Source organism: Mobula birostris, chromosome 22 (genome assembly GCF_030028105.1).
Source record: "Mobula birostris isolate sMobBir1 chromosome 22, sMobBir1.hap1, whole genome shotgun sequence".
NCBI classification, from domain to species: domain Eukaryota; kingdom Metazoa; phylum Chordata; class Chondrichthyes; order Myliobatiformes; family Myliobatidae; genus Mobula; species Mobula birostris.
Genome location: NC_092391.1, coordinates 17,648,505 through 17,867,141, shown reverse-complemented (window position 1 = coordinate 17,867,141; position 218,637 = coordinate 17,648,505). Strand labels below are relative to the sequence as shown.

General features: G+C 40.1%; 2 protein-coding genes and 1 long non-coding RNA gene across 5 annotated transcripts; 1 reads left to right on the top strand and 2 right to left on the bottom strand.

Moving 5' to 3' along the window:
* Nucleotides 1-2,620: 2,620 nt before the first annotated feature.
* Nucleotides 2,621-81,817, bottom strand: LOC140186206 (neuronal calcium sensor 1). 2 transcript variants are annotated; one of them, XM_072240178.1, is made up of 9 exons: nucleotides 81,728-81,817; nucleotides 77,465-78,131; nucleotides 62,148-62,172; nucleotides 19,935-20,073; nucleotides 17,813-17,891; nucleotides 16,468-16,556; nucleotides 14,766-14,843; nucleotides 12,855-12,978; nucleotides 2,621-12,056 (listed from the first exon to the last, which is right to left on the bottom strand). In XM_072240178.1, the coding sequence occupies exons 2-8, from the start codon at nucleotides 77,526-77,528 to the stop codon at nucleotides 12,880-12,882; spliced, it is 573 nt and encodes a 190-aa protein (XP_072096279.1). In that variant the 5' UTR covers nucleotides 77,529-78,131; nucleotides 81,728-81,817; the 3' UTR covers nucleotides 2,621-12,056; nucleotides 12,855-12,879. The 2 variants fall into 2 exon arrangements, with proteins under 2 accessions (XP_072096279.1, XP_072096280.1); XM_072240179.1 differs by lacking the exon at nucleotides 81,728-81,817 and adding an exon at nucleotides 63,658-63,797 and having other exon boundaries at nucleotides 77,465-77,486.
* Nucleotides 70,240-119,661, top strand: LOC140186207 (uncharacterized). Its single transcript, XR_011882811.1, has 4 exons — nucleotides 70,240-70,331; nucleotides 77,991-78,154; nucleotides 88,698-88,889; nucleotides 119,498-119,661. It is a non-coding gene; the product is annotated as an uncharacterized lncRNA (long non-coding RNA).
* Nucleotides 106,500-215,878, bottom strand: gpr107 (G protein-coupled receptor 107). 2 transcript variants are annotated; one of them, XM_072240176.1, is made up of 18 exons: nucleotides 215,777-215,878; nucleotides 207,496-207,618; nucleotides 205,422-205,472; nucleotides 196,426-196,514; nucleotides 196,157-196,317; nucleotides 189,857-189,894; nucleotides 188,410-188,463; nucleotides 188,208-188,318; nucleotides 185,394-185,527; nucleotides 181,432-181,507; nucleotides 180,701-180,774; nucleotides 175,594-175,711; nucleotides 172,084-172,214; nucleotides 169,651-169,694; nucleotides 145,232-145,281; nucleotides 142,183-142,266; nucleotides 138,394-138,515; nucleotides 106,500-107,291 (listed from the first exon to the last, which is right to left on the bottom strand). In XM_072240176.1, the coding sequence occupies exons 1-18, from the start codon at nucleotides 215,876-215,878 to the stop codon at nucleotides 107,195-107,197; spliced, it is 1,659 nt and encodes a 552-aa protein (XP_072096277.1). In that variant the 3' UTR covers nucleotides 106,500-107,194. The 2 variants fall into 2 exon arrangements, with proteins under 2 accessions (XP_072096277.1, XP_072096278.1); XM_072240177.1 differs by having other exon boundaries at nucleotides 180,701-180,747; nucleotides 215,777-215,873.
* Between the last annotated feature and the right edge of the window lie 2,759 nt (nucleotides 215,879-218,637).

Sequence of the window (218,637 nt, the reverse complement as noted above, 5' to 3'; positions counted from 1 at the left end):
GCAGTTCCTGTCTCAAGCATTCACATATGAAGGTGGCATCTGCCCAGAACTGGAAGGTTGGAAAGAAAAGATTCAGTTTTTTTTTTAAAAAGAATCAGATACTTAACATCACGCCTTCAAGATTTTATTGATCTTATTTGCTCAAATATTGCTGTATAATCAGTGCTTCACATATCACATGCAATACATTGCTCACATAAGTTAAGAGCTGTAACATGTAAGACATAATTGGGACATGCAATCAAACAAGACAAGTGGAAGTGAGAAACATTAATGGAGGTGGATTCCAGGTTGCTTTTTGTCTCCGGCACCCCGGAGCCTCCATGTGCATTGGCTCAGGAAATGATCAGGAAGTAGCAGAGAGGGCAGAGGCTGCACAGATATTTCTCAACAACAATACAAATGGTTGTTCTTCAAAGGAACATTAACACAATTTTTAACATCAGTTAGGTTGCAACTTTTCTTGAAAATATCTGTTCATAATAAGGTTACTCAAGCACCAGCAGTCCTCAGTGACTCTGCCTGAACAATAGAGTCAGCAGACAGTTCAGACACAGGTCATCCTAGACAAGTAGGAGATAAATACTGATGCCAACTGAAGCATCCTATCTGCATGTCAATTGATCACAGAGCAGGAATCATATCAGGAAGCTTGTCTTAATTGATTAATGCTGCATTTGAAAATATATTTACCCAAATGGATGTTGAGGAAGCTAGATGCAAACATTTATTGAAATAATAAACACAGTGGAAACACTCAGCAGGTCAGGGAGCAGAAACAGATCTAAAGCTCCATATCAATGGCCCCTTTATCAGAAGTAGAAGTGAGAGTTAGAAAGAAAGATGGCAAGGGAGGAATGGATTGGACAAAGAGTGAGACCAGGGTTGTTGAGTCAGTTTGCTGCTTATATAGTGGTCTAGTTGACAGATCAGTGAGGGGAGTTAGAAAGAGGGAAAACAAACAAAGGGACATGTGAAAGCGATGAAATACAGGTGAGAGCCGTTACTGACTTTTGAAATCTGAAGAATGCTCAGCAGATCAAGCAGAACCTGCAGAGAGAGAATCCAGTTAGGCCCTACAGTTAGAGTTAATATTGCATTGGCAATATTTAGTTTACACCAAGTTATCTGAAATAGATAAATTTGATATTGAAATCTGAAGACTGCCGGTCAATGAGGTGCCATTCCTCAAGCTTGCGTTGGGCCTTATCAAAACAGCGTAGGTAGCCCCAGACATTCTCCCACTCGTGAGCCCCAACCCAACCATGAGGAACAACTAATCCTGCCTTTGGGCAATAGGGAATCTTTGGGTCTCAATATCAATTTGAAGTTTCAGATGACTTATTTTTCCTGCTTGTATCAGATCTTCTTTGTTTTGCTATGGTTATTCATCTGTAATATTATCTCAGTCTGCTCTCTGCACATTCACTGCCTGTTCTGCCGTTTTATAGCTTTTACATGCCCATTTACTTTCTAACAGCTCTCGTCAATCTGACAACCAAACTGCTCCATAAACAATAAAATCATTTTGGCAACCATGACCACACCATATCGGGAATATCCACTTTGTCGTATCTATCACCCGCGCCCCCCCCCATCTCCACCATCTTTGAGCTTACACTTACTTAGTTCTAACAAAAAAATTATGACTTGAAATGTTACCCACTTCTCTTTCCATAGATGCTGACTGACTTGCCAAGTTCCCGTGACTTTTTTGGTTATATTTCAGATTTCCAGTACCTGCAACTTTGATTTTCATAAACACTTAATGCACTAGTTACAAGCCATTTCTATAAGTTACTGATCCATTTCTATACGTTTTTGATCTATTTACTCTTATACATACTCTTACTCAGTAAATCATCAATAGTAATACAAGTATGAAAGTAGGATCAACAACCAAGATCAAGGAACAATCCAAGCCAATAACATAATACATATTTTACCCAGCTCTTCAGAAATCCTGATAATGAGTTACCATTTTAAAGTCATCAGGATTAAAAAAAAACACACAAATATATTTAGACTCCAACATAACTGACAACACACAAAAGCTTGAACAGGAAAAGGGTGACAACAAAGCTGACAATTTGGCAAATATCCAGGAACAAATGTAGAATAGAGCACAGCAACAATGTATGTGTGATAAACCACTAGTCACAGAACTATCAGTGCCTAGAGTCAGGACCTTACAGTTAATTTTCTACACAAGGCTGCATTGGGAGTTCAAGGTTTCAATCAAGTCATGCCTGGTTCTCAACCTTTAAAACTTTCAAAGATCTTTGTCAGATCACACTAAATATATAAACTAGTGAAACAAAAATGTAAACTTTTAGCCATTTTGTTGCTGATATGGTTAACAGTGTACATGAAGAAAGATGATAAAATACAAGAGTTTATAAGAGACACCAAGAAAGAAGGAAAAATGCCACATTGTAATCCCTAACACATTTATCCCGAAGTGTAATCCAATAGGATCTACTGCTTCTCCAGCGTATATGACAGATAAACTCTTCTCAGGCTTCCTGCCGGGTACAGGTTTTGATTATAACCAATGTTTCGTTGACCAACTCTGCCACTCTTGTCAGGAATGATGCCTGGGCATGTCTAGTCTGGTAGTATTTATACCCCTGTAGTCCATCCCTCCTGATGGTTAGAAACCCACATCAAGGAGCACAGGTGGTGTATCCATTTGGGTTACCTGAAGAAATCAGTGGTAGCAGGACATTGCATTTATAATGTGCATAGGATTGATTTCAAAGGCACAGAAATACTGTGCTGTGCCAATAGCTTTTGGGACCACCTGGTAAAGGAAGCCATTGAAATAAAACTGGAGGAAAAGAATTCTAACAAAGACAAAGATCTCACTCTATGTAAGAACTGGAATTCCATTGTAAAGAAGATGGAAGAACGGAAACCTGATTGGATGAGGACTAACCAATGATGAGGGATGGACGATAGGGATATAAATACCACCAGACTAGACATGCCCAGGCATCATCCCTGCCGAAGATGGCAGAGTCAGTCATCAAAATATCAGTTATAATCGATACTTGTACCCGGCTGGAAGCCCAAAAAGAGCTTATTCATTGTAATCCAATACTTAACTGCTGCTCAGAAATCAGTACTCAAACAATAAAAGGCAACCAGACACACAAAAAAATCACCAAGTAACTAATTTAATGGTCGAGAACCTAAACAAAACTCTGAAAATTAATTCCTCAATCTCTTTCTCCAATCTTTAAGTCTCTGACCATTTAGGACCTTAGTGATCTAATCAGAACCACTGATTCTGCAAATTGTCAGTCTTGTACTACCAGCTCAATGAATGAGCAATAGCCAATAATAAAAAAGTGGTGCTTGTCTAAATCATTTGGTTCCAAGTCTTAATTAAATACAAGAAAGGGGAAGTAAATTAAAGCTAAAATACTTAATTTTGGATATTTTAAGAGATGGGGTCTGAAGGATTAAATATATTTACTGACTTTTTACAGCCTTTCTTGAAATACACACCAATATAATACAACTGGATATTATGATTGAATAGTTTTTTATTTAAATGCATATACTAGATACAGACTCAATCTGGTACTGTGTGATTTCTGCAAATGCATTGTATATTTTTAGAATTGTGTAAAACACGAAGATACATCTCAGGTTTTGCAAAGCCGAAACCAGTTTAAATGTTGGTTCTTCTACGGAAATAACAGATCTCTGGAATATGTAGGTAGCAGATGTTTTCAGCGGACACAACTTCAAGCGAGAGAAACTGTAGTTTCCCAAAGAGATGAGATCGCCACTTAAAACATTTAATTCCATATATTAACCAGAGCAGTTTCATAATCCACTTTTGATTGTTGAAAGGAATCCTCCAAATTTATTCCCATAAATGTCTGCACTTTATCTGCCATTTTGTTTATGCCAGAGTACACAGATTTCAATGATATGGGGATAGTACCTACTGTAAACATGAGATTCTGCAGATGTTAGAAATCCTGAGTAACATACACAAAATGCTGGGGAATTCAGCAGGTCAGGCAGCATCTATGGAAAGGAATAAAGAGTCAACGGGTTGGGCTGAGACCTTCATCAGGACTAGCTCAAGGGTCTTGGTGCAAAAAGTGAATTTTAAAGTCATTCACATGATGCATTATGCACAGTAAGCAGAAAATGTGCATGAGAAAGGAAGACTGTGCAGTGAAACTTAAATTAAAAATACAGGGTTACCTTTGTTAAGGCATCTGTCACTAAAGATGCCATTCATGCTCCAGATAAGATCTTTGACTTTTAGTTGGTTGTGGGGTTATGGGAAACAGGGAACCATTCCCATTAGCATCTTGCTACAATGTCCAAGCATTATTTAATGAAGACAATCTCCCAGTATGGTTTCATCTCAACTTTCAGAGATACATCATCTGCTTTAGGTCCATGGTTAGGAACAGCACCTCTCTTTGAGGATCATCATTTGGCACTTATTTGACTCCACGGTTACAGATCAGGGATTCATGCCTCTTGGGTACTAATTCCTTGCCTACCATATGATAAGAAAATTATTGGCCTGAGAACACCTGCAGAAATTAGCATTTCAGTATGTATTTCCATGTACTACGGGATTTCTAATCCATTTACCCTAATGTTGAAAATTAGTCTTCAATTTTCAAGTGTACATATTGGCAATGCATTTCAGATCTAAGTATTTGCTATTCAGTTCCTTTTGGATTAACTATATTTTTTGCATAAAATGGAATATATCCATAAACAAGTATATTTGTGGCAACTGGTAATACACTATAGCCTAGTTATTTTTCTACCTCATTCATCCTGATTGGATCAAGAATTCGCTGGTTTCTTGTTGGGGGAAACTGGATCATTCAGAGGTGGATTGATGCATGTTTCTTTCTAGTCAATGCTCTGAAAAGCCAAGGTTCTTTTTGACCGATGAATTTTAAAAAACACTACGAATAAATGAATGAACTGAGGATCAAACTTATGAAATTATTTAGGTCCTTTTATTCTTCAGGAATCAGCAGGCCAAACCCAAGCTAACCACCGTGAACATAATGTTAATTAAACAATGAGTAGCCTACAAAGTGAAGTCCTTAAAGGAGTGAATTTATTATTCACAGTGCAATCATACTTATTATGATATTAAGCAATTATCTCCCATGTATTAAAATGTTTTATTCAATATTACATATGCTCACAGAGGACTAGTTTTAGCAATTAGTATGGAATTTTATTTATCTAGAGATAGTGCAAAATAGGCCCTTCCGGTGCCACGAGCCAAGCTGCCCAGCAACCCACCTACTTAATACTAGCTTAATCACAGGACAATTTACAGTGACCAGTACTAACCGGTACACCTCTGAATGAAAACACAGAATCCAGTTTAAACGCTGAGATTCAAGGTACAAAGCAAAATAAAAATCTAATTGTTTGAGAGGTATAGAGCTTTCATTTCTTAAAAGGTTACAACCTTTTCTTTATCCTTGTAATTTATTACAATTAATTGATTCACAGAAATAAAACTTACTTCAGGAAGATAATTCAGTGTGGCATTTTGCTATTAAATTAGCACAAGAATGCCAATAGCTCGTTTTTCTTCTTTACTTGAAAGTGAAGATTGTGGAACTTAATCAAAGTCAGACAGCAAGGAGGCCATTCAGCCCACATGTACTAATCCCATCTCCATCAATTGGACTGTGGAGTTCAGCCTCGAGAGTATATTTACAAAGATAGGACCAAGGAGACACTGGAAATGGCACAACTGATTATTAACAACTGACGAGATCTAGATCCTTTAACAAGATGATTGCAAACATTATTCTCCCAATTTCAATTACACTTACAGTTAACAGGTAGAAGGCTTCATTATTAGGAAAATCTTTAATGCTTTTGGAACAATTCTACATAAATAATCACCAATAGATTCCCTATATTTGAAGACCATTATGATAGGAGAGGGATATTCAAGATTTAATAAAATCATGATGTCACTGCTGGTTATTAAAGCTCATATCAAGATGACTAAAATAGAGAAATCTATTTTACATCTTTTGGGAAAAGATGTACAACTCGGTCAATGAAAAAATTCCACAAAATCCACCAGTGAAACATTTCGGCACTATATCCAAGAACATACTATTTCAACTAACTGAGAAAATCTCCCCAAGAATAGATATTTTGCTATGCTGGGAAAAGTCAGTGTATTGCATTCATTTCCGGTCACCTCCATTATTGTGAAGATGAGGAGGCTTTGGAGAGGGAGCAGAAGAGGTTTACCAGGATGCTGCTCAGATTAAAGGGCATGTGCTAAAGAGGTTGGACAAACAGGGTTTATTTCTCTGTAGTGGCAGTGGCTTGTGGACCTGACAAAAGTTTATAAAATGAAAGGCATAGATAGATAGCCAGTATTTTAATCCTAAAGTCAAAATGTCTGAAACTAGAACCATGCATTTAAGGTGAGAGGGGTCAAGTTCAAAGGAGATGTATGGGGAAAGTTTTTTTCAACATACATAATGGTAGGTCCTTAGAATGCATTATCATGGGGTGGTGGTGGAGGCTAATGCAACAAATGCACCTAAAAGGCTCTTAGTTAGGCACATAAATATGAAGAGACTGGAAGGGCCCAGTCCATTTGCAGGCAGAAGGTATTAGTTGCATCAGCTTAATTACATTAGCACAAAATTGTGGGCCAAAGGGTTTGTTGTACTGTTCTATGTTCTAAAATTTTAAATTTTCTTCCCACCCCCCAGGAATTATATTGAAGTACATATAACACTGAAATCAAGTTACACTTGAAAAAATTGAGCATTTAACTGATCAGAGAGCACAGCAATTATACTTTTGGCTGTCAAGAGCTGCTCTTTAACTGCAAAATAATATTCAAATTTGTGCAATACAACAATCTGTTTATTTATACAGCAAGCCTCTGACATTTCCACTCTGGATTATTAATCTGAACCCAATGGGACTGCACTATATGCGTCAAATTGTGATTGGGTATGCCCAAACTATGTTCTCAGGATCATGGCAACCAAGGACTCTATATTTTTAATTAAAATCAAAACTGCTAATGCTGGATAAGTAAAATTAAAACAAAAAAAAGTTGTAAATACACAGGTCAGGCAACATCTGTGGAAAGAGATGCAGGGTAAACATCACAGTTCAGAGGCCTGGTCAGGCAAATAACCTCTTCCTTAATGTCAATAAGATAAAGGAGAAGGTTATCAATTTCAGGAGAACTCACACATCCTGCACACCTTCTCATAGTCCCAGAACACATTCTACACTATCAAGAAAACTCACCAAGGCCTCTACTTTCTGAGGAGGTTAAACAGAGCTGGACAATGGACACCAATACTCACAACCTTCAACAGTATGCAATAGAGAACATCTTAACATGCTGCATCACTGTATGTACAGAAACTACACTGCAGTGGACAGGAAGGTTATCTAATGGGTCCTCAAAACTGCCCAACGCATCAGCATCATCAGCCAACTCGCCATCAAGGACATATATAAAGAAAGGTGCCAGAGAAAGGCCAGCAATATCATGAAGGATCCCACCCACCCATGGACTTTTTGTCCCAATCCAGGCAGGGACAAGGCTATGTAGCATCGACACCAGGATCACCAGACCCAAAGGCAGTAAGGTTGATCAACACTTCCACCCATTAACTCATCCCACCACCAATGCTATCAGTCACCTTATGTACACCTCCTTTAACCAGGGTCAATGTACATATGCTATCTTATGTATTATTTATTGTTTTTATTGCATTCTTTATCTTAGTGGGTTTATTAATGGTACATTGAATCTGGAGTAACAATCATTTTATTCTCCTTTATACTTGTGTACAGGAAATTATATTGAACAATCTTGAATTGCAAATATCCTTCAGTGGAACTGTGAAAAAAGAGAAAATTGTTTTAATTTGTAGGAAGGTTGGTTATAAGGGAAAAGGAAATATATGATTAGGCCAGGATGACATAGTGATAAGTGGTTCATAAACACATCTCATTGATAATATAATGAGGGTAGTTAGCAAAAGACATGTTTGGTTTTTCTCCCTCTCACTGCCTTTATTAATCTATTAATCACATAGCTTCATTAACAGTTTGCCACCAGATCAACCTTGGCCTCACTATTTCAGAGAGAATTCCTCTGTCATGTTTTGTAGACCATTTTATTTTGAGATACAGTACAGTAACAGGCACGTCTGGCCCAATCAGCCTGCACTGCCCAATTACATCCACGCGGTCAATTAACCTACTAGAACGAGTGTGGAAACTGGAGCACCTGCAGGAAATCCCTTATAGGCAATGGTGGGAATTGAGCCTGAGTCGCTGGTGTTGTAATAGTGTTACGCTAATCACTATGCTACCCTGCTGTCCCAAATGGTCCTTTAAGACCATATGGCCCAGTGAATCTATGCAGACTCTCAGAGTAATCCTATTCCAGTAACTATTGCCATGAAATTTTCTCTCACATGCTCACTGACTCACCCCCTCACCACCACTTTCTAATCCTGCTACCACTTGCAGTAGCCAATTCATGTATCAACCAGCACATCTGTAGGATGCGAAGGAAACTGGGGTAACTTGGACAAAACCCACAGAATGTGCAAACTCCAAACATCGGAGAACAAATGTAAACCAGTATCATAGTAGCCATGAGACAACAGTTACTTGTACATATCCTTACCCATCTATTTCCTATCCTTTCTTCTACCCCCACATCTTTATAAACATAAAGGTAATTTGTTTTCCCTGTTTCAGAAGTTCTGATGAAGGGTCTTTGACCTGAAAGGCTCTCCGTTTATCATTCCGCTGCTACCTGACCTATGGTTTAGCATTGCGTTAATGACTGTTCAGACGATATAAAAAGTCTATTTCTCTTGACACTGGAGATTTCTCTCTCACTGACTACTATGTAAAGGTGCTGCTGAAAAGTAGAGGTCCAAGAGATGCAGCTTGGATTCAAAAGGGAATAAAAAGCCAGAAGGTTTGACTGGATAAGAAGAGCCAAAGTATAGAAATAGGCTTAAGGATTTTGCATGACGACAAAGTTCTATAATTTGGGCCCTAATGGGAGCCCCACTCCACAATCATGTGTGAACTGGGGTCATTTTGCATTCCCAGGCTATTATTCTGAACAGCAGAATATTTGAGATCATAGTCACACCAATTGTGGAGTGGAGTATGGAAAAAGTATGGTTCAGTTTCTGACTTTATGCCTGAACTGATCAATACTAACAACATCCTAATAGCAGCAGCACAGGAGGTCCATTTGCAGTAAAAAAAATATGAACTTCAACTACTAGAAGCATTCCAACTAAATTGATAACAACACATTTAAAACACAATGGAAAAAACACCTGCCTCTGAACGTGCCTGTCCCATTGAGAATGGAAGTCCTTTTATGTAACTTTTTTGATCAAACCTTCCCTTCTGGGGTTTCTAACTTTGAGTAAACATAATCATGTTTCACATGACCTCCTATTGCAAACTATAGTAAATCAAAATGCCTTTTCCCCACTGCATAAAAAAAAGCAAACATGTCTGTCTAAATTCCTTTATTTGTGTCTTTTTTTTGTGTGGGCAAGGATCTTTGAAGCACTGTGCTTTAACATTTTTGAAGCACCCAAAACAGTCCTGAAGGACTGCCAACCTCACCTTGGCTTTCCCTAATGACACAGCTGAAGCCTTTTAGAAGTGAATTTGCTGAGTAGCTTGTCATGGAGATATAGCTGGTCACGGTGGATACATTCAGACATAAATCAGGGAGTTTTCAAAACTTATGCAATGAATAGACCTTCTACAGTACCCAACAGTCTTCTCTATTTTTAGGTTTTGCTGGTGTTTACAAAATGTATCAAGTGGCTAGCACGGATAGTGAGTGGTCTTGCTTTGTTGAAGTCAACCTGATAATGCTCCAATTTTTCCTGCTCTTTAAAGAGTACTGTCATTTAACCAAGATATGAGAGTCAACCAAAAAGAACTTCATCTAAACAAACCAGAATCAAGCCCAAAAGACTGCTAGGTCAGATACATACCTATAATCTTTATTTTGCCTGAATATGACTTGTGTTGTTTTGTTCTTGACTTGCAACCAAATATGCTCTAAACATGCATTGATTGTTAAAATATGCTGTTACAAATAACAGTAAATCGATCAGGAAAAAATAAGGTGTCAATAAGAAAATCAACAAGCTAAAAGATGATTAAAAATAAACATTGAGGCAAAAAAGGACACAAAAAATACATTTGTGATTTCATACAGAAAGGGGGGAGAGAAAGACAGAAAAAGGGCAATCTGTCAATCATAAGGCTATACAACTTCTGAAGTGTTTCCACTGGAGGCTTTAAAAGCAATTGTGCAAGACAAATATATAGATAATTATTTTACAACTAGACGTAACCAGACTGTCGGAATTTGCAATGTGTTAAGTGAGCAATGTGCACTACAGCATACAATCAAGCTGTACAATATTAAGCAAAACAATTTAAATATATCAAAGATACACTCTCCATTGTAACTTACAAAATACATCACCATGCAGTAGTTATCAATTCTACCTCTTAATTTAAAAACAAATATTAAATATAATAAAAAATGTTAAAAGGATTTTTAAAAATCCAAAACAAATAAAGGTTGCATTAAATGGATCAAGTCAGAGCTCTGAAGGGATTTCATTAACTAGACTGACAGTGTTCTGTGCATATTAAATTCAACCCAATCACGCCCAAATGCAATACAAACAAAAAAATAGCATTTCATTATTTTTCTTGGTCTTTTCTTAGAATCTATACATTATTATGTAAAGGAACAAAATTTCCTTACTGTCCAAACCATTGTTACTAATGAAATATCTATCACTTCGCAAACTGGGAAGAGAATTTCCTTTTCCTTAAGTACAAGAAAGAACACATAATGTGCAATATGCAAAACTACTAGATGGTCAAGGTGGTAAAGTAGCTATGGTGGTGAAAAACAATTCTGTGCCTTTTATGAATAGTACCATGTGCATGTCATTTAATATACTAACTGGCATGAATTCTAGAACATGGTGAAATAAAATTTCAACATGCAATTTAAATCAGGCAACATTATACTCTATTCAAAGCAATTATTAGGTTGTGTGACATTAATATTAACTGTGGGTATCTGATTGCAGGCTATTCATCAGCTGACCAGAAGAAAAATTATACCACTGAGATCTAAATCTATGAAACAGGTAAAGCAGCAGGGAAACTTGTATTGCAAGGGCTTACGATCAAACAACAGCTTCAACTTCAATCTTTGTCAGGAAAGGCAGATTTTTTTGTCACGTTTTGGCCCTGGTGTACATTCTGGTCTGCCCTTTCTTATTTTATACAATCTTTGACAGAACACAAATTAATAAACCAACAAAATTTTTAAAAAACATCTGAAATAAATGCTTGGAGTTTGGACCAGTTACAGTACAACAACTTGATAGTCATAGAACCTACAAGTCTGACTTCACGCCTGACAGATGTCAGCATGGCTTTGAAAAATTGTCCACTTTGTTTTAAAAGAAAAATGATACAACCAGAGTACAATTTCACAACTAAAGGAACAGTATACATGATAAAACAGTTCCACTTAAAGCACAAAACACTCACAAAACCCTCACTTTGCTGCTAATATTTTCAGACAATACAAGACCAATTTCTTTTGTTGTTCATTATAAACACTATTTGAAGTGGTCAGGACAGCCCAACAAAAAAATTCACAGCTAGAGCATTTTAATTGTCAAATATTGTAAAAAAAAAGGCAAAGATTCATGCTCCTTTTGATCAAGTCTTTCCAAAAAAAAACTGAGGCATTTGACTACCGCAGAGTTCAAGTTTAAAAAAAACATTTTGGGTTCTTAAGCTGAGATTGGCAAATGGATACAAGCAAAAGAGCTCAGCTTGCACACACTCGTGCACTCCTGTTCACATCTGGGTGAAGGTGAGCGACTGCTGGACCATCGAGCTTCTGCACAGAACCGTTCAAATGGCATCAAAATGGTTCAATCCTTGGTCACCTGGAAAGAATGCAATAAATAGTCAAGACGATACAACTGCCAGTTCAATGCACAAAAATTGGGGCTAGCTGATAGCTGTTTCCCCCAAAGTGTCTAATGTCTAATTGTTTACTTATTTTTCAATAAATTTCTTGTTTGGAATCAGAGAACTGATCTGAATTAGGAAGTTTTGCATGCAAACTCAGTGGATTGTTATCGATGACTATCCAAATAGCACTGGAAATGATGAAAGCATGACTCTTCTGATCCAACCCAAGTACAATTACAAATATTCATAGTCAAATGTAGGAACTATGCTTTGTAGAGTTTACCAGAAGCGATTATCCACCAACACAGCAGACAACCAGTAAGCAAAATCTTTAATGGCTAACAATTTTGATGTACTTGTGATAAATAAATCTAAATATCAATGAAAAAAATATAATCAGAAGCATTCAAAGTATAAAAGTGGAGTGTGTACTAAAGATTTGTGATTCACTGACCAAAATTATTTACACTCAGCTCAGTAATATAATGGAGGGAATGCAACAATTTTAATTATACCTTTTTAATTGACTTCAACACAACATTCAAACCAAGGAGCTCCAACTAGAATTATTTGGGACTGCTTAAATAGCATCTTTCCTTCTATTAGAATACCATTTATGCATTGAAGGCTCTTAAGACAGTATCAAGTAGTTCCTTAAAAATGTTTATAACATATTTAACTATTCTAGATTATTTTGTGGGTAGGTAACACTAGTACCTGAAATTTGAAGAACTGCTTTAAAAACAAAAACAGTTGTGATCATAACTCACCATGGCACAAGGGAGGGTGCAGGGACTATACTAGACCATCATATAGAGAAAGCGCTTGGACAATAGACGGATCAGCTTTTGATCCCTCTTGAAACTCCTGTAGTGTTAACTTCCCATCGGCATTCTGTAACATAGGTAATCAAAGGTAGTGTTCGCAATAATGGAAATACTATAGTACTGTGCGAAATTCTTAGGCACATATAAAAAAACGCTTTCAAAAATATCAAAAAATTACTATAAAGAGCAGTAAATAGTTAAAAAAACTAAACAAAATCAATTTTGGTGTGATCCTTTGCCTTTAAAATTGCATCTATTCACTAAGGTACACTGTCCTTAAGATTTATAAGAAAATTGCTTGGTAGGTTATTCAAAGCATCTTGGAGAACCTGACACAGTTTTTCTGCAGACTTCGGCTGTCTCACTTACTTCTGTCTCTCCAGATAATCTCAGACAGCCTCAATGATATTGAGATCACTGGGAGACTATGCCATCTGTTGCAGAACTCCTTGTTCTTCTTTTTCCTGTAGACAGTTCTTTATGACCACAGTCGTGTATTTGGGGTCATTGTCCTGCTACAGAATGAAGTTGGGACCAATCAGATACCTCCCTGATGGTGTTGCATGATGGATAAGAATCTGCTTGAACTTCTCAGCATTGAGGATTCCATTAATCCTGACCAGATCACCAACTCTATTTGCAGAAATGCAGCCCCAAACCCACAGGGAAGCTCTGCCGTACTTCACTGTCGGCTGCAGACACTCATGCTGCTTGAGCCAAAAATTTTAAATTCTGACTAGCCAGTGCAGAGCACACTTGCTGCCATTGTTCAGCATATCAAGCTTTGTGTTTTGGTGCGTAGGTGAGCTTCTTGCCTTTGTTTCACTTTGGAGAAAGGGCTTTTTGGCAGTAACTCTTCCATGAATATCTCTTTTGATACTTCTCCAGACTGTAGATGGTGCACTTTGATTCCAGTGATTTCTCTGAGATCAGAGCTGAAAGCAGTGCTGGAATTCTTCCAATTTAGAAGGGATATCAGTTTGATGTACCTCTCGTTTGCTGCACTCAGTTTCTGTGGCCGATCACTGTGTTTCTGGTCCTCAACCTTGCCTGTTCCTTTGTGCTTCTTCAGAAGAGCTTGGACAGCACATCTTGAAACTCCTCTCTGCTGCAAAATTTCTGCTTGGGAGAGAGCTTGCTGATGCATGATGATCACCTTGTGTCTTGTTGATATGCTCACTCAAGCTGTGGTATAAGAATTGATGATTTGAAGGTTAAACTGTCACATCTGCCACACTCTCACCTTTTAGTTTGGTTGTCCTTTGCCCAGTTTGATTCCTTCTACACCTGTTTCTGTTTCAATTAATCAGTTTAATTCATTCAACTCGTTATGTCATTGATCATTCACATCTGTTTATTATCTTTGTTTGACCATGCACTGGCCTATATACCTACAAGGTAATCAAGTTTTTATTTGAAAAGCAGTCTATTTTTTACTATGTTACTTTCTTTAACAAAATACAAAAATTCTCTAACTTTTTTTTGAAAATGACACTAATGCAGAAGGCAATGAAAAAATAAACATTTAAAACAAAATTTATATTTTCTAAGACACTTGCACAGTACACTATGTCCTGGTTTTGACAGTGAGCTGGTAAGGACAAAGCCACTCTATTTATCAGTTATCCAAAGAATAATTTTCAACTTTACTATTAGGGTAGTAACTTGTAGTGAATCTCACATCATGGAACCAACGCAATTGTCATTTCAACCAGATGACTGACTGGGTTTGTTCTACAACATAGACAAGTCACTACAATGGATAAAGACTGAAGCTGAGAATTACCAACTATCCCCCAACACTAGACTTAAATTCAGTTACCATGTAATACAAAATATGGCCAAACTCATTACCTTGTCCATCATAGCAAAAATCCTATCCACTCGTTTCTCTGGTGTGTTCTCCTCTTCAGGCAGTTCCACGGTATTACCCTAAGAACCCAAATATAAGACATTAAACACTTAAAAAAAAAACAAGAAATGTAATCAATGAACGGTTAAAGTTGACACACCAGCACTTGTAATGCTTAAGTGAGCTTGGTCATTTTTTTCAATATTAAATGAAATCAATATATGTAGTTCTGAAATATTTGATATAAACAAAAACAATCAAAGTTTGTATTTGAAGATAGGATTAAAAAATAACAAATTTCAGGATGAAATTATACTGTACAAAAGAGAAATAAATCCCAGAATAAAGGAAATGAAGAATATGAGATGGAAAGAAAATTTAACTCAGTAGACATTCATTAATTGAAAAGTAACATTCCCTCGAGTACAAGTGTTACAGTACAGAAACAGACACTTCTGCTCATCAAGTCCATGCTGAACGATTATTCTGCCTAGTCCCATTGAACTGCACTTGCAAAATAACCTTACGTACCTCTCCCGTTCTTGTACTTACCCAAACCTCTCTTAAATGTTGCAATCAAACCCCCAAATACCACTTCCACTGGCAGTTAATTCCACATTCACACCACCCTGAGTGAAGAAGTTCCTCCTCTGGCTCCCCTTAAAAATCTCACCTCTCAGCCTTAACCAAACCTTAGTGGAAAAAGCCTGCTTTCTCCACCTGGGTGTCTGAACACATTCCCTTAAACAGAGCACACTTTAAGGGATAATTGACTACATTTTTGACATTCCAATAAAATTTAACATAAAGAGCTATACATTTGTAGTAATTGGCTGATCAAGATACACAAATTATATAATTACTTTTTAAGAGCTTATTACATTCACAATGGTAATTCACTGATTATTTTACGTATGAGTGTATTTTACTTCAGTAACAATAACTACCAATTTCAGTGCGAGTGTTTAAGTCCATATTCTCTCTCAGTAATAACCCAAATTGCACTGCATGAAGGGCAATCCTTTGCTCCAACTTGTGAATATGAAGAACACCAAAGCAAAAGTACATACTATGGCCTATCCTGTTGTGTTTTGCTATCGGTGTATAGAGTTGTCTGCTGGACATGTCCAAGTATTACCAACACATCACACAATCAGAGCGGCTTATCAGATTCCATCTGCCACATGACTTCATTTTTCTCAGAGAAACTCCCTTTGTTCCACCCACACTTCACTGTAACCCAGACTAATTTATTTCCTTCTTTCCTCCTTAGGTCTGGTGAAGGGTTCCTCATCTGAAACCTCAACTATTTCCCCCTCCAGTTGCTGCCTGACTGGCTTCTATTTTTATATATAGCATTAGCTCAGTTTTACTTATCCTGCTCTTATAGTTTAGCACAATGGGCAGATCCCACCACCACCATTAACAACACAACTACACAACAAAACCCAGAGTTTGCCAGTTTCACTCAGTGTTTTACATTTAATCAGGTAAATCCAAGCAAAATGTCCAAAATGCCTGTGCAATTTAAACCATTCTAAATGTTTTTAAAAAAGGTTAAGCTTTTCAGTGTTAGACTTTGTACTAATGCCAGCTTTTCCAAACAGATTTCATTCAAGTAAAAAATAATAAGAGAATGAGGTTTGATAATAAAACTGGAAAGCAAAAAAGTGCACTTCATTTTAATCTTCAGCATTTACTTACCACCATCTGATAAATAGCATCCACAATATTCAGCATCTCTGTCCTGGTGATGTAGCCATCATTATCTAGGTCATACAGTTTAAAAGCCCCTGAAACAGCATTTCAAGCATTACTGCATGTTCAAAATTAACACCCTCAGGCAGACTATAGGAAAAATGTAGACTACTGTAATCATACTAATGTTCACACTTCAACCACAGATTGACTAAAATTGACAACTGCTCTCCTATAATATTCCCAGAGGGGACAATCATGGAAGGATTCTTGTAGACAACGGAACAATGAATAAAGAAGAGGATTTTAGTATCACATAATAGGATATGATGTACATTCAATTAAACAATATAAAAAACAGTAACTGCTGGTATTTTGTCTTACAAATTTATGTTAGGCAAAGGGAGCATTTTAAGCTGCAGGGTGAAGTACTGAAGTACTGTAAATCCACTACAACCAATGTAATTATCTGGGTATAATTGTACAGTAGCATATACAAAATGCTGGAGGAACTCAACAGGTCAGGTAGCATCCATGGAAATGAACAAACATTCAACATTTCATGCCAAGACCCCTCTTCAGGACATTTTAAAGTGTTTGAGCAACTGGACAAATAATCCACAGACTTAGTCCAATAAACCAGATGACATACTTTCAAATCACAAAATGGAATTTGGAGAATCTAATTACAAACACATTTTCAAATAAAAGATGGTATCATAAAAATACGGAAGCAAGATTGTCAAAAACCAATCTGATGAGCAATTACTATTTAGAAAAAGAAGAATGGCAACCTCATTATGACTGGCCTCAGGGATCCAATACCATATCGTCCAACACATTCTTAATTGTCCTACTTAAAATGACTGAGCAAACCATTACTGTATTAAATTGGTTTCAGTTTAGGAATAGGTAAAAATGTCAACTATGGCTATATGCTGGGAATCATTCAACAAAAAAAATTAGTTCTGATTAATAGATGAAAAATGTTGCAGAATATTCCAAACTAAATTTTGAAAACAACTACACTGTGGGCAATAAGAACTGATGACAAAAGATATAACAAAAGACAAGAGATTCTGCAGTTGCTGGAAATCCAGAGTAACACACACAAAATGTTATAAGAACTCAGCAGGTCAGACAGCTTCTATGGAATTTTTTAAAATAGTCCACTTTTTGGGCTGAGACCCTTCATCAGGACAGAAAAGAAGATGCAGAAAAATTATGGGTATATTGCAGGTCACAGAAATAAATCACCTTTTAAATTTAGTTGCTAGAATCAAAGTACAGAGTTACATATTTACATCTGCATATGCAGATGCATAAGACTTGAGTTAAATTAGTTACTTACATCGCAATTTTTCATCCAGAGTCCCACGTGAAGTTACTGACAATGCTTGGATAAACTCAGAGAATTCAATCTTTCCATCCTGAAAATCCATTCAGAGGCATCTTCATCAACTCATGTAAAGTAGACTGGTATTCAATTTTGTCTCATTGTTTTAGCATTTCAATCAATAGGTTCAAATCCTATCCCTGCACCCGAGTACATAATCTCGGCAGACTATACTATGCTTTCCTAAGTGAAACCTACACTGCTAAAGATACAGTCTTTTGGGGGAATGTTCGGCTATGGTCACATCATCTATTTTAGGTGAAATAAGATCCCAAGCAGAATTGAACCAAGAGGAAAAGAATTCTAGGCCAACAGTGCTCCATCAACTGATAGAGCCAGAACACATCAACTTGCCTTTATCTCTTTTTGAACTGAAATTGTCTGCAGCAGTTCAAAATCAAAGTAAAACATTTCAATGTGTAAATAATGGGTTGTAACATGGAAGACGCACAAAACGGCAAAATGTACTTTCTTTGAAATATATTTGCAAAAGAATGAGGTGTATTCCCATTTTCCAAGCTATGGAAAAACAACACAGAGTGGTACAGTGGAATTAAAACAGAAAATGCTGCAGATTCTCAGTTGGTCAGGCAGCATCCATGGAGAATGAAACATCCAACATTCCAAATCAGTCACCTTTCACCAAATTTTGAGAGGTGGAACAACAAATGTACTGAGTTGCAGAACAGAGAAGGGGTGGGCGGGGAACGTCTACAATAAAGATAGTATGGGTGACTCAAATGTTGTTGATGTCATGGAAAAATAGCCGATAAAGGTTTGTCAATCACAGCTGATCTTTCTGAATGTGCACACACAGAATTGGATGAAATAGAAGCAAACACTGGAAATACTAAGCAAATCGGGTACATTGTAAAGTGAAAAGGCTGAGTTAATGTTAAAGGTAGAAAACCTTATATCTGATGTACACATCAGATTATCTGAAGTTGTTGAATCACTATTACACCAAAGGCTGTAATGTGCTTAAATGAAGATGAAGAGCTTTATCAGAACTGTGTTTTATCAGAAATAAGCCAAAGACAGAGAGGTCAGAGTAAAAATAAGATAGAAAAAAAAAAATGACAGGTGACCAAAAATTCAAGATCATTCTCAAAAATTGAACAGATATTTTTGCTAAAGACCATCCAATCTTCACTCTGAGTATTAAATGCAATATACTAATATGGAAGTGGTGCATGAGAATTATTGTTTCACCTGGGAGGACTATTTGGGCTCTGGTTGATAGGAAGAGATGAGGATGAGGCACGTGTTACATGTCTTGTAATTGAAGGAAAATGGTTGGTTGAGAAGGATGAGTAAACCAGTGGGTCAAAGACTGAAAAGGAGAGGAAGACATGTTTTATAATAGAATTTTATAAAAGATTGTGGTCAAATGGAAGCTGGTGGGGTGAAAGGACAAGGAAAATACTATACTTGTTTTGGCTGGGAGGACAAGGCTAAGATCTGAAATGCAGGAAACAGAGCAGACTTGGTTGAGACCCCTGAAGTATAAGGTCAGTCAAACCTTCAAACTGTGTTATCATTGAATAATGTCACGAGTTATCTGGTCTTGGATACTTTCCCAACATCAGAACAAAAAACAACAATGCTAGAAAAATGGAGGACGATAGGGAGAATGAAGCAGGATGGAAGAAGATAGCTTTGGAAGTTTACAATCTTGAAATTAGGACTGATCATCAATCTATCTTAAAAGCAAGTATGAAAGTCGAGAGGAGGGGAAAAAATATAAAGGTTTTCAACTGGGTGCTTCCAGCAGTTTCGATTTTTATTATTTATCCTTGGCTAGCTGTCTTATTGCAGTGATATCATCACAATGTAACTATTAATTCACAAGCAATACATTGCTATAACAGTAGGACCTAATATTGATTGGATATTCCTCCAAATCACCCAACATAAAGTAACTATCTTTGCAATCTGTTAAATTTATACACAATTCTGAAATTATTTTTAAAAACCTACAACTCTTATCTATAGCCAGTCATTTGATAATTTTGATAAATAACTTTTATCCAAATTAATTTACTTCAACAAAGAAAATGTGAAACAAGCAACTCACTTTATTCTCATCGAATACATCGAAGACAAATTTAGCAAACTTTGTAGGGTCTCCACAAGGAAAGAACTGTTTGTAGATTTTCTGGAAGCCTGCTGCATCAAGCTGTCCACTGGGGCAATCTTTAATGAATCCTTTGTACCTATCAGATAAAATATTAACATATGTTATTTCAAGAGTAAACACATAAATGCAAATAAAACTTTTATTCCATACTAAATCAAATTTCATGTGCAAACATTTACATAATGTATTCTCTATAATATCCCTTTTATCCCTTATCATGATGCTGAATCAAATAAACTGCCCTCTCTCTCACATTACAAACAAGATATACCACCCAATTTCTAAAATTTGTTATACAAACCACTTTACACTATTGAGTGCTATAGCTGAATCACTTACCATCACAACCATCAACTGAAACTTGGTTACTATTAATTATATTTGGGATATTACAAGACCAGAAAGTCCCTCAAGCCAATGGGATCTAATTCAGAATAACAAACCTATCACTTTCCCATTGCAAGTACAGTTGCAAGAAAGTTTGTGAACCCTTTGCAATTACCTGGTTTTCTGCATACATTACTCATAAAATGTGGTCTGTTCTTCATCTAAGTCAGAATAATAGACAAACACAATCTGCCTAAACTAATAACACACAAACAATTGTACTTCTTCACATCAACACGGAGTACACTATTTAAACAATCACAGTCTAGGTTCAAAAAGTATGTGAACCTTAAGGGTAATGCCTTCTACAAAAGCTATTGGGAGTCAGGTGTTCCAATCAATGAGATGAGACTGGAGATGTGGGTTGTAGAGGTGAATTGCTCTATAAAAATGACACACTAAGTTAGGTTACTAACAGAGCCAACTCTTCTTAAGAAAGATCTGTTTGTGTGCATCATACCTCGATCAAAACAACTTTCAGGGGACCTTAGGAGAATAATTATAGAGATGCATGAGCTGGAAAGAAAAGTATTACTAAAAACCTGAGAGTTCATCAGTGGACAGTAAGAGAAATTGTCTACAAATGGAGAAAATTCAGTACTGTTGCTACTCTCCCTAGGAGTGGGCATTCTGCAAAGATCACACCAAGAGCACAACATGCACTGCTGAGGGAGGTGAAAAAGAACCCAAGGGCAAACAACCTGCAGAAATGTCTAGAACTTGCTAAAGTCACTGTTTTTCTCTATAAGAAAAACACCGAACAACAATGGTGCTCATGGAAGAACACCGAACAACAATGGTGCTCATGGAAGGACACCACAGATTAAACCACTGTCCTGCAAAAAAAAGCTGCATGTCTCAAGTTTGCAGAAGACCATCTGGATGTTCCACAGCTCTTCTGGACAATGGTCTATGGACAGATGAGACAAAAGTTGAACTTTTTGGCAGAAATGCACATTGCAATGTTTGGAGGAAAAAGGGCACCGCACATCAACACCATAAACTCAACCCATCCGTGAAGCATTGTGGAAGAAGCATCATGGTTTGAGGCTGCTTTGCTGCCTCAGGGCCTGGACAGCTTATAATCGTTGAGGGAATAATGAATTCAAAATTTCATCAAGACATTGTACAGGAGAACGTCAGGGTAGCAGTCTGTCACCTGAAGCTTAATAGAAGCTGGATGGTGGAACAAGACAATGATCCAAAAACACAAGAGTAAATCAACAATAAAATTGTTTTAAAAAAAAGAAAATTTGTGTTTTGGAATGACCAAGTCAGAGTCCAGGTCATAACCCAACTGAGATGCTGTGGCATGACCTGAAGAGGACTGTTCATGCGAGATATCCTCGAAATATTGCTGAACTGAAAAGGTTTTGTATGGAGAAATAGTCTAAAATTTCTCCTTGCCATTGTGCAAGTCTGATCAGCAGCTACAGGAAAAGTTTAGTGGAGATTATTGCTGCCAAAGGAGGTTCTACCAGTTATTAAATACAAGGGTTCACATACTTTTTTCCAGCCTGGAACGTGATTAATTAACAATGTATTCAATAAATATACACATGACTGTGTGGCTAGGCATAGCTTAAATATGATCTATAAATTTGCTGATACAACCATTGTTGGTAGAATCTCAGATGGAGACAAAGAGGGCGTACAAGAGCGAGATATACAACTAGTGGAGTGGTATCACAGCAACAACCTTGCAGTCAATGTCAGTAAGACGAAAAAGCTGATTGTAGACTACAGGAAGGGTAAGACAAAGGAACACATAGCAATCCTCATAGAGGGATCAGAAGTGGAGTGAGTGAGCAGTTTCAAGTTCCTGGTTGTCAAGCTCTTTGAGACCTAACCCCGTCCCAACATATCAATGCAGTTATAAAGAAGGCATGAGAGTGACTATATTTCATTAGGATTTTGAAGAGATTTGGTATGTCAACAAATACACTCAAAAACTTCTACAGATGTACCATGGAGAGCATTTTGACAGGCTGCATCACTGTCTGGTATGGTGGGGGGGTAGGGAGAAGGTCTACTGTAAAGGACCAAAAAGAAGCTGCAGAAGGTCATGAATTTAGTCGGCCCCATCTTGGGCACTAGCCTACAAAGTACCCAGGACATTTTCAAGGAGCGGTGTCTCAGAAAGGCAATGTCCATTATTAAGGACCCCGAGCACCAAGGGCATGTCCTTTTCTTATTGTTATCGTCAGGTAGGAGCTACTGAAGCCTGAAGGTACATACTCAGTGATACAGGAACTGCTTCTTCCCTTCTGCCACCCGATTCCTACATGGATATTGAACCCATGAGAACTATCTCACTTTTTTAATATACATCATTTGTTTTTGCACGATTTTTAATCTATTCAATATACGTATACTGTGATTGATTGATATATTTATTTTTTTCTTCTATATTATGTATTGCATTAGAAACATAGAAAATAGGTGCAGGAGTAGGCTATTCGGCCCTTCGAGCCTGCATGGCCATTCAGTATAATCATGGCTGATCATCCAACTCAGAACCCTGTACCTGCTTTCTCTCCATACCCCCGATCCCTTTAGTCACAAGGGCCATATCTAACTCCCTCTTAAATATAGCCAATGAACTGGCCTCAACTGTTTCCTGTGGCAGAGAATTCCACAGATTCACCACTCTCTGTGTGAAGAAGTTTTTCCTCATCTCGATCCTGAAAGGCTTCCCCTTTATCCTGAAACTGTGACCCCTCATTCTGGACTTCCCCAACATCGGGAACAATCTTTCTGCATCTAGCCTGTTCAATCCCTTTAGAATTTTATACGTTTCAATAAGATCCCCCCTCAATCTTCTAAATTCCAGCGAGTATTAGCCTAGAAGATCTAGCCTTTCTTCATATGAAAGTCCTGCCATCCCAGGAATCAATCTGGTGAACCTTCTTTGTATTCCCTCTATGGCAAGAATGTCCTTCCTCAGATTAGGGGACCAAAACTGCACACAATACTCCAGGTGTACACCAAGGCCTTGTACAATTGCAGTAGAACCTCCCTGCTCCTGTACTTGAATCCTTTTGCTATGAATGTCAACATACCATTCGCCTTTTTCACCAGCTGCTGTACCTGCATGCCCACTTTCAATGATTGGTGTACAATGACACCCAGGTCTCATTGCACCTCCCCTTTTCCTAATTGGCCACCATTCAGATAATAATCTGTTTTCCTGTTCTTGCCACCAAAGTGGATAACCTCACATTTATCCACATTAAATTGCATCTGTCATGAATTTGCCCACTCACCTAACCTATCCAAGTCGCCCTGCATCCTCTTAGCATCCTCCTCATAGCTAACACTGCCGCCCAGCTTCATGTCATCTGCAAACTTGGAGATGCTGCATTTAATTCCCTCATCTAAATCATTAATATATATATTGTAAACAACTGGGGTCCCAGCACTGAGCCTTGCGTACCCCATTAGTCACTGCCTGCCATTCTGAAAAGGTCCTGTTTATTCCCACCCTTTGCTTCCTGTCTGCCAACCAATTCTCTATCCACATCAATACCATAGCCCCAATACCGTGTGCTTTAAGTTTACACACTAATCTCCTGTGTGGGACCTTGACAAAAGCCTTTTGAAAATCCAAATATACCACATCCACTGGTTCTCCCCTATCCACTTTACTAGTTATATCCTCAAAAAATTCTATAAGATTCGTCAGACATAATTTTCCTTTCACAAATCCATGCTGACTTTGTCTGATGATTTCACCGCTTTCCAAATGTGCTGTTATCACATCTTTGATAACTGATTCTAGCATTTTCCCCACCACCGATATCAGGCTAACCGGCCTATAATTCCCCGGTTTCTCTCTCCCTCCTTTTTTAAAAAGCGGGGTTACATTAGCCACCCTCCAATCCTCAGGAACAAATCCAGAATCTAAAGAGTTTTGAAAAATTATCACTAATCCATCCACTATTTCTTGGGCTACTTCCTTAAGCACTCTGGGATGCAGACCATCTGGCCCTGGGGATTGAACTGCTGCCGCTAAGTGAACAAATTTCGCAACACATACCGGTGATAATAATCCTGATTCTGATTCTAAAGACATGAAAAATAAAATTGTGTGTTATTTGTTTAGGCAGATCGTGTTTGTATATTATTGTGACTTAGATGAATATCAGACCACATTTTATGAATAAGTAGTGCAGAAAAGCAGGTAATTGCAAAGGGTTCACAAACTTCTTGCAACTGTACCTTGTTTTCTTAAAGAAATACCTGTTAAAAGCTTCAACATGTATAAGTGTAAACAAGTGCAAGGTGATACGGTAAATAGTCAGGTGTTACTATTTTTGATACTTCAGCACAAAAGATATGTTAAAGACAAAGATTAGCTTTATTTGTCGAAACACAGTGAAACGTGCCATTTGCATCAATGGCCAACACAATCTGAGATGAGTTGGGAGTAACCCGTTAATTGTCACCATGCCTCTGGCATCAACATCGCATGCTCAGTACTTACTAACCGTAATTTGTATGACTTTGGAATGTAGGAGGAAACCGGAGCACCCAGAGGAAATCCATGGGGCCATAGGGAGAACATATAAACAACTTACAGAAGACAGCAGGAACTGAATGAACCCCAGTTGTTGGCACTGTATAGCATTATGCTAACCACTACACCACTGTGCCACCATCGTAACCCTTAGCAGATTTCACTGGCTCTAAATCATCTTCTCTGGATTTTACTCCCTGTGTTGCACCCGTCACAATTTAGACCTATGCAGTATGTCAAAACATTCCAGTTCTTCTCAATGCACCCTCAGGTTCACAATTAGGGTAATAGATTGGGAGATTCCGGGAGGCAGAGGCAGCATGAGCAAACCTTGTGGTGAGAAGGCTTCAGGATGTGTGCGACCCAATGTTTGACCCCATTTCACCGATTATAGCATCAAAGCGAGTGCAGAGAGTGAGCACCAGCTGCCTGCCTTTTGTTCACTCTGCTACGCTACCAGAGAGGGGACAGCCTGCCACTGCGGAGAGTGTTGCCCAGGTTTTTTAGTGTTTTGGATGTGAAATTGGACTACAAGATATTTTTTCAGGCTTACAGTTTTTATATTCAGTGTTTTTCCACCAGATCTTCTAATTTTTTATTGTGTGGGGAGGGGGATTTGGGGGTCAATGTGCTTGATCCATTTTGTACTTTTTTTGTGCAGGAGGGGGATGGGGGATGGGGGATGGGGGGGGGGATGTCAATGTGCCTGATTCATTTTGCTCAGTTTTTGTGTGGGAAGAGGGTTTTGGGGGTCGAAATGCCTGATCTGTTTTTGCTCGGTTTGCGTGTAGGAGGATAGAGTTGGGGGTTGATGATCATGTTACTTTTCTTTCTTGGTTTCATTGCTACCCAGTGAATTGAAGAATTTCAGAGTTGTATACTTTGATAATAAAATGAACCTTTGATATATGTAGCACACTCAAAGTTGTCATAATCTAAACTTTCAAATCTCTTACCAACTTTTCTTTCAGTTAGTCCTGATGAAGGGTCTCGGCCTGAAACGTCGACTGTACCTCTTCCTAGAGATGCTGCCTGGCCTGTTGCGTTCACCAGCAACTTTGATGTGTGTTGCTTGAATTTCCAGCGTCTGCAGAATTCCTGTTGTTTGCGTTTTTATAATCTACACTTTATTCTTTGCTGCACTTGATGCTGCAATCAAGTGATTTTTCTTTTCTCCATTACAACAGAGTAAATGAGAGCTTTTTAATTTCAATACCCCTCCTGACCTTTCTTCCTTCGCTTTCCTTTGATCCAGTCTCTTCAACAGCATCCATCCCTTCATCTTCCCTTCTGAATTTCCTATTTTTGATCTTGAATAATTAGTCCTCAGTAAAGGCCACTGCTTCCCCCTCAATGTCCTTATCCTAATAAATTCCAGGATCTACATGATATTTAACTCTTCATCCATCGCCACTTCCATGCCCATTTCTTTAGCTGGGAGTCTTCATGTGTATCAGTTGACATTTTCTCTAATCTCCAGAATTTCAGTTCCACATGGACCCATTCCTCTAGCCTCTTACCCCCCATAAACCTTTTCACTGCTAACTGCCAATAAAGCAACTGATGACCTTTATTTTCCCCCACTCCCTTCACCACTCTTGCCAGATTAAAGCAATAAGTCCTTTGGGACAGACCTGACCTGAACATTTCTTCCAACCTTGACTTCATCCTTTCACCCTTGAGCCAATTCCACTTACAAATGTGACCATTGATGCCCTCTGCCATCTTGACAGTTTCTAATTCTAGGGGCTCAAGCTACACCTTTCAATGAAGGGATACATTAAACAGCAAACACAGTCTTTGTTTCAGTCTTTAATGTCCCCTTCCTCAACTCTTTTCCAGCAAATGCAACTGGTACTATTTCATGACCATACAGAACTTGCAAATTCCCAAACTTCTGCTAACAGTTTCCACCTTGCTTAGACCTTCACAATTCATCACTGGCTATTTAAAGTAAATTTATTATCAAACTACATACATATCAGCATACAAAACCTCAAGGTTCATTTTCTTGTGAGTATACGCAATAAATCAAATAACCATAAGAGAATCAATGAAAGACCACACCAACAGGGCAGACAACCAGTGTGAAAAATACAATAAAATGTGCAAATACAAAAAGATAATAATAATAATAATAATAATAATAATCAATAAACATAGATAACATAAGATGAAGAGTCCTTGAAAGTGAGCCCATAGATTATGGGACCAGTTTAGTACAGGTGTCCCCGCTTTTCGAACGTTCACTTTACGAAACCTCACTGTTACGAAAGACCTACATTAGTACCGTTTTCCGTAACAGAAGGTGTTTTCACTGTTATGAAAAAAAGCAGCGCGCGAAAAAAATCAGTGCGCAATAAAAGGCAGCGCGCACCCCAAGCAGCCGCTCTCCCCCGGATTCGGAACTGCATTCTCGCTGGCATTGCTTAAATACGTGCCTGTGAGCAGCCGTTTGCAAGATGAGTTCTATGGTATCGGAAAAGCCTAAAAGAGCTCGTAAAGGTGTTACACTTAGCGTAAAACTAGACATAATTATGCGTTTCGATCGTGGTGAACGAAGTAAGGACAACGTGAGTTTGGCTTGTGGAAGCTGACAAAGATGACGTTGAAGAGGTTTTGGCATCCCATGACCAAGAACTGATAGATGAAGAGCTGATGCAATTGGAAGAGGAAAGGATAACAATTGAAACCGAATGCAGTAGCGAAAGTGAAGCAACTATGTGAGATTTTCGCTGCAATGATAAAGTACGACTTTAATTTTGAAAGGGTACGTAGGTTTAGGGGATATTTGCAAGATGGTTTGAGTCCTTACAAAGAACTGTATGATAGAAAAATGCGTGAGGCTCAGCAGTAAAGCAAGCCTTCCACATCAGCCACAGCAGACAACGAACCTCGACCTTCGACATCGAGGCGGGCAGTCATAGGAGAAGATAAGCTCTTGCTCTAATGGAAACAGACGACGAGATGACACCCCAGTGTCCCACCATCCCAACACCCAGGCCGCGGACAGATACTGTATCCACTCGCGGAGAATGCAGCAGTAGCCGGGAGGCACCTAGCACATCTTTAAGAAAAAAGCCGAAATAAACATGCTAATTAATTAGGTGCCACCCGACACGTAATTGTCAGCCCAGATCATAGACGACGCAGTCTGAAATTGGCACTGATCTGGGCCGACAATTACGTGCCAGGCGGCACCTAATTAATTAGCATATTTATTTCGGCTTTTTTCTTAAAGATGTGCTGGGTGCCTCCCGGCTACTGCTGGACCCCTGCGTACCTTGCGGCAATGTATCGGTCAGCGGCTTGGAGGGTGGGGGCCACTGTACCAGCCAACCTGTGACGACTCAGTCTAACCCACCATCATCAGTGTGCTCTGCGCTGTCTTCCCAATTCCAGTAAGTGATACTACACTGTACATACATTATTTCTACTTTATATAGGCTGTGTATTTTTACGTGTTATTTGGTATGATTTGGCAGCTTCATAGCTTAAAGGTTACTGGAGAGCGCTTGCGTTGTGTTCTTGCCAACAGCGCTTGCGTGAGATTTTCGTTATGGAGAACAGTTCAGGAATGATTGTGGAAAAGTATTTCTACTTTATATAGGCTGTGTATTTATCATATCATTCCTGCTTTTACTATATGTTACTGTTATTTTAGGTTTTATGTGTTATTTGGCATGATTTGGTAGGTTATTTTTGGGTCTGCGAATGCTCACAAAATTTTCCCATATAAATAAATGGTAATTGCTTCTTCGCTTTACGACATTTCGGCTTACGAAGCGTTTCATAAGAACACTCTACCTTCAGATGGCGAGGGAAACCTGTAATGGGGCAAGTGACATTGAGTGAAGTTATCCCCTCTGATTCAAGAGCCTGATGGTTGAGGGTTAATAACCGTTCCTGAACCTGGTGGCACAAGTCTTAAGACTCCTGTATCATCTTCAACTTGGTAGCAGTGAGAAAAGAGCATGACCTGGATGGTGGAGGTCTCTAATGACGGATGTTGCTTTCCTACGACAAAGTTACAACATTCCATGTAGATGTGCTTAATGGTGGGGGTGGGTCTGGGCCGTATCCACTACCTTATGTAGGATTTTCTGCACAAGGGCACTGGTGTTTCGAGACCGGGCTGAGACGTAGCCTGTCAATGTACTCTCCACCACACATCTATCAAAGTTTGTCGAAGTTTTAGATGTCATGCCAAATCTTTGCAAACTTCTTCGTAATTGTACTTAGGTGCTAGGCCCAGGACAAGTCTTCTAAAATTATAACATTAAGGAATTTTAAGTTTCTGACCTTCTCCACCTCTGATGAGGACTGGCACATGGATTTTCAGTTTCCTCCCCCTGAAGTGAATAGTCAGCTCTTTGGTCTTGCTGACATTGACAAAAATGTTCCCTTCCCTTTCTGATCTTTCCATGTCTATCTCAGCAGACAAACTCCCCATAAATATCCATTACAAGTCTACAGCCTCCCACAGCTATCTTGATTTTAATTCCATCCATTATCCCTCCTGTAAGGATTTCATTCCATTCTCCCATTTTCTCCATTTCTGCAACACTTAATCCAATGATAAAACTTGCCTCTGAAATGTCTTCCTTCATCTCTTAACCACATTTCATTTATTTCCCACAGCTCTGCTCTCAGCTCCTCTCCCAGAAAACATCGCAGGGATACAGATCTTCCAGTTCTCACTTCCGCCCAAACTATTCTAACCCCACTAACTGCTCCTGATCCAATGCCCCTTCCTACACAAAAGCAGCAAATAGTGCAACCATCCCATTTCTACTTCCCTTTCTACCATCCAGATGAAGCAGCAATTTATCTGTATTTCAGCAAATCTGATGTTCTGCATTCAGGGTCCACAACATGACACTTCTATATTGGAGAAACCACACACACACATTATGTGATGGCTTGTGGACAACTGTATTCAGTCCACAGGGATCACCCTGGGCTTCCAATTACCTACCAGTTTAACCCTCTATTCCACTCTGAGCTGTCACTGACCTCCCACATTATTGTAACAAGATCCAGTGCGCTCGAGGAATAGTTCCTCACCTTCAATCTGCACACACTGTAGCCTTCTAGGTTCAATATGGAATTGTTAAAACTTCTAGAAATTCACTTCAGTTGGCCATTTGTGCTCCCTCTCTATTTTACAGCTTGACTTTTCTTTGCAACACATCATACTGTCTCTCTCTACTTGCCCTATTAACAACTTATCCCACAGCAATTGAATCCAAAGATATTCCCTTTGACCTACTCATTCTTTCCCAGTTCTGATGAAGGATCTTCAACCTTAATTGTTTCTCAGATGCTGGCTGATCTGCTGGAGTATTCCAGTATGTGTTTTTGTTTCAGATATTCATTATCCAAAGCCTTCCTTTTTGTTGATCTTCATCACTTTAATAAATGTGTACTGACATAACACTAGGATTAGTGGGTCTCAAAAATGGCACTAGAACTAAAACTACATCCTGATAAATGCATATTCAACCCATACAAAGAGGTACAAACAATCAATTCTCTATTTTTAAATACTTAGATTTGTTATTGAACTTTGCAAAACCAAAAGGTCATAAAAAACCCAGAAGATTCCATTTTCCAGGTACAGTCCATGCTGAGTTGGCTGGCCTCAGTTGTGATGCAATAGGAAAATACCATTACAATGGGAAAGGAATAGCTGTACCGACTGCTTCAGAAGTGTGAATCCCAGTAAGCGTGTGTATGTACAACTAGTTTGAAAACTAAAACTAAAACCACAAGCTGCTGGAACTCAGGCAGCATCTGTGCAGGCAAAGGGATAGTTGATTTTTCAGGTAGAGACGCTGCATCTGAGTGTTGAAAGGAGATAGCTTGTATAAAAAGTTGAGGAAGAGGGGTGAGGCAGGAGCTGGCAACTGCTCAGTGGCTCCAGGTGAGGAAAGATTGATGGGACAGATAAAAGCAGGTGGGGGAAGAGGGGTGCAAGTGCAGTGCATTATTGAATTTACTGAGAAGGGAAGGTGATGAATGGATTGAGATCGGGGGGGGGAGGAGGGAGGAGAGATACCAAGCGAAAAGGAAAAAGTGGAGGTGGGAGAGGAGATAGGGCTCGAAATCTGAGTGATAGGCAGATGGAACCAAATGAGGTAGAAGAAACTGGGAAACAGGGGCTTTCTGATTGAGATCCCAGCCTCTGCAATCCCTTGTGCCTCTAATGGGGAAAAAAATGAGAATTGGATTCCATCAATTGTAAAGCTCCTGTGATGAATAATACTTATATTCAGTAGATCTACTGAAATCCTCATCAATGGTTCTGTTCCTGCATACTTGATTACTCCAACTTTTCTTCATAGTCTTTTCTTTGTATATCTTCTGTTGGATTCTGTTGTCACCCCTGAACTTTCTGACCCAATTAAACATTTTCTCCATTCTAAAATTCTCGCCCTTGTTTCCTTAAGTACAGTTGCAAGAAAAGTCTGTGAACCCTTTGCAATTACCTGTTTTTTTGCATAAAATGTGGTCTGATCTTTATCTAAGTTACAATAATAGACAAACACAATCTGCCTAAACTAATAACACATAAACAATCATACTTTTCATGTCTTTATTGAACACATTGTCTAATCAATCATGTTCCAGGCTGGAAAAAGTATATCAGCCCTTATATTTAATAAGGTAGAAGCTCCTTTAGCAGCAACAGTCTCCACCAAACATTTCCTATAGCTGCAGATCAGACTTGCACAAAGGTGAGGAGGAATTTTAGACCATTCCTTCATACAAAACCGTTTCAGTTCATCAATAATCTGGGATACATTGCATGAACAGCCCTCTTCAGGTCATGCCACAGCATCTCAATTGGGTTAAGGTCTGAACTCTGAATTGGCATCTCCAAAACACTAATTTTCTTCTTTTTAAATCATTTTGTTGATTTACTCTTATGCTTCAAATTATTGTCTTCTTGTATCAACCAACTTCTATTAAGCTTAAGCTGAGACTGCTATCCTGACTTCTCCTGTAAAATGTCTTGACACAATCTTGAATTCATTGTTCCCTCAATGATTGCAAGCCATCCAGGCCGAGACCACAGAGCAGCTCCAAACAACAATGCTCCTTTCACTTTGCTTCACAGTTGGAATGAGGTTTTGGTGTTGGTAGGCAGTGCCATTTTATCCAAACATAGCTGTGTGCATTTCTGCCAAAAAAGTTAAACTTTTGTCTCATCTGTCCACAGAACATTGTTGCAAAAGCATTATTGAACATCCAAGTGGTCTTTTGCATACCTGAGATGTGCAGTAATGTTTTTTTTGAGAGAGCAGTGGTTTCCTCTGTGGTGTCCTTTCATGAACACCATTCTTGTTCACTGTTCTTTTTTTTTGCATAGTGGATACATGAACAGAGACTTTAGCAAGTTCTAAACACTTCTGCCAGCTTTTTGCTGTTACCCTTGGGTTCTTTTTCACCTCCTTCAGCTTTAGCTGCTGTGCTTTTGGTGTGATCTTTGCAGGATGCCCACTCCTAGGGAGAGGAGCAACAGTACTGAATTTCCTCTATTTGTAGACAATTTCTCTTACTGTGGACTGATGAACACTCAGGTTTTTAAGTAATGCTTTTGTAGCATTTTCCAGCTACATGCGTCTCTACAATTCTTCTTCTAAGGTCCTCTGGAAGTTGTTTTGATTGAGGCATGGTGCGCATAAACAGATCTTCCTTGAGAAGAGCAAGCTCTGTCAATAACCTGACTTTGTGTGTATTTTTACAGGGCAGGGCACCCCTACAACCCACACCCTCAATCTCATCTCATTGATTGGAACACCTGACTCCAAATAGCTTTTGTAGAAGGCATAAACCCAGAGGTTCACATACTTTTTTTCAACCTAGACTGTGTTTATGTACTTCGTATTGACGAGGAGTAGCATGATTCTTCGTTTGTTTGTTAACAGTTTAGACAGATTGTATTTTTCTATTATTGTGACTTAAATGAATATTTAAGTGGCCAAGTGGTTAAGGTGTTCGTCTAGTGATCTGAAGGTCACTAGTTCAAGGCTTGGCTGAGGCAGCGTGTTGTGTCCTTGAGCAAGGCACTTAACCACACATTGCTCTGCGACTACACCGGTGCCAAGCTGTATGGGTCCTAATGCCCTCCCCTTGGACAACATCGGTGGTGTGGAGAGGGGAGACTTGCAGCATGGGCAGCTGCCGGTCTTCCATACAACTTGCCCAGGCCTGCGCCCTGGAAACTTTCCAAGGCGCAAATCCATGGTCTCATGAGACTAACAGATGCCTAAAAAAAAAATGAGTATCAGACCACATTTTATGAGTAATTAATCAAAGTTCAAAATTTCAAAGTAAAGTTTATTATCAGAGTACATACATGTCACCACATACAATCCTGAGATGTTTTCCCCCCTGCAGGCATACTTAGCAAATCTATAGAGCAGTAACTGTAAACAGGATCGATGAACAATAGTGCAAATGCAAATATAAATAATTAGCAATAATTATCAAATCTGAAATAACAAGATAAAGAATCCTTAAGGTGAGACTATAGGTTGTGAAGAAGAAAGCCCTTAACTCCAAGTGGAGTCATCAGGATGCCGTCATGACTTCCCAAGTTCAAATCTAACCAGCTGCCCTGTGCTGGGTTACAAGCTGGTCCTATCTTGTTCTCTTTGGAAACTCACCTGGCAGAAGATAATGACAAACCACTACTGTAACTTGCCTCGTACGCGGTTCACCACTACGTCAGAGAGGCATGGAGGGAAATTGTTCACTAACCGGAGAAACTCCGGATGCGACGTACCTTTCCTTTTTCCTTATTTTTACGAGGCCGAGTTGCTAGCTCAGCACTCAACCCAGCACAGATGGAAAGCGTGTAAGGGAGCCGGCTGGATTTGAACTCAGGAGCCTTCGCTCCAAAGTCCGGCACTGATGCCACTAAGCCAACAGCTGGCTCTATTGGTTGTGGGAGCACCACAAATAGAATGAGTATAGTTATCTCCTTTTGTTCAAGAGCCTGATGGTTGAGGAGTAGCTGTTCTTGAACCTGGTGGTGCAAGTCCTGAGGCACTTGTACCTTCTATATGATGGCAGCAGAGAAAAAAAATAGCATGGACTGGGTAATGAGGATCTCTGATAATGGATGCTGCTTTACTACAGCAATGTTTCATGTAGATGTGCTCAATGACTGAGATGGCTTTACCTGTGCTGCACTGGGCCAAATCCACTACGTTTTGTAGTATTTTCCGCTGAAAGTCAATGGTGTCCCCATACCAGACCATAATGCAGCCAGTCAGCTTTAATACAGAAAACCAGGTAACTGCAGAGAGTTCACAGACCTCTAACTGTATAATTGATGATGTTGCTCTAAAATCTGTAATTTTCAAACCTAATTCTGGTCACAGCGCATACAGGATTTAATCATTTGAGCAGAACAGCCTCAATTTCAGAATTTCCTTTCTTTACCCCCTTTTCCTATTTCCTGCTTTAAAACTAATTTTTGATCATCTATCTCATTACTTCCATGTGGCTCAGTTGTTGGTGACACATCTGTGAAATGAATTATCATGCTTCACAACACTACAAGTGGTGACGACTTTAGATATTTAAAAAGAAGGCTCAAGAACAGTGTCTACCTGCTGTTGCAAGACTATTGAATAGTTCCCTAGCATACGATGGCCTCTTGATCTCACAATCTACCTCATTTTGACCTTGCACCCTACTGTCTGCCTGCACAGCAATTTGCCTGTTGTGAAACACTTTATTCTACACTGTTAACTGTTCTATCTCAATGCCAGACAAGACTTACACAAGACCTCAGTACATTTGACAAAAATAAAACAATATCAATACTTCATTAAGGCAGCAATTAAACCAAAGATTATAATAGCACCACAAATCAACAGCATTTACTAAACTACTAATTCAAAAAACTATTATGAAGCCATTTTCTGGTAAAGATCATAAGACATAAGAGCAGAATTAAGCCATTTGGCCCATTGAATCTGCTCCACCATTTAATCATGGCCGATCCTTTTTTCCGCACCTCAACCCCATTCCCCAGTGTTCTCCTCATAACCTTTGATGTTGTGCCTAATCAAAAACCTGTCAACCTCTGTCTTAAATATACTCAACAACCTGGCCTCCACATCTGCTTATGATAACAAATTCCACAAATTCATCACCATCTGCCAAAAGAAATTTCTCCGCATCTGTTTTGAATGGGGGCCCCTCTATCCTGAGGCTGTGCCTTCTTTTCCTGGACTTTCACACCATGGAAACATCCTTTCCACAGCTATTCTGTCTAGGCCTTTCAGCATTCAAAAGGTTTCAATGAGATCCCCCCCCCCCCCACCATCCTTTAAATTCCAGCAAGTACAGACCCATGGTTCCTTGTATAACCCTTTCATTCCTGGAATCGTCTTCGTGAACCGCCTCTGGACCCTCTCCAACTCCAGCACATCTTTTCTAAGATGAGGAGCCTAAAACCATTCACAATACTCAAGGTGCAGCTTCACCAGTGCTTTCAGCATCACATCCCTGCTCTTGTATTCAAGACCTCTTGAAATGAAGGCTAATATTGCATTTGCCTTCCTCACCACCAACTCAAACTGCAAATTATCCTTTAGGGTGCTCTGCACAAGGACTACCAAGTCCCTTTGCATCTCAGATTTTAGGATTTTCTCCCCATTTAGAAAATAGTCTGCACATTTATTTCCACTACCAAAGTGTATGACCATGCACTTTCCAACACTGTATTCCATTTGCAACTTTCTTGCCCATTCTCCGAATCTGTCCGTCCTTCTGCAGCCTACTTGTTCCCTCAACACCTCCTGCCCCCCTGCCAATCTTCATATCATCTGCAAATTTGGCAACAAAGCCATCTATTCCATCATCTAAATCACTGATATACAGCAGATAAAGAAGCAGTCCCAACACGTACCCCTGTGGAACACCACTAGTCACTGGCAGCCAACCAGACAAGGATCCTTTTATTCCCACTCACTGTCTCCTACCAATCAGCCAATACTCTTACCATGTTAGCAACTTTCCTGTAACACCACAGGCTCTTAAGGGTTTCTGCTCTTCTTTGAAGCCATTCTTTTACAATTTTTTTACATTGGAGCCAAATGTAAATAACAGTAGCATCAAGTATCTATATTCTTCTTACAATGGCCTTACCATTTCACTGCATCCCAGTCTCATCAGTCTGTTTAGCAGCAAACAAAAAATAACCTGTTTTGGACTATTTCATCTTATTGCTTTCTCCAGAAAACACCGTCTATAACTACACATTACTGTACGGAACGTATGAATGTATGCAATCATGAAAAAGGATGTAGTGCTTTCCCGGCGTATACGATCACTTCCTGTCCCATGATCCTCTCATATCCCTTTTGCCAATCAACTGTCCAGCTCTTGGCTCCATCCCTCCCCCTCCTGTCTTCTCCTATCATTTCAGATCTCCTCCTCCCCCTCCCACTTTCAAATCTCTTACTAGCTCTTCTTTCAGTTAGTCCTGACGAAGGGTCTCAGCCCGAAACGTCGACTGTACCTCTTCCTAGAGATGCTGCCTGGCCTGCTGCGTTCACCAGCAACTTTGATGTGTGTTCCAATGAAGTCACGTTGCCTTTTCATGATCTCACACATTATTTCTTTGTGTTTGCTCTGTTCATGATATCCTCGCTAGATATTCGTTTCGTCCATGATATTCTTAGCATCCTCCTCAAAAACTACATCTCTGAGGCTACAATCGTTTCCTCATGTTATTAGATATTGTCCAACATTCTGAGCCATATAACATAACTGGATAAACATAACATTTCAGTACTCTGAGGCAGGTTGTCATGCCTAGTTTAGTATTGATCAGTATACTCTTCATTCTCGTAAAGGTGTCTTTTGCCATCCCTATTCTTCTTTCAGCTGTGGAAGCTGAAGTGCGAATACAGTCTGAAATGTCATCTGGCACACTCCATTCATGCCTACCATTTACACTAGTACGATTTAACAGCACTTGGTCTGTAACATTTAATCTTTGTGGTACAAGTGCTTGTCCGAATCATTCTTTAATGTGATGTAGGTACTTGCTCTATATATTTGAAACAGATAGAGTTTTAATCACTAAGAGAATCAATGGTTGTGGGAGAGGACAGTCACTTGGAATTTAGAAAGCTGTATCAGCCTCAGTCTTACTGAATGGCTAAGCAGGCATGAATGTGCAATCATCTATTCCTGCTCTCATTTCTTTTTTTTAAGGTCATGGTTTTAAACCTCAGTATTATTGCCTAGCCCCACAAATACCAAGGACTCTTTAATCTGGTAAGATATCACCTCTACATTGTGTCTACTCGCTTATCTCCCCCTAAGTTTGATTACACGACTGCAGTCGGCTATGTCTTCAGCCTGTAAAGCCCTGAGCTTTATAACCTGCTGTCTAAATCTCACAAACTCTTTTAAAACTCCTTTGGCCAAACTTCCCAATGTTTGTCCTGTGTAGCCTAGTGCCAAATTTTGTTTGAAAAAATGCCTGTGAAGCATCATGGGATGTTCTGTATATTAAAAATGCTATTACACATATTGTACAAGTTAATGTTCGTTGATCCAATGGCATTAATGGAAATTATGACAGGAAACAAATTAAGTCACAAAAATTACCAGCGATTTAAAAAAACCTTTAAAACTTTTATTGCATTCAAAAATCTATGGCAATTAAATTCATTGAGAGCCATTAAATTGACGTATTTCTGTCTGAGCGTTGATGGGAGCTTTTATCCAAGGATAAAAAGACCCAGTTATAGTGAGGCAGTAACTGAAGGTGTTCAAACATTAGTTTTATTTGTCATATGTACATTAAAACACAATGCATCATTTGGGTCAAAAATGTGCTGGGGGCAGCCCGTAAGTGTTGCTATACTTCCAGCGGTAACATAGCACACCCACAACTCACTAACCCCAACTCACGTCTTTGGAATGTGGGAAGAAACTGGAGCACCCGGAGGAAACCCACGTTGTCACAGGCAGAATGCACAAACTCCTTACAGACAGTTAGCACTGTAAACTCTGACGATAACCGTGATGCTGCCATACTACCCTGACATTGAACCCAACACTGACTGATGATCAGAGAACAAGACTGTATGATTCACAATCAAATGTGACAAGAGAGATGCAGCTGTGGTCATATTTATGGACCTGAAACAGAATTTTCAGGAACAATCTACAAATGAAACAGACAGATTGGCAATGTACACCGTTTGTACATACCATGGCACAATACTGACATATGTACGGGAACATAGAAATGTGTGGTTTCAAAGTATAGAGATTTGAAGGTAGTGGTACATATTGAATAATCAGCAAAGCATATGGGATCTTAGATTTGATAAATAGGGCTATTGTAGAAAAATAGGAAGATTTTGCAGAAGGTTTATAAAACTTTAGTTAGATCAAACCTGGAATATTGTATCCTGTTCTACATGTCAGCAAGTGTGTTCTGAGCAGATTTGCCTGCATGGTTCTGGGAATGCTGCAAAATGGGGTTGGAGAAGCCCAGGTTGCCCTCCTTGGAATGAAGGTTGGAGGATTTGACTGCGTTCATGATTATGCCAATCAGCCAAGTTCCATTATAGATTTAAAAAGTAAGAATAACCAGAAAGACAGAAACAAGAATGTGAAGGACACTTCTTTCAAAGGCATCTAAAATAGAGCCAAACTGAAATAAGCAACAATTGGTGGAATTACACAAATAGCTATATTTTCATTTTCATGGTACAGTACTTTAAAGTTATAGCATAAATACATGGAGAAGCATTCAGTGAGAACCATTTGACTGCCTGCCTGTTAAAACCCCAAGGGCAAGATGTTCCACCATTTTTTTTTATAATAAATCTCAAAAGATGATGTCATGGCCCAAGTATAAAAGTTCCTGTTAAATTAGAGATGGGGACATCAAACAGTAGTAAATCAAGGCAACTGGACTTGCTATGTTGTCCAGATGTGGACATATCTGGATTCAAATGAAAAACGGTAACTATAAAGCACTCTCAAGTTATGGAGAAAATGGCAATGATGTAACACTAATTACATTGTTGGCTTAACATTGTCTCTGGTTCCCGATTCTACAGAAATAGACTCAAGTTTGATTCAGATACTATGCCAATTCTCACTTCTATCAAACCTGGGACTGTCTGGATTTGGATTAATGGAACATTTACTCATAAGGTCATCATTTTATTTGCATTTATAACCAAATCCGATTAAAGCAAAACAAAGAAAACACAAGGAAATATCAAAGAGAATAAGGATAACCCTGAAACTATAAATCTGTGGGTCTCACATCAGAGGCAGGGAAGTTACTGGAGAGGATACTTGGGGATAGGATTTTTAAGCATTTGGAAAACCATGGCTTAATTAGAAACAATCAGCATGGCTTTGTTCGGGGCAAGTCATTACTAATTAACTTGACTAAGTCTAAGGTGCTGACAAAGATATGATGAAGGTAGAACTGTGGATTTTAGTAAGTCATTTGACAAGGTTCCTCGTGTAGCCTTATCCAGAAGGTTAAAATGCACAAGATTCACAGTAAATTGATTTGCCCATAGAAGGCAGAGAGTAGTGGTTGATGGAACTAATTCTAACTGGAGGTCTGTGACTACTGATGTTCTGCAGGGATCAGTATTGGGACCTCTGATATTCATGATGTTCTACAGAACTGGAAAATTGCAAATGTCACTCCATTCTTTAAGAAGGGACAGAGGCAAAAAAAAAAAAGGAAATTATAAGCCAGTTAACCTGACTTCAGTAGTTGGAAAGATGGTGGAGTCCATTATTAAGGATAAGGTTTCAAGGTTCTCAGACACACGTAATAAGATAGGCCAAAGTCAGCATGGTTTCCATAAGGGGAAATCTTGCCTGACAAATCTATTGGAATTCTTTGAGGAAACAATAGGTAGAATAGACAAAAGAGAAGCAGTGGATGTTGTTTATTTGGATTTTCAGAAGGCCTTTGACAAGGTGCCTCACATAAGGCTGCTTTACAAGAACCCATGGTACTACAAGAAAGAAACTGGCATGGATAGAAGAATGACTGACTGGTGGGAGGCTAAAGGTGGGAATAAAGGGAGCCTTTTCTGGTTGGCTGCCAGTGACTAGTGGTGTTCCACAGGGGTCTGTGTTGGGACTGCTTTTCACGTTTTTTTGTCATGAACTTGACGAGAGAATTGATAGCTTTGTGGCCAAATTTGTAGATGATACAAAGGTAGGTGGGAGGGGCAGGTAGTATTGAGGAAACAGAACAGATAAAGATGACAAATGCAATATTAGCCTTCATTTTGAGAAGACTAGAATATAAGAACAAGGATGTGATGCTGAGGCTTTATAAAGCACTGGTCAGACTTCACTTGGGGTATTGTGAGCAGTTTTGAGCCCCTTATCTAAGAGAAGATATGCCAGCATTGGACAGGGTCCAGAGAGGAATCATGAAAATAATTCCAGGAATGACAGGGTTAAGGTGCGAGGAACTATTGATGGCTCTGGTCCTGTACTTGCTGGAGTTTAGAAGAATTTGGGGAGGGCAATCTCATTTTAAAACCTATCCAATATTGAAAGGCCTAGATGGAGGGGATGTGGAGATGCAAAGATTGATAGGTTCTTGATTAATCAGGATATCAAAAGTTATGGGAAGAAGGCAGAAGAATGTGGTTGAGGGGGATAATAAATGAGCCATGTTGGAATGGCAGAGCAAACTCAATGGGCCAAAAGGCCTAATTTTGTTCCCATGTCTTATTGCATACATATAAGTAACAGATGAACACAGATGAGTTAATAAGTTTGCAGATAAGATTTGTGGTGCTGTGGCTAGCATATAAGACTGCCAAAGGATACAGCAGAATATAGATCAGTTGCAGATATGGGTGAAAACAAATGGCAGATGGAGCTTAACATAGCCAAATGTGAAGTGGCGTACTTTGGGAAATCAATTTTGAAAGGCACCGTTAATGGCAAGACCTTTACCAGATGTACAGAAAGACTGAGGTCCAAGTAAATAGCTCCCAGAAAGAGACTATACAGGTTGATAGGGTGGTAAAGAAGGTATACGTCATGTTTGCCTTTATTAGTTTAGGAACTGAGTTCAAGAGTCAGGATGCTGCAGCTGCATCTGGAGTCATCCCATTGTAGGAAGAATGTTGAGGCTTTAAACAGGGTGCAGAAAAGGCTTACCAGACTGTTGCTGTATTGGAGGGCATGTGTTATAAGAGAAATGGGGCAAATTTATATATTTTCTCTTTGGAGCAGCAGAGGTTCAGGAGAGATCTGATAGAGGCTTACATGATTATGAACGGCGCAGATAGAGTTGACAGCCAGTATCTTTTTCACAAGGTTGAATGCATTTAAGATTGGGTGGGGGGGAATTCAAAGGAGATGCGCATGGCAAGTTTTGTAAAAACAAACAGTGGTGGATGGCTAGAATGTGCTGCCTTTGGTGGTGGTGGTGAAGACAACTACAATAGAAACATTCAAGAGGTTCTTAGACAGGTATATCAATGTGCAGGAAATGGAACAATATCGATATTGTGTAGGCATAAGAGATTAGTTTAGCGGACATCTGATTACCAATTTAAATTAGTGTGTCACAACATTATGGGCTGAAAGGCCTGCTCCTGTGCTGTACTGTTCTGTGTTCCATTTTTCACAATCTCCCATTGATTTTACCACCCACGTGACAAAAGGAGCAATTTACCGTGCCAATTAAATTTTCAACCTGTGCACCTTTGGGATGTTGGGAGGAAACCAGAGCACACAGAGAAAGTGGAAGCATTGACACAGATGGCACCGGATATTAGGTTTGAATTTAGATCACAGGGCTTTTACAAGCAGTTCTTCTAATTGCACGACTGTGCCAACCACAAATTAGAGACACAGGGTCATACAGCATGGGAACAAGCCCTGCAGCCCACTAAGTCCAGGCTGACTGTCTAGCACGCATTTCTACACAAATTTCATTTAATGCTCTCCACACTCTCATCAACTCATTCTGGATTTTAACTACCTCCACGCTCGTAATTTAGAAGGGCCAATTTTTTGAGATGGGGAGGAAATCAGACCACCCAGAAGAAAACAATGAAGTCACAGGGGAATGCACAGACAGCAGGAGAGATCAAGAGGAAATCCAGTTGCTAAGCCAGAATGACTCCCCTCAGGGAAAATTCTAGTTTCAGAATAAAGAACACTCATTTAAGATACAGATGAGGAAAAAATGTTCTGATGTTTGTGAATCTTTGCAATTATCTGCTCTAGACAGTTGCAGAGTTTAAAATCACTGAATGTACGAGGGTGGATGATAGGAATGAACATTTGGGCAACAGTTACATTCAAACAAATTACATTAACATTCTCAAACACAAGGAAATTTGCAGATGCTGGAATTTCAAGCAACACACATAAAAATTGCTGGTGAACGCAGCAGGCCAGGCAGCATCTCTAGGAAGAAGTACAGTCGATGTTTCGGGCCAAGACCCTTCGTCAGGACCTCTTCCTATAGGTGCTGCCTGGTCTGCTGCATTCACCAGCAATTTTTGTGTGCTACATTAACATTCTGGTTTTTTAAAAAAATTATCTGGTGTATTTTAAACAAGAAATATTATATAAAACATTGTGCATTGATCTTCAAAAACTATTAACATTTCCAATGATCACCTTAACACATTATCCCCAAACTTATTATTACTTGAAAATCTATTAATAACTAGGCAGTCAAAGAAAATACGTAAAATCTATCCTTTGCAAGTACATGACAGAACTTCATAATTTCACTGAATTAATATTTTGCCAAGCAGATTAAAACTTCCATTGTTCAAATGTTAATTCGGTTACTTACTAGACCAGGTAGCATCTAATGTTTAATAAGAAATACCTAAAAGTGAACTAACCTGGTTAAGTTTCAACAAGGACTTATACAGCGTAATTAGTTAAAACAAGCAAATATAAGCCTCGAGTATCAACACCATCATAGGTGCCTTGGGCCAAACAATCAGATTCTGCCCTGGGAATTCTTGTAAAGGTTACTTAAATATCCAGGATAATTCATTTCCACACCTTTTCAAGACAATAAAGCAGAAACTAGAGTTGCAGAGGGATGGGAACCAGGGCAACAAAAACAGGTACTGGAGTAATAGTGGAGAAAGATGTTGTTAAGCCTACATACAAGGACAGCAATCAAAAGGTTGAGCATGTTAAAACTAATGATCTGAACTGTGTTATGATAGGAAAGGTGGATGAGCACGTGTAATTATTTTCATTACAGCCATTACTGAGACTTGGCTGCAGGATGGACAGGACTGGCAACTCAGTGTTCCAGGGTTCTGTTGTTTAAAGCTTGGTAAAAAATGGAAGGGATTAAAGGGATTAGCATTACTAATCAGGGAAAATATCAAAGCAGTGCTCAGTCAGGACAGACTGGAGAATTCGTCTAGTGAGGATTTATGGGTGGAACAGAAATAAGAAAGGTATGACCAAGTTGACGGAATATTATAGACCAGCGGTCCCCAACCACCGGGCCGCGGACCGGTACCGGGACGCAGAGCATGCGCTACCGGGCCGCGAGGAAGCGATATGATTTGGTCAGCTGCACCTTTCCTCATTCCCTGTCACGGCCACTGATGAGCCATTACGCATGCGAGGTCGTGACCCGCCTGTCATCCGTGTCAGGGTGAGAGGGCGATCAACGCCTCAAGCTTGCAAATGACAACAGGCTGAAAAGTATGTTTGACATAACATCTCTGTCGGGATTTTGGATCAAAGTCAAGGCTAAGTATCCTGAGATAGCCATGAAAGCGCTGAAAACGTTGCTTCCATTTCCAACATTTTTCTGCGAAGCGGAGTTTTCTGCAATGAATGCAACGAAAACTAAACTGCGGAATGGACTGGACATCAGGAACCCCCTTCGAGTATCGCTGTCTCCCATCACCCCTCAATAGGACGGTGTTGTTGCAGGGAAACAAGCCCAGGGCTCCCATTGATTCAGCGATATTGGTGTGTTGCAATGATTTTATATATTCATACGGGGAAAATATGTGCTGTGCGTTTAATATCCAAATATTACTAAAAATGTTATGATGCTATTGACTTATAACTGACCTATATAACCATATAACAATTACAGCACCGAAACAGGCCATCTCTCCCCTTCTAGTCCGTGCCGAACGCTACTCTCACCTAGTCCCACCGACCTGCACTCAGCCCATAACCTTCCATTCTTTTCCTGTCCATATACCTATCCAATTTTTCTTTAAATGATCATATCGAACTTGCTTCTGCCACTTCTACTGCAAGTTCGTTCAACACTTCAACTCCCCTGATAATTGACTTATCATTATATCCATGCGAGGAAAATATGCGCTCTGTGTTTAAAATTAAATTTGTTAGATAAACCTTTTTAGAAACAAAATTGAGTGTATTACCCACTTATCATCTATATTCTGGTAGTGATTAACACCCACTCCCACGAACAGAATCGCCAAAAAGTATTTGCTTGGGGGGGGGGGGGATCGGCAGGTCACGACGCGCATGCGCATTGGTGCCCGCTCAAGGCTTCATGGTCATTGTAGTCTTTTGGGTAAACAACTCATTTGACTGCTACTCTTGTTCGTTGGCAACCCTACCCCCCCGCCACCCCCCCGTCAGCCGGTCCACAAGAATATTGTCAATATTAAACCGGTTTGCAGTGCAAAAAAGGTTGGGGACCCCTGTTATAGACCACCCAGCAGTCCACAGGATTTAAAGGAGCAAACTTGTAGAGAGATTGTGAACTGTTGCAAGAAATGCAATGTCTGGGACTCCCATACTGTTAAAAGACCAGAAGGGATAGTTTGTCAAGTGTGTTCAGGAAAGTTTCCTTAATCAGTACACAGAAGTCCCAACCAGCAAGAGTGCAATATTATCATTTCCTATTTGGAAATGAGACAGGGCAGGCGACCAAAGTTTGTGCAGGAAAACACTTTACATCTAGTGATAATAATACCATTAGTATCAAGGTAATTATGGAAAAGGATAGGTCGGGTCTTCGGGTCCACTTCTAAATTGGAGAAAGGTTTTGGTTTTGATAGCATCACAAAAAATCTGCAAATGTGAATTGGAACAGATTGCTTTCTGGCAAAAGGTAAGTGGGAGGTCTTCAAAACTGAAATTTTGAAAGTACAGAGTTTGTACGTTCCTGTCAGAATAAAAGGCAAGGATAACAGGCTTATGGAACCTTAGTTTTCAAGAGACAGGGGCCCTGATTAAGAAAAAAGCAAGTGCATAGTAGGTATAGGCAAGCAAGAGTAAATTCTGTGCTTGAGTACAAGAAATGCAAGAGAACACTTAAGAAATCAGAAAGGCTAAAATTGCTGTAGCAGACAAGGTGAAGGAGAATCCTAAGGACCTCTACGGATATATTAAGAGCAAAAGGAGAGCAAGGGGCAAAACTGGTCCTCTGGAAGATCATAGTGGTAATCTATGTGTAACCCTAAGGTTCGGCCAGCACACGTTTATCCAAGGTAAAACAGCATCTAGTCCAGCCAAACTGAGAAATCTCCTTTGTGCGGTTACAAATCTGAACTGCAACAGTACACCGCATGCAATTAAACAAGTGAACTTTATAAATCTAAATTTGACTATAGGGTTAGTAAAGAAAAGAAAAAGAAAAAGGGCCCTTTTTAGTGAAAGTCTGAAGTACACATTGGAGCTCACGGAATCGTCCATTCAGCCCCCCCCCGCCCCCCCCCCCATCGACCTCCTCCAAGCGTCGCTGGCCATTGGACCCTCGGTCCAAGTCCACTCCGTCCGGCGGTCTACCAACTCTTAACATTCGTGTCTTCTCTCTTCATGTCTCACCGACAAAAGACCCACTGCTCCCAGACCCACAAGAACAACATGCCTCTCATTGGCTAACATATATTCCAAAGCCACTGTTATCTCTAGTCATGACCCAAACATTGCTGCTACAGAAAAACTATTACCTTAGCAGTGAAACATTACAGAGAGGCCATTACATTAGCAGTGAAACCTTACAGCGCGTTATACTCTCCCCCCACCAAATTTAGTCATGTCCTCATGACGTTGAGATAATTCGCCAGCCTTTCCTGCAAAACACAAAGTCCAATCCAGGTGCAAAAGGCAGTGACATAGCTCTCCAAAATGGTAGGGGTCACACTCTGTTCCCCCGGTGCTACATAGGCCATCCAATCAGGTGGTCTCCAAATTCTCTGAGACCTCCGTACCTCCTCACCTAACTCTTCAGATTCAGTCACTACTGGGGAGACTTCTGGTCTACCTGGCGAGGCCTCCCCCGATCTCTCACTTGTGCCCACCTGCAACTTGGACCCATCTGTCCCGTGGCCAAGCCCCACTTCATCCTTTGCAGGGTCCGCTGCAACCCAGGCTGCCCCCCACTTCACCTGACTCAGTGGGAGAAGGGCTGGAAGTCTCTTCCTCAATCAATGGGGAGTGAGCAAAAGGCAGCATGTACCACATATCCAGGTCCTCATCCTCCGAATCAGTATCCCTCTCAAGGGTGGGGGCCAGCCTAACTTCTCCTTCTGTGGGCCCTGCAGCCACCCCGCGTTTCCGCAGAGTCCTCTTACTAGGTGTAGGCTCCAAAGTTGGGTTCTGGGTCTACCCGCACTTCTTGTCCCGGAGCAGCAGGTGGTTCCATTGGAGAATCTTGCCAGGCCCATTCCCATCCTCTGCTTTCACCCGAAAAACTGGCAAGTTTGACATTTGACTCTCCACCACATAGGGCTTAGCCACCCAGCAGTCCGCCAACTTATATTTCCCAGGTAGTCACAAATTCCTTGAGGACCCAGTCTCCCAGCAGGAATTGGGAGAACCTCACCTTTTGATCATACCTCCTCTTATTTCCTTGATTCTGCTTGGCAGCCACAACCCCAGCTAATTCATAAGCCCTTTACAGCTCTCTTCTTACGTCAGACATATACTTCAGATAAGTCTTCAGTAGTAAGTCACCCTCGTCAGTCCCAAAACAAAGGTCAATGGACAACCCCGCCTCGCGCCCAAACATCAGATATGGCAAGTGCCCAGAAGCTTCATTTCAAGTACAGTTGTAACTGTGAACCAGATGTCCAATACTTTAACTCCACCCGCTCTTCTTGCTGATCTCCAGGCTTCCAAGCATGTCTAGCAAAGTCTGATTAAATCTCTCGGGCTGGGGATCACCCTGTGGGTGATAGCGCGTATTCCTTGACTTTTCGACCCCAAGCATGCCCAGTAATTCACGGATGAGCCTGCTCTCAAAATCCTGTCCCTGATCACTGTGTATCCACCTGGGAAAGCCATAATAAATTAAAATACTTCTCCCAAATACTTTGGCCACCGTGGACACCCTCTGGTCCTTGGTAGGAAAAGCCTGCGCATATCTAGTGTAGCGGTCTGTGATGGCTAAGACATTTACCGAGTTGCGGGCATCGGGTTCTATTGACAGGAAATCCACACACCAGGTCCAGGGCCCAGCACTCTGCAAGTGGGACAAGGGAATTGTCCGCATAGGCAGTGTCTTCTGCCATATGCATCGAATGCACGACTTGCAGTATTCTTTGACCTCTGACTTCATCCAGGGCCAGTAAAACCAGTCTCTGAGCAATCCATAGATCTTTTCCACCACCAAATGTCCAGAATCATCATGAAGTGACTTCAACGCAATCCTCTGATACATCTCCAGCAGAACCAGCCAGCAACACCGAGGTCGGTCCGGGGCTGACATGACCCGGTACAAGATCTGGTTCCGCAACTCCAACAGAAGCCATTCTCTCAGTAATGGAGGCACCGATGCGTGTTTCATCTTCTCCAATGAACCATGTCTCCCTTTTTGACCGCTGACCAAATGGTACTGATGCCCAGGTCATCTTGCTGAGCAGCTGCCATTTGCCCAGAACTCAATTCCGGCAGCTGATCTGCCTTCAGAGCAGTCAGGTTACAGTAAACTTGGGGGATGGCGTCATCAGAAGCTCCCAATTGATCCACCATTCGATCTTGCTCCTCCTTTCCCTCTGCCCTCACGGTGGTGACAAACTGATACATGGCCTTCACCCCCAGGGCAGGAATGCTCTCCCACTCCTTGTCCCTATCCAGTCCCTCATGCACCTGTCAGTACAAAGCATCAGCATCAATGTTCCTGTTTCCCAGCTGGTACTTCAGGCTGAAATCATAGGCAGACAACGCTGCGAACCACCAATGGCCTGTAGCATCCAGTTTCGCCAAGGTCAGTATATAAGAGGGTTGTTGTCCGTTCTCACCTCAAACTTGGGCCCGTAGACACTCAGCTTACCCACCACTGTCCATTTCAATGCCAGAAATTCCAACTCGTGCGTGGGATAGTTTTTCCTCGGAGGGCGACAGACTATGGCTGACAAACCCAACGGGTCTCAACCCAGTTCCCTGATCCTCATACAAGACGCACCCCCCTCCAAGCCCTCTCGACTGGCATCCGTGTGCAGTACATACGGCAATCAGGAGTCCGCAAAAGCCAGCACCGATGCTTAGGTCAGCAGCTCCTTCAACAACTGAAAGGCCTCTTCATATTTTGCATCCCACCTTGGTCCAAAGGGCTCCGGCGGGGTAAAATGCTCTCCACCCTCCTGTCCTTCCCGCCCCTTCTTCCCCAAGGGAGGGTAATCACACAGAAGCTGGTTCAATGAGTGACTCACTTTTGCGTAGCCCTTCATGAACCTCCCATAGTAACCACAGAATCCGAGGAACGAGCGCAGAGCACTCACAGTCTGGGGTCTTAGCCAAGTGGTCACTGCCTCTATCTCAAATGGATCTGTAGCTACTCCATCCCGTCAGACTATGTGCCCAACATAGTTAACAGACGTTTTGCAGAACTGGTGCTTGTCCATGGAAAGTTTTACCCCTTCAGCTTTCAGGCAACCCAGCACCTTCAGTAGCCTTGCTATATGTTCCTCCAAGGTGGATCCAAACACTATGAGGTCATCCAGATACACCAATACCTCAAGCAAGTTCATATCCCCCAACCGTCTTCTCCATGACCCGCTGGAAGGTCACAGGGGCTTCTGATATGCCCTGGGGCATCCTTTCAATCTGGAAAAATCCCGGGGACATATAAATGCTCTCTTCTCTTTGTCGGCCTCACTCATGGGGATCTGGTAATAAACACTCCTCAAATCCAACACACTAAACCACTTTGCACCACCCAGGCAGGCCAGCGTGTCTTCAATCCCCCGGACAGCATACTGGTCAGGGATGGTGCGGCTGTTCAGAGTCCTATAGTCCACGCAAATCCATACCTTCCCATTCTTCTTTTGGGCCACCACTATTGGGGATGCATAGGGGCTTCGGGACTTGCTGATGATCCCAGCTTCCTTCAACTTACACAAATGCTGCCGAACATCTTCCATATCTGCAGAGGGCAGTCTCTGACCTCTCTCTTGACGGAGTGTCCTCGGTCACCCGGATACCGTGACGAGTGCTCTTGGAACAACTCACATCGAACTCATCAGTGGAAAAGACACCTTCCAGCTTCAACATTTTCTCTACCAACCTCCTCTTCCTACCTGCAGGAACCGGGGAGTCCCTGAAGTCGAATGAATCAGCGGTCAACTTTCCCCCTTTTTCCAATAGTTTCTCCCCAGCTTGTCTCAGAGGGACACTAGACATTACTGTCACTGGGAACAGATGCGCAAGACAGCCCAACTGAGGGCTTCTGCAGTTCAGGCCTCACCAGTACCCCAGCAGGAAATCCCAACTCCTCCTCATGGTCTTCCGGAGTGCCAACAAGAGGGCCTCACCCTCAGGCACTCCAGGAAATTTAGGGGTTCCCATCACTCTCCCTACTACCCCGGGCCGTACCACCATTGGCTTTGCTTGGGTGAACCACACAGTCCCTCATCTCAAGTCGGTATCTGGCCCAATGCAGCCTCGCACTTCCTCAAAAGCAGTTCGAAACCCCGGGTGCACAGACAATGTTCCCATAAAGCTCTTAGCAGCCTTCTCCTTGCAGGTACCCATGAGCCTCCTCACAAGGGGGGCGTTGGTCCCCAGCAGAATTCAAAAACAGCCCTTCTCAATAGGGTCCAGACAAACCAGCATTAATGTATCAAGGACCTCAAACACTCCCACATTGGCCTCAGAGAACTCCGACTTCACTGACAAATAACCATCCTGTGGATAATCACTAGCACTAAGCCCCCAGATCTCCAGTGTCCTGAATGGTGTCAATGATAGATGCTTCAGTTACCAGCTGTAAAACGAACGGTACAACAACATGACCTGCGACCCGATGTCGAGTATGGCTTTAGAATAAATACCCTCTACCTGTAGCAACACACTGGAGCATGGTCCCACTAAGTCTTAGGAATAGGGTCTTTCGCTTTCGGAAGCTCATTGGTATACTGCTGGGAACGTGTTCCCCCAGAGACACCAGGACGTTCCCTCACTGGGTCTCCTCTATGTTTTCCCAATGACTCTCTCTGCACAGGTACCCGGGGGCTCACTCTGACGTGACAACAGCTGCTAACAGCCCTCCGCATTGTTCGCCCCCTTATGGGATCCACCCCCCCCCATCAGCTCCATCACATGGGGGCAGAGTCACACCCGCTGACAACAGCCGAGACATCTCAGTTCGCAACTCTGCCACAATCTCTTCTACTGCTCCCTGGGGCAGGCTATTCGTGGTCACTTGACCACAAGGAGCTACCACTGAGAACTGTACCCTGCTGATGGAGTCCTCCCGTGCCTCCAATTCGTCGTCCTCCTCTCATATCTCTCTGATCAGCTCAGTGGTGGGGGGGGGCGCACCTTACAAGACTGTCGGAGATCCCAAGCAATCAGGTCCTGGGACTGGGCCCTCTTGGCTGTCTGGTCCATTCTTAACTGATCCACCTCAGCCGCCTGAATGACCTCTGTGCGCCGCAAACAATTTAGCTGCCTCTCTAGCCGAAAAATGTAAGCAGAAAGCTTCTCCCCCTTCTCCTGAAGCATGTTCTGAAACCCCATGAGCTCCAGTGGGCTCCCTGTCGTACCAAGGGCGCTCTCCAATGCGCCCAGGTAATCAGCAATGCTAGGTAAGGGTTGGCGTGTCTTCACAGCTCTCACCACAGCAGCGACCCACCCACTCAAACTTTCAACCAATCGCTGTTGCTTTACATCACGAAGGCACTGCCATTCATCTAACAACTGACAGGCCTGCTCTGCCCAATTCTTATACTCCTCTTCCCCTTTAGGGGTGGCTCTTATTCCAGAGAATAGGCGGAGCCTATCATAGCAGGGAATGTGAACCTGGGCATTTTTTCACTTATTCGCAAGAGGAGGTTAGGAAAGATACTACCTCAGAATTCTCACTTTTCACTGGAGGACAGGGGCTAATTAGACATTTCAAATCCGACCACTCCTTCCCCTCACTTCCCCTGTCTTTGAAGTCTCCGCCCCCAGCTACGGGAAGCTCGACTTGTGACTCAAACCGCTCTGGTACACTCTCCTCCTCCCTGACAGTACGGACAGGCCATGGCCCTGCCTCACCTGGGGCACTGATAGAAGTGGGTGATTCCACCGCCGTTACGTCAGCACTAGTCTGAACTAAAACAAGTTCTGAGTCCACCATTTTATCAAACCTCCACGCTACAACCTCAACTTTGCCAACAGTTTTAACCATATTCAAAAATTGAATAAACACTTCATTCGGGGTACAAATATCCACCCCACTCAACACGCACGCATTAGTTACCGGTATTCCCATGAGGCACGCCAGCACTCCACGATGCCAGCATCCATACCAGACTTAAAACACACAACCCACTGATTCAATGCACAGGGCAATCACACAGCATCCAACGGAATCAATCCTATACAAATTACAGAGGTGGTGGTGTTTACTGTCCTGAGGCAAATTAGGGCAATGCTCCCTCGGAACCTGTGGGAAGCTAGTGCAGAAATTGCAGGGTCTGTAGCAGAGATATTTAAAATATCCTTAGCTATGGGTGAGGTGCCAGAGGACGGGAGGATAACTAATGTTTCTCTGTTTTTAAAGAAAGGCTCCAAGTTCAAAGTACATTATACAACCCTAAGGTTTGTCTTTCTACAGACAACCATGAAACAAAGAAACAGCATGGAACCCGTTCAAATCACTCAATTTGCAAACGACGAAAAAAAGTGAAAAACAATAAAACATCAAACTACAGAATAAGCCAGGAAATTATAGGTCGATGAGCCTGACATCAGTAGTGGTAAAGTTATTGGAAGGTATTCTAAGGGACCAGATATACAAGTACTTGGATAAACAGGGACTGATTAGGTATTGTCAACGTGGCTTTGTCTGTGGCAAGTCGTGACTAACCAATCTGTATACAGTTTTGAGGAAGTTACAAGTAAAGTTGATGACAAGGCAGCTGATGGACTTTAGCAAGGCCTTTGACAAGGTCCTGAATGGGAGGTTAGTCAAGAAGGTTCAGTCATTCGGCATTCACTATGAGGTAGGAAATTGGATTAGATACTGTCTTTGCGGTAGAAGCCAGAGAGATGTTGTAGATGATTGCCTCTATGACTGGAGGCCTGTGACTAATGGTGTACTGCAGGGATTGGTGCTGGGTCTATTGTTGTTTATCTATATTAACAATCTGGATGACAATGTGGTAAACTGGATCAGCAAATTTGCTGATGACACCAAGATTTGGTGTGTAGTGAACAGCGAGGAAGACCAAAGCTTGCAGTGGGATCTGGACTAAGAGTAAAATGGGCTGAAAAATGGCAGATAGAATTTAATGCAGACAAATGTGAGGTGTGGTACTTTGGGAGGACCAACCAGGGTAGGTCTTACACAGTGAGCAGTGGGGCACTGAGGAATGCAGTACAGCAGAGAGATCTGGGAATACAGATCCATAATTCCTTACAAGTGGCATCACAGGTAGATAGGGTCATAAAGAAAGCTTTTGGCATTTTAGCCTTCATAAACCAATGTATTGAGTACAGGAATTGGGATGTTATGTTGAAATTGTATGTCGTTGAGGCCTAATTTGGAGTACGTGTGCAGTTTTGGTCACCTACCTACAGGTAAGATGCAAGTAAGATTGAAAGAGTGCAGAGAAAATTTACAAGGATGTTGCTGGGACTTGAGGACCTAGGTTATAGGGAAAGGTTGATTAGGTTAGGACTTTAGGGATCAAGGGGAGATCTGATCGTGGTATACAAAATTATGAGTGGTATAGAAAGGGAAAATGCAAGCAGGCTTTTTCTTCTGAGGTTGGGTGAGCCTACAACTAGAGGTCATGGGTTAAGGGCAAAAGGTGACACATTTAAGGGCAAAATGAGGAGTAACATCTTCACTCAGAGGGTGGTTGGAGTGTAGAACAAGCTGCCAGTGCAAGTGGTAGATGCGGGGTCAATTTCAACATTCAAGAAAAATTTGAATAGGTACACGGATGAGAGAGGTATGGAGGGCTATGGTCCTGGTGCAGGCTGATGAGACTAGGCAGATTAATGATTCTCCCCAGACTAGATGGGCCAAAGGGCCTGTTTCTGTTCTGTGTTCTGACTATCAACAGCCTCAGATTCAGCTCCTAATAATTGTTACCTACCCCGTAACTGGGTTGCCAAACCAGCAGAAATGGATCACTCAGTTGGAGTCTGGATTACTAGAACTAAGGAAGTTTTATTAAAGAAACAAGCAACACAGTAATCGAAAGGATAATAAATGCAACAGTTCAGCAATGATAAACACACATGTGCACAGAATTAAGATAACAGGATCAATCAAGCTCTATCGTTGTCTAGGGGTAAATGACCAATTTCAAAGTGACACAAAGTCCAGTTCAATTTAGTTCAGTTCGCAGTAATCATTGCCATGGCGATGGACAACGTGGGGGGAGGGAGAGAGAGAACGAGAACGACTGATCATTCAAAACGGCTTCCACTCACAGACCTGCGATATTGCTCACAAGCAGCTTTCGGGCGAGTCCTTTGTGATGTCACCTGGGGTCACCGACTGTGACCCCTCCTCCAGATGCGGTCGATCCTCTGCAGTGAACCCGGCACCCAAGCGAGGGTGGACACACACCGGGTTCCCGCTGATCGTACCTTTCCACCCTGTGCGTTTATGGCCCGGTACTTCCCACCGACTCGTGAGAGGCGCACCGCTTCCAGGGTCTCGTTACCTCGGGGTGTCGTGTGTGTCGCCTTAGCGAACCTGTCCCTTTTTATCCCCCTGCTGGGGTATCGCCTGTCCATCACTTCAGACAGTTCAGGGTTCAAAGGGGGAGCCGCTCTAGACAGCTCTCTCTCCCGTCCCTTCATTACACATCTCCAAATCGCCTGTTCATCACTTCAAACAGTTCAGGGTTCAAAGGGGGAGCCGATCTTGACAATACCCAGACTGATGGCTCCTTCATTAACACCTCCAAATGCTGCTTCATTGTGTGCCTTATCTCTCCCTCCCCTGAGGACAGGTGGCAGACCAACTGCTGATGCCACTGGTGCTAGCCCAGGCCAGCAAACATCTTAATTTATGTGTATTCTCGTCACATAATTTACACAGAAATGACAATCTACACAAAAGTTATTAATCACCATGACAACATGAGTTAACGTGGAACTCATGCTGGTGTGTCCTGTTTTCTGTGATATCACTCCGGAGAAACATTGTACCATTTCTTAATGCATGTATGCATTTCTAAATGACAATAAAAGAGGATTGAGCGTTCTCATAATCTTATCCAGTTAGAACAGTGCAACAATAACTGAGTAAATTATTCAATGCCATGGGTGTCAACTGTCAATGAACCAGACATAACAAGGAAAATTCTCAACAATAGAGGAAAATTCACTTACAGGAACTACAAACCCATTAAAGTGGCAATTGCATCAAGATAATATGATGTGCTTCTAATTAAATAAAAACTTCTGTGCAAAGGAGGAATCTATCTTGTTCAAGTGGCTGTTAAAATCTGAAGTACTTCATATTATTATTTGTCACCATTGTTTAGAAGCTTTGAAATAAAACTACAGAATTTTTCCTGAAGATTTTTTGAACATGGCATCCTTCAATTGCTGTTGTCAGCTTCTGGCTATTTGGTTGTTACTGTTGTTCCAGCTTAACCCCGGCCCCTCCCCCCATTAAGCATTTTTTTTAAGATTATGAAGACACGTAGTCCTCTTTTATTGTCATTTATTAATGCATGCATTAAGAAATGACACAATATTTCCTCCGGTGTGATATCAGAAAACACAGGACAGACCAAGACTGAAAAAACTGACAAAACCACATAATTATAACATATAGTTACAACAGTGCAACAATACCATAACTTGATGAAGAAGTCCATGAGCACAGTAAAAGTTCAAAGTCTCTCAAATGTCCCACATCTCACGCAGACGGGAGAAGGAAGAAAAACTCTCCCTGCCATGCCGACCACAGTCTGACTCTGAGTCATCCGAAAACTTCGAGCTCTGATCAGCTCTCCAACACCGAGTACTGAGCGCCATCTCTGTCCGAACAATTCGACCTCAACCTCGATCGCCAACAGCAGGCAAAGCCGGGGATTTTGAGGCCTACCCTCCGAAAGATTCCCAACCACGCAGTAACGATGGCAGCGAACAAGCGTTCAGAAATTTCTCCAGATGTTCCTCTGTGCTTTCACGCCCATTCTCCATCAAATCAGAATTGTCCACAGCCCCTGTTTAACAGATACGGTATCATTTTTCACCGGGCGCACGCACGCTGCTCTCTCCTCCCACTTAAAGCATTGTTAAAATAAAAACTACAAATTTAAATTTGTAGGCTGCCAAATTTAGAAACACCAGGAAACAAAATGAAAATTAAAACTAATGGTAGGTAGAATAGTCTTAGAAATTAGTGAACAAATTCTAGAACAATTTTGTTAGTCTTCATAGGAATGTAACCATTATATTTACACACCATTTAAATAAAAGTATCGACTTGAGTTCCTAAAATTCACACCAACGATATATGCACCCTTCTCAAGCTTACAGAGAAGGAATTGAATTACCAATGGCCCAGATTGTGCAATTGTTACACTGCAGAACTGAATGTAATTTGTAGCTTAAACAGAAATCAAAGAAGTTTCTCTGAGTGATACATTTCTCCTGTTAATGTCCTTGCAAGTCTTTTTGAAAAATTACTGAATTGTCAAGAAAAATATTTTAGGCACTTTCAGCTGTAAAAGTTCTTAGATGAGCTTTTTGAATAAAGTGTAATTACAAGTTCTTTGTAGTATATCAAGCCAAAATTATTGAACTCCTTGCTGTCCAGAGAGAAATAAGTATATAGAGTGCAATGTCCAAATAACTTACAATTCCATTCTAATTCATTTTACGTTTGTTTCAACTCAATCTGAAAGCTCCAAAATTTAGTTTCCCTGTAATTAAAAACATAGACCTTATGTTTCTAGTTTTGCTGCCTGTATGAACGCAACTAGATTTGCTGCTAAACCTGCTTAATAATATTACTTCTGTCCAATGCAAAGATTCCTTATGATGGCTCCAGAATTAAACTAATCCCTCAAAAGTGCAATTCCATGCTACAGGGATCCTTTGACCCTTATGGCCAGTAATGTCGGAGGTCACCTTATCATTGCAACATTTCAGGAAATTAGCTGTGACATTTTACTGGAACTTGTTTTTAAAAAAGAAAACTAAAGCAATGAGTAACAGGAAATATACATCAATGGATAGGAACTGGAGACTATATCCATATTCTACCAATGTTCACTTCGATTTCATCCCTCCCCATTCCCCCATGCTTCATCCCAAAGATAAGTGGGCTGTAATTTTCTTTAATCTGTGTAGATAATTGAAAGAACCTGGAAAAGTTGATGGGAATATATGGCAGACACCCCACTTCTCCCGGATGTTCCGGGAGTCTCCCGCATATTGATAGTGGCTCCCTGATGCCCGGAAATTATATACAATATCCCGCAAATCAATTTTTTTTGAGAGTGAAAGCAAAAGCCAGCATCCTGATTGATCTCTCTTCGTGCTAAGCAGCCCTATCAGTTTTCTCTGTGGGCGGGCTTTACAGTCGACCTCAAAAATAATGACAGTGTTGCTTGCAGCACTGTTTGCAACAGTGACTTTTCTATTGCCCATGGTGAGTTAAAATGTAAAAGACATGTTGAGGTGAGTTTAACAGGTGTCATTCGTTCATTAGCGTAGCTAACATTATTTAAACTAGCTGGCTAGCTGCTAAGGAGCTACTCTATTGATGTCCTATGTGATGATGCCAAACTCCCTGTAGACTTGCTTAAAGTTGTAATAGAATAAACATGATAATAAGTACATATTTTAATGTCACCTTTTCTGCATATACTCAACTTGGTTTACAGATCAGACAAAATCACTAAACAAAGTATTACATACACCCTTGGAGGTCGACCGGGTGGGGAGATATGGGGTTGCGGAGGGGGGGGGGGGAATGGTGCTACCTCCCTGAAATGAGTTTTTGCAGGGTGGGATGTCTGATATGAAGAATAAAATGGGTTAAATTATGATCAGTGTAAATAATGCCTGCTGGTTGGTGTGGAGTTGGTTGTCCAAAGGGCCCATTTCCCATGCTCTACCACTTTAGATGAATTCCTGATTATAATCAGGAGGGAGAGTTTGCTCAATCATGAGCTCATCCTTAAACATCTTTTATTTCCCCATTGGACTGTGTATTGTGAAACGAAAACTAATAAATATAGTATCATAAAGTAAAGGGAACATGAAAAGCTGTTGATAACAGAATTAAAGTCTTTGTAAAAAAAACTCTTTGTAGCCAACTCAATCAAAGGTGCATTGATATTTAAAACTTCTTGCAAAATACTACATGGTAGTCCTGTTTTAGCTTCAATATTAGTTTATTGTTTCATGTATTTAAAATACAAGTAAATATATGCAGAAATCACAGCTACAGATTTTTTTCTGTGGTAAACGTCAAAGCAGTGTTGGGACCAGAAGCATTGACTATTAATTTGCCTCAAATTAATACTGCTTGATCTGTTCTGTTGCTTCAGCAGCCTGTTTTGGCAACAAATTCCAGCATCTGCATCATCTGTGTCTAGATTCAGGCATTTGCATGGAGGGAGGAAGATGAGTGAAGAAATTTGGTCCAGAACCTCAGAAACCTTGACATTTTCTTTCCATATCACACCATCTTTTGCAGTTCTCCATCACCTTACCCTATCATTCGGTTATCATGGCTTGTCCAGCAGGAATATTTAAAAACACTTAACTCAGCTTAGCTTTATTTTATTTATTCAGATAGTGTTGTAGAAAAAAGTACATTCTGGGACAAGAATTCCCATCACTCACTAATCACTGCTGAAAATATAGTCTGATTATTGTAATAACAGAACACAGTGGCCACATGTTTTCACTGTGTATGAAAGTTTATTTATATTCAAAAATGTGATGTAGATAAAATCCCAGTGACTCTATTCAGGAGAACAATTTTTTTTAAAAAAAAGAGAATTATAAACTTGCTTAAAGCATCAGTTCAGGTGAAGAGAATGGATATTTGCCATTAGTGTGAATGTCCACTCAAATTCACAATATTGCACAGTATTGGTTTAATGTAGTGCAATTTAAAGTAATGATCTCAGCAGCTGGACCCAGACTAAATAATTTCAGTGACATGATGTTGTGTTTATCCTTCAGCCATGGGAGATACAATAAAGACAAGAAAATCAACAACTAAAGCAAGTCTTTAGAAGGGTGGTTGGAAAAAGCTATACTATAAACCTGGTTTTATTTTTGTTATTCCTTTATGCGTGGTTATGAAGTAAACTTAGAAAAAAATCATGCTGCAATTATGGCTATTTACCCATAAAGAGCACCTACCATGAGGATATCATTAAAGCATGACTCATTTACATGGGGAATTTGCTGCCTCTTTTAGTTGCAGTTATGAAGACAAAAGGTCATTGATCTAAAACATTTTCTCCACAAATGCTATGCGACCTACTCAGCTTTTGCAGTATTTCTTGTCATATTTGATTTCCAGCCTTTGGAGTAATTTGTTTTCTATTCACACCACTTTGTCTCCGATTGTTATGGCTCTTACTGATTTTTGATTGCTGCTTCCTTTCTTCTTTACTCCATTCAACATGTCAATCCCAACAATAAAAATAATTATTATTCAACTTCACATTTATCTATGAATTTCTCACCAGCACCTTTCAAAAAGGAATGTGTTCTGTGATATTGTAATGATTAAGTTTAAAACAACCCTTAAAGATGCACGTAGTGATAAACACAAAGATTCTGCAGATGCTGGAAATCCAGAGCAACACACAAAATGCTGGAGAATCTCAGGTCAGGTAGCATCTATGGAAATGAATAAACATTTAATGCTTTGGGCTTAAATCATTCATCAGAAAGGAAGTGGGAAGAAGCCAGAACTAGAAGGTGGGAGGATGGCAGGAGGGGGAAAAAAAAGAGTACAAGCTAGAAGGTGATAGGTGGTGCAGCCAGGTGGGTGTGAGAAAGAAAGTAGGCAGTGATAGGTGGAAAAGGTAAAGGGCTGAGAAGGAATCTGATAGGAGAACAGAGTGGATCATGGGGGAAAGGGAAGGAGGAGAGGCACCCAGGCAGGTGACAGGCAACTGAGGAGAAAAGTGAGGTGAGATTGGAACTAGAGTGGGGAATGGAGGAAGAAGGGGTAAAAATAACCTGAAGTTAGAGAAATTGATGTTCATGCCATCAGGTTGGAGGCTCCCAGACAGAATATGAGCTGTTGCTCTTCCACCCTGAGAGTTGCCTTGTCATAGTAATAGTGGGGACCATGGACCAACATGTCAGAATGGCAAAAGGAACTAAAATGGTTGGCCACCGGGAAATCCTGCTCTTTGCGGATGGAGTAAAGTGGCCAAAGTGCTCCCCCAATCTACATCAGGTCTCACCAATGAAAAGGAGGCCACATTGGGACCACTGGACACAGAAGACGACCCCAACAGACTTGCAATTGAAGTGTGCCTCACCTGGAAGGACTGACTGGGGCTCGGGAGGTCAGCAATGCTGGTGAAGCAATGATGCAATTTTCAATCGCAAAAGAACTCCATCCAGTGAAACAACACAATTCAAGACTATCACATTTATTCAGAAATGTTCCTAAGACAAAGGGATGATGTTTTTAGGGCATTATGAGCACCAAGCAGTAAACAGTGGCTAATATTCTTTCAGAAAATCATTAAAATGAATTTTCCCCAAAACTATGCTGAATTAATAGCACAAGAGACATGTTCAAATGAGAATATTTCCAACTCTGCATGGCCAAAATCATTTGCTTGATTAAACAAATTAATCAACTGTATAGACATCTTATGAAACGCTGGGTAATGCTGCAAGATGCAATGCAATGTTTTAAGAACAAAATGCTATTCTGATTGGAAGTCCCAAACAACCCACATCTAGTCCATAAGTACGGCTCCAAAATATCACACACACATGATGCTAGACTAACTCTGCAGGCCAGGCAGCATCTATGGAAAAGGGTAAACAGCCGCTATTTCAGGCCGAGACCCTTCATGAGGACTGAGCATTTATGGAAAAGAGTAAACAGTTGACATTTCGGGATGAGACCCTTCATCAGGACTCCACTGGATCCCAAGTATTACACTGTGCTCCAAATTCAATGAAGTTTACTAAAAAAGTGCTTACCAAGGATTAACATTTCTGACAAGATAGGCATGAACTCAATGGAGACAGTTCTCTTGAGTTTTCCCTGACTGAAGGCATTGGATATTAGCCAAACAATGACAGGATCCTCTCCAAGCTCTAAAGTCAGTATGAGCAGTTTTGCTACTTCACTGAACAATAATAATAAGATAGATAAATTATATGAAATTAAATGTCAATTGGAAGTAGACTTAATTAAGCTTAATTGATCTTGCATTAATCTTGTAAACTGTCAACCCAAGTATGATCGTTCATATTCACTCTTGAATTTATGCGCTTTTATGCATCACAATCACAAGGTTCTTTCTTCAACAATGACTGGACAATAACATGATGAAATATTTATAGCAGACTGTAGCTTGACTAAGATAATTTACAAATCCAACTGAATACCATAAGGGAAAATACAGCAATGGCAAAAGCACTATTGGTGGCTTGGCAAACAGACTCAAAGATACAGCTTTTCTAAGGGGAAACCAAAACCTATTTTTAAAAAAATTATAAAAGTCACCTTGAGTTTGAGAATGATCATAAAGTCAGAAATATCACATAAAATTTATGACTTGAGGATAATGCTTGTATGTAATCTCAAAATTAATCTTGTCCCCACTCACTTGATTTACAGGTAGTTTTTTTTCAACTGTCATACACACCACTCTCTCAATTAAGGTTAGATTTATTTGTGTCCTCTTTTTTTCTCTCTATCCAATTTCCCCTCTAGGTCTGCAGATTGGTTAAACGTGCAAGCTGCTTACATACCTTAGCATTAATTGAAGAATAACATTTCCATCAGATTGCAGCTGGATGAACATAATTTATAAATCCAACTAAATACCATCTCCAGTCATTTGTAAAATGAAAACAACAATGCTAAAAGTACTATTGGTGGTTTGGCCATCAAAGACAACTTGTCATAGCTTTACTAAGGAGGAGGAACAACAAAAATTATCAAAACAGTCACCTTGAGTTCTTGAATGATCACAAAGCCAGGAATATCATGATGTCAAATGTGTAAAAATATAAGTTAAAAGACTGTTTAAAAAAAACATTAACGACCTTGCACTTATTGATAACCTATTTGTTGCTCATCAAGGATGAAAATGCAGGATTTGTGAGCATACTCTTTGTTTGGTACTTCACCAGCTTCTAAAAATTATACACAATTTGAAAAAAATATATATCAACTCCAAATGAAGAACAGAGTTCTTTACTAACTTTTCCATCATTGAACAAATGCATCAATTTGATACAGGCTGGACAACAAAGAGGCATAGAGTGGATCTATACACATTGGGAATTAGATCAGAACTATATTATATCACTTGCATAACAAGCTAAAGGAAAATGGCTTCTAACCACGTCAAAAGATTCTAACTTTGATCCTGTTTGACCAAATAATTCCAGCAAGCGACAGATTTTTTCTGATCCCTGATGCAATAAAGTCATTCTAAGTTTTCCTACCATATTTTTGAGATCATTTTACTAAGCATAATTAAATTCCAAAATCTATGATTTTTCACAACTTATATTAAGTTTCATTTACCATTGGATTTCTTATTATTTAAGAATACTGTACTCACCACTGCTGGACTTCTTTCTCAGTAACTGCAAAAGAAAGACAAGTTACCAGATTTATCAAATAATAATGAATTTATGTATGCACATACACAACATGCATCTCCAGGCACAATATCATAGCAAAGGGAATATTTCATGTTCTTAAAATATATTTTCTTATTTAGTTTGAGTTACAAATTGAAACCTCTTAGGTTAACAAATTTCTCAATTCCTTCCTCGCCAAATCCTTATCCTGATCCAGGTTTTTCAAGCGAAGGAACCAGACTTCCAAAGCTGACTGTGAAAAGAATATGCCAACAACAGTCTGTCCCTAGCAGCAACAAATCATTAGGTTTTGTGAATCAAACAGTGCTGCAATGCCCCTTAAAAAGCAGCAGCTATATCTTCTGTAGTCTATTAAATTTTCTAAACTCAAGCCAATTAAAACAAAAGGCAAAATCAATCAGGAAATATATACTTTACATGAGAAACAAGTGCAATTGAATTACACTAGGCCTATCATTTAACCTTTACTCTTTGCTCCTCTAATCTTCCTCCAGCAGAAATCAGTTTTGCAGTGTCCAAGTATTAGTAATATATTCTGTGGGAAAAATGACACAGAATAATAATGACTGAAGTTTTATTTTAAATACATGTGCTTCATATCTGTGAGCTTCATGGCAATTTGCCTTGCTAATATGATGAACTGAGACCAAGGATTGGGCCAACTGAGGGGACTTGGATCCAAGGACTCAATTTGGTTCGGAATATTGTTGCTCAATTCTATCATTTGCATGATTTGTGTTTTTTTCCCTCTTTCTCTGTGCATTGGGTGTTGGTCTTTATACTTTTTAATTGGGTTTTTTCAGGTTTCTTGTTTTGTGGCCGCCTGTAAGCAGACAAATCTCAAGGTTATACAATTTATACATTCTTTGATAATAAATGTAACTTTGAATTTTAAAAAGTATACTTTTAAACTTATCCTACATGTAATCATTTAAAATATTTACTACAGCACCCTTCTTCAGCCTTTTGTGCTCTGTTCTCCTGTGCATGCTGCATTGGATGGTGAATATATTTTCCTTTATGTCAGAAGAATGAAGGTACCACAAAATAACAGCTAAATCCAGTTTTGTCCTTATTGTGTCAAATCACATAGTACTAGCTAGTGGTCAAGCAAGGCACTGAAGCTATTCCTAACACTCCAGTGCAGCTTGTGCCACATTCTTGGCTCAGTATTTATCAAAGCCGTGGTTTTAACTTCATCATGCAACTTCAGAAGATGATATAGCTTGACAGCAAGTGCAAAAGTTAATAGGAATTGCTATAATTTGAAAGAGCTGTTAATATAATGGGAAAATAGTCATAAATGTTTTTGTGCTGAAACATGCAGAGAAACGTTTTCCCCCCAGGAAGAATCAGTTAAGTGCTAGAAGTGGTATGAAGGACAAATGCAGGAAGCAATTTAATTGAGAAATAAAAACTATTTTGTCTTAATACTCCACTCAGATATTTTCAATTCAATTTACTGACCTGAAATGTTAACTCTACTTCTCATTCCACAGATGCTGCCTGACTTATTGTTTCACCATCTTCTCTTCCTCAGTTTAAAAAAAAGGCAATCCTTTAGGCTTTCTTGACCACCTTACTGCAATATCCTGCTGGTTTCAGACCTATGATCATTTACACAAAGATCCCTTTTTAATAAAGTGTCCCACCATTCAAGTTCCCTTGTGAGATTTCTCCCTACAAACGCATTAAATTCCACAGAAATGATTTGGAAGTTTTTTTGCCATTTTGCTTAACCAATTACATTTTGGAAACCTACTGTTTGTTTCCTCACATTCAATGACAGACCCAATTTTTGTATCATTCTCACGCTTTTAAAACATGATCTCTACATTCAAGCCAAAATCATTAATACAGATAAAATTAGGCAAGATGTCCTGTTCTGAGCCTGCAGAACCACTCTGGAAACTGTATTCCAGTTACAATAACAATTTCCCTTTGCTTTATTACACATCCAAGTTGCCTTTTTCCCTTGAACCATCATTACAGAGTGATGAAAGATCATGTTGTTTACTAATGAAAGAATTTTATCACATTTGACACTAATAAAGTTAAATTAATAAAATCACTACAGGACTGCAGTTAAATTTTGACAGTGTTCATGTTCTTGTTCATAATCTTTTGACTTCTTTATTAGAATAAACCTGGTCTTAAAACTATACATTCCCCCCACCACTCCATTTCACAGAAGACATCTTATCGCAAAGCTTTCATTTTAAACAACTGCTACTAACGATGCCTACTTGAAAGATTTTGCCACTTTACATAGATTGCATGAGATTAGAAATGTTTGACCTGTCAAACTAATGAAGCATTAAGATCAAAAAAATAGAATGAGAAATATAAAACTGATTTTAATTGCTTAAGTAGATAGTTTTAAAACAATTTTTTGCTCCTCAGAAGTGTATGACCAGTAGAAAAATAGCTCATCTTTGCAGAATGAACTTTCTCACTCGGATCATTAAGTATCAAGAATGCCACATTTTGAACTTGAAGCATAATTTTGATAGTGACGCAAGGAAAGGAATTACAAGGCTAGGGCTTGCAACAGAACACTTGCTAATGTTCCCCTTCCTTAAATGGACAATAGGAATCTAAATACATACCAATTTGTTTAGAAGACCTCACAACCCGATTCTGAGAGCCAACAAGTTTCAACAATCTCAGGCAAATTTTATGGGGCAGCATGCAAGGAGCCAGAAGTAAAAGTCAAAGGATGTGAAGATTCACATTCTTCCCAACATTGGGACAAGTTGCTTTTGAACACTGGAAACCACAGCTCCGATTCTGGAATGCATCAACCTTTGCACACACTGAGTAAAATAATAACACCCATATGGGTCTGACAAATTATTTTAGATACTGAGACGTTAATGCCAAATACTTTAGTTACTTCTTAACCTTTTCAATTAGGCCAAATGGTACAATCAGTTTGTGGATGATCACCATGTGAATACAACAAAACCCTTCAAAATCACCAGTTTTCAAACCCAAAAAACTACAAAACCTATTCTGAAAAAGTCCCACAAAGAACGTGTCAGGCTCAAAGCATTGCAAAATTTTCTGTCTTTAAAACAAAGCTACTTTAAAAGTACTGCCAAGAGAAAAAGGCCTTTCTGCCCATCCACTTTATCACAACAAGGCAAAGTTCCAACTTTTCAAAATATTTGATCTTAACATTAAAGGTACAAGCAAGTCAGAATTTCATGCCCATCCATAATTGTTCAGGACATTAGAGGCAACCACCATGTGTGGGACGGGCACAAGATTGATTTTACCTTATTTTTCTCTATACAGGTGTCCCCCGCTTTCCAAACATTCTCTTTACGACATTTCGCTTTTAGGAAAGACCTACATTAGTACCTGTTTTTGTTAACCGAAAGAGGATTTTTGCTTTTGTGAAAAAAAGACGCTTGCTTTAAATTTGTGTTTACCCCGAGAAAGACTACCATGACGTCTTGCGCGGGCAGCTGTGTGCGCATGCGTGATGTGCAAATGTGTGTACGTGTGCGTGCGTGACGTTCGTGTACGTGCGAATGCGTGACGTGCACACGCATGTACGTGCCCATTTTTTTCGACAAATCGATTTTGGTTCAAACTTCCCAATTCTGTTAAGTGAAACTATACTGTACATACATTATTTCTACTTTATATAGGCTGTGTATTTATCATATTATTCCTGCTTTTACTATATGTTAGTGTTATTTTAGGTTTTATGTGCTATTTGGTAGGTTATTTTTTGGGTCTGGGAATGCTCAAATTTTTCCCATATAAATTAATGGTAATTGCTTCTCCGCTTTATGCCATTTCAGCTTATGAACGGTTTCACAGGAACGCTCTACATTCGGATAGTGGGGGAAACCTGTATCAATAGAGAAACAGTTAAAATTCTAAGCTTCCAAAAAGCATGAAAACTCTTAGGAGATTGCAAGCTGATACCAATAGAAAACTGAAAGTGAGCAGTACCTCAACCTGTCTTGTCAAGCATCTCCTCCTGCCCTACTCATCAGCCATCTCAGAAATAGAGTGGAGGTAAATCATCCACAATCCTGTCACACCCCCTAAAAACTCAAACCTTCATTAGAAAATTGGCAACTATGTTGTGATAAAAACACATAAATGTGGTGCAGTTTCGCCCATTAATAGATGTCAAAACTACAGTAACAACTCTCAGTAACAGGTTGTGTTCAGAACCAAATCTGAGAGATGATCATAGCCCAATGAGATAAATGGCTCTTCAAATCATTTACATCGATTACAAACTCATTTACTTGTACCTTTAAAAGAAACCCCTTTTCTTAGTCACTGTTCTTTAATTTACTACCAACAAACCACAGCCTTGAAGTGAAGATATTTCTGAAAAGTATTAATTGCATACAAGATCAATTTACTAAGACTGAAAATCTAGGCTATAGAGAACACAATTTTATTCAGGGAAGATCAGAACAAGCCTCTCTAATTAGTGTTGTTATATTAAGTATTTGTGATAACAGCATCTGTACTTGCAATAAACAACATTTAACACAGAATGGATATTATCACTGACGGTCCTCATTAGACACAGAGTTTCCTTTATCAAAATGAAACTTACTTCTCCAATTGTTCAAGTTTTTTTCCCCCCATATTACAAGTGCTAGAACATTAAAGAGATTTCTGATTCAAGTACATTTTAATTAAGTTCATTTAACACATGACTAAAATTATGGTTCAAATTTGATTTCTTAATCCATTCTTATATAGTAATTTACAATTAAATGTCAAGGGCAGTGAAAATCACATCACTTTTGGTATTCAGCTCCTTGGTCCTTATTTGGACTAAGATGGTATTGGAGTCAAGCTCTCCAGTGAAACCCAAACAGAGGTTGCCGGTGAACTTGACTGCAATGTCAACATCATCAATCGCTGGTGATAAAGAACACAGTGATTGAGTGCCATTAATTGGATTGGATCTGTACTGCATATTGTGAAAAAGAAACATTTGGCCAAGCTTCCATGCGGCCAGAATTGATGGCAATGTTATAATTAATAGGATAGCTTGGATAGATGCATAGCTACAGTAGATCTGGTGTGTTAATTGTTCAGCACTGCAAGCAGAATGTTGCATTAAATGTTGACAGCCATTCCCTGATACTGTGTGTTGAATTGATTTGCCTGGACTACAAAGTTACCAATTTGTGTAATCTATTTGGCACCTCTGAGCATAGCTCCATATGGTTCAGCCGTGTCCTCAGTATTGACATGCTGGGTCCCTCAATAGTTGAAGGTTGTTCTTCAGCCTTGGCCTGTTAACCTCCAACGCTAAATTTGATACAATTGCAGAACTTATTTGATTCATTGACTGTGAAAACACTGTGAACTGCATATTGTTTTTGCTGTTTAGCACGTCTTGTGTTGCAATTTCACTCAACTGGCAACTTATTTTTTTCCTGCAAGTCAGTTGCTGCTCTCAGCATGCTCTTATGCATTCTGCATTTAATCTAATTCGAAATCGCTGGCTGGAAAGTAATGATGGATTGAGGGAAATGCCTGCCATATAGTTAGATTATGTTGGTGTACATTTCTACTGTTAATGATGAGCATGTGGATACCCATTTCTGAACTGCCATTGTGTTCTTTACCTCTCTTAATTGCAGTGCCACACATCAAACGTGTCTTCCGCATGAAGCTACTACTTTGCCTGCACAAAGAATGTGCGGTGGCCATGTTTACTAAAGACATTTTGGACAGATGCATCCACCAGACTGTATTCCTGTCAGGATTCTAAGAATTTTGCATTACCATTAGCTCTGTGAATAACATCAGTTACCATGATAATTTGGAAGTTATTCTAAATCAGAATTTCAACAGCACTGGGGCAAACATGTATACCAGAGGGTGAAACGGAGGAATGAATTGGACTTCAGTCAGTGTCAGACAGGAAACATAAGTGTGTAGATTAGCAAGTTTAGACTTGAACAACACGTACTTACTTTAGAAATTACCTAGGGTTACCCATGTTAAAGTCTGTCCCGTGCCTTGTGGCGTGAAGCGACTGAGAGTACTAGACTCCCCGCCCCCCCACCCCGGATATATAGGACGCCAGTCTATCACGAGGATAACGCCCAGCATTTGCTGGGTGGACTGCAGCAGTGTGTGGTTAAGTGCTTTGCTCAAAGACACAACACGCTGCCTTGGCCAAGGCTCAAACCCACAACCTTCAGATAGTGAGCCCAACGCCCTGAATCACTTGGCCACGCGCCACACAGGGTTACCCATAGCCCTCTATTTTTCTAAGCTCCATGTATCTATCCAGAAGTCTCTTAAAAGACCCTATCATATCTGCCTCCACCACTGTCACTGGCAGCCTATTCCACGCACTCACCACTCTCTGCGTAAAAAACTTACCCCTGATAGCTCCTCTGTACCTACTTCCAAGCATCTTAAAACTGCCTTTTCGTGTTAGCCATTTCAGCCCTGGAAAAAAAGCCTCTGACTATCCACACGATCAATGCCTCTCATCATCTTATACAAATACACACAAAACTATGGTTTGTCCAATACTGACTATTAGACAGACATTTGAGGAGCACAGAGGTGGGCCTGCACATCACTGCTAAAAATAGACAGCATTCTCGCATTTATATTTTTCCTATAGGAGTAGAACTCATAACCAAGCCCAACTGTGATATGAAAGACATTGAAATATTCATTTTCAGTATTTTTAGAGCTTTATGTGTAACTGTTAGTTCACAGCAGGGGAAAAAAGGCCTTTATTGAATACAAATGACAACCCCAATAAGGCTATAAAGGGCAGCTAGTGCAGGATTTACTATTAGATCTCCATTGCACTGTTTCCACAAAAGTTTTCTCTATATTATAATACTTATGCCAAAATCAGGCTAGCAAATTGCTGTGAACGAAATCATTCCATTTAATTATACAGCATCCAAATTTATTTTTCCTACTGTTACATTTCTCTGCCCTTATTTATACTGGCAAACTATTAAATACTGGAAGCTAATAAAAAAAATTCTAGAAGTTCAATGTTTTAAAGGTACTAATGCAAAACAAAAAGCATAAATTCGATTAGATTTTGTTTTAAAAAATCAGTTTGTAATTTGCACTCATTCCTCTAGGCTTTCAGCACAATTAGATCAAAATTTAAAAAAATCAAAAGCAAATTACACTAATCATGCTTGTTTCAAAACTACCTTGTCAAATACTTAGATTGCCCAAGGAAATTGCCATGGTTCGCACTGAGATTCTGCATCTCACTGAACTTCAATGATTTTTTTTTGTATATTTGTTACTGAATACAATTTTATGCACTTCACTTCAGAAATTAATGTTACAAACCAATATAACTAAAGATGTTACTCGTGTTTAATTTAAATATTATTAAAACAATGAGAGCTACAGACACAAATTAGATAATTTTATGATAAAACCAGTTTTCAAAACACATGTATCAAAGCACCAACACATCAAATAAATTTTAAAGCAATTTTATGACATCTGTTCCACAACATAATTACATGGTTTATGGCAGATTTTACAAACAGCTAGAGATTTCAAACAAACAACAAATGTTAGTGATCAGATCAGCCATCATTTATAGGGGCGGGGGGATGTGAAAGGAGGGAAGGAGAGTGAGAGCCGTTTCTCTCACCATAGTTGCTGCCAGACTTGCTAATAATTTAGTTTTTATTAATTTGTGATGCATTAACTGGCTTACACAGACGGTTAGGAGATAAAGAAAGAGATCTCAGAACCAGAGGGTTCTAGCTTCATAAGGATCATAGAAATAGTACCCACAGAAATAACAAAACAAATTTCACATCACATGCTAGTGATAATAAACCTGATTCTGATCTGATTCTGACATTTCAAATACTTTCAGTTCCCATTATCTACTGCTTTGCTTTAAATGGAACTGCATACTCGTGAGGCGAGCTCAAGTCCAACCTTGATATTTTTTTGAACAAATTTCTCTACATACACTTTCATACTCAGGGACCAATCATTGTTTGCATAAATACAAGTTTCACAACATTTGTGCCAAGTTGCTCCCTGCTGTGCACTATTCAAAGGGGGCTTTGCTTAGACAAATATACCGTATGAGTTCACAAATGATCACTGCTTCTAAGTTTTACGAAATGGTATGTAACCTTTTATCATTTCCTTTTACATACTTAAACATGATATATTTATTACTGTTATTGGGGTATGTGTTTTTGCTTTTATAACATTATCTGTCATATTTATTTAGTAAGCATTAGTAAAAGAAAAAGCCTGCTTTTATATTTGTCACCAGTGGGAAGTTTGTGCTTTATCACTCAAATATTGAGGATTTGGTACATGTATTTCACTACTTGATGCCCTTTATGGAGTATTTTTGAAAGAACTGTCATAACATAGTTATGAATTTCAGGCTCCCACATGAAGCATTAAGGTGAAGTGCATTTTTAAAAATAAAAATCAGTAATTGCAGAATGCTGCTTGTACAAGGAGGGAATCACTTAAGAGGCAATGGGATTTTAGTCAAGTGAATTGCCTTGTTCTAGATGCAGTTCAATTTCCGTGATTTCTTGGAATTGTTAACACATAGATATGTGGAGCGTGCTCCATTACACTCCTGACTCTTACCTTGGAGAATCTAATCACTACCAAATACCTTTCCTGTGAAGTGCGAGAGACCCTGAGTAGTTGGTCCAGTAAAGCTTCTCATCAATGGTAACTGTCAGGCTTTCCCAATTTTCTATCTTGTGTGATGGCTAGTATTCTACCCAGTAATTCAGTGGGGGACTTGCAGAGCCTGCTTGTTCTTACTTCCATTTGTTTATACAATGTCTAAAAGAGGGTGCAAGGCCCATCACGTCTGCACTAGACCAAACACATAATTCCATTTCCCAGATCATTCTCAATTCCCATACAATTTCCCTTGATCTTCCTACCACCCAGCCACAGTAGGGATAATTCATAGTCAATTAATCTACCAACCAGCAGGAATTTGAAAAGTATTGGAGGTCAGGAACATGCCAAAGTTACTACAACTGTGAGGTAGCTTCCTTATATCTCCCATTCCCCTTTGCTTCTACCCCCACCTCATGCAATTTCTGTAACTCATAACTGTTCCATCATTCTCCAAACCACATAACACAAACATGAGCAGGTGAATATTATCATTAAGAATCCACAGGGGAAGTCTCTGGTCTCTGAAAAGACACACAGTACCCCAGCAAAAGGACTCAAATGGAAGAGTTTCAACATTACACAGTTTTCTTCAAACCAAAGAAACTCATGCATCTAAAGGCAATACAGAAACACCTCAAAAATAAAGGGGCATGGCTATTACCAGAGAGCTTAATGACTGATTATTTTCAACCTCTAATCTGCATAAACCTTTCTGACAAAATTGTTTGGTGATTTTGAAGCTTAAATCATCTGATATAGAAAATACATTGTTATATTCCATAACAAATTAGGTTTTACTGAATGCCCCCACCCTAGAAGTAGCTCATTAAATATGAATGCATTATTAAAATATTAACTGATGCAAAAAGACAAATCTACAGAAGCCGAAATTGTCAGGATGCCTCACGGACTCAAATTTTCAAACAATTAAATGTAATTTGATAACCTGTGCCCTAGCAGTTAGCACTACTATTAACATCCTGCATCATGATTTTATCTCATTATAACGTAAAGCAATTTCACATCTTCAATTCTATTCAGAATGCTGAAAAACTTTTGATGGAAATGAGATTGGTATAATTTCCTGTAAATCCAAAACAGGATACAACTCCTCCTTAGCTCCATTCCCATGGGAGGTTTGTTGGAGGTGTAATACAATGCAGCAGCAAGATTGAGAGAAGTACAGAGACTACCATGTTTGACCCATGCATACTATCAGTTTTGTGCTGAGTTCTTGATATTTAAATATTCTTTTCCTGTTTCAACCAGAGATCATGCTGGCACATTAAGGGCAGTGGTGAATTTCATCACTTACATCTGTCTTTGCCCAGAAGTATTTCCTGAAATACTTTTCCAGGGTTTTATTGTGAATTGAGAGTTATAATGAAGTGCGAAGATAACGTGAAAAGAAAATGGTCCTTGATCAGAAACTGGACTTTGAAATTAGGCCCATAGTTTTTTTTACCATTAAGTCTCCCCATCAACATCTGGAGCTGAAACACTAATGATGTTAATAATGAACAGTCAAAGGACTGCCAATGATGGAATCTGAAGCAAAAATAAAAAGTTGTGGGTCAAGAGCATCTGTGAAGGCAAAGGGATAGATGATATTTCAGTCAAAAAACAAATTCCCAATTCTGATCTTCCTTTCACTGGAGTTACTTTTCTCCAACATGAGTTAATGGATATTTAACCATATTTCCGGCTTAAGCATTTTGACTGGAGCTTGGCTTTGTGTGTCAAGACAAAAAGCTACTATTTTGAATACCAAGCCTATGTCTGTTATTGCAATTATGGTGTAGAAACAGTTGATCCAATTCACTTTGTGACAACCAAAGCATGCCGATGCTGCCCAAAGTCAAGGAAATGGCCAAGTTGGTCATCAGCTGGCACTCATGTAGCACTAATGTTACCTAGCAGTTTTCAATCCAAACTCAACATTAATTAGCTGTTGCTCCAAGCTTACAAGGACAGATTCATTGTTAGGGAAGATGAAGATAGAACTATTCATGTGAAAAGTACCAATCCTGAAATTGTGATTGCAAATAGGGCATCTGAGGAAAAGAAACAGCTAATGATAGTTGGGACACAAATATCTCCCTGACTGGACTCCCAAATATTCGGCTCCAAATACTTCATGCATTGCAACATTCACCTTTCTTCTGGTATTCAGCACACTCATGTTTTGATCTACATTATATTTTGGATCTAGAGCCAAATGGTCCTGAGAGAATCTAAACTGCACACTAATAGAATATGAAAGCAGTAGTGCTAGACTTTTCCAGGATTTCAGTATTATCAGAGTAGGTAATGGAGTAGCAAGTGGCTAGGAAGGCTTTATCCATTTTGTTCTGTTTGGAATGCAATAGGACAGCACGTCCAAATGATGAGTGCTGAAACTTGGTTAAGACACTGGCTAACTCTAAACATGGTCCTCACCAGCAAAGACAATATGTTTCCAAGTCTATTGATTCTATTTTGTCCTTGCATTTAACCATCTCAATGACTGAAGTAATCAAAGTGTTATATACGGTGTTGGGAACCTCAGGATGGGGATAGGTAAAATTCCATATGCTGTTTCTGCTCAGTCTATATCTCACCCATTCTGTAACATGGTGATTTACTAGACTTCACTATTGCTATGAGTAATTTACAGAATCAGCACAGAAACACAATTCATCAAATCCAGCAGTAGTCCTATGCAAAACAATTCTACAATCCTCCTGCAACACACATCAAAGTTGCTGGTGAATGCAGCAGGCCAGGCAGCATCTCTAGGAAGAGGTACAGTCGACATTTCAGGCCAAGAATTCTTCCCCATCTGTAATTTTGTGTGTTGCTTGAATTTCCAGCAACTGCAGAATTCCTGTTGTCTACAATCCTCCTCCCCACCCTACAGCAACTCTTTGACTTACCAACCCTGAAATGTTTTTGTGTAATGAGGAAACCCAAAGAATCACAGAGGACATGTAAACACGACACAACAGTGGAGGTTGCAGGTTGCTGAAGCTGTGAAACAGCAGTTCTGCTGGCTACATCTCTGGAACTGCCCTGTGGAAGATTAAGGAACCCTATTGCATCTCTTCATCCTATCACCTGCTAGGCTCCCAGCCATTCTCAACTCTAACAGTCGAGAGCAGAGCTGCAAGTTAATCATTGGGTTTTACAACCTGTAGCTCACATGCAAATAGCACTGTGTAATAGTAATACAAACAAACCGCTTCAGGAACTCATCAGGCCAGGCTGCATCTTACTCTGACTTCTCATCTCTTTTTCCAGTCCTGATGAAGGATCTCGTCCAGAAACGTTGACTGCTTACTCTTTTCCATAGATGCTGCCTGGCCTGAATTCCTCCAGCATTTGCTGTATATTACTTTGATTTCCAGCATCTGCTGATTTTGTTGTCATGTTCACTTAGTTTATTACATTCCTGTATTTCAATAATCACGGTGAACAAGACTGAAAATTTACTGTCATTAACAAAGTTCAAATAAATTTATTATCAAAACTCTTAAATGTCACCATATAGAACACAGAGATTCATTTCCTTGCAGGCATTCACAGGAAATACAAGAAATACAACAGAATCAAAGAATGACTGCCACATCCAATGTGCAAAAGACAACAAACTGTGCAAATACATAAAGAAAAAATAATAATAAATAAGCAATAAATAGAAGATGTGAGATGAAGGGTCCTTGAAAGTGAGTTCATAGGTTGTGGGAACAATTCAGTGATGTGGTGACTGAGGCTGAGTGAAGTTACGCCCTCTGGTTCAAAAACCTGATGGTTGATGGGTAATAGCTGTTCCTGAACTAGGTGGTGTGGGTCCTGAGGTTCCCAGAACCTTCTTCCTGATGGCAGAGTGAGAAGAGAGCATGGCCTGGGTGGTAAAGGTCCTTTATGCTGGATGCTACTTTCCTGTGACAGAACTCCATGTGGATGTGCTCAATGGTGGAGAGAGCTTTAAGTGTGATGGACTGGGCTGTATTCACTACTTTTTGTATGCTCTTCCATTCAAGATAGTTGGTGTTTCCAAACATTCTGTCATGGAACCACCGCAAATCTACAGAAGTTTGTCAAAGTTTTAGGTGCACAATTCATAATTATCATGGAGTTAAGGAATAATGTTAAATTGTGGCAACATAATATTGCTGCAATTTAAACTCACAGTCCTCATGTACTAAATTTGTTTCACTTATCATAGTAACTGTGTCAAACTGAATATTACTAAATGTCTTTACAATTTATATAAAAGTTTTTCTTTACAAAGAAGACAGAGGTGAATAATCTCTGGCAAAGCTGTTACAAACAGGCATGTCTGCAACATGTACATTGGGAAGGCCAAAGTAAAGCATCAAGTAAGCCTCACCTAGCAGCTTTGTCCAGTGGTGCCAATATTGAGCAATTGTTGCTACAATTCAGAAACAATAGACAAGTATATCATTCTAACTTAGCAATGGTACTTGCAGAATGGCATCAGGTACTGCTTAGTTGGCTGAAAGAGGGTTACCCAATTCCAATATTCTTCAAACAAACAGACCAAAACTGGTAAAACTTATATCACTGAATCAAGACAAAATAATCAGCAAGCTTCATTACTTTTATATGATGTTTAACTTAAAATTTATTGTTGTTTAACTTCTCATGCTGTTATTTAAAGTATGAAGTCTTGGTGTACTAGTCCAAAACTACTACCCATTTACAACATTTATCACAAATTTAAAATGTGCAATTTTAACTATTACTGTATTGTTTCGCTTCCTGTGCAATTTCCAGAAATGGGCTCATCTTTCAGCATCAAGCTCTTTCTGCCTGTTCAAGTTTGCGTTCCAAATCACTGCTCTCAAATATTCCAGCTAAGATGTTAATGAAATGAAAAGCTCAATATTATCACAAAATTACAGTGCAGATACCGCTTTCAAACTGAACTTGTTGCACTTCCCACACTATTTAAGGACTAAAGTGTCCAATAAGTTTTTGGATAGTCAGACTCAAGAGATAAGGAGATGGCATGTGAAGGAGGAGTTGTAGTCAAGAATCACTGATTACTGCAGCAGAATTGAGGAGCCAAATAGGCTATTTCTGCTTGTCTCAGCTGTATTTCAAGTGTTAACCTTTTTTTCATAATTATATTCCTCATCCTACCTGTGCTTTGTTTGCCTTAAATCTGAAACTTCTGGTTCCCAATCCTTCAGCTGTAGCAAACAAACTACACAATTTTACACAATTCTTAGAAATTTGTCCTGGGCCTTCCTTCTTTTAGCAACAATCACAGCCTTCCTAGTCTATTTGTGTAATTATGTAACTTTCACACTGAGAATCAATCAAGTGGACGCTTCTGAACTCTTTCCAAAGCCTTAACATCTTTTCCTAAAAGCACTGCCCAAAACTAAACACACTATTCATCACAGAATTATATAGCAGAGACCCTTTGGTCCAACTAGTTTGTGCTGACCAAGTTTGCTAACCTGAGCTTGTCCCATTTGCCTTTATTTGGCCCATATCCTTCTAAATCTTTCCATTCCACATACCTGTCTGAATGCCTTTTCAATGTTGTACTTGTACCCACTTCTACCACTTCCTCTGGCAGGTTGTTTCACATATCCACCACCCTATTGTGCAAAAGAGTTGCATTTTACTTCTCCTTTAAAACCTTATTATCATCTTAAAACTCTGCCCTCTAGTTTTAGACTCTACCCTAAAACTGTGACCATTCACTATCTATGCCCTTCATGATTTTTATAACGCTCTAAGGTCACCCCCCCCCCCAGAAAAAAGCCTGTCTATCCAATCTCTCTCTGTAACTCAAGTACTTCAGCAGACACAAGTGCAACCTCACCATCTTGTATAGTAACATGATAACCTAACTCCTGTACTTAATGTCCCAACACCTACCTGCTGCTTTCAGGGAACTATGTACTTGTAGTACTAGGTCTCTGTTCTAAAACACCCACTTATTGCACAAGTCCTACCCTGGAATCCACTCACAAAGTGGTTTTGCACAATGTAAAATCATGATATAGACTTCACTAAAAAGGCAACCCTCCATGCATCCATAAAATGGGAAATTGCCTGTGCTGTATAAAATTCTTTTAAAAAAATTAAGGGTCTAGGGAGGGGAGGAAGGTGGTGGTATTAACAGCCAATCGTCTTGAAAATTCTGTCCTGTTGCAGGGCCTCAACTAGAAATGTCAATCACTACTTTGCCTGCGCAGATGCCAGTCAACTCACTATGTTCCAACAGTTTACATTTGGTTCCACATTCCAGCATCTGCAGTGTCTCATCACCACTACATTGGATTAATAAGAGTTTAACTGTATTCGGAAGAGGTGTTCCTGAGAAAGATTTAAAGTGAAATTTTATAAATTGAAAGGATTTGGCAAACGCAATATGGAAATTCCAGTACAGTATTTGTATGTTGTGTGCGTGGGGGGGGAAGAGGAGAAATACTTTTTCAATTCAGCAAGAGAAAAGCCTTACAAATGAATAAGTAACCCAAAGAGTCAATGTCATTATAGCAAAAAATCATAAGTACGTGAATCAGGAATTATTGCAATTTTAATAAGAATGTTCACATTTGCCTTTAATACTTACAGTATGTCTTCCTAGTCAGCTCCTCCACGACTTCAGGTTTCAGTTTACTGTTGCACTTCCCCATAGCAGCAATTTAACACATAAGAAGGTGCACGTTTTGGTAAGGGTATATATTGAAGATCAAAGAAATCTGATTCAAAACAGGCCAAAGATAATGATGGTAAGCGGAAGTTACTTGTTGAATGAAAGATTCTCAGGATGCCTCCTGTGCACTTTCTGCGTAATTTGCTCAGCTGCGGTTTCCCTGGCGATGGTTTAATAATGACCTGTTTGTCCCTCCACCACAGGTTTGATAAGTAGTTCAAACACTGAATTTGTCAAAATTCACTCCAGGTTTTTCTTTAATTCTTAAAATCCACTTTCCTTTGATATGAAGTGCAGATAACCTGCTGTCCCGAGCTGCAATGATGGTTTGCTCAATTCAGCCCCTTGGGAAGATTAGTAGCATTTTTCAGCTTCTCTTCGTCTTTTGTATCTTCTGAATTGAATCAATTTAATTAGTTGTTTTATTCCTGTCTATTTTTAGACGTGATGATGCACTTTAAATCGTTCAAGCGTGATCACAGCATTACAGAACTGCATACGGTCAACTCTCACAACGCATTGATGACTTGGGTTATACTGCATAGAGTATTTAACCAACACCGCAGACTACAGGCTTGAAATCCTGAAAGAAACAAAACAGTGCAGGTACTGTATGCAAAGATGCAATTACCCAAATCACTTGATTAAGACAAATCAATCTTTATTGCAATTGCAGTGAAAAGGATCAAATAACAGCACGTTTTGTGTACCCAGAGAGACAAGTGGAAGATGCTCTGCTGGAGAAGACACAGCAGATGACTCAGCTACTTATGACAGTGATTGTCTTGGTCATATAAATGATCCTGGGAATGACAGGGTTAATGAATGAGGAGAATTTGATGCCATTTGGTATGTATTTGCTGGAGTATAGAAGATTGAGGGGCCAAGAAAGAATGGGTGTGGGGAGGATTTTTCCTATAGTGGGGGAGTCTAGGGACAGAGGGCACAGACTCAGAATAGACAGAAGTTGCTTCAGAACAGATGACAGATTTCTTTAGCCACAGGGTGGTGAATCTGTGGAGGCCAAGTCATTGGGTATATTTAAAGTGGGGGCTGAAAGGTTCTTGATTAGTAAGGCATCAAAGATTACAGGAAGAAAACAGGAGAATAGGGTTGAGAGGGATAATAAATTAGCCATGATGGAATGGTAGAGCAGATTTTAACGGGCCTAATTCTGCTCCTATGTCTTATAAAGCCCACTCACTTGACCTTCTAGCTGCACAAAATTCCTGCTCCAAATTCAAAATCCTGGATGAGAAAATGATTGTTTTTAGATGCAAACCCCTTGCTGAGCAACTATCAACACTTCACCATCAAAACCCGTAAAATATATCAAACCCTTAATTGAAACCAACACAATTAGCATGAAATCTAAACCCCTAAGCTCCCTTACCCAATAGCATCACTGGAGTACTTCCATCAGAAGGACCCAGTGTGTCAACATACTGGCTTACCACCTTCTCAAAACAATTAGGCATAAGCAATAAATGCAGTTGTTCAGAGACACTGAAATTTTTATTTTTATGTACTGCCAAAGAAATCTGTTTACCACATTATTTGATTGTCAGCACCGCAACATGCTTCACACATCATTTCCCCTTTCCAGCAATAGTATTCCATAAAGGAAAGCTCAGATAAGAATCAATTCAAGTGGCTACCGAGAAAATAATGGTCAATGTCTATTTGGTCACATCCAGTTGTGGCTTCTCAGGATTGTTGGGTAACTAGGTCTGCAATGACTAGGTAGATGAATGCATGTGGAAATATTTAGACCAGATCCATATTAAAAGAGAAAATCAAACTTAATGCTTGGCATTTGTTGCACTAATTACCCTTGGGGCACAATTTACTGAAATATTAATGAGTTGGGGAAGAAATGGAAATATTTGTACTGCATTTTAAAGCAGGAAAGGATTTAGACCAGTCACATGGCAGGGATCTTTACAGAGGATGGATGAGTGAAAATGTAGAGTTTGACTACAAAGTATATAACACTAGTACATAAAAGGAAATACAAGGGAATAATGAGTCAGTCTTGTGGGCACAAAGATTGAAATAGTTGCAAAGGTACATTGGAAGAATTTGGAAATGAGACAAACATTTGAAACTTACAAAAGAAAAGCAAAAAGATGGCAGCAGCAACAAATGAGTAAAATTTAGTATGAAATAATGCAGGATGTGGAATTTTAGACAAGTTTCAAATTTTCACAGGTATTGGGAAACGGTAAAAGGCATTACTAGCAAATCAGTCCCATGCACCAAAAGTATAACCAAGCATTAATGTAAAAGCAGGTGAAGAGTTAAGACAATACATAATACTGCAATGAAAGAAATCATGTTGGCTTGTATGAATTAATACGGCTTGAAATGTAGTTTGGGGTTAAACAAAAAACTAAGATAATAAAGAAAGATAAATAATTTATAGGTAAAGATGCAATTCTTATTTATATCATTTACCATTAAAGCCACTAAACCCCATTTACTCCAGCTAGTTGAACAAGCAAACAGTTAAAAGATTTATTGAAATAATGTCCAACATATCATATACAACATCAATACCATCAGCTTATACTCGTGCCCCTCTGACTACTCTTCAGGCAAATCATATTATTCATAACAACTCTGCCATCACTGACCATTCATCCCCAACACTCAGGAAAAACACAATAGATAATTCAAATAAATCTTAGTTTATTTCAGAAATAAAATTTAAAAGAGGTGCAATTTAAAAAATGCACCACGGTGCTCCTCTTTGGCACGGGCATAAATCATTTGAACTGTTGTTGATGGTGGTCTTACTGCAATACTTGAACAGTATTCAATATTTTTAAATAGAGTAACTAGTAGATTGCTAATATTCACTAAAGTCAATTTGTAATGCAGCACTATAACATTGCGTATTACATACTAGAACCATATCCAACAGTTTCATAAAACAATATACGTGCCACCTTAAAAACACTATTTTGGTACGGACAATACTGTCCCTGGTCCCTTGATTTTAATAAAACTCAATTGTCACATATTCCCTGAAACATTTTGTTTTATACAACAGGAAAGTAAATCTATCAAGAGCTGTGTTTTCTGGTTGTAAAAGATTACCTGTTTTGATTCCTAGCAATTGGCATTACAAGTAGGATTCTGAATCTTCTCTGATACACATCTAACACAAGTCTTTATGTGATGCAGGCAGCTGTGTGGCACACACAGTGCAGACAAAGAGAAAACCTTGTAACTACAGCTCCTCCCTATTCCACTCGCAGGCTTGAGATCATACCCTACAAAACAGCCCAAAGCCACAGGACATCTGAAGACTCCAGATTGCTAAACACACATACAGATAAACCAGAGAAATACTGAAATAAAGGAAGAAATTACACAAAAACTGTAATAGCAACTGCTTGGTTTATGTAAAAAGTAAAACAAATTCTAGCATGCTTCTAAAACTGCACTTCATATATATTCTATAAATCATTATTCAACACTCACCAGTCTCAACATTCAGACCCGCATCCACCCACAGACGGAACGAAATTACATACACACACACATGGATACTACAGTCCACACCCACCAACTAATATGACTGAAGGTGGCTGGGGGTCTTACAAGGTAAAACTGTCTGCAGATTGCAACTGGACAAAGAACATCTGAGCCAAAAAAAATACTTATTTTATTTTACCAAACTTAAATACACGCAGCGTGACTTGATCATCCAATACACGCCCTTGGACTTGGTTTTTATCAAATTAACTAACAAAGCTCGTTACAATTGCATCAAGTGTGACAATTTAAGACCAATCACCCTGCAACTTATCTGCTTTTTAAAAGTGAAGTTGAATTTTTCCAACCACTAAGCTATGGAGGAAAAAATGCAGGGCTCGCACTGGCTCCAGAAAAAGTTTCTCCCATTTAAAAACAATATAAACTACATGTTTTATATTTAAGCGGGGGACTTTGAAAAGCTTTCTTGTGCAAACTCCGCACTGCAAATCATCGCCCGCCTGCTTCCATGGCAACCGCACAGCCCCGGTGCCTCCCTGGGCTCACAAGCGGCCTCCACCGTCCGCGGGGCGGGCCTGGAGGGGCAATTAAAGCAACCTTCCTTCACTTTTCCTCCCCGCCATTAAAGCCCAAATCCGACGACCGCGCCTTGCGCCCATTTTCCGCCCCTCTCACCTCGCCGCTCGCGCTCCGCTTGTTTGAATGGAGCGCAGCCGCTGGTCCCACAGTAACCGCAGCGGCTGCGTGCGCAGGCGCCGCTTCCCCGGGGGCGGGGCTTATGGCAACGTCACAGCATTCGAAATAGTTGACGTCATTGCTCCCCGCCCCGAAGGGAGATACGTCGCTGTTGTGAGACACCAAAATGCTGCAGATGCTGTAAATCTGAAATAAAAACAGAAAATGCTGGAATTTTTCAGGAGGGCGGTAGCACCACTGCACAGAGAAATAAAATTAATGGTTCGGGTCAATGGCACCTCGTAAATATTCATTGTTAAATAGCACTCTGTTACCAGACCTCACTATTTGTATTACACCAAGCTGTCGTCGTGGCTATCCCTCGAGATTCGAGGATGATGGTCTTTGTTCTGTTGATCTACTTATGGGCTCTCAAGTGGCTTATGAGTCCAATCTTGGCTTTGAAAGTTCTTCCGCATTCAGGACAGGTAGTTCCAGATGGCAGATCGGGCTTTGGTTGTTGCTGCCTCTCTTTCCATGTTCTTCTCTTTTCTTCTAATTCTGCACATCTGTACATTTGTGATGTACACCAAGCAGACGGAATATACAATCAAGCTGTTGAATGGTAGCTTGCAATGCGATAGAACTTGCCATTTCTAGAACAGGGGAGCCACTGTATCATCAACCATAAGCAAGTGATTACCAAAATCAACATTAACTCTCATTGTTTTTTTCAGATTTGGTCCTTGACCACTGTTTAACTTTTTAAATTCCTTATTAATCTTTGTTAACAATAGTAGTAACACATCCTTTCAGTCTTTGTGGGATGATGACATTACTTTAGAGCTCAAGCTCTGAGACAAGTGCAGTTATACACGTTGCAAATTTTGCCAATTGCATGTGACATAATAAGAAGATGAATTATCTTTGATTTGTTTCCATCTTTGTGACTGAATTGATCTTATGCACTAAATTTGGACACCGTCTCAATTTGTTACAGCTTCGAATTTGTCTCTGCATTCACACAGACTTACCACTGGAGGAACTTTGACAATAGTGGGGTTGATAGTAGGCACTGCATGTGTGGTCTTTACAATATGAAGAGATAATCATAAAATCATATGCCAAACGGATCCCGACCCGGATCTGGGCTGTACCCTCCAAATATGCGGACCTGCCTCTTGGATTTTTTGTACTATCTTACTTTACCTTTTCTATTTTCTATTTATGATTTATAATTTAAATTTTTACCATTTATTATCGATTTGTTCTCCAGGGAGCATGAAGCGCAGACTCAAATATCACTGTGATGATTGTACGCTCTAGTATCAATTGCTTGGTGACAATAAAGTAAAGTAATCTCATGTGTAAAGATGTGGTATGTTAAAATGCGAGAGAGGTGGCTTTTAACATTCTTAAACCATTTGCCACTAAAATATTCCCAGAGCTCTCAAATGTGTGGTATTATTTCAAAAAAATATCCCAATTGAACAAATAATAAGAGTATATTCACATACACAAGAGATTCTACAGATGTTGGAAATCCAGAGTAACGCCAAAAAACCTGGAGAAACTCAGCAGGTCAGTCAGCATCTATGGAGAGGAATAATCAGCTGACATTTTGGACCATAACTCTTTATCAGAATCCTTCATCGGGATGTGTGCGTTACTCTAGCACATTCATATGCCAAGGACTGTGTACAATTCCAATCACAATAAATACTGGAAGCAGGTTAGCAAATATCCAAAAGGCTCATCTCTACATTATGTCTTTTCACTAAATCCCCATGAAGTTCCCTGGACCACCTTTCTCCACTGTTGAATACATCATTGATCTCAACTAAATGAAGATAAAACTGAAATACATTTGGTTGGTTCCAAAAGAAATAAACCTCTTGACAAACTTGGGAACTTGGCTCCCCTTGTAAAATCAGATGTAACAAGCCTGAGTATTATCCTTGATCCATATCAGAATTTTAAATCCCATTGAGAAAGTGACCAGAGAAGCATTTCTACACTTAAGAAATCTTGCAAAGATTTGTCTATTTCTGTCACTGAAAACTGATTTATGCCTTTACACCAAACAGGGTCGATTACTACAATAAACTTTTTATTGACCTTCCAAAAAATCTATTGACAAACTTCTACTCATTCACAATGTTGCTGCCTGACTTTTAACCAAAAGCAGGAGCTTATCACTTTGGTCCTCACTACTCTGCATTGGCTTCCTCTATTTTTTAGAATTGATGTTAAAGTTCCCTTACTTGTTTTAAAAGCTCTTAAACATCTGGAACCAGAGTACATGACATAACTGTTTTTATTTTATAATCCTGCTCAAGTTCTCAAGTCTTCTTCGGCTGGTTTCTTAAACTTAAACAATCTCCCTCAAAAGATAATTGGCAGGTCAGTTTTTTTGAACTCAGCTCTAAACTGTGGAATTCAATACCTAAAACTAAGGGATGCAGATTCAGTTGACACTTTTAAACACCAACTCAGAACTTGAGTTTCGTGCTAGGGAGTTTTCCCCAATAAAATCAGGCCAAGGATATAAACCCTTAGCCTGATTGTATTAAATTGAGCCTTTTGCAAAACTCAGCCTTTCACCTGGAGTTGCAGAGTAACTGATTGTCAGAGTCCAACATGAAATCACATTTAATCAGCAGGATTCCAGATGGTTATCATGGCACTACAGATACATAGCTGAAACTATACTTACAGTCTTATTCAAGGATACAAGGTGATTTGTGCAGGCAGTGCAAATAAGTGCACTGGTGAGCTTTGTGGCTCAAAGAATATGGTTGAAATATGCTCTCAGAGCAATTGGATTCTGCCATTTCTCAATCTACTTAATGTCACAGACCTGAACCATCCACAGCCCTTCTTCTTTTCATAATAGACCAGTTCCAATGGAAACTCTTCTAATACAATTAAATCTGCCTTGCTTCCAATGATTCTACCAGGCAAACTTCTTTTAATTTAATTTATTTGGTAGCCTTCTTTGATATTTTAGTCACATTGAAGCACAGAGTGCTGGGGGGATACAGCAGATGACCGCAACAAATAGCGAGGTACTCTTCAGCAACACCTAGAGCAAGGCGAAAGAGTGATCCTGATTCAGTTTGAGGAGCAGAGAGCTAAATGGAAGGCACAGCAGACAGCGAACAACAATTCCACCATGCCTTACACATGCAGCAACTGTGGCAGAGCCTGCCTTTCCAGGATCGGCCTCGAAAGCCACAGTCAACGCTGCTTGACAAACTAGTGAAGGGGAGGAGGGGCATTCTTCTTACCCCATCCCTTATTTATTTATTTCCCCCCCTTTTTTTTCTCTCTCTCTTTTTTCTCCCTCTGTCCCTCTCACTATAAATCCTTGCCTGCTCTCCATCTTCCTCTGGGCTCCCCCCACTGTTCTTTCGCCCTGGGCCTCCAATCCCATGATCCTCTCATATCCCTTTTGCCTATCACCTGTCCAGCTCTTGGCTCCATCCCTCCCCCTCCTGTCTTCTCCTATCATTTTGGATCTCCCCCTCCCCCTCCCACTTTCAAATCTCTTACTATCTCTTCTTTCAGTTAGTCCTGACAAAGGGTCTAGGCCCAAGACGTTGACTGTACCTCTTCCTATTGATGCTGCCTTGCCTGCTGCGTTCCACCAGCATTTTGTGTGTGTTGCTTGAATTTCCAGCATCTGCAGATTTCCTCATGTTTGCGTTTTTTAAATCCAATGAAGTTACGTTGCCTTTTCATGATCTCATATATTATTTATTTTTTTGTACTTGCTCTGTTCATGACATTCTCATTAGATATTCATTTCTTCCATGATATTCTTTGCATCCTCCTCAAAAACCACATCTCTGCTGCTTCAGTTTGTTTCCTCATGTTACTAGATATTGTCCATATAATATAACTGGATAAATGTAACATTTCAGTACTCTGAGCACCATACATTGTCTTTTTGCAATTGATAAATATACCCATGTTTGCACTTTCTTCAACAACTATATCAATTAAGTTTTGTAGCTCTTCCTCCGTACTTGCAATTAACACACTGTCATCTGCATATCTGAAATTATTGATGTTTTCGCTGCCAACTTTGATTCCCAAGATGTCTCTTATTTTTTGTAATATTGTTTCACTGTACACATTAAACAAATCAAGGGAGAAAACACACCCCTGTCTAACACCTCTCTTGATTTTCGTAAACTGAATTCACTTCTCCATCTATTCTTACAGTGGCAGTTTGTTTCCAGTACCGATTAGGCAGAGGTCTCTTGAATCTAGATCTAGAGTTCCCTGTAATATTTCATAGATGAATTCATCGTGGCTGATCCGTTTTCTCCTGCCTTCCCCCTGTATCCCTTCATATCCTGACCAATCAAGAATCTATCAACCTCTGACTTAACTAAAAGACTTGGCCTCCACAGCTGCCTGTGGCAAGGAATTCCACAGATTCACCACTCTCTATTTGCGCTCGAGCTAAAAGACCTCACTTTGTTGGTGGCTGCACATATTCTATAATAACTGGTTCTCAGGCAGAACAGTGGTTGGAGAGGGTTTTGTTTCAGGAAAACAAAAGAATATAAATCAAATTAATCCCAAAATTCCAAGCCTACAAATTACTGGCAGTGGTTAATACATGACAACAGTTATTATCAAAGACCTGGTGTGACATATAGGCAACTTTCTGCTCAATATCAAGCCTTCAATCTGCTAAAGTGATGGAAAGTAGCCTTGATGATGGTGCTGCCAGACAACATATGATTATAGTCACTAATCACATACATCCATATGGCTGTACCCCTCTGAGTCGAGGGTCATTTGACTTTAAAATTACTCTTTTATATGCATTAATAATCTACTTCCTCATTTCCACTATTCTCCTAACTTCTTGTTGTTCTGGAAACCCGGCCGCTTACTGTATTTAGCCATGTAGTTACAAAGAGTGTCCTGGTCTCTTCTGTAATTTGCAAATCTGGACAGTGAGTGTTAAGTGCAGAGAGTGAGAAATAATTAGAACTACCCAAGTTTGAGGAACTCAACAAGTCAGGCAGTATCTATGGAGGGGAATCCAGGTTCAGGAACAGTTATTACCCTTCATCCTGAACCACGGTGGTTAACCTCATTTATCATCATCTATGAACTCACTTTCAAGAACTTGACAGCTCATGTTCCCAATATTAGTTATTATTATTATTATTTATTTTTCTTTTTGTATTTACACTGTTTGCCAGCTTTTGCAGCTTAATTGTCTGTCTGCCTTTGTGGTAGTTCTTCATTGATTCTACTGTGTTTCTTTATTCTACTGTGAATGCCTGCAAGAAAATGAATCTCAGGGTTGTATATGGTGACATGTGCATACTTTGATAATAAATTTACTTTGAACTTTGAATAAATAGATGAAGATTTGAACCAAGACTCTTATCAGGGCATCCTGTCCAGAAATATTGTCTGTTTATTCCCCTCCATAGATGCTGTCTGAATTGTTGAATTTAAGTCAAGTCAAGTTTATTGTTATTTAACTATTTACACCAATACCACCAAACGAGACAATATTTCTCCGGACCAGTGGTACGCATAACACACAATAACTTAGGAAAGTAATAATTAATTCTACAAATAAATTATGCATAGATAAATAAAGTAGAGTGCATAAATTAAATATTGTACAGTACAAATTATCCGGTAACACCTCGAATGCGATGCAGCAGGGAGTTCAGAAGCTGCTTTTCATCCCGAGTCTCCTTCTTATGGTGGAAAGTCAAAGAGGATGCTGGATGGATGGGTGGGATCCTTGATGATACTAAGGGCTTTGCATGTGCAATGTTCCTGATAAATGTCCCCAGTGGATGGTAGCGAGACCCCTACGATCCTCTCAGCCGTTCTCACAGTCCTTTGTGGGGACTTCCGGTCTGATGCTTTGCTGCTCCCATACCAGATGGAGATGCAGCCTTGTTATGATGCTCTCAATGGTGCTCCTGTAAAATTCAGTTAAGATGGTGGTTGGGTGAGGGAGGAGTGGGGAAGCCTCGCTTGCTTCAATCTCTTCAGGGAGTGGAGGCACTACTGTGCCTTCTTGTGCAAGGAGGTGATATTGAGGGTCCTGGTGAGGCCATCCATGATGTGAACTCCCAGGAACTTGGTACACTTCACTCTCTCTATGGAGCAGCCACGTATCCTTCAGCATTTTGTACGCAATTGCTCTAGATTTTCAGTATCTGCAGAATCACTTGTGCTTATAAACTTGAGTGCTGCCTGCCTGGCTAATTGTCAACTGGAGAACAAGCAAAAACTTCTGAAACACTGGTCTGAGACTGCAAGTCAAACTAGCAGTAAATCATGCGGTGATGATCAAATCTAGAAAGTCATAATTGCATTATCTTTTCCTATACTGCTTAACTTGACAAAGAACAAGAATTAGAGATTACTTCAGGGGTTTTGAAACCTATTTTACAGAGTCCTGCAAGTAAAACGTGAAATCTTGGTCTCACAGTTTAGTTCATTATCCAGGCTGGCAATGCTCAGAAAGTAACACACACACAAAATGCTGGAGGAACTCAGCAAATCAGGCAGCATCTATGGAGGGGAATAAACAGTTAGTTTCTTACTGGGAAAGAGACAGTAATAATGCCTAGGTTACATGGAATTTGACATTTCAAGCCTTTTTATTGTAGAACAAGAACTGATGAGAAAGAATTTCATAATTCTGAGGGGGAGAATAAGAAGAGATCAGGGAAGGACATGATAAAGTGACACTAGATGCCAATGACGAAAGTGACAAAGTCTGCTGTAAAATTACAAATTAGTTACTTCTTGTAAATTGGGCTTTTTCTCAGTTAATCATCTCCCTCAACCCATGTTCTGCTAATGCTATTATGTTTATTAGAAAAATATGAAAATGGTCCTGCTTTTACTTTTGGAAATTATTTTGAAAATCTGTAAATTAACTTATAACACATATACTATTAATTTCAAGCAACACACAACCTTCACCACTTACTTCAAATCGGTGTCATCTCCTGCTGCCGGCAGTTCTGTGAGTCTTCCTTCACCCCTTGCTGTGCTTGATCTGATCCTGACGACCACAACCATCCACCTTATCTATGTAAAGCTGCCCAACACCACAACAACCACTCATCTCCCGGAGCGAACACATCTGCCACTGTTGGTGAGTACTGACACCCTAGTATGTTAACTTTCTATGATTTATTACGTTGAATTTTACCTTAAATTGATGAAATATAATATGAATATTGCCTTGCGGTACTGTGAATAAATTACAGATGAAACGTATTTAGGAAGCCCTCTGGAATGCATCCCTATTTTCTCCATTTAAATAATTATTCACATTATGCGATTTCACATTATGCATCGACTGCAAGGAACATATCCCCCACATATAACGAGGATAGGGTGTACCTGAAGACTAAATGCATGGTAGCATAACGGTTAGCACATCACTTTACAGTGAAAACGATCAGCGATCATGGTTCAATTCCCGCCACTGTCTAGTTTGTTCTCACTGGCACTTGGTGAGTTTCCTCTGGGGTGCTCAAGCTTCCTCCCACATTAGTGGTAGTAAGTTGCTTGCATGCTATGTTGGCACTGGAAGCATGGTGACACTTAACGGGCTGTCCTGCACAATCCTTGCTGATTTGATTTGATGGAAACAGCAGATTTCACTACATGTTTCAATATAGTGACAAATAAAGCTAATCTTTAAAATGTTTTGTACTATGGCCAACTCAAGAAGTGGCCCCAGTGCAAACGAAGGCCAAAAGCTCAAATAAGGTCAAGCAGGGTTTCAAAAATTCAACACAACAGTTCAGACTGCAGAAGCTATTGGCATGAAGAACCACTGGCAAACCCAGGCAGCAGAGTATGGTCCAAACTCCAACCGGTGAGTGAGCATGGATGGTTTCTCACAAATGCAGCAGGCTCTTCTTCCTCTCCACTGCCAATCTTAATCTTTTATTGTACTCCTATCCATTTGTCATGTGCTAGAGAGCCTGCTACACATGCACTGCACTTCTCCAAAGATAATTCTGCAGGAGATATTTTTAAGATGGATCAGTGAAAATATATTAAAGTAATCCAAAATGCTCTTGTAAAAATTATGATGCTATAAATGTGACAAGAGCACCATTCTTCTACTTTGTCTAATCTTCAACCAAAGGCACTGACATTTACTTTAACAACATTTAATAAATACTACAGAACATACTTCAAATTCTTCTCTATACCTTGCTTACTTCATATTGAGAAAAGAGAAGTTACTCATCGAGAAATTACTCAGAGCACAAGACAAGTATAATCTGTTCTCACTTTATCATTGTGAAAGCATTTTGGATTTTCTCCCAACAGGAATTAGTGGTAAGTGCAAGGAAATGGGAAACAGAAGAGATTCTGCAAATGCTGGAAATCCTGAACAACCCGCACAGAAAGCTGGAGGAACTCAGCTGGTTGGGCTGCATCTCTAGAGGAAAAGAAACACGTTGGACCCAGACCCTTCATTAGGACTCACCATTCATCTTCATCAGTCCTGATAAAGGTCTTGGTTTGAAGCATCAAGTGTTTACTTCCCTGCATAGATGCTACTTGACCTGTTCAGTTCCTCCAGAGTTGCTATGCATTGATAAGGAATTGAAAACTTGGCTGACATCTGACTTCAAGCTATGAGGTGAATAATGATGTGAAATGGATTTATCACAGACTGAAAACTGACCTGTCCTCTGACTGCTTTCGATTGTTCTAAGTAATGTTAACCAATCAGGGGTCAGGTTCGGAAGGCAAAGAAGGAAGATGACATCACTTTCATCAAAACTATTTTTTTCTCTCTATTCAATGCAAATTTTGATTTTGCCCACAAGATCCGATCAAAATCTCTTTTTTTTTGGCATAGAGGCTCTCAGCATCTGTTGGCCATCAATGCATAATAATGATAGAGCTAATTTGCAATGTTCCAGGCGTGACACTGGAATGAAGGTAGTCCCTTTGCAACCAGAGGAATGTTCTCAGCATTGGAGAATTAATAAAAGACTGGAAGTAGTAAAGTTACTTCAAAAAGTTCCAATAAAAGGAAAAAAAATGCCACTTCAGCCAAATATTACTGCTCCAATAGTAAAAGCAAAATTACTTAGCAGGTCAGGAAGCAGCTATGGGAGGGAGAAACAGAGTTCATCAACTTTCAGGTTGATAATGGAGATATTATTGGACACCTCTTTTCTAAATATATCACCAACTTTGCCGTACACTTACACTTAGTGGCCACCTTATTAGGTACACCTTGTTAATGCAAATATCTAATCGGCCCATAATGTGGCAGGAACTCCACACATAAAAGCATGGGGACACAGAAACACAGAAACATAGAAAATAGGTGCAGGGGTAGGCCATTCGGCCCTTCGAGCCTGCACCACCATTCAGTATGATCATGGCTGATCATCCAACTCAGAACCCTGTACCAGCCTTCCCTCCATACCCCCGATCCCTTTAGCCACAAGGGTCATACCTAACTCCCTCATGCTGAAGAAGTTCAGTTGTTGTTCCGATCAAACATCAGAATGGGGTAGAAATGTGATCTAAGTGACTTTGACATGTGGAATGATTGTTGGTGCCAGACGGGGTGGTTTGAGTATCTCAGAAACTGCTGATCTTCTGGGATTTTCACACACAACAGTCTCTCGAGCTTGCAGAGAATAGTGCAAAAAAGTTTAAAAAGATATCCAATGTACAGCAGTTCCGTGGGTTAAAACACATTGTTAATGAGGGGTCAGAGGAAAATGGCCAGACTGGTTCAAGTGACACATAGGCGACAGTAATTCAAATAACCACGTTACAACAGTGGTGTACAGAAGACCATCTCTGAATGCACAACACATCAAACCTTGAAGTGGATGGACTACAACAGCAGAAAACCACACTTGGTTCCTCTCCTGTCTCTAAGAAAGTGACCACTTTCTAGCAATGTCATTTCTACGTCAAGATTTGCAAGAAATACAAATGCATACAGAAGTACGGAAGATGTGCCCAGTGGAATAGTTGCCCAGGAACTACACTGCATTTAAGTTTCTGCTTTGACACAGAGGTAAGAACAGGTGGTGTATCTTTATTTACAATTTACAGTCCAGGGACTATCCATTCAGTCCAATAAGTCTAGGATAATGTTAATTTTCCTATACAAGAAGGTACCATATGAGGTGGAATTCATTGCCACAGTTGACTATGGAGGCCAAGTCATTGGGTATATTTAAAGCAGCTGATAGATACTTGATTAGTAAGGGTGCCAAAGGTTATGGGGAAAAGGCAGGAAAATGGAGCTGAGAGGGATAATAATTCAGCCAAGATGGAATGGCAGACCAGACATGATGGGCCAAATGGCCTAATTCTGCTCCTATGTCTTATGATTTTACGAACCTCATTCTGTATTAATTCATCCTACACATCAGAATATTTTATTGCATAAAGGCTGGAAAGTTAGCAGTACATTTGGCAGTGATATCTTGCATTATAGAGATATCGCAACTTTCTTGTTATCTTAGCAAATTAGTCTCCCAGCCCCAGAGCAACCTTTCAGCCAGGAGTCTGTGTGCGGCAGGAGACAAAATGAAGCAGGAAAATAATTTAGAAAAGTTGGTATCTGGAGAATGTGCTCAAAAGGAAGAAAATCACCGGACATTGATTACAATCAAAGCCAAGAATTTACAAGGCTGGCCTTTTCTCCCATAACCTATCCTCATTTTGCAACATTCAAAATTCCTGTGTGAAATACTATACTTTTAGTATCAACTATAAGAAAGAGGAATAAAGAAGGAGAATAACAGCCAATAGATGTTTCAGAAACAAGCAACACACAGTCCAAATCCATGAAGAGTTTGGTCTGTGCTCATCAAATCATGAGCTTCTTTTCAAAGGGATTGTTTCTGGCAAGATGTTCGTATATCATTAAGGCCATGTCCAAATATGGATTACAATACTTGATTGATGGGTTAAGCTAAAATTCAAAAATGGAATTGTTTGGGACCAATAACCATAAGAACTCAGCTCATGCCAACATGCTGCAATCAAATAATGCCTTCAACATAGAAGCAAGTTCAATCAGGCGTAGCTGGGTAAATATTGGCTCTGAACCATAGGAGGAAGTATTGGATTGGCTTGCAGAAAGGTTGATTATTGTCCAAACAATCACGACTGCCACCCTTCTCAATGCTTATTCAAACTGAAGTCAACTGTTGACCAGATTTTGGCTGCAGTTCTACACTTGCAGCAGCAAATTTAACCTATTTTGCTCAGAGTCTCTGCATTTTCTCTGTGACTTTGAACTCACATTGTGTGCCTTCACTTTCAACTCCAAACCCTTCCTATAGTCTTGTGCCATCTTCCTCCCACTTCAAATTGATATTGGTTTATTATTGTCACACGTACTGAGATGCAATGAAAAGCTGGTCAATTGATCAAGTCTTTTGTTTTGCTGACATCGAGGGAAAAGTTGTTGACGTGACACCACTCCTACAGGCATCCTATTTCATTCTGCTCAAGTCCACCTAACAAAACCCTTCTTAAAATCCGCTTTAAAATTTCCATCAGTCACCTGATTCCTCTCTTATTTCTGCTCAGGCCCGGCTCCAAACTCTGAAATGCAATATTAGAAGTGAAAGTGCTTGTTAACCATTCAAGGACTACCAGAAGCTCCCCAAAAGGTTCACAGATTGTGTTTGTTCTAGATAGCAAGGTTGGAGATGCCCTCCCCCCCTCCTTCACCATTGTCCATCCCCTTTTACTCCTCTCACCTATCTCCTTACCTACCCATCACCTCCCTCTGGTGCTCCTTCCCCCCTTTTCTTTCTTCCATGGCCTTCTGTCTTCTCCTATTCAATCCCCCCTATTCCAGCCCTGTATCTCTTTCACCAATCACCTTCCCAGCTCTTTACTTCATCCCCCCCCCTCCCGGTTTCACCTATCACCTTATGCTTCTCTCTTCCCTCCCCCCACCTCTTAAATCCACTCATCTTTTTTCCTCCAGTCCTGCTCAGGGGTCTCGGCCCAAAACGTCAACTGTACTCTTTTCCACAGATGCTGCCTGGCCTGCTGAGTTCCTCCAGCATATTGTGCGTGTGTTGCTTGGATTTCCAGCACACTGCAGATTTTCTCGTTTGTGATTGGAGACAAGACCTATTCCTCTTCAATATTCAAACACGTGTGGGTGCAGCATCCAGACACAATCAGTATTGAGATGTTATTTACTAGCCTCACAAAGTTCAGGATTATTGAGGCAAAGTACACTGCACTCTACCAGAAGGCTCGGCATGGATCTGCAAACTCAGGATACACTGGGATCAACCTGTCCATGAATAACATGGCACTGCACCTTCCTGATGAGCCAATCACTGATGCAAAACGATGCCATGACCAAGTTAAGAAAGGGAGATTTGCTTAGAAAAATCACAACAGTGTCAGAAATTGCCAAATCACTCACATTTATTAGTACAATCCAGAAATACAGTTCACTCTGCGGACATTTTACAGATGTCCCTAAATTCTACCAAATCAAATTTATAAAATAAAAACATACATACTTATTTGAATATTTAACAAACACCATTATTTGGTCATCAAGCCAGTTGATTTGATAACTAATTATCAAAGAAAATGGTAAAGTATTACATACATAAACCCATTGTCTGTACACAGATTCAAAGGTCTGCAAGTTGTCCTTCTCACAATGTATTTTTGCAAAATGACAAATGGCAGCAAATGGATTTCAAAGGAAAATATCAGTACTGCCCATAAGTGGAATTTCATCAATTTGAACACTGAGCTCAAGTGAACAATCTGTTCAGATAATATATCCATAATCTTGGAATAGAAATGTTTGCTTTCCCTTTCTTTATAACATTCTGCTGAGAATTACACACCAGGTTACATGTCCTAGTCTCTGACTTGCTTGTTCTACAAACAACAGGGATTTGTGAAGTACTGTCTGAGAAAGCAGGCAATTTGTTTCCTTCACATCCTGGTTGAGGAGATCACTTCTCTACGGACCCCCAAAGAAGATTTAAGTCGAGATCATGAAACATTGATTTGGAAAATAAAAAATAAAATTATCTGAGCACTGATATTGTAGCAGGCAGAGGAGTTGCCCCATCAACTCCATTTTAAAAACCATATTTGAAAACCATGCACATGACAAATTTAGCAATTAATAATGTTCAACATTAACTTATGTAAATTCGAAGTCAGTCTGAAAACAAACCACAGCATGATCTGACAAAAGGACACAACTGTTCTTTTGTTCACCGATGGTTCAATTCAATGAAGCACAGATCATTGACTGTGCTGCGCAAGACGTTGACTGCATGTTTATGTTCAGTATGATGTTGAACCATTCTGGGCTTTGCAAATTCTGGTGGTGTACTACGGGCCTAAACCATTTTACTTCAAATATTCAAAGGACTAATCAATATGCATTTACTTTGCTTTCACTTAGTGCAGTCTGAATATCAATCACATTGGCTTTGAAAATCTCGGAATAGCAGTCATGTAGTTTCAAAGACAGGGATGTCAAAGCCAGAGTCATTCTTTGCCACTCATTTGCTGAGTTCTGAATAAATGTAGGTCCAAGGCTGTTAGCAATCCGTCCTTTCAATTCTAATTGGTATGTTCCAAGGGGAGGAGGAGCGATGCAGACAACAACTTAAATCCATTGAAGAATACCAACAGTTTGTTGGTTACAGTTCTCACTGTCTATCAATTAATAAGCATCTCCATAGCCCACACTGATTTAATAAAAAAGCAGGCTTGTGTATATGGTCATATTTTAGCATTAGCTCAAATTTAAGCAAGTATTTACATAAGAAATTGTACTACAGTAAAGTATGTAAGATTTACATTGATGGTAAGCCTGGAGATCCCACGGTTGTGGAGATAGGCTCTGGGGTTTTGTCATTGCTATTATATACTTGAAAAAGATTCACCTCCCCTCACTCAGCTTAAATTTCAGAGTATTGAAAAACAAAAACAAAAGATTTAATAGCTTAAGCCCCACTAGTTCCTGAAAAATAAAGCATTCTATACTCTTCACATATATGATCCCTCCCTTCCCACCCATCCTTGCAAATGAAAGATACATTATAAAATGCCATCTTCAATTAAAAGCAAATGGTTGTAGACCTTAGATAGCTCAGAAGTTTCCTGCTCTCCCGTCTGGAGAAATGTTTTGGAGCCACATTTGTCAGATAGTCCAACAAGCAAGCAAACTTAATTTATGGGGAATAATAACTATATAATTTAGACTGACTACAGATTTACCATTTATTTCTAAACAAAATATTGTCTCCTTTACACAGATACAACTCGTTAAGAGGGAGAGAAAAATTATTTAACATTATGAATGAGGTTATTGAAGTATAATTGGGGCTCACAATCAATATAATTTGCTTTAATTTGAAAAGCATCATGGCAGTACAGGAAACCTATTAAACTGCAATTTAAATATTTGCCCACATTTCTACTTAAAATCTTTTAGAGGGAGACAATCTTCATGAGTACCATATGCCCCCCACTTGAAAACTTAGTTTTCTCTTTTAAAATACTGTACCATGTTTTATGGGCAGTCCAGATCAAAGTTCCAAATTTTGCACTGAAGAACAAACTGGTCTACAGGGAATCATCACAAATAACACACAGCAAATTAATTATACAGACACTCCATATTTCCTTGTTAGAGGCAAACTCCATTTGCAACTAGAATGAAATAAATAACCGATGATTCATCCATCACTGAGGTAGAAACCAAAAATAACATTACACACATTTATGAAAACTAAACACAAAGGAAGTTCTACCAAATCTCTTCCAACCAACAATAGTGAAAGGAAATTGCTGATTGAGACAACTGATGAGTTCAGGAGAGTGAAAAGATTCTTCTCAGGACATTTAAAAACGTCAAATCTGGATTAGGTGAAATTAAGCTCAAATGTCGCTCACTGATCTGCATATTTGGAAGCAGGAAATTTCATACCAAGCAACAAACTTCTAATTATAACTAACAAGAAATCTGTAGGAGCAGCATTTTTACTATATAATAAATATTTAGCTGTGGCTGCTTCACATTTGAAGTTTTCACTGTAACGTAATAAAAACAATCCTTGACTCGATTTCTTCTGATCTGACACATAGAACACATTGCGGACTTGGATAGGAAGAAATTAGGGAACATGTTAAATTATGCATTTCTTATAATTCTGTAAACCATATGTTGTTACCACACAATGTTTTACAGATAATTATCATCTTTCTTTTGATAACTCTTAGTGCCCCTGAGTTTATAGGCAAATAACAGCTCATATTTTCTTCCTGCAGTACTTGATAGACCTGCTTTTCTACATTGCAATTGGGAATAAGCCACTGTTTAGGACTCTGACCCTGCATAACAGATTACTGAATACTTATGAGTAATAGGATGGTTCTTTTCAGAACTGCCTAAGAAAGATATAAATTGGCTGCAACTTGTTCAAAACGCAGCAGCAAGAATCTTAACCACAAAAAGAAAATCTGAGCATATTTCACCAGTTTTGGCATTATTACACTGACTGTTCGTATCCTTTTGGATCAATTTTAAAATACTATTAATTGTATACAAGGTTCTTAATAATCTAGTTCCTCCATAAATTTTGGAGTGTCTATCCCTTTATATCCCTAGCCATAATCTTAGATCCATGAACACAGGTTTGTTTAGTGTTCCTAGAATCAAGCATAGAAGAACTGTTGATGTGGCCTTTTGCTCTTATGCACCAAAAATCTGGAATACTCTACTAACTGAGATAGTACTGTGGAACGTTTCAAAGCACTTCTAAAAACCTACATTTATAATTTGGCCTATTTATAGGATTACTTAATGCCTGTTGATGTTGATTACATTTATACTATTCAGCATATTTGATTACATTTTATTCTACAATATATAATGTTTGTCTTATGATTTTTAAATTTGTCTTGCATTTACATTGATTTAGCTTTACAATCTTTGTAAAGCACTTTTGAGCTACATCTTAATGTATGAAAGGTGCTATGTAAATAAAGTTATTATTATAATTAGTGTTCATAAAGGTCCTAATAGATATTAGAACATGCAGTTACTCTGGACTATTAAGACACAAGAGATCTTTACTGAAACAAAGCAATCTATTACTTCTAAAATGGCCTCATACATTCTATAACATATAGATATTCCTTAACAAAATATTATGAGAATTCTAATAAGTCACTGCAATCCTTCTAAATGGATATCCACAGAGGAAAGTACCTATATGTTAATGTGAAAAGATTGATTAAATGGTGAAAAGCTAAATTTTCCATTTTACTGAACACTTTCTTTCAAATGCAGAAATGTGTTTACAGAAATCCAATCTCCTGTTGCTTTCCTCTAATCACCATAATGGCATGATTTAATTCTGTAATGTTACCGGTGCCATATCAACTGATCTAATTCTGTGAAACTCGACATTTGTTCCATTTTACAATGAAGCTAAAAAGTCAATTATTCTTATCATGCTTACCTTCCCTTAGCTCCTGTCATGCTCAAATTAAAATAACCCTATTAGCAATCAGATTCAGGATTTTTGAACAGTCGCCCAGCTATTTTTTTATTGCACAAACATTTTCTGGAGCTTAGAGCTTGAACAAATATGCAGGAAAGCAACAATGTTTCCCACAAAATATTTTTTTCCATTCACTTGAAATCACCTCGTCTTGTTGGAATATAATTCAATCTTCTAATAGCTCACTCAGCTGAACATATTTCATAGCTTCTCTACATGTGTGAACCACAAGAGGTATTATCGTAAAATACAGCTAATACTGCTTTTAGCATACTTTGCGATACATGGAGTGACTAATACATCTGCTGGAGATATTTTGTCAGAATACTCCAACTTCTTTTTATGTAAGCATAATCATTCTGCCGTACTGAATTAGAAGATCACCTGACAAACAGAATAGATACATGGCTAAATCAATCTCACTCATCTACAATCCCAGAAAACTATTTTTGATTCCATTAATGGGCAGTCTTCCTAGCAGAAACTATTGGCATCTATTATTTTTAAGACAACAGTTGGCTTCTTCTAATTGTTCTCTGCAACAGACAGCAATGATAATATTAAAGCTGCATTATGATATATTGCATTGTCACAGTTTAGAACAAAGTCAGAAATTATAGAACAGACTTTTTAAAAAAATCATCAATCCTGTTTGCTGTATCAGATCTGAACAGTATCAAGGTATTTAAAATTTATTTGTCGGGAATCTTATATCTCTACTAGACTTAGCAGCAACGGAGACTGTGGAAATACCATTCCTGTACCATTACTAATGGTTACATTTGTGAGCCAACACTGGAACTACTCAAAGGGTCAGCTAGCGTATTAGAGAGAGAAAAATCGACTAATGCTTCGGGCCAATTACCTTTAATCAGATCTGTTCTGATGGAAGGTCATCACCCTGAAATATTACACTGCTTTTTCTCTCTACAAATGATCCCTGCTGACTATATACTGCATTTTGATTTTAATTCCCATTTCCAGTCATAGCAGTAATTTCTTGCGCTGTCATGAAGACCATCCAGAGGTCAGTTCCAAGTATTCAAAAATGCTGCAAAATTGTGACTACAAGAATGCCAATTTGTCTTGTAAAATGTTTTTGAAATACTGTTGTGATGTGGAAAATTCCAATTTTGGCTTCAATCACTTGATTGCACAATGGGGGAACACTTAATATAGGAAATAAGTACTTACATTGTCACTACGTAATGTTTTTGTTTTTAAGGTTCAAACTCATGGTGTGCAATTATGTGAAAATTGCAACTCAATCATGCATTTCAATGCTAATATTATCCCTCAAAAACCTTTTTTTTTAACTTTAATTGAAAGATTATTAAATACATGAAAGACAAAGGATCATATAGCAGCAGTCAACCTTGCTTAGAATTCCACAACAATTTCTGAGACTGAACACTTTATTCAAAAGTCTGTAATTCACTCCTTAATCAACCTACATGTCTATTTATCTCCTTCGGCCAAAAATCACCACACCAAGAGAAAGTGTGAAGCAGCTGATTAATTGAGTTAGCCAAAACCCTCAAGTGTGTTCTTACCACATCAAAAACAAAATTTGCCTACTTGCTTGTTAAGGTCTGTAATTACCAATGGTGCTTCAATACTATTGAACTGTAGCAAGTGATGATTTTGTTTTAGAAAAATATTGATATTCCCTCTGAAATGCACATTAGTAAAATCTCTTTCCACACTTTCTTACCATCTTCACAGTTTAAGATGCTGAGTAATACTATTGTACATCTTGCAGGAAAAAGGCACCAAGGACATCATGGTCTTCCACTGCATCTGACTCCATCTCCAGATGTCTTAACTCTGTCTTGCCACTGGATACAGATGGTCTCGGACGAGTGAGAGAGGTTGCTGTTGCACAACTCTTCCTCACTGTAAACTAAGTCTTTGCACAAGTCACTCTTGTCATCCCAAACTAACGGTCAGGTGTGGGTACATTGGCAGCTGTAGCCGTAAACCTGCACACTTGCACACCTGCACCCCTTTATCTTTCCCCTTACTGGTTTTTCATCTGGAACCTACCAGCCTTCTCCTTCCCACCCTCCCCCCACCTTCTTTATAGGGCCTCTGCCCCTTCCCTCTTCAGTCCTGACGAAGGGTTCCAGCCCAAAACATTGACTGATCGTTTCCACGGATGCTGCCCAACCTGCTGAGTTCCTCCAGCGTGTTGTGAGTGTTGCCTGCTCTATTCTTTCCCTGGTCAGTTTACGGCCCTGGCGCAGACCCGACCACAGTGGTTGAAATACATCAAAGAGAGCCAGTGTGCATTCCGGGAAGAGTGTGGGACTACCAACATGGTGTTTGCCGCAAGGCAGCGGCAAGAGAAATGTCAGGAGCAAAATGCTGACATGTTCTGCAGCTACATCGATCTGACTAAAGCCTTCAACACTGTTAGCAGGGTCTGTGGAAGATCATGGCAAAAGTACAGATGCCCAAGAACATTCATCACTATGGTGCAGCAATTCCATGATGGCATGCAAGCTAGAGTTCAGGACAATGGTGAGACATCTAAGCTCTTTCCTGTCTCAAATGGGGTTAAATAGGGCTACATCTTGGCACCAACGCTATTCAGTCTGGTGTTTTCCGCCATGTCGACTGATATCTTCAGCGACATTGACATTGGCATCTTGGCATCAGATTCCACACTGAGGGGAAACTGTTCAACCTCAGGAGGCTCCAAGCAAAAACTGTTACAACAGGGACTTCCTCTTTTGCTGATGAATATGCTCTCAATAGTGGTTCAAAAGATGATATGCAACATTATGTCAACAAGTTTTCCGATGATCTACCAACTTTGGGCTTACCATCTATACAAAAAAGACTAAAGTAATGCATCAGCTACTTCTAAGGAAATCATGCATTGAGCCAAACATCACAATCAATGTTCAAAGGCTCAATCTAGTGAACAGATTCACATATCTTAGCAGCTCACTGTTGAAGAACGTCGACACTGATGATGAAGTAAACGCCAGGATTGCCAAAGCGACTTTCTAACAACGCCTAGAAGAGAAGAGGTACAAGTCTACAGATGAAGCTGAAGGTGTATCAGGCCATAGTACTTCCCACTTTGTTTTACTCCTGCAAAGCAAGGACAGTGTACTAAGGGAATGCCATTTCCCATCGGATGCCAAAGAGACTGGTTCACATTGGACTACAAAAAGGTAAGCCTTCCTGTGGTGGCCAAAGGAAATGCTATAAAGACACCCTGAAAGCTTCATTAGAAGCCTCTGGCATCAACCCAGACACATGGGAGCATATTGCCTAGGATCAGTTTGAGTGGCGCTCCTCTCTCCATAATGGTGCAGTGACACCCGAGGCAGAAAGGACAATTACATAGGCTGTCCAAGAAAGCCCAAGCCAACAACCTCCAACCCAACAAGGCTGCCATCCTTTGTCCACACTCCCAAGAGCTTTTCAAGTGTGGATTGGCCTCTCCAGCCATCTGCGTACCCACGGACCAGTCCAGCCCCTACAAATCGCAGATGACTAGAGTGGTTCTCATCATTACATGGTGAAGGGATAAACAAATATCTTGCAGGAATTAGCTGTAAAATAAAGTGAAATAATTACTGTTTACTAAATAGATAAAGTCAATAGAATTCTCTACAAACCAATCGAAAAAGTTATGTAGTACTTTAGCCGTGTATCTGACAGACCCCAAATTTGTTCATTCATCATGAATTGCCTTGAAAGCCACTAAATAATGCAGTACAAGTGCGGAAGTAATTAAGCTCCGGTGTAAAAATTAAAGAAGCCTTCAAAGAAAATGGATTACGAAACACTTCTAGAACTGAATAAAGAAAAATCACAACAGTGAAATTAAATATTAACAGTAAAAACTTACACCATTCACAAATAGGTTATCCACTACTCAATGCTACTCAACTCTGAAGCCTACAATCAGAGTATCTAATCATTAATGCTTTATAAATATATTTACAAGTTAACATGGCTACAGGCAGCAATGCAACAATCATTCAGTGTTTCAGTGTGCTTCCCAAAAAATGGTGTACAGTTTAATGATTTAATGTAAGCAGATCTGCTTATCTTTCCTGAACTAACTTGTGGAACTATAATCACAGCTCCAGGGTCAACCAGCTAGGCAAGTTACTGGTAGTTAATCTTCAAGAGCACATAGACAGAAACTATTAAGTCAATGATAAGCCTGATGATTCTGAAAAGCCAGGTATTGTGAAATGAGTTCTAAATACAGAAAGTGTTGGAAAGATCCAGGTGATCAAGTAGCGTGTGTGGAGAAACAGTTAACATCAACACTCTGTCTTCATAGATGCTGCCTGACCTGCTGGATATGTCTACCACTTAGTTTTTGTTTTCTTTTGCTCATTTACATTTCTCTTTGAACTAAATCAGAAACAATCCTGTGTTAACACTGACAAACAAGTGGGCATGCATGTACACATGCTCTAGCAGAAACCTCAGCTGATGTTTCCACATTCCACAGTCACACACTTGACTAACTTACGATAACTAAGTGCAAGTGGGGCTCTTACACTAACACATCAGATAAATTTACTCAATTTTTTTCCAAGAATTATTATTATGATAGAAAAATAATCTTTTCTTCCCTTTAGTTCAGCTAAGGGAAAAATTGTTTACCTACACTACCAAAATGGATCTCATTTCACCGTTCCAAAAATCATTTCACTCTACATACAACAATCTCCAGCTGTTACATAGAACATAGAATAGTACAGCACACTACAGGCCCTGCGGCCCACAATGTTGTGCCAACCCTCAAACCCTGCCTCCCATATAAGCCCCCACCTTAAATTCCTCCAAATACCTGTCTAGTAGTCTCTTAAACTTCACTAGTGTATCTGCCTCCACCACTGACTCAGGCAGTGCATTCCACGCACCAACCACTCTCTGAGTAAAAAAACCTTCCTCTAATATCCCCCTTGAACTTCCCACCCCTTACCTTAAAGCCACGTCCTCTTGTATTGAGCAGTGGTGCCCTGGGGAAGAAGCGCTGGCTATCCACTCTATCTATTCCTCTTACTATCTTGTACACCCCTATCACGTCTCCTCTCAACCTCCTTCTCTCCAAAGAGTAAAGCCTTAGCTCCTAGCTCTGTTCTAAACAGATCTGTTATTTCTGATTTTTTAAATTAAATCAAGGTCAGTAGGACGTGAGGTACAGCTGTTTTCGTAGAATATATTTCAAATATCTTTATATTTGTCTCATCCAGTTTAGTTTCATTCACATTATCAGATTCACTTCGGTCAGAAAATAGCACCAAATGTAAACAATGACCCAACAATATTTGCAATACACAAGAACATAACATATACAAGAGCCAACAAATCAAAATCAAATCCAATGAATCATAGCAATAATCCTTAGGTCAAGAATTTGTTTCTTCCTTGAGCAAAAACACCCTTAACACTGCCTTCCAACAAAATGTTTTCTCATGATCCAAGATGATATAATAATTAAACTAAATTCATCTAGAAAAAGGATCTAGTGTTTTTCTGGTATATATGACAAAAAAACTGTTCTTGGGGTTCTAGCGAGGTACAGGTATTGATTTTAACTAAAGTTTTGATGACAAACTCTGCCATCTTCATCATCATCCCTGACGAAGACGGCGGAGTTTGTCTTCGAAATTTCAGTTAAAATCAATACCTGTACCCGGATGGAAGCCTGAGAAGAGTTTATTCATAAATTCATCTTTTTCTCAACTTAAATCTTTGCTGCTGTTTATGTATTTGTTTTTGAGTGAGTATCCAACAATGTCTGATCTAGTGACACCTGATTATTATCCCTTCAAGCCCATCAGAGATTTAAAACACTTGCTGTCTGCATAAGATGGCTGTTTACTGGTAGGTGACCAGAATCCATATTACTGGACTGGTCAATCTTCACAAAATGGCTTCTTATAACTTTATAGGCAGTCTATACAGAGAAAGTGAGTGTGCAATATATTTTTTTGAGATGGCCAAAGATGGTGTGGGGGGGAGGGGAGTTGCATGCAAAACATACATGTATAATTAAGCAGAAATTTTTAACAGCAAATCTATTTTGAGTTGGAAGGAGGGGTGAAGAGAGCAAAAAACCATTAACAACAAGTAACGCAAACACGAGGAAATCTGCAGATGCTGGAATTTCAAGCAACACACATAAAAGTTGCTGGTGGACGCAGCAGGCCAGGCAACATCTATAGGAAGAGGTACGGTTGACGTTTTGGGCCGAGACCCTTCGTTAGGACTAACTGAAAGAAGAGCTAGTAAGAGATTTCAAAGTGGGAGGAGGAGGGGGAGATCCGAAATGATAGGAGAAGACAGGAGGAGGAGGGATGGAGCCAAGAGCTGGGCAGTTGATTAGCAAAAGGGATATGAGAGGATCATGGGACAGGAGGCCTAAGGAGAAAGAAAAAGGGGAGAGGAAAAGGCTACCCAGACGGAATATAAGGTGTTGTTCCACCAACCTGAGTGTGGCTTCATCTTTACAGTAGAGGAGGCCGTGGTCTGGGTAGCCTCCAACCTGATGGCATTAACATTGACTTCTCTAACTTCCGCTAATGCCCCACCTCCCCCTCATACTCCATCCGCTATTTATTTATATACACACATTCTTTTTCTCTCTCTCCTTTTTCTCCCTCTGTCCCCCTTACTATACTCCTTGCCCATCCTCTGGATTTTCCCCCCTTCCCCTTTTCTTTCTCCCTGGGCCTCCTGTCCCATGATCCTCTCATATCCCTTTTGCCAATCAATTGTCCAGCTCTTGGCTCCATCCATCCCCCTCCTGTCTTCTCCTATCATTTCGGATCTCCCCCTCCCCCCTCCCACTTTCAAATCTCTTACTAGCTCTTCTTTCAGTTAGTCCTAACGAAGGGTCTCGGCCCGAAACGTCGACCGTACCTCTTCCTATAGATGCTGCCTGGCCTGCTGCGTTCACCAGCAACTTTTATGTGTGTTGCTTAACAATAAGTAATGTGCTCTTTGTAGGAAATAAGAAAACCTTTGCCAAATACAATTTGAGTAAATTCTGTGATAAAGTCATTCACTAAGGAAAGTCTGGACTGAGGTACTGCAACAGAGTGGTAACAGGTGGAGTCAGTCTTGCTTTCTCCAATTAAAGAAAGCAAGTTTCTGACATCTGCTGCATCACCCAGAAATTGTGAAGTAGAGGAGAAGTTGGCACAAGCTTTAAAGCCAAAAGAGATTGATTAAATCAAAAAGAAAGCTCACTGCTGTGCGCTGGCAAGAAGAATGTGAGAAAGCGGTGCAATGAGCAAAGATGATAAAATTATGCAATTATAAATATTTAAAACACAACATGAATTTGTTAGTATCATAGCATCACTTCTGACCTTAAATTTGTAGCCTGTAACATGAAGCTTTCACCAGATGACTGATAAAGCTTTCAGAGATGGTACTCTTTGTACCTCAGCTCTTCCCAAATGATGGGATCTAATGAGCCCACACCACTTTCTACAGCACACTTGTGACAACTGTGCCTCACGATGTTACTCCTACACACAGCTTGTTAATCCAAGGACTAACACAGTTACACCAACAAATCAGCCAAGTACCTGAAGGAGTGGAGAATCTGAGTCACAAACTGCAGGAAATTCAATTTTCAGGAGAAACTAACAAAAAAATTCTAGATAAATATTAATTTAGACCAGCTATCCTTAAATTTCTGAAGAATGACTCATCTCTTGAATATTAACTCCTCTTACCATACTGCTAAGGTGGGTATATTGGTTGCAGCGATAGTATTGTTATAACAAATACTTGCTCTTCTCATAAAGGAATCTATTAGTACTGTCGTTCAGGGTTTCATAATGGTGTGGGCGATTAATGTGTGTGGTAATTTTTACCAGTTAAATCTACATGCGCTCTTTCCAATTGGAGCCATTGGAAAGTTACAAGAATTAAAAATCACAAACACAAGAAAATCTGCAGATGCTGGAAATCCAAATCCAAAGCAACACACAAGAATTAGAAATGCTAGAATTTCCTTTCTTCCCAGGTGGTGTATGCTGGGCTATATTTCCCCTTGGTAACTGTAGTCCTGCACAAGATGAGCTAAAAATGTATGGTGCATTTGAGCCATGCAGAACATGAATCAGCTTGGGAAAAATGTAATTACATCTTCAATCCAGGAATTTCTTGATCAGTACCCTTCATTGTGAATCAATTTATATTTTTTATTTTTGAATTATAATGTCCAGGTGCTCAAAATAAAAATAATTATTTTTACTAAACAGGCTGTGGGCTGTAAATCCCTTTTACCTGAGAGGAAAGGTAAAATCGTGTTGGGCTCATTTCCTAAGTTTAACTTGAGACTTAGCTCATGACTCATCCTTCTCTTTGCTGCAATGACCTCCTGTTAATTTAACTCATTCTGTGCAGTGAAACCAGCTCAGCAGAATCATATTTAGTATAAACACAACTTAAGTTCTGTAGCCTGAAGCTTGTATTGATAACCACAGACTTGCATGAGATGAGTCTTCAGTCTTAAAGATCCTATAGGACAATGGTAAAAGTTTGTAAAAATGAACAGATTTACAGCCAACTCTGTGAGCCAGAAGAAACTCACAATCGAAATTAATTAAGCTTAAAAGCCTCATAATGAGGAAATTGCCTTGAGGTCTGAGAGTGCTAAACTGGCTTACAGGGCAAGGATAATCAGTACCAGCAGCAAACTGCTCATCAGATGATTGAAAAACAGCAAAGATTTTACAGGAATATTGTTTTTTTCGTAACAATATACCAAGTATCATTTTGTGCAGAAGCACTTCCTCAAACCCCGAATCAAGTGCTTTTGCCGCATATTCCATTCCAAGGTGAGAAGGATGATAAGGTTACTCTCCGAGGTCCATCATGCCACTCGTTCCAGTTCTGCTCTCTGTTCTGTGGAGCCATTCGATGACTGGTTAACTTTTTTTATTCCTTCCATCATTCCAATTGTAGTTACTCTGCAAAGACAGAAACAAATACGTATATAAAAAATCTGGGCTACTAAATTTGGAAAAGACACCAAATAATGGTGGATATTGTCTGCAGTTAGCAACAGCCAACTTACAAGTGGCTATTCTGCATGTGAACCTGGATACAGAGTGCCTGCAAAGTAAGCATCTATGGTCTAGTCTGTCAGTGACACTCGCAAACTTTTCAGATGGAGTTGTCAAACTGCATTCGTGAGTGGCAACTCTGGGTTATATTCTCCTTCCACTGAACAACAGACCCTGTAGCTTCCAGTCGCTGGTCTGACTGAGCTCCTCAAGCCAACAAGCTATAGCTAGGGCACATTTCCTACATAATGGGTTATGTATTTGTCAAAGATGTGAACAAAAATGGAAATTAACTTCTCAAGAATTCTGCCAGGGATGTTTGTAATATATTGGAACCTCTTGAACAGAATGTCGTTGCACGTTTAAAAAAAAACTATATTTTTCTGTTGAGCTTTCTGCACGATTGCTTTGTGCAATTTTACCTTCTCTGCCAGTCTGAAAGCCAGAAGTGTCAACCTATTTCAAGCAGCAAAAATAGTTCTGTTGAGTTTCCTATCCTGAAACTTGCTTTTAATTGCTGCTTCCTGCAAATACTTTACCACTCTGATATTGACAGCTCACAGGGGTCTTAATGTTATATTCTTAACTTCTTGCAAGGACATCCACCAGAACAGAAATAAATCACTCACATCTGTGGAAATACTTGCAGGGAGAAAAGAAATCCCTAGGACTACAAAAGGAAAGCAGACAGGTGTATTAAGACTATACAGTCTGGGCATCTAGTTGCAATGCAGGATCACTACTGCAGTGCTCAAATCAATTGCTCGGTGAAATGCTGCAATGCAACCAGCATTTCAAAACAAGAGGAAGTTTTAAGCTCACAGGATGAATTCACAAATGTGCATCATTCAATTAATCAATATTACTGTCTGCAACAATTTTAATGTTCACAATGCAAACATTAATCACAGGGTAAACAAAAGGAGTTGAAACAATTTATGCAAACTCCAAGAAATTAGCATTCAAGATACCCATTCAAGCGGCTTTCCATGGTCTTACTTAATATCTGCTGCAGAATAAAACTCTTCCGGCTCAAACTGAACTGCAGCATTTTGAGGAGACAGAGGATTGTGGGCTCAGTGGTTCAAATGGTGCATTGGACAAAAGCACATCACAGGTGTCCTTCAAAACACAAATGCTGCACGTTCACACACCATAAATGGCAGAGATGAGAATGATCAAACAGAATAAATTTATATTTGAAATTCTCTGCCCCATGGCTCACAATGGGATCCACCTATTCATCCAGAAAGCTCTCTCCCAATTCCATTCCAATAAGAGAGCCATTCAGTAGCTGAAAGCATTGTAGAGGACATTCAATAACTCCCTCTGTATTTGAGAAAGAGGAAGAAAAAGGTACAAGCTTTTAGTTGTACAGAGTCCTGCGTTGCTTGTAAAACCAACAATATGCTATTTCAAAAACTTTTATTTAAACTCTCACTAGCTGACAATGCAGTACTATATATCTTTGTATTTATTCACTCTGCAATCTTCCTGCGAAACACTTATAGATTTGATAGGGAGAAGAGGTGAACACTTTATCGGAAGTAAAGTTGGGCAACATCCAAGAACGAAGCTTGGGAAGATCCAATCATTTACCAAAAATAAAAGGTGCCCTTTCAGGTCAAGAAGGAAAGCAGGTCAGCATCAGAAAACTCAGATTTATGAAGCTTCAGCGTAACAGCCATCAGCTCAGATTTATTGACAAAGAGATGGAAAGCTCATAGGGAGGTGGAAGCAAACAGTTTTTAAATAATCATTTATAACACTTGGTTGTAAATGTTCATACTTAAAAGGTCTTTGAATCAAGATTAACCTTCATATTGAACATTACTCGGTTTCATTAGATTAGATAGTGACCACTACTTCCAGCTGCACTTAGAAATGACCTATGAAATCATTCTTAACAGACCTTAGTCAGATGGCTTAACAATAAGTTAACAGCACTGATGTCTAGTTTAAGTTTTGTCACGGCAATTGTGCTTCAGGTATCATCTTGCTTCCAAAGTGATTCTAGACGGGAGTTGAGAGTGACTGCTCTTGATAGCAAGTGTGGCATGGAGATTATCTGGTAAAATTTAAACAGAATCAGAATCACTTTGGTGCCAAGAATAAAACACCACGTCCAAGGGAAAAAACTGCAATGAATGGAATCATAACTTGTACAAATTAACATGGTTGTACTTGTTGAATCGTTAATCTTAGCCCTGGAACATGACAGCAAATGTTCAGAGGGGCAATCTCTTTTCAAAGTTCAAAGTAAATTTATTATTAAAGAGTATCTATGTCACCATGTACAACCCTGAGATTCATCTTCTTGCATGTATACTCAAAAAATCCATAACCAAATAGTAACAATACCAGGATCAATGAAAACTGCACCAACTTGGGGCATTCAAGCAGTGTGCAAACGATAATAAACTATGCAAATACAAAAAGAAATAATAATAACAATAATAATAATAAATTAGCAATAAATATTGAAACATGAGATGAAGAGTCCTCGAAAGGGAGTCCATAGGTTGCGAGAACAGTTTAATGATGGGGCAAGAGAAGTTGTGTGAAGCTATCCCCTTTGGTACAAAAGCCTGGTGGTTGAGGAGTAATAACTGCTCCTGAACCTGGTGGTGGGAGGCCTGAAGTTCCTGAACCTTCTTCCTGATGGCAGCAACAAGAAGAGAGCATGACCTGGGTGGTGGGGGTCCCTGATGATGGATGCTGCTTTCCTGTAACAATACTTCATGTAGATGTGCTGAATGGTGGGGAGGGCTTTACTCATGACAGACTGGGCCTTATCCATTACTTTTTGAGGGATTTTCCATTCAAGGGCATTGGTGTTTCCATACCAGGTAGTGATGCAGCCAGTCAATATGTTCTGCACCACACTCTCCCAGAAGTTTGCTGAATCTTTACAAACTCCTCAGATGTACTGCTGTGCTTGCTTTGTAATTGCACTCACATGCTGGGCCCAGGACAGGTACTCTGAAATGATCATTCCGAGGAACTTACAGTTGCTGACCCTCTCCATGTCTGATCCTCAAGGAGGACTGGATCATTGACCTCTGGTTTCCTCCTCCTGAAGTCAATAATTGGCTCCTTGGTCTTGCTGACATTGAGTGAGAGGTTGTTGTTGTGGCACCACTCAGCCAGATTTTCAATCACCCCTCCTATACGCTGATATGTCACCAGCCTCGATTCAGCCTACAACAGAGGTGTCATCAGCAAACTTGAAAATGGCACTGGAGTTGTACTGAGCCACATAGTTAGAAGGGAAAAGCTGAAAGAGCAGGGGGTTAAGCGCACAGCCCTGTGGTGCACCTGTGCTGAGGGAGATTGTGGAAGAGATGTTGTTGTTGATCCGAATTGTCTGGGGTCTTCAAGTGAGAAAATCGGATCCAATTGCATTAGAAGGTATTGAGGCCAAGTTCTTGAAGCATATTGATTAGTTGTGAGGGGATGCTAGTACTGAATGCTGAGCTGTCATTGATAAAGAACATCCTGATGTATGTAGCTTTGCTGTCCAGATGTTCAGGGTTGCCTGAAGAGCCAATGAAATGGCATCTGCTGTGAACCTGTTACACTGGTAAGCAAATTGGAGGGGATCCAAGTCACTTCTCAGGCAAGAGTTGTTATGTTTAATCACTAACCTCTCAAAACACTTCATTACTCTGGATGTAGGTGTTTCTGGACAATAGTCATTGAGGCAGATTATCACATTTTTCTTAAGCACTGGTAAAAATTAAGTCTGCTTGAAAAAGGTTGGTACCTCAGACTGCTGAAGTGAACACCCCATCCAGTGGATCAGCACAAGTCTTTTGTACTTGGCCAGATACCCCCATCTGGTATGCGGATTCACCCTTTTGAAGGCTGCTCACTCGTTGGCCTCTGAGACTGAACTCACAGGATCATCGGGGCCTGTGGTGTTTCATGATGACTCCTCCATGTTTTGATAGTCAAAGCAAGCATAGCAGGCATTGAGCTCTTCTAGAAGCGAAGCCTCATTGTCGCCTATGTCGCTTGATTTTACTTTATAAGATGTGATAGCATTCAAGCCCTGTCACAACTGTTGAACATCCTTCATTGATTCAAGTTTAGTCTGGAATTGCCACTTCACCCATGAAGTGGCTTTCCAGAGATTGTACCTGGCCCTTTCTTGGTCACCAGACTTGTATGCCTCTGATCTGGCCCTCAGCAGATTGCCAATTTCATGGCTCATCCAGGGCTTCTGGTTGAGGAATACTCCTGAATGATTTTGTGCTGACACACTTATTTACAACAGTTTTTATAAAGACTGTGACAAAGTCATGGCGTATTCATTCAGCTCCTTGGATGAGCCCTTGAACACAGCCCAATCCACCAACTCAAAGCAATGCCATAGTCATTCCTCTGGCAGTCATGACCACTTCTTTTTGTCCTTATCTCTGGAGTTTTGCTCTTTAGCCCCTGCCTTCATGCAGGTAGGAGAAGGACAGACAAGTGACCAGATTTACTGAAATGCAGTCTGGGCATGGAATGGCAGGCATTCCTTATCTTATCTTAGTATATACTGTACTTCAGCCGCTTCGTTGAGTCAGAATTGTACAGAATGGAAACAAGCCTTTTGAGCCAAATTGTCTGCCCTGAACAAGATGTCTATCAGAGATAGTCCCATTTACATGCATTTGGCCCATTGCCCTCTAAATATTTTCTATCTATCCACGCAATCAAATGTTTTTTTTTAAATATTGTAATTGTACCTGCCTTTACATATTCTTCTGGCAGCTTGGTCAATATACCCTCAGTTCCCTTTTCATGCTTTCCAATCTGCGCCTTGTAAGGCATGAAAATGCCCGACGCAGGCCTCTCATGGTCTGAGACGACGTTTCCTCCCCCTCCTTAAATTTCCCACCCCTTTAGATCTATGTTGCCTAATTTTAGACTCCCTTACCCTGGGAAGACACTTTTGCCACCTACCGCAACTACACCTCTCATGATATCACTCCTTAGCTTCAGGGGAAAACAGTTCTAGCCTCTCCTTACAGCTCAAGCCCTGTGGTCCCATTAACATCAATGACTTCCCTCCATCATAATGTCAGAAGCAGCGACTTTCACTGATGATCACTCAATGTTCAATTCAACTCACATCTCATCAGCAAATGAAGCAATCAATATCTGCATGCAGCCAGATCTAAACAACATTCCAGGTATAATTCAAGCCACAACAGTGTCAGCAATGATCCTTGCCAACAAGAGAATCTGATCACCCAGGATAGGTCCTCTTCTCATTGCTACTATTAAGGAGGAGGTAAAAGAGCCTTAAGACACACACTACACGAGGAAATCTGCAGATGCAGAAAATTCAAGCAACACACACAAAATGCTGGTGGAACGCAGCAGGCCAGACAGCATCCATAGGAAGAAGCACAGTTGACGTTTCAGGCCGAGTCCCTTTGACAGTCCTGATAAAGGGTCTCGGCCCGAAACATCGACTGTGCTTCTTCCTATGGATGCTGTCTGGCCTGCTGCGTTCCACCAGCATTTTGTGTGTGTTGCTTGAAGACACACACTCAATGTCTTAGGGACAGCTTCTTCCCCTCTGCCATCAGATTTCTAAATGGACAGTGAACCCATGTATAATGTCTCACTATTTTTCTTTGATCTCTTTTTGCACTACTTATTTAAAGATAGATAGGTAGATACATGCCTTCTGTCCTCTCCCATCAGATTCCCCCTTCTCCAGCCCTGTATGTCTTTCACTAATCAACTTCTTTACTTCACCCCTCCCCGCTTCCCGGTTTCACCTATCACCTTGTGGTTCAATATCCCCTCCCCCCTCCACTTCCTTACTCTGACTCATCTTTTGTTTCCAGCCCTGCTGAAGGGTCTCAGCCCGAAGCATCAACTGTACTCTTTTCCATAGATGCTGCCTGATCTACTGAGTTCCTCCAGCATTTTGTGTGTGTGGCTTGGATTTCCAGCATCTGCAGATTTTCTCTTCTTTGAGATAGATAGATATCTTATTGTAATTTAAAATGATGTATTGCAATGTACTGCAGCCACAAAACTACAAATTTTATGACATATGCCAGTGATATTAAACCTGATTCTGATTTTGCTCTCAACATTCAATGGTGTTATTCCAATCCCGCCCCCCCCCACCAACCAGAAACTCAATAGGACAGGCCACATAAATAAATGGGTACCAAGGTGGCAAGTGACTCGTCTCCTCACACTGCAAAGCCTATTCCTCATCTACAAGGCACAAATCAGGACTGCAAAGGATGAGTGCAGCCCCAATAATGCTCAAAAAAAAATTTACAGGGCAGCCATGGGGAAGTGTGATTGGCCGCCTATCAACCACTCTAAAAATTCACTCCCTCCACCATTGGCAAACCATGTCTGGAGTGCACACCAAGCAAGTAAAAAAAAAATGCACAACAGTTACTCACTCAAGTTTCCCTGATCACATTTCCCGAATCCCAATTCTCAACCACCAAGAATGACAAAGTCTGCAGGTACATGGAACAATGTTTCCTGCAGAGTCCCCTCCACATCACACAATATCCTGACCAGAAAATATATTGCCAGCACTTCATCACTAGGCTAAATCCTGAAACTCCTTGGATAAAAGCACTGTGGGAGTACTTTCACCAGAAGAACTGAAGAGGTTCAAGGTGATACATCACACCTTCTCAACAGCAGATTGGTTGGTACAATAATTGATGGTGCAACAAACGTGATCCTGGACATTAATAGTGAAATAAAGTTGGTTTCAGAGAAGTTGAAACCATCTATAAAATGGATTTATTCTTTAAGTATTATAGACAGTTCTATGTTGAGTTCAACGCTGGTGGGCAACTTCTGCGACGCCGATGGTGCCAAACTGTATCGGTTTCTGCCGTTCCTTTGGATTCATTAGCTGTGAGGAGAGAGGGAGCCTGCTGCATGGGCAGCAGCTCGTTCTGCCCTGGCTTGCGTAGACAGCTAGGACGCAACATCCATGGTCGACCCCAATCGATGGAGAGCTTACAGAAGTGATAACTTGTGTTCTTAGGGTGTGCACCAACCCCAGGAGGAGATTGTAGTTTATTAGACTTCCTGTGACTTGATAAGAAAACAGGCTCACATGCTCCTCAAAGCCAAACACTGTCCTTGATAGCTTATACCAGGCTCCTGTGTAACCCCTCACACTGTGTCTAAAAGGCTTAGTCATTTGTAAATATGTGTGCTCACATGCCTGCAGTTCTACTTGCAGCAATCTCTGACTATTGACAACCTGCAGTTCATTTTTCATGCTACGTGTACCATCTGCTGTGAATAAATAGCAGCAGCAATTCTCTGGTCAGAAACAACTCATTCATTTTAAGTAAGCTACTCATGCTGAAACTTATCCTGAGATTTGATAAACTGTTTGTGAGAGTTACAGATTAAATATGCTAGACAGTCCCACTATCTGCTCACATGTCACTTCATCTACCTTTTTTTTTCCAGGTATGTTAAATTTATCTCATTCCCTCTCATTGTAGGTGGCAGCCATTCGGCCCAATAAGTCAATGCCAGCTCTCAACATCACATGAGTCACAGTCTCCTCCTTAATGCCTTAACTAATTCTCTCACATACATTCATTAACAATCCCCTGATCTATGACACCCACCTATATTAGGGACAATTTCAGTAATCAATTAACAATTTCCACCTCTATGGGATCTAGAAAGAAACAACTTTGAGAAATGCTGCCACAGGGTGAATGAGCAAGCTCTACACAAGTGCATTGGTCAACAGTATTGAACCCAGGTTGTTGGAGCTGTAAAACAGCTGCACTACTGCCTTCACCACAGCACTGCCTTGTCTACCAGTCAAAATAAGGACAAATACATAGATGCTTCACAATAATATGATTTGTTAAACAATTACATTTCTTAATGTCTTTTCAGAATCACTGCTACTACTACTGCGTTGACTCAGGCCTAGGGGGCCGGCATCAGGCATGATGACGGACTCTCCACTTCTCCCTCTCCCTCATCAGTGTGTTCAGTTCATCTACATTAGTTGCGCCGCTGTCTTCTAGGAGCCCGTTGACCATAGTCTTGGGAGGGTGCCCAGGGTTCATCCTCCCGTGCTTGGGCTCCCATATGATGACTAGGCTGGCAGGTAGCTCGGGGTGGTGTAGACAATGCCCCACTAGTTGTAGTCTTCTCGCCTCGATTTTAGTGGTGAGCATCGGTAGGTTGTTATAGAGTTTGACGTTTGTCATGTGCTGTTGCCGACTCAGAATCAGTATCAGGTTTAATATCAATGACATATGGTGTGAAATTTAGGGTCATTTTCAATTGAAACCCTTTTAGAACATAGAATAGTACAGCACAGTACCGGCCCTTCGGCCCACAATGTTGTGCCGACCCTCAAACCCTGCCTCCCATATAAGCCCCCACCTTAGATTCCTCCATATACCTGTCTAGTAGTCTCTTAAACTTCACTAGTGTATCTGCCTCCACCACTGACTCAGGCAGTGCATTCCACGCACCAACCACTCTCTGAGTAAAAAACCTTCCTCTAAAATCCCCCTTGAACTTCCCACCCCTTACCTTAAAGCCATGTCCTCTTGTATTGAGCAGTGGTGCCCTGGGGAAGAGGCGCTGGCTATCCACTCTATCTATTCCTCTTATTATCTTGTACACCTCTATCATGTCTCCTTTCATCCTCCTTCTCTCCAAAGAGTAAAGCCCTAGCTCCCTCAATCTCTGATCATAATGCATACTTTCTAAACCAGGCAGCATCCTGGTAAATCTCCTCTGTACCCTTTCCAATGCTTTCACATCCTTCCTATAGTGAGGTGACCAGAACTGGACACAATACTCCAAGTGTGGCCTAACCAGAGTTTTATAGAGCTGCATCATTACATCACAACTCTTAAACTCTATCCCTCGACTTATGAAAGCTAACACCCCATAAGCTTTCTTAACTACCCTATCCACCTGTGAGGCAACTTTCAGGGATCTGTGGACATGTACCCCGAGATCCCTCTGCTTCTCCACACTACCAAGTATCCTGCCATTTACTTTGTACTCTGCCTTGGAGTTTGTCCTTCCAAAGTGTACCACCTCACACTTCTCCAGGTTGAACTCCATCTGTCACTTCTCAGCCCACTTCTGCATCCTATCAATGTCTCTCTGCAATCTTTGACAATCCTCTACACTATCTACAACACCACCAACCTTTGTGTCGTCTGCAAACTTGCCAACCCACCCTTCTACCCCTACATCCAGGTCGGTAATAAAAATCACGAAAAGTAGAGGTCCCAGAACAGATCCTTGTGGGACACCACTAGTCACAATCCTCCAATCTGAATGTACTCCCTCCACCACCATCCTCTGCCTTCTGCAGGCAAGCCAATTCTGAATCCACCTGGCCAAACTTCCCTGGATCCCATGCCTTCTAACTTTCTGAATAAACCTACCGTGTGGAACCTTGTCAAATGCCTTACTAAAATCCATATAGATCACATCCACTGCACTACCCTCATCTATATGCCTGGTCACCTCCTCAAAGAACTCTATCAGGCTTGTTAGACACGATCTGCCCTTCACAAAGCCATGCTGACTGTCCCTGATCAGACCATGATTCTCTAAATGCCTATAGATCCTATCTCTAAGAATCTTTTCCAACAGCTTTCCCAACACAGACGTAAGGCTCACTGGTCTATAATTACCCAGACTATCCCTACTACCTTTTTTGAACAAGGGAACAACATTCGCCTCCCTCCAATCCTCCGGTACCATTCCCGTGGACAACGAGGACATAAAGATCCTAGCCAGAGGCTCAGCAATCTCTTCTCTCGCCTCGTGGAGCAGCCTGGGGAATATTCCGTCAGGCCCCGGGAACTTATCTGTCCTAATGTATTTTAACAACTCCAACACCTCCTCTCCCTTAATATCAGCATGCTCCAGAACATCAACCTCACTCATATTGTCCTCAACATCATCAAGTTCCCTCTCATTGGTGAATACTGAAGAGAAGTATTCATTGAGGACCTCGCTCACTTCCACAGCCTCCAGGCACATCTTCCCACCTTTATCTCTAATCGGTCCTACCTTCACTCCTGTCATCCTTTTTTTCTTCACATAATTGAAGAATGCCTTGGGGTTTTCCTTTACCCTACTCGCCAAGGCCTTCTCATGCCCCCTTCTTGCTCTTCTCAGCCCCTTCTTAAGCTCCTTTCTTGCTTCCCTATATTCCTTAATAGACCCAGCTGATCCTTGCTTCCTAAACCTCATGTATGCTGCCTTCTTCCTCCTGACTAGATTTTCCACCTCACTTGTCACCCATGGTTCCTTCACCCTACCATTCTTTATCTTCCTCACCGGGACAAATTTATCCCTTGCATCCCGCAAGAGATCTCTAAACATCGACCACATGTCCATAGTACATTTCCCTGCAAAAACATCATCCCAATTCACACCTGCAAGTTCTAGCCTTATAGCCTCATAATTTGCCTTTCCCCAATTAAAAATTTTCCTGTCCTCTTTGATTCTATCCTTTTCCAGGATAATTAAAGGCCAGGGAGTGGTGGTCACTGTCCCCCAGATGCTCACCCACTGAGAGATCTGTGACCTGACCCGGTTCATTATCTAGTACTAGACCTAGTATGGCATTCCCCCTGGTCGGCCTGTCCACATACTGTGACAGGAATCCATCCTGGACACACTTAACAAATTCTGCCCCATCTAAACCCTTCGAACTAATCAGGTGCCAATCAATATTAGGGAAGTTAAAGTCACCCATGATAACAACCCTGTTATTCTGTTATTTTTGCACCTTTCCAAAATCTGCCTCCCAATCTGCTCCTCTGTATCTCTGCTGCTTTTGTTTACCAAAAGTAGAGGATTTGAAGCCAGAAAGGCAAAACATTTTAAAGAATATTTTACTGTTTTAAATGAGTCCTTTGATAATTAAGTTTATTTCAGTATACTAATAACATTTTAAAATCATATCTCATATCTTAATGAATGTTAAGAGGCTTTGTTTAGTGTTCTCTTGCAGTGAAACAGTTTATGAGATAACTGGTTAACAAATCATAATAAACTGTGGCAGGAAAAACTGCCAACAAACAGATTCTTCATAGGTTGGACATGCAAGGTCTACCACAGCCTGTAGCACTGTTTATTTCTGGCTGTCTAAGGACAGAAAGTGAGGTTTAACCAGTTACGTCATGCAATTTTTCTTAAAGGCACATCTCTCACAAGGAAGTACAGACTTAAAGCAGCTAAAATTAAGAGGGGTTGGGCAAAAGCACAAAGGCCACAAGACTGACCCCCCATTCAAAAAAGAACAGCCATCAGAAAAGTTTAAAAAGCTATATTGAAATTCTTCCGAGAAGATGGAATCAATTTGACCTGAGGCTTATAAAGTAACATTGGGAATTAGACGAAGGGTCCTGACGAAGGGTCTCGGCCTGAAACGTCGACTGCACCTCTTCCTAGAGATGCTGCCTGGCCTGCTGCGTTCACCAGCAACTTTGATGTGTGTTGTTGGGAATTAGGTTATGACTTAGTCGTCACACTTTAAATGTACATAATCATTTAGAGGTCACATTTAAAAATTAATTTTTAAAATTGACAGGATTGGATGCAAGAATGCCCCTCCTGGGAGCAGCTGACCTATGTTGTTCACCTTTGAGAGGGAATGAGACCTACAGTGGGTGGAGAGAATACACAGAATGGAATTAAACTGTAATACAAGTAGGTCTACAGAAATCAATCTTGATTGCCCAATGAAATCAAGAATTTATTCTTCCCCACAGTTGCCTTGGTTTTCAACCAGCTTCCTCCCAAATATACTTCCAATAATATGGTCATGAACAGAACCTCAGGCGGTTTTACCAACTCTACCTCAGAGTGTGCTTGCACCTCTTCTACTTGTGCCCCGTTTAAATCACACAGGAAGACTTACCATTGTGAGATGGTGTGACTGCTATGAGTTGGAATAAGTTTAGGAATTGATCATGCATGTTGCTAGAGAGCAAATCTAGAACAAACTATACCATTGTACAGGATCATACTCAAGTATTCTCACAAAGGGATGACTTTTACCAAAGTGCTCAAACTGAAACCTATTTGTTTTCACTCCCCAGTCCTTATCCAGGAGAAACAACCTGTCTTGAAACACTCACTGCAGTATTTCGCAGAGGAACAACTACATGTGGCAGATGTTCGAGTAAAAAGCCTCCATTTCACCTGGGCTTGTAGCAGAAGGGGTACTCTGTCACACATGCTGTCCAAACTGTCATAAATATTTATCAAGGTACTGTTTTCTTCTTTAATATTTGAAGATATTCCATAAAATTTTAATTCTGAAAGTATACAGAATCAATTTTAATCTGGTATTGCTATGACCTTGACAGTATATTATCAAAAATGTACTGAAATGGCTGTACTAAGCAGAGACATTTAACAGAAATACTGGCAAATAAACAGACACACAACAGCATAAAAATGTATCTCCAATGTCTTACAAGAATAGCAAACACAGTTGCTAAGGAGACAATACACAAATGTCACTGATGAATCTGGCAATTTCCACTGTTAGTATATATTTGTTGTTCATCTTAAAACCTTCAACTACATGTTCTAAATGTTCTTCTTCAGCTTGAATTCAATTATTTACCCAATAATACTGCAGTGACAAGCCTTGGGATATTCTATAATATTAAAAAAGTATTTAATAATTGCAACTTATTTATGTCAGGGAAAAACAAAAAATAAAAGCCTCTTTATCCCCAGAAAGGAAGTGAGGGAATCTAAGGATATGGAGCAGAACTTGTAGTGGTAGGGCGAGAGGTGGGCGATAAAACTGGGAAAGAATGAGGAGGAGAATGTGGAACTGGTAATAAAGCTGTCAACAATACAGACATTTTAGAATTCTGTTTAGAGGAGATAGTGTATCTGGTAGTAATGGGAAATAGAAATGTACTTGTTGGGAAAATGCAAAAAGAAAAGCCAGGAATTCTCAACTTCCAGGTTTCACATGGGTTTGCTTTCTACCATTCCCAAAGCCAATTCAAAGTTCAAATTAAAATTATTATCAAATTACACAGATATCACTATTTACTGTGCTGAGATTCATTGGTGATGATGATTCTGATCAATATCAAGGTAGTGATGATGATTCTGGTAAAGACTGGCTTGGCCATCGTACTAAATTGTAGTGGCAACCTTTGCCTCTGAGCTTTAAAATAATTATTGAGCACAAAAATCCAGCAACAACTTAACTTTCCCTATTCCGAAACAAGAGAAAATATGCAGACGCTGGAAATCAAATGCACACAAATTGCTGGAGGAACTCAGTAGTCCAGGCAGCAACTATGTAAAAGAGTAAAGAGTTAACAGTTTGGGCCGAGACCTTTCATCAGGACTCAGCCCGAAATGTTGACTGTTTATTCTTTTGCATAAACGCTGCCTGGCCTGCAGAGTTCCTCCAGCACTTTGTGTCTTTTACTTCCCTATTCTGAATCACTTTCCATCAGGTGCAAGTTCAAAGGGATTTTTACAGCCCCATATCAGTAACGTTTTTAAACTCTGAGCATGCACTTGCATTGAACAGTTCTCACAGAAAAGACAGAAAATAAGAAGCAACATTTGTATAATAATGTGAAACACTTGACAGTTTCACTATCATTGCAATGGATCATAAAATCCTTGGCATTTAGCTCCAAACCTTTTGCTGCATATCATTCAATAGGTGTTCTTCTCTCCCGTGTCTTTTTGGGTCATTGCCAAAGTAAATATAAAGGCCGAGAGAAATTAATATTCAGGTGAAACGCTGCTTTCCAGCACTTTTTTGTGCTGTGGATTCTTCGACTATGCACCTGATTTGGAATATAAGTATCCAATTTAATCTCCTGTCAATTAACCTGCTGATCTGGGTCACTTCTTTTATCCTATTGACAATTTTTTCTATAAACACCAAATAGGAGCACTGAGTCTGAGTGGATAACAAAAAAAAATGAATATCTCCATGGCTGCTGGTAATGACACCATGGCTGCTAAGACTAGACAATTAATTCAATAGATATAACAACTAGGCATATTTCACATCCTACTTTACAGCGTACTAAAGCATGCATAGTTTGCTTTTGATCGACTGCATCCTTACAGGTAGATTGATGAGCTTTTTTCTTTCCTTACCATTCATAGTTGGAGCTGGAGGTGTAGTGACATCCGCACTGTACTTTGATGCAAATGGTTCTGGGTTTGAATCTGGCCAGCTTTCCAGCTGTGCTGGGTTGGGCATCAAGCTAGCAACCCAGCTTTGTAAAAAACAGACAAAAATGCTAAAGAAACAGCAAGGTTGCCACCCAATGAGCCACAAGATGCGGAAGGAACAACACTCCATTCATAGCAGAAGATAGCTAGTGGTTACCAATGAAATAATCTACAGCAATGCTGGAAAGCAGCAAGGCAAGAAACTATACTGACTTACAGCTTAGAATGAGAATCTGCTTGCTGAGAAAACAGGCCCTGGACAGTTAAGTTTTCCCATCAGGGCTCTTATAAACTGTGCAGCATCTGGGCAGAAAGCAACAAAATGATCCTTTTGCATGCAGGAATTTACAATGCATTAAATTCTCATTAGCCTCCAACTGCAGATCCATATACGTGCCAGATTGGCCGCATTGATAAAAATAATGCAAACTTTCAGAACCCTCTCCCACAGTGTTCAGTGAGTCCTGTTTTCCCAGAGGTGGATTGTATTTGATGTCTTCTGCCGATAAACAGGGCAACATCAATGGTTGATGTGTGGCTGGAGCTGGGATCAGGAACTCGGGCTGGATTTCTTTTTTAAGTTGTTTTTTATATTTCACAAATATGTGAAATTACCCAAAGCTTACCTGTCATTTCTGTAACATCCCACATCCTGTAGTGACCAACACATTGATTTACAGTCTATATTGTGGCTGGATCTGGGGTCTGGAGCATAGGACCGGGAACCTGGGACAGGAACTTTGGTAGGTTTGTGGCCAGAGCTGGGATCAAGAACCTAGGCTGACAGAGTTCTGCTGACAACTCTACTGTTTGCTGCTTGTTGTTACATCCACAGAAGGGTCGACTGCTATGTGTCACAGTAGCCATGGTGCCCTTGCTGGCAGCTTTAGGAGGTATCTGTGTTTTTTTTTTGTTTTCCCTTTAGAATCCGGGCTCCAATTGCAAGCACTTAAGGGGACTTGGTTTGCAGGAAAAACATGTCAATATTTCAAAAGTGATACAGATCAGCAGGTTAATTTGCAGCGGGAGATTAATTGCCTCCTTTAAGTCACCTTTGGTTTAGGTGGGTGGTCAAAGACCCAGAGCTATCGCATCAATTTCTTAATGTTGTTCTCATATGTCACAAGAAAATAAAAACAAGATTCCTTCTTCGCTTAAAAGAAAAATAAATCTGTATCACACTGCAACATTGTAACAAATTTCATTAAGATACTGGAACAAAATTAGGCCATTTGGCCCATTTCATTATGGCTGATTGAATTTTTCTCTCAGCCACAATCTCCTGCCCTCTCCCCAGATCCCTTCATGCCCTGACCAGTCAAGAATCTCAATGATTTCTTGCCTCTCACATATCCAACAGAAACATGGGCAAGAAAGTGAAAGGAAAAAGGTGCAGATTTAATGGTCTGAATAGCCTGCACTTGTGCTGTACCATTTCATAATTCTAGATTGGTGAAATAATAAGCCTTCTGTTCCCAAATACCTTAAACATGTGCCAGTTTATCAATGACAAGTACTGCATGCAAAGACCTAACATGAACTGGCAAGGACATCAGGCTGGCACTGGCTCGAGAAGGACGTTATCACCAGATGTACAATCTCAGTGATTCTCTTCTCCCTGACCACGAACAAGCTGGTTAAGGCAGCTGAAGTGGAGTGTAGAGGCCCTCTGACTACGACAGGTGTCTGGCAGCCCCCAGTCAGAGCCTTCATGGATCTGCTGACAGCTACATCAATTCCCAGGCAAGTATGTTATTCCAGGGGCTAGAGAGGTTCTTTGCATGGGCAAGGATGAGCTTTAAACCAGAGAAATCTAGGTCTCTGGTGTTAAAGAAAGGTAGACTCATGGACAAGTTCTGTATTGCTATCCCATCTGTCGCCGAGAAGCCAGTCAAGAGCTTGGGGAAGGTCTTTGAGACTGCAGCCCAAGAGATGCAGCTGCTATCCAGAATACCACCAAGGAGTTAGAAATGTGGCTCACCTATGTGGATAAATCAAGTCTACCTGGCAAGTTCAAGGCTTGGATTACCATCATGGCATCCTCCCTTGGCCCATGCTGGTATATGAGGTACCCATGTCAACAGTTGAGGTTCCTCAAAGGGAGATCAACGGCTACATTCAAAGATGGCTGGGCCTTCCACGTGGCCTGAGCAGCATTGCTCTGCACGGGAAGGGGAATAAATTGCAGCAGCCTGAATAAGGCATTCACAGTTTCCTGTACAAGGGAATAGTTGCTGTACAGAGTCTCCAGTGCCCGCAAAGTCTTGTCCAAATGCCCTGGGAGAAGACTGCGACCGCTGGCGTTATGACCAGTTGCTGAAAGCAGTGGCAGAAAATATCTCCTCAGCTATTAACAAGTGGAAGCACCTCTGCCAATCCAGAAATCTCATGGCCTTTGTCAAGGCTGGAGAGCAACCACAGTTTCAGCCCAGATCACCAGTAGGCTTGCTTACCATGGCTTCTGACTGTCGATCTTGGCAAGCAAGTGACATCCCCTTACTTCATTGCATCATCATCATTGAGGCCTGACACGGTCATTCTTTCAGAAGCCTTGTAGCAGGTGGGCATGGTAGAACTGACAGTGCCTTGGGATGACCGGATTGAGGGGGTGTTTGAACATATATCAGAAGCTGGTAGAGCAGTGCCAGAGACAGGGTTAAAGGGCAAGATGTGAGCCTGTAGAGGTGGGGTGTAGAGGTTTTGCCAGCTGCTTGCTCTGCAGAACCTACTCTCTCCTTGGCATTACAGAGACTGCGAAGGAAAGAGCCATTGGGACCATCACAGAGGCTACTGGGCAATCCTCCAGATAGCTATGGATCAAGAGGTGTGACCTGTGGACCAATGCTGTTGGGCCTGATCAACCTCAGCTGGGTTGCCTGGGTGAGGGTGTCTGATATTGAAAGACCCGAATCACCCAATGACCCCAGGTTACGTCACTGATGATATATCCCAGCACATCCTAGGACATACCTCAGCATCAAGTACAAGTTCAATTGTCATTCCACCATTCATGAAGACCCATGAATACAGCCAAAAGAAACAGTGTTACCCCAGGGCCAGGGTGCAAAACACAGTACCAACAGTCATACACAGCACAAGGCACATATAGAACTTATAAGATAGCAATCACGTAAAAAATAGCAGTAAAATACAGTCACAGAAAAAATTTAAAAATCAACTATAAGATATTATCAAGTGGTCTAAAATCTTAATGGTGTCTTATTGGTTTGAATTTAAAAGTAAACATTTCTCAGAAGAGAATTATCATACTTAATTCATAAAGAAAAATACACAGAAACAATAATGTACAATCTAATTGCCAAAAAGTGCAGAATACACCAAAGTAATTTAAATGTTAACATTTATTAAATTCACAGACAACAAACTCCAGGCAATACATTAGAAACAAATTTCCCACATCAATGTATTTTCTTAATTGTTGGACTTCAATGAAAGAGTAGCAATTTTCTCATCAAAAATATTTCTTTACCTTAATGAAGCATTTAACATCACCCTCCTTCTCCCAATGAATTTATAATGGTCAAACTTATGGAGTATCAGAGGAGTCAGAGAATGTTAATGAGGTGAGAAAAGGAAGTGTGTCAGAAAATGTGCGCAGACCAAAACACTAATCAAAATTAAACTGGAAAGCCAGGTTGCGAGCGGTTTTGGTAGAAAGGCATGGCAATTTATTGTGGAGGTCTGAGAAATAGATTTGTTCTTCATCATACTTATGTTCAGGCAATAATGCAAGTAATTATGATTATTTTGTTATGATTACTGGTTTTATGTTCCACACTCATACAAGCTCCAGTGTTAGCTTTCTCACATTTCTCAAACATATTTCACACAAGCATGGAAGAAGTGATCTCAACCCATGATGCACTGTTGTTTTCAGAGGCACCATATGGCAATCAGCGTTTCCTACATCTTTTCCATCAACCCCCGCTCACCTGAACCCATGATATTCAAACTAATCCACGGAGTGAACGCAACCAACAATCTGATGGGAAGACTTGTTTTCCTGGTGTGATTGCCCAGTTTCTTCTTAAATATTTAACCCTGCTTGATAGTGTGTGATTGGGTAGCATGGTGGGAATAATTCTTCAAAAGTCAGTGCCTCAAGAAGGCTGCATCCATCAGTAAGGACTTCGCCTTCCAGGACATGCCCTCATCGCATTACTACCATCAGGGAGGAGCTACAGGAACCTAAAGAAGCACACAGCAATTTAAGAACAGCTTCTTCCTCTCTGCCATCAGATATCTGTATGATTTATGAACACTATCTCACTATTTTGCTCGCTTTTTGCACAATTTTAGCATTTCTTATTGTAACCTGTGAGCTGCCATGAAACAACAAAATCCACTATATGTAAGAAAGACAAAGGAGGTGCACAGCAGGAATAAGCAGATAGGAACAAATGAGGAACTTGAGGAGTATAAGAAATGCAAGAGAACACTTAAGAAATCAGGAGGGCTAAAAGAAGGCATGAGGTTGCTCTAGCAGACAAGGTGAAGGAGAATAGAACATAGAATAGTACAGCACAGTACAGGCCCTTCGGCCCACAATGTTGTGCCGACCCTCAAATCCTGCCTCCCATATAAGCCCCCACCTTAGGTTTTCACAGATATGTTAAAAGCAAAAGAATAGCAAGGGACAGAGTTGGCTCTCTAGAAGATCAGTGGTATTGTGTGTATGGAGCCAAAAGAGTTGAAGGAGAGAGAGCCTGTGGTATGTCGAACACTGGGTGAATGAGTAGTCTTTGGGGTACTGCAAGTCTGTGTCTTTGCTGTTGCTTTACCGCACGCTTGAGTACTCAGTGGTGGGTGCCAATGCTTTTTTTTTGCTGGTGGGGGAGGGGGATCATCATTTGCCGCCGTTTACGCGCGGGAGGGAGGAGAACGGGGTGAGGAGACTTTGGGGCTCTAACATTTAACTGTCATTCATTCCTTGGGGGCACTCCTCTGTTTTTGTGGATGGTTGCGAAGAAAAAGCATTTCAGGAAGTATATTGTATACATTTCTCTGACATTAAATGTACCTTTGAAATCTTAAAAATGGATGTTGTTTTGCATCTGTATATACTCAGCAGACAGACACAGAATCTATTGAAGTGAGGCAAAGTAGCAGCGAGGATATGGACCCTCTTCGGATTACAGGGGAGGAGGGTTTTGCTGACTTGAGGCAAAATAGGGTGCCCAAGTCCCCAGGGCCTGACAGGGTGTTCCCTCGGACCCTGTGGAAGGCAAGTGCAGAAATTCCAGGGGTTCTAGAAGAGATATTTAAATCATTCTTAGCAACAGGAGAGGTGCCGGGGATTGGAGGATAGCTAATGTTGTTCCGCTGTTTAAGAAAGGCTCTAAGAATAGGCCAGGAAATTATAGGCCAGACAGCCTGACATCAGCAGTAGGAAAGTTACTGCAAAGCATTCTAAGGAACTGGATATATGAATATTTGGATAGACAGGGACTGATTAGGGATAGTCCGCACGGCTTTGTGCGTGGTAGGTCGTGTCTAATCTTATAGGGTTTTTTTGAGGAAGTTTTTTTTATGACCATGACTCTAATAGCAAACCTGATTATGATTCTGGAAGTGATATCACATTCTTATTAAGTTCCTTTCTACAAGTGATCCGCAGTCATTCTCTGAAAAACGAGACAACTCTCATCATCTTCTATTATTATCTTTGGGAATAGCTCCCAGATTCCATTACCACATCAAATAACCTGAACACTGCAAGCTCTAAACTTCACGATTGCTGACACTGGATCAAGAAGACTTGATGCCTCAAATCTTCCACCAGAACACACCCCTTCAGAATCTTATACATTGATATCACAACAGTACTTTAAACAAGACTAGTCACAGTCACATCATTTATTTTCACCTCAAGTAACAGTAAGTTGTCTTTGCAATGAATTTAGAAACATCAAGTCTACTTCAAAGTTTGTTCCTGGATATTAAGACAGAAATCAAACCTGGCAGGACAATCTTTAAACTGCCAATTCCCACTTGTATGTAAGCATGTCCCAAGACCATCAGACTGCAGATCAAACAATGTCACATTATGCTTGATTCAAATTTGAAAGATAAACAATTAACCAACACCTCCACAATTGCCACTACAATAACTATTTGTGGGAGTGCAATTGTCAGCTGTCTCATTAGTGAGAAAAAATTAGCTTTCTCCCCCCCTGGAACAAGCCACTCAGGAAAATCATTTCAAAATGACTGGAACTCCATCAGATGCTAGGCTTTGATCTGTATTTGAAACCTGTCCATATCCTGAGGTAAACACCTCCTGCTTCTTTGTTTTAATTGCCTTGAATAACAAGAGTTAGCATGGGAAACTCAAGATCTGGAATTCACTGCCTGAAAGAGTAGCAGACGCAGACTTAATTATTAATTGCTTTCCAAGCCTTGGAAGTATTTAATTACTACTTGAGAGGAGAAAAACAGCAGAGCCACGTGGGAAATGCTGGCAGTATCAGCAAGTGCTCTATGGGCCAAATGGCCTCCTTCGTGCTGCTGTGATTCTCAAATTCCACCTACAATAAAGGGAAGCTGCCTTAATAAACCTCTTATATCAACATTGTTCCTTATTCATCTCTTTACTGAGCAAAAAAATTCTCCAAATAGAAGAAAGAACTATGACAAACAGAATAACATATCTATACTTTGATTTTGAGGAACAGGCTAACATTGGGGTGAGAGGACTGTGTATATGTGTGGGTGGGAGGTAGAAACATAGCTTGTTTTTCTGTTCGCAAACAACAGGAATTCTGCAGATGCTGGAAATTCAAGCAACACACATCAAAGTTGCTGGTGAACGCAGCAGGCCAAGCAGCATCTGTAGGAAGAGGTGCAGTCGACGTTTCAGGCCGAGACCCTTCGTCAGGACTAACTGAAGGAAGAGTGAGTAAGGGATTTGAAAGCGATCACTCTTCCTTCAGTTAGTCCTGACGAAGGGTCTCGGCCTGAAACGTCGACTGCACCTCTTCCTACAGATGCTGCTTGGCCTGCTGCGTTCACCAGCAACTTTGATGTGTGTTGCTTGTTTTTCTGTTGTTTCGTTGTGTTCTGTGTTGTTTTGCCAAGCATTGTGGGTATCCTATGTGAGCGCCAAAATGTGTGGTGATACTTGCGGAATGCCCTTAGCACACCCTCGAGTGTGTTGGTTGTTAATGCAGCGTTTGCATATTTCACTGTATATTTTAATGTACACATTATAAATAAACTTGAATCTTGAGCATATCTCACGAGTTGAATCCATCTCATGTGTTCACATCTAATATTACACGATACAGGGTGAGTACCCCTTATCCGAAATTTTTTTGAATGCCCACACGACATCACAAATAGAAGATTCTACAAGACGTTGGGAAGGTTCCCAGTTAATGTGCAGGTCTCTGTGCACCACCCACTATTCTGAGAAGTGACCTCACATATGTAATGAACAGACTAACGAAAAATAGAAAAACACTGCATAAAGTGGAGAAAGGAAGATCTCGATCGTGCATTGAAAAAATGGATTCATCAGCAGAGTGAACATATAGAAACAGAGAAACAAAAAACCTACAGCACAATACAGGCCCTTCGGCCCACAAAGCTGTGCCAAACATGTCCTTACCTTGAACTCCCTAGGTTCTCTATCTTACTAAGCTCCATGTACCTATCCAAGAATCTCTTAAAAGACCCTATAGTATCCACCTCCACCACTGTCACCGGCAGCCCATTCAACGCACTCACCACTCTTTGCATAAAATAACTTACCCCTGACATCTCCTTTGTACCTACTTCCAAGCACCTTAAAATCGTGCCCTCTCGTATTAGCCATCTGAGCCCTGGGAAAAAACCCCTGACTATCCACACGGTCAATGCCTCTTGTCATCTTATACACCTCTATCAGGTCACCTCTCATATCCATCACACCAAGGAAAAAAGGCCAAGTTCACTCAACCTATTCTCATAAGGCATGCTCCCCAATCCAGGCAACATCATTGTAAGTCTCCTCTGCACCCTTTCTATGGTTTCCACTACATCTGCAGCTCTACCTTCATCAATGTGTTTAATCACATCCTCAAAAAATTCAGTCAGGCTCGTAAGGCACGACCCGCCTTTGACAAAACCATGCTGACTATTCCTAATCATATTATGCCTCTCCAAAAGTTCATAAATCTTGCCTCTCAGGATCTTCACCAACAACTTACCAACCAGTGAAGTAAAACTCACTGGTTTATAATTTCCTGGGCTATCTCTACTCCCTTTCTTGAATAAGGGAACAACATCTGCAACCCTCCAATCCTCCGGAGCCTCTCCAGCCTCATTGATGATGCAAAGATCATCGCCAGAGGCTCAGCAATCTCCTCCCTCACTTCCCACAGTAGCCTGGGGTACATCCCATCCGGTCCCAGTGACTTATCCAACTTGATGTTTTCCAAAAGCTCCAGCACATCCGTTTCCTTAATAGCTACATACTCAAGCTTTTCAGTCCGCTGCAAGTCATCCCTACAGTCACTAAGATCCTTTTCCGTAGTGAATACTGAAGCAAAGTATTCATTAAGTACCTCTGTTATCTCCTCCAGTTCCATACACACTTTTCCATTGTCACACTTGACATGCCACTTAATGGTATGCTGATCATGAAACAAGCAAAGATCTATCACAATGAACTGAAAATTGAAGGTAATTCTGAATATTCAGCAAGCTGGTTGAAGAAATTTAGTAAAAAGCATGGCATGGATTTTTTAAAGATTTGTTGTTGTGTATGTGCACAACTACATATCAATTAAATAAAAGCTCAGGAGTTGGCTTTAACTGATGTATTCACATTGCAGCACGAGGGGGGGGAACAATGCACATGTGCAGACAACAGATCAATACATACTGCTAAAGGGAGGGAGGTCATTGCTCTGAAAGAAATAGATCCATACATTATACTTCCTCCCCCCTTAGATTAATGCACCATAAAACTATACATGTACAAAACATCCTATTTCCCTTTCATAAACCTATATTCCAAAAAAAAACATGCTTTCACAATAACACTCCATAACAGAACTGTGAAGTTGAAGGTTCAGTCTTTTGGGTGGCGCTCTGTTTCTTTCAGGATAGCTGCTCTGAACCTATGAAGTGGCATCAGGTTTGGCAGGTCTCTTGTCAATGGTAACATTTTTGTCACACCTCTGGACCTATGGAATGGCACTGGGTTTGGTAGGTGTCTTGTCTAAGACAATGTTCTCGGTTGCTGGTGTCACGTTGCTGTCAGTGGCATCGTCACTGTGAGGCAAGTCCGGTGACTGTAATTGACTCAGGTGTGTTCTTCAGTTAAGTATCTAGTATCTGGTCCACATGACGTCTCCATGTCTGATCTCCAACATCCATTGTGTACATCAGTAGTCCAGTTCTTGTAGCTATCCTACTGGGTGTCCACTTGTCTTTTCAGTAATTACGCACAAAGACTTCCTGTCCAATCCCAAAGCTCCTTGCTGCTCCACTTGGCAACTGGCTGAACTGTTTAATCTGCACTTCCCTTAATAGAACTAGTTTCAGAAGATCTGTGCAAGATCTCAGATTCCTGCTCATGAACATTACAGGTGTTTGATATGTCGATGCATGAACAGAGTTCTGATACACAAAAAGGAAGCTGTCCACCTTGTGCTGTAGAGAAATGTCCTCCTTGTCCATCACTTTAATAGACTTCTTGAAGGTTTGGATAAACCTTTCAGCTAACCCATTTGTTGCTGGGTGGCAAGGAGCTGACTTGAAATGTCTGATGCCATCTTGCTTCATGAACAGTTGGAATCCTTCTGACATGTATTGTGGTCCGTTGTCACTCACAATTGGCTCTGGTAAGTTGTTTCCGGCAAAGATGGTTCTCAGGGCGAAGACAGTCTTTGCTGATGTGGTTAACTTCATTGGTATAACCTCCAGCCACTTCGAATGAGCATCCACAGCAATCAGGAACATAGAGTCCATGAATGGCCCAGCAAAGTCAACACGTACTCTTTGCCATGGTGAAGATGGTCATTCCCATGGGTGTCACAGTGCCTGTGAGGGTACATTTTGAACTTTTTGGCATCCTAAAAAGCTTTTGGCCAAGTCTTCAATCTGTTTATCTATTGTGTCTTTGTCTTACACTTCAACACATGCAAAATGCTGTAGGGAGCTCAGTGGGTCAGGCAGCATCTATTATCAATGTTTCAGGCAAAAACCCTCTTTCAGGACTGAGAAGGAAGGAGGAAGATAGCAGAATAAAAAGGTGGGGGAAGGGGAATGCGGTTAGCTGGAAGGTAATGGGTGAAGCCAGGTGGGTGGGAAAGGTCAAGGACTGGAGAAGAAAGTGTCTTACACTTGCTCATCACACATATGCTTACAGGTAGCACATAAATTCAGAGTTGAAAATGATGGGGATCCCAAGCTATCTCAGTATATGTGCCAAAATCTGAAAAAAAAATCCAAAATCTGACACACTTCTGGCCTCAAGATTTCAGATAACAGGTACCTAACCTGTATTAGCCAAGCTATTTTTTTCTTCCAAGAGTTAAATACAACTTAAGTGTATGGTGATCAGTTATGATTAAGTATGATGTATTAATTAGCTCAAAATAAGAAACAGACTAAAAATAAAAAAACTATAATTTGATCCAATCAATCACTGAAGCATGTTATGCAAAAATAAAATCTGTAGCAGGTTAAAGAGATCCAGGGGATGAGGAAGCCACTCTCAAAACAAGCAGGTGCATTATCAGACACACTTATCTATTGTTTCATAATGTGTGAATAAATACAACACCTTATCAAGCAAAGTACAGATAATGAGAGGCAAATCAAACTTGTTACTACTTAACAAAACAAAAAATAAACATTTACATAAATATAAAAGTCAATCAGAATAAAAAAAGGAACTCATTTCCTCAGTCACTTCTGATGATGGGCTGCAACTGAAATATTAAACCATTTTTTCTTTGATCAGAAACACAAGAGCATCAGCAGATGCTGAAAATCTTGAGCAACACACTAGCTGCTGGAAGGACTCAGCAAATCAGGCAGCATCTATGGAAGGGAACAAACAGTTAAACCATTTTTTCTTTGATCAGAAACACAAGAGCATCAGCAGATGCTGAAAATCTTGAGCAACACACTAGCTGCTGGAAGGACTCAGCAAATCAGGCAGCATCTATGGAAGGGAACAAACAGTTGACGGTCTGCTCCAAGTCCAATCTGTGTTGGGTCTCAATGAAGTAGAGCCCATCGCACTGCAAGCACTAACATACTCGCAGATGAAGCGCTGCCTCACTAGGAAGGACTGCTTGGGGCCCTGAATGGTGGTAAGGAAGGAGATGTAGGTACTGGGGTAGCACTTGACTCACTTGCAGGGTTAAGTGTCAGGAGGCAGATCAGTGGAAATGGACAAGTAGTCAAGGAGGTCAGCTTCCCAACTTCTTAGTTCATTACTCCTCCTTCATCCACCCACCTTCCCCTTCACCTGATCTCTCCTATCACCTGCCAGATTGTACACTTTCCCCCCACCCTGGCTTCTACTCCCTTCCTTTCCAGTCCTGATGAAGGGTCTCAGCACAAAATATCAACTCTTTATTCCCCCTATACATGTTACCCAATTTGCCGTCTCCCTCCAGTGTTTCGTGTGCGTGTTTCTCTTTGAACAGGTCAGTCAATTTCCAACATTTTCTTTGGTTTAATTGTCTATAGTGAGTAGTTAGTTCAGTTGATCTGGATTCTTCAATAGAGTAAGGGATTTTTAATCAATTGAGCACCTTGAATAAAACAAGAGAATATGTTCTTATGAGTTTCAGGACTCGACACAACCTCTGGTTTCCCCACTAGTGGTCCACATATTATAATAAGAAGCATTTTTTACTGTTTTCAGAAGACCATAAGGTGACAATTAGACTGTGGCTTATGCTTGTTCTCAAGAACATAATGGCTAGTGAGGAACTGAGAAAGGTTCCTATGTTCAATTAAATCTATTCTTATCATTATTTCACAACCCTGCCCAATCTGTATAAAAGTTAACCAAATGCACAACTTTGAGATTGGAGAAGTGAAATACAAGATAACCAGATTGAGCCCAAAAAGGCTGGAAAAACAGCACTGCAGTTTAAAACCACAAGAAGAAGTACCTCCAAATGCAACATTAATTCATTTTTGGATTCTGTTCAACATGCTATGTTTTCTCAGCAATTTATGCTTTTAAGATCATGGAATATAGCAGCACGAGTCCCAAACTACTTACAAAATAAAGATTTGTATAACAGGCAGATCAAAGATGATTTACGTACCAGCAAAAAAAATCTACAATTTTGCCAATGCTCAACATTTCAGCCTTGCTCAATTATATTAACTAAATGACTCCATTAAAATTATCATATGGAGGCGTGCAGAGCTTGCTCCTCTTCAGAAAAAAAAATAATGTTCGGGCAATTTCTCGGTCTCACTTGTGCATTTACTGAGTAACAGTGTGCAATTAAGCTGGCCAGTTAACCCTGAGCATCCTGAGCATTGCTTCTCAACCCAATCAACACTATCATTAAGTCCATCAGTACATTTCTTGCAGAATAAAGTAATGAGAGATGAACAGTTACTGCTTAAATGTTAAAATAGGTTGCTAAGACATAACTATTCCAGAATACTTGTCACTAAGCTGCATTGTCTGAAGAGAGCTGTTGGATTCAGTCATGCAATTCATTAAATTTGGCCATTCTTGATGCACCGTGTGAGCATGTAGCCAAGTGGTTAAGGCATTGGACTAGCGACCTGAAGATCGTGAGTTCGAGCCCCAGCCGAGGCAATGCGTTGTGTCCTTGAGCAAGGCACTTATTCACACATTGCTCTGCGACAACACTGGTGCCAAGCTGTATGGGTCCTAATGCCCTTTCCTTGGACAACAATGGTGTCATGGAGAGGGGAGACTTGAGCATGGGCAACTGCTGGTCTTCCATACAACATTGCCCAGGCCTGCGCCCTGGAGAGTGAAGACTAATGGATGCCTTTACTTTGATGATGTACTATTAAGCTGCTATACTATACCTATGTATTCATTTTGGAGCATTTGGTCAAATTTTAAGTTGTTTTCTCAAATATTTTGCAAGAAATGTCATTCAACAAGCTACATCATCCATCTGTATACTGTTATGAACGATGCAGTATTTCAGGAAAAGCAATATTCTCCTGAGGCAAAGTGTAAAGGATAAATTATATATTTTCTCCCTTTTTAAAGAAATGGTGAAAATGGAGCAGTACAGAATCAAACAGAACGAGTAGTAGGGCCTGACAGCACAGTTCCACTTTATAGAATGGTGCAGCAATTCACAGGGTTCATGAAAAGACCAATATAGAATTAAGTTAATGGCAATATGCAGGGACTTTAAAATGCACTGGTCAGGCCACAAATACTTCATGCAAACTCTTCCAAGGACAGTCCCAGGCCTGGCTGCGAAAGGAGGAGGGCTGAGCCTGGGGCCAGCAACTCAATCCAGTAAAAACCCAGAGCTACAGGAACACCAAAAAGAAGCTCCAAGGACATCACCCCTGGGAGAGGAAGGATCTTTGCCTAGAAGTCATGTGGTGAAAGTGGATGCCACAAGGCTGATCAACCTATCAGCTAAGACAGAGGACTCCGGCAAGCTGCTGTAAGCAGCCTATGCCACAGTAAAGATGATGGGCTTAAGAAGATACTTCAGTGATATACATACATTGAGATACACTAAAACAAGTATAGATTAGGTTATTTTACAGCAGTCTCAAGCTAGAGTCTTGAAAATAATTAAAAAAGGTATTATAAAGAATTAGCCCAAATCTGCATTTTCTGTTTTTAAATTTCAAACTTATTTCAGGTGAACACCAAATCAAAGACCACGTATTACATATAAAATTACAGACTTGGAAGATGAATTTAATCAACAACTTATGCTAATCAAACCCCTGCAGGAAATCTCATTGAGCAAGATCAAGTTTATGTATAGCTTTTTCATAAATTCTATTTTGCTGTAAATGCCTGCAAGAAAATGAATGTCAAGGTAGTTTATGGTAATATACATGTACTTTGATAATAAATTTTACTTCGACTTTAACACTTAGCCCAGTGTCTCATTGATGACAAGGGCATATTTCACTGTTTTTAAATGTCTTCAACATACAGACATTTGTAAATAAGCTAAGAGTACTTAAATTATATTAAACAAGTACAAATTAGTTAATAGTAAAATAACAAGACAATATCAACAAAAACCTTTATCTGAACCCCATCTTTTTAAGTAAGTTCAGTGACCACATTCAGATGAATGGGGATGCTGCTTAATCCACTTCCCTAGCTTTGTACAATCTGGAACTGCCTCTGGACTCCAGCAACAGAACTGCAAGTATGTGCACTGGCTTCAGTATGTTTCCAACCTCTGCATTGCACTGGGCAAATATACATGCTATGGGTATATTAAAATACCTTAAACAGTAAGCAGACACAAATTGTAGCTTGATGCTCCCCATTACATTACTTGTTAGGTCTTCACTGCCATTGTTAAATGATCAGAATCTGGTTTAATATCATTGCCATATGTCATGAAATTTGTTGTTTTGCGGTGGCAGTATAGTGCAATACATAATGCTAAAAACTATTAATTCCGATGAGAAATTTATATAAAATTAAATAAGTCATGCAAAATGAGAGTAAAAAGAAAAATGAGGTAGTGTACATGGATTCATTGTCCATTCAGAAATCTGATGGCAGAGGAGAAGGAGCCGTTCCTAAAACATTGAATATGCAAAAATTCTAAAAATACTAAAACAAATTTGCAATGTTATGGTTGTCACACCCTACTATCAGGTTCAATTACAAAAGCTGTTATGAACCAAACATACTGTTGTACAAGAACATGCTTTTTTTTGTAATTATTGGTTTTGCATTTACTGAGTCAGAGCTTTTATTATATTAGATCCCACAATGAGTTTGGGATTTCAAATTAATATCATCCCTAAGAGTATTCATATCTCTGCAATATCACCCAACTCCAGCCAAGATTTCTCATATCTTCTACTGACCTCATCGATATTTATGTCTCAACGTGACCATTCCAACACCCACCTGAGCAGCTTCACTTTTGCCACCACCCCCTAGAAATCTGCATCAGTCCAAAACTGAAATCTAAACTCATATCAGGCCTTGTTGATTCACTTATCTCTGTGCCCCCCAGTACACGCTGTCTCACAGTTTAGGAATTTTCATTTCAAACACCTCATCCAGGTTTAAAAATCTCTGCAGATGATTGCCAAAATATTAGCTCATCCACCATTCTAGATACTTGATTATTCCTGAATTAAGTTACTCCATTACTGGCACCAAGGCCCTAAATTCTGTAATTCCCTCTCCAATCCTTGGCATTTGAGAGGGCATTACAGAATTCTTAAACTTCACTCTGCATCCAGCCTTTGGTCATTAATATATGGCTCATTGTCAAACTTTGATCAATGCTCATATGATATGCCTTTGGATAGTCGAAGATTTACAAAATGAAAATTGAGGCTGTTTCTGTATATAATTTTATTTACACTTTGGACTGTTTCTGTCCCTTCTAAATAACAGAACATGCTTATTAAATGCTACCTTCCCCCCGCACATATTTTTTCTCTGCATGGCCTCTTCATCAAACATGCATTTAGAAAATTTTAATATTTGCTTTGCCCGACTTTTCACTTTGTGGATTCCTTGGTGAGAAGAAATTTGATATTCAACTGTAATTTACTCCTGGTTCTGATCGAAACTGGACCTCTGCACAACAACTGAATGATATGTAAATATTAGTAATGATGGCAACATCACACTCAATGAACAAAGATCAGTTTCAATATGTAATCCAATAAACACTTAGTAATAATTAACATGACAACAGAGCCAATCATATGCATCTTGTGCAGTTCTCTAGTGTCTCCATTACAGTCCTTCACCAAGAATAACCTCACTCATGTCCAACAAAGAGGAAAAATCTTAGGATGAAAAGCATTTTATCTTTATATATTCCTTTGCCCACAGCTTCCATCTTCTTTCTTATTTGTAGTTGTGAAAGTACACAAGAAAATTCATGCAACACATCTGCAGATGCTGGAAATTCAAGCAACACAAAATTCATAGTCGTTATTTTAAATTATGCAAATATTTACAACATTTTTACTTATAACATGTTGATTAACCACCTTATTAAAAAGCTATTTCAGAATTATGGGTCACTTAATACTTCATGTTTGTTGCAATTAGTTTAGATAACTTCATCTCCAGACCAATTTTCACAAAAACTTACAATAACTTTACCAGCCAAATGTCTGTGTCAATCATATTTTGGTTTGTGGTCACTGGACCTGCAAACCAGCAAAATAAAGCAATTTTGTGTCATTCATCAAAGTTACTGGTGAACGCAGCAGGCCAGGCGGCATCTCTAGGAAGAGGTACAGTCCACGTTTCAGGCAGAGACCCTTCGTCGGCCTGAAACGTCGACTGTACCTCTTCCTAGAGATGCTGCCTGGCCTGCTGCGTTCACCAGCAACGTTGATGTGTGTTGCTTGAATTTCCAGCATCTGCAGAATTCCTCGTGTTTGCGTCATTCATTCACTTTTTTCCTCCCTCACTTCAGAACTTATAGTCTAGGATAATCTTGATGTTGAAATTTCAAAGTGGTCCTCAGTTGCAGCCATTGAGCACAAAATTATGTTAATCATTGGGACTATTCCAGCTGAAGACAAAATTGGAAGTACTTACACTTCGTCCATCTCGACATCCTCCTCATTCTGAGGTAGTTGAAGGTAGGGATTATCTGAAGCTGGTCGAAACTTGTATCCCGTCAAACAGAAAAATACAAGTGTGGCGAGTTCATCTAGGAACTTAAATTAAAGTGATGATCAGAAAATGGTCCTTTGGATTTTGGATCTGTGAATGTATTCTTGAACACCTGAAAATTTGTTTCCAAAAGTCATGCATTTGGTTAGGTTTGCGTTCTGAACATAGAGAAACACAATGAATGCACTGTAGGTAATAAGAGGGATTCAGTGATAGACCAGGAGCTCATTTCCCACTTCTTCAGGTGCGATAAAGAGTAGCACAAAGGTCACTACCAAACATTCTCCGGGAAGACCAACAATCCATCAGGGAAGAAGACAACATTTAAAAGGTTCAGCATTTTACTAAGCCACATTGCAAGGCTCAGTTGTTGTCAAATGATCACATAATTAGTTATCCGGGAAAAAAATTTTGTAATAAAGCTAATCAAATAGAGAAAATTAAATTTAACATATTTAGAATACATTGCCTTGAGCAAATGAAGTGCAAAGAAAAACTTAAATTATCATTTATAGGCAGCATGTCTAAAATGATATGAGGATATAAAACAAGTTAAATTATCAAGAGATTTTCCCCTGAACAAAATTACATCTGTTTCAATACATGTATAATTTAACAAAAACACCAAACAGCATCTTTTAAAGGTTAGCACACTATTACATTATTTTTCTTTTACAGATAAATATATTTTGTCAATTTTCCCCTTAGTTTTCTTCTCTGATGGAGTGATTCTGATCATCCCAGAGAATGTTTGGTAGTACAAAGATGAGAAAATTTGCAGGTTCTGGAAATCCAAAACAACACACACACAGAATGTTAGAGGAACTCAGCAAGCCAGGCAGCATCTATGGGAAAGAATAAACAATCCACTTTTCAGGCCAAGACCTTTCATCAGGACCGGGAAAAGAAGATGAGAAGTTGGAGCAAGAAGGTGGGGGGGAGGAGAGGAAGAAGTACAAGGTGTCCAGTGATGGGAGAAACTGGGGGGGGGGGGGGTGAAGGAAAGAGCTCGGAAATTGATTGGTGAAAGGGATAAAGGGCTGGAGAAGGGGGAATCTGATAGGAATACCAGAAGTTCAAGAAATTAATGTTTTCATGACATCACGTCGGACGCTACCCAAATGGAATACAAGGTGTTGCTCCGTCCAACCTGAGTGTGGACTCATCGTGGCAGTAGAGGAGGCCATGGACTGACATGTCAGAATGGGAATGGGCAGTGGAATTGAAATGGGTGGCCACTGGGCGATCCCACTTTTTCTGGCAGAGCATTTTTTCAAATGCAAGATGAGGCAGTTCACCAGCAGTCCTGATGCAGGATCTCGGCCCAAAACGTTGACTGTTTATTCTTCTACATGCTGCCTGGCCAACTGATTTCCTCCAGCATTTTGTGCGTGTTGAGGAGAAACCAAAAGCAGATTGGATGACCATGCTGCAGAACATTTGTCTTCAGTTTGCAGGAGTGATTCCATGATCCATTTGCCTCTCACTTTAATCTGTGCCATTCTGACTTCTCCATCTCTGGTGTCCTCCACTTTTCCAAGAAAACTCAGACAAGCTCAAGGAACAGCTTCTCACCTTCCAATCTGACAGATCTGAGGAATTAGCATTAACAATTTCAGACAACCTGACTTTCTAGCTTGTGTGGGGTCTACTGAGATTTTCCAGCATTCTCCAATTTCAGCATTCCAACAACTGTAGTGTTTGCAAATCACAATTCTAACATTGTTCCTATTTCAGGTTTTCCATTGTTCTCATTCATTTTCTATTTGCATCTCTCCAGACAGAACAGCTGCAACTAACAAGCCCTCACTAACCCCTTTCATCTGGCACTACCATTTGTGTCATTTTCATAGTGTCTCCACCCCCATCACAATAATACCCTTTGTTCTCTTGACTGCTCCCCATCTCCGCCACTTGAAGCAACACACACAAAATGTCAGAGGAGCTCAGCAAGTTGGACAACAGTTGACATTTCAGGTCAACCATCCATTCCTCTCCATAGATGCTGCCTGACTTGTTGAGTTCCTCCAGCATTTTCTGTGTGTTGCTCAAGATTTCCAGCATCTGTAGAATCTCTTGTGTTTATGATCTGCTACTTTAAATGTATTTTTGTTTTCTGAATCTTGCTCTCTTTGAAAAGTCATTGATCTGAGATCGACCCAGTTTTGCTCCCTGATCTGCTGAACATTTCCAACATCTGCAGCTCTTTTTTCGCTTTTTGACTCTGAATGCAGCATCTATTTTAGCCAATGAAACACAAGTGATATTCAAGCCATGCCAGTATCACGTATCTGGGAGGCTGACTCCTCATTTCCCAAGTACATTCAGAATTAAACCTTAACTTTTTCGTGAAGTGCCCATAAGGTGATCTTATTGTATTACACAAGTTAACAAATACTATGGAAAGTGGAAAACTGAATAATTACTTACAAGTGCAAGAGACGTTCAATGTAGTAAAATGATCAATATAGCACTGAAAATTTGGAATACAGAGTGTCCAAAAAGCAAATGGACTTATGGACATACTAATGGAATATAAAAGCTTTGGAACTATTTAAGAAACAACCTAACATTACAATAGACTTTAGGCTCTATCTGGGAGAATGAACCAATATGGTCTACACATAATTACTTCTTTGCAGTGATCATGTGATAAAGGAATAGCTTCTCATCTCTATCCTTTTTACCTCCCCTTCTTTCAATCCAGAGATGTAACAAGGTTTGTGGACTCAATGCAAGATAAAAGAGGAAAAGCTTTCTTGAACACAAGAAATTCTGTAGATGCTGGGAATCCAAAGCAACACACACAAAATGCTGGAGGAATTCAGCAGGCCAGGCAGCATCTATGGAAAAGAGTAAATAGTCAACGTTTCATGCCGAGACCCTTCATCAGGACTGCTTTCTTGTTTGGCCTCACTTGCAAAAACAAATTGTGAAGCTGTCTTTTGAAAATGAATACGCATTCAAGGTGAAATAAACTGCAGACATGCAAACTTTCCATGAGATCTAGTCAGGTCAAAAACACAGTTCATTAAAATTCTGGTAGGGTGTGGACAAGCTGCAAGGTGGATAATTACTGAACACGTCGAAACAAGTAATATGCATTCAGGTGAAAAATTACATTTCAGCAAACTCCAGGAATTTCAGTTTGATAAAAATCAAATGGCAGGGTGTTTGAAATTATTACTTTCCTTTCACAGCTGCATGTTCTATGAGTTTCAACATTTCAATTACAAGCTCCCAGGACTCATCGATGCTGATTGTTAATGAAACCAGCATGAGACTAGCTCTTGGCTTCACTACCTTTGATGAAACAGGGCAATAAATCCACATTCCATAATTCATAACATCAGGTTTTGATGCACCATCCCTGCCAACCAAAACATCTCTCATATATGACTGCCGTTCATCTGCACAAAACAAGCTAGAAATCTGTAATAATATTTTATGGACATATTTCCATAAATTATTTAAAATCCAAATTATCTTTGGATCACTAAAAAAAAGTATTTGAAAAGATGGTACAATATATAACCATGGTTTTTCAACATCCCAAATAGTCAAGTCCATTATAACTTGATTAATTAAGAACTGCTTAAGCTCATTTCTTCAGCTAACTAATCTCCACTCCTGCATCTCATTGCAGAATGTAGTAAGTGAGGTTTTGAAACAACTAAAGAAGTAACTTGTTTGTTTTCAGCAAGAGCTTACCTGATACAGCCATTTCCACTGGAAAGGTACGATAATTTTGATCAGGATTGCAATGATTCGCGTAAAATAAATATAACACACAATCTAAAACAGAGAAGATACAAAATTAGCATATTAGAACAATTGACAATCAAGATTTAGTGAAATTTATATTTTAACTCATGTTATTTGCTAAGTACCACCGAAGTAAAATTTGTTTTATTTGTTTGCAACACACACAAAATGCTGGAGGAAGTCAGCACACCAGACAGCATCTATGGAAAAGAATACAGTCAACATTTTGGGTCGAGACCCTTCAGCAGGGCTGAAGGAAAAAAAGATGAGGAGTAAATTTAAAAGGTGGGAGGAGGGAAGGGAGAAACACAAGATGATAGGTGAAACCAGGAGGGGAAGAGGCGAAGTAAAGAGCTGGGAAGTTGATTTTCTGAAAGAGATACAGGGCTGGAGAAGGAGGAATCTAATAGGAGAGGACAGAAGGCCATGGAAGAAAGAAAAGGGGAGAAGAGCACCAGAGGGAGGCGATGGGCAGGTAAGGAAATGAGAGGGAAAAGGGGATGGGGGAATAGTGAAGATGGGGCATTACCAGAAGTTCAAGGAATCTATGTTCATGCCATCAGGTTGGAGGCTACCCAGACGGAATATAAGGTGTTGTTCCTCCAACCTGATTGTGGCCTCATTGTAACAGCAGAGGAGGCCATGGATGGATATGTTGGAATGGGAATGGGAATAGGAAGTGGAATTAAAATGGGTGGCCACTGGGAGATCCTGCTTCTTCTGGCGGAGAGTAGATGCTCGGTGAGCAGTCTCCAAACCTACGTTGGGTCTCATGATATCCTGAGGCCACACCGGGAGCACCGGACACAGGTTGAAGGAACAACACCTTATATTCCATCTGGGTAGCCTCCAACCTGATGGCATGAACATCGATTTCTCAAACTTCCGGTAATGCCCCACCCACCCGACTCCTTCACCATTCCCCATCCACTTTTCCCTCTACTACCTTATCTCCTTGCTTGCCCATCGCCCCCCTCAGTGCTCCTCTCCCCTTTTCTTTCTTCCATGACCTTCTGTCCTCCCCTATTAGATTTCCCCCTTCTCCAGCCCTGTATCTCTTTCAGAAAATCAACTTCCCAGCTCTTCATTTCACCCCTCCCCTGCTGGTTTCACCTATCACCTTGTGTCTCTCCTTCCTCTCCCCCACCTTTTAAATCTACTCCTCATCCATCTTTCCTCCAGTCCTGCTGAAGGGTCATGGCCCGAAACATTGACTGTACTCTTTTCCATAGATGCTGCCTGGCCTGCTGAGTTCCTCCAGCATTTTGTGTGTCTTGCTTGGATTTCCAGCATCTGCAGATTTTCTCTTGTTTTTTTGTTTCATTTGCTTAAGTTTGGCATATATTCCTTGAAATTTAGAAAAATGAGAGACTATCCAATTGGGATACTTAAGATTCTAGAAAGATAAATCTTATGATCACAAGAGATTCTGCAGATGCTGAAAATTCAGAGCAATACACACAAAATGCCGGAGGAACTCAGCAGATCAGGCAGCATCTATGGAAATGAATAAACAGTTGCCAATTTTGGTCAAGAACCTTCTTCAGGACTGAAAACGAAGGGGGAAGAAGCAGAATAAAAAGTTGGGGCAAGGGGGAAAGGGGACTAGCTAGAGGATGATAGGTGAAGTATATTGTGCCATGGCATTTTTTTGAAATTATTAAGCTAAATGTAATGAATTAAAGATGAACTCAACACATATGATTTTGATTCGGAAATCTAAGGCTTGCCATTAAAACAGTTACAGGTGCAAGCTATTACAAGGACAACCCGGCTTTGAGCATCCCAGGCAGATGACGTATTTGTTGCTTCTGCATGAAATTTTTGTTCATTTATCTCAATGTAAAATAATTTGTTTTCTAAAGAATCAAAAGTTTGATTACATGCTGATTTCAGCTACTAAGAACTGAAACTATGGATAAATGGAATGGAAGAGATTTTATCAGATTTCGCAACAGTGTTGGCTCTTGAAACGAGGCACAGACAGTCGCATTCCCCTGCATTTACTTTTAAATATTTATTTTTTAAAATATTCACTATTTCAAAATGTATTCAGAATTTCTTTCAATGCTCTAACATTCAACAATTCTGTCATCGGCACAAAAAAAATCCCAATTTATTCCCTTGCTTTTTAGCTTGGATCATAAATTTTAGCTAACGAGTCAACATCATCTAATTTATTTCTTCTCCTTAATGGGAATTCCTCAGTTATGAATGGTTCCATTAGATCATAAATATCTTTATTTCAGGATACCTCAAGTTCTCTTTTGGATTATAATTGAAGCTTTTATTATTTTCTTAGCTCTGATCACTCTATGCCATACATTATTATTAATTGAGACTTACAAGACTTCTACACACTCTATCTGAAAACAGCTGGAAAAGGCAAATTATGTTTCTTTCCTACTACGAGACAGCTCAAGAAACAACAGAAATCAAAGTAAAATAATAAGCTACTCATAACTAAAATGTAACTAAAATTGCATACTGTTGCCTGTCCCTGCTTTCCTTCTCAATGTCGTACAAGCAATCAAGCAGCTTCTGACATTTGTCATTAGCTAGGGACAGCATGAGTGCTCCCTCCAGGAGGAACAAACTATAAACTCTATCTCCACTGATCTACCTCAAGAAGCCCCTATCATCAGCCTTTCTGAACCACTGATCAATAAACCCAATTCTGGATTCATCAACAAAATCAGCGTTCCAACCCCAATGCTCTCCCTCCAATCAGCTAGTCTTCTTAATTAATCTTTGGAATTAAAATTTCCCCTCCATAATGATGAAATATAGCAATTCCTAGACTGCATCCAATCGCAGTGTCTTGCCCATCTGTCTCTCGAGTGGGAAGGAGAAAAATCTCGCACTGATATAAGTTTCTTGTCCATCATCACCATCCCACCCAAGGAACTAGAAAACATCAAAGCCATGGCATCTGCTTCACTAAATGCTCATCCAGATACATTTTTGTTCAACTATACCAGGTTTCTACACTTACCATGACATAGTAATGTCTGAAGAGCATTAGTTTCGCCAAATTAATGGCAGCTAGAAAAATGCAAAATAGAAAATTAAAAATTCAGGTTAAAAATCAAAATGCAATTACTGTATTAGCAACTCAGGAGAAGAAATTTGACTATATTTTGCTCTTGCACTTCTCCTTACATGGATGCCTCAATTTGCTGTCGAATTTTATGCCTCTCAATGAAAAAAATAATGAGTTAAGACTGATACACAAAAGGCTTCCAAGGTTTCATAGGTGTAAGGAAAAGGCTCATTAAATCTTTGATCTTAAAATAGAATAAAGGAAGAAATCATTATAAACCTTATTTTTATCATTTGTGAAACTGAGGAAGAACATGTTAAAAGCTGGATGTTGTATGATGTCTTTTAAAGATCAGCTTTATTTGTCACATGCACATCACATACAGTGAAACGTGTCATTTGCATCAGTGACCGAACATGCGATGAGACAGCCTGTAAGTGTTGCTTTGCTTCCGGCCCCAATCTAACATGCCCACAGCTTACTAACCCAAATCCACAAGTCTTCGGAATGTGGGAGGAAACTGGAGTATCTGAAGGAAAGTAACACAGTCACAGAGAGAACAGACAAACTCCTTACAGCTAGTGGTGGGAATTAAACCCCGAATGTTTGAAAACATTATGCTTCTGTGCCACCCTTATGAATCATTTCGTCATGAATGACACCTCAAGAGGAATTCAATCTGTTGAGCTGATCAGAATGGGAACGGAAAGTTCAGAGCGATAGTTTTCCTACTACTGACTGCGATCTGGACCTTTAAGTAAGTTTAACCTGGCACGAGCAAAACCAAACTAACGTGAACTCTGACACTGCAGAGAGAAAGAAGCAATGGAAACATGCCGCTGGTGCTCTGTGGTTGTCTTGTGACTGGACACCGAGAGCGAAACAAAACTTCTGCAGTCAGCAATGAGGGATTCAAAAAAAAGGAGACAAATAGCCTGTTGAGCTGTGCCTCTCCTCTGTGTTATGCAGATGGCAAACCTCGGTTGTGGCTGTTTCAGGCCAGTTTGCATGTTACAAGCCAGCAGGTGCTTGGCCTCTTCACATTGCTTGTACTGAAGATTCATGCTGAGCTATTCCCTGGACAGCTGTGCAGCACGGATAATAGACTTTTCAACAGAATGCTCCAATATTAACTATTAATAGCTGCTGAATTGTTTGCTTAGTACCTACCACAGAAGGATTATTGAGGAAATTTCTATGCTGAATACTTATATTCAATATTACCACAAAATAATATACCAAGCTTCTTCAGAGTCTCTCTGGTATTTAAAATTCTAAGGTTCATTGCAAATGCTTATATATTCAGATACATTATCTGATTAGCATACATGCAGTTTTCCTCTCCCATGTTTTTAGTTAAAACCTCAAATCCCACAACAGCAGGCAGCAAACCTGCTCTTTTAGCTTTTATACAAAGTGAGAGTTCAATCTGCAGAGTTCTCGTTGATGCCCACTATTTAGTCTCACACACACAAGTTAAGTATAGAAACTCGTTGTTGCCAGCACAGTTTCACACAGCATGTGCTGTCAGCTTCAGATTAGTGTGGACAAGAGACAAAAAAGAAGCTAAGCAGGGAATTGTTTTAAGAAGTAGCAGTCCAGAATAACATAGCACAGGAGGAAGCCATTCGGCCCTCTGCATCCCAGGCAGTTATTTAAAAGGGCTACACATTAGTTCCACAAAGCTGTACAAATTCCTCCTTTTCAAGGTTATTTCTTTTGTCCAGCACTTGGTTAACCAAACAAATGTTAAATATTTTCAGCACAGGCCAAAAGTAGTTTGGAAAATCTATGCTATTTCTCAATTCTATGATGACCACCCCTGTGTGTTCTTTGTTAAGAAATTCTTTCTCCACTTTTTGCCTGATGTTTGTTCTTGACATGCAAACTATTCCTAAGCTATTGGTTGAGGAAGGATTACAAATGGAAATGGGTAGATGCAGCAGTACGGAAGCTCAATGTGTGACAGTCCAAACATAGATCCCATTAATTACATAGAATCATAGTGCACTACAGCACAGAAACACCACACCTAACCCATGTCAAACTGTTATTCTACCCAGTCCCATCTCAGTCCTGGGTAGGTCTGTAGTCTAGTGTAGTTTTGTGTTGTTTTACGTAGTTCAGTGTACTTTTTGTATTGTTCATGTAGCACCATGGTCCTGAAAATCATCTCATTTTTACTGTGTACTGTACCAGCAGTTATGGTCAAAATGACAATAAGTGACTTGACTTAAATATTAAAATTGTGCCCACAATCACTATTTCCACAAGCAGCTCATTCTACACCCTCACCACCCTAAGTGACTAAGTTCCCAGAGTTGGTACACAAGTTTACTTTTGACTTCCTCTCCTTCCCAGTTCTAACAAAGTTTTCAATCTCAAATATTAGCTCTGTTGCTCCTCCCAACTTGCTGAGCATTGCCAACATTTACTTCTTTTATTTCAGACTTTCAATGTCTGCAATTTTTTTGAACTTCATTGACTATTACTTTCACACAGAATGTCTTTGTTGCACTAGTTCCTAATGGTCTCTCAAGACTGTTGTATTTGCTTTGTGATTTATAAATGGTAGCTTCATTCATTTTAAATAATTAATAACTTGTCAAACTATCATGAAGCAAATGTAAAGGAAATACACTAAAGGCTGCAGCAAAACTGAGGAAATATATTTAACTTCTTCCAAAATTCAAACTAAAATGCAGCCTGATGGATAAAGACAGAGTTTCTATCCAGTATCATGACCTGGCAAGCATTGACGACAATAATGTCATTCAGAATGTACAATTTCCCTTTCTTTTCCTCCTTCCCATTAACCCTTACCCTGCAAACAAATAAATGGTTTTTGTTGCAGGTTTAACTTGTTTAATTGGGTCATTTAGTGACTGAGACAAGAGAAAGGAGAGCTGACCCAGGATAGATGCATCTTGCAAAACCAATTTTATCTGGAACAAATATACAACATAGAACAGTACAGCACAGTAAGGCATTTGGCTTACAAATATTTGCCAATCTTGATGCCAATTTATATTATGTCATCCTCCTGTTTATCATTCATATTCCTTCATACTCATGCATCCATGTAAAAGCCTCTCAAACTCCACTAAGCTGCCTGCTTTCATGGCTACCCAGTAACCCATTCCAGGTACCTACCATTCTGTGTTAAAAAACAAACTTGCCCCTCACATTGCCCTTAAACTTCCACTCTCGAACTTTAAAAACATGCCCTCTGGTGTTTGACATTTCTACCCCAGGGAACAGATTCTAACCGTCTACCCTACCTTTACCACTCATAATTTAAAAAATCTCTGTCACGTCTTTCCTCAGCCTCTGATGGTCCGGGAACAATAACCCAAATTTGTCCAACATTTCCTGATGCTCATACCTTCTAATCCAGGCAGCATCCTGGTAAACTTATTCTGTACTCTTTTCAGTTTCCTCATCCTTCCTATTATGACACCACTAGATCTACATACAATATTCCTGGTGCAGTCTAATTAAAAAGTTTTATACTCTTAGGCTCAACCCACTACCATTAAAGACAAGCTGCTATATGCCTTCTTTATCTACTTGCATAGCCACTTCCAATGAGCTATGGACTTGAACCTAAGATTTCTGTATCTCAATGCTCTTAAGGGATCTTCTTTTAGCAGCACACTTTCTCCTTCCACTTGACTTCCCAAAGTGCAACATCTTGCACTGTCCAGAATTAAACTCCATTTGCCACTTCTCTGCCTGTATCTGTAACTAATCTATATCTCATTGTATTGTTTGATAGTCCTTTACACTGTTCTTAACTCCATAAATCTTGGTATCATTTGCAAACTTTCTAATCCACCTCATTTAAACCATTGACATATATCACAAACAAAAGAGATCCTAGCACCAATCCTTGCAGAACACCACTGGTCACAGCCCAATGTCCATCAAAGAGGATAGTCAATATCGAGGGGCTCACCACCCTTAGAGAGGTTAGCGAGCTTAAAGTAAAGAACCCTCAGGGGCAAGTGATCATAATATGATCGAATTCATCCTGAAATTTGAGAAGGAGAAGCTACTGTGTCAGTATGATAGTGGAGAAAAGGGAGTTACAGAGACATGAGAGAGAGGAGTTGGCCAAAATTGATTGGAAAAGAACACTGGCAGAATAAACAACAGAGCAGCAATGGCTGGAATTTCTAGAAGCAATTTCAAAGGCACAGGATATATACATCCAAAACAGGAAGAAGAATTCTAAAGAATACACAACTGTGGCTAACAACAGAAGTCAAAGCCAACATAACAGCCAAAGAGATGGCATACAGTATAATAGAGCAAAAATTAGTGGGAAGTTAGAGGATTAGGAAGCTTTAAAAACCAACAAAAAACAACTAAAGAAGTCATTAAGGTAAAGATGGAATATGAAAGTAAGCTAGCCGATAATATTGAAGAGGATACCAGAAGATTTTTCAGATGCATAAAGTGTAAAAGAGAGGCAAGAGTGGATATCTGACTGCTGGAAAACAATGCTGGAGAGGTACTAATAGCAGACAAGGAAATGGCGGATGAACTGAATAAGTATTTTGTCAGGCTTCACTGTGGTAGACACTGGCAGTATGAAGGAAGTTCCAGGTGTCAGGGGTCACGAAGTGTGTGAAGTTACCATAACTAGAGAGAAGATTCTTGGGAAACTGAGAGGTCTGAAGATAGATAAGGTCACCTGGACCAGATGGTGTATACCCCAGAGTTCCGAAAGACGTGGTTGAAGAGATCATGGAGGCATTAGTAATGATTGTTCAAGAATCACTAGATTCTGGAATGGTTCCAGAAGACTGGAAAATAGCAAATGTCACTTCACAGACAGGCAGAAAGTATAGGCCAGTTAGTCTGATCTCAGTTGAGAAATGTTGGAGTCAATTATTAAGGATGAGCTCTAAGAGTACTTGAGCACACAGTAAAATAGGCCATAGTCAGCATGGTTTCCTCAGGAATTCTGTTGGAATTCTTTGAAGTAGTAACAAGCAGGATAGATAAAAGAGAATCAGTTGATATTGTGTACTTGGATTTTCAAAAGGCCTTTGACAAGGTGCCACACAAGGCTGCTAAACAAGCTATGAGCCCATGGTATTACAGGAAAGATTCAAGCATGGATAAAGCAGTGGCTGATTGGCAGAGGGCAAAGAGTGGGAATAAAGGGAGCCTTTTCTGACTGGCTGCCGGTGACTAGTGGTATTCCACAGGGGTCTCTGATGGGACCGATTCTTTTTGCATTATATGTCAATGATTTGGTTGATGGAATTGATGGCTTTGTTACAAAGTTTGCAGATGATATGAAGATAGGTGAAGGGGCAGGTAGTATTGAAGAGGTAGAGGCTACAGGAGGACTTAGATTAGGAGAACGGGAAAAGAAATGGAAGGGTTGGCTCTTTTCTAAATGGAGAGAAAATACAAAAGACTGAGGTGCAAAGGGACTTGGGAGTCCTTGTGCAGAATTCCCTAAAGAGTAATTTGCAGGTTGAGTCTGTGGTGAGGAAGGCAAATGTGATGCTGGCATTTATTTCAAGAGGACTAGCTTATAAAAGCAAGGATGTAGTGTTGAAACTTTATGAAGCACTGATGAGGCCTCACTTGGAGTATTCTGAGCAGGTTTGGGCCCCTCATCTTCGAAAAGATGTGCTGAAACTGGAGAGGGTTGAAAGGATGTTCACAAAAATGATTCCAGGATTGAATGGTTTGTCATATGAAGAGCGTCTGATGGCTCTGGGCCTGTCTTCACTGGAATTCAGAAGAATGAGAGGTGACCTCATTGAAACCTACCAAATGGTGAAAGGCCTTGATAGAATGGGTGTGGAGAGGATGTTTCCAATGGTGGGAGAGTCTAAGACCAGAGAACATAGCCTCAGAATGGAGGGGTCTCCTTTTGGAACAGCGATGAGGAGGAATTTCTTTAGCCAGAGGGTGGTGAACCTGTGGAATTCTTTACAACATGCAGCTGTAGAGGCCAAGTCTTTATGTAAACTGAAGGCAGAGGTTGATAGATTCTTGATTGGTCAGGGCATGAAGGGATACAGGAAGAAAGCAGGAGATTTGGGCTGAGAGGAAAATTGGATCAGCCACGATAAAATGGCAGAGCAGACTCAATGCTTCAAATGGCTTAATTCTGCTCCTATATCTTATGGCCTTTTAGTGAAGAACTTACTCCCAAATGGCCATTCTCTTATTCCAAGGATTTCTCATCCAGCTTGCCCAAGTTTCAGACTGTCTGCAGTTAATCCTCTTAAAACTTCTATAAAGCTGGATGCTTCAGTCATGGCGAGATACTGCAGAAATCTCTAAGTTTGGGAATATCTTTAATTAGGCATACAAATTTTCCCTTTTGAACTAACTTCATTGTATTTCCTTAGGTAGAGAATAATGATAGGATTAAAGGTCTGTGTGAAGAACCTCTATCCCACACTAGAACTGCAATATTTTAGCTGCTGCCTATCCAAATATCAATAGGACCTCTAAAAATTTTCATCACACAGAAGATCTCAGGACTTGAACTCAATTCCATTTGAGTTTTTGTCTTTGAATTCAAGGGCTGCTAACAACATCTACAAATTCTCTGACCACAAGTCTTTCTTGCCATAAGCTTATTACCATAGCTGTTTGTGCACACGCCACACAATTAATTTAATCTAATAGGAAAGAACTTTATTCTGAAACCTCACACACAGCATGATGTTTTCTGCATGTGGCATTTTGATTTACCTCTGCTTACCTCAATTGAATGACATAGATTTCAAATTTTAAAAAGGCTATTGTATTCATTTCATAATTAACTCCATTTTACTGCATCTCTCAAATCCTTCTCTCAGATTGGCAATTAACATTTTTAGACTCATTTATAAATGACTAGTTCTTTTAGTCTTTATATTATTTTGACAAATATGATTAATGCTTTCAAATAAAGAAACATGCTTTTCATAACTAAAACAGGAAAGGTACCAACAATGAGAGACCATGAAGCTGGAAGCCTATGGCAGCAATATCAAATGGGTGCTTTGACATTGATGCAATTACAATTTGCCCAAGCTGGCTCTGTCAGTTCCTTGCACCATTGAGACACCCATGATATGGATCTGCTGCTTCACTAATACATGCATTCAATCATCCTCTGAAATGTGCCCAAAACAATGCCAAGGTCTTTCACCTGCTCCAAAAATGAAAAATAAATGGAAACAAGCACTACATGAAAAGTAAAATAAAATCTGAAACAAAACCAGGAAATGCTGCAGAAAAAAAAATTCACGTCAGGCAGCATCCATGGAAAGAGAAGTAATCGCGGTTTCAGATCTGCGCCCCTGCACTATAACTGAGAGCAATGCAAGTAGGTTTTTAGGAGGAAAGTGAGGGAGGAATGTGTAGGACAAATGGAGTCCATCTTAAGTTTCTTCCCACAGGCAGTTAGTTTGATTAACCATTCTAGCTAGTCATCACCACTCCCCTTATATCTCCGTCACTGCACTGCAATAAACACTTTAAACCACTTTTTAAAAATAATTCTACTTACATTGTAAATACATGATGGTATTGATGCCCATTTTATTCCATATTTCTACTTTAACCCATAAGTTTTATTTTTTTATAATTCTTTAATCTTATTTTTGTTGAATGTTTTTGATCCATGTCGCACCAACACACCACAGGAAATTCCTAAGACATGTGAGCGTATATGGAGAATAAATTTGATCTTTGATAGAATGAGTCAAAATGTTTTAATGGAGCCATTTATCAGCAGATGGAGACATGAAGTGCCTAATAGCATAAAGTGCTGATAACCGTCACCATTAAACCAGTATCACTCAACCATTTTCCCTTTGGAAAAAAAATCACAGATCTTTGAAGCACTGGGATTAAGACAATAACTCGGGCAATATTCAATAAATATGAAAGTAAACAACACATTTCCTTTTTTACATTCCAACACTGAAAAAACTTACAAATTACTGGTACAAATCTGATTCAAAATCACATTTTTGAGGATCAGGTACAAATGAAGCATGGCATTATCTAATTACAAAGCAGCCTGCTACCCATGAATCTGTTTATGGATTCATATTGGTCCATCTCTTGTTTTGCCTCATGGTTAGAGTTCAGTCCTGAGAATGCGACGTAAAAACACCATTTTTTTTAGAAAACCGCAAAGTCAGAGAAAGGCTTATTTTGGAAGTTGTGTTTTCTCAATCTCAGAAAAATTAGATAATTGAAAAAGTACTATTCTTTATGGCAGATCATTTTATAGAATGCAATTAGCTAAATAGAAAGCACATAAAAATTCAATAGAGACACTGAGCAATTATGGACAACAATTTTACTGATTCATCTTGGAGAATGTATGTTAATGTGAATGTGCAAATTATATTTGAACTTAACCTTAGCTGATGGGTTAAATTGTCTTCACTCAGTACTCCAGCCATATGAATGTACAATGTGCTCATCATTATTGCTATTATTTGGCACCGTGCATTTAAAGTAGTAAAACGTTCAATGTGCTGCAAGATGTTAAAGTGAAAAGGGAGCTAAAACCAGACATATTAGGAAGAGTCATTGCTTCGTTACTGCTGATAATTTTTTTTAAAAGAAGTACAGAAGTGTGTAAACAGGTTTTTCTTCAGCCCTTTACTTCTTCCACTTATCACCTCCCAGATTCTCAGTTCAACCCACTCCACCCACCATCCTTCTCCCTTACCTGGTCTCACTTATCACTCGCCAGACTGTAGTCTTTCCCTTCCTGACTCCCCCCCCCACCTTTTTTTCTGGCTTCTGCCCCCTTCCTTTCCAGTCCTAATGTTGAGGGGTCTCAGCCCAAAACATCAATGGTTTATTCCTATCCATGGATGCTGCTGTATTCCTTGAACATTTTGTGTTTGTTGCTCAGGATTTCCGGTACCTGCACAATCACACGTGCTTAAAAAAAGTTTGTTTTCTAAATATTCCTAGTTCTCACTGTCTTGCTGAGTATTTCCAGCATTTTCCATTACTTCAGATTTGCAACATCAGAAGTTTTGTTTGTTTCTTGATTACAGGTGACCTTATCCTCTTCCCCCACCCCCCAAACATTATGGCCATTCAGATATTAGAAATTCACCATTACAGGATTCAAACCCACTATCCAAAATTTTGAGAAACTGAATAAAATTCACTCATGAAATGTGTGTGAACAGTAGTAAATAAACAATCACAAAAATGATTTCTTAGCAATTTGTGCCCATTGTTGCATGGACAAAAAACATGGTTTTGTCTCCCAGAAATCTGCATTGCCCTACTATTACTACTACTACGTCGACTCAGGCCTAGGGGGCCGGCGTCGGGCACGATGACAGACTCTCCACTTCTCCCTCTCCCTCATCAGTGTGTTCAGTTCATCTACATTAGCCACGCCACTGTTTTCTAGGAGCGTGTTGACCATAGTCTTGGGAGGGCAACCAGGGTTCATCCTCCCATGCTTGGGCTCCCATATGATGACTAGGCTGGCAGGTAGCTCGGGGTGGTGTAGACAGTGCCCTGTTAGTTGCAGTCTTCTAGCCTTGATTTTAGTGGAGAGCATCGGTAGGTGCCCTACAGAAGGTTTATTCTTGGTATAACTGTAAAGATGTATAAACTGCCTTGAAATGTGCTGTGTCTGGGTTTGGCTTGCTGCCATAATTGTATTAGAGGTGCAGCTTCCATTACTTAAATGATTCCCATTTATTGGGCTAATGACATTGACCATCTTTTGTTAGTACATTTGTCAATTGAAAAACTAACTCTTCAGCAGGTAAACTCTCTTGAGAGGTCCAAGCAGCTGCTCACTGTAACCTGTCAAAAAGTTAATTGCCTATTGCATGTCTGATTATCGGCAATTAACATGCAAGAATTCTTATGAATGGAATGTCTGGAAAACATGTTAAGTTTTGGTATTTCTTGCAGCAGTTTCAGGATCATTGATCAGAGGACTTTGGCATAGTCCAGACACCTTGTCAACTACCCTGGGGCTTTTTCATTGGAGTATAACTGATAGATTCATAAGTGGATTGACTGCGGGCACAAAGTTTCCCCCATAGCAAATGCAGAAAAGCCAAAGAGAGCAAATGCTCACAAGGTATATTTGTTTTTTTTTGGCAAGGTCATGAATATCTTAAAAAGGCATAAAGTGCTTAATTCACATTATTGTGCACAATGCATATAAAAGGATTTGTATTCAGATAGATCATGCAAAATGTGACTCATCGAATCCTGGAAATCACACAAACAATAAAAATAAACTGCTGGCAATGTTGGCAAATTTGACAATATCTTTGTCAAGAGTTTTTAAAAAATAGAGTTTAAGTCTCAAGTTCATTGCACGATACCCAGATGCACTTCCATAGAATATTTTTATTGCTTCTGTGCTGACAAACAAGGAAGCTACCTCCAAAGAAGATCGAGAGGGTTTAACAGATAACACACTGGGTGCCATCAAAAGAAGATTGCCAATATGACCATAGCGAACTTTGAAAAAGGAAGAAAGAGTCAAGTACATATGCCTAGCAGATTTTCAAGCAAAACAGCAGTGATACGCAGAGCATCCACTGATGTAACAATTCTGCTAATGTTAGATATTTGAGAGGAAATGAAGGGCTACTTCACAGAACAGGACAAGCAACAGAGGAGGGGTGTGGTCTACAAAGCCAAAAGGCTGAAAACAATCTAGAGATGACGCAATAACTTGGGTCACTAACAGTCTCTCTTGTGTTTGGTTCAGTACTTCACAGGAGGAGAATGAGTATTTTAAGTGAATTAGACCTGAGGAACCACAAAAAAAATTCAATGACTTTTCAAAGCAAAATAGTTTAGTGATAGAGCAAAGACCAACAATTCCAGATAGATGATTTTTTTGAATTTATCATCTTACCTCCTCGATAAGTAAAGGGTTTCTGAAGGCATTGAATCAATGCAAGACCATAAAAACAAAAATGCTGACATAAAGACCATAAGACATAGAAGCAGAACAAAGCCATTGAGTTTGCTCCACTATTCCATCATGGCTGATTTATTTTCCCTTTCAACCCCATGCTTTTGCCTTCTTTGAGGCATTTATATATCCAATGTCTTGGCCTCCACATCTGTCTGTGGCAGGGATTCCCAATCTTTTTTATGCCTTATATCTCTACCATTAACCGAAGGATCTGTGGACCCCAGGTTGGGAAACACTCTGTGGCAACAAGTTCCACAGATTCACCACACTCAGGCTAAAGAAATTCTTCCTCGTTTCCGTTCTAAAGGGACACCGTTCTATTCTGAAGCTGTGTCCTCTGGTCCTAAACTCTCCTACCATTTGGAACACCCTCTGCTCAACCACTTGCAAGTCATTTGTTGTTTAGTAAAACAGATTCTGAAAAGTGCTGCTATCATAAATGAAATTAAGTTTTGATTATGATCAATTATGATGAGTTATCTTACTTTCTTAGGTTCAGTTCTTGAAACAGCTCCGAAAGTACTCTGAACATTGGAGCTAACATGCAGGTCTAATTCAATAAAATATTCAACGCAATTAGTGCAATGTGGTTTTTCCAGGCATTATTAATGTTTTAATCATATTTTTGTTTCAAAATAATCAAGCTAACACACAGTAATGTGCAAGAGCATAGCTCTGATGGCACACAGAGGTATCACTGATCACAAGAGATAGAGATAACAGCTTCCCTCCAATTACTACAAAAGATTCTGCAGATGCTGGAAATTTTGAGCAACACACAAAATGCTGGAGGAACTCATCAATTCAGGCATCAAATATGCAGGGGAATAGTGATGAAGAGGCTCGGCCTGAAATGTCAAGTCTTTAATCCCCTCCATAAATGCTGCCAACTTGTTGAGTTCCTCCAGCATTTTGTGTGTGTTTCTCCCAATTACTAGATAGATATCTAACATATGTGGTCACTGTTAAAATGGTATCAGCATTCTCATCCACAAATGATCTGATCACATTTACTGTTTATGTTCATACAATCTTGCACATGAGTGAGCAACCTCAAGTAAATTATCAGCTTGAGGAGAGCAATAGGTTGTTCCTATATACTGGCTTGGCTTGTCCTTTTTTAAATTACCTCCTGTGTTTAAGCACCATCTAATCAGCCATTCATTTGGAGAAGCAGGGGTGCACATTATTAAATTATACTGCACACAACCAACAGATTTTTTCAAACATCTGAAACCTTAACCACCTGATTTTCAGGAAGAGTCAGCGAGTCCATTGTGATCATAACTGAGCTACAGATTTTCTTGCTGGATTGCGGTAAATCAGCTGATCACAGAATCATGTTTAAGATGATTAAAAGGACCCAGGAGATTGGAAAATGGAACACAAGGTGTCTTATCTTCACTGGAACGCAATGCAACCCACCAACAACTGCTACAAAATGCTGAAGAGTGGCACCTATCCGTGAAGCATATAGTGTGACAGACCAGTCACAGTCCAGACTGACAAATGTGCTCAAAATACAGGGGACTGTCCCATCATTTATTTATTTATTGAGATACAGCACAGCAACACCTTGCACAGCAAAATTAATGGATATGGACAGATGGGACAAGAAATCACAAGAAAAGGAAATAATTTGGTTTTACATTATTAAAGCATTGTCTTCTAATGAGCAAAACTGTTACATTAAATCTTGTGGTGCTCAGGCAGAAAGAACTGCATCTAATGCAGATAAACAAACTCATTTTTGCAATAACCTACTTAATATTTCATCAGGACTTGAGTAGCCGAGAGCAGAGAGCTCATCACACAGAAGTTGGTCATAGGGTGAGGGGGAGGTGGTTACAGGCTGCCGTGGCTATAATTGAGTGCTGCATCTATTAGGTAAAGACTGCTGTGGAGAAGGACTCAGCCTCTGGCACATGTCTAACAGGTTCGGAGCTAGTGACCAGCTTTCAGCAGAACACAGCAGCTGCAGGATGGAGTGACTGGAATTCTAACACAACACTTCATCTGGAACACAATACTGATCATTTGTGCAATAGAACTGCAGCAACTGTAAATCCAGTCAGGCAGTCAGTCATTTAAAACTTTGCAGTGCAAAACAAAACATACTGGCCTTGCAAACAAAATGTTAATAGAAGAAAGGGGAGCCCTTCATTTCCAATCCACCTTTTCAACAAGAGAATGGTTGATCCAGTCCTGACCATTTTACGCTCTGGTCTTCTGCCTGCTCTGGATCTCTTTATTGCTAACTGCCGACGGGACATCAACCGTCTCGACCTCACCGCACCTTGTTCCCATTCCAACCTTACTCCTTCCGAACACTCTACTCTCCACTCCCGCCACACTAATCCTAACCTTACTATTAAACCCGCCGATAAGGGAGGGTGCTGTTGTAGTCTGGTGTACTGACCTCTACCTTGCCAAGGCACAGCGACAACTCGCGGATACCTCTTCTTATTTACCCCTCGATCGTGACTCCATTAAGGAGCACCAGGCCATTGTCTCCCACACCATCACCGACTTTATCCGCTCAGGGGATCTCCCAACCTTCTAGTCCCCACACCCCACACTTCCCATTTCTACCTCCTAAAAGATCCACAAACCTGCCTGTCCTGGCAGACCTATTGTCTCAGCTTGCTCCTGCCCCACCGAACTCATTTCTGCATACCTTCACACAGTTTTATCCCCCCCTTGTTCAATCCCTTCCTACCTATGTTCATGACACTTCTCACGCTCTTAAACTTTTCGATGATTTTAAGTTCCCTGGCCCCCCACCGCTTTATTTTCACCATGGATGTCCAGTCCCTATATACTTCCATCCCCCATCAGGAAGGTCTCAAAGCTCTCCGCTTTTTGGATTTCAGACCTAACCAGTTCCCCTCTACCACCACTCTGCTCCGTCTAGCGGAATTAGTCCTTACTCTTAATAATTTCTCCTTTGGCTCCTCCCACTTCCTCCAAACTAAAGGTGTAGCTATGGGCACCTGTATGGGTCCTAGCTATGCCTGCCTTTTTGTTGGCTTTGTGGAACAATCTATGTTCCAAACCTATTCTGGTATCTGTCTCCCACTTCTCCTTCGCTACATCGACGACTGCATTGGCGCTGCTTCCTGCACGCATGCTGAGCTCGTTGACTTTATTAACTTTGCCTCCAACTTTCATCCTGCCCTCAACTTCACCTGGTCCATTTCCGACACCTCCCTCCCCTTTCTAGATCTTTTTGTCTCTATCTCTGGAGACAGCTTATCTACTGATGTCTACTATAAGCCTACTGACTCTCACAGCTATCTGGACTATTCCTCTTCTCACCCTGTCTCTTGCAAAAACGCCATCCCCTTCCCGCAATTCCTCCGTCTCCGCCGCATCTGCTCTCAGGATGAGGCTTTTCATTCCAGGACAAGGGAGATGTCCTCCTTTTTTAAAGAAAGAGGCTTCCCTTCCTCCACCATCAACTCTGCTCTCAAACGCATCTCCCCCATTTCACGCATATCTGCTCTCACTCCATCCTCCCGCCACCCCACTAGGAAGAGGGTTCCCCTTGTCCTCACCTACCACCCCACCAGCACTCCAGGTCCAACATATTATTCTCCTTAACTTCCGCCACCTCCAACAGGATCCCACCACTAAGCATATCTTTCCCTACCTCCCCTCTGCTTTCCAACCTGACTACATGACTCCCTTGTCCATTTGTCCCCCCCCATCCCTCCCCACCAATCTCCCTCCTGGCACTTATCCTTGTAGGCAGAACAAATGCTACACATGCCCTTACACTTCCTCCCTTACCACCATTCAGGGCCTTAGACAGTCCTTCCAGGTGAGGCAACACTTCACCTGTGAGTTGGCTGGGGTGATATACTGCGTCTGGTGCTCCGGATGTGGCCTTCTATATATTGGCGAGACCCGACGCAGACTGGGAGATTGTTTCGCTGAACACCTACGCTCTGTCTGCCAGAGAAAGCAGGATCTCCCAGTGGCCACACATTTTAATTCCACGTCCCATTCCCGTTCTGATATGTCTATCCATGGCCTCCTCTACTGTAAAGATGAAGCCACACTCAGGTTGGAGGAACAACACCTTATATTCCGTCTGGGTAGCCTCCAGCCTGATGGCATGAACATTGACTTCTCTAACTTCCACTAATACCTCACCTCCCCCTCGTACCCCATCCGTTATTTATTTATATACACACATTCTTTCTCTCTCACTCTCTCTCTCTCTCCTTTTTGTCCCTCTCACTATACCCCTTGCCTATCCTCTGGGTTCCCCCCCCCCCTTTTCTTTCTCCCTGGGCCTCCTGTCCCACGATCCTCTCATATCCCTTTTGCCAATCAACTGTCCAGCTCTTGGCTCCATCCCTCCCCCTCCTGTCTTCCCCTATCATTTCAGATCTCCCCCTCCCCCTCCCACTTTCAAATCTCTTACTAGCTCTTCTTTCAGTTAGTCCTGACGAAGGGTCTCGGCCCGAAATGTTGACTGTACCGCTTCCTAGAGATGCTGCCTGGCCTGCTGCGCTCACCAGCAACTTTGATGTGTGTTGCCTGACCATTTTCTGCTCTCTTCCCATGCCCTGAGCTCCCTTATTCAAACCTTCTCCCTGAACTATCCCCTGCCAGCTTGAAATCCTTTCCCCTCCCCACCTTCTCATTCTGGTTTCTGTCTCCTTCCTTTCCAGTCCTGATGAAAGGTCTTGGCCCAAAATGCCATTTATTTCCCTCCATTGATGCTGCACGAGTTCCTCCAAGATTTTGTGTGTTCTTTTATTCAATGCCCACAGAGCTCTCCGTGATAAGAGAATTCAGGAGATTCCTAACTCTCAAAACAAATTCCTAGAGGTAAAACTTTTGTCTGACACCATGCTCTCTATATTCACCCTGAAGGAAACATCCATTTGATTTCTGACCTATCAACCCCTCTCAAATTCTTACACAATTCAGAAACATTATCTCTATCCTCCAATTAGTACAGGTCCATCCTGATCAAGACCATAAGACCATAGGACATAGGAGTAGAATAAGGCTATTTAGCCCATCGAGTATGCTCCACCGTTCAATCATGGCTGATCCTTTTTTCCCTCCTCAGCCCCACACCCTGGCCTTCACCCTGTAACCTTTGATGCCATGTCCAATAAAGAACCTATTATGGTCTGCCTTAAATACATCCAGTGACCTGGCCTTCAAGCTGCCTGTAATAATAAATTACATAAATTCACCATCCTCTCGCTGAAGAAATTTCTCTGCATCTCTGTTTTAAATGGACGCCCCTCTATCCTGAGGCTTTGCCGTCTTGTCCTAGACTCCCGTACCATGGGAAACATCCTTTCCACATCTACTGTCTAGGCCTTTCAACATTCAGAAGGATTCAATGAGATCCCCCCCTCATCCTTCTAAATTCCAGCAAGTACAGACCCAAAGCTATCAAACATTCCTCATATGATGACTTGTTCATTCCCAGAATCAACCTTGTGAACCTCCTCTGAACCCTCTCCAACGCCAGCACATCCTTTCTTAAATGAGAAGCCCAGAACTGTTCAAAATACTCAAGGCGAGGCCTCACCAGTGCTTTATAAAGCCATCACATTCCTGCTCTTGTATTCTAGACCTCTTGAAATAAATGCTAACATTGCATTTGCCTTCCTCACCACCCACTCTACCTGCAAGTTAACCTTTAGGGTGTTCTGTACAAGGACTCCCAAGTCCCTTTGCATCTCAGATTTTTGGATTTTCTCTCCAATTAGAAAATAGTCTGCACATTTCTTGTTTCTCATTTGATGATGGCAGTTTTCAGTATCTCAAGGGCCTATTCCTATACTATAATGTTCTACATACTATGTTCAGAACCATGCACTAGGTGAAGTGAGACCAGTAAGATGCATAAAAATTGCCATGTTTATACTCTAAGTTCTCCATAATTAAGGGCAAACTTAAGTTGCCTTCCTAATTACTTGCTCTACAAGATCACTTTGTGCTACATTTTGAATTCAAGGACAGCATGTTTCCACTCCAGTTCTGGGGACAGGCAATGACAGTGCATGTTTTTATTAAATGTGGAGTGGCCATTACAGACCAGGTACCACTCGACAGAGCAAGTTCCTGGTCCTATGGCAAGAAGACCGAAAATGTCTGGAGATGGACTCTGTTATACTGATTTAGTGGACACAAATATCAAATGCTACATCCATTTTCTATTATAAATTACGTGAAAAGGCTTTTAGGCAACAGATTATGGTCAGGCATGCAACATTTCCTCTTCATAATTTGTCATCAGAATTCCTAACCAACACCAGAAAGATTCCTAGAATCTATGCTTCTCTGTAAACCAGAACCTACAAACACCAAGGCACTTGGGAGAGAATGAATTACAAATCGCACCAGCAGCAGGCTCCTAACAGATCTTAAGTGTATGTTTACATGACAGTAATTTTGATAAAACACTCAAATTTGTAGCTCATGAAATATTCTGAATGCAAGTTTTCAACAGAAAAGGAGAATGGTAAATTATATAAACACGCAGAAAATAGGAGCTTCAGCAACATTGAACATCTTTCTTCGAAAACTTCCAGCAAAGTGATAGAATTACACTCTTAAAAGGTTGATTGTAAGGGGCAGGTATTGGGCATTTGTTTAGTATTCACAGAGAAAGAATGACAATGGAGTAGTAGGATTAAATGCTATTATTGAGTTGTGCCTTAAACACTCCATTATCCCCTTATAAAGTCTCCCTGTGCACCGTTTGAAAGTGACTGAACATACAGACTTTCACATCTTCAACAATATAACTTGTCAGAGCTTTACAGATGTAGACCAAGCATCTTATGTTTCAGACCCTTCTGCTTTTCTACATCTGAGACTAATACAGGATGTGAAGAACTGAAGATAGAAACTCACACTGAAACGTTTTAGAATAAACATACAAACGTTTGTATAATACCACCATGAATTTAACATTAGCTAGTATACCTTATGCAGAATTGCTCAGAGTCAGACAATATGGGGTTGTGTGGGATCCGGGAATGACTGAGCAGACTTGATGGGCTGAATAGCCTAATTCTGCTCTTATATCTTATGGTCTCAATACATTAAGGCTGTACAACAACAAAAAAAAGGTATTGTACATAAAATCCATTACATTATTAACAGAGCACCCACTGTGTTGCTAGCAATGGCAAGGGAGAGGAGGAGCATGTGGGAGGAAGATTAGGCCATGCCTGAAGGCAGGAGATTTGGAAAGAGTAGGTGTAATTTTAAAAGTAATACAAATTCATATGTATAAACTGAAAACAACACAATTTTTAACAGTTTTTAATAAAGAGGAATTAACATCCAAGAAATATTACTTCCCTGCAGTGTTAAAACTGGCTGCCAGTTTCCATTACAAAACTGATGACATTTCAGAAGCACTTTGGGATGGACTGAGGTTAAGAAGAGAGTTGGATAAATGAATAATCTTTTCTTAATTTTGGAGATTACCAACATTAGTATGACATCCTGAATGACAGGCGATTAACCTCATCAACCGGCTAAAAGATTCAACAATTATGCACATCCTCTATGAAAACAGCCCAAGAGAATTCTTAACACAAAAGAATTCTAATGTACAAGAGCATAATAAACACTATTTTATTAAGTCCAATTGCTGAGAGGTTATCTCAGAGTTTTATTATGCAAACTGTTTCAACATTTTTATAGATGTAAATATTTCAATATTTTTCCTCCACACTCAGCCATCAGTGCTGCATTGGATTTCTGAAATTTTCCCCTGCATGAAGTCCAGGGTACCAACAAGATATGTATCTAGATGACAACTTAGATCAGGCACAGGGCCTCCAGTGCAACACAAGGGAAGACAGGCATAGTTCTGGACTGGTTGAAGATAGGGCTAGATATGTGTATTTTATAATTCCTCTTTATTCACTATGTTTTCCATTTTTCACACCAAGGGTTCCCTGCACCTTGATTAGTAAAGAGTCAAACATATCAGTTACATAACTAATTCTGCTCCCAATCTCTCTTGCAGAACTGAAATTGAATGTCCCTTGTCCTCCTTTTCAACCCCACCAAACTGAAGACACTGAATGAAAGTCCTCTGTCATCTCTCGTACAACGTCACTCGCATTTACCTTTACCTCACAGTATCAAGGAACCATCAGCTTTCTGACACGTGGTCCACTCTAATCAGCCCCTACACAATGCTCTCTTATCACGCAACCTTCATGTTCAAACACAGGGCCAAACCTTTGTCCCTTTACTTCTTTTCTCATCATTCAGGGTTCCAGCATTTAGTTCACTCCTAAAATAGCTTCCTGCTTTAAACTGGAGTGTAAGCACATCTTTCAATCTTCAAGTATACTTCTTAAAATGTTTTTTAAAATATGGGTAATTGCAATTTATTTTACACCACACTCCCACCTCTATGTTCATGACTTCCTAAAGAATTCCAAAAAGGCTCATTAAAAGTTCCTCTACCTTTTGAAAGGCACTTTACAGCCAAAAAGTTGAACTTGATAATTTTATGTAATTATGATTTTTTTTTTGCACACAGCAGCTGCTGATAAAGATTCTGCTACTCCAATTTACACATTTTCCACAGCCATCATTTGCTTCTGCACTTGTCCTGGTTGCCATGCATCATCAACCCAGCAGCATTTAATCTATCTAGTTTTCCCTTGAGTGGCAGGGTGGAGATACATCTTTACCAAAGGCGGAGTAAGATGTTCCTTCCCTCCACTAGCCTGCAGGTCACCCTTGGGCAAGGTGTAGCACCTGCGTAGCCCCCAATCAGGGTCATGTGAAGCTACGGGAGCAGGAGGTGCATAGTCGTCTGAGCAGCTGGTGCACATCACAAATCCTGATTATGCGAACACTAGCCAATTCTCTGAATAGAATTGATGATGGCTGAGGTCACCAGTCTTGTAAAGACACTGCCCAAAGAAGGCAATGCAAAGCATTTCAGTAGAAAAAATTTCTAAGAACAGTCATGGTCAAGACCATGATCGCCCACATCATACCACGATGATGATGACAATGACTATGATTTTTCCTTTATCAGAGACTTTCATGAAAAGCAACTAGAACCAAGTATAGCGGGTGTACTTTTCCTTTTCCTGCCTCCAAACCTTAATTGTAGAACATCAGAGAGAGATAATCTCATTTAATCTCTGTTCCAAGTTGAACCTGGAACCTTGTTAGTCAGTCTAGTCAGTCTTTCACCAGATAAGCTAAGATTTTAAAAGCCCAAGGAAAAATCATCACGTGACATTTTCTGACAAACAATTCAGCAGAAGCTTTGACAAGGATGTAGGACAGTTACCATAGAAACCTCTCAGAGCATCAAAAAGAGAAGATGTAAAATAAATTAGGACTGGAGATGTGCTCTGCTGTGTTTGGTAATAATGATCAATTTTGACTCATGCCATAATTTAATGTTCACACAAAAGCCTGGTTGGTGGTAAAATTGAGCCATTGTAGGGGTTAGCACCTAATACTTTGGGTATCTGAAATTACTTAATTTACCTCTTGAGCTTCAGTAACTCTTCAGATTACATCATTGGCTGATAAATATGCAGTGCATGATGTGGAAATATTACTTTAGCACCTTGGAACTTTGTTTAGCTCCTGAATCATAATTATTTTGTAAAATTATTAAATTCAACTCGAAGGCTATAAAATGCCATTTCAAAATATGTTGTGTTGCTCCTCAAACATTTTAATGAGCCTCACTGGCATGCTTTCTGAAGTCTTGTACAAAGAGATAAGAGTGGGAGTGGAGTGTAGAATGAAAATGATAGGAAACTGTAACTTCTGATGTTTTGGCTCCAGAAATAATCCACTTCTATTTTGGAACATGGTGCAACAAGTAGCTAGGCAGAACAAAATTCACCTGCTCAAAGAATTCGTTATGCTCTTTTGGAAGTGGAATAAGCCAAGATATGAAATTTCCATATTTACAATCTGTGAGGATTTTCATTTTGCTTGACTCTTGCACATGAAAGTAGTTAGCTCCTAAATGACCTTCCACCCAGCAGCTCATCTGATGCTGTCTTGAGCAAGATTGTCTAGGGAGATGAATACTGCCCCCATCAAGCTGGTTATGGCCACAAATGCATCAGTGATGATTGATGCTCTCACCAAACTCCCAGGTGAATTCAGCAGGCTGGCCCACACAGCGCACACTGCAGTCATTAACGCGCAAGGAAAGTTCTGACCAGCACGTGCACTCATTACCTGCACGAATTAAAGTATTTGCATCTTCCCAACAAAAAGCCTGCTTTCAAGTTGACAGCCTAAAGCATGAATTCTATTTTCCCAGGGTTAATCAAGAGTTTATTTCAGTTGATTGGTTTCTTGAAAACTAGGAAGTAAATCAACATTGAAAAAAGCCAAAACAAATATAAACACATACTTGGGGTTTACAGCTAAAAGGAAATCTATGCAATATGAATTTATTTCTAAAAAGAGAAATGCTTTAAATGATATTTATATTTTTAAAATTATGTTCTGCCAGTATATCAGTTATACTTTCATATTACAAAACATTTTTGTGGGATTTTGGCACTTGTAGAATAACCTAAAAATAGAGTCAGTATAGTGTTAGGATAGTCTCCTGGCACAGGACCTTCAAACTAAGCTTAAATTCTTACTTGTCTTTTTGAACCAGTAAGATAAAACAAACTATGTCCATAAGACTAGAGACAAAGCAACAGAACTAAGCCATTCGGCCCATAGTTTTCTACCCCATTCCATCATGTCTTATTTTCCCTCTCTACCCCATCCTCCTGCCCCTTCCTCATAGCCTTAGACACCATTATTAATCAAGAATCTATTAACCTCCGCTTTAAATATACCCCATGAATTAGCCTCCACAGCCATCGGTGGCAATGAATTCCAAAGATTCACTGCCATCTGGCTGAAGAGATTCTTACTCATCAGTTCTAACAGGACATCCTTCTATTCTCAGGCTATGTTCTCTGGTGCTAGGTTCTTCCACTATTGGAAACATCCACTCTATCTACTCCTTTCAATATTGGGTAGTTTTCAATGAGATTCCCCATCGTTCTTCTAAACTCCAACAAATATATGTCCAGAATCATGAAGAACTCCTTATACATTAACCCTTACGAGCCCAGGATTATTCTTGCAAATCTCCTCTGGGCCCTCTCCAATGGCAGCATATTCTCTCCTAGATTTGGGGCTGAAAACTGCTCACAATACTTCAAATGTAGTCTGACCGATGCTTTATATTGCCTCAGCATTACATCCTTGCTTTTATATTTTAGCCCTCTCAAAATGAATCCTAACATTGCATTTACTTTCATTACTACCTGCTTATCCTGTAACTTAATATTTAGGGAATTCTGCACTAGGACTCCCAAGTCCCTTTGTATCTCTGATTTCTGAACTTGCTCATTTAGAAGAATAGTCTATCCTTTTATTCCTTCTACCAAAGTGCATGACCATACACTTCCCTAAACTGCATTCCATCTGCCACTTACTTGTCCATCCCCCCAATCTGTCCAAGTCCTTATGCAGACTCCCTGCCCTCCTCCCATCTTTGTTTTATCCTTACAATGATCCACAAATCCATCAATTCTGTATTCCACATTATTAACATATAGCATGAAAAGCAATAAACCAAACACTGACCCCTGCAAAATACCACTAGTCACCGGTAGCCAACCAGATTTTTATTCCCGCTCTTTACCGCCTGCCAGTCAGTCAATTTTCTGTCTATGCTATAATCTGTCCTGTTACACACACAAAATGCTGGAAGAACTCAGCAGACCAGCCAACATCTATAGTAAAGAGTAAACAGTTGATGTATCGGATAGAGACCCTCCTTGTCTGGCCTAGAGAGTTCCTCCAGCATTTTTGTTACCTTGATTTCCAACATATGTAGATTTTCTCTTGTTTATCTTTCCTATATCATACCTGTTTATCTTGTTTAGCAGCCTTGTGCAAGGCATCTTGTCAAAGGTGTTCTGAAAATCCAAGTAAACAACATTTACTGACTCCCCTTTGTCTATCCTGCCAGTTATTTCCTCAAAGAATTCCAGCAATTCTAACAGGCAAGATTTCCCTTGAAAGAAACCATGCCGACTTCCGCCTATTTTATTGTGTGCCTCTAAGTACTCCAAAACCTCATCCATTGAGGTCAAGTTAACTGGCCTAATTTCCTACCTTTTGATTCCCTCTCACCTTAGAGAGGAGCAACATTTGTGATTTTCCAGTCTTCCAGAATCTAGTGAATCTTCAAAGATCATAACTAATGCCTCCACAATCTCTTCAGCTACCTCTTTCAGAAGTCCATCTGGTCCAGAATCAGAATCAGATTTAATATCACTAGCATATGTTGTGAAATTTGTTATCTTTAAAGGCAGCAGTACAATGAAATACATGGTAAATAAATATAGAGGGGAAAAACTGAGTTACATAAGTATACAAGTATATACAATTGCAAGAAAAAGTTTGTGAACCCTTTGCAATTACCTGTTTTTCTGTATTAATTACTCATAAAATGTGGTCTGATTTTCATCTCGGTCACAATAATAGACAACACAATCTGCCTGAACTTAGTACTTAATTTTCTCATAATTAATATTTCCTTCATTATCTACATTACCATTATTTTTCCTGCATTAGTAATTCTATTATGTTGCACTGCACACAACTGGGAGACATTTTGAGATGCATGTTAATTTTTTAAAATTATTTTCATTTTGTCTATTGGTGCATTGACAAACAAACAATAATTGAATTTATATGGAGCAGATTTTACAAGACATTCCACTGCACTCTGGATTATTAGTTTCTGGCTCTGTGTTGTATCAATGTTTTGCTAAAAACTACACTCAGTGGCCACTTAGTTAAACCTGTACACCTGCTTTTTGTTGCAAATATTTAAGCAGCCAATCATGTGGCAGCAACTCAATGCCCAAAAACTTGCAGACATGGTCAAAGGGATCATTTGTTGTTCAGACCAAACAATAGGATGGGGAAAGAAATGTGATCTAAGTGACTGACTGCAGAATGATTGTCGGTGCCAGTATCTCGGCAACTGTTGGTCTCCTGGGATTTTCACGCATAATAGTCTCTAAAGTTTACAGAGAATGGTGTGAAAAACGAAACAAAACATCCAATGAGTGGCTGTTCTGTGGGCAAGAAGGCTTGTTAATGAGAGAGGTCAGAAGAATGGTCAAACTGCTTTAAGCTAACAGGAAGTTGACATTAACTCATAAAATGTTACAGCAATGGTGTACAGAAGACCACCTTTGAATGCAAAACACATCAGTCCTTGACATGGATGGAGTACAGCAGTAGAAGGGCAAAGCAGGTTCCAATTCTGTACTTAATAAAGTGGCCACTTTGTTAGTACGTCTACCATTCAGATTGCGAGATTCTTCCTTACCTTTTCCATCAGTTGCTGACGCCTCCTGCAAATGTCTAATTGACCTACAAGTGCAACAATGAATAACAATGAGGATCTGCTGAGCTTGTGAAAAATACCGCATTGTCAAATCAAGCCAACTGAAAAATTTAATTAAACCGTTGGCTTATGTCGAAAGTACACAAGATTTATTTGAAGGACTGAAAATACATTTTAAGATGTATTTGGAGAGGCAGCAATTTGGCAGAAATATTTTTTATGAATTAGAAGTCAGAAATTAGGTAATAAGTCTTAAGTTATTATGACTAAGCTTTCAACATTTTTTGCTGCTTGCATACGATTTGTTCCCAAGCTTTGCTGGAGAAACAGTCAGGGACAGAGTAACAACAAACTTTTCTCCCTCAAACCTCTTGTTGGGTGATAGTTTATTGAGATTTGCAAAAAAAAAACCTTCTTCCACATGAACTTAACTTTCATGAAGAAAGGTCAAAGATCAAGTGAAAATTGAAGGAACTGGAAAAGAACTTTATGGAAGAATCTGAGCCTAAACAAGAGCAAAAAAGTGTTAACATTGCCAAAATTGTCCTACTTTTGAATTACTTCCACATAAAATGGCTAAGTGAAAGGTAAACCTGCTGGAGTCAAGTAGCATCTATAAAGGCAAAGGTATGAGCTACCTTTCAGGTTCAGACCGTGCACCAGAATTAGATACTTTCTACCAAACCTAAGGAAGCTTAGGCAAGCAGATAATTTAATGTCCTTGAAGACATTTTTTTTTAAAAAACTGCAGTTGCTGGAAACTCAGCCTGTATTCAACTCCTCCCTTTGATTCCCTAACCAGGGTTAAGGTCAAGTTGGCACTAGCGAACAATGATTCCTCAGGCGATATCTTCCAGATAGCCAATCTCTCCAATTATTTCACTTTCTCTACCTCGTCTGCTTGTTCTTTTTGTCTTGATTATACAGAAACTCTTCGAGCCTGAGACCTGCAGTTCGGAATTCGATCGAATGATCTGGTGCTCTGCTGTGTCCGGAGAGGACCGAGGACACGAGCTGCCTCATGGAGAAGACCAGCAGCAGAGTCCTGAAGAGGACCGAGAACATGAGCTACTTTGTGGAAAAGACCAGAGACGGTGCAGGAGGTCAGGAAGCGGAGAGGAAGATTGAAGCATTGAGGCGAATGCAACAGAGGTCAGTGGTCACCATCAGAGGCCACGGGGTCCACGATGCTCTGTAGCCAGGTCAATGACATTCCGACCTTGCGTGGCGTGTCGCTTTTCAGGGAAGGACTGAGTCAGTACAGCTGCTCTCCTTGAATGCTGACAGGAGGATGTGATTTCTTAGATTTATGTGATTATTGGACTGTGCTTTATATTGGTCTCCTTCAGTTTTCGGTGTTTTCTTTCTTGTTGCCAACTGGTGGGGGGGATATATATTAATAAAAGAAAAATTGAGCCAAAATGACGACATCAGTTTTTCTAATTCTGTTTATATAGTTTCGCTTGCTGGCATGTCCCACAGCTTTACCATTTGCATTAGACAAAACAGGATGTTTAAGGAATCAATCAAGAAAGCTCACCATCACCTCTACTTTCTGGGAAGGCTGAAGAGAGCTGGACTGTCCACATCGACCACATCGATACTCACTACTTTCTACAGAAATGCTATTTGAGCTGTGCTTAGCCACATAGTCGTGGGTGCAGAGTAGGGCAGAGGGCTAAGCAAGTGTCCTTGAGGTGCACCATTATTTCCGATCTGCGCAGACTGTGGTCTCCCCGTGAGGAAGTCAAAGATTCAGTTGCAGGGGGAGGTTCAGAGGTTCAGGTTTTGGAGCCTGATAATCAGAAATGAGGGGTATAATTGTATTGCACACTGAGATCTGAACAATAAACAGTAACCTAACTGTCCAGGTGATAGTCAAAGATATGTATACTGAAAGGTCCAGGAAAAAGGCCGCAATATCATGAAGAATCCCACCTACCCTGCTCATGGACTGTTTGTTCTACTTCCATCAGGGAGCATCCACGCCAGGACCACCAAACTCAAAAAATTACTTTCTTCAAGCAGTAAGGCTGATCAACACCTCCACCCACAGACCCACCTCAGCACAACTCCCACCAACACTACTTCAGTTCCTGTCAGTCATCTTGTGTACATATACTCCTGCACCTAGCGTCACTTAATGTACATACAATCAATGTATATAAGCTCTTTCTCTCTATGTTCTCTCCACTGAAAAGTAACATTTTATTCCCTCTCTTTCCCAATTCTGATACAGGGCCGGGGCCTAAAGCACTTAGCAGTTTTTAATCCACGGGTGCTGTCTGACTCACTTTTTTTTTCCTCCCAGCATTTTCAGTTTGACCTCCTTTCCCATCCCTTGTACAGTTCATCATGGGCTTCAGTTACACGATCACACACAAGTCTGCAACATTAACTCATGACTACGCTTACCATACCACAGGGAAGAGAATAGCACCACAACACAAGAGGTCTACAAGGAAGAGAATCTCCTTCCACAGTCCATATTCAGTTGTCCCTTCTTCTGTAGACTCGATTATGATGTAAGCAACATTGGCAAGCACCTGAGGAGGAAAGTGGTTTTGATCAGAGACAGGTGCAGAGCAATGTAAACTACACCAAATGCCCAATGAGGAGCAATTAGATGAACATACACACTTGATTAGGTAGAATTATTATTTTTTTTTAAGTGTTGTTAATCATTTACTAAACAGGTGGGGTTGTGAAGGAATGGAGCAGTTAAGAGCAAATTAAACTTTGCACATGTGATACTGTATATATTTTACCAATATTAAGCACTCCAGCTTGTTCAGCATAAATACAATTCATCGCACGCTCTAATGTGATTTAGTAACAAGACAAGTCAAATCCCACAGCTCCCTCTATCGGCCTAGAGCAATATTTCATTTCCCAAACAACTTCCTATTTTAAACATAAGATTCTGCAGATGCTGGAAATCCAGAGTAACACACACAAAATGCTGGAGGAACTCAGTAGGTCAGGCAGCACCTATGGAGAGAAATAAACATTCGACATTTCGGGCTCAGACCCTTCATCAGTACATCATCAATTTCATATTTTCCCTGTTTCCACATAATATGTTGATTTAATAGCCACATTTTGGCCACCTTTTACTGAGCACAGGGAACTGGGTTGAAATTCTACCAAATTTATTTTGTGTGATTTTTAAGACGGTGGGTTGGGGTGGAGAGGAAAGTATTAAAAGAAAATAAGAGGTAACCATGCCTGGTCTCTAGTGCAACATTGACAGTGAGTCTAACCAATAGAGTTTCTTTTGATAAGCATCTTGATAACTTTACAGATCACTAGACTTTGGATATATTATCATTTCCTATTTTTCCCAAAGACATTTTGATGCTTAAAATAAAAATATTATTGTAATTAAAATAATGGTCTGCAAGTTTAAAGTTACATCATATAGTAAAGCTCCTCAGAATCTGAAGCTGCCATTTTCACAAGTTCAAGTCTGGAAGTCCAGTCCATTCCCAAATTTCCCTTACTTTACTACCTTCAAAACTGCATGCCATCCCAAAGTGGCAGAGCAAATCAAACAAGTATCTTGTCAAAATTAAGCCTCAGTGACTGCGCTACACATATTTTGTTTTCCTTAATCACTCTTCTTCAACTAAAAGCTCACTCTGCACATTCGGCCATCTTCCACAGCAAGACGACTCAATTATCTAGATCGTCAATCCAGCTATTGGTGCTTTTCTTCCTGAGCCCCAAGACTGTATGGTGGTAGCTTAAGCTCTAACAGCCTACCCAAAAATTAGACTGATGTCAACAATTCAGTACCCATTGAGATGTACAAATCTTCAGTGGCTTCAGCAAAGAGTAACATTTTAACTTGAATCACTTAATGCGCAGCCAAGTGCCAACTTTCTACACTTGTCTACTTTTTGACAATAGTTTGCTAACATGCCCAGCATCGTCCTTTCAATCTTAGTGCTAATGAACTCCGATTACATCATTTACGTTCCTTAATAATAAAACATAATTTCTAACCTTAAGCACTTTGCTGACTTTGCACTTGTGAAAAACCTTTCCAACCTTCCCTTCCCTTTACAACGGACAGGTTTAGCAACGCGACTGAAATACAAGCCAGCCAATACCAATTCTTCTTGGGCTTTTAGGATTGCAATAGGCAGTGTCACTCCAACTCTACTTTTCTGTGTGAGTCTTACAAATAGTGTACAATTACAAAGAGACCTGGTGCACATTTGAGGAACAACACCTCATCTTCCTTCTGGGTACATTGTCACCTGCAGGACTAAACATCAACTTCTCCAACATTTGATAACTTGCTCCTTTTTTCCTCTCTGTATGAGAACTGATCATTTTTGCTTACCATCCTTTTTTATCCCCTTTTCTTCTTTGTATGTACTAATTGACTGAGAAGATCCCAGTGAGAAGACTGCATAACTTTCCAGACTAATAAATTAAACCTGAACTAATGGTCCCTTACTGGCCATACTATTTCATGCTATCACAAAAATTCCCATTGTTCCAGCAATCCCTTTCAGTGAACTAAACTTGTTACTCCTTCTGTTCTGAAGGAGGATCCCAGACCTGAAACGTTAACCTTTTTCTTCCACAGATCGCGCCTGACCTGCTGAGTTTTCCCCCTGCATCTTCTATTTTCACTCCTTCACTTAGCTATTTGCTAAATTTATTCAATTGTCGAGTACATTTTGCTAGACCACTTCACTCATCAGGCAAGGAATGCAAGTTTCCTTCTCTCACAAACGGTAATGAACCAGAGGGATTTTTATGATGATCTGGGTCCCTGTAGTTACCACTACTGAAATTAGCATTTTATTTCAGTTTAGTCTCATTAGCTTTCTTTAAATATCCCGTGATGTGATTTGAATTCTGGGTCAATAATTCAGGATTTTGGATTGCTCACTTTATCACAGCACGTACGCACTTTTCCTTTCATCTTTGGATTTGAGAAAAAAGCAGGGAACTGAATTAATTGGATATTTCTTTCATACAAATGACACAATGCTACAATGGGAAGAATAAATTTGTTTTATACTGCCATAATTCCATACTTAATTTTCCCATTCCCTTCAAATTTTCTCAAAACCTCAACTTCACCTTTATTCAGTCGTTAATTTAGTACTAAACTGATAAATAACTTCTGGTCAAAGCCTGGTCCAGCTACAGGTCAATTTTGCTAACAAACAACTGAAAAGCAAAAGGAAAACTATAGGTGCTGAAATATAAATAAAAATGCTGCATGGACACGAGAGACTGCAGATACTGGAAGGGCGGCGGGGGAAGAGAGGGAGAGAGAGGGAGGGAGAGGGAGAGGGAGGGGGAGAGGGAGAGGGAGGGGGAGAGGGAGAGGGAGGGGGAGAGGGAGAGGGAGAGGGAGAGGGAGAGGGAGAGGGAGAGGGAGAGGGAGAGGGAGAGGGAGAGGGAGAGGGAGAGGGAGAGGGAGAGGGAGAGGGAGAGGGGGAGAGAGAGAGAGAGAGAGAGAGAGAGAGAGAGACTGACTGACTGACTGACTCTACTGGAGGCGTTCAGGAGATCAGGCAGCTTCTATGGAGGAAAATAAGCAGGTGATACTTCAGGCTGTGACCCTTCATTAGGACTTGGCCCACAATGTCGACTGTTTATTTCCCTCTTTAGATACTGCCTGACCTGCTGAATCCCCTCAACATTTTGTGCCTGTTTCTCAAAATACTGCCAGGCCTGTCAACTATTTCTTGTGCCTACTACCCTTATTGCTAAAACACAACTTGCACTGCATTCTCCTCCCTAAATATCCAGTGTGAAGGCTGTAATAGCAGAGTGTTAATTACATATCATAGGACAATCTGGTTTGGATAGATGCAATCATTACAAGCTAAATATTTGACAGAAAAGTGCAATGAATATTTCAAAAAGGACATCAGAAATTAGGATTTTCTGTACCTGGAGTGGAATAACTATCATAAAGATTTTCTTGTCTTTATCTGATAGGATGTGTTTAACAAAGGCCCAGCCAGTTCCTATCAGTGCAATCGTAATGAACAACAGGGCGCCTTTCAACCTTAAAATACAAAAGGCATCATTAACAAAGAGGACAAAACAAGGACAGTCAATGGCAAAGGTACATTCCCCAGATTTTTGATGAAAATTATAGCTGTCACCACAAAATGAGTCAGAAACCGAGCTTTATACTTTGTACATTTAAGTGCTCAGTTTTATTCATGGGAATTATTGAAGACATTAATCCAATGCTGTATTTTGATACCAAATATCGAAGCAACCAGCACCCTCATATTAAATAGAAAATGATTTTAAAAAGCTTGCAGTTTTACAGAACCTTATCTCATTATCTAAATGTTTCAAGCACTTTAACTCTTAAAATTGAGAGGCTCACAAATAGTTAGCCCAAAAGGGTCAAAAATCAAAAGATTTGTAATTTACAATCAATATTTTGAATCCGATGTTCAGAGTTGCTGACAACGTCTCATGCTCTGCTAAGAGGGAGGATCTACTTTCACATCAATACTGAAACTGACAGCAAGTATGCCTCAGAGAGTATCATAGAATAATTTATTCAGTTCCACTGCAGTGTTAGTCTAAGTGCTTCACTGCAGCACTTGATATGGTGGATAAGATACATATACACAAGAAAAGCTGCAGGTGCTGGAAATCCAGAGCAACACACACAAAATGCTGGAGGAACTCAGCAGGTCAGGCTGCACCTACAGAAGGAATAAACCAAACAGTGAACATTTCAGGTCAATACCCTTCAGCAGGACTGGAAAGGAAGGGAGCAGAAAGCAGAGTAAGGTGGAGGGAGGGAAAGGAGGTGATAAGTGAACCCAGGTGGGTGGAATGAATTAAGAAGCTGGGAGCTAATAGGTGGAAAAGGTAAAGGGCTGGAGAATAAGGAATCTGAGTGTGGCCTCATTGTGGAAGTAGAGGAGGTCATGGACTGACATGTTGGAATGGGCATGGGGATTGGAATTAAAATGATTGAACTCCAGGAAATCTTGCTTTTTTTGAATGGAGCGAAGGTGGTCGACCTTCAACGGAGAAAGGAGCAATCTCCCAATCTACATCAGGTCTCACCAATTTAAAGGAGGCTGCAGAAGGAGCACTGGATACATAGGCAGATTTGCAAAAGTGTTGCCTCACCTGGAAAGATGTTTGGGGCCCTGAATGGAGATGAGGGAGGAGGTGAGTGGGAAGGAACAACACTTCTTCCACTTGCAGCGAGAAGTGCCAAGGAGATTATTGGGGAAGGATAAAGGGTCTAAGGGACAAGGAATCATGGAGGGAGCAATTCCTGTGGGGAGGGGGGAGGTAAAGATGTGTTTGGTGATAGAGTTCCGATGAAGATGGGAGGCGTTGCGGCGAATGATGTGCTGGATGCGAAGGTTCGTGGGGTCATCACCTCCATCCATGTGAGGCCACTTTCAGGTTGGAGGAGCAAAACCTCATATTATGTATTTATATAGAGAAGCAGCATAGAACTGGCCCTTCCAGCCCCATGAGATGTGCCTCACAGCAACCCACCTATTTAAACCTAGCCAATTCACAGGACAATTTACAATGACCAATTAACTTAGTGACCGGTCCATCTTTGGACTGTGGGAGAAAACCCATGCGGTCAAAGGAAGAATGTACAAACTCCTTACAGACAGCACTGGAATTGAGCTCCAACATTCCGAGCTGTAAAACTATTGCGCTAACTACTATGCTACCATTGTGTCCCAAGGAAAAATGTTGTCTGGGTAGCCTTCAAAGTGATGGCAAGGACATCGATTTCTCAAACTTCTGGTAATTTTTTTTCCCTCCCATTCCTTCCCTCTTCTTCAATTCCCCATTCTGGCACCCCCTTGACTCTTCTCTTCCCTTCCCCCTTCTTCCCTTTCTCCCATAGTCCACTCTCCTCTCCTATCAGAATCCTCCTTCGAGCCCTTTATCTTTTCCACTTATCACCTCCCAGTTTCTTACTTCACTCCACTCCCCCCACACACCTGGCCAGTCCTGATGAAAGATCTCAGCTGAAATGTTGACCCTTTATTCATTTCCAGATGCTGCCTGACTTGTTGAGGTCCTCCAGCATTTTGTGTGTTGACAAAGTACATAATCTGTTATCATTTCAAAGAGTAAATGACCTTGGCCAATTTAGCAACTGGAACTCATAGTTTTAACAAACTTTCATTCTGAATTCCTACCAAATCAAACAGAAGTGATTTATATACCATCAGCTCCATCATCATTATATGATTTGCACTGGCATTTACATTCCTCACCATGCATCAGGAGGAAACACAAGGTAGGTCGCCAAGGTCAAATAGAGAGAACTTCATTCTTTACATATTTAAGCTTAAGAAAGGCAATGGTGCCTGAAATGAGTTCCATTCTTCAATTTGAAACACAAGTAGTAAAAGAATCACAATATAGTGGATTCCAGTTAATTGGGCCATCAGTCAGTTGGTTATTTGGGCAACTCAAAGAACAAAAACTAATCAAGAATATAGTCAGGATCTCTTTCGTTTATTTGGGATACGATGCCACTTACTTGGGGCAGGAGACTTTTGCTGAACAGTTTCTAACTAGTGTCAGTCATGTGCACTATCGTAGTCTTTAGATATTACACCGTGCTTCGAGTGAACCATTTTTAAAATAGCACCAGTTTCAAGTGTTTGTGTTCAAAAATCTGTGATTTTTGTCACTGATGGATGTTGAAAAAACAAAACAGTAAGACAATTCTGAATTGTTTTGCTCACAGTTCTTTCGAGCATTCAAGCTTTGAGATGCCAGAAATGGCCTGGAATGAAAATTAAACAATTTCACTACTTCACATGAAGGAAATCTGGAAGTCAAACCTGACCAGAGGGCTTAAAAAGTGGATTTTCATATCAGTCATAGAGTCCATTCTCACGTACAGATGTGAGACGTGGACACTCACCAAGACGATGCGGAAGTCTCTAGATGGTTGCTATACATGAATGCTCTGGATGGTTCTTGATGTGAGTTGGCAACAGCACATGACGAATATTGAGCTCTATAACAACCTACCGCTGCTCACTGCTAAAATCGAGGCAAGAAGACTGCAACTAGCGGGGTATTGTCTACGCCACCCCGAGCTACCTGCCAGCCTAGTCATCATATGGGAGCCAAGCACGGGAGGATGAACCCTGGGTGCCCTCCCAAGACTATGGTCAACACGCTCCTAGAAGACAGCGGCGAGGCTAATGTAGATGAACAGAACACACTGATGAGGGAGAGGGAGAAGTGGAGAGTCCATCATTGTGCGCGACGTCGGCCACCTAGGCCTGAGTCGACGCAGTAGTAGTAGTACTTCACAAGTTAGAAACTACGAAGAATCTAAAGTTGTCCACAATCATCTTGAATGTTACAATGAAAATGAAGATTTTAGAGGATCCAATCAACAGCATTGTACAAAGACATGAACATAAAAAACTCTGCAGATGTTGGAAATCCAAAGCAAAACCAACAAAATGCTGAAGGAATTCAGCGTTGGGTAGCATCTATGGAAAAGAATAAACAGCCAACATTTTAGGCCAAGATCCTTCTTCAGGACTCACTGAAGTCATGCATTGTCAATATCTCTTTTTCTTTGCAATACAAACCAATATACTCATCGCTCTGAAGGTAGTCCAGGTGTCTGCACTGATTTCATTCATTTACAGTCATGAGTGATGTGAATGAATTCTTCTATTGATAAGGATTAGGAACTAAAACAGTGTAGGAGCCATGTATCTATTTTCTGTCTGTATTATATTTTGTGGCACATTTATTATGGTAATCTATCACGTGGGTTGGGACGTAGTAGAAGCAAAAGAGTATAGTTACATGATTGCGCTAGTTAATCTAGTTAAGGGGGAGAGAGTCAGGGGAATGATTTTTTTTTGTTGACTGCTAATTGGGATGTTATTGGACAACTAACTAGATCACCAATTGGAATGCTATTAGAATGCCTAGTAACACTATTTGAACGTTGATTTCACTATTAGATAAGTTAGACCATTATAATGCTAATTTAGCTTCGTTAGTTTTTATTTTAAAAATTGCTACAAGATCGTTCGTCTTTACTGGTTTTATGATCAAATGTACTTCTTGATTTGGAAATTTGTTATTTTGAATCACATCATACAGTGTCAAGTACGCTGGCTTAGTCTCCCAGCAGTATTGGCTTGTTTTCAAGTAACTGCTAAACACAGTTTTATAGTACTGTAGTACGATTGGTAGTGTTCTAATTTGTTCTGTGTTTCATTTAAATACATCATTTGTTACTTAGCTTGTTTTTTTAAAAAATGCTTTTTAACTATTTCCATGAAACATAGGCTAATTATGACAGCTGCTTAAATGGGCCTGTTGTGTCCCAATTAACCGGAATCCACTGTATTTATTGAGAATGGCAACCTTTACTATTTAGTGAAATATAAAGCACATATTTTATTTTTGCTTGATATTTCCTATTGATTAGCATCATACTGCCTAGCCTCAAGCCTATCAAAGTCATTTTCTACACAACTCTCTGCAGATTAGCCACATGACCAAACACAACTAGTGAGCAGACAAATCCTGTAAATTGAAAACATCAGAAATTCACAATTGTACTGAAGATAAATGGAAATGTGCCTACCTTCTGTAAAAAGAATTGCAAACCTTTCGTCAGAACTCAGCAGGATAGTTCTAACGAAGGATTTGGTTCATGAAATATTGAACCACCTGGGGAAACACCAGGTGTTACAGAATTTTTCATGTACTGTCAATATCTTTTTTTTTACAAACCAATATGCTCACCACTCAAAAATTTAGAATGCAATAATTCAGGATATTTAAATTAATTGCACTTACTGACCCAAGTCGATCAGAGCAACAAAGTACAAATAAAATTTTACATGATAACATTTCTTCTTTGGGTTTTCTCTGCCTCCGATGTGCATAAGCTTGCATATAGCAATTACCTAGAACATGAAAACACAGCTCTTCTGGGTCCTGTGCCTATTAAATATATTCTATTTATGCGAGGCAATAAGAAATCACTTACAAATGTGTTATGTAGTACACCACAGCCCAACCTTCGATAGGGTATCCCTGAGTGGAAATAAAGTGATAATCAATCTGTTGAGGGAGAGAGAAAAAAATAAAATCTTTTTTTTAAGACCATAAGACACAGGAGCAGAATTACACCATTTACCTGAACATTGACATCTAAAAGAAATACTGACTGCTTTTATATACATTTTTGTGGGGGAAATTTCTGTGCAAACTCCCCAGATTCTATTGATAGTATTATTGATTCTATTGACAGATTATATTGATAGTTGAAAAAAGTAACTTTATTCAAAAGCAAGTATATTCGATGTCTCAATTAAGTTATAACTCAGTTCTGATTAAAGATCACTGTTGATTTATGCCTCCCTCTTGATGATGCCTGACCAGCATTTCCTGTTCTTATGGGTTTGGGGTACAGTCCCAGTAGAGACCACAACTAATGGAAATAAACAAATCAACAGGCTGCATCCTGTTGCTAACAAAGCAAATAACTTTTAACGGTAAAACCTTTACTTTTCCAAATCCTCAAATTTGTCTCATTAAAAGAAAGAACTTACAATAGAATACATGAAGGGAAAAGCCCAACATTACACATAAAATGATAGCTTGTTATCTACAACAAATCTGTTAAAAAGCACATGTTACACAATTCAGAAACTGATTTTATTAGGAGGGACTATAACCATCATTGTTATTTCAACAATACAAACACAGGTGACTTACTGCGTGGAAGACCAACGAAAGGGACTTTGTAAATGCCAGCGCGCCCATCAGCCAGTGGATCTTAAACACATCATTGCTAAATAAAAAGAATGTATATGGTGAATATTGATCAGAAAACGAATGTCTAGCCAACCCCAAATCATTTCACGTTCACAATGCCTGTTGATGACAAGCAGGAGCATGACGTCCAAGTTCATAGCTCCCTGAAAGTGACTACACCGGTCGCTAGGGTGACTATGAAAGCATTTGGCATGCTTGCCATTACTAGTCGAGGCACTCAGTTCAAAAGTCAGGAAGCTGTGTTGTAGTTTTATAAAACTCTATTTAGGCCACACCTGCAGTATTGCATACTGTGCTGGCCACCCCACTATAGGAAAGACGTTCAGGCTTTGGAGAGGGTGCAGAAGTGATTTACCAGGATGCAACTTGGATTAGAGGGCATGTACTTTTAACGAGAGATTGGACGAACTTGAGCTGTTTTCTCCGGAGCAGTGGAGGCTGAGGGCAGATCCGATAGAGGTTTACAGGATTAAGAGAGGCATAGATGGACCAGAGGGCAAGCATTTAAGGTGGGCGGGGGGGGGTAAGTCCAAAGGAGATGTGAGGAGCAAGTTTCTTTTAAAAAACAGTGTGGTTGGTGCCTGGAATGCACTGCCGTGGGAGGCGGATACATTCGAGATTTTTCAGAGACATTTAGATAAGCACATGAATGTGAGGGAAATGGAAGGATATGAGCATTGTCTTCACAGAAAGGATTTGTTTAGTTGGTCATTTGATTGCTGATTTAATACTGTCCTTGATTCTATATATAGTGATATAAATATTTGATTCTACATACAGATTCCCACATACGCAAGCTATGCAACTACTGTACATGTATGAAATACCATTAAGTACCGGGGACAAAAAGTCCTAACATTCAAATTTGGATTTATGTATATTTTAATATTAAATTCCCTTCCAAATTCACTTCATATGTTTATGACACTTACCAAGGTACAATTTTGCAAACTTACCTCTAATAACTCTATCACTTACTGTGTTCATATACTCTTTAAATCAGGGGTCCCCAACCTTTTTTGCACCGAGGGCCGGTTTAATATTGACAATATTCTTGCGGACCAGCCAACCCCGGGGGGGTGTGGGGGGGGGGGTTGTTAATCACAACCGGAATATAGGTAGTAAGTCAACTATAAGTGGCTAATACACTCAATTTCGTTTCTAAAAGGGTTTATCTAACAAATTTAATATTAAACAGAGCCCATATTTTCCTCGCATCAATATAGTGATAAGTCAATTATAAGTCATAAGGGGGTTCCTTATGTCCAGTCTATTGCGCAATTTAGTTTTCGTTGCATTCATTGCGGAAAACTCCGCTTCGCAGAGATATGATGTTGAAAATGGAAGCAAGGTTTTCAGTGCTTTTGTGGCTATCTCAGGATATTCAGCCTTGACTTTGATCCAGAATGCCAGCAGAGATGTTATGTCAAACATACTTTTCAGTCGACAGCGAAAATAGGTGTTCGCGCACCAGCTGTGAGCCTCAGTCTCTCCCAAAGTCCCAGCTAATGTTGGGAACATATCAAATATGCCCCCGTCCACTCGCCGTCCCCACAGTTCCAGTTTGGCTGTGAAAGCAGACACTTTATCTGCCAACTTGAAGACAGTTGTCATTCTCCCCTGAAGTGACAAATTGCGTTAATTGAGCAGGTTGAAGATGTCACACAGATAAGCGAGTTTTGCTATCCATGGATGGCATGAACATTGACTTCTCTAACTTCCGCTAATGCCTCACCTCCCCCTCGTACCCCATCCGTTATTTATTTATATACAAACATTCTTTTTCTCACTCTCCTTTTTCTCCCTCTCTCCCTCTGACTACCCCTTGCCCATCCTCTGGGTTCCCCCCCCCTTGTCTTTCTCCCCGGGCCCCCTGTCCCATGATCCTCTCATATCCTCTTTGCCAATCACCTGTCCAGCTCTTGGCTCCATCCCTCCCCCTCCTGTCTTCTCCTATCATTTTGGATCTCCCCTCCCCCTCCCACTTTCAAATCTCTTAATAACTCTTCCTTCAGTTAGTCCTGACGAAGGGTCTTGGCCTGAAGCGTCGACTGTACCTCTTCCTAGAGATGCTGCCTGGCCTGCTGCGTTCACCAGCAACTTTGATGTGGTGTTGCCATCTTGTTAGCTGCAGCTTCTCCCAACAGTTCACAGCACATGTCTTTGACAGCAGGCAGAATCAATTCTTCACCAACAGTGAAAGGCTTCTTAACCTTAGCAATACAGCTAGCCACTAAGTACGACGCCCTCAGAGCAGCAGCATTTGTGGAGGTGGTGGTTCCCAGCGCTTGCTTCTGTCTTGCTTGCTCACGTTTTTTCCGCTCAAGAAATTCAACGGGGTTGTCTTTAGTGCGGGGTGCTTGGAATCAAGGTGCCGAAGCAAATTTGAGGGCTTCATTGCCTCATTAGACAGCTTGTCTCCACATATCACACACAGGGGGCTTGGAGCATGCGAGTCACCAGTCACAATAAAGCCATATATTATGTCCGACCCGTCGTATTTTCTGTTCAAGGAAGCTTTCTTTTTTTTTTTGCAGTCTTGGCCTCAGCTGTCTCTGCGTTATCATCGTTAGGCCTTTTATGTCCCCTACCATCTCTTCCAAAGAAACTCTCAGGTGACGTTTGTTTTTTACTCATTGAGTAGTTGTAGGTTAATGACCGACTGATGTCCTCGCGTGGGTAATGACCTCGCGTGCGATCAAGTTCAACAGTGCGTGACAGGAATGAGGAAAGGTGCAGTTGACTCCTATCAGTTCCTCCCGGCCCGCTGCACATGCTTTGCGACCCGGTGGTTGGGGACCACTGCTTTAAACAACAGAGCAGAATGAAGTTTTACCATGGGAGTAAATCAATGAAAATATGTAGTGAAATGATTTCAACATTAAAGTGAAGTTTGGACAGGTACATGGATAGTAGGGGTGTGGAGGGCTATGATTCCAGTGCAGGTCAATGGGAGTAGACAGATTAAATGGTTTCAGCATGAGCCAAAGGACCTGTTTCTGTGCCGTACTTTTCTACGACTCTACAACTGATCACATACTGCTATCAACAAATTGATGGCATATATAGCAAAATCATTTCATCCAGAGCAGATCAGACCCAGTTTGTAAAACTCTTAATCTGCATAGTTCAACAAACATGATCTGTTGTCCAAAATGTAATTAGGCAAGTCTATGAAACTGAAAAATTGTTATGATATTGCATTTACTGTTCTAACCCAAATTCACCCTTGCCTATACATGTTCTTTAACATTAAAATACTGTTAAACAGTTGAGAGAATGAGGCACATTGCCAGGAATATGCAAAATTAAAAGTAAACAATACCGTAGGTTATTTTCCAGGGGAAATTTTTTTTTATGGAAATGACAAATAATTTAGGAAAAAAAATCCTAAAACCCATGGAGGCAACTACACTTCAGTAGCCTATTAACAAAGACCTGATATTGCGAATTGCTAAAAGCAACTATACCTCAAAAAGCCTTGCAGATAGGCCCAGCAATGGCAACAGATATTGCAGTCCCAGGGGTCACTCCCTGCCTTACAGTCACTTAGTAAATTAATTTAATAATTTACTAGGCAGCACTTTAAGATCATACCCCATACCTCATAATTCTAGCAAACAGCAAAACACCCTCCTCCTCTCCACCTCATTAATACAGTTAGCTGCAGCTCACTGCAAACTTGATAGAAATATCAAGGTACCAAGGCCAAATTCAAAACAGAATGATCTAATCAAACATTTACAAAACCTAATTATAAAATTGGGTCCTGAATATTTTATTTGGCCAACTCCAATAAATTTGACTGTAGTAGTATTTCCCTGATTGTTCTCCTGAATAATCCACGATTAGTTACACATTGCAAACCCTACTGTCCAATAATGCAAGTAGTTGTATGGTACCTGCGTTTTCGGAGAATATAAACCCAGATAACTCCGGCCAAGAAGAAGAAGAAAGCCATAGAGATGTAGAGCTTGGGGAGTGGGATCTCCCCTGCAGACAAGTAGCTGCCAGGGTTGTATTCCACTATTGTAATCTGTAAGAAAAATCATATAGGTTATTGCTGAAGCAACAGATCTATGATTCTGAGCAGAGATTGGCTATTCTGCACTTCTTTTCTTTGGAAGAACATACAATGAGGGGATATTCAGTTAGAATGTATAAGTAATAAAGATCAAGACAGAACAGACATTTCCCTTAGTGGAGAAATCATTTTTTAGGGAATACAAATTTAGTGTAATTAGTAGATTAACTTATTCATTATTGAAGAGAATGGTTAGAGTATGGTAACAATATCTGAAGGGGTGACAGAGATAAGTAGTTGTACCACTTCTAATACTTATCAGGATTAAGATCTGATGTAGTATAACATACCATCAGAAGGAAAATGGGATTAGTCAGCCAAACCTTTTTTTTGCATTCATATTCATATTATAGATCCCAGGACACAGGAGCAGAACTAGGCTATTTGGCCATCGAGTTTGTTCTGCCTTTCCATCATGGCTAATTTATTCTCCCCCTCAACCCTATTCTCCTGCTTTCTCCCCGCAATCTTTGATGCTGTTATTAATCAAGAACCTATCAAATTCAGCTTTAAAAATACCCAATAACTTGGCCTCCACAGCCACCTGCAGCAATGTATTCCATATTCACCACCCTCTGGCTAAAGAAATTCCTTCTCAGCTCTGTTCTCAAGGGATGCCCTTCGATTCTGAGGCTATGTTATCTGGTCTGAGATTCTCCCATTAATGGAAAAATCCCCTCAACGTCCACTCTATCCAGGCCCTTCAATATTTGGTAGGTTTCAATGAGATTCCACCCCCATCCCCACCACCACCTTCATTCTTCTGTGTTCTAAATGTCTAATTTTTCAACCTTAGTTCTGAAGTAAAGACAACAGCTTCATTTAGAACAGGGGTCCCCAACCTTTTTTGCATTGCGGACCGGTTTAATATTGACAATATTCTTGCGGACCAGCCGACCGGGGGGGCTAGGGCTAGGGTTGCCAACGGACAAGAGTAGCAGTCAAATGCGTTGTTTACCCAGAAAGACTACAATGGCCATGAAGCCTTGCGCGGGCACCAGTGTGCATGCACGTCATGACCTACCAGTTCCCCCCCCCCCCACCCACCCACCCCAAGCAAATCCTTTTTGGTGATTCTGTTCGCGGGGGTGGGTGTTAATCACTACTAAAATATAGGCGATAAGTGGGTAATACACTCAATTTTGTTTCTAAAAGGGTTTATCTAACGAATTTAATATTAAACACACAGCGCATATTTTCCTCGCATGAATACAGTGATAAGTCAATTATCAGGGGAGGACAGGGGAGCTTGAAGTGTTGAACAAACTTCCAGTAGAAGTGGCAGAGGCAGGTTCGATATATTATCATTTAAAGAAAAATTGGATAGGTATATGGACAGGAAAGGAAAGGAGGGTTATGGGCTGTGTGCAGGTCAGCGGGACTAGGTGAGAGTAGCGTTCGGCACGGACTAGAAGGGCCGAGATAGCCTGTTTCCGTGCTGTAATTGTTATAGGGTCACTTATAAGTCAATAGCATCATAACATTTTAAGTAACATTTAGATATTAAAAACACAGCACATATTTTCCCCGTATAAATATATAAAATCATTGCAACACACCAATATCGCTGAATCAGTGGGAGCCCTGGGCTTGTTTCCCTGCAACAACACGGTCCTATTGAGGGGTGATGGGAGACAGCGATACTCGGAGGGCGTTCCCTATGTCCAGTCTATTCCGCAATTTAGTTTTTGTTGCATTCATTGCAGAAAACTCCGCTTCGCAGAAAAATGTTGAAAATGAAAGCAACGTTTTCAGTGCTTTCGTAGCTATCTCAGGATATTCAGCCTTGACTTTGATCCAAAATGCCGACAGAGATATTATGTCAAACATACTTTTCAGCCCGTCGTAATTTACAAGCTCGAGAAGTTGATCTCCTTCCCACCCTGACACAGATGACGCGCGGGTCACGACCTCGCATGTGTAATGGCTGATCAGTGGCCGTGACAGGGAATGTCGAAAGGTGCAGCTGACTCATATTGCCAAATCATATCACTTCCTCGCGGCCCGGTAGCGCATGCTCTGTGGCCCGGTGGTTGGGGACCACTGATTTAGAAAGTGTGAGCTGTTGCATTACTGCAAAAGAAGCATTTCCTTTACTCCTGCAAAAGTGCTATCTAGCAACGTTATTACAAGCAAGAATAGCTGAACAGGGCAAGATACCAGAATGTAGGCAGTGTTTCAATATGGAAGAAATTGAAACAAGATCCTGGAATCCGGAGTGAAAAAAAAACTGCTAGAGGAACTAAGGGGGTCAGGCAGTATCTGTAGTGGGAAAATGGACAGTCTTTGTTTCAGGTCGAGATCCGCCATCTGGCAGTGTTTTTGTGGAATTAAAATTAAAATGTTAAATCCAAACTAAAAGATAATCAAAATGCAATGATAAGGGCAGAATAACCTTTTAAACACGATAATTAATGAAAATCCGTAACTTAAGACCTCTCAAGCTCATGAATTCAACATTCATTACCAGCATTTTCTATTTTTATATTTAATGGATGCAATTTTAAAAGTATATAGATGCCTTCACTTGATTATTAAAAGGTAGTGCTCTAACAAAATACTGATAATTTTGTTTAAGTCTCTTATAGCTTCAATGCTCCATAAAAAGTAATAAGGTCTTTGTTTTACTTACATCCATGTCAAATTTGAAAGACCGAAGAGATGCTGTTTTGTTGCTGTAGCAATTATGAAAGTAAAGACTATAAAGTCCTTGTTCTTCGTCAGTATTGATGGTAAGTGAGAACTATTTAAGAGAAAAACACACCAGGTTTAAGCAACTTGCCACTTTAAGTAACTCTATACAGATTCTGGCTTAATAAGTACCTTCAACTTACCATGAATGAATATGATGTGTTATTTTTCCGCAGTGAGATTGTTTCCCTTGCTGCCTAGAATAAAAGCAGTGGGTTATTGTTTTTCAGTGGTTTTGCATTGGAACCTCCAAATATTTAAAAGCGATAATTAATGGTAAAGTAGTTATTCTCCAGCTTCCTACTCATATTGTACCAAGCATCGATATTGACAGTACTGTGTGTCTTAGGTACATGTATATAGCTAGGATGCCGAAGGCTTTTGCACAGTACTCTGATAATTTTATGTATTGCACTGCATTGCTGCCGCAAAACAAAAAAGTAATTTCATGACATGTGAGGGATGATAAACTGGATTCTGGTAAGGGTCTCTATTGTAATCTGAGAGTGGGAAGGGGACAGGAAGAGGGGAATCATGGTAGGAAAAGAGGGAATGGAGAGGGAAGCATCAGATATTCTGTAATGATCAATAAACCAATTGTTTGGAATCAAGTAATCTAGCCAGGTGTCTCAGAGTTGGGTGAGTCTGCACCCACGCCACTCCCTCGCACCTGGCACTCCTCCTCTGCCACCTGTCCCACACGCCTCCCGCAGTGCTCCACCCTCACCATTCCCAACATCCTTTGCTCCACATTGACAAATACACACTGTGCAAAGATCTTAGGCACCTGACCTATATATGCGCCCAAGACTTTTGCACAGTACTGTACGTCTACAAAAAAAAAAGCTTTCAGACCATTAGTGTCAAAAGGATATCTGAGGAAATATCATATGCAGGTGAAGTCACCCAAGTGAGAGAAAAAAGGGGATAACTGTAGAGAGCAATTCAGGCATACTGAGAATGAGAGAAATGCATCAAGAAGAATCTGTGAAAGAAACATGGGATGAACTAGAACCCATTCCTCCAGACTCAGTTTCTGAGATAGACAACTTGTTTGTCTGCAATGTGGTATGTCGTTTTAGCTAAGAAATACACTTGTGTTTTGGAAATCTTTAATCCTTTATGTATAAGAAATACTTTATGTTTAGGAAATGCTTTGTGCTTTGGAAACTGTTTATATTTCAGAAATGGTTGGCACTTTGGAAATGTTTAAGATAGAAACCCTCTGTGAATTTTAAATGTGCCTTAGAAGTGTTGTTTGGATTAGAATGTGTATCACTGTAAATAAATTAACTGTACTTTAAATTACTTTGTTACCTGGAAGTACCTTCGGCTTGGTAGGGAGAGGGGACCCACCACTCGAATAGTGGGTATTGTCAGCTAAACTCATCGTAGAGAATAAACTGAGAAGTAAACTTGTATTTGAACATTAGGTAGTTACAGCATAATCCCCACTTAGTGAGAGAACTTGTGACTACTTAAAGGGCTTAACATCTTCCTTTGAGTTTAGAACTTTGCGGCCAGCAAACCCGACACCATCACATTCAAAATATGCACATTGTAGAATAACAGTACAATAAATTTACTAACCTTCGGTTCACCTGTATTATCCGGAGATTTTGGTTTGTCTGCAAGGAAAACAAAATGCTTCATAAGTAATATAACTTGTATTTTTAGATTCAATATCTTTTCAAACAGTAATTCAACTAGGTTTATTACCTAATTTTTCAATAAAAGAAATTGGAAAATTAACATCAAAATATCCTGGTCATATACTTAAAGCTTCAGTATCATACAAAATTAGAGCTATTTCAATCTATTACTCCAGATACTCCAGAAGAAGAACTTTGACCAGCAACCGATCCGGACCTCGTAAGCAGGGAATTTCACTCAGGTCCACAGCCCGAATATGGAAGCAGGCAGTGGGTTGCTACAGTAAGAAAGAGGTTCAACCAGTGACCAACCTGGACATTGGAAGTTTTGAGAGGAGGGGATTTCGCTCAGGTGCACTGCCCGAGTACAAAAGCCTGCAACGGATCTCTACAGAAGAAAAGAACTTTGACCAGTGACCAATCGGAATTTGGGATTGATTAGCAAGGGCAAATTAAAGGAAGGCAGGGGCAACCGCAGTGGCCATCGTCTGAGTGGACAGAATCAGAGTGGTGATCTTGGAGCTTTAGCTCTTTGAGGCTTCAGTCAGAGAAATCAAAGAAAAGAAAGGTTCTAGATTAAGTTTTTTCCCCCTCCCCCTTCTTTTATCTGTTCAGCTAAGACAATAGAAATGCCAAGCAGGATAGTTGAACATGCCCATTACGGGATGTGGGAAGGCAGGGAGACCTCCAGTGTCCCTAACAACTACAACTGTGAGAAATGCACCCGGCTGCAGCTTCTAACAATCCGTGTTAAGGAGTTGAAACTGGAACTGGATGAACGCTGGATCATTCAGGAACACTGAAGGAGTGATAGATAGGGCATATAGAGAGGTAGTTACACCAGAGGTGCAGGACACAAGAGACTGGGCAACAGCCAGGAAGGGGAAAGGGGCTAAGGAGCCAGTGCAGAGAACATCTGTGGCCATCCCACTCAACAACAGGTATATCACTTACATCACTTTGGATACTGTTGTGGGTGGGGGGTGCACAGGGAGGACAGGGAGTTTGACCAAACAAGGGAAAGTCACAGTCGTCAGGTCTCTGGCACTGAGACTAGCTCTGCAACTCAGAAGGGAAAGGGGAAGAGGCATGCTGTGGTAATAGGGGATTCATTAAGAGAACAGACAGGAGATTCTATGGGCAAGAACAAGGTTCCCAGATAGATGTTGCCTCCCAGGTGCCAGGGTCCGGGATATCTTGGATCGAATCCAAAGTATTCTAGAGTGGGAGGGTGAACAGCCAGAAGTCATGGTCAATGTAGGTACCAATGACATGGGTAGGACAAGTGATGAGGTTCTACATAGGGTGTTCAGGGAGTTAGGTGCTAAATTAAAGGGCAGGACCTCCAGGGTTGTGATCTCTGGATTGCTACCCATGCCACATGTTAGTGAGGCCAGAACGGGGAAGATTTACAGTTTAATACGTTGTTAAGGAGTTGGTGTAGGAGGGAGGACATAAGATTTTTGGATTATCGGGCTCCCTTCCAGGTACAGATGGATGGTTTTCACTTGAAGAGGAGGACGACTAATATACTAGTGGGAAAGTATGTTAATGCTGCACGGTGGGGTTTAAACTAGAGTTGCAGGGGGATGGGAACCAGAGTGCCAGAACATTTAGTGGAGAAGTTACGGAGGCAGATGTTGGCAAGATCTCAGACAAAGTTAGGAATCAAAAGATTGAGCATGGTGCGACTAATATCCTGAACTGCTTATATTTCAATGCAAGAAGTATTATAGGAAGGCAGACATTAGTGCTGAAGATGAGGTAGCTGGTTTACAAACACAGGCAATGTGTAGTGAGGAGAGACTATTGATAGAGAAAAAATGCAGTCAATAGGATGAGTTGCAACTTAAAAGACCAACAAAATTGAAAAGGGTGAATACAGGACTGAAGGTGTTATATTTGAAATGCACAGTGTACAGAATAAGGTAGATAAACTTGCAGCATGGTCGCAGATTGGCATGTATGATGTTGTAGGCATCACTGAATCATGGCTGAAAGATTATCCCTGGGAGCTTAATGTCCAAGGATACACATTGTATTGAAAGGACAGGCAGAGGGGGTAGTGTTGCTCTGTTGGCAAAAAATGAAATCAAATCATTAGAAAGAGGTGACATAGGGTTGGAAGGTGTTGAATCACTGTGGATTGACCCAACGAACTGCAAGGGTAAAAAGACCCTGGTGAAAGTTGTACACAGACCCCTGAACAGTAGTAAGAATGTGGCCTACAAATTACAATGGGAGATAGAAAATGCATGCCAAAAGGGCAATGTTACAATGACCATGGGGGATTTCAATAAGCAGGTAGATTGGGAAAATCGGGTTGGTGCTGGATTCCAGGAGGGGGAATTTCTAGAGTGCCTACGAGATGGCTTTTTAGAGCAGCTCGTGGTTGAGCCCACTAGAGGATCAGCTATTCTGGACTGGGTGTTGCGTCATGAACCTGAAATGATTAGAGCGCTTAAGGTAAAAGAACCCTTAGGGGAAAGTGATCATATGATCAAATTCACCCTGAAGTTTGAGAAGGAGAAGCTAAAGTCAGATATATCAGTTTTACAGTGGAGTAAAGGAAATTACAGAGGCACAAGAGAGGAGTTGGCCAGCGTTGACTGGAAAAGAACACTGGCAGGGATGACAGCAGAATAGCAAAGGCTGGAATTTCTGGAAGCAATTCAGAAGGCACGGGATATATACATCCAAACAAGGAAGAAGTATTCCAAAGGAAAGATGATACAACCGTGGCTAACAAGAGAAGTCAAAAGCCAACATAAAACCCAAAGAGAAGGCATATAATAGTGCAAAAATAAGTGGGAAGTTAGAGGATTGGGAAGCTTTAAAAAAAAACAACAGAAGGCAACTAAAATGTCATTAAGACTGTAAGGATGGAAGTAAGCTAGCCAGTAATATTAAAAGGGATATCAAAAGTTTCTTCAGATACATAAAGTGTAAAAGAGAGGCAACAGTAGATATCGGAATACTGGAAAATGATCCTGGAGAGGTAGTAAGAGGGGACAAGAAAATGGCAGAAGAACTGAATAAGTATTTCGCAAACACGAGGAAATCTGCAGATGCTGGAAGGAAATCTGCAGATGCTGGATTTCAAGCAGTATTTTGCATCAGTCTTCACTGTGGAAGACACTAGCAGTATGGTGAAAGTTCCAGGTGTCAGGGGTCATAAGTGTGTGAAATTACCATAACTAGATAAGAAGATTCTTGGGAATCTGAAAAGTCTAAAGGAAGGTTAAGTCACCCTGACCAGATGGTGTACACCCCAGGGTTCTGAAAGGAGTGGCTGAAGAGATTGTGGAGGAAGTAATGATCTTATATATTCTGGAATGGTTCTGGAAGATGGAAAAATTGCAAATGTCACTCCACTCTTCAAGAAAGGAGGGAGGCAGAAGAAAGGAAACTATAGGCCAGTTAGTCTGACCTCAGTGGTTGGGAAGATGTTGGAGTTGATTATTAACAATGAGGTCTCAGGGTTCTTGGGGACACATGGTAAAATAGGCTGTAGTCAGTATGGTCTCCTCAAGGGAAAATCTTGCCTGACAATACCGTTGGAATTCTTTGAAGAAATAACAAGCAGGATAGACAAAGCATTATCTGTTAACATTGTGTACTTGGATTTTCAGAATGCCTTTGTAAAGGTGCCACACGAGGCTGCTTAATAAGCAATGATCCTAATGTATCACAGGGAAGATTCTAGCATGGATAAAGCAGCGGCTGATTGGCAGGAGACAAAGAGTGGGAATAAAGGGAGCCTTTTCTGGTTGGCTGCCAGTGACTACTGGTGTTCCACAGGGGTCTGTGTTGGGACTGATTCTTTTTACATTATATGTCAATGATTGGATGATAGAATTGATGGCTTGGTTGCAAAGTTTGCTGACGATATGAAGATAGGTGGAAGGGCAGGTAGTTTTAAGGAAGTAGAGAGGCTACAGAAGGACTTAGACGGATTAGGAGAATGGGCAAAGAAATGGCAGATGGAATACAGTGTCGGAAAGTGTATGGTCATGCACCTTAGTAGAAGAAATGAAAGAGTTGACTGTTTTCTAGAGAGTTTGAGTCTGTGGTGAAGGCGGCAAATGTGATGCTAGCATTCATTTCAAGACTAGAATATATAAGCAAGTATATAATAGCGAGATTTCATAAAGGACTGGTGAGGCCTCACTTGGAGTACTGCGAGCAGTTTTAGTCCCCTTACCTTAGAAAGGATGTGTGCTGAAACTGGGGCGGGTTCAAAGGAGGTTTACAAAAATAATTCTAAGATTGAACGGCTTGTCATATGAAGAGCGTCTGATGGCTCTGGGACTGTATTCACTAAAATTCATAACAATGAGCAGTGACCTCATTGAAACGTATAAAATGCTGAAAGGTCTTGATAGAGTGGAGAGAGAATGTTTCTTATGGTGGGAGAGTCTAAGAACAGAGGACACAGCCTCAGAATAGAGGGGCATCCTTTCAGAACAGAAATGAGGAGGAATTTCTTTAGCCAGAGAGTGGTGAATCTATGGAATTCTTAGCTATAGACAGCTGTGGAGGCCGTCTTTATGTATATTTAAGGCAGAGGTTGATAGATTCTTGATTGGTTAGGGCATGAAGGGATACGGGGAGAAGGCAGGAGATTGGGGTTGAGAGGAAAATTGGATCAACCATCTTGAAATGGTGGAGCAGACTCGATGAGCCAAATGGCCTAATTCTGCTCCTATTATGTCAAATATTTCTATTCGTTATTCATAGTTAATACAATAATCAGCTGAAATTTGACTTTCACTTTCATCCTTTATATGTACTGGCAACATGCAGAATTTCAAAAAAAACTGACTGGAAAATTTGGTGTAATTTCCCCACCTGCATTCTCATTTTCCAATCTCAGTATAGAATCAGAATTATCATCACTGATGTTTGACATGATATTTGGTGTTTTGTGGCAGTAGTTCAGAGCAGATGTAAAAAAAAATTAAAAATAAATAAAATGTTAAACATAAGGAACAAAGTAGTGTCATGGACTATTCAGACATCTAATGGTAAAGAGGAAGAAGCTGTTTTTAAATTATTGAGTGTGGGTCTTCATGCTCCTGTATCTCCTGTCCTGATGGTATTAACTTGAAAAGGGCATATCCCGGATGGTGAGGGTTCTTAATGAATGATAGCAACTTCTTGAAACAGGGCCTCTTGAAGATGCAAGGAGGGCTGTGTCCATGATTGTGCTGGTTAAGTCATCAACCTTCTGCAGCCATTTGAACATTGGAGTTTCCATATCAGGCAGTGATGCAACCAGTTAGAGCACTCTCTACCGTACAATTACAAAAATTTCCAAAAGTCTTTGGTGACATACCATGCATCCTCACATTCAATGAAGTAGAGCCACTAGCATGCCTTCTTTGAGATTTCATCGATGTGTTGGGCCAAGAATACATTCTCTGAGATGATAATGCCAGGAATTTGAAGCTGCTCACACTTTCCAAAACTGACCCTTCAAATGAGGACTCGTATGTCTTGCTAACACTGAATGCAAGGTTGTTGTTGCTACACTACTCAACAGGCAAATCTCACTCCTGCAAGCCACTTCATTGATAACTGAGATTCTACCAACAACAGTCGCATAATCAGTGCATTTGCATTCAACATAGGATTACATCATAGCCAAGAAATATCATGAATTGATAAGCTAATGGCACAAACATCTGTTAGTTTTCATCTTTCCATCCCAAGAGCTGAAAGTTGATGGCATTGTGGTATAGTTAATTTCTCAACTGTGATGTTTTAAAACTTTCTCTAATGGATATAAAACTTTGATTTCAGTTTTCAAAACAAAATACATGAGCAAATTAAGGGCTATCTGGTGGGATCCATACTAGAAAATTGTTTTTTGTTGACGCAATTAAACTTAATAAAACAAATGAACTATATCCCTTGAGGCAAGAGATGTACTAAATCGTAACAACTGATCAAGTTATTCTCATCTCAAACACCTGCCCATTATAATTAACTGCTTCCTCCATAATCTGCACCACTGGATACTTAGAAAAAACACCTGCTCTTTCCACATTTGAAAATTCATTTCTTTACCATTCAGCCACTTTCATGAAAATAAGCAGAACCTTTCTCGAGATCCTCTTGTAAACAATTACCAGAATACACGAATCTTCGGGTTAAGTGATCAATAACCTCTCATCTTGTTAACATTCCCAACAATCAAAAAGGGCCAAAATGAGAACATGTTTTCATTTCTTACCTTTTTGACCTTCGTCAGGGTGATCTGCTGTTTCATTCATCTTAACCTTTCCCTGGGTATTTGCATTCGTTTTACTGACTTTGACCTTTGTGGGCAGACTTCCTGTGGTCCCAGCATCACTGACTGATGGCTGATTGCTGCCTGATGTCATAACTGTAATACTAGGAACCAATAAGAAATGTAAACATAACACCAGGAAGCAATTAATCTGTTGTCTTCGAAGATTCTAAAGCCAAGATTTTTGTGGGTTTTTTTTGTCATGTACTCACCGTTGTGTTTTAAAGTCAAAAAGGAAAAGTGTGACAGGTGTATCAGCTGATGGCTTTTTCTTCAAAAAGCAGAAATCAATTTCATCTTCCTATGAAAAAACAGAAATCACAAAATTCAAAATGGCTTTTACCTACATTAGTGGCCACATTAAAAAAAAACACAAAACCAGGAAATGGTCACATACATTCAGTGACCACTTTACTTGGTACCTTTTGTGCTTAATAAAGTGGCCACCAAGTATTTGTGGTCTTCTGCTGCTGTAGCCCATTCATCTCAAGGTTAAGTGTGTTGTGCATTCAGAGATGTTCTTCTGCACACCACTGTGTGCTTATTTAAATCACTGACACTTTCCTGTCAGCTTGAATCAGTCAGGCCATTCTCCTCTGACCCCTCTCATTAACAAGGTGTTTTCACCCACAGAACTGCTGCTCACCGGACGCTTTTTTTTGTTTTTCACACCATTCTCTGTAAACTCTAGCTTCAGGACATCAGCAGTTTCTGAGATACTCAAACAATCCCATTTGGCACGTTAAAAGTCACTTAGTTCACATTTCTTCTCCATTCTGATGTTTGGTCTGAACTCTGAACAACAACTGAACCTTTTCTTCTTCTTCTATTTCTGGCAGTTTAGACGCATTTAGGCGTATCACTGCCCTCCGCAGGATGTATAATTAATTATAGAATTTCAAGGAACTCAAATTCTCAAATATAACCTAGTCTTACATATAAACTGTCACGTGGTTTCCAAATAATTGCATTGCCTCAAATCACATTAAAACTAAAAGCTTCTTGTTTGAGAATATTCATTATCGCATGCATAACATTTAAAATTGCTGTTTTCCAAGTCTATCTGCTATTTCCAAGTTTTCCTTTTCTTGAATCAAAGCCTGTAGTTGTTTATTGAGATTTTGAAGTTCTTCCTCAGTTGTTTCCATGTTTCCATTTTATAATCCGAATGTAGATAATTCACTTTGCAACAAATTCCTTTTTCCTTTTGTAACGTTGGAATAAGTTCCTCCATTTTTAATCTGTTTTCCATGTCACTGAATTTTTGACAATAAGCATCTTTTTCAGAAACCATCTCCTTTAAATGCAGTACCATTTTGTCCAAACTCTTTCCAACTCACAGTTGTTCTTATTACTTCTATTGTTGATGGAGTTCTACACATTTACCCTGGGTTTCAACCATGATTCTTGTAAACATTAAATAGAAATTAAGGTTTTTTCCTTAAATTCTGATACATACTTCATAAACTTTTGATCATTTGCGATAAGACTCCTTGCATTCCTTTGTGATATACATACATATTATATATATATATATATATATATATATATATAATATATACACACACACACAGCCATTAATTTCCCGCCTCTCCTGCCTGTGAACTGTTTGATCCTCCATTCAGCGTATCTTTGACTGCTTCCCACCTAAGCCCTGTAATACCAAGATATTTTTCTGCAGACTTGATTATAATTTTAATTTTTTCGGTTCTTTTGTCTGTTTGCGCTGAACAGTTAATTGCATCTACCATAAACAGTACAAAATCCTTCTTACTCATAATTAGTGTCTCCTTATTTATCATATTACAGCCCTCACAGTTCACCGGTTTATTATTCCCTGTATTTGTTTGCTTGATAGTCTTCTCTTTTCAGCAAATGCTTTCACTGCCTTTACGTAACTGATCCCTTGAGTTACTTTTATATATTATATCTCAGCTTCTTTCTTGCTAATAACGCACCCTTGATAAGCTGCACTGTGTTCCTCGCCACAATTGCAGCATTTCAGCCTTGCTCCCGCCTCACATTTCCCGTATTCATGTTCTCCAGCACATCTTCCACATCTTTGTTTCCCTCTGCAGACCGCCGCAATATGCCCGAATATCTGACATTTAAAGCATCTTAAAGGCGGTGGTATATATATTCTGACCTCATAACACATATACCCTAAATAAACTTTAGTCGGCAATCTCTCTTCATCAAAGTTAACCATAACGATAAACTATCACACTTTTTCCCGTTTCTTGTAGCTTTCAAATGTTTGGCCTCAATAATTTTTGCTCCTTTTATGTTCTGTTTAATCTCATCCATAGTAACTTTTGTTGGTATCCCCGAAATAACTCCTCTAGTCCATTTTCTATTGTTGGGTATTGAGCATTGTACTTCTTTGCCATCTATCTTACTTAATCTTATCACTTTGCCTTGCTGAGCACTAATCCGACAAATCACTAATAGTGATCCATTTCGTAAAATCTTTGCTCTTTTGACTCCACCCATAAGTTTGTTGATTATCTTCGTCAAACGAATCAGGTTCCATTCACCAAAAGACGCTCCGTCTTTGGTCAGTGTTATACTTGCTTTAATCTCATCTTCTTTCCGTTGTTTTGCTATCCTATTTTGTTTGTCCCCTGACTCCTCAGAGTTTGACATCTCATACCTCTGTTTTCTTTTCTTACTCTTTCCACTCCACTCCGCTTTCTCGCCAACGTCCATCTCTAACTCACTTCCACTATCTGTCAACCAGCAGTTCATCCTGCGGGATATTCTCTTCATCAACTCAGCAGTTGTGGCCTCCCTACTTGTCTCCTCTTCAGCAGTTCCGCCCATGATCGACACTCCGGTCTGGCTTAAATCGTTGATGAGAACAAGCGACATTGTCGCCCTCCGTTCCTCGCTGCCCGCAAAGTGCAGGCACGATAACTGAACCTCTTGACTATGTCTGCATGCTTTTATACATTGAGTTGCTGCCACACGATTGGATGATTAGATATTTGCATTAACAAGCAGGTACCTAATAAAGTGGCCACTTAGTGTTGATATCACAGTTAATCGTGCCTTTACTCTATCTTCCCAGACTTTCCTCCTATGCCTCAATTTCATAAACATCAAAAATTCTATCACTCTCAGCCTCAAACATCAAACATACCAGCATCCTATGAATAAAGAAACTTATACTCACATCGCACCTCAATTGCAGAAACCTATTTTGAAACTATACTTCTATGTTATAACTCTTCAACCAAAGTATTTTCCGAGCATTTATCCTGTCAACTCACTAAGAATTTTATTATTTTTCACTATGATCGGCCATCATTCTTCTTCAGCCTCCCAGATAGGTGGGCCAAAACTCTGTGTTGTGTTCCAGCTGTGCTCTCACCAGTCCTCGAAATACAATCTATGTGTGCAAAAGTCTCCTAGGTTTTTTATATAAATTTTATCTCAGATGTTTATTTTTTTGTCTTCTGCATTAGTGTGTCAGTAGAAAAGAACAAATTTTAAATTTGCAAATACTCATTTTTCAAAAATTTAAATGTTACAGATAAATGTGTGTATTTCTTCAAAGAAAGTAACATCTTAACTAATCGAACACTTTCCAAATAAAAACTTGACTGCCTTGCAGGTATATAGCCCAGTCAAACAAAGATAACAAACAGATGTGAATGATCAATGACATAGTGAGTTGAATGAACTAAGCTGATTAACTGAAAGAAGGAATCAAACTGGGCGAAAGACAACCAAACAGTTTAATGTTCGCACCATCAATTCTTACACCATAGCAAGAGTAGGTATAGCAACAAGGCACAAGGTGGTCATCCTGCATCAGCTGGGTCTGTCCCAAGCAGAAATTTTGCGGCAGACAGAAATTTCGAGATGTGCTTTTCAAGCTCTTCTGAAGAAGCACAAAGAAGCAGGCAAGGTTGAGGACCAGAAATGCACCGCTCAGCCACAGAAACTGAGTATAGCAGACAAGGGATTCATCAAACTGATGTCCCTTCTAAATTGGAAGTTGCCCAGCACTGCTGTCAGCTCTGAAATCACAGAAATGACTGAAACCCAAGTATACCCCTCTACAGTCTGGAGAAGTCTGGTCAGAAATGGTCTTCATGGAATAGTTGCCACCAAAAACCTATTCCTCTGAAGTGGAAACAATGTCAAGAGACTCACCTGCACACAAACACAAGGACTGGGGTGCTGAACAATGGCACCAAGTGATCCGGACTGATGAGTCAAAATTTGAAAATTTTGGCTCAAACCGGAGGCAGTTTATCCATCGAAGAGCTGGACAGCGCTACGTGGAGGAGTGTCTCCAACCAACAGTGAAGCACGCGCAGGTTCCCTGCAGATTTGGGGCTGCATTATTACAAATAGAGTTGGTGATCTGGTCAGAATTAATGGAATCCTCAATGCTGAGAAGTACAAGCAGATTCTCATCCGTCATGCAACACCATCAGGGAGGCATCTGATTTGTCCCAACTTCATTCTGCAGTAGGACAATGACCCCAACCACATGGCCATGGTCATAAAGAACTGTCTTCAGCAAAGATAACAAGGAGCTCTGCAACAGATGGTATGGCCTCCACAGAGCCCTGATCTTAACATCATCTAGGCTGCCTGGAGAGATAGAAGTGAGACAGCCGAAGTCTGCAGAAAAACTGTGCAAGCTCTCCAAGATGCTTGCAATAATCTACAAACTGCACAACAGTGTACCTCAAAGGTTCATTTATTATCAAAGTATACAACTCTGAAATTCTTCTTCTCCAGGTAGCAATGAAACCAAGAAAGAAAAGAACGGCAGCACTATTATCAACCCCCAAATTCCCCCCCTCCCTGCACAAAATAAAACAGAACAGGCACATCAACCGCCCCCCCCCCAAATCACCCTCCCCCGCAGGCAAAAAACAAGAAGATCGGACAACAAACACAGAATATAAAAAACTACAAAACTGAAAAAAAGTCCACAGTCCCAGTCCCAGTCCAAGTCCAAACGCAGAAAACCTGGGTAACATCCTCCAGGCACAGCAGCAGCCTCTCCCATCTCTGGCAGTAGAACAATCCCACCAGCGATCAAAAGGCAGGCAGCAGGTGCTCCCCATCCACGTTCGCCTCGGTGTTTCAATCTCCCTCCTCACTTTAGTCAGTGAACAATGGAAGCTTTAATCAGCTCGCACCCTATCCCCAGTTTCCTCACCACAAGGTTCATGCATGCTGAGAATTGATGCAATTTTAAAGGCAAAGGGTGGTCACACTAAATATTGATTTTAGTGTTTTTGTTTTAACTGTTTACTGATCTTTATAGTAATTTGTTTTATATTTAGAAACTTTTCATTTCATTATTTTTGAAAGCATTTTCACTTTACATAATTTTTTACATTGCCTAAGACTTTTGCATAGTACTTACTGCAATTACATTAAATATTACTATTACAGGAATATTATAGAATGTACTATTATACTTCTACAATATTATAATTACTAATATAGTAATATTACTCTGGTAAAAATGCATGAACAGGAGCTGGACAATCTGACCCTTAAAATTGCTATTCAATAAAATCATGGCAAGAAAAGACAAGCACACTATCAAATATTGGGGTGTTTGGCAAGCTTCTAATGTCAAGTACACCTTTTTCAGAGTATGTATGCAGGCCACTTCTAGGTGAGAAGGTGAGGGAAAGAAAGTGAGGAGGGAAGAGAACCAACAGAAATGTGTGCATCTTAAATCACACAACATTCAGAAAGCTGTCCATTTGCATCATCAAACAAACAGATTTGTGACTTTCTATTTCATTATTGAACTAAACCCCAGCATAGATCCTGGTGGGATCCCACTGGTCGTGTGCTGCAATATGAGCACCTAGCCATTATCCTGGCTGCCTCAAGCATCTCAGCCAATTTCCCAGCCAGATAAACAATGTTTTCAAGTGAGTAAACTCTTCTCAGGCTTCCAGACAGGTACAGGTATCAATTATAACCAACATTTTGATGATCAGCTCTGCCATCTTCATCAGGGATGATGCCTAGGTATGTCTACTCCGGTGGTATTTGTACCCCCAGAGTCCATCTCTCTGATTGGTTAGTCCTCATCCAATCAGTCTTCTGCTCTCCCACCTTGCTTACAATCAAATTTTAGTTCTTCCTTAGAATGAGACCTTCATATTTGTTAAAATTCTTTTCCTTTCAATTCCACATACACTAATTTTTCAGTCTCTTACAAGAAATCTTTTCATAAAGCATATACATGTCCCAATGAGTAATGCCATGGATGTCTAGCAATTTCCCCATCTTTTTACAAAAATACTTGAATCACACTTGGTAAACATGACTGACTCTTTACAAATCCAAGCTGGACCTTGCCAATCCACTACAAACACATGGAAATCATCTTTAATTAGACTAAATTAAATTTACTGCTATGCTGGCCTGTCTACCATTCCCCTCTCTTGCCTTTTAAAGAAAGCAACCTTTTTTTTAAAATTTAAGAGAACTCTGAATCTAAGAACTTTTTGACATTTTTATCAGGATATCTACAAGGCTTTCTTTGCCATCTGCTCTTCAAGCTTCAGTTCCACTGTTTTCTTCACTGCTATATAAGTCTCATAATAAAGGCTGATATTTTTCCTTTCTTAAATGCTTCACAATCTAAAATAATAATTCAGTGCTTCACATGCACTGACATCAAAGGCCACGTAAAGAGCCATATTGAGCTTCATTACTTTAAAAAAAAGTTTGATGTTCAAAACTATATTTTTATAACATATTCTATCCATCTACATCCCCATTTAATTTTGTTCTATCATACTGGCAACTTTGTATCATAGAAAAGTTGTGATATAGGGATATACTAACTTAGATGACAGTTCCAAAGGTAATGATATAAACTGCAATTTGTGAAGACTCAAACACGGATCTTTATTGTACCTCAATAGACATGGCCTTCAACTAAGAAAAATATTCCTAACATTTCATGACTGAAGAAAATGTATTTATTTATTTGTTGAGATTCTGCACAGAAGAGGCCCTTTGAATTATGCTGCCTAGCAATTCACCAATTTATTCTTAGCCTAATCACAGGAAAATTTTCAATGACCAATGAACCTATCAACTGGTACAGCTTTGAACTACCCAGAGGAAACCCACACGGTTACTGGGAGAACATACAAACTCCTTACAGAGGGAAACCAATTGAGTTGGTCTCAGGAGAGTTCTGAACAAAATTAGGGATATTGGATGAAACTAGTGCAAAGCAGTCTATAGTCAACATGGCTCTTATTCATTTTTAGGCAAAAGTTAAAAGATACTTGCACCTACCTCACACTTTGTGGCAACCACAAATGCATGAGATCACCAAAATTATCTCTGCTGTTGTGAAGAATTCTAATTAATTACTGGTAAACATTTAAACACACAATTAAGAAAAATTCTTTGAAAAGTTCCACAGGCCTCTGATATCTAATTAAAGAATGCTGGAGTTACACCTTATTTCCTAGGCTGAAGATACTAACACCCATGACAAAATATTATTCATGCAGGTTTGAGGCAGAAACACAAAGGCCACAAGCGTATTTACCACAATCATATTTGCTCTGACAATAATTGGAATATTTGGGTACAATCACAGTGAACATCCATCAAGATGGCCAGAAATGAGTCTAGACACTGGTCTTGAAGAACTTGAAGACAAAATATTGACTGATAACTAAATGTTTTGATATAAGTGGGTAAAGGCATGCAAATTCAACCTACTACTCCCTTTCGTGGTCAGGTAAAGCAATGACAGTCAAATGTGACATTATCACTCTAAGTCTCTGAGTGCCTTTGGTTTAAATGGACAGGCATGTTCATCTTGGATGTTGCTCTGCTAAATATCTGGTAAATCCAGGCCAAAAAGAGCATAGATGATGTTAGGGATTCAGGAGTTGAGGAATTGTCTGAATTATAACAGGCGTCAATTCAAAAGTGAATTTGTCTTCAGTTCTTAATTTAAATAGCAAGCATTAATCAGATTGAAATTAAAAGGGCAGCTTTGTAAACAAACAGTACTATCTACAGAGCACAGGCCACCGGCCACAGCAGAAGGCTGGGTGATCAAGAGAGATGATTTGCATACCGACATGATCGTAAGATGTTCTTGCATGCATCAACCAAACACCAGACATTGGGGTATGTTCATTGATAGACAGCAGATCAGGCAACAATGGCTAAGTTATTTTGTAGCATTGTGAATAAAATCAAGGAAGCTGCCAGATCAGACTGAGTTGTCACTTTGCAACCAAACATAGCCATAAGCATATTTGATCTATAAATAATTGGAATATTTGGATACACAAAGAATCAGCCCTCAAAAAACTAAACCTGAGCATATGGGGTCTCTGTCTTCAAAGACTTTCAGATCATGCATTCGAATTACTTTGTCTCAAAGGTGTTTGAATATTCAGAAAGGTCTTGTAAATTACAATATTACCATCATCATCAGCAGGGACCCACCACCCAGATCATGCTCTCTTCTCACAGCTGCCATTGGAAAGTAGTACAGGAGCCTCAGGACTCACACCACCACAGGTTCAGGAACAGTTATTACCCCTCAACCATCAGGTCTTGAACCAGCAGGGATAACTTCACTCAACTTCACTTGCCCCATTACTGAACCATTCCCACAACCTATGGACTCAATTTCAAGGATTCATTAATGGTCTCAATATGCACTGCCCACAAGGAAAGGAATCTCAGGGTTGTATGTGGTGACAGGTGTATGTTGATAGTAAATTTACTTTGAACCTTGAAATGTGTAGGTAATTCAATGGAACAATTTGTCAGACTTGAAATATTGGAGTAAATTATATGATTCGAGTTATTGAAATTGTATTGAATCACCTACTATTACCTTTATTCTTAAGGCTATAAAAACTTGACGTACTTTGAGTTAAAGGAGACTCTGCTGAAGCCTCCAAAAGAATGCCTGCTTGCTTTGATAAAGAATTTTTACATCAACCAGCTTCAGTATCTCTCCAGTGACTCAGTTCATAGTCGCAATAGATGGAAGGAAAAATCAACACCGACGCCTTGAATTCCAGTGAATTGCTTGCTCCCACTGAGTTCACAAAGCTAGAATGATCATTTGCGCAAAGGAGTACAGTCTTACTGAAGTTTGAAAAACAGCAATAAAGTAAATGTTAATTGAAAACTTCATTCCAAAATATAACTGCTGACTTACCAAATAGGATGAGAAACCATCATTCTTTGTTCGGTCCAAGCTTAGCCCCAACTGAAATATAAAGAAATGTTAAATGGAAAGAGAAAATGAAAAAAAAAAAGCATTTAGATTATATTCTTTACCTCAGAGCTCAGAGAATGCCCAGGCATGTCACAAGAACATAAACAGCAGAAGCAGGCTCTACAACTCCTTAGGCCTATGGTGCAACTTATGATTCATCTGATTTTCAACTTCAATCTGCTGCCTTTTCCCATCTTATTGATCCCATCTTGCAAAAATTTACTTGCTTCCATTGGACAGAAACTACAAAAGCTTGAACACACACAACACCAGGCTCAATGAATTTCTATCCACTGTTATCAGGCTATTGAAAGGACCTCCTATAAAATCAACTCTCAGTTTCTCAGTCTATCTCATCAAAGCCCTTGAACTTTGCCTAATTGCACTGCTCCTTCTCTGAACTATACACTACATTCTGCACTATCTTGTTTTCCTTTTGTACTTTTTCCTTTTGTACCACCTTGATGTACTAATGGCAGCAATAACCAGTCTGGATGATGTTCAAACAAAAGCTTTTCACTGTATCTCAGTATATGTGACAATAAGAAGCCAGTTACATCCAAAATCCAAAAATGATAGATCTATCTTGTATATTCAATGTCTTGGCCTTCATGTAAACCTCAAGTCACATCAAGTAAAGTTTATTGTCTTTTAACTACATATACGTAAATAATGTATATAACCATATCATGTATATAGAAACAAGACATCGTTTCTTGGAACCATGGTGTAAACATAGTAGTACATATAACACATGAGACCTTATCAAGGCAAGGATGAAAATCTGCAGATGAATCATACAAAAATAACAAACTAAAGCGTATCAATAAAAAATATTGTAAGGTATGGAAAAGATTAACCAGTGACACTTGCAAGGACTCAACACCTCCTCTGCAACTGTATCTTTGACTTTCTGACCTATAGACCACAATCAGTAAGGAATAGCAGCAACACCTCTGCCACGACTGTCCTTGACTCTCATGCTCCACAAGGCTGCATCCTCCGTCTTCAGGCTTCTCCCTATACAACTGCATGGCCAGATTCTGCTCTACAAGTTACAGTTAACACCATCATAGTTGGCCAATTCTCAGGCGATACAGAATCTTATGGCATGGTGTCATGACAACAACCTTTCCCTCAATGTCAACAAATTGACATTGACTTGAGGAAGGAGAGAGATATACAAGCTCCTGTATACATCAATAGTGCAGAGGCAGAGAAAGTTGAGAGCTTAAAGTTCTAGGAGTGAACATCACCAGTAGCCTCAACTGGTCCAACCACAGACAATATGGCCAAAAAGGCTCAGCAGCACATCTAATTCGGGAGGCTATAATCTTGGTAAAGAGCATGTCCACTTTGATCCTCACCAATTTCTAACAAGGCACCATAGAAAGCATCTTAATTGGAAGCATCACGGCTTGGAATGGTAGCTGCTCCGCTCATGATTGTAAGGAACTGCAGACAGTTGTAGACACAGCTCAGCACATTATGAAAACCAGCCTCCCCATATGGGCTCTGTCTAAATTTCTCACTGCATCACAGAAGAAGACACCCTAATCAAAGACTCCACCCATTCCAGACATCCTCTCTTTTCTCATCAGGCAGAAGATACAAAAGCCTGAAAGGATGTACCACAAGCTCAAGGAGAACTTCCATCTCATTGTTTTAAAGAATATTGAATGGTCCACCAGTACAATAAGATGGATTCAGACTCACAATCTAGTGTCTCGCTACGGCTTAGTATTTTGTCTACCTGCAGAGCATTTTCTCTGTAACTGTGACACTCTATCCTTCATTCTGTTATAGTTTTCTTTTTTAATACCTCAATGCACCGTGGTAATGGAGTGATCTGTATGGCTGGGATGCAAGATAAAGCTTTTCACTGCACCTTGATACACATGACTGAATTTTACTTTAACCTTGCTAATTTCTGAAAATAAGTGCAATTAGAGCAATGGAATGCTGCGGCTGTAAACATGTAGTCTGGCAAAGGAGTGAAAAAATATAAACTCACCGCAGTATTTTCAACAAGTTTGAAGTCAAAATCCTTAGAAATTAAGCTGGTCATTTCCACAGACATATTTCCATTCTTGAAGAAACCAAATGTGTTTAAATGGACCTTCTGTCTAACATCATCCTGCAAAGAGGAATAGTTTTTCTGTTAATGATTGCAATAATATTCCATGATTAGAAGAGAAAAATCAAAGACTTCTACAGAAGAATTGGAAGACATCAGGCCCACCAAGCCTGTCGCCCGATGTTAGAAAATACAAGAAGCATATTCCTGTTCTTCTAGTCATTCTTTGAACAGTGAATTACTTTTGTTTTTGAAAGTATGCCTCTAAATCTTCAGGATGACACAATGGACCAAAAAGGCTCATCTATAATAAGTTTCTGTAATTTCACAATTCCATTCTTTAAAAGATAATATTACTTATTGGCTTCGTACTTCCTTATATAGAGTGCACCTCATTTGTCCTTTGCATACAGGCTTCATCCATCTTCTGAAGGTAAAATACTAAAAGTATGGTCTCCTTAATGCTTCTAGCTTTAGCATTTTAATGTTGTTTTCAATGATTTATAGCCAAATATCCAAGATGCTAAGCTTCTTGATTCCTTTCTAAGGTTCACAGTGAAGTGCATTGATTTTCTATTCTTCCTCATTCAATTACTCAGAATAAATTACACTTCTATCTTACTGCTCAGCAACAGATGTTCTCATATTTTGTAGAACTCGGTTTCACAGTCTTCATCATACTTTCTTAGCTGACAATAATACCAGCGGAGTCATTCTATCTTTCCTTGATCTCTTCCTTATCAAAGACACTGCAGTGGCTCTATCCACAACTCTGATTTCCAACATCTGATCAAAGGTCACAAACCTGCTGGATATTTCTAGTACTCCCTTTTATTTCAAATTTCTAGTACCTGCAGTGCCTTGTATCTCACAGCACCAACATGTTTCCCAGTCCCCTCTTTCTCATCGATCTCCTTCTATGCACATGTTCCCCAGACAGATCTGCAGGGATTAATGAGCTATCACCAACACAACTAACATCACCAATTTCCCTTTTTCTACACCATGCCACAAACATTTGTTCTCTCCACCTTTTGAGAATTGTTTCTGCTTTAACAACTAACATTGTTCAGCACCATGCTGATTCCAATGTTTTGTTATTATCTTGAGATCTACAACTACAATAAAATTTATAGTCTTTTTTGAAACATCACATTTTAAAGCTAAAAAAAAACAAAGGTATAATGAAATGTTCTGATACATTGCTGTTAGCAGCTTAATTCAAAGTTTGAAGTAAAGTTATTCTCAAAGTACATATATGTCACCATATACTACCTTGAGATTCATTTTCTTGCAGGCATTCATAGTAGAATAAAGAAATAGAATCTATGAAAACCTCAACACAAAGACTGACAAACAACCAACAAGACAATCTGTGCAAACTGTAAAAGACAAACTGTGCAAATATAAAACTAAGAACATGGATTGTAGAGTCCCTGAAAGCAAGTCCATAGGCTGTAGAATTAGTTCGGTGTTGAAGTGAGTAACATTATCCACACTGCTGAATGGCAGCTTTCATGAAGCCTGTATCATTGTCTTCATGGAGAGACACATTCTGCTCGTGTCATAATAAACATATCACAAGATCCTGTTCTCTGTTTGTCTCCCTGGCTGAATGCATAATCAATAAAATATTACCATACCTACATCAACATTTTAACTAGACAGAAATGAGAGTTAGAATCATGCTTTCGCCTAACATTAACACATGGCTTTCTTCTTTTGCAACGCACCTGTCAAACAACTACACTGAAAGCACAGTTCTGGGTAAACGTGAATGAGTCTCAAAGATCTTTTATCACCCAAACTATATATTTGATCTTCTTACAATAACCGCAGACATAGGATCAGAATTAAGCCATTCAGCTCATCGAGTCTGATTTATTATCCCTCTCAACCCCATTCGCCTGCCTTCTCCCCATAACCCTTGACGCCCTTACTAGTAAAGAACCTATCAATGTTTGAGCCTATTGATGATGGTCAAAGAACAACTGTCTTAGTCATAGTCATACTTTATTGATCCTGGGGGAAATTGGTTTTCGTTACAGTTGCACCATAAATAATAAATAGTAATAGAACCATAAATAGTTAAATAGTAATATGTAAATTATGTCAGTAAATTATGAAATACGTCCAGGACCAGCCTATTGACTCAGGGTGTCTGACCCTCCAAGGGAGGAGTTGTAAAGTTTGATGGCCACAGGCAGGAATGACCTCCTATGACGCTCTGTGTTGCATTGATTACTCCTGTGCACAACCAGTACATTATGTAGTGGATGGGAGACATTGTCCAAGATGGCATGCAACTTGAACAGCATCCTCTTTTCAGACACCACCGTGAGAGAGTCCAGTTCCATCCCCACAACATCACTGGCCTTACGAATGAGTTTGTTGATTCTGTTGGTGTCTGCTACCCTCAGCCTGCTGCCCCAGCACACAACAGCAAACATGATAGCACTGGCCACCACAGACTCGTAGAACATCCTCAGCATCGTCCGGCAGATGTTAAAGGACCCCAGTCTCCTCAGGAAATAGAGACGGCTCTGACCCTTCTTGTAGACAGCCTCAGTGTTCTTTGACCGGTCCAGTTTATTGTCAATTCGTATCCGCAGTTATTTATAATCCTCCACCATGTCCACACTGACCCCCTGGATGGAAACAGGGGTCACTGGTACCTTAGCTCTCCTCAGGTCTACCACCAGCTCCTTAGTCTTTTTCATATTAAGCTGCAGATAATTCTGCTCACACCATGTGACAAAGTTTCCTACCGTAGCCCTGTACTCAGCCTCATCTCCCTTGCTGATGCATCCAACTATGGCAGAGTCATCCGAAAACTTCTGAAGATGACAAGACTCTGTGCAGTAGTTGAAGTAATGAATAGTATGTTATGTTATCAATGTAATGAATCTGAGTGTGAATCAATATAAATGGTATATTTTACAAAACCTTCTCTCTATTCTTTTCAACTGCTACCCAATAGCAATGACTTCCTCCTCCATGGCATATGCGATAAATTGGACTATGATCAGCAAACAATACAAACCCCAACAAGAAATTGATCTTATAGGTGTGCAGTACACAATAGTCTAATAAAGCACACAGCTTTGCTGCTGAATTTCCAACACATTTCACATTTACAATAGTCATTTTATAACTAAAAGCTCTAGCCAGATTCCAATTCCGAGTGACTATGAGAAGTATTTTATCAGTATAATAATGTTGAGCCAAACTTATCATTTTAGAAATATATTACCTCAAAAAACAGAGAATATTACTCTCTATTAGAACTGTAAATAGAGCAGAGAAAGGTATTTTATGACATTATATTTTTCAGTTTTTACTGTCACCATCAATTCTAAGTGGAGGTAAACAGATAAGCTTTTATTGATAAAATGTTTGACAAACTTTTATTCATAATTCATGGTTAACTAATATAACATTTCATTTTTGAGGGAATTGATAAATCAGATCTCAGTATGTTAGGCGACAGATTAGTTGGTTTGCAGGAGTCAGAACAAACAGTCAAAACTTCTCTATATTTAGAAAGACAACAGTTTTGTTGCAGTTACACACACAAAATGGCGGAAGAACTCAGCAAGTCAGGCAGCACCCATGGAAGGGAATAAGCAGTCGGCATTTTGGACAGAGACCCTTCATCAGGACTGGAAACGAAGGGAGCAGAAACCAGAATAGGGTGGGGGAGGGGAAGGAGTACAAGCTGGCAGATAATAGGTGAGACAAGATGGGGGGGGAGATGGGTGGGTGGGTGAAGAGAGATAAAGTAAGAAGTTGGAAGGAGACAGGTGGAAGAGACAAAATGCTGAAGAAGGAGTCTGATAGGACAGGGCAGTATACATTGGACAAAAGGGAGGGAGGAGAGGAACCAAAGGGAGGTGATGGACAGGTGAGGAGAAGAAAGGGGTGAGAGAAAACAACAGTTTCCTTGCAATTAATACTTGCTTCATATGAACCCTGAGATTGCCATTAATATTGGAAAGAATCACAGAGAGATTTCACAGAATATTTTATCCTTTGTTTTCCACCAGGAATTTCAATGGCTATGGGAGATATTCTGGGTAGTTTAAGGAAATGTGAAGTACTGGTTTAGTTTTCATGGTGTAGAACCAGCTACTCTTACCCAACCTACTAATTTGTTTCCTTTCATAAATATTACAATGAATCTGCTACAATTCCACTTCGCAGTCAACATCAAATGAAAAGAGGTACTAGTTCTGTTATAGCCCTGACTTTTTTATAACTTTATAAAAGTGTTGTATGTTGCAAGGAAAAATAATCATAAAGCACAAGTTTAAAAATTGTATTAACTGTGCAAAGACAGACAGTAAATCAGAAAATTGGGCCAAAAAATGTGGAAAGAATAAGCAAAAACTAATAAGGATAAAATTATTCTTGGATGAAATAAAGCTCGCCAGATATACAAAAAAAATGTCAATATTGGTCTAGAAGGAAGTGAGTCTGAGAAATTAATCGTGGAAAACAAAAATTGGCAGGTAATTGAAATAGATATTTTGCATCAATTTCCATCGTAATGAATATGTAAAGTTCCAAAAATAGCTGTAGATCAAAAGCTGGAAGGGAGGAATATATCAGGAAAACTATCGTGGAAATAGTACAGCGCAAATTGTTGGAGCTGGGGACTGTCAAATCTCTGGACCTTAGTGGACTATCGTAAGACATTTAAAGTGGCTCGTGAGATAGGCAATGCATACTTTTTGAAAGTTTCCCAGATTCAGAGAAGATCAGAATCAGAATCAGGTTTATTATCCCCGCATGTGAGGTGAAATTTGTTAACTTAGCAGCAGCAGTTCAGTGCAATACGTAATCTAGCAGAGAAAAAAGAAAAAAATAAGAATAAATAAAATTTTTAAAAATATTAATAATAAGTAAATCAATTACATATATTGAATAGATTTTAAAAAAGTGAGGTAGTGTCCAAAGATTCAATGTCCATTTAGGAATCGGATGGCAGAGGGAAAGAAGCTGTTCCTGAATCGCTGAGTATGTGCCTTCAAGCTTCTGCACCTCCTACCTGATGGTAACAGTGAGAAAAGGGCATGCCCTGGGTGCTGGAGGTTCTTAATAATGGACGCCGCCTTTCTGAGATACTGCTCCCTAAAGATGTCCTGGGTACTTTGTAGGCTAGTACCCAAGATAGAGCTGACTAGATTTACAACCTTCTGCAGCTTCTTTTGGTCCTGTGCAGTAGCCCCTCCATACCAGACAGTGATGCAGCCTGTCAGAACGCTTTCCACGGTACAACTATAGAAGTTTTTGAGTGTATTTGTTGACATACCAAATCTCTTCAAACTCTTAATGAAGTACAGCCGCTGTCTTGCCTTCTTTATAACTACATCGATATGTTGGGACCAGGTTAGATCCTCAGAGATCTTGACACCCAGGAACTTGAAGCTGCTCACTCTCTCCACTTCTGATCCCTCTATCAGGATTGGTATGTGTTCCTTCGTCTTACCTTTCCTGTAGTCCACAATCAGCTCTTTCGTCTTACTGACGTTGAGTGCCAGGTTGTTGCTGCGGCACCACTCCACTAGTTGGCATATCTCACTGCTGTACGCCCTCTCATCACCACCTGAGAGTCTACCAACAATGGTTGTATTGTCAGCAAATTTATAGATGGTATTTAAGCTACGCCTAGAACTGCCGTGCATCCGATGTCGCCTCCAACCTAGTTCGAAATTGTCTCTTCATCCTTGAAATAGCCCTCCACAAATCATACCTGGTTTTCTGGTACAGGCCTGGGTTGCCAGACTTGAATGCCACAGATCTAGCCTTCAGCAGATGACATACCTCCTGGTTCATCCACAGAGAAGGTTGTAATAGTGTGTAAATTAACAATCCAATGCTTGTTAATTTACAAACTAGTTTATTTAATTTATTCTGTTGAAGCAGTAAATGAATGGCAGTGAGCTTTAACATCTGTCAATGGGAAACTTAACGACGCTAACACAAAGCTCTTAGAAACATACAACGTAACTAGCCAAAGTCAATAGGGTTTTGGAGGACCATGTTTGATCAATTTAATGGCATCCCTTAAATATGTGTTGTGGCTATAGATGAAATTGTGGATTTATCATGCTTAGGTTTCCAAAAGGCTTTGAATACAGCATTGCAGAATATATAGCTGGTGTGTAAGAGATAAAATTTATAGTCAATCAAAGATCAGATGTTCAAATTGGTATTCTGTACCACGGGTATAAGTGCACTGACATTAGGTTTTCACAACATGTTTAAATAATTTGGATGATACTGAAAGTATGGTTGCCAAATTTGCTGTTGACACAAAGATAGACAAGAAAGTATTCATGTAAAGGAGAAAAAATAGCTTAGATTAGTGGACAAATATGTGACAGTACAGTATATTTGGGAAGTTCTAAATTGCCTGTTTTAATAGGAAGAATAAAATAATAGGCATCTTATCTAGATGGGGTGTATGGGGTGGCTGGGTCCTGAAAAGCATGAAACATAGTAAAGCCACTGGACCTGATGAAATTTCAGTGGAAATGATGCAAGCCCTAGAAGATCTGGGCATAGATATTCTTTTTGAACTGTTTAATGGCATATATGAGTCTGGTGTATTGCCTGACAATCTGTTGAAATCAGTATTTATAACTCTGCCAAAAATTCCTGGAACTATTGACTGTGAAAATTAGAGAACCATCAGTCTTATGAGTCACACAATAAAGATTTTGTTGAGAATTGTTCTGAGTCAAATTAAAAACAAGTTGAGACCAGAAACTTCAGAATTGTAATATGGGTTTATTGAGGATAGAGGAACTGGGAATGCAATTTTCATACTACGAATGCTTTCAGAAAGGGCAATTGAATATCAAAATGATGTCTTTTTATGTTTTATTGATTTCACTAAAGCATTCGACAAAGTGCAACATGAAAAATTATTTCAAATTCTCGCTAAACTAAACATTGACGGAAGGGACCAACAACTGCTCCAAAATTTATCTTGGAATCAAACGGCAGCGGTAAAAATTGATGATAATATAAGCAGTTGGACTAAAATTCAGAGAGGAGTTAAACAGGGACGCGTTGCCTCGCCGGAATTATTTAGTATCTATAGCGAAAAGATTCTCAGAAAGCACCTAGATGGGATAAAAATTGGAGGTGTTAACATCAACAATGTAAGATATGCAGCCAATACCACCCTAATAGCAAGTGCTGCAGAAGACCCACAAATTCTCCTAGACAAAGTAGTACAAACAAGTGCAGATTTTGGTCTAACCATCAACTGTAAAAAAAATTAAATGTATGGTACGTGTAATATCAAAACAGCAGGATACTCCCAACTGCCAATTGGGATCAATAGAGTATGACTATGACTAGATCTAAGTGTGCGAGATATCATTGACGCTGAGAGGGATCGTTCGATGTGGAGTGCCATGATCGCCCAAGTGTGTAACGCGCATGGCACATGAAGAAAAAGAAGATTATCTGGAAAACTACATTTCTGGGCCTTAAAACAATTCACTGCACATTCAGTAGGATAGAACAGTTCAGAATAGCCAGCAACTTAAAAGGTAGGAACAAAGCAGATTGCAAACCCATTTAAAGACATTTAGGTTTAAAATACAATCTTGCATGTTGGAAGTGTACATGTTTGGACATTGGAAAACAAATAAAACTACAGATGTTGGCACCTGAAATAAAAACAGAAATTCTAGAATAATTCAGTCAGTCAAGAAGAAATTCAGGAAAGAGAAACCAGTCAGCCAGGAGAACAGTGAAGAAGGTTCACTAACCCGAAACACAGAGTGGTTTCTCTGTCCATTCTTTCAGCGTTTCAGTATTCCTTTGGATAATCATTGTAAACAGGTTTAACTTGTCCTTTCCGCCAACTGCCACTAGCACACGTCAACCAGCCATGTGATGCAGTATCACTAGATGGCCTGCACCAACGCAACCAAAACCCAAGAGGTAGCATGTTTGGGAAAGGTGAAAAAAGATACAATAATGAAGTTGATTATTCGCGTTATTTCGACGAGAACTAGCCCGTTCTCCATTGTTATACAAAAAAAGAGGCGATTTCTGCAGCTGTCAGATCTCGGAGCGATAGACTGCCTGCAATGTTTGTATGTCAAGCTGGGTCTGTCATTTACAACGTTTTCAACCCCCGATGGATTAGTCACTGAAGAAAGAACAGCACAGCTGTAAGAGCACCGGCCTTTACCTTCAAAATCAGATGATGGATTCGGCATCGAACAGTTGTCAACAACAAAACCCACTGAAGAAGGCTCCAACTCCGAACAGCAGACGCCCTCATCGCCGCCATATTTCAAACAACGTCACCAGCCGGATCAGCTTCCGGGGTCAGAGGTTATTGGGGACCGTGGCAACGAGCAGGAGCGTTGGTCTGACGTTGCCCGACGACATGATGGAGGGCGGCCCGTCCTCAGGGCGAAGTGTGGGCTCTGGAGATGCAGAGCTGCGGCGCTCCGGTCACACAGAGCGAAAAATATAAAGCTCATTTACACGGAGGTTGCTTTTCTTTAAGTTGAAGGTAAAGAGATCAGAGTTCTGCAGCAGATAGACATGCCCTTCGGCCCATATCGTCCATGCTAACAAGATGTCCATCCGAGCTCGTCCCACTTTCTTGCGTTTGGCCCACATCCCACTAAACTTTTAAAGAATAGTTTCGGTTTTGAAAATAAGATGACCATGAGCACAGATTCTGTAGGTGCTGGAAATCCAGAGTAACACACACACACACAATGCTGGGGGAGCTCAGCAGGTCACGCAGCATCTGTGGAGAATATAAATGGACAACGTTTTGGGACGGGACCCTTCAAAAGAACTGGAAAGGAAGGAGGAAGAAGCCAGAATAAGAAAAGGGGAGAAGGAGATGGAGTACTCGCTGGCAGGTGATAGGTGAAACCTGGTGAGCGGAAAGGTGGAAGAAAGCCATCGAATGGTTGCAGCTAGAAGGAGGGCACCCATTCTATTGGATATGGGCATTTCACCATTTCCACTCCAGCCCTTTCTCCACATCTTACAATTTTTCCTTCATGATATATATCCAAAGCCTTCCTGAAAGCCACAATAGAATCTACCTCCACTTCACCTGTAGGTAGTGAATTTCAGATTCAATAGACAATAGGTGCAGGAGTAGGCCATTCAGCCCTTCGAGCCGGCACCACCATTCACTGTGATCATGGCTGATCATCAACAATCAGTACCCTTTTCCTGCCTTCTCCCCATATCCCTTCACTCCGCTATCTTTAAGAGCTCTATCTAACTCTTTCTTGAAATTATCCAGAGAATTGGCCTCTACTGCCTCCTGAGGCAGAGCATTCCACAGAACCACAACCCTCTGTGTGAAAAAGTTTTTCCTCAACTCCGTGAGGAAATTCCTGCCACAGACTGTTTAAAAGATTTTTTTTTCTCCGCCTGTCACTTAATTCCCTTTTCCTTTGTTTTACACTGAGATGCCCAGTTCTTGACCTATTGAATTCAATTGAATTGACTTTATTACTTACATTTTCATACACATGAGGAGTAAAAATCTTTACATTACATCTCCATCTAAATGTGCAATGTGCAACTTATAGTAATTTATAATAAATAGTATGTACAATAGGACAGTCAATATAACATAGAAATACAGTTGTGTCAGCATGAATTAATCAGTCTGATGGCCTGATGGAAGAAGCTGTCCCAGAGCCTGTTGGTTCTGGCTTTAATGCTGTGGTACCGTTTCCCAGATGGTAGCAGCTGGAACAGTTTGTGGTTGGGGTGACTCGGGTCCACAATGATCCTTCGGGCCCTTTTTACACACCTGTCTCTAAATGTCCTGAATAGTGGGAAGTTCACATCTACAGATGCACTGGGCTGTCTGCAGTACTCTCTGCAGGGTCCTGCAATTGAGGGAAGTACAGTTCCCATACCAGGCAGTGATGCAGCCAGTCAGGATGCTGTCAGTTGTGCCCCTATAGAAAGTTCTTAGGATTTGGAGCCCCATAACAAACTTTACTTTACTTTATTTTACTTTATTATTGCCAAACAATTGATACTAGAACGTACAATCATCACAGCGATATTTGATTCTGCACTTCCCGCTCCCTGGATTACAAATATTAAATATTAAAAATATTAAAAATAGTAAAAAATAGTAAATATTAACATTTTAAATTATAAATCATAAATAGAAAATAGAGAAATGGAAAGTAAGGTAGTGCAAAAAAACCGACAGGCAGGTCCGGATATTTGGAGGGTATGGCCCAGATCCGGGTCAGGATCCATTCAGCAGTCTTATCACAGTTGGAAAGAAGCTGTTCCCAAATCTGGCCATACGAGTCTTCAAGCTCCTGAGTCTTCTCCCGGAGGGAAGAGGGACGAAAAGTATGTTGGCTGGGTGGGTCGTGTCCTTGATTATCCTGGCAGCACTGCTCTGACAGTGTGCGGTGTAAAGTGAGTCCAAGGACGGAAGATTGGTTTGTGTGATGTGCTGCGCCATGTTCACGATCTTCTGCAGCTTCTTTCGGTCTTGGACAAGACAACTTCCATACCAGGTTGTGATGCACCCTAGAAGAATGCTTTCTACGGTGCATCTATAAAAATTAGTGAGGGTTTTAGGGGACAGGCAAAATTTCTTTAGTTTCTTCAGGAAGTTCTTCAACTATTTGGGATGAAAGATGCACTGTTGTGGTTTTTTCACCACACAGCTGAGGAACTTAAAGCTGTTCGCCCTCTCAACCCCAGATCCATTGATGTCAATAGGGGTTAGCCTGTCTCCATTCCTCCTGTAGTCCACAACCAGCTCCTTTGTTTTTGCAACATTGAGGGAGAGGTTGTTCTTTTGACACCACTGTGTCAGGGTAATGACTCTTCCCAGAAGGCTGCCTCATTATTATTTGAGATTAGGCCAATCAGTGTAGTGTCATCAGCAAATCTAATTAGCAGATTGGAGCTGTGGGTGGTCACACAGTCATGGGTATACAGAGAGCCTGAGGGGCTCCTGTGTTGAGGGTCAGAGGGGCAGAGGTGAGGGAGCCCACTCTTACTACCTGCTGGCGATCTGACAGGAAGTCCAGG

What these genes read in the sequence shown, in the direction of transcription:
- LOC140186206 (XM_072240178.1), bottom strand. Translation starts at nt 77,528, where the DNA reads ATGGGGAAGTGCAACAGTAAACTGAAACCTGAAGTCGTGGAGGAGCTG. An exon ending in TCTGGATGAAAAATTGCGAT is followed by an intron (nt 16,557 to 17,812) that starts GTAAGTAACTAA and finishes ATGCTGTTTCAG; the next exon opens with GGGCTTTTAAACTGTATGAC. An exon ending in TTTTTGCTATGATGGACAAG is followed by an intron (nt 12,979 to 14,765) that starts GTAATGAGTTTG and finishes CCTATGTTACAG; the next exon opens with AATGCCGATGGGAAGTTAAC.
- gpr107 (XM_072240176.1), bottom strand. Translation starts at nt 215,878, where the DNA reads ATGGCGGCGATGAGGGCGTCTGCTGTTCGGAGTTGGAGCCTTCTTCAG. An exon ending in AACTTGTTGAAAATACTGCG is followed by an intron (nt 205,473 to 207,495) that starts GTGAGTTTATAT and finishes TTTATATTTCAG; the next exon opens with TTGGGGCTAAGCTTGGACCG. An exon ending in TATATTCTCCGAAAACGCAG is followed by an intron (nt 181,508 to 185,393) that starts GTACCATACAAC and finishes CTTTTTATTTAG; the next exon opens with CAATGATGTGTTTAAGATCC.